The sequence below is a fragment of the Adiantum capillus-veneris genome, chromosome 17 (genome assembly GCF_014529385.1).
Source record: "Adiantum capillus-veneris isolate H3 chromosome 17, ASM1452938v2, whole genome shotgun sequence".
Taxonomy (NCBI): domain Eukaryota; kingdom Viridiplantae; phylum Streptophyta; class Polypodiopsida; order Polypodiales; family Pteridaceae; genus Adiantum; species Adiantum capillus-veneris.
This window is the reverse complement of record NC_140947.1, coordinates 150,486,423-150,774,780: the sequence shown is the minus strand read 5'-3', so window position 1 is coordinate 150,774,780 and position 288,358 is coordinate 150,486,423. Positions and strand designations below refer to the sequence as shown.

Sequence of the window (288,358 nt, the reverse complement as noted above, 5' to 3'; positions counted from 1 at the left end):
AGAGAATGCTTACAGAGGGATTCACTCACCCTATTGAAGAAATGGAGATCCCATTTTCCCCATGTCAAAGGATTGAAGCTCAAAAAGTTTCGTTAAATATTGCCAAATTGATGGATTTCATGGCTTCAGAAGTTAGAGCCACCATCATGTCTAAACTATATGAAGACCCCGAGCTATTCCTAGCTCTTCAATCTTTCCTCAATGGAGAATTGAAGGTCAGGTTACCACAATTTGCACCGATAAATAGGTCTAATGAAGTGCCAGTAGAGGAGGAAACCTTAGATCCACAAGCCAACTTGGATGGGAACTATGTTGTTGAAATACCTGTTAACAAGTTGGGACAGTACTTTGGAGGTGATGAATCCAATGTGACCCTACCAATCACTACCAAAGGATTAACGGTGAAGGGAATCCTTGATGGTGGCATTGGGGTTAGCATTGTAACTAAAAATTGTTGGAAATATTTGGGGAGACCTCACCTTGGGACTACAAACATAGTGGTAAAGATGACTAATGGGACCATTGTTAAACCTATTAGGATGCTAGAAGATCTCAAGATCAAGGTTCTTGGACACAAGGCAAGACACACATTCATTGTTATGGATTTTTCTAAGCACAGTATGTCATCTGAGATGATATTAGGATTTCCTTTCATGAGGGAAGCAAAAATGGTACATGACTGGTCTAAAAACCATGTCTACTTATAGTTCCAAGACTCTATCATTCGAGTTGATCTTGTGATTGGTGAGCACATCCTCTAGGAAACAAATTTGTAATTGACCATCGATCTGACACCACAATTCTCTCGGCCCCATTGCAGTATTGTTACATGTGTTTACTTGGAATGGCTGAGTCTTATAATGTGGAATGGGTCCACCATAGACCCTTGGGGAAATAAAGGGACGACTTGGGTAACACTTGAGGGGGACAAAGTGCCACGACTTGTACCTCTAAATATGATAGGATCAATGCATATAGCTTCTGATGACCTACTAGATGAAGGCTTGACTGACATTGGAACCAATTGCGTCTCAGAAGACTATAGCCCACACAATTTGGAGATGGAATCATCAATTGAAATTGACTATGAGAACAAAGAATTTGAGTTAAATCTTGGTGTGACTGTGGGGACAAACCATTCAAGGCCCAGTGGTACCCTAGATGACAATTTATAGAGTAGAAGACACAAGTAACCATTCATCTAGCGACTCTGCACTAGAGACCATCCATAATCAAAAATTAGACAAGAGGAGTAAGCGATACGTAGAACCACCATGGATTGTGCCATCATGGGCAACTTTGACACAGACGGTGATGAAGCCAGGTACTGCGGAACTATTGAAAGGATATGAAAGGTTAATTTTAGAACCTCTCATAGCTTCATCTTTAAGTGCAAGTGGTTTGCAAATGTGTCTAGACGACATGAGAATGGCCTCTACATGGTGGACTCTAGTGTGCATCACACAGGGAGGTATGACAATTTAGTTTTACAGTGCAATTGTGAGCAGGTGAGTGACATGTACCTTTTTTATTCTTATTTACTTGTAGCGTTAATTATACCAATGTTACTCACTTTGAGCTTCTATTTTATAGGTCATCTATATCCCAACAATCCACCAACCAAAACTTTGGTTCGTAATTCCCGTAACACCTCGGGCGAGAACCATTTTTTTCACTAATGAAGTGGAGACTATCTTTGACCCTCTCCCACCTCGGACTTTGGATGGGTGGAAATAGAGGAATGCATCTAAATTCTCATTGGACCTCTTTAAAACCTATCCAATAGGATTCAAGCACCTCATGAGGGCCATATGTGGAGGATCCTTTGAACATATGTCTTTTATGCTTCTTAAGTCGTTTGGTTTGAATTAAATACTTCAAGCACTTAGTCAATCAAGCATGGAAACGTTTTATGCCTCTTAAGAGTTTACCTCTGAATTGAACACTTCAAGAACCTTAGTCATTTAAGCATAAAAATCACCTCAGGCTTTGGGCAAGGTTCCTCCGAACACTTAAAGCACTCTAGTTAGCAAGCTGACAAGCACCTTATAATTGGGTAGGTTTCCCACCTCAAGGTCATCCCTAGCTTGTCTAAGGTCAAATGACTTTTTAACACTAACTTTTGAAGGTCTTTAATGAAGCTAACCCTAAGGTCTTTTAAGCTCCATTAGATGCACATGTCTCTTTGATAGACTACCTCCTTTGGACCCCTATTAAGACGTAACCATCTCTCCTCTTGGTCCCTTGCAGAGGTAAATCTAGAAGCACTTATTGCACATTTCTCTTTGGTAGACCGTCTCCTTTTGGACCCCTATTCAGATGCAACCATTTTTTGTTTTGGTCCCCAATTGAGATAGGTCTAGAAGCACATATCTATATCCTAACTCTTTTTACCTTCTATCTTCCCATATTCAATGATCAGTTTAATATGAGAAAATCATTTGGTAAAGTTAGATATTGTATTTATGACATTACCTCTGTCTTGAAATCATAGTCGTCCTCGACTATGAGGTGGAGAGAATAAAGCCTAGTCATTAGTCCATGTTTCTTAGCGGGTAGAGGATCCCTTTTTACCCTACGACATCATTCTAGAATGGATGAATAATCCATTTGGTGCTCGAGAGACTTAGCTGCCACAAGCATGTATGTTCTTTACTCCATATCATACTTCCAAAGTAGAGTGACAAGTTCTACTTGGTGTTTGGGAGACGTCATCACCACAAACATGATCCTAAGCATGCATACTTCTTAAATTTTGTGTACAATAAAAGAAGTAGAATGAGTCTTATAAGACAAAAGCCTTGTTCATTAAAAATGCATTTTCATTTGCTTACTCTAGTGTAGCATTCTAAGCATTGACAAGGTTCATATTATCCTTAAGCTAGGTTCCTTGCATCCATCTAGCATCTTTAAAAGGATAATTCTTAAACTTAACAAGATATCATTGGATAATCTTACCGTTTCTTAGTACTTTGTCCTTGTGTCGAAGAATCGATTTGGGCTGCAACACCTCTTCTTGATCTTTGATCTCTGGCGGGTTCTCAATTATTGGTTCTTTTTGTTGCTCTCCTTTGTAAGGCTTGAGTAGGCTCACATGGTTAGCATTGTGAATGAGCCAATGGTCGGACAGCTTCAACTAATAAGCCATCTCATTGATTGGCTTAAGAATTTAAAAAGAAAGGACCATAGTATCTTTTTGCTACTTTAGCATAATACTCTTGGTGGCTTGTAGGATTCTTGCCCGTAGTATGCCTTAGACAAGCCTTGAGAAACTTTAGCAAGAACCAATCATTTTTCTTAAAAGCTAAGGCTCTTTTGTGCTTATTAGTAGCGTCCCTTTTTGCCTTTGCTGTGAGATGGATATAACCTTTTGGAAAAGATTCTTATAAGTTTCGCCTATATTCATATGCAGTTCCCATATACTTTATGTAGCAAGGGACTTTGGGAACTTCCCTCTTTAACCTCGAAAGATGCTTTCCCCATAGAAGTATGTTAAATGTCATTGTACACATACTCTATAAGAGGTAGGTACTTCTCTCATTGAGAACGTCAATCTACTTCCATGACATTGGCTTTTGGTTGATTCAAGCATCATTAGATTAGTTATTTCACTTTGGTCATCCGTTTGTGGATGATAGACCGAAAGAAAAATTTAATCTACTTTCTAGATTCTCAAAGAGACCCTTCTAGAAATTACTGGTCATTCTAGATCTTTGTCCAACACTATGGATGTTGGCAAGCCATGATACTTGCAAATTGAGATCTAAAGAGGGTTGCCGTTTGATGTGCCTTAATAGTCTTTTTGATAGGCATAGAGTGTGCTTTCTTGCTAAACCTGTCAACTGAAACAATCCAAATTGCTTCCCGCAATAAAATTTCAATTTTTGGTATACCACACATGGTAGACCAGCATAAATACATTTCTACTCCTTGAAGAGTAGATTATGGAATCCCTCTTTTCCCCGCATAAGGAGAGGCATGGGATTCATACATGACTTTCTTATTGTATGGGTAAGTAACACATAGCCTATTTCCATTTGGAAGATAACCATCCTTAAGGTGAATGGTTCTTTTTTTTCTTCCCTACTACTGCAAGGCTGTAATTACCTACTTAAAGCATACTCATCTATCATAAAAGATAGATTATTGTGAGTTGCTATAAACACCACATTTACCCTTGGTAGTTGTGAAAGTGCATCGACTACTTTATTGTGCTTGCTAGCAATGTGAGCAATATGAAATTTAAATTGCGAAAGAAAATTGGCCCACCTCATTTGTTCGTCGAAAAGCTTGGTTTGTGTCATGAAGTTCTTGAGGCTTTGTGATCCATTCACACGATGAATGGAGTCCCCCAAGAGATAGTGCTTCCATGTGTCTAGGGCATGTAGAATAGCTAAAAGCTCTTTTTTGTATATGCCCAAGACCCGTTCATCGGCATTGAGCCTTCAACTCTCATATGCTATGGCAGGCCCTTCTTGAAGCAAAACTGCTCCAATGCAATGACCACAAGCATCACATTGGACCTCAAATGGCTTTGAAAGATCCGAAAGCATAAGGACTGGTTGGGAGGTAAGCTTCTCTTTGAGCTTGTCAAAAGCATTTTCTTCTTTAGCAGTCCATGAGTACTTAACGTTCTTCCTTGTTAAGTCAACAATGGTCTTGCTATTTGAGAGAATTTTGCTATGAAGCGTCTATAGTATGCACACATACCAATAAAGATTCTTAACTCGTGTAGATTCCTTGGATTAGGCCATGCTTTTATTACATTCTTTATTGGTATGCACACATACCAATAAAGATTCTTAACTCGTGTAGATTCCTTGGATTAGGCCATGCTTTTATTACATCCAACTTTGACGGATTCATACATACACCATCTTGAGAGATAATATGACCTAAATATTGAATCTCTTGTAGGAAAAATTAACTTTTCTTTTGATTAATGAAAAGCTTATTCTCTCACAACTTGAAAGATTACCTGGAGGTGTCACATATACTCCTCAAGAGAGTTTGAGTGGCATGAAGAGTTTTGTCCATCGTGAGTTTGAATGCGGTTGGAGCATTTGCTAGGCCAAAACTTGTAACTTATCAAATAATTCTTCTACCCGTGGCACGGGAAATCTTTTTGTTTTATAGTGATCGTATTTAGTGCTCTATAGTCGACACACATGTGATATGTGCCATCTTTCTTTTGCACTAAAAATACTGGTGAGCAGAATGGAGAGGAGCTAGGCCTCACCATCCCTTTTTCCACCAATTCATGCACTTGCCTCATGATCTCCTCTTGTTGACCTTGTGAAACTCAATAAGGAGGTTTATTAGGCTGTGAGCTTCCTAGTAGAAGCTCTATTGCATGGTCATCATCCCCTCGTTTTGTTGGTAGCTCACTAGGGATGTCATCAATGAAAACATCTTGGAATCCATTTAGGAAATTAGACAACTCTAATTCCTCTTGATCCCCTTTATTGCTACTTGTGAAAACATTAGAATCATTTACAAATTCTCTAACAAAATTCATATACACAGAAATACAGCTTTTCATTGACTTATCAAAAGCAAACGTATTTACTAGGGATATTGTGTTCCCCGAATCATTAACATCTATGTACATGCTCTTTTCCTTGTAGGTAAAGTAGATTCTCTTTTCACCACGGAACTTCATGTTGGCAGCCATGCGGTTGAACCATGGTGCCCCTAGGATAACGTCCTCATGTTGGAGAGGAGAGATAAAAAAGTATTCTTTGTCGATTAGCTTTGGACATGAAGCCCCAACTTCCCAATCAATGGATTAACGGAGGCTTGCTATCCCTTGAAAGCTGTGTCAACAGTTACAATATCTCCCATCTCAAAAGCTTAAGTGCCCAACTTGGTGGCCAACTCCATTGATATGAAGTTGTGAGTAGAGCCAGGGTCAAACAAGATGAAGGCATCATGCTCCCTTACTTTTTCCCAAGCATAGGAGAGGAATGAGCCTTTGCAATGAGTATCCTCTTTTGGAGCTTCAACCATGGAAGCTCTAGGAGTGTCATTGCGTACATTTCTTTTTGGGACAAGAACGATAACCTTGTCCTTGCTTCCCACACTTAAAGCATTTATGGTCTTTATGAAAGGCCTCTAATCTTTGGGAGCAAGCTTATTTTTACCTTTGTAAGCTCCTTTCTTATTGGCCTTGTTGTTGTTGGTGTTGGTGTTGCCTTGGGAAGAGTTTTGAGCATTGCTCTTCCCTTTAGCTTCATTTCGATCCTTGTTTTCCATGGGCTTGAAATTTCTTCTCACCCCTTGTTGGAAATCGATCCTTGAAGCAACCATAGTGTGGTGGATGGCTTCGGTGATAGTGTTAGGCCGTTGTGAGTTGACATACTCGACCATTTCTTCATGTAATACTGGACAAAATTGTTGCTTTATTTAAAGAAGTCTATCTTTTGAAAGACTGTAGCTTTGAGATGTAAATCTCAAAACATGTTTACATATTTGTAGATAGACTCGTTGAAGAGCAGCTTCAAGCTCCACCATTCGGTAAGCACTTTTTCCTTTGCATCGCTTGCAAGGAATTGCTTCATGATGGAAACTCGTAGAGTTTTCCATGTCTTTGGGGCCTCGCCATAGCCACAAAGGTTAGCCCACCATTGACGACCAGATTTCTGGAAGTGCATAGCTACATGGTGTAGCTTGGAGGACTCGGTGAAGCCCTTGTATCCAAACGCCACATCAAATTGTTGGATGAAAAGAGATACTCTTTCCTCCCTCTTTGAATTTCTTGAGATTTTGGGACCTTTGCCATGCACGGTAAGTTTTCCGATGTCCTCTCCTCTTATATTCTCTAGGAGAATAACTATTGCTTTCGTCAAAAGAGGAGGGAGGTGAAGAAGAAGCAGAAGAGGGAGATCTCTTTCTTGCCTTTTTCTTCCTTTGTTTCCTCTCTTCCCTTTTAAAGTGATGAGGAGAAGCACTGTGGGTTGATCGTTTCCTCTTGGGAGGAGTTGGCGATAGTTTAGACCGCTGTCTTCATAGAGCCACATCTTTAGAGGAACTTAGGGATTCACTTGTTTCTCGTTCTTTGGATTCCTCCTCTCTTATGGGAGAGAGTCTTCTTTTGGGAGTCTCATCAAGAGACCTCCTAAGCTCTCTCTCTCTCCTCTTGGAGAGGAAGGGAAACCCCATAAGCATGAAGTTTTTGAGTAACTTCGGCTTGTTAGGTAGGGTTGCCCATAGCTTGATGCAACCTAGTAAACAAGATAATTGATAAACATGGGGGCATCACAATTAGCACCTTCATGTGCAAAATCAAAGCTATCAATTTTTATTCTACTCTCTTAGTTATTGTCAGCCATGTTAATTATACTTATGTGTTTACTTTGGCAATCCAAAACCTTAGTTGCTACTCCTCTTAGCCTTTGTAGATAAGCACTTAAGTATCTACACCCACGGCTCGAATTGGTTAATTATAGAGAGTAGTGGGGTGGGTATAACATAGCAAAATTGCCGAGGGATAGCTCCTTTTGGACTTCTTATGGCTCAATAATGGTAAAGATGTAGGCAAGTCTAAAAAGACCCCATTATTGAGACCAAAGCTCTCGAGGTGTGCACCATATCCCACATAGTGGGCTCAACAAAATCGATAATAGATCCTAGTCCCACTTACCCTAATATAATTAACAAAATCAACCATTAATAGGCTACTTAAGGACCTCTCTTCTTAAGCAATAAAAGAGAAACCAAATGCTCTGATACCAATGTAATGGAAATGGCCTATGAACTTTGCGAATAACAGAATAAAGAGAATTATAGAGTGAGCATTTTTGTGAGGTTACTTTGAGAACATAGAGGGTGAACTTAATTGATGGTAGCAACATGAACATAGTACGTAATTAACTTTGCACAAAAATACTTTGGCAAGAGAGAGAGAGAGAGAGAGAGAGAGAGAGAGAGAGAGAGAGAGAGAGAGAGAGAGAGAGAGTATTAGTGAACATGACAATAGTCGAGGACCGGATTTACTTGGAGCCGGTCGCCCCTCCAAAAGGCGTTTGTATTATAGATTCTCCCATCAAGAGAGACTTGTTACAATACAATCTTTGTGTTCCTTATGACCTTGGTGATGCTATGAAGATGGAAAGCTTTATGCATCATGAGCATAACATCAACTTTGCAAAAAGCATTAACTATCCCAAGCCTCAGTCCTAAGGGCTCAAACACCTTTGAAGGTGGAGAGAGCTAGTGGGGAATGAGGGTAGCGAAGAGGGAAAAGAATCATCCATAGGGGAAAGAAATAGTTCCTCACTTATTATCACTCTTCTTGCTTAGCATAGCATAATAGCATATTAATGAAGATGAAGAAGATGGCAAGCTTAAGCATTGAAGCATGGCTCTTGGTTGGATTTGCATTCCATAGCCAAGAGTGTTTGCGTAAGCTCTCCACTTCTCAACAAGCTTGGACAAGGAGATTGAGCTCTTGCATTTTGTACTCCACATAATGAGAGAGAGAGAGAGAGAGAGAGAGAGAGAGAGAGAGTGGGAGAAAATATCCCCTCTCATGATTGGTCCTCCTCTCTTTCTCTCTCTCTCTCTCTCTCTCTCTCTCTCTCTAGAGAGAGAGAGAGTGTGGGAGAAAATATCCCCTCTCATGATTGGTCCTCCTCTCTTTCTCTCTCTCTCTCTCTCTCTCTCTCTCTCTCTCTCTCGTGTATTACTTAATTATATCATTTAGACATGTGTCCTCTTTTTCCTCTTTGAGAGAAATAACTTAATTATTTATTTTTATGCATCTAAATTCTCATTGGAACCCTTTAAAACCTATCCAATAGGATTCAAGCACCTCATGAGGGCCACATGTAGAGGATCATTTGAACATGTGTCTTTTATGCTTCTTAAGTCATTTGGTTTGAATTGAATACTTCAAACACTTAGTCAATCAAGCATGGAAATGTTTTACACCTCTTGAGAGTTTATAAATTGAACACTTCAAAAGCCTTAGTCATTTAAGCATAAAAATCACCTCAAGCTTTGGGCAGGGTTCCCACAAACACTTAAAGCACTTTAGTTAGCAGGCCGACAAAACACCTGATACTTGGGTAGGATTCCCACCTCAAGGTCAGCCCTAGCTTGGTCAAAGGACTTTTTAACACTAACTTTTGGAGGTCTTTAATGAAGGTACCCTAAGGTCTTTTAATCTCCATTAGATGCATGTTTCTCTTTGATAGACTACCTCCTTTTGGACCTCTATTGAGACGTAACCATCTCTCCTCTTGATCCCTTGCAGAGGTAAATCTAGAAGCACTTATTGCACATTGCTCTTTGGTAGACCGTCTCCTTTTGGACCCCTATTGAGATGCAACCATTTCTCCTTTTGGTCCCCTATTGAGATAGGTCTAGAAGCACATATCTATATCCTAACTCTTATTTCCCTTTTATCTTCCCATATTAAATGATCAGTTTAATATGAGAAAATCAATTGGTAAAGTTAGATATTATATTTTATGACAACATGGCATGCCATGCGTATGATCCAAGGCTCGATATTTAGTGAAATATTTTTCAAATTTGACATATCTTAAGAAACGACTATTAATATGTATACTAATATGAATGTCTTACGTTATAGCATGCAAGACCTCACTATTGCAACTTCAGAGATGAAAGAGGAGGACATGGAAACTTAAATCCTTTTTTGGCAATGCATATATGAATTGATAAAGGGGCATGGATGTGAGAAAGTGGATTTCCATGGATTCATGGCCGGTGAAGCTCAAGCCAATTGGAATGCAGTTCACACTCTGTTCAATGGTGGGAAAGAAAATATTCTACAACATCAAGAGAGATCTTGCCTTTTTCATTGGAAGCAAAGCATTGTGGCGCACACAACAAAGTACATTGTTTCTTCATCTCAACAAACTCACAAAGACATGTACAAAAAACGGTTTTTAGCCCCCTCTGTAGAGGCAACAGTAGTAGAGTCTCGTCTCCTTCAACAATGGTGGCGCAATGAACATTGCATGGATAAGAACATCACCATGATGGACTCTTGGTTGAGCTAGTGGGAGGTGTGTATTGCACATTGGTGAAGCATCATGACAATAACAAAGAGAAGTAGTGATGGGGAAAACACTCCAAGAACCAACTTGGCCAAGAGTAAGCATGGGAGATGGAGAGGGATTAAAAAAAAAATCTCATTGTATGATGCATGTACTTGAGATATGGCGAATGCAATAATACAAAGCATGAAGGCAGTTTCTTACTCTCAAGGTAAACATATTGGAACGGTTCCTTCATTAGAGAGACTCAAGGAGAGATTTTCATCTAGTCTAGTGCAAGTGATAAGAGCAGGAAAGGAGGCTACATCTAGAATACCCATGTGTAAAGCTCGCATACCTCTTGAAGGAGACAAAGAAATTGTCTGGAAAAAGAAAGGACCATTGATTGTGATTGAGGTTGAGGATGAATCCACACATAGACCAGAGTGTAATTCAAAAACACATGATTGTACGTCACATGAAAGGCCCAGGAAGATCATTTTCAAGGAGGATTCAGGGGCTACAAATGGGAGTGAGAATTCTAGGCAAATGTTTGTGTTTTGTAACGAAAGGTCAATGAAGCTATGTGGGCAATTAGAAGAACTCCTCTCGGAAGTCGCGTAACATGTAGTGGCACCCCTAGTGGTGGAAAAAGACGTGGACAAAATATAGTGGCATGTAATAAAGGGACTTCTGCACCATCTTTTGAGGGGTATAGAAAACATTCAAATGAGCTACTTGCACAATGGTTTTGGTTCTGTCACAACCATGTTATTCATTTTTGTGTGGTGGATTATAACATAGATCCAAGGCAAGCGCCTCCACCATTAATTTGGTCGGTTGATCTAGAAACCAATCTTACAGATGAGAAAGTTGAGATATTGCTTGAAGGATGATTTCAAGTGGAGACAATTGGAAAACAACAAATGGGTGCAACTAAAATGTGGAATCCTCCTAGGGGTGGAGGTGATTCCTCTTTTGCTTCAACAAAAGAAAGTAGTAATGGCTGAATACTAAGAAAGGACAAAAGAGTCAAATTTTGTACTTCCATTTTAGAGGAGGCATCAAAGAAAATTGGATTGGCTCTTTGTTTAAAGGCTAAGGTGATTGAAGAGAAATCCATCTTAGACAATGTACATGAAGTCTTCAAGTGGTCAACCATGTGGGGGTGTATGAGGTGCATATCAAGGATGAGCCCTATTGCATGCCCCAATTTCATCAACACAGAGGCCAATAAAAAATCTTGTTTAGCTTGCAAGCACTTGTAATTCATTTTGTTGAGAGTGCTTGGATTGAGCCAAAATAAAAACATGTTCATACATCAGCTTGGCCATGAACGCACATATCCAAACTTAGAGTAAAGCCCCATGATTGGATAATTTTGGGACACCTTTTCCGCCATGTATTGAATTTCGCAAAGTTCATTTGATTTTTCTTTTTTGGACCATTGGCCAAGATGTTTTGGATTATTTTGGTTTAAAAATCATTCTTTCGCTCCACTTGTTAACATTAATCTTGGTGTAAAATGATACTTGTCCTTGTGTGTGTGTGCGCGCGCACGCGAGAGAGAGAGAGAGAGAGAGAGAGAGAGAGAGAGAGAGAGAGAGAGAGAGAGAGAGAGAGAGAGAGAGAGCATTCAAAATTGGAAGCTTTTTCAAGGACAGAAAGAGATAGACCTTTATTGCTCAAGGGATCACAATCTTTGATTGAGTTGTGTTAACTATTTGAAAGAGTGTGTATGTGTTTAATGGTTCAAGTGTGTTTTTGTCCTTGATGTATGTGTGCTTACCAAGAAAAGAAACTTGAGAGAGAGAGAGAGAGAGGGAAATTTGTAAATGATGGATGTTTGAGCGAGGTGTGTTCGCCAAGGGAGAAATTCTGTGTGTGTAATTGTGTGTGCGCGCGCGCGCGAGAGAGAGAGAGAGAGAGAGAGAGAGAGAGAGAGAGAGAGAGAGAGAGAGAGAGAGAGAGAGAGGGGGTACATGAGTGAGGTAGAAGAGATTTGGGTGTAGCATTGTCCGATTGATGGATAAACTTGTTGCTCGACATAGATTATGATGTTTGAAAGAATGTGTGTGTGTGTGTAATGACTCAGATCTATTTATGTTCTTTTATAAGTGTACATGAGAGAGTCAAAAAACAAGGGAGATTTTTAAATGATGAATATTCGATTGATGTGTGTTTGCCGAGGGAAAAATTGAGGGGGAGAGAGAGAGAGAGAGAGAGAGAGAGAGAGAGAGAGAGAGAGAGAGAGAGAGAGAGAAGAGGGGGGGGGGGGGGGGAAGGACGACGGAGGGTGAAGAGAGAGAAAAACGAGTGGATCCTCAAATATTAAGGGTCAAGAGAGAGAAAGAATTCTTTTGGAATCTAAAGCGGATCCTCAAATATCAAGGGTCAAGAGAGAGAAAGAATCCTTTTGGAATCTGCTCGTATGATTCCAAAAAAGCGCTCGCTAGAAAATGCTTGGCAAAAAAATTCCCCTACCCTCTCATTGGAAACCGATTCCTAAAACGATCGATTGTAAGAGTTTAAAAGAATTGATGTTTACTCCCATCTAGTGTACAAATAACATTAGCATATCATATTGTATCATTAAGGTAAGATACCATTGTCATACCATAGAGGTATTGGTATCATACATTCATATTTGATATGATATCGCTTTTATAGGTTGTGAAAATGGTTTCATATTGGTCACTCTTTTGTGTCGTTATCATATTGATATCAAATTAGTATCTCCATCATATGATATTGGTATCATACTGATACCTAAAGATGTGTCATCATCATGCTAGTACCACAACAACAACTTTGCTATTTTGTCTACCGGGTTAAAGTGCGGTGGTTGTTTCCTATCGTTTTGCTATATACTAGTTTCACACATGTATCTTACTACTATTATACCGGTTGTATACCACTATTATACTTGTAGATGTTTTGTATCACTATCATGTATGTTTAAGGGACAATGTGATAATGATCATAAAACTATCACACGGTGTAATACTAGTATAATACCGGTATAAACTTGTCATTTGCCGGTATCACTTTCATATCATAATGGTATTATATCGTCTCAATATCTATAAGGTATCCAAATTCTTGGCAAAAGAGAACTCTAAATTGGGTAAAGTATGATATTTTAAGAATCTTAAGTTGGGCATTACTTCACACATAAATTTTCATAATCAAAATTGGACAAATCTAGACCCTTGAAACCTAGTTTGAACCTTTAAGGTAACCTTAGACTTTTGTAGATCTTTTGTAAAATGTAAGGGATAAAATATATGCAATCCTATTGACTAAAATAGATAGAAAATCACATGGGTTGCAATGGAGTCACATGGGGGGTAGGGTGGCTCTCAAGTGAAGCATGGAAGCAACTACAAAGCTTAGAAGCCCTAGAACTTGACAAAATGGACAGTGTCGAAGTAGTGGGTGGACCGTAGGACCTCACTAGGCCTAAAACGGCATGGAGGTAAGATATCAATCTAGGGGCTTGCTCCTATAGTAGGGGTAGTTTTTATCATGCCCCCCTGCTTCATAAAAGCTTTAAATAAGCTATGAGTTCTTACTTATTTACACATTTTGTTGGGAATACTCTACTACACTCAAAACGTTTACTTCTCCCAAGAGAAGGGCATCCAAAAACCACTTAGAGATCAATAACTCAAGTATATTTATGAGGTAATATAGCATTATTATACTAGTTTTTCTTTAGAATCTCTATGCACTTATGCCAAGTCTTTAACTATGCTAGAATCTCTATTGTTTACTCACCTTGTTTGTTTAAACAAGAGTCATTATAGTAATCATGCTAAGTATATTATGCATGATTAAGCTTAATTGAGTAATTGGAAATGGTAATTATGCTCTAGTTAAGTGCAATTAGAAGAAGTATTGACGAGCTTAATTTTGATTAGTAAAAATTGCTAAACTATAGTCTAATGAAGAAAACTAAATTTAGAATTGGAATCTCTATTGCATGATTAAGAGACATCCATTATCAATTTTTGTCAACTTGTAGCCACACCAAAATTTTGACTATTAAAATAGAATGAAATCCTTTTTATAAAAGAATAAAGTTGAATTTAATTTCTCTAAATCTTTAGGATATTGGGAAGAGCAATGGTACAGTCATGCTACCCGATTTTTACTCTATGTAATTTTAGTTAATTTTAAAACTCTTAAAATATAGGAAATTATAATTATTTATATAATCCTTTACAAAAACTCTGATAACAAAAGATGTATTTTTTACCTTTTTTGTAAATTTTTACAAATGAAAGCTTATTTATTATTAATTTTGTCTATTTTTAGCTAAAATAATGCTAAAATAAGGCTTATAAATTTTAAAAAAGATTTAAAAAATTACCAATAATATAGATATGATACTTATACGTTAGAATAATTAAAGATAATTAGGATAAGGTTGAGGGTCTAATTTTATCAATTATTGTTAGTAAAATTTTGCTTCACATATAACTATGAGATAATTATGGTAGATAACGCTTAGCTATATCTACTTGTGGTGGTTATTAGAGAGCCTACTTAATTCATAGAAATATTTAAGCCATGTAATTATTCTAAAGCTAACTATAAATTAAAGAATTAATAAAGAAAATTATCTAAGGTTTTTGGGAGTGCATCTAATAGCCTTAGTGACTTCTTTAGTATGCTTAGAAAACAAAAGAGACTAATAAACTAATCTAAAGTATATTATCCATGGCACCTCACAAAAGAGTTCGAGATCAGGCAGCAAATGATCATGAGGCTGGTCCCGACAACTTGGCGGCACTAGTGGAGCATAAGGAGGCAATACCAATTATACAGGCCACATATGGTGCACAGGCTAGCAGCCCGAACTAAATTATCAATGGCTCATAATTACATCCAAAATACTTAAAATCACATAAGTCGGGGGTGCACAAATAACCAATCATTGGCTTCATAAAATGATGGGAAAATTACACAAGATAATACAAAAATGCCTCATGATATTTTGATAGGCTGTATTTGTTAGCTTGCTGCTAATAATCCCCCCCTCCTAGATCATCTTGTCTCGTGAAATATGCTCAAATGGAAAGGTGATGGCTAAGGCTACGGATTTTGTTTCTCCATTGAATTTACTCCAAGGCCTCTTGGTATTTGATACAAAGCTTCTTGTCCTTCTCTGACATAAATTCTATTGCAAATCAATAGGTTGATTAAGCTAGAAATTTATCTTCTTCAATACTGGCCTGAGCAAACCTGTTCTCATGTGAAAATTCTTGTTTAAAAGCCTCCTCATTTGTCTCCATGTAGGAGGATGGTAAGAACATCACTTTGGTATAAAATCCATAGAGGATTTCATATGTTGGTCGCCATGAGAGGTTGTAGCATAAGCCCTTGCTGCCATTGAGAAAGGACATCCAAGGCGCATATGCTTTCCTTCCCTTATGGAATGTCTCTAAGGTCCAAACTTTGGAGGTTGGGCAATAAAGTGGATCTTCTCATATTTCTTTTGGAGCATTGGTAAGCAAGACGTGGTACCTTGGGTGCTTTTTGATATATCTTACCCTCCATGTGGGCTCTATGTACTTTGTGGGATCTTTGGACTTCAACTTTTCCTCTTGTAGATCCTTCAATACCTTCTCTTTCACTCCGAGATACTTAAATTTTATGAGCGGAGATGGAAGTGAGCTCTCATTCTAGGATTGCTCTATCTACTAGGAGCAATCCTTGTGACATTGACAAAGTGGAGCACTTTGTGTTCTTGCTTGGATTCTTTCAATTATAGTACAACTTGTTTCAATTTTTTCTTAGCCTCTATGCTTAAGGTAGTGACCACTACCATGGTACTAGCCTTAGCCTATGTGAATGTCTCTTCTACTATATCTATTGCCTCTTCTTATGTTGGAGCATCCAGATCGAGAAATTCTAGGCCAATTTGGTCTACCAAGATGGTATTTGTAGGTCCTTCCTCATTAGCTATCCCTTTGCCAATATTTTCTTTGGCATTCTATAGTTGGGCCTTAAGATCATTGATTTCCTTTTCCATTTTCTCTTCTGTAATCATTTGTTGAAGGGTGACGTCCCTTCAAATCCTCTAGTTAGGATTCAACTATGTCTCTAGTTCTTTGTTCCTCTTCTTGAGGGTTGCATAAGCTTCATCTCTACTATAATTCTTTTATTGTAGGTCTCTCCTAATTTTTTTTGAGAAGGGAGCCTTGGGCCTCTAAATTCCTTTTGTCATTTGTAATCGTGTGCTGGCCAAATTTGGTTGAATCTTCACCTTGGATTTATCAACGTCCTACTTGTCCAACTTTGTCTTCCTGCTACCCATAGCAAGTATCTTGGATTGCTTCAAGACAATCAGATACTACTACAATTTCCACTTCTTGCTTATCAAGGAGATGCTACAAGCTGTTACTATTGGCCTTTTGCTAGGTAAGCTCTTCTTGAAGGTGGAATATGTCAACTTCTAGCTTTCAAGTGTGACCTTGTAAGTCTCTACATATCTTTCAGCTTCTTGTGTTTTTTCTTCTAACTGCTACACTTGAGCTGTCAACTGCCAACTCCTCCTTGATGTACAAAACTCACTCAAACTTATCTACAAGCATGAGCGTTTTCTAAGAGTATTCTTCAACATATGGTGATGTAGATGTCGTGCTTGTAGTTGCATCTATTGGTGTAGGAGTGATGGTGCCAACAGATGGTACTATTGTCTCAGCTTGAGTTTGCACTTTAGGAACTTCTAAGACTTGTAGTTCCACCTACATTTTGTCCTCCAAAATTGTGGTGGCTTCATGAGTTGTTTCTTTGTCTTTTATCTCTTCTAGACTAGCCCACATAGAGTTGGTTCTTTGTCTCTTCTAGACTAGCCCACATAGAAGGCTTTGCAGCTTCGGCTTTGGCGTTCCCTTCTCCCTCTAGCTATGAATTTTTTTCAGTCTCGTCCTTCTCTTTTGCTTATGCTTCTAACTTCATTCATTGGGCCTCCTCCTCTGTTTATGATCTCTCGACCTCTTCTTGCTTGGACAAGGAAGGGGTTCTTGGTTTAAGGGTTTCTTGGGACCCATTGTTCTTCTAAGTCACCATCATGCAATGCACGTCTCTTTCATATGGAGCCTATTCTTTTTTTATCCTTACCTCTCTTTGCAAAGGATCTTCAATGGTGACTCCAAGCACTTCCTCTATGACTTGTTTGCTTATTTTTTGCCTTCTCTTGTTTAATTTTGGTAGTAGGAGGGGTAGAGAGTGGAACCTCTTTTGATGGTGGAGGTGTAGATTGTTGTGAAGGAGTAGACACTCTATCTTCTTCTTGGGATTTTCTTCTTTCCTCTTCTTCCTCCGTTAGCTTTTGTTTATCTTCAAGCCTCTTCCAAACTTCCCTTGTCGCTCTTTTTTCAGCTATCATCCTAAAAACTTCTTCTTCATCTCATCTAATCTAGGCCATGGTTCTCTGTTCAGTTTTGGCCCTCTCATGATTGCAGATCTCTTTGGCTTCTCCTGCTTATTTTTATGCATCTTCCTCTAAGTGGGATGCCTTTTGTGCTTATGTATATTCTTCATCAGCTTTTTGCTTGGCTTTTCCCCTACTCTTGGTTGCCTTGCTTGTGCTAATCATGGTAGCCTTCAGATTCGTTGTGTCCTCATCATCTACTTCACTACTAGGGGTCTCTTTTTTTGTATTTGTTTCTTCCTCACTAAAGGTTTCTAGTACTACCTCAAGATTTTTGCCAAGCCAACTGTTTCACCTTGGTTCTTTCTTTAGGATATCCTCATCAACCTTTAGCCATAGATTTTTCTCCAAAGTTGGTGGAAGGTTGTTGGCCATCCAAGCTGCCACTTTCCATGTATTGATTGATAGATTAGCAATTTGCTGCTTCATTAGCTGCCTTGCAATAGCTTAATAGGTGAAAGGCTGCATTCCATTCGTAGTGGGCTCGACCCAATGCATAGTATGCAAGTCGGCTAGCACTTCACCCCCTCTGATGTACTTTAGCTTGTCCCTCTTCTTTGCAAGAAGTTTTCTATCACCTCATGAAAGTATTTGGCTAGCTTAAACTGTCTCTTTGTTTCTTTTTTCAATTGATGTGCCATTAGGTTGGCAATGTGTACCGGAGTGGCGTTGCCTTTGAAACTACCAAGTGTTGCTGATACAAACAAAGTGGTGCTTTGAGTTCTTTTCTCTTCAAATATGCAAACGTGGTAGATGGTCTAGCTTGGCCAAAAGTCTCCATCATGGTCAATTCTCTTGCCTTTATGGAATCTTCAATGTTCAACAATTTTAGGGCTTATGCCATCATACTTTTATCTTCTCCTTGTTGGTAAAAAAGCATGGCAGTATCAACTACCTGGATGGTGGAGACTAGCTGGTAGGCCTTCCTTTAATCTATCTAGCGTGATGGTAGCTCAAAGTACTTTTCTAGCCCAACCTTCTTGAAGATTCTCTATACATCTTTGTGCTTGGCCAACTATTCTATCTCTTTGAACATGATCGTCCATTCCACCTTTTTGCCCTCTTTATCTCTAAATTTGCCTTGGAAAATTGTAGTCGTGTTTTCCTAGAGATACTTATTGTTTAGCCAACAAGTCGTCGGCTACTTGATTGTATCCTCATTGAGCTAAAGTGGGATAAGATTCTAAGCTTGGATGATCATCCCTAGTCAAAATTGAGCTTTGAAGGCATCCATGGACTTTTCTTGGCCTATAGATTCCACTCGTATCAAAATATATGTGTTGGGTCAATATCGCGGTACTAAGTTTTTTGTCATTTTTTATCTCTTTTGCTTTGCTTTGATTCCTTGCATGTTTTGGAGCACATTTATGCCCCTGGAGTTGAATTTGAAGTTGTGGACCTCTAGTAGGATGTTCGTATGGCCTGAATTACACTTTCTATCTTCCGCTTGGATATTTTATCCCAAATTGCTTTGTGGAAAATTTCATGGCTTGATAGTGGATGGCTAGTTATGTCTATTGGAACAAAAATTCTCAAATTTTGCATAGGATTTGGTCTCAGTGGGAGACTGTGTCTCTTCAGTGCGTATTTTTGTCTCTTTCTTGGCCTATGGCCTTCACAAGCCCTCGATCTCAACCTTGACTTTGCAAGTAGCTTACAGGTCACCATGGTCCTTGGAACCTATGTAGTGACTTTGGCCCACTTTGGTCAACTACTTGTTGTCGGGTGTAGTTGATTTTGGAGGAAAATCAAAATCAGAGTCCCACTCATATCAATTGCTAGAGAGAAGGACTATAAAGGTCATCAGAGGTTGGAGGAGGCAACAAGGTTGAGCAGCAAGTAGCTCTCTCTCTCTCTCTCTCTCTCTCTCTCTCTCTCTCTCTCTCTCTCTCTCTCTCTCTCTCTCTCTCTCTCTCTCTCTCTCTCTCTCTCTCTCTCTCTCTCTCTCTCTCTCTCTCTCTCTCTCCCCCCGTCTACTACGAGATACGAGGCCGCCTCCATTGCTTGTTCAGAGAGGGCTTTGGACCATTCTCTAGAGTCATGCAGTACGAGGATCAGAGATGGCTGGGTTTGTTTTTGCTCGAGCTGCGCAGACACAGAGAGAGCCTGATGAGAGGAAAGACTTGTCAGTCTCAGAGACAAATCACAGACTTCTTTAGAGGTGCCACTGGACACCTAGAGGAGTTACTACCACAGCAGAGCTCGTCGCCTTACACGAGAGGCACACTGATCGATCGAGTGACAAAGCTGGGGAGATCCAGACGCCCACGACTGCGGAGGACTACACAACATCAATGGAGGCTGCATCAGAGGATTCGGATCACTTTGGCTCGACATGCACGATGCCCGGTCAGACTAATGACCATGGAGGAGATTGATGAGATCTGCCAGCGACCAATGCTGGATCTCCTATGATCTAGCTATCCCAGCTAGTTGTTTAGCTGCTTAGTTCACTCCTAGCAGTTTAGGATTCTACAGTATTTTATTTTGTCATTATGTCATTTTGTCATCTTGTTACTCTTGTTACTCTGACTTTGTATCAGATCCACCACATTGTAACTTTCAGGTCTCATAGGTCACTTTAGCCTTTTGAAGACATTAATATAACATTTCATTTCATTTTCGTTCTCTCTCTCTCTCTCTCTCTCTCTCTCTCTCTCTCTCTCTCTCTCTCTCTCTCTCTCACTCACACGCACACACACAAATCCAAGCTCTCTATCTATGTCAATAAGATTTGAGTATGCATGATTGAGTTGTCTTGTAGATACATTTTTTGCTTGATTTTGCATGCTCTAGTTTTATCTAGCAATTACATGCTCTAGTATGGTTGGCACGCTCTCTATGGTTTTCAGTGTGTATGTTGTGAGCTTGAATTTTGTGATTTGTAGGTTCATTACATATGCTTGATTTACCTTTTTAGTGTGTGATATGCCTTGTACAAGCTTATAAGTTGCATGGTCTAGTTCCTACACACACAAATGCACACACATACATTACATGATGGTTTCTCTATTTACCAGTGAAATGCATTTGTGCATACTCACCTTTCCATGCTCTCTCTCTCTCTCTCTCTCTCTCTCTCTCTCTCTCTCTCTCTCTCTCTCTCTCTCTCTCTCTCTCATATAGATGACACATACACACTAAACACATACAAATATGTTTGCTCATTTATTGTTGTCATTGTGTTTCTTTGCTCACTTTATGTTTCCAAATCTGTTTGGTTTTTAGTGGACATAGGATCGGAGAACACCATGTAAGTTGTCTGCAGGGAATCTTGACTATGCAACAAGTTTAATCCAATTCTTGAAATCTACATGGCAAGTATGATATTAGCAACAGGGATTGGAGTGATGTGTTCTCATGCCCAAAGCCAGATGTGGGGAGTAATGGAAAGCTCAAGGTGTATCATGTTAAGTGCGATTTTGTTGAGCTTTTAGTCTAAATGCATTGGGATGTCTACCAAGAAGGGATTGTGTTTTAGGAGGTCAGCCAATCTTATGAAAAAGGGTTCACATTAGAGAACTGTTCTACCCCAGAAGGATCCAACCAAGAAGCCAGCTATGTACACAACCTCATGGGCCCTATTTGTAGAGAGAGCTACGAAGAGCAATGAATAACATGAAAATTTAGATAATAAGTGCAAAAGGTGGGAGGACGCCATGAGAAGCCCAGGAGCACCAAGGCGTGAAGTGACAGGGAACCTAAAGGGTGTGTTGCATCCCAAACATTTTTTTGAGCCAGTGCATTTGCTTGAGAAGTGGGTGCTTTGCTTTTACACCTGACTTGACGATTCACAGTCGGGTGTAGAATCTTCTACCTGCTCTTTGCATAGGTCTAAAGGTCACCATGAGAACCCCCTTATCTCTACACTTAAAGGCGAGATAGAGACATTGACTTACAGGTTTGATCACCATCGCATGTTTGATTGTCTGAGACACTTGCAACAAAAAGAGTTTTCACAGGACCTTGACGAGCTGGCAAAAGATGTTGTGAAGGCTAAGGTCTGGTGCTATCATCACGTGTATGCTATCCATGTTGTTTTTTGTGCTAGGTAGTCCTTGCTAGGTAGACCTTCCTCAGGATGGACCATAGTTGGAAAATACTTTTTGTAGGCTATATATCCTCTTAGAATTGGCCATAGGCTATGGCATTGTCTCTTTCTACAGGGTGAGCTAGTAGATAGTTTAAACCCTAGCTATATATTGAGATAGGCTAGATATTTTAGTGATAAAATGAAAATAAAAACTTAATAACTATTGCGCATGCAACAGAACGTCAATAGCTTGTTAAAAACGTTCCTGATATAATACATAAGTACATCCCATACCTGAATTTGTAATATACAGAGCAAGTTTTTAATTTGCAAAATTTTATAAGTGTTTATTTGATATACCTATGGAAGTTATATGGCTAGGTACATAGCTGTCCATTAACTATATGGCTATTCTATATGCCAACTATCTATTGGTTCTACACCACCTACATACCTGCTACAAGAGCAACATAGCTTATATGGCACTTAAGTAAAGATGTCTGACCAGATACATAGTTATTGAGTCAGTTATATAACCTCAGTGCCACTACATGGCTATGAAAGAGCAAATGGTGATCAAGTGATATAGCTTATGTAACTACTATATAGCTTCTACATCAACCATATAGTTAATCTAGCACTATATGAATACGAAAGTGCCCCAACTATATAACTAGGGTTTGGCTATATAGCATGATAGGGAAACACATAGTTGCTTTGTCACTACTTGCTAGGGAAGGGTGTTTGCTGCATGCACATTAAACGATGTATTTTGGAGTGTTAAAATAACAAGGATTGGTAACTTTTGCAAAGTTTCTTAGCTTTCAAATAGACTAGCCTTGAGAAGGAATGAGGGCACCTCAATTCTCAAAAGGATTAAGAAGGGAAGTTGAGTCAAGCGGCCCCAATTCCATTATGTCACCCCCTCCCTGTGTACCTAAGGGAGGAGTAAATGCGGTGTATATTGGTGGCTTTACCAATTGCACGGGATGTAGCTTTGCTTTTGATGCAGAGTAGTAGATGTATTTCCATTACCTTGTCTCTATGTTTATGTGTGGTGTTTAATCGTTTTGTACCTCTGTGAATGAGGGTGTCAAAAAGGTTAGGCCTATATCCAACAACAATGGTTTCCAAGATAGAGATCAGTTGTGAGAAGAGCTTTGCCTCATGTCTATGAAATCAAGAAAGTTTAATTATCCCATCCCCTAAAGTGTCTTTATTTATTCTATGCGAAACAAAGAAACATTAAGGTTTGTTGAGTCTGCAAAATTTGAGATACCAAAAGTGAATCTTCTGCTCTTAATGAAGGTAAATTTGTTTCTGTTCCACTTGATCTTCCAATTGTTTCTGACTGATAATGTTCCATTTATAATCTTTTATATATCTAACATTCACTGTTTATAATTACTTCAGAGACGAAGATCACCATGCCTACTCCGAAGAAGCCTAGGAAAGATGAAGATGAGTCTACTGTGCCTGAATTTGCGTCTCCAAGGAAGACTAGACAACAAAGTGCAAGTGCTAAGAACAATTGTTGCATATATTTGCTATCACATGCTTCATTTTGATGTTTATAAAAACACATCTCTTTGCCAACCATACATACACGACCCGCTCCAACAAGAATGCTGCCAATTGAGTGAAAGTTGTAGAGCATGGTGATGATATTGTTTTAGAGGACCCCATGATGCATGATGACATTATTCAGCAGTTGAAAACAACTTGTGAGGTAGTATGTCTTGATGAAGAAAATGCAGGTAAAGATGAAGAAATGGGTGGGCTAGATCCTTACAAGGATATGGTTGCATCTACTCCATGTGACATTCCCAATCCTACTGAAAGATGTAGGGATGGAAACATTTGGTATAGAGGATGCTTACAAGCATAGGATTGTTTCCTCTTTGGATCACGTTCGCAGTCCTATTATGAAAGACGTTGGGATGGAAACATCCAGTACATAGGATGCTTGCAAGGATACAAGGGAAACAACTCCATATGATGTTCCCGGTGCTACTATCAAAGATGCAATCATACAACCTTTGGTACCATTGACAGAGCACGTGCCAAAGGTGACAAAGCAAGGAAGGAAGCATCAAGTGGGGTTGATACTTGCAAAGATGTGCATGCATCCTTACTGGGTGTGGATGACTTTAGAGATGTTCATAATGTAAAGAATCCTCAAAATGTTAACAAGAGGGTGGAGGTGAATGTACCTATGATCAAAATGCAAGGAAGGATGCCGTGGGTGGTGATAGTGCTAGGGACATGGATGCAGTGAATGAGGGTGATTACTTTGATAGTTCGAATGCGTGGAATGATATTGTGGGTGCAAGTGAGGCTTCGAACATGGATGTAGCTACATAGGGTGAAGATCAATGGCCTATTGTAAAATCTAAAAGGTTTAAAAAAGTGGGTGGCATTGCTACCTTGAAGGATACAGGTGCTACCACCCTAAATATAGATGGTGATTTTGGGGATTCAATGCATGTTGGATGTTCGTTCGTCCATACTAACCATTCTCTCCTCTTGGTTTGATTTAGTGAAACTCTCGAGGTGTTGTTCTCACTATTCATGTGCCCTCTTCTAATCTAACAGTACCACATTCAGATCTATTTGTAACAGAGGGAATATATTCATTGAGGCTAGCATTCTCTCTATTTTTTTAGTACCATACTTTCTACAAAGTTCCTCATGCCGCATTGCCCTCTTCCAACTTCTAGTGTTGTTTGTCCTGAACTAGATTCTGCGGCGTTAGCCCTGTATGGTGAGTGTCTAGCATGCATAATCATGCACAAACCCAACACTCTATAGCCATGGTCTACTCAATAGCATGCTTTAGGCACCTTGAACATTCATTACCAAAAAGTTGGTCTTGAACTTCTTAGATCTGCATTTTCTACTAGGCCATTCGCTTGTACTAATCTTTGATCTCTCATTTGTATTCTAAAAGGTGCAGATGACATTTCAATTATCCCCAATTTTTTGTCAAATATGCTCATCTAGTATGTTTACCCCGACTTGTCCATCCAAAATGACTCTAGATAGTGATTCCCATTGCTTTTACATTTTGTAGTCTATCTATATCATTGGCATTATGTCATCCTTAATAGCAAACCAATCACTTTACGTTTCTTATGTCGATGTTTCTTGATGAACTTGGTAGCCTGAAGAAAAGTTCTTCTGATATCATCCAACTCAATAGTGAGCTTCTAGATCCATTCGCATACCTTGACATAGATCTCATCTTACTCACTTCCATAACTAAAAGTTCAACTAGATGATCTGCCCATCAGAAAGCAATTTCTTGCAAGCGATGCAAAGGACAAAGTGATCACCAAATGGTGCAGCTTGAAGCTTCTCTCTCATGAGTCTATCCACAAGTATCTAGACAAGTTTTGGGATTTACATCTCAAGGCTACTGTCTTTTGAAAGATAGACTTTGCCGAGAAAAGGGAGCAATTTTGTGCGGGATTACCTGAAGAGATGGCCAAATACATCAACTCTCAATGGCCTCGTATTATGCGAAGTAATCCATCACACCGTGGTTGCTTCACGCATCATTTTCCATCAAGGAGCTAGACAGGATGTCAAGCCTATTGAAAACAAAGACAAAAGTCATCCTCGTTGTGACACGCTTGTATTCTCCTCTGCTTCCTTGCTGATGGATTGTTTTGTGGACATTCAAATTGTTCTTTCCAAACATTTTATGTTTCTAGAGCCATTTTAACAACACCCTCCAAGTCTACGTTAACTTTTAAGATCTCCTTCTTTAAATTCTTCTTACCAAAACTATTCTCTAAGATTTCAACTGTCTCTTCAAGGTTTTCTCACCAAAACCAATTTCTTGGATTTTTGCAATCTTGGCCATCGAATTTGCAGGTGGAAGCTTTTGAATGAATCTCGCTTCTAAACACTCAACCTTCTCTGTCATGCTCCGCTTCAGATTCTGTTTCCATATACATGTGGTAGTGATGTGTGTGAACACACTTAGGATCGCTGGGGTGTTTTTTCCCTCTTTAGGAGGTTTTTTCCCCCGTGCATTGTATATACGTCCATCATTTTAGGACTATCTATCTTTCCATTGCATACTTAGTAATACACTCTCTATTGTGTGCCTCAAGCTTCCTTCGTTTTCTCCAAGCTGTGTGTATTTTTCTGCAACCCTAATTCCAACAATCGATATCAGAGTAGGTTACGTCCTCTCGGGCTTACTCGCCAATAGCTCCAACACATGTCTACTCACTTTCTCCAATTTCTGTGAGCTTAGGCGAGCATTCAAAGGTCGACAAAAATTTCGGATAAGCTCGAAGAGCTTGGTCTGCTCTGATTTTTGTTTTGGGCTCATTTCGGTCTCTGTATCCACTACAGGCAGTATTGCGCATGCTATTTTGTCGTTTTGTGCAGAATTTCTATCAGTGTTGTTTTCTGCATAACAAATCCCTTACAATCTTCTACAGTTTGTGCTATATAGCACACGTTCCCGCTTCGTTTCTCCTCTTTTCGGGCAGTTTTCACATCAAGTGCAACAGTTACCATGGCTGGCAACAATGGCTGGCAACAACACGGATGTGTTCAAGATGTTTGCTATTGAGAATAGATTGGATGGGGACAATTACCCTATGTGGGCTTATAGGATGCAACATGTTCTTGTGTCGAAGGGCGTTCCGAACATTGTGGAGGGCATTGATGTATGTCCTCGTTCTGAGGATACAGAGAATATAGAGGATGTTGCAGGTCTTACAACAAGGATTGCTGCTGTTAGAGTTGTTTTGCCTACGGAAGAACCAAGCTTGTTGAGATGTAAAAGATGCCCAGGCTCATGCATTGATTGCGTCCTCTGTGAAGAACACTATTACTCCTCACATTCGTTCAACGAAATCTGCAAAATTGCACTTCTACGTTAAGAGCTGGAATCGAAGATTATGCAAGAGGAAGATGATATAGACACTTTCCTTGCTAGTGTCAAGGATATCAATGAGCTACTTATTTATGCAGATGAAGTAATTTCAGAGAGTTCCCTTGTGCAGATTGTTCTTGATGCCTTGTCAAACTCTTACCAGACTTTTGCTAGTGCTTGGAGACTCACGACCCAAGGAAATCCTGATGTTGTCAAAGTTGATGCATTATGCACATTACTGCTGCAAGAGTCACTTTCCAAAAAAAACAGAGCTACACAACGTGCAATTCAACATACCATTATTGCTGCTCAAAGAAAAGGGGATAACAACAATATAACCACTTCTTATGGTTCTTCTGCGAGTGGAAAATCACATATTGCTAATGCTTCTGCTGGCAGCAATGTCTGGAAATTCTGGTGATAAGGTAAAAAAAAAGAAGCGTTGCCATTATTATAAAGCTAATGATAACTTGATTAAGCAATGTCCCAAGTTGAAAGCGAAAGAGGCTAAGAAGAAAGAGGATGGTTCCATTGCAAATACTGGTTTCACTATGAATGCAACTATTGTTGAGTCTTCTTTGAAAGGAGATTGTGATGTTGATAGATGCAGAATGGGCTTTTAGTGCAATGTGTACCTATAATCCTGTTGTCCATGATGCAAGCATGTCTGTTGCTGCAGATTCACATGTGTGGTATTTTGAAAGTGATGCCAAAAAGCACATTACCTCACATCGTGATTTGTTAACCTCTCTTGAGTCTATCCCTCATGGGAATGTAATTACTTGTGCCAACAACACTTCTTATCCAGTTCAGGAAGTTGCAAAGATTGTTCTTACTACTACGAATGACAGTTCTTTCACACTTGTTGATGCACTTTATGTACTTGGGATTAAGAAGAATCTTTTGTCTGTCTCTGCACTTGCTAGACTTGGTCTTGTAGTCAAATTTATGGATGATAGATGCACTGCACATGATCTTAGTTTCGGTAATGAAATTGTTGCATCTAGCATTCTATGCAGTAGATTGTATAAGATCAACTTGTATGACAAGTGTGGGCAAAATTTTGGAAATGTAGTTATGGATTCAAAGACTTTCAGATGCAAAACTTTGACATGCACATTTTGGTCATCTAAATTTTTCTAGTTTGTTACGTTTGCAGAAATCTGATATGGTTGCTTCTTTGCCGCCTTTTGAAGCACTTGTCAAACATGTTTGTGAAGGCTATATTTTGGATAAGATGCAACGTTCGAAGTTTCCAAAGGATGGTTCAATTAGGGCCACATTCATGTTGCAGCTTGTGCCTAATGATGTTTGTGGGCTCATGCAAATTCCGTCCTTGGGCAATTACCTTTACTTGGTGACTTACATTGATGATTACTCCACGCATGCATGGGTATTCTCGCCTAAAGCGAAGTTCGAAGTTTTTATGTGCTTTAAAACGAATTTGGCTATGGCTGAAAATGTCTCAAAATATACTATGGGCACCCTCCGTTCTGATCGAGGGGGGGAGAATATATGTCTCATGAATTTAATGCATTTCTTGCTAGTCATGGGATAAAACACCAACGTATAATGCCTTCACTCAAATAAAGAACAAGAGAAAAGACACAATGTGACATTGTGATAAAGACCCCCTTTAATATGTACCCGACTCAAGAAAAGTGCTTAATTCTTTTCATTGTAGGGAAAGTCTCCTAGCTCCTATCAAATAAATTCCATTACTCAAACCCTCTCTGTCCCTCACCTTCCCATGCTTGACACTCATCTCTGCATCCTCGCAGACTTGCTGTCTCATTGTCGCCTAGCCTAGCCCTCTATCTCTCGTCGCTTTCCTCTCCCCTCCTCATGCCTACGTGAACTAGCCCCCATAACATCCATAAGCTCCAATATGTTTGCTCCACATACTTCCTTCTTTGCTCTCAAGCACAACAATTTGCAACACATGAAACTTTTGCCAATACCCCTTTTGCAAGCCACTGTCCATCTCGACACTTTCTTCAATGACGCTACTACCAATCATGATGCTTTCTACCACGACGCTTTCTCCTAATGGAAACTAGCAATTTCCCCATGATTACTCATGGATGTGTCTTGCCACATGCCTTCTCCCTTTGAGATCTCTGTGTGACAGAGGAAAGTGGACACACACACACATACACACACACACACACACACACATTGTACCTATCATTGAGATTTCCTATAAATTCCTGCTGAAAAGGATTTTTTCAAAATAATAGACAATAAACTAATGGCAAAAAAGATTAAATAAAATAATATTATACGAGATGATAAGAGAACAAGGTGAAAATTCACTATGACCTACATGAGGCTATTGGCAAAAAAATTCTAATCAAAATCTTCTTTTACAAAAGCAAAAAGTCGCACTATTAGTTTTAAACATGTAGTGTCACAATACAATATTAAGTTTTTTTAAGAAAAAGTGTAACAATAAACTAATTACATTACAATATATTCCGAAGGCATAAAAAATAATGTTTTCACACAATACTCAATGCCCCTCTTTAAAGAGGGAGGTACACAAATGTCAACACCCTGTCATGTGGCATTAACCGACAAGCTTTTTCCAATGGTCCAGATTTGCACCCAAAAATCCACCTTTCACTAAGTACTCCTTATGTAGTCCAAAAAGATCCTTGAAGACTGAACAAATCACACTCGGCCTTCGTTCTCCGGGTACAATGCTTGCATAATAGTGATGCACATCCCCCCCCGCCCCTGCAGACAGCTAGTCCCTACTTAAGAAGATGGTAGGCCCTCTTGTCCTAAGAATCCACCGCCAATTTGTCCACTTTCTGAATGGCTCATGCCGAGCGGCACTTTGGTATGTATGTACATCTTTTCAAAGGTCGGGTGGACACCACCGCTCTTGCCACCGACTCACAAGATCTCTCTTTTCTCTCTCTCTCTCTCTCTCTCTCTCTCTCTCATATTAAAAAGGCACGGCCAGTGTTAGAAAAAAACCGGGGTCCAATGTATTTTAACCGGTTGAAATCCTAAAATCTCGATTAGATTTTGGGCTTGCCTTGAAGAAAACCGGGCAATTTTCATAAGTTTTAGTGTAATTACCGGCAAAAGCATTAAATTTCGACCGAAGAACCGGGAGTATTTCAAGTTTGCCCTTATTTTCTTCGGGTAGGAAAACTGTTTTTTTCTAGCCATGGGCACGGCACCGAGCCGCACCGCAGCGCGCGCACACACACATGCACAGTTTTGCTTACATACAATAAAAACATAAATAATAAAAATAGGGTTATAACTTTAGAACTGAGGGAGGAGGGGTGCAAGTAGGGCCGGAGGACACGTGGTTACAGTGTGGGGCCCTAGGCCAGCAGCCTCCTACCCGGTTTTTTAGAGACGTACGGCTCTGAATTTGCGCGCTGGAAACCTTGTCAGTGCCACCACGCGTACGCCAGCTGGCAGCGACACATCACCTGCCGTCGTTGGACGTGAAGGACTCGGCAAAGCCCAAAGGCCTGCTTGGCATGCTGCCATTTGTGTCCTCCCCGAAGAACGCCGATGTGGACGACGACGACAGCGATGAGCCCTCAAACGCCTGCCACTTCTTCAGCGCCTGCGGCAGCGTCATGTCCAGGTCGATCCCGATCCCGTCGTCCCCCTCAATGTCCGTGGGCTTCCACTGCTCCACCAATGGCAGTAACACACTGACAGCATGGCCCATATCAGGCCGATTCCACGCCTCCCTTGATGTGCAATGCCCTGCAAGCTCTGCCACCGCTTTGATGCTCTTCAAGCTGCTTTCCTCTGTCACCTCCAGCTCTGGATCGATTGCCTTCAGGAAATTGTCGCTGCTTGCACTCATGCGACGAAACCACGCCGCCAGATGCACACTCTCCTCGGGCTGGCTTTCATCCAGAGCCCGGCGTCCTGTAATCAGCTCCATAAGCACAACCCCGAAGCTGAAAACATCAGACTTTGTCGTCACACGCCCCGTCACTGTCACAAATTCAGATTAGCTATTACCATTTTACCTCAAATCCAATTCGACAGAGCAGAATTAATTATTACCTGCATATTCAGGTGCTAGATAGCCAAAGGTTCCGGCCAGCCTTGTCTCAATAGAATTCTTCTCCTCTGATGCCAGCTTGACAAGACCAAAGTCAGATACCTTTGCCCTGTAATCATCCCCAAGCAGTATGTTGGAGGGCTTGAGATCTCTGTGTATGAAGCTCCTATGGTGAGCCAAGCCATGCAGATACTCCATGCCGCGTGCCACATCCAACGCAATGCTCAGGCGTCGTTTCAGGTTCAGTGGGGGCAAACCCAACTTTGCAAACTCAAACAAATGCTGACTCAGTGGGCCAAGGGGCATGTACTCGTACACAAGAAGACGCTCGCTTCCGTCAATGCAGTAGCCCAACAACGCCACGAGATGCCGATGTCTCACCTTTGTCAGCACGGCAATTTCTGAATGAAACTCCTTCAAACCTTTGTTACTCACAACACATGCCTCCATCCTCTTCACAGCAATCTTCGTTCCATCATCCAGTTCACCCTTATACACAACACCAAAACCACCTTTTCCCACCACATTCTCCTGACTGAAATTGTTAGTCACATTGCGCAGAACTTGAATCGAAATCAGCAAATTACCTGCCTCCACCATCTGCACGCCGTCACTGCCACTCATTACACTTTCCGTAATATGGTTTTCTGAAAGATCAACCCTGTTCCCGATGGTAGGTTTCAGACAATCTGGATCATCTGAACTTCCTGCCGGATGAACTACAACCGAGTTGGATGTTTGCAGGCTGCGAAACTTAGTTCTCCGTTTCTTTATCAAGAAGAGGGCAAGCAAACAAACCAAGAACGCCATGCCAACGGCTCCCGCAATCCCACCCGCAACCACTGCAACAGATGACCGCTTGCTGGACATAGCTTTGGAAACCTGAGTTGGAGCGGATTGTCCTGTCATATTAGATGGCACGACTGTAGTGTTAGATGGCAAGCCCGGGCTGCTTCCACCAGGTGAACTTCCACTATAATTGCTGCTTCCAGCAGGAGGAACATTACTTGACGGCTCCTCTGCAATTACAGGCGGAGCTGGCACCTTTGGAGGCACCTTTTTCTCACTACCATCTGGCGAAGGAGCAGGCTTCTCCTTGGATATGTTTGGATTGCCCGTCACATTAAGATCTACCCCAGGCAGCTGAGGTACTGGAGCATCAAGATTGTTGTTCTGAAGGGCGACACGACGGAGAGATGTGAGCGAAGCAAGCGATGCTGGGATAGTTCCAGTAAGATTATTATCATTTAATATAACGCTCTGTAAGCTATTGAGGTTTGCAATAGCCGGAGAGATGATACCTGAGAGACTTCTCTTGGGAAGGTTAATGGTGATCACTTTAGAGGAAGGGTTACAAATGATACCTGACCACACACACGGGTTGTTTCCACCCCAATCGCTAGCAAGGGCGGATGGGTAACCAACACCGCCGAGAAAGGCGAGGAGGGCATTCACTTCTGGTGCACAGGGTGCCCCGATTGTTGCCGAGCAGAACAGATTCCCATCACTGTATGTGAAGTTATCTGGATTTAGCGATGCAATCTTTGGCACGGACCCACTCAGGTGATTGTGTTGGACAGAGAAGACCGTCAGAGAAGAAGAGGCGCTGAGAGAAGATGGAATAGGGCCAGCTAGCTCATTGTCATTCAGTTTGCATTCTCTCAGAGAGGCTAGAGAGCCAAGCCCTTCTGGGATTGGGCCAGAGAATGCATTCACCTGAAGCCACAACAGCGCTAAAGACAGCATTCCCCCGACAGGTGCGATGGAGCCACTGAGAGGATTAGGTCCCTGCATATTGTTGAGCTGAAGAGTCACAAAGCTCGCACCAGAGTAGGATGGAGGAATACTTCCAGAGAAGTGATTGTATGCAAGTCGAACGTTTTGCAGATTAGGCATAGCCGCTAAAAACTCAGGAAGGTTGCCTGACAAATGCGTCTGTGTGAGGGAGAGGGTGATAAGTTGTTGAAGGTCTGCAACATTTGGAGGAAGAGACCATCCTCCATTGGAATCATTTAAAGAGGAGTAATCCAAAGAAATCAAAGTGAGAGAGGTGAGGCCATGGAAGAAATCGGCAGGGATGGATGTGAAGGATTGGAAGTCCAAGTAGGCTGTTTGCAAACTGGCAAGGCCGGACATCGTTGGCAGCGGACCAGTGAAGTTGTTGCCTTGTAGAGCGATGGCTTTCAAGTTCACCATCTTGTTGAGCGTCGGTGGGAGCTCACCGTGTAGATGTGTCTGCTGCAACTGGATGCCTGTGACAGAGCTGCCCACGCACCGAATGTACTCCCACCTGTCTCCACAGGGATCGTCCCCGGACCATGACGGAAGCTTTACGGTGCCACCCACATTCTTCAGGAGCTCCTTAAGCACTCCTACATCGGTCGGATCTGTCATTCCATTGGCCTCTCTGCCTACAAGCAGCACTGTTGTGGCTATGGCCACGCAAACCCAGAACAAGCTGCGCCACCCCATCGATCTTTGCAAGAAAACCTGCCTCGCTATATGCCATTATGAGCTAGATCTAACCCCTGGCTGGGCATTTGGGCTGCGTATTCGCATCAGTGCAAGAGAACGTCGCAACAAGGAAGAGTGGAGAGCAGGGCCGGAAGGACAACAAGCAGAGTGGAAGGAAGAAAAACAAACCTTGTCCGAGAAAAGCTCATAATGAGGAATTGTGCGCCTCGCGAGGGAAGGGAGGGGGGAGGGGAGTATCCTGTTGCTGTTGGGAAGCAGGCTTGGATAGCTTTCGACCCTCGGGCTCCCAGACTCCTCCCAGCTGTGGAGATAGCGACAGAAGTAAAGGGATTTTTTCGATGTCGTGAAAAGAGGAAGGACAGGCTACGACATCGGCGCTCCTTGGGCCTGAGTTCCTCATCAAGTCTTGCGACAAGTTACAACGCAATAGCAATAGCCTATAGGCCATATATTATGTTATTTATTCATTCTTTTTCCTTCCAGGTTCCCCGCCTTCTACGTTATGAAGTTATGGTCCGTTAGTTAAGAGACGTGCTCTGCCCGTCGTCAGCCATTGATCCCATTTGAGCATGCCCGTGTGATATAGTGATGAGGATATATAGCACGGCCACAATCAATTTAAGGCCCCGAGTCACGACGACATTAACCAGGCATCATAGCCTGTCCCAAAAGTAAACTCGAGAAATTGTTAACTCGCGTACCCAAAATTATTCTTATACTCAAGTTTACTTTTCTCTGATTTGGTACATTCGAAGACGATGTGTATAATTCACAAGCGGTGTGCGTGAGCGATGTGGTAAAGGCCCATGGTTTTCATCGCAAGGATTGTGGGTTCCAAGGGCATTTTTACCAAGTTCACTTTGCTCAAGTTCTACGATGCTCATTCATCCCATTGTAGATCCCATCTCTTCCATGCCCGTGTGAGATTTAGATGAGGTATGCCAATGTGTCCTATTCTATGACATCAAAATCTATGTACATTTAGCTAGTTTATATTTTAACCAGATAAAATTGTAGAATCTTTGCTAGACTTCAAACTTTTCTTGAAGAGAGCCAACAAAATTGAAGGTTCTTGCAAGCCTTCATTCAATAGTCTTTCATCTTGACACCTCGAGTCTTTGCAAACTTTAGGGCTACGTGAGCGAATACCCCAACCCAGTTTCTCCGAAGTTTTTCTTAATATAGGTTGCATAAATCCACACCCAAACAAAAATCTTTCATCGAAGGCAGAGTGGGACAGACTCGTTAGTAGGCCGGTCTGGAATGCTAGAGTATCTATATCTTTATCAACTCTATATAACTATTTTATGGGGGAATTCAATCTACTCTATATCACTAGCTTATGGGGTATCCCATATGCCATGTATCTATATTTCCGTCCCACTGCCTCGACCACCTACAAGTATAGAGAAGCCTTGAACTGAGGGACATATTGTTTCAGGAAAGAAAATTAATGTAGACCCAAAGAAAATTGAAGCTATCTATTCATGGCCTAAACATAAAAACTTTATGAGCATGCTCTTTCGTTAATCACTACAATCATTACAGGAAATTTGCTCATAATATCGCTCATAAGTCTCATTATTTGTCTCTCCTGTTAAAGGAAAACACTCCTTATGCATGGACTCATTTGCAAGATAGCTAATTCACTGCACTCAAGAATGCTTTAACTAATGCACCTGTTTTACAATTGCCTTGTTTTGATAGACCATTCTTTGTTGTCGTTATTGATGGTAGTGGAAAAGGTAACGGTGTAGTTCTTATGCAAGATAACCATTCACCTATATTTGAGAGCTATAAATTTAAATCTTTTGAATCAAAATTAAGTACATATAACAAAGGAGTAACTACTATAGTGCATGCTTTAAAGATTTTGAAGCATTATTTAATTGGCGTTGATTTTGATAATCAAAACTGATCAACAAAGTATCGAATATTTATTATCTCAACCCTTAATAGATGATAGGGATATTAAGTGGGCTTCCTTCATTCAAAGTTTTTATACCAGCAAGCAACACCAGTCCGATAACGAAAATGGTCTAGCTAATGCTTTGACTCGAGAACCCTCTCTTTTATTTTACACAAAAATTGTGTGTCACATTCTTTTACTCATTAAAGAGTTGCACAAACCGCCCTATGTTGAACATAGAGATTTATTGCTATATTTCAAAACGTACATTATGATTTTAATTACCCTACTATGAAAAGTGATATTGAGCAGTATGTTTCATCTTGGTTGATTTATCAAAAGATTAAATTGTGACAGGTAAAAAGTTTGGTCTTTTACATCCTCTCCCCATTCCTGACAAACCTTGGGAACACATTTCTGTGGATCTTTTTACTTATTTTTTACTCATTGTTCACAAGCAGGATATGAGTTGGATTATCATCAATCGTTTCTCCAAACAAGTATACTTAATTTCATGCAAAAACTTTCACAGTACATCAAGCTTTGCACATCTCTTTTTAAAGTTTTTTTTTTTGTATCATGGTTTGGCGAAGGTGATAATATCTTATCAAGATTCCAAATTTTGTAATACTTTTTGGACTACTTTTTTTAAAAACCTTTGTAATACACTTCATTTTACTTCTAAATTTCATTCTGAGTATAATGGTTAAATGGAAGTAACTAATCTTAGCACATTGATTTAATAAAAGCTTATGTTTCTTCTCAACCCAAGAAATGAGATGATTACCTGCATATTTTACAGTTTTTCTATAGTAATATCATTCACTTTGCCATAGGTAAATCTCTGTTTGAGATTGTGTATGGTCATTCTCTTCTTCACCTTGCTTCACGTCTTTCTAATGTTGTGTCTGTTGTTGATAGTTTCACTAAAAAGAATTATGATATTCATGCAAATGTTCATGCTTCAATCAAACATTCACAAAAACTTTACACTAAGCATGCTAATAAGCATCGCAAGGCACATGAGTTTAAGGAAGGTGATTATGTGATATTTCAAATTGAAAAATATAAACTTAAAAGTGTTTTTTGTAAAGCTTACTCCACGTTTTTATGATTCTTTTCAGATCTCTTCTATTATTGATGATGTAGTGTTTTGTCTAGCATTACCCTCACACTAGCACATTCATAATGCCTTCCACATTAATCTTTTAAAACCTTTTTGAGGATCTTTATCTACACACTATATCTATGATGATCCACCTTCACTAGTTGACCAAGAAAAACAACTCATTTCCGCACAAATAATTGATCACAAGACCACCACCATACACTGGCACAAATTTTAACCGCTATTTTCTAACTTTTAAGAGACACCCTAGAAAAGATGTCAAATGGATGCCTAAAGAAACTTTCTAGATCTTCTCCATAATTTTTATCGTATGCAATCTAGTTGATTCTCTATAGAGTAACTAAGGATAATTGCTATCCCTACTAGTGGGAGGGATGTACGATATTGGACACCCTTCTGTTGTATGTGGTTAGCATTGCAATTGGGATAAATGGCGTGTAATAGTTAATTACTATGTTGTGTAGATTGGAACTTTGAAAACTAAGGAGAAGGCATTAGTAAATAAAACTAATAATGTCTCTTGACTACTTATTTTAGCATAAGTGTTGTAATTAATTCTTTCAATAAGCCATGTAGCTCCGTTGAGCAAAGTTAGTGGGGACCTACTTTATAAAGATTCATACAATAATTGATAGGTACCACACATGAACTCAAGTGTCAAGAAGGGCCTCTCAATTTTGACACTAACTTGATAAAAAATTAAAGACCCAACTCAAAAGAGGTGCCATGGAGCTTGGGGGTACCACTTTAGAACATTCTCTTGCAAGATTCTTTCTCTCTTGTCCTGTGATATGCTATGTGTAGTAATTGTGTCTACATATTTCTCTATTGCAAGTTGTCACCATTAGAGCTATTATTTTGTGTGTGTGTGTGTGTGTGTGTGTGTGTGTGTGTGTAGCTGTTAAATCTTAAATAATAGGACATAATTGAACTTTTACATTCAAAAGACAACTGGCAATGGAATCAAGAAATAGATATGTACAAAAACAACTCAGTATTAGAATTATTTAAATACAATGTTTGTAGGAAAGAGATCCCCTTTCAGTATGGAGAAAGTAAAAGAACTTCCCAAGTCATCAATGAATGTTCCATCCAGAGTAGGGTAGCTTGCCAAAGTAAAAAAAAAACCTTCCAAGATAAGATAGAGTCCTTAACTGCATCCATCCAAACAAGACAACAATTCAGTTAGCCTTGGATGTGTTTTGCAGGTATCAATGGACCATACCAGTTGTTATCCATGTCCATCTTACAAAACTTTTTTACTTTAAACAAGCTAGGTCCACAGTAAAACCTTTGTGTTTATAAGTTTAATTATTACTTCCAATCTAAGTGACAGATTTCATCTTCTAATCTGAGTGGTATAATCCCCCAAGAAAACAAAACTTCATGAGTTTATTTATATGTCATATTATCGAGGTTCTATTAGTAATTAAGCAAAGAAATTTCCTTCTAAGTATAGAACTGATGGTGTAATAATGTTACAAATGGAGAACAATGCAATCTAATCTTATCAGTCATAAACTAATAGCTAGCCAAGTGGTAGATGCCTAGCCCGTCCAAAAAACCAGGACAAACTCTAAATGCCAATGTTGTAAAGCATTGTTGCAATCAATCATAATGATCAGGTCGTTCAAAGAATGTAACATATCATATTCCCACCCATGAAAGCAACATAATCTAGTACATGGGTCCGAAAATATTGGTACAACAGTTTAGCATTTCCTCCATACGGTAGGTTTTTCCAAGTGACAAAAGCGGTAGACAAGATGCCATATAGTAATACCAGCGGCTGAATCAGTAGTAGGACTCCGACCATAAACAAGGTACAACCTTTTCAGAGCCGTTGCTCGGTTTCTTTCCATACACATGCTAAGCCAAAAAACTGCCATATACTTACCTTCAGAAAGAGTAGAATTGAGAACCATTCCATCAACCATTAGCAGCCCCCAAAAAAATGGTGGGTTATACCCAGCCATATTGCCAAGTGTAAATGATGTCCACTTTTCTCAAACTGTGAGATGCACAGTATTACATGGTACCTAGCGCCTCAGATGCTACAAAGGCCAAGATTAACCCCTTTTTATTGAAAAAAACCAGTTATTGCCGAAAATAGGTAATTGACTGCAGTCGGCGAAACCCTGCAGCGGCTTTGAAAAAATCCAAAGTTACATGGTCACATAGTAGTATAAAACCATGTTGCGCACAGTTTCCTTCCAAAAAAACAGTAGGAAGAAACCCTTTTTAATTCCCCTTGAATGTTATCAAACAGTAGATGCCAACCATTTTTAGCAACCATATCCCCATGCTAAGTACCATAATATCCTAATTTTCAAGAGTGGTATGCATAGTGTACAAGAACCACAGTTTAACGACTGTTGAAAAAAAACCATTCCCGACTGCAAGCAGCAAAAACTACCACAATGCTTATTGAAAACTTCATTCCCTACTGTGTTAACAAAATGGCAGGGTACTGCTTACTGCTCAGAATTTCAATCATAACCGGTAGCGAGGTAAGTTTAGGCCAGAAAAAAAACCTAAGATGTTTGAGTGGTGAGCTCCATAGCTCTATCCGTGAAGCAAGCAGTAAATCCTTTTAGAGAAAAACAACAAAATAATCAATGGCTAAGTGAGGGGCAAGGTGCGCCCTCACCTTCTTTAAATAGGGTGGACTGCCAGTCCTCCGAGCTTGAGTAATGAGTGAGCTGAGCCGCCCTCCATTGTGAATGTGTGTTAGCATCAAGTGGCACGCGGATACCCTTGAGAGGGGAGATTCATAGCCAAGGAGAAGAGACCGCCTTCTCGGCGTAATGAGAACAAAGACTTTAATCACGCTCGACACTCCAGGGAAAACACTATAAGCTTTACTATTCAAGGGCAGGGTCCCATAGTCTTAACATGTTATTGAGCAGTAAAAAGTATCCCATCAATTATCGGGCAAGATCAATGTGTGGGGGGGGGGGGGGGGGGGGAGTAACCAGAACACCTATAGTACCATAGTGTGTGTGTGTGTGTGTGTGTGTGTGTGTGTGTGTGTGTTTGTGTACCTGCCCTATCCCAGGCGCCACACACAATGCGTCGGTAGTAGGCCTATTGTGTATGGGCCTACTACCTAAAAAGAGAAATGAGATTCTCTTTTTTAAAGTGTAACCTAGGCCAGTTATGATGGGTGAGAGCCTGTATAATAGTGTTACAGATCTCATTTCTATTAAACCCGTTAAGACAATACTTTTTTATTAGCAAAAAGACCTCTTCTCAGGCAAGGGAAGGGCTAGAGGAAGAATAGCAAATTAAGTGTAGTAGGCAGATACAAGAGCTAATAGCAGCCTTGTAGGGCCTATTGCTATTCTTTTTTATGAATTCAATGAGTGGCAGTTTTAGGAGATCCCTTTTCCACACAAACCTAAGATCATACCCACCAACAGATGGGGTATGAAGGGAAATTGAGAGGTTAAGAAATTGGACAAATGTGCACAAAGCCCCATTGGGTGTGGTGGTCTCATGGAGAGAGGTAGGTTCAACTTTCAGGCAATGAGGGTAAATCATACAAATTTCATTGGGGTAGTCCCTATTGTTGACACTTAGTAGGTCATCCATGTACCTATAAGTATGTTTGAAATGTGGAAGTTTATTCTTGTAAGTTTCCATGGTCTTGAGACACCACCTGTATTCAAAGAAAGTAAAGTAAATATTACACATAAGTGGAGAGCATGAAAAACCCATGGGGATGCCAAGGCACTGGTTAAAGCAAAGACCACCTGAAACAATAGTGCAGTTATTCATCAGCCTGGAGATGTAAGAGCAAAGCTTACCTTCATTAAAGTGTAGGGGGTGCACGGAGTGAGATAAGTGAATCCACCTAGGTTTTTTGAAAAGAGAGATATAGAAAAACTTCTTCTTTGTAGCATTGGAAAAAGCCAATTTTAACACCTTGGCAAGAACAGCCTTAAGGCCAAGATCCCATTAAGGGGAATACTTTCGTAACATTGTGTGATGTCAGCAATAAAGATGTGGAAGATATGCTGAGGAAGGTTAAGTGAGACCTCCGTAGAGTTTTAAGTAAGCCAGAAGGGATTATACTGGACATGTAAGAAGTCATGGCAGATTTTTTGTTTAGTGGCACAAATAAGCTCAAATTCATATAAAATAAGGTTAAGGCAAAATGTAATATCCTTGGTGATATCAGTAAAGATACAATTGGAGGCATCAGATATCCACCTGAACTTATGCTTATGGATTTTATATGTGGGAAAAAGCATTGGTAGCTTAGTGTTCAACACTAAGTAGCCTAGCAACCCTAAGTGTTTAGCAATTTTACTAGAAATAGTTTGAGGTGTAGTATTAATAGGACATAATTCCTTACCAGATACTCGATTACGAGCGGCTTTCCAAGCCAGGTATTTGCAAACAATAGTGGGGCAGTTAGAGCTTTTGTCAAGCCCGACAACAAACCATTTATCAAAGATCTTTTGAAAATCAAGAGTTAGCTGAGAAGTAAGCCAACAGTCTTCAGATGATAACCATTTACGAGGAAGTTGTGAAATTTTACGAAGGAAGCATTCCTTCACCACTTCCCTTAAGTCCGGTACGACTATCATCTCCAGTCGGAGAGCACTGACAAGGTCACTGAGACAGCTTAGTATAGCTGATAAGGCAAGGTATAGGATTTTAGGAAAGTTAGGTACATGATTGAGCCCTTTAGCCAAAATTCTACGTATTTTTAGTATTTTCAATAATGCTAAGATCACAAGTGTAAACATGGTAACCAAAATCCTCAAAATTTCTGCAAAAAGTGGTAAATTGAACACATGTACAACAAGGGACAGAATCTTGCCAAAGAAAGTCATTATTATAGATCAACCTTTTTACGGGATGATGATATTTCCATCCTATGAGTATATTGTCGAGCAGTACATTGTGAAAGAGACAGTGTACGTAGATGAAACCATTTTTCGGATCCTCTTTGTTGAGAGTTCTTCCGCAAGGGCTTATAGCAACCTGCAATACACCCAGGGGTTAAAATTCAAGGAAGTTCTTGATGGGGGGAGATGTGCCTCTTCCTCTTGTAAAGCTACGAACTCTTCCTCGGTTAGAGGATGAACTAGGTGTTAAGAAGGAAGTGAAGGAGTTGGGAGTGATCAAAGAGTTAGCCCTTTTGAGAGCAGGGGAGTCAGCCTCATCAATACAAGGTTTAAGAAGACTAGTGATGAGCTTAACACCTTTAAAGTTAGCATAAGTAGTTAAGTAAATGCCAGGTTCATAACCTTTTAAGTCCTTCAAGATATCAAGCATAAGTACACGGAAGATGTTGAAGGCAATATGTGCAATTACAATCTGCTTAGCTTGGCCACCTAACCAAGAGCAAACGAGGGAAAGATAAAAGTCCACAGGTTTCTCTGGAAACAATAAGTCCAAATGGTTGAGAATAAACCAGATGGCATGATCAAACCACATGATGTTGGATTCACAAGAGGCTTTAAGTTCAAGAAATTTGTAGGCACATTTCACATAAGGATGAAAGACATTCCAGATGGACCCAGTGTAAAAAGCAGAGTTACTCTTGGCGAATTCCATGTTTCCTTTGGTACAGATGTACATGCCTGTATTTGAGGGACACTCGATGAAATTGAGATTAAGGGTACTTTGATGAGCTCTCCTTTTATCCAAGAATTGCCCTCCTTTAAGAATCTTGAGTCTGCAATCTTCCACATTAGAGGCAGGGAGGTTGGCAAGGTAAACCCAGGTCTCACTTAAAATAGGAGCTAAGAAAGCTTTGTTGGGCAGGACCTAAAGCTGATGGTCAACCCCGAGGGATTCAATTTCAATTTGTCTCAGGGCAAGACATGAAAAACTTTAGACATTTTGGGCACCATCTCTAGGGGGTTCGAGTCATTGAGGGAGCAAAGATTACTCTAAAAATTCCTTAACTCTTTCAAGGGCTGCACTATCGCGATAGAAGATACCACCAGTTTGTGGAATCGAAGGAGTGGCTGGTGCACAGACAAAAGAGGGATTAAGCCCACACAACTTCCTAAGAAAATTAGATAGATTTGCACCAGAGGAAGAGATCAGAGCAAGCTCTTGCTGATACTATGAGGATAATAGAGGAAGCTGGGCAATGTCTTGGGAAATCAAATTTACTCCTTCCATGGAGTCTTTGTCCAAAGTTTCTAAAATCTTAACCCAATCATTAAAAGACAGCATATGTCAGACAGATATTTTTTTTGTCAGAGGTAAGTGTCGAATCATAAATTAGTTGCAAAGCATCCAAGCTGCTAATACATCTGAGAACAAGAGAAGTGGCCACTGAGAGGGGCTCCGAGGTCAGTTCCAATCCTTGTGAGAGAGCAAGAGTCTGCAAAAACAGTGAAGTGAGGTTCACTTATATTTGCCATAGTAGGTAATACAATCTTTGGCCTTCCTAGAGAGGAAAGGTCTAGTTCTAACTGCCAAGGAATTCTTTGGTTTACGGTCCTTAAGGTAAAGCTTAATCTGTTCGAGAATCTTTGCATGATTCTCAGGGTTGTGATTAGTGCTCATGCAAGCTGTCATTCTATAGGGTAAGCAGTCCTGAAAAGGGAACAATGTAAACATAAATAGAAGTATGAAACAATAATTGTAATATTTTCAGGCCTACAAACCTTCAACCGGCAAAGTCAAAGACTATAATAGCCGTGAGCAGGGAACCAGAAAAAGAGTCTAAAAGGGACCACCTAACACCAGTCAACTGATCAAGGGATTAAAGACTGTGGGTCCAACTTAGAACTCAATTTTGAAGAGAATTTCCAAAGCCAGCATCCGGGTTTCTCTTAAAAAGAAAAACCTTATGTATAGGATGTGTGTGTAGCTGTTAAATCTTAAACAATAAGACATAATTGAATTTTTACATTCAAAAGATAGCTGGCAATGGAATCAAGGAATCGATATGTACAAAAACAACTCAGTATTAGAATTATTTAAGTACAATGTTTGTAGGAAAGAGATCCCCTTTCAGTATGCAAAAAGTAAAAGAACTTCCCAAGTCATCAGTGAGTGTTCCATCCAGAGTAGGGTAGCTTGCCAAAGTAAAAAAAAAACTTCCAAGATAAGATAGAGTCCTTACCTACATCCATCCAAACAAGACAACAATTCAGTTAGCCTTGGATGTGTTTTACAGGTATCAATGGACCATACCAGTTGTTATCCATGTCCATCTTACAAATTACTTTAAACAAGCTAGGTCCACAGTAAAACCTTTGTGTTTATAAGTTTAATTATTACTTCCAAATGTAAGTGACAGATTTCCTCTTCTAATCTGAGTGGTATAATCCCCCAAGAAAACAAAACTTCATGAGTTTATTTATATGTCATATAATTATTGAGGTTCTATTGGTAATTAAGCAAAGAAATTTCCTTCTAAGTATAGAATTGATGCTATAATACTGTTACAAATGGAGTCCAATCCAATCTAATCTTATCAGTCATAAACTAATAGCTAGCCAAGTGGTAGGGGCCTAGCCCATCCAAAAAATCCAGGACAAACTATAAATGCCAATGCTGTAAAGCATTGTTGCAATCAATCATAATGATCAGGTCGTTCAAAGAATGTAACGGATCATATTCCTACCCATGAAAGCAACATAACCTAGTACATGGGCCCGAAAATATTGGTACAACAGTTTAGCATTTCCTCCATACGGAAGGTTTTTCCAAGTGACAAAAGCGTTAGACAACATGCCATATAGTAATACCAGTGGCGGCTGAATAAGTAGTGGGACTCCAACCATGAACGAGGTACAACCTTTTCAGAGCTATTGCGTGGTTTCTTTCCATACACATGCTAAGCCAAAAAACTGCCATATACTTACCTTCGGAAAGAGTAGAACTGAGAACCATTTCATCAACCATTAGCAGCCCCCAAAAAAATGGTGGGTTATACCCAGCCATATTGCCAAGTGTAAATGATGTCCACTTTTCTCAGACTGTGAGTACGCACAGTATTAAAAGGTACCCAGTGCCTCAGATGCTACAAAGGCCAAGATTAACCCCTCTTTATTGAAAAAAACCAGTTATTACCAAAAATAGGTAATTGACTGCAGTCAGTAAAACCTTGCAGCGGCTTTGAAAAAATCCAAAGTTACATGGTCACATAGTAGTATAAAGCCATGTTGCACACAGTTTCCTTCCAGAAAAACAGTAGGAAGAAACCCTTTTTAATTCCCCTCGAATGTAATCAAATAGTAGATGCCAACCATTTTTAGCAACCATATCCCATGCTAAGTACCATAATATCCTAATTTTCAAGAGTCGTATGCATAGTGTACAAGAACCACAGTTTAATGACTATTGAAAAAAACCAATCCCGACTGCAAGCAGCAAAAACTACCACAATGCTTATTGAAAACTTCATTCCCTATTGTGTTAACAAAATGGCAGGGTACTGCTTACTGCTCATAATTTCAATCATAACTGGCAGCAAGGTAAGTTTAGGCGAGAAAAAAACCTAAGATGTTTGAGTGGTGAGCTCCATAGCTCTATCCGTGAAGCGAGCATTAAATCCTTTTAGAAAAAAACAACAAAATAATCACTGGCTAAGTGAGGGGCAAGGTGCGCCCTCACCTTGTTTAAATAGGCTGGACTGCCAGTCCTCCAAGCTTGAGTAATGAGTGAGCCGAGCCGCCCTCCATTGTGAATGTGTGTTAGCATCAAGCGGCACGCAGATACCCTTGAGAGGGGAGATCCATAGCCAGGGAGAAGAGGCCGCCTTCTCAACGTAATGAGAACAGAGACTTTAATCGCGCTCGACACTCCAGGGAAAACACTATAAGCTTTACTATTCAAGGGCAGGGTCCCATAGTCTTAACATGTTATCGAGCAGTAAAAAGTATCCCATCAATTTTCGGGCAAGATCAATGTTTGTGGTTTTTTTTTTTTTTTGGGGGGGGGGGGGGGGAAGTAACCAGAATCCTATAGTACCATAGTGTGTGTGTGTGTGTGTGTGTGTGTGTGTGTGTGCCTGTAAGGCTTGGAGATTTCTAGCACCGGTTCTCTTAAGTTCTGAACAGTTTGAGCATGAACGAAAAGTTATTAAAGTATAAAGACACCATTGTGTCCATTTAACCCCACTAATCTCCTTGATTTAGTTATGCCACATTCATCAACTATACATTTGTTATCTTATCTTTGATTTAATTTTTTAAAACAAAACTTGTTTGAATAGTGATTTTGTAGTCGAAACAAAGTGTAAAGCCCACATTAGACAAGAGCCCATGTATGATAATCCTATTGATATATAGGTATGTTATGCAAGAAACAATCTAAGGCAACATACAAAGATAAAAAAGTTAACGTATGAAACTACTTTAAAGAACTTATTGATTGAGTTTTGGCATATATTTTCCAACGATTTGCCAAATGGTTTGTCACCATTTTTGTGAGGTGGACCATAGGGTTGAGGTGCTACTAGGTCCCAAACTGATAAGCAAGCTTGCTTATTGCTTGAAAGGACAAGAGTTGGTGCAACAATTGGCCAAATTTATCAATAAAGGGTTTATACAACACAATTCTTCGCTATAGGCATTGCCCATTATTTTGATAGAGCAGAAAGATGGGCCCATGTAGATGCGCATGGACTATACAACTATTAATCAAGTGATGGTTAAGAATAAGTATCCTATGTTGCATATGGATGAGTTGTCTAATCAATTTCATGGAGAAAAATATTATTCTACAATAGACTTCAAATTGGGGTATCCCCAAGTTGAGATTTGCAAGTAGGATCTTTTCACAACCACATTTAGGACTTGTCTTGGACATTACAAGTTTTTAGTCATTCTATCTGAGTTAGCCAATGCACGAGTGATGTTTATGAAACTCATGGATAGTGTCTAGGCCCATGTTCAATTCATGGTAGTTTTTCTAGGATACATATTTGTGTATAGTAGGTCATATCGAGAACACTTGAGACATCTACATGTAGTGTTTGATTTGCTCACTCTCTAACCCCTATCCCTCCCTCCCTCCATCTCTCTCTCTCTCTCTCTCTCTCTCTCTCTCTCTCTCTCTCTCTCTCTCTACCTCTAACTTCCCTCTCCCACACCCCTCTCTCTCTCTCTCTACCTATGACCCTCTTCCCCTCTCTCTCTATCTCTCCCTCTCTTTGTTCTCTGACTCTTCTCTCCCCTTCCCTCTCCCTCTTTATCTCTATCTGAATCTTTTCCTCTAGAGCCCTCTTCCTCTCTGTACCTCTTATTCCCCTCTCCCACCCTCCTTCTCTCTTAGTCTCCCTCTTCCTCCCCCACTCTCTACATCTCACTCCCCTCTCCCACTCTCCCCCTTGTCCCTCTCTCACTCCCTCTTTTCCTCTCCGTATCACTCTCTCTCTACTGCTAACTCCTATATTCCCTCTCTCTACTTCTAACTCCCCTCTCCCCCTATCTCTCTCTCAATCCGTCTCTTTCTCTCTCAAACTTTGGTTTGAATGGCTTCATATCGGGTGTGTTAAAACTTTGTACTACGTATATACATTAGTAATCATCAAACATGGAAAAAGTTACGACTAAACACTCTACCAGAGAACTGGCACTTTTTTGTAGAAACTATGTTTTTCATTTTTTGGCCCAAATTTGGAAATTGTTGTCCAAATGACTTCATATCTGGTGATCTAGGACTTCTCACTACATATATCCACCAGCAGACATGAAAAAGTTATGACTCGATCACTTTCGTTAGGAATTGGTGTTTTTTAGTAAAATCGATGTTTTTTATTTTCTCGCCCAAATTTAGAGATTATGGTGTCCGAATGGCTTCATATCTGGTGTGCTAGGTCTTCGTACTATGTACATACATCAGCAACCATCAAACATGAAAAAAGTTATGACTTGATCACTCTAGCAAAGATCTGGAGTTTTTTGCAGAAACTATAATTTTTTACTTTTTGGCCCAAGTTTGTTGATTTTGGTGTCTGAAAGGCTTCAAATCTGGTGTGCTAGGACTTCATACTATTCATATAGATCATCAATCATCAAACATGAAAAATATTAAGATGATCACTCTAGCAAGAATTAGCGTTTTTCTTAAAAATTGCATTTTTCAATTTCCACCCCAAATTATAAAATTATGTTGTCCGAATGGCTTTATATCTTGTCTGCTAGGACTTCGTACTATGTATATATATCAACAACCATCAAACATGAAAAAATTTATGGCTTGATTCCTTTAGTGAAGAATGGCAATTTTTTAGCAGAACAATGTTTTTTTGACCCAAATTTGAAAAGTATGGTGTCCAAATGGCTTCATATCTAGTGTGCTAGGAATTCATACTATGTATATACACCAACAACCATCAAATATTAAAAAAGATACGACTCAATTGCTCTAGCAAAAAACTAACATTTTTGGCAAAAAAAAAGTTTTTACTTTTTGGCCCAAATTTGGAGATTCTGATGTTCGAATGGCTTCATAATCGGTGTTCTAGGACTTCATACTATGCATATACATCAACAATCATCAAACATAAAAATAAATTATGCTTCGATCATTCTAGCAAAGAGCTGGTCACTTTTAACAAAAACGACGTTTTTTTTTTCCTTTCTAGCCCAAATTTGGAGATTCTGGTGTCTGTATGGCTTCATATCTAGCGTGCTAAGACTTCATACTATGTATATACATCAACAACCATCAAACTTGGAAAAAGTTATGCCTCAATCACTTCGGGAGTTTTTCTAGCAAAGTGACGTTTTCTACTTGTTGAGCCAAATATGGATATTTTGTTGTACGAATGGCTTCATATCTAATGTGCTAGGACCTCACCTCAAGGGACTTGAATCTCCTTTGAAAGGGCACACGGTGAGAACTTTGGCTAAGGAACAACAACAAAATAACCTTGGCTTGATGTAACCAGGACCTCAAACCCTAATCTCATTAAAAAATGAATGATAGCGATTGGTAGTACCACCTCAAGGGAAAATCAAGGCACAAAAAAAGGCTAAAAATAAAGATAGATTGAATCTTCAAAGCTAAGGCTCACAAGAATGGATCACAACTCATGAGTGCGCAGCAACCCACAGACACCACCTCAAAGCAAGTACTAACACAAAAGTTGAAAATGTATCAAGGCCCCAACACCTTAGGATGGTTATATGAAGGGTTGTGACTCATCAACACCACAAGGCTCCACAATTGAGTAGGTCTCATGTGATGAACTGCAACTCGTGAGCCAACAGCCACCATCTTACGCAAGAAGAAGCTCTTGTAGCTCAAAAACCTACGAATTCACGCATGAGACTCTTTTGTGACAGGGGCTAGTGAGAGCTAGCGGGAGCAAGGATAGAGAGAGAGAGAGAGAGAGAGAGAGAGAGAGAGAGAGAGAGAGAGAGAGAGAGAGAGAGAGAGTAGTGGGTCGAATGCTCATTCATATATGAGAAGGGGCCCTCTGAGGTGAAAGCGCACAGGTGAAGTTGTCCATGAGAGAGAAAGAGAGAGAGCGAAAAGAGTAGAGGGATATTGAGAGCGAGAGAGGGTGAGCGCTAGGCGGATGGAGAGAGAGCACTTCAAAGATTCTTTAAAAAAAAACCTTGAGCACTAGCGATACTGCTAGTGCTTGAGTTTTTTATTATATAAATGCAAGCTAAAGTCCAGTACCTGCGATTGGGGTTGCAAATTATAGAAAGTGCTACTCATCGGGGTTTGTGTGTGTGTGTGTGTGTGTGACACACAGAGAGAGAGAGAGAGAGAGAGAGAGAGAGAGAGAGAGAGAGAGAGAGAGAGAGAGAGAGAGAGAGAGACAAATAGTTTGTCTTGATTGATTCATTGTGGAGATAGTGTGAATTAAAAAAGAGGAGCAGTGTTGTACCTTTCCCATCATATCGTCTCTTATTCAAAAGGCTTTTAGCATCGCTCCCCCAAGCTTTTACCAAAAGCTCCATGACCTCGCAAGACAAAAGAGATTTCACATTAACAGATGTGTGGAGGATAAAATTTGCGAAGAAAAAATTTTAAAGATGGAAGAAGATGCATTTCGTGCATTGGGATGTTTGTGCCCATCAAAAAGAAATAAAAACCATACATACATATGGTGTAGAGTTGGCACCATTCTCCACATTTATAATAATACCATAGGGACTGTGCCCTTACCCGCCACTTTTATCCCCTCTAGTGTTGAAGGGGGACTGCTTCTCCTCCAATGTTGGAGGGACTTTTTTATTTCAAAAATCTTGTAGTTGCATGAGTAAGAACTCATTACCACTGATTTATGTTGGCTTGTGATGTTCTAGATTGAACTGCCGTGGTGCACTCTCGAAGTCACTTCGTTGGACATCAAATCTCAAAAGAATCTCCCTCATTAAAGCAGAGTCATCATCAATGCTTATTTGCAGTTTTTTTAGCTTATCCTAAGCTTTCTGAATGGTTGTATTCACTTGCTCATAAGCAACATCCAAATCCTCCACAAACATGTCAGCTTGAAATACATCATCCATCACCTTACCAGAGAAGGAAGCTTCTTAGATCCCTCAACAATCTCAAAGGGTGCTTTACCAATAGAGCTATGAATGGTGTTGTTATAAGCAAACTCCACCAAAGGCAAATAATGTTCCCACTGTATTGGATTATTTGACACATAACACTTCAACAAATCAAGATTGCCAAATTCACTACTCCCGATTGTCCATTCGTATGTGGATGATAAGATTAAGAAAGTTTGAAGGTAGAATGTAAATTCTACCATAAAGCTCTCCAAAAAAATCATGTCATCCTTGGATTGCTATCACTAACAATAGACTTTGGCATCCCATGACACTTGAAGACATGGACTAAAAACATCTTAGCCATCTGTTGTGTGATGTAATCTTGTTCTGAACTGGAATGAAATGTGCTTGTTTGTTGAATCAATCAGTGATTGTATAAACTCCATCATTCTTAGATTGAGTTCTCAAAAGATAAAACATGAATTCCATGGAAATGCTTTCGCGCAGAGACGAAGGAATCAAGAGGGGATGAAGTAGACCAAGAAGTTTTCCTCAATCAGACTTTACTCTTTGACAAACCAAACATCTCCTTATAAAATTCTTTGCATCCTTGCCCAAAGAAGGCCAATACAAATACATCTGCATAGCCTTAATCAAATTTTCAATACCTCTATGACCAACATAAGGTGGAGCACGACTCTCTATAAGAATCTTCTTTCAAGACTCTTCTTTCTTGAAATCTTCATCACACAAAGCTTGCCATGTTGCGTCAAAAAGCCATCTTTCAAAACCTAGTACTCTGAATGTTCGCCTCTAAGAACAACTTCATAAAATCATCATCAGTCACATATCACGCATTGCATCTAACTCATGCTGAAAAGCAAAAGAGACAGCTGCCACATGTGGTTGACTAGATAAGGCATCTACCACCACAATCTTGTTGCCTAACATCTTAACACATGCCTTCAAGATGAAAGCGTAGTAGCTTGCATCTATAGAGACACGCCCTCACAATGCATCTGTTGAAAAAAGTCCAAAGCTTCCTAGTCCTGAGCTTCTTGGCCTTGACCTTGTTGGGCATATCTAATGAAAACATCCCAAAGCTTCTTGATTGTCTATTGGAGTACACCACATTGGGCATAAGTATCAACCAAGGCATTGCCAAGCACGACATCTTTTCCAACATCCCCTAACTAATAATACAATTATGAATTTCATTTACCCTTATTAGCATCTTGCATAATGCCACATGCCTTCAAGACGCACACATAGTTGATTGCATCGACAAAGACGCCCTTGCGTTGCATCCGCTAAAAATTGCCTCCATTGATAACAACCTAGGGCTTCATGTCCCACCCTTTTGAGCATATTGTGCAATCAATAGACAACATTCTAGACAACATTGCATGTTGGAGAGGTGCCAGCTTTGCATCCGTTGTAAGCCAACAACTTCCTAGCCTCGACCCTGTTCTGCATATTTCGCAATCAGTGTACTCGAAGAGATGACATTCCAAATAGGAAGCTCCTCAACCACTATGTGAGTTTTGAAGCACACCACATAATGCATACATGTCAACCAAGCCATTGCCACCCAAGTGTTTCCACCATCGCATAGCTTTTTTACTCGCTTGAACCATCGCTTATTAACTGCTCTTCTTCCCACTCTGCTTGCGAGGCTCATATACACTCATGCATATTCCAAATACGAAGCTTTCTGAAGTACACCACATTGGGCATATATGTCAATCAAGTCATTGCCAAGCACATTGTCTTTTTCAGCAGCCCCTAACTAACAATGCCAAGATGAATTTCTTTTGCCCATGTTAGCATCTTGCAAAGTGCCTGTGCCTTCAAAATGCACGCGTAGTTGATTGCATCTACAAAGATGCCCTCTTTGCATCTACCAAAAACAGCCCATGGCTTCCTGGCCCTGCCCCTTTTGAGCATATCGTGCAATAAGCACCCATCAATCAGTGTACTCGAAGAGAGGACATTCAAAACAGGAATATCCTCAACCACTATGTGCTTTCTCAACTACACCGCATAGGGCATACATATCAACCATGGCATTGCCAAGCACCCAAGTGCTTCCCTCAGTACATAGCTTCTTTACTCACCTGCACCAGCGCTCATCGATTGCTCTTATTCCCACTCTGCTTACAAGGCTAATAAACACTCATGTGTATTCCAAATAAGAAGCTTTTTGAAGTAAACGACATTGGGCATACATGTCAACCAAGGCATTGCCAAGCACATTGCCTTTTTCAACATCCCCTAACTAACAATTCCATGATGAATTTCTTTTGCCCATATTAGCATTGACTTGCGTAGTGCCATTACAACAATTGCACTTGTTAGTTCTGCAATTTGAGCATGCTCTACACTGACAACATCCATAATAGCACCTACTGGGAGACCCACCTTGGCCGCATAGTCCTGGGATCGGAGATGGCACCATTGCCATAGACACTCACAACTCATTGCTAGCCATTCCTGGACCATTCAAGGAGGAGATGGAGAAGACAAAGGAGCTCTCACCTATTTTGCATCTGCGAGTAGCTTATATGTGTGTACATCAATGCCTTATCTGTGTGTGTGTGTGTGTGCGCACGTGCGTGCATCCCCTCATTTCTCATCTCAGGGCAACAACTTCTTATGCAGTTCGATTGGTGTTGAGATTGCTAGGACAAAGCCATCAAGCAATGTAGCACTTTGCTACACTACCCTACTTGACAAACGGGGCGTGCTCCAAAATTAGCTGACCGCCTTGGTTATCCAAAACAAGCTCATGAATATTCCTTTTTAGAATTAGCTCACGAAATTTCTTTTTTACCTTCTCCCCCAATGAGGTGTTGCCCAAGGGGCGTAAATCTCCTTTTTCAGAATTAGCTCTCGACCTTAAGCTTTTTCACCTTCTCCCTCCAATGAGGTGCACGTACGTCTCATTGTAGCATTCTCAAAATTGATATTAGACAATCAAGGCTTCTTTAAAAAAAAAGAATTGTAGCAAATTTCATTTGTATTTATAAAAAAAATAAACACCTCTAGCACTAGTGATATCGCTAGTGTTTGAGGTGTTTTTTTTAAGAAAATAGACAAGCCAAAGGCTCGCTAACCAGGCTCTATTTTTATAAAAAAACCACTTGAGGTGTTTTTTTAAAAGAAAGAGACAAGCTAAAGGCTTGATGATGTAAAGCTCCAGTTCTCATTGGGTTAGGTTTAGCTGCTCATTGGGCTTGGATGCCCTTGCTACCTACGAGGTCCCAGGTTGGAAAGGGGTCCTTTGGGAATGCTCTCCTGCCTCCTCTGGGGGAAAATGGCCTCCCAATTTCTTTAAGAATGGGTAGGTGGTGTGGACGGATGTGGTCCCCTGCGATATGGCATTTGCTTATGTTCGGCTTTGGCACTCTGCTACCTGGTGTGGTCGGTGGCTTGCCTGTGTGGGAGATTAATGGTGCGGATGCTTCTTGCATTCAGGAAAGGCTCGCTAACCAGGCTCTATTTTTATAAAAAACCACTTGAGGTGTTTTTTTAAAAGAAAGAGACAAGCTAAAGGCTTGATGATGTAAAGCTCCAGTTCTCATTGGGTTAGGTTTAGCTGCTCATTGGGCTTGGATGCCCTTGCTACCTACGAGGTCCCAGGTTGGAAAGGGGTCCTTTGGGAATGCTCTCCTGCCTCCTCTTGGGGAAAATGGCCTCCCAGTTTCTCTAAGAATGGGCAGGTGGTGTGGACGGATGTGGTCCCCTGCGATATGGCATTTGCTTATGTTCGGCTTTGGCACTCTGCTACCTGGTGTGGTCGGTGGCCTGCCTGTGTGGGAGATTAATGGTGCGGATGCTTCTTGCATTCAGGAAAGGGCTTGGCCATGATCGTCAAACGTGCAAGCTCATCCAAGTCCTCACACTCATCATCAGTCATTGACTCTGGCCTAGCATCCATGCCCTATAGTGGCAACACTTGGCCCAACTGAGTCAATGCATCATGCATACCTACTTTCCAATGTTCAAATTTTGAACCATCAAACTTTGTATGGAAAAGCACAAACCCTGACAATGATGTACATGCCAAATCCATGGCGATAACCTGTGACAAGACCAAGCACAAATCAATCAATTGACAATAGCCAAAGCCTGGCTAACTCATACACCAAGTACTGTCAAAATACAACATAAGCTGGTATAAGCTGTCTAAGAGAAGTATTAGCAAATATGGCGATCAATGTAACGAAACAAAGTGAGCAAAACCGCTCAAATGATGCCAAAACACCCGCTCTAATCCAAGAGCACTATGTGGTAATCGATGAAACTATCATCAACAATCTCCCTCCTGAAGAGATTACCACATGTATGTCAAATGACATAATCTGGTGAGCAAACACTCTCACAATGCGATGCCAAAACACTATGGCAAAGCAACCATTGAGTGCCAAATGCAATCAAAACATGATTACAAACCATGCGCATAAACAAATAAAATCGCAAGAAAAATCTGGCAGAGTTTCGGCAGTATTTGGCTATCTAACCATAATAACCATACATGCCATAAACATGCTCAAAACCATGAGCAAATCATACGCAAAATCCGCACTCAAGTATACATGAGCTGCCCCAAAGTCTCAACTCCTTAAACTTGGAAAACAATCTTGTAATCCGAAACACAAAGTGCATCAACGGCACTCTACAAGCGAAGCATATACTAGCAAAACTTGGATGCAAACCAACCAAAATATGACACAAATTGATGCTCAAAATAGCTGAAAATCAGCCCACATATGCCATTGCAAGGCGAAGAATACCATCCGCCGAAAAGCGCACATCATGTGCATCCACATGGAAATATAAACGAGCATCGAGCATGTACCAAATGTGTATCAAAGAGCATCCAAATTAGTTGAAAATTCAGCTCACAATCATGCTATAAATGCTTGCAAATCTCTCTACAAATCCGTGCACCACACTTTTTGAAATTTGCTCAATCGCATAAGTCAATGCACATACCCTGTGATGAAGCCACTCTCGAACCTGAGAGTCCACAAGAATGCATACATCCACGAACTGTTCTCAATGTGTGCGCATAAATGTGCTGAAAATATCAACCCACTCGCTCTTCATTGAGAGGAAAACATCAATGCACAAAACAAGAGACTGACAAAGCTCAATCAGAGCTCTCTGAATGTAGCAAATCACCACAATACGCATACATAATCTTTAACTTTTTGAATACCCTGCAGCCTGTTAGCTCATATCTTCCAAATCGGTCAGAATTTGCAAAAACTTCCTTCTGCAAAGTTGTAGACCACGTGAAAATGGTTGGGCATGTTGTGAATGGACCTGAAATGTGTTGTTTATACATGTCAAAACAGATCTGTGAAAATCTGCACCTGTGTATCCTAAATGTACAGGCAGTCTGAGTGACGTATCTCAAAATTGGTGAAGATTTTGAGAAAACTTTCTTCTGCAAAGTTGAAGAGGACGAAAAACCGGTCAATGCACCAGAGATTCGGCTTGAATGAAAACATTTTGGTAGGCCAAAATAGATATGCAAAAACGTGTTGCAATTTTTGCTGCTTCTCTTCCTGCTTCCCCGCTGAGCTCCAATGTTACTCCCAATCCCTGAGCTCTGATACCAGTTGAAGTGCGCGAACGAGAGCGTGTGTGAGTGTGTGTGCAGCGATGGAGGAGAGAGGAGAAGAGGAGAAGAGGAGAGACCTTGTGTTTGCTGGGGCTAAAACTCACTCTATACATGTGAGCCCCCTTATTCTATTATGTACATAATGAATAAGTATAGTGGGCGGGCATCCGGCCTAACCGGCCACATGGGGCTTTATCCCAACACGCCTGAGGAGTTGGGAGAGAGAGAGAGTGTTACCGGCACATGTGAGTTTTGAATAGAGACCACATAGCATGGCATCGAGGCAATAGCTTCCAACCACTGCAGCAGGTCTTCGTCAGACCCGTCAGGTGGGATGGGCTGCTCAGGGTCGGGGTTGGACTGTACTGACAATGAGCTGTGATGAACCACTGGATCCATGCCGAATTGGTTGCATGGGGGAGCCAGGAGTATGTATCCACATGGCGTCATTTCCCCAATCATGAAGTGCCTTAGTATGCCGCAACCATGGTCTACGAATCAGCAAAGGAAATCCTCCCTCCACCTGAGGAAGACTCACCACCACAAAATCCAAGCTAAAAGTGAAGTCTTGTACCATCATAGGCACCTTCTCTACCATGCCCACAGGGTAGACTGTCCTCTGGTTTGCCAATGTAACAGTGAATGGAGCAGGGCGACTAGGCTGCAAACCTAAGGCCAACATAGTAAATTTTGGCATCATATTGATCCCAGATCCACCATCCACTATGACGCCTGAGAATTGATGCCCAAGAATAGACACAGTGAGGCGAGGACTTTTGTAATCGGTGAGGGGAGCATTTGGATATGAAATCATGTAGGAATCCAAGGGCTGCACAGGTAGGTGCCCGCCACTAGGCCCTGCACCAGGATACAGAGACTGGATGTTGGAAAGGGTGTCACTTCTAAAATTTGCATCAAGTCGAAGCAGGTCTAACACTGACACTTGATGAAAAGTGTTTTTCAAGATAGACTCTCCTGTGGGCTTGTCTCCTTTGATTAGAGCTTGCTCTCGTATCTTAAGCTTATGCAAGTCCTCTACTGCTTCAATGAAAGCACCATCAATATCTAATAGAAGCGAGGTAGGTTGGCTCTTGACACTACCTACTGGTTTGTCAGCTACTACTGGAGTTTGACTCATTTGTGTGATAGGAGATGGAAAGATTGGACCGCCAGGGAGGCTGAGGCCAAGAGCAGTTCTCTGTGCCCGTGTGAGCACCCCAGCCGGCTCTTCCACTTGCTTCAACCCTTCTTGAGAGGCAACTACAAGAGTGGAAGGCGCTGCTTGTGGAATGGAGCTTACTGTGATGAGGTTAAGCTTTGGAAATGTAAACTCTTGCTAGTTCTGGCTTGTGCTTGCAGATGTGTACGCTCGTTGTTTTGGGCAATCCTTACTATAGTGATCCATAGCTTCAGGGCAATGTCGGCAAGGAGAAGACCCTTCTGGTAAGGGACATTTGTTCTGATAGTGTCCATACTCCCCGCACCTATAGCACAAAATTGGCCTATTTGAGGGGCGAGGTGGTCTAGGCCCTTGCTGCATTGGACCGGATGCTCACATGTAGAAGCTTTGGGGAACTGAAGGAGTACTAGCATGATAAAAGCTAGGGGATGTAAAGTTGTTGTGCATACCTTGCATAGGAGGTGTTGTCAGCAGAGGTGACATCGGGTCCTGATGGCTATATGGTGACACCAGGTTTGATGCAGGTGTAAGCCCTTGTTGGAGAGAAGGACCTAGACTTTGTTGTATCTGTCGTAATCCCTTGATATAGTAGCAATCCTTGTCTTCATGCCCAGATTTCTCGTAGAAGTGGCAATAAGCCCGAAGGGGACAGTCCTGTGGAGGATGTCCTAGAGAGCGACATGAGCTGCACCATACCATAGCCTTAGTCTCCTGTTGAGACCGAAGTTCTTCTAGCTCTCTCTTGATTTGATCCAAAGCCTCCAGATGTGGGGGTTTCTCCTGGCGAAGAGAGATATTTTTCTCCTCTTGAAGAGCGCGTTGTAGTTTTAGGGCTTCAAGTTCTCTCCGTAAAGAAGTCAATGGATCAACAGGAATTTTCGAAAACACAGAGGGGGTCTCTATGTGAGGGGAGTTGTTGAACAGCTTCCTAGCCCCCTCTATCCTAGTAGCAGCTGCGATGAACTCCTCCAAAGTGGCGTCGGGATGGAGACTCTCTCGGATTTTTTGTTGAGAAGTTTTGGGAAGCGCCTTCTCCACCCACTTCTTAACCATGAATTCACCGGGTTGTTGAGGAAGCTTGGCAACCAGAGACTTGGTCTTAGTCATAAGCTCTGCAAAAGTCTCCTCTGGCTGGAGCACCATGTTGGGTAACTCATCCAACACCTTCTCCTAGAAGTCACCGGGCCTGAAAGCTGCACATAACTGTTGCCTTAAGGCTGCCCAGGTTGCAAAATGGTTCTCTGCAAACTGGCTGTACCATTTGTCTACTAAGCCATCCAAGGTGGATGAAAATAGTACCAAATAAGCATCTTCCTTGTTAAGACCACGACCCCTACAGAGAGATACAAACCTCCTTGCATGGTCATCAACATCTTCTGAAGAGAGTCCTTTGAACGTAGGGAACTTGATGTTTACCTTAGCCAAAACGCTAGCCAACGGCTCCATGGCTCCTTGTTGAGCCTGTTGCTCAGTAGCCTGCTGAAGCAGAATAGGAGAGAGCTTTACTGGAGAAGGTGACCTGGAAGATGTGGAACCAGATGAAGGAATGGGTGATGTATGTGGAGGTATAGGTGATGAGGTTAATGGACTTCTACTAGGTACCAAAGGTCGTCTTCTGTTATAGTACTTCAGAGGGCTCAATAGTGTGCTTTGACGCTCGACTGACCGCCTTGTATGTGTCATGCAGTGACCACCAATCCAACCAACCTTTGGGCAAGAAAACCTTGAATTGGCTGAAGACTGGTCTAGACTCTACTAGACCAGACTAGTGACTAGACCGGGGGTTGAGAGGACTAGGGACGAGGAGGACTAGACCAGGGTCGAGAGGACTAGACCAGGAGGAGAGATGACTAGGGCTGCTAGACCAGGGCGAGAGATGACTAGGGCGAAGGAGGACTAGAACAGTTGGACGAGGCGAGAGGAGAACAGTGCAAGGCAAGGTAAGCGAAGCTAGATAAACCAACTAGCTTCAAGATTTGTACCTCACAAAATGAGATTTCAGTTGAGGTCCCACCGTGATCGCCAAAATGGGAGCACTTGTAGCGCCGATAGTGTGTCGTGCTCTCTACAGTGGGTGCTCCTTAGTGCAATGTGCGTGACAATCTCACTCAAAATAGACTGAAAATAGGAAACAATAGACAACGACTGAACTCACAGAGACACAACAACAACAGTAGACCACAACAAATGACTCGACTATCTCAAAGAACTGATACAGACTCTGGCGTGGCAGCACACTCAGCTCCCGCCCAAGACTCTCAGGTACAATGGGGTGTCGAGGCTCAGATGTGCATGGATGGTGAAGACGTGCTCTGTGTATAGACTCACTCTAAACGACTACGTGAAGATCCCCATGACCAAACCGCTACTACTCATATATACAACCATAAGGAGCCACCAACGACTCATAAGTGACAACACCTAAGTCTATCTCCACGAAGTGGTGGTGGTGACCTGGCCACGATGTCCACTAAACCACCGTATCCTTGCCACGTGTCACTGCCCAACGAGTCCGTCCAGTGTGAACCGACCAACCAAAGACCAATGTAAAGTCCAAATTGTACTAATTGTCCTGTGAAAGTGACACTGTAGCCTCCTACACCAGGATACATTACAAGCAACAAGGGTAGTCTTGGGACGAGTGTCCCCCTTTCCCCTTTGAGAGAGAGGACTTGATAAATGAAAAAATGATTAATTAAATCTACTAAATAATCTTTGGATCCCTTGACAAGTGTCCTTTTTGCTTTCTTTGTACCAAGCTTGCCTTGTGTGAGGGTGTGTGTTCTCTCTCTAGCCTCCTTTGTAGGGCTCACCCCCTCCTTGTAGGGATCCATTTGACTTTGTGGAACACCTCACCTTCAAGCACCTTAGTCGGCAAGCATGACAAAGCACCTCAAGCTTGGGTAGTGTTCCCACAAGCACCTCAAGCTCCCTAGTCAGCAAGCACGACAAGCATCTCAAGCATCGTAGTCAGCAAGCACAAGAAGCATCTCAAGCACCTTAGTGATCAAGCACCTCAAGCACCTTAGTCATCAAGCACGACAAGCAGCTCAAGCTTGGGTTGGGTTCCCACCTCAAGCTCAACCCTAACTTACCTAAGGTCAAAGGGCTTTTTAACACTAACCATTGGAGGTCTTCAATGAAGCTAACGCTAAGGTATTGTAAGCTCCATTAGCATTGCTCTTTGATAGACCATCTCTAGTTTGGACCCATTGCCTTTGGTCCCGTGTTGAGATGCATCTAAAGCACATACCTATATTCTAACCCTTGTTCCCGTTTATTCTCCCACATTAAATGATCAGTTAGATATTAGATTTTATGACAGAACATAAAACAATAAAGCAAGTTGGGAGCAGAACCATCGCAATAACCGATACAAAGTCTCTATATATGAGCTATGGGGATGGCCACTTGTATTGCATGGCATAATAGGATGAGTGCAAGGACTAATGATGATCATAATCCTGCAAGGTTGCCTACCCAAAAAGTCATTTGTCCTCCTATTTACAACCTCTACAATGATCTGCTTAACATCTTATATACTACTTAAACATTTGGAATCTCATCAAGATACTTTGGACTCCCACGATGTGAAATGACTCAAACAAACACACTGTAATAACGTAGCAAGGGGTTCATGTAAACCATGCAATCAAAATTGTCCACCCCTTTTCATTTGGCAACTTTAATGTTTAAGAAAAAGCAACGCCAATGAGGTCTATCAACCCTGCCACTTGTGCATTTGACTACCCCCAACCAACCTCTCTCTCTCTCTCTCTATCATAAGACTGCATAGAAAGCTATCTTTCTCTATCATAGTCCAAGATACCCTGGATAGAAGGTTATCTCTCTCTCTTTCTGTGTGTGTGTGTGTGTGTGTGTGTGTGTGTGTGGCTAGGTTTGGTTTTGTAGGTTCAACATAGGCCAGGTTTGTGTTCATAGGCTCTTCTACACTTATCCTCACAGTAGGTAAAAGAAGAAAACTCCTATAAATTCAATTTAATTGAACAGCTCTTTAACTAACAATATTGTGTGGAGATAGGCCCTCGCTTTGTATCTATCGAAAATAGTGCAGAGCTTCCTAGCTCAAGCTTGCTGGACCTTCTCTTGCCAAACATCGCAGAGCTTTCTTCAGTGCTTGTAGGTGATTGCATCTAGAGAGAGGCCCTCGCTTCGCCTCTATTGAAAACAACATAGAGCTTCCTGGCTCCTTTGTGCCTACCCATGCATATCGCAAAGCTTCATGGCCCTGCCCCTAGCAAAAATCAGTGTGTCCATGAGCCTCTCTCTCTCTCTCTCTCTCTCTCTCTCTCTCTCTCCCCCCCCCCCCCCCCCCCCCCCAACACACACACACACACACAATTGCTACAAGTTGAGGTTGCTGAAATTATCTCTGCACAAAACCATTGAGTTACCTCTGCATGAATGCGTGAGCCAATAGCTGATCTCTCTCTCTCTCTCTCTCTCTCTCTCTCTCTCTCTCTCTCTGCGTTTTTTAATTGCCTATCCTATTTTAAGAACATTTTTCTCCAATTTTAGGAGCCATTCACTTCTCGCAACATGGCATAGATAACTTTGTTGCTTTCTCCAATTCGATATTACACAATCAAGGTAAAGGGTTCATTTTTTCAACCTGAAATTGAGTATTTGGGATATATAGTACATGGAATAGGAATACATGTAGACCCCAAGAAAATTGAAGTTATTGAGTTAAGAAAAACACTCCTTATGTATGGACTAATTTAGAAGAAAGCTCAGTCACTGCACTCAAGAATGCTTTAACTAATGTACCTATGTTACAATTACCTGATTTTGATAGACGATTCTTTGTTGTAGTCACTAATGCTAGTGGAAAAGATATTGGTGGAGTTCTTATGCAAGATAACCATCCCCTCCCATTTGAAAATCATAACTTAAAACTTTCTAAATCAAACTTCAATACATATGACAAAGAATTGACTAGTATAGCACGCTTTAAAATTATGGAAAGATTATTTAACGGGGGTTGATCTGATAATCAAGGTTGATCAACAAAGTATCAAGTATTTATTATCTCAACCCTTAATAGATGATATGCATATTAAGCGCACTGCTTTATTCAAAGTTTTAGCCCACATTCAATGCCAACCCGGTAAAGAAGATAATGTAGTCGATGCCTTGAGTCGAAGACCCTCTCTTCATAATCTATCAACAATTATGGGTACTTCGTTTGATTCTATCCCAACCATTGGCTCATGCACCATGTTTTCCATGAGAGCCTACGTAAGCCTTACAAAGGAGCGCCATCAAAAGAAGTGATAGTTGCAGACCCTCCAAACATCGAGATCAAGTACTTCAACCTGAGTCCATCCTATGACATGAAGACAAGGTATTAAGAAACTGTAAGATTATCGGACGATATCTTATTAAGTTTCAGAATTATTCTTTTAAAGATGCTAGATGGATGCAAAGAACCCTTCTTAAGGATAATATGAACCTTGTCGATGCTTACAATGATGCCTTAAAGTAAGCATATGAAAATGCATTTTAAATGAAAAATATTTTCGTCTTGTGAGATTAGTTCTCTTTTTATTGTGCACAAAGTTAAATAGTATGCATGCATAGAATCATGTTTGTGGTGATGATGTCTCCCAAACACCAAGTAGAACTTGTCTCTCTACTTTGGAAGTATGATATGGAATAAAGAGCAGACATGCTTGTGGTAGCTACGTCTCCCAAGCACCAAATGGACTAGTCATCCATCTTGGAATGATGTCGTAGGGTAAAAAGGGATCCTCTACCCGCTAAGTAACATGGACTAATGACTAGGCTTTATCTTCTCGACCTCATAGTCGAGGACGACTATGATTTCAAGAGAGAGGTAATGTCATAAAATATAATATCTAACTTTAACAAATTATTTTCTCATATTAAATTGATCATTTAATGTGAGAGAATAAACGGGAACAAGAGTTAGAATAGAGACATGTGCTTCTAGACCTATCTCAACACGGGACCAGAAGGAGAGATGGTTGCATCTCAATAGGGGTCCGAAAGGAGATGGTCTATCAAAGAGCAATGTGCAATAAGTGCTTCTAGACTTACCTCAGCAGGGGACAAAGAGGAGTGATGGTTACATCTCAATAAGGGTCCAAAAGGAGGTAGTCTATCAAAGAGCAATGTGCATCTACTGTAGCTTAAAAGACCTTAGGGTTAGCTTCATTAAAGACCTCCAATGGTTAGTGTTAAAAGTCCTTTGACCTTAGGCAAGCTAGGGCTGAGCTTGAGGCAGGAACCCGACCTAAACTTACCTTTGATCTTAGGCAAGCTAGGGCTGAGCTTGAGGTGGGAACCCGACCTAAACGTTTCTTTGACCTTAGGCACCTTAGGCAAGCTAGGGCTGAGCTTGAGGTGGGAACTCCACCTAAGGTGCTTGTCAAGTTTGATGACTAAGGTACTTGAGGTACTTGTCATACTTAATGAGGAAGGTGCTTGGGAAGCTTCCTATGCATGGGGGGTAAGGTGCTTGAGTAAAAAAGAGACCCTACAAACTTAACGAGGAAGGTGCTTGAGAAGCTTCCTATGTATGGGGGTAAGGTGCTTGAGTCAAAAAGAGACCCTACAAACTTGATGAGGAAATTGCTTGACAAGCTTTCTATGCATGGGGGGTAAGGTGTTTGAGTCAAAAAGAGACCCTACAAACTTAATGAGGAAGTTGCTTGAGAAGCCTCCTATGCATGAAAGTCCCAAAGTTAGGAGAATCTTTGACCTAACCTTCCACTCACCCAAAGGGCATCCTTTTTCTAAAAGGGCACATGGGATACATGTCAGACTCTCACTAAGCTTAACCACATGGTGTGCTTGAATGCTATTGGTTGAGCTAAAGAGGGGTCCAATGAGCTTCTAGTTCCATCCAACAAATATCTAGATATTTTCAAGCTCTCTCTCTCTCTCTCTCTCTCTCTCTCTCTCTCTCTCTCTCTCAGGGGTAAGGAGGACACTTGTCAAAAGACTACCCATGTACTTGAATGCATGCTGCATGTGATTGGCTAGCGGGAGAGGGGTCCAATGAGCTTGCGGCATGTGGAAAAGTTGCAACTCGCCCCAAGCAAGCAAGGGGGGTGCTAGGGGGATATACACCACACACACACACTCATTTTGTGGATCCATTCTCACTTGGGGAAAGTTGAGGAACTCCACCTCCTTCTCCAAGCTTGTGAGAAGTAAGAGCCTACACCAACACTCTTGGCTATGGAATGCAAATCCAGCCAAGAGCCATGCTTCAATGCTTAAGCTTGCCATCTTCTCCATCTTCATTACTATGCTGTTATGTATGCTAGCAAGAAGAGTGATGGTAAGTGAGGAACTATTTCTTTCTCCTATGGAATTTTTCTCCTTCCTCTTCCCTACCCTCATTTCCTGCTAGCTCTCTCCACCTTCGAAGGTGTTTGAGGCCTTGGGACTTAGGCTTGGGATAGTTAATGCTTTCTACAAATTTTATGTTATGTTTGTAATGCATAAAGCTTTCCATCTTCATTGCATCAACTAGGTCACAAGGAATACAAAGATTGTATTGTACCAAGATGATGATTTCAAAACCACATGGCTGCATATGCTTGAAAATTCTGTGCACACATTCTTGAAATACACTATTCAAGCAGGATTTCTTTATTTCAAACATAAATTATGTGTAGCAAAACCGTTTTGTCGTTTACTCATCGAAGAGTTGCACAAACCGCCCTATGCTGGACATAGAGGATTTGATACCGTTTTTTAGAATCTAGGTCATGATAATTATTGGACTACTATGAACAGTGATGTTAAATATGTTTTATCTTGTTTGATTTGCCAAAAGATTAAAGTGAAAACATGTAAGAAATTAGTCCTTTTACATCCTCTTCCCATTCATGAAAACCCTTGGGAACACATTTCTTTGGATTTTGTTACTAGTTTTCCACTCACTGTTCACAAGCAAGATATGATATGGAGTGTCGTTGATTGTTTTTCTCAACAAGCATTCTTCATTCCATGCAAGAAAACTCTCATAGCACATCAAACTGCACTTCTCTTTCTTAAAACTGTCTTTCCTCATGATGGTTTGCCAAAGGTAATAATATATGATCGAGATCCCCAATTTTGTAGTGCTTTTTGGACTACAGTTTTAAAAATCTTGTTACTACACTTGATTTCACTTTTGCATTCCATCTTGAATCTAATGGTCAAGCAAAAATCACTAACTGCACCACCGTTGATTTATTAAAAGGTTATGTTTCCTCTCGATCAAAGAAATGAGATAATTACCTGCATATTTTACAGTTTGCTTATAACAATACCATTCCCTCTGCTACATGTAAATCTCCATTTGAGATTGTGTATGGTCAATCTATTTCCTACTTTTTCTTAACGTCTTTTCATGACATTTTTGTAAGCGTTCATTCTGTTATTAAGCATTCACAAGAACTTTACACTAAGAATGCTGATAAGCACCACAAGGCACATGAGTTTAAGACATGTGATTATGTTATTCTTAGAATTGAAAAACAAGGAATTAAAAGTATTGGCACATATAATTTTGCGAAGCTTGCTCCTCGTTTTTATGGCCTATTCAAGATTTCAGCTGTAATAAACGATGTTTCATTTCGTTTAGAACTACCTTCACACTCCACCTTCAATTATAGATCAAGAAGAGCAACTCATCCTTGACCAAATAATTGATCATGAGACACCACCACACGCATCGGTACGGTTTACAACCGTTATCTTTTGACTTTTCAAGGCCACCCTAGAGAAGATGCCAAATGGATGCCTGAATTTTTTTCCCAAAACAATTTAGCATCTTCTCCATGCTTTTCATCACTCACTGTCCAACTGATTCTCTATTCAGTAATTGGGGATAATTGTTGCTATCCCTAGTGGGAGGGATGTTACAAGATTGGGCACCCTCCTGTTGTATGTGGTGAACATTATAATTGGCATGTAATGTTTAATAGTGAGTTGATGTTGTGTAAATGGGAACTTTGGGAACCAAGGAGAAGGCACCAAATAATATCTCTTGGCCATTTATATTTTTATAGTGTTATAGTTATTGTTGCCAATAAGCCACCCACCCTATAAAGGGTCATGCAATAAGTGATATCCACCATTAAAATGAACTTGGCACCTAAAATAGGTCAATAACAAAAAATAAATACTCAACGCTACAAGAGGTGGGAGTGGAGTTTGAGGGCTACAATTTTAGGCCATTCTCGTGTAAGATTCTCCTCTCTCAACTCTTATGCTAAGCTTGTTGGGTAGAAATTGTGTCTACATCTTCTTCTCTTACAGGCTCCCACTATCAAGTCTATTCTCTGTGTGTGTGTGGCGTCCTTGTTTAATTGTGTGTACTTGGGTTTTGGGAGAGATGGTGAGAGGTTGATGGGTGTGTGTGTGTGTGTGAGGAAAACGGAATAGATTAAGCATCCGTTCTCTCGATTTTCCAACACAAACAATTCTCTTGTTGCACTATGGCATTTGTAAAGTAATAATGTACTCTATGTCACCTTGAAAGGGCATTCTCTTATTGAGAAAGTCATTATCTCCAAGTCCATTAGCATTACGTGCAATCTTATTTCTTTTCCACTAGTTAGAAAGACTATGTCTAGCTAGGAGTATTCCCAAAATGGACATTCATATCAAGCTCCCAATGAATTTTTGTGAAGTCCCACACATAATGTGACATATGAAACTAAGACTTAAAAAACGACCAATTCGGTTTGAAATTACTAAGGTCTTTGTTCAAATGTGTGCACAAATGATTTGTTCCAATTGAAAAGCTAGCCTTGACTTTTCGTCATGGCACTAGGGGATGAAAAACCCTACCCTTTATTGCTATAGAGTGATGAGTTTGTTGCTAGATGTCCAAGGGGTCAGCCTTCACCAGTGCCATCCATGCATTTTCTTTCGTGCAACATGATTGGAGCACATGGAGAAAAAACTTTCTGTCACTCTGTAGGCTTAGCAAGTAAGTTGTCTTGCCACCTCTTATAGAATGTGTGGCTAGCTCCATAACACCACATCTATGGAATTGTGGAGTGGATTTAACTTGTCGGCAGAGTATGATAGGAACCCAAAACTTGAAGTGTCCATTGAAGTTCTTTCATCCGCTATCTTGCACACTTAAAAACGTTTTTAGCTTAGGCTGGGTTCACAGTGTGGAGGTGGAAGAGAGAATGGGTGTTGTCTTCGGTCGCCTAATGTGAACTTAGGGGATGGGCAGAAGAAACACTAGAAGACAAAAAGATGGATTTTTTAAAAAAAAGTTGAAAAGAGGCATACAAAATGAAAAGGTAGTGTTAGCGTGGATTTTCTAGCATATGTGGAGGGTGGAAGAGAAGATGGACAAGGGGGTAGAAAGAAAACCGCGCGAAAGTCAACAATACGCATTGCTTTCGGGATGTGTGAACAGGGCGGTTAACAAGGTGCTAGCTGGTTGGTTGCAGGAGGGTCTCTCTCGGCTGCTACGCCAGATGTGAATTCGGCCATCTTACTTGGCACAACCGTAGTCGAGTTTCCATATTGGGACCAATGAGGTTCCCGCCCATGGGTTCAGGCTTGGGACATTATGGTTTGGCTTGTGAGCAAACTGACGTCCAAGTCTCCAGCTTGTGTGTGAACTGCATGCAACTCTCTCGTTTCCAAGCTATGCCAATTGGCAAGCCATTCATGTTTCTGTGCGTTTGGTTGGTACGATCATAAAGTGCGTCGAGTCGTCAGCTGTTGAGTGGGACTGTGGAAGGTTGCTATGGCGGACTGGCGAAGAGGATGCTACATCGAGCAAGTTGAGCCTTCAAGGACCTCTTCTGATGATCGGCCCTCGGTTGGGCCAGTGTACCGTAGCGTCTTTGCCTCCAGCTCGTCTCCTTCGGACGCCTCTAACCTGGAAACCTGTTGGGACCTCTTCAGGTAGGGCCTCTTGCTCTTGAATTTAACAGCCAACTCTGCACAAAAATTGTCAGGTATCTGCCTGTACGACCTTTGCCATCTGTTGGCCTGTGATGGCTCTACTGGGTAAACGAGGATACTGCTTGTTTCCGCATGAGAAGCACAAACATAGGAAAAGGAAGTTTTTTTTTTTATCAACGTTACATTTGTGTTCGTGCAAGCACTTGCTGTTTCATGAATGAGCTGTATTCTGTAAGCATCATTTGTTTATGTCAAAGCTGTTTGTCAATGATAGCAAGAGTTCCTTGTGTGGTTGAGGGAGCAGCCAAGCTGGGGCATGTCTTAATTCTCACTCAGTTCTTGGTCATCTTAAAGTACATGTGGAAACTATTTGGCAAAAGTTGATGCAAAGATTGTATCAATCTTGGACAAGAGAGAGAATGAAGAAAAAACCTGATCATATTACTGGCACTGAATGGTTAAATTTTCATGAGATGCGTATCGGAAGATAGAATGTTCCATGTCTGTGTGTATCATGGGATCCACTCTCCCTTACGTTGCCACAAGGAGTTGGAGCATTCCACGAGGTTGCACAAACCGCCCCCCCAACCCACCAAAAAGAAAGAAAACCGCTCTAGCTAAGCTGCCCCTTGCTTTTCTTAACTGGCATGGAAGTTGGTACAGGCTTCTTGTTTGCTGCCTTCAATGCCTACTCCCACCCAAGCGGGAGGCGCTTGAGGGTTGTTGTATGGCGGCCCTTACTGGGCTGTGATAGGCATGTTATGGTGCCTTGTGTGCTGCAAAAATGCTGCCCCTAGGAGCTTGAGAAAACCACCTTTGTAACCGGCAAGCCACTGGCAAGGCGGTGAATCCTTATCGAGCACAGCAACACTTGAAAATTTGAAAAGAGCACTGAAAAGGAGATAAAGAGGAGTGGAGTTCTCCACCCAGATGCAATGGCCCCTAAGTCAGGTGTCTCACATGGCGTTTCTATGTTTATTGATGATCGCATATGCAATTGTCGAGGAGTCGCTCTGCAATCTTGCAATCATGCAATGACCTACAAGAGTGACCCCCTATGCCTCCTTATAAAGGCCCTCAGTTGCCAGTAAAACACGTGCGATTCTTGTCGGGAATCCTGTTGCATTTCACACGCCAGACTGAAACTCGGGTCCTTTGCTCCAGTGTGGCTCCAACCAGGCCAATGCTCTCCTCGTTCACTTCAGCATGGTCATGCCACTTCATCACTTTGTGACAGCCTTGGAAAGGGTCAAGTTGCTGCAACAGCTAGGCTGGCTGAGGTTGTGGGCTGCACCTTAAAAGAAGGGGAATCTATGGCTGTCCAATAGTTATAACACTTGGCTGGAGTGACCCAAGCGCTATGAGCTTCTCTTGGCTGCAGAGACGCAGCACCAAGTCTTGGCTATAGAAATGTCTCCTAGCTGGTTTGCATCCTCTTGTATCCTTACGTAGATCAAGCACGTGGACTCCTGGATGATGAAACAGCCTAGGCAGTGAGGACCATGTGCTGCTTTGCAAATTGCTGCTATGCTGAAAGGGCTCTATAGGCTGCAAGTTTTGCAAAATTGCGTCACCTTGGAAGATCTTATGTGCTGGCTGTTTAGGGACGGCGCCGGCTGTCAAAATCAGCCACCTGAATCAGTGTCTTCAATGGCCTAGTTGGCTGTGTCGTTCAACCAGCAGCATAATCTATAAAGCACAAGTCGAAAAAAGCATGAGTGATCCAGGGTATGGAAACTATAGGTGCCACGTTGCATCATGCGTATGCTCGTGCCATACATCCCTTATCCTCCTAGACTGTATTCTTAACAGCACAAATTTGCAACTTGTCAAGAAACATCAATCACTAAACTTCATACTGCCCAACCATTTACTGATTGGAGGTGCTAGCATGCACGTAAGGGCAACCCCCAAGGCAATTATGGTTAAGAGTATAATCGCCATGTGACTCTACTAACATCAACCACCACATATGAGAATCCATGGAAGGGAAAAGAAAAACTTACCGTTCCTTAATTGACTTTTATTTTATTTTATAGAGTAATTTCAATTTAATGAAATTAGAACTATTCGCATATTAGAGCTGTTAAGTCAGAATTGCAGATCTACGAGATTCAATATGTCAAAGTCGACGATACAACTAGTTGGAGAGAATACACGCGACAGAGGGGGAGAGAGATGCGTAGAGGGCCCTTGCTTTTATTCAACAGGTTGACATAGCTTTTCTGGAGGGCACTATTCAGAGCCTCCAAGATTAGAAGGGCATCATCCTATTTGAAAGGAAATGCACGGACATGGTGGTCCACTCTTCTGCTACGAAAAGAAGCATTGACAAAGTGGCTTAAGTTCAAGAGATTTTTTATTTCCTCATGGCTCACTCAAGAGTACGAATGTGACGTGATTACTGTCTGGAATCATCTTTGGATGGTGAAGGCAGATATTCAGGATACTTATTGCGAAAGGTTTTGGGATGTTTTTCTACTTGCTTCATCCTTTAAAAAGATCAGTTTTGTCACGTGCACATCTAACCCTATGTGCATTTGGACAAGCTACTTCAGGTCCAGGGTTCATGTCCTCTTAGGAAGTGTTCTGGCACCTTTGTGAGCCTGTGTGCAGGCCGTGCATGTCCACGCACTTAGAGCGGTTGCATATCCTCTGTTTGCACACAACATGATCGTCAGCATTACAGTCAGTAGCCATCATGAGCATTTTACAGTGCACTGTCACCAGCGTGTGACTACTATCTATCCTTTTTGTTGATTTCTTTCTTATTATTTATTTACTTTCACTTTTTGGAAACACCCCTCAGGAAATCTAACTGCCCTGCATTGCATAGCTAGTGTGGAACTATTTAGAGGGAGTCCAGGCCTGAGGGCAAGAGAGCACTAAGGTTGGACAAGGACTATGGTTAGCCAAAGTGGGGTCATTGACTAGCCAAAGTGGAATCCTTCGCTACAGAGGCTACATTTCAGTTCTGGGTGTGGCTGCAGTGTACAAAGGGGGTCAGATGACCTAGAAAGATACAATGGCAGCATCTCCTAAAATTTAGGGAACTGCTATTTTGGGACCTGAAAATGTGTTTGCGTCATTACCTCCGGAATGACAAGGGAAACATTTTCTTACTCTGCCGTGAAGTCAACTAGGCAACCGGTTGGGAGATTTTTAGGCGGCAACCTCGAAACGGAAAATAGGCTGTAAAGGTGCCAAGTGACACATTTCTGTGCACTTTCCTCATGCATGAAGAAGTGGTGCTGAATTTGAAGGGAGGAGGGGCTCATTTGCAGATTTTGTCACAGGTTAAGAGCTATGGAGTGCTTCCTTTCCCTCCTATGTACAGTGCGGTGCCAGAAGTGATGCCTTGCACGCTACGCACTGTCCTCTCTCTCCCCTATGGCAGTATGTTATGCCCCTCTAGTGGGCTTTTCAATTGACCAATGTACAGTTGTGTGGGTTCATGCGTGATTGCTGAGGCAAGAGCCTCTTGCACAGGTACTGGATTAGCTAGCGGCTAATCCCCCGTAGGTACAGGTGAATTCGGAGAGGTTTCACGCCAGAAAGCTCGTCCGATTCAAAGGCAAGTAGCCCTACAGGTGCGGGAGCTTGAGGACTTGCTACGGATGCGATCGGCACGCGAAACGGAGCCCGAAACAGTAAATTACAGCCCGCTGTAAATTTTTGCAGGTGTAGGGTTTTGGCCCTAAACGGTCCCTAATACCCCCAGGAGGTTTGGGGACGTGAGGGGACCGCTGTACAGGTGATCTGGCGCATTTTCGGGGCTGAAAACAGAGAATTCAGCGTGCTGCAGATTCTCGCCAGGTTTTGCAAAGTGCCCGTATGCGTCGGGAAAGTCATTCAATGCATGGGAATACTGACTGTGAAGGGTCCTAGTACAGTTATGCCGTTGAAATGGGGCCGGAACAGTTGAAATTCAGCCAAGCTTGTGCGGGGCAGCTTGTAGGGAACCAAAGCGTTTATTCCCTCTTTTAAACAATAAAGAAATACCGAAAGGGGCGCCTAAGTTAGGGGCCAATCTGGTGTCGGTCTACTCATACAGGTGCAATCTAGCAGCCTGTATCCCTCTCCCCTTTGTTTGTGTCTTGAAAGTAGAGGTTGCCGGGATTAAATCACTTTTTCCCATAGAAGTGAGCCTTGGTCAGTTTGGGTTTGAAGACACAGGGGATCATAGACCAGACACAGGGAATTGCAATTATGGCTGACAGACCATATGATGTGACTGAAGAGGTTTCCTCTTCACAGGGTCAACAGACACATGAAGTGGGTGAGTCTTCAAGACCACCACAGACGGATGATGATATATTCAGGACCCAGTTGGCTACTGCTGTGGCTATGTTCACACAAGTAATGCAGAACCCGAGGTTTTAGCCTTTCTGCAACCTCCTCTTCCGTCTCAGCAAGTTGGGTCACTAGATTATATTCAAAAGCCTGTTAAGGCTCGAACACAGGTGATTCATACTGTAGAGTCAATGGAAACATCTGTACACTTAACGGAGAACATGCAGTCTCCAATACTTGTGTCTAAGGTGCAAGAACAGGTGGCTGAGATGCCAGTCTTTCAAGCTGTGCCAGTTCAGCCAGCCACTTTTCAGCAGCCTATAGCTGGTTCTAATGGGCAGGGAAGCAACCTACAGGCCATGCAACAGATTTTCCCACCACCTTCAGTACAGGTGGATCGGTATTCTAGAGTATGGCTGGTCATGCACCTAGAAATCAGTTTTACATGCCAGGAACAGTGTTGGGGGGTGCTCAAACGATGATGCCTAACCCCATGTATGGTGTCACGGTCATGCTACCAGGGTTTCAAAGCACTCAGGGCCAATTTGGGATGCCACAGGCAAATTTTGGTATGGCTGGAATTACAAATCAGCAGCCAAATATGGCATTTCCAGGTCAACTTAACTGCGGTCAGGGAACACAAATGAACCCTAATAGTGTTCCCATGTTTCAGTCACTTCCATATGACAATTTAACGCCGCTGGAGAGGCAAACTCCGTACAAAGAAGGTGGCAAAGGTGTGACATTCACGACCTTTACAGGGTTTGATGACAGGAAGAAGGCTCTCTCATTCCTCCAGCAGTTTGACAAGGCCTATGCCGGGGGAAACTTTACAGAGGCTTCAAAGGTCCGCAAGGCCCGCAAGGCAGCCACTTTGTTGACAGGGAATGCGGGACAATGGTGGACAACTTTATTGCTACAAGGGCAAGCTCCGTCCACAGGGATTTACTTCAAGCAGATTTTTGCAGCAGCATGGTTATCTGATGACTTTGAAGCAGATGTCATGACAAAATGGCACCAGCTTAATGCTACCACTTGCAAGAATCTCGATGACTACAATCGGAAGTTTTGGAAAGCTCTACTTCCAGTAACTTCCTATAGGTTTGTGCCATTGACAGAACAGATTGAAAAATACAGTTGTGGCCTACCCAAAGGATTGAGAAAGTACTGCACGAAGACCAAAGTCACTACTTTGACGCAGCTAATCGAGGTAGCAAACACTGGCAATGATTTGCTCAAGGAAGAAGATTGTGAATTCAATACTGGCGTCAAGGAAGGATCAGCCAAGAAAAATTCAGCGAAGAAGTATGTTCCCAAGGAGGTTCCTAAAGTGACTTAGGAGCCAGCCAACGCAGGGATAGACAAAGCTACGGCTTAATCAGAAAAGGGACCAGCGAAGAAATGGAAAAGACGTTTTCCTCGCAAGTCGGAAGAACAAAAGAAGGTCCTGAGGTTTGAAAACAAATGCTTCATCTGTGAGTAGCCTGGCCACATTGCTTACAATTGTCCTACAAAGAAAAGGCCAGCTGATTCTGAAGACAAGGAGGACAAGAAAGGAAAGAAGCCCATGGCTGGTCTAGTGCCAGATATGGTGGGCGACAAGCCAAATTCAGATGCAAGTGAGCTTTGCAGAGCATGGGGAAAGGGCATGGATCAAACAGTGCTTATCTTCTTTGATCCAGGTGCCAAAGCCAACTTCATTTCCCCATACTTGTCTTCAAAGTTGGGAATCAGACCTGAAGAGATGGGGTATACAGCAGAGGCAGGTTTGTGGCATGTCCTGACCATACAGAGGTTGTGACACCCATCATTGGAAAGTTGCGCCTACATATCCAATCCTATGTAGATGCTGAAGAATTTTATATCATGCTACTGGACGGATGTTGTAACAAACTGCTGACGTGTCAAAGCCTAAAGAATGGAGCCAACTTACAGATGCCGGCCGAGGGGCCTAAACCCTAAGAAGCAGTAGAAGAAGTATCACAGAGTGAGGACGTGGTAACCCTAATTGCTGAAACCCTAATTCTGGAAACCCTAACCCTAATTTCTGCCAAAAACCCTAACTGCTGAAACCCTAATTCTGGAAACCCTAATCCTAAACCTGCAAACCCTAATTTTTGCCAAAAACCCTAACTGCTGAAACCCTAATTATGGAAACCCTAACCCTAAAACCTGCAACCCTAATTTCTGCCAAAAACCCTAACCCTAATCCTAAGGCAACAGACAAATTCCGAAAATTGCGCTGACATGATGACGTGGCAGGCTGTACGGATTTTCGTAAATTGCGCTGGCAGCTTTTGGCATTGCTTTTTGGACTAGAAGCTTTTGAGTTTGAAAGTTTTTCATGTAAACTGCTTTTTGGACCAGAAGCTTTTGAGTTTGAAAGCTTTTCATGTAAACTGCTTTTCAGGCCAAGGGCCTTTAAATATGAGACTAGGGCTCATTCTCTGGCATGCTTTAGTACGAAGGTGCAGAGTTTGGAGTACCGGCTTGTACTGTGTTGATGCAATATAAAGAAATACCGAAAGGGGCGCCAAGGTTTGGGGCCAATACTCTCTGGGGTGGAATTCCGCCACTCCGTGTCGCGTGTCGTCTCTCTCCCCATTTCAGTTCAGTTGTTATTTGAAGTGCTTAAAGTTGTTCAGTCTGTTCTTTTTTATTGGCACGTGGTGCCCGCATTTGTGACAGTGGTATTAGAGCATCAGGCGTGTGCTTTTCTGAAAGCATACTGGTCCTACAAAAGAGCAGACAGAGCTTTATTCGAGGATATCTTCGCCCTCCAACCCGGACTTATTAGCCACTCCCACCCTTACTTCATCGCGCATCGGGCGCGCTCCCGTCTTCACCGCAGTGTCTTACAGGGCATAAGCCAATTAAGAACCCAATACTTGGAATTCATGGATTCAGCAGAATATTTGCAGTTCCTGCTCAACGAACTCCACGACATTCTTTTGCGGCATCCTCAGCAGAATCTTCCAATGCTGCAAAGTTTTCAACAATTTTTGAACTTCATGTTACCCCCTCTGCTGCCCCAGGTGGTACCTCCTCCTTCGGCACCAGAAAGTACGAGAGCTTCTAACCGGCAACCTTCTCAGCCGTCTGTTCCAATCGGGGGAGTCTTCAGGAATATGGTGCAGCCATCTGACCCTGATCCAGTGCAACCGCCTTTGCCACCGCCATTGCCCCCACCTCCACCACCACCGCCACCAGGATACAATGGTTGGAGCCCATATGGATACCCTTATTATCCATACTCGGCATATGCGCCTAACCAACCCAAAGATTTCAAGGATGGTGGCACGACAATCAAATTTTTCACTTTTTCTGGGGTGAAAGATCGCAAGAAAGCATTGCAGTTTCTACAGCAATTCGACAACATCTATGCTTTAGGGAACTATACAGAAGAATCCAAGATTTCTCGAGCAGCGGGATTTCTTAAAGATAATGCTATGCAATGGTGGAGTTCAATCGCGACACAACCGCATGCTCCAAGGACCTGGCAAGCTTTCAAGACAGTTTTTGCACGTAGTTACATGACCTCTATGTTTGAAGTGCGGATTTTGGCAGAATGGGGCAACTTGAAAATGCTTGCCACTGAAACCATGGACGAATATAACCAAAGGTTTCTCGATGTGTACCTTCCGGTGTCCTTCTTTAGATCTCTTCCCTTGGAGGCCCAATGCGAGCGATACACCATTGGACTACCATCACCATTGCAGGAATATTGTCTATCCAAGCAAGTCTCTACCATGCAAGAACTTATGGACCATGCCGTGGTCGGCTACAAACTGATGAAGGGAAAGCTAGAGTTTACCACAGAAGAATCTCTGGCCACTAACCACAACTCTCGGCAACAACGAACAAATTCTTGAGAGTTTCGTGAAAATCAACCGCAAAGGCTTCGTTTGACGCCTCAACAACGAGACACCTTACTACAAGAAGGCCGATGCTTTGGATGCTTTCAAACAGGGCACAATCATTCTAATTGTCCCAAACGCACTGATAGACCAGAGGGGCCGACGCCCGCACCATCGGTCGACAGAACCCCGGCGCCACCTCCTGCTAAGAGAGCTAGACCCGCTATTGGACTAGTTCCTGATATTTATGGCATACGCCTTGAGAGTACAAACGAATTGTGTCGAGCATATGGCAAAGTCAATGGTTTCAAAGCCCTTATTTTCTTTGACCCGGGAGCTATAGAGAACTTTATCCATCCTGAATTCTTAAAGCAGATGCACTTTGATTATGATGCAGAGGGTGGAGAAATTGAAGCTGAGCTAGCCACAGGGCAAACTCAGAAAGTAGTACCGCTCATTGGTGCTCTTCCAGTGACTATTCAAGATTATCATGGAAAAGCTGATTTCCACATCATGAAGTTGGGCAATTGTGACGTTCTATTAGGCATGCCTTGGCATGACAAGAATGATGCGACTCTCCAAGTCCGGAACCGAACCATCACCGTGATGTAGAAGGACAAGCAAGTCGTCCTCAAAGTTCGGTTGTCCGAACAAAAGCCTGAATGAACTCTCTAGTTGTTTTATAGTTAGATACTTTTGAACTTTGTTTAAGAAAGTATTGTTTGAAACTTTGTTTGAACTGGATGGTATCTGTTTTGAACCTGTTTTGGTGCCGATTTGAATTGTTTGACTCTGGTTTGATACTGGTTTCAATGATTGGTGATTTTACTCTTGGGTGGAGAAGTGAGAAATACTGTTTTGGTATTGTTTGAACCTCGGAACGACGCAGGCCGATGCCTGGGGAGCGTTTCGTTGTATGTTTGAAAACCTCCGAACGACGCAGGCCGATGCCTGGGGAGCGTTTGGTTGTATGCTTGTGAAATAATTGTTGGTGTGACTCCCGGCCCGGACCTGGATGGTTATGCGGGAGGAGTATTAAGAAGTCTGAGCAGTGGTTACTCTCAGCACCTCCAAACGACGCAGGCTGCGGTCTGGGGGGCGTTTGGTTGTAAAAGGCCTCTATATCTCCCGGCCCGGACCTTTCTAGGTTATGCGGGAGGAGTGATGAGGGAGTAGTTGAATATCTCCCGGCCCGGACCTTGTTAGGTTATGCGGGAGGAGTGTTCATCGGCGGCTTTATGTTTCTATGTCCTGTAACATGCATATGTGAGCATTTGTGTTGCATTGTGATGTGCCAACAGTGAATATTCCTAACTGGATGAGATTGCCTGGGTATGTAATTTTAGTACATCAAGACACCCGAGGAAGATCAGTATACGGTTTGGGTGTGATGGCTAATTTTATTACGCCGGAATATCAAGAGTTCCGATCTGGACGAAAGGAGAAGCTAACTCCTTGATCAAAACAGCCGAAAGGAGAAGCTAACTCCTTGATCAAAACAGTCGATAGGAGCAGCTAACTCCTTGATCAAAAGAGCAGAAAGGAGAAGCTAACTCCTTAATAAAAAGAGCAAATTGATTGTCCCTCGGAAATTTTTGAGCTAACTTGAGTTGTTTTGCAGATATGTTGTAATCGCGGACGATTACTCTCTTTCAAGAAGGGGAGATGTAACAAACTGCTGACGTGTCAAAGCCTAAAGAATGGAGCCAACTTATAGATGCTGGCCGAGGGGCCTAAACCCTAAGAAGCAGTAGAAGAAGTGTCACAGAGTGAGGACGTGGTAACCCTAATTGCTGAAACCCTAATTTTAGAAACCCTAACCCTAAAACCTGCAAACCCTAATTTCTGCCAGAAACCCTAACTGCTGAAACCCTAATTCTGGAAACCCTAACCCTAAACCTGCAAACCCTAATTTCTGCCAAAAACCCTAACTGCTGAAACCCTAATTCTGGAAACCCTAACCCTAAAACCTGCAACCCTAATTTCTGCCAAAAACCCTAACCCTAATCCTAAGGTAGCAGACAAATTCCGAAAATTGCGCTGACATGATGACATGGCAGGCTGTACGGATTTCCGTATATTGCGCTGGTAGCTTTTGGCATTGCTTTTTGGACCAGAAGCTTTTGAGTTTGAAAGTTTTTCATGTAAAGTGCTTTTTGGACCAGAAGCTTTTGAGTTTGAAAGCTTTTCATGTAAACTGCTTTTCAGGCCAAGGGCCTTTAAATATGAGACTAGGGCTCATTCTCTGGCATGCTTCAGTACGAAGGTGCAGAGTTTGGAGTACCGGCTCGTACTGTGTTGATGCAATATAAAGAAATACCGAAAGGGGCGCCAAGGTTTGGGGCCAATACTCTCTGGGGTGGAATTCCGCCACTCCGTGTCGCGTGTCGTCTCTCTCTCCATTTCAGTTCAGTTGTTATTTGAAGTGCTTAAAGTTGTTCAGTCTGTTCTTTTCTATTGGCACGTGGTGCCCGCATTTGTGACAGATGTGATGTGTTGTTAGGTATTCCTTGGTTGTTTCGTGTACACGGAATCATGGATGTCTACAACAAAAAGATCACTGTACAGAGCAGGGGAAAGACTCACATTCTGGATGTAAAGCTTAAAGGGGAGTCTATTCCCACTGTATCAGCTTCTGCTATTACTTCTGTAATGAAAAAGCATCTTTTTGCGTACTTGGTTTTTGCACGTGAAATGTCAGATTGTGATGAATCAAATTTATCTGTGCTAGATAAAAAAAGGTCAATGTTTTTACAACAGTATAGTGACTGTTTTTCCGATTCATCACCGTCTCAATTACGGCCAGAGAGACCTGAGGACCATGCGATAGGTTTGGTGCCAGGCAGTAGCCCACCAAATAAGCCTCTGTACAGGGTTAGTGCGGCTCAGCAGAAAGAGATAATGGGCCAAGTACAGGAGCTGTTAGAAAAGGGGCTGATTCAGCCCAGTTCATCCCCATTCTGTTCTCCAGTGTTATTGGTGCAGAAAAAGGATGGCTCATGGCGTATGTGCATCGACTACCGTGCACTGAACAAGAATACCATCAAGAATAGGTTCCCTATACCTAGAATTGATGATATTCTGGACAAATTAGAAGGAGCAGCTATGTTTAGCAGGATAGATCTAAAGAGTGGGTACCATCAGATCCGCATTAGATCAGAGGATGTGCACAAGACTGCTTTTAGAACAACGTTTGGCCTTTACGAATATTTAGTGATGCCCTTTGGTCTCACAAATGCTCCTGCTACGTTCAATAGGATGATGGACAGAATTTTCCGTCCACACCAGCAGTTTGTTGGTACATTCTTTGATGACATGATAGTCTACTCAAAGAATGAAGAGGAGCATAGGCATCACTTGGCCATTGTGTTCAAAGAGCTACGCAGTCATAAGTTGCTCATCAATGCAAAGAAAAGTGAAATTTTTCTAGAAGAGATTCACTTTTTGGACACATTGTCTCAAAGGATGGTGTCAGAATGGATCCTGCAAAAGTTGAAGCGATCAAGTCATGGCCAGATTTGAAGACGGTGCACGATGTCCGAAGTTTCTTGGGACTATGCTCCTATTACAGAAGGTTTATCCGAAATTTCGCTGAGATTGCTTCACCTTTGCATGCTCTTCAAAAGAAGGCAGTCACCTTTAGATGGACACAAAAAGAGATTTCAGCGTTTAATCTCTTAAAGGCAAAGATGACTTCAGATCCAGTCATTGTGTTGCCAGATCTTAGGAAGTCATTTGTGGTCCAGTGTGACGCCTGCGGTAGTAGCATTGGTGCAGTGCTAATGCAAGATGGCAGGGTAGTAGCCTATGAGAGTAGAATCTTGCAAGGGCCAGAAAAGACTACGCAAGTCTATGAAAAAGAACTGCAGGCCGTGATTCATGCGCTCTTAAGTTGGAAACACTACCTGCTAGGTGCAGACTTTGTTGTCCAAACGGACCATCAGACCTTGCGATACTTCTTGACATAGGCAAAGTTATCTGAGAAGCATATGCGATGGGCAAATATCTTGTCCATGTTCCACTTTCAGATTGTGCATGTGGAAGGCGAGAAGAATGTTGTGGCTGATGCCTTGTCAAGGAAGCCACAAATTTCAGCTGTGTCAATTCCTTATCATCATGAACTTGATGATATGAGGGAACAATATGCAAATGATGAAGATTTTGCAAGGGTCTTCGAGCAGCTAATGGATGGACAACGTCATGAACACTATCTTCTCAAAGATGGGTTCATGATGATGCATGGCAGATTGTGTGTCACAAAGACATTGTGACGCAAAGTTATGGAAGAGAGTCATGTCCCACCGTATGCAGGGCATCGTGGTATCGATGCTACAATTAAAGCGGTTGAGACATTCTTCTACTGGCCTACATTGAGAAGAGATGTGGATGCCTTTGTGCGAGAATGCCTAATATGCTAGAAGGTCAAGTTTGAAAGGCAAAAGGCACCAGGGTTATTGCAACCACTACCTATTCCAGATAAACCATGCGAAAGTATTGCTATGGATTTTATCTTTGATCTTCCGAGAACGCAGACGGGAAACGATGGTATTTGGACCATCATTTGTAGATTCAGCAAGCAGGCTCATTTTATTCCTGTTAGGAAGAAGATAAAGCCAGATCACATGGCACGCTTGTTTATGAGCAATATTTGAAAGTATCATGGCATGCCACAGTCGATTGTTAGCGACCGTGATCCACGCATGACAAGTTTGTTCTTGAGAGGCTTGTTTGAGAATATGGGCACAACGCTCAAATTCTCTTCGTCATTTCATCCTCAAACAGATGGGCAGTCAGAAGAGGCAAATTCTACTGTCCTAGATCTGCTGAAGTGCTATGTGTCAGAGCATAAAGGAAAGTGGGAACAGTATTTGCCATTGGTGGAGTATGCATACAATAATACAGTGCATTCATCAACTGGCAAGGCACCTTTTGAGATAGTTGAAGGTGGCAAGAAAGCTCCTCCCATACTGCATACAAAGGACAAGATATTTGAAGCAGATAAGTACGTCAAGGACATGGATGAAATGTACAAGAAGGTCAAAGTGGCCTTAGAAAAGACTCGGGCAAAGCAAAAGAAAGCAGCTGATCGTCACCGTCGTGAAGTGGTATATTCACTTGGTGATTGGGTGCTTTTACGCTTTGAAAAGGCAAGGTTAAAGAAGATGAAGGGCAAGGAAAGACTGTTTCCAAAGCTCAACATGCGTTACCATGGGCCTTTTCAAGTGTGCCACATAATCAGTGATGTTGCATATAGGCTGAAATTGCCTGACAGTTGGAAGATTCACAATGCGTTTCATGTGAGTCTTCTCAGACCCTATGTGGGTGATGTGCTAGAAGATATGCCAGCTAAAGATCAGCCGGAAGTCGAGGAACTTGACGAGATCTTGGTCCGAGAACATATTTTGGCACATAAAGAAAGGAAAGTGAAAGGCAAGGTTGCTAGGCGTTACTTGGTAAAGTTCAGAAACTATCCACCAATGGATGCTAAGTGGATGGAAGAAGGTGAACTTGCAGAGTCACCAACTGTGTTATCACTTTACCTTGAAGCCTTCGATTTGCAACCTACCTTGACCCCTTGAGTTTCAAAGCTACATGGATTGTTAGTGTGACAATGGCTTTTGAAACAAATGATGTACATGGTATTTAAAGTGAGCTCAAATCAAGTACATGTTACATGAATGTTAGAGTTGTACAGATTGTCAGTTTGACAATTGCTCTTATGGAATGTCCAAAAGTTTGGTTAGTGCTATAGAAGCGAGTATTTCTTCTCAGTTTGTCAAGGATACAGTAACTGCTTCTATTAAAGCGTACATGTGTAACTGCATTCTTAAACTGTCGGTTTGGGTATGCTCGAAAGTGTTACTGGGCCCAACGTGTACTATAAGACAGTGGCAAAATGTGTGCCTACCATTTTGTCATTGGCAAGTTAGTGACTCAAAGCAATGGCAGAGTGCGAAGCTACCACTATGTCATTGGGACATGGCTCACACGCAAGCAATACATGTGTCGACGAGGTGTTGAATACACCAGGGTTGACAATGAGCATGTATGTGTCGTATAAATGTCGACAGGCGTTGAATACATCAATGTTGACTGTGAGCATGTACGACATAGATGCAAACGAGGACGTTTGAGATTTCAAGAGGGGGGGTTGTCACGAGCGTGTGACTACTATCTATCCTTTTTGTTGATTTCTTTCTTATTATTTATTTACTTTCACTTTTTGGAAACACCCCTCGGGAAATCTAACTGCCCTGCATTGCATAGCTAGTGTGGAACTGTTCAGAGGGAGTCCAAGCCCGAGGGCAAGAGAGCACTAAGGTTGGACAAGGACTATGGTTAGCCAAAGTGGGGTCATTGACTAGCCAAAGTGGAATCCTTTTCTACAGAGGCTACATTTCAGTTCTGGGTGTGGCTGCAGTGTACAAAGGGGGTCAGATAACCTAGAAAGATACAATGGCAGCATCTTCTAAAATTTAGGGAACTGCTATTTTGGGACCTGAAAATGTGTTTGCGTCACTACCTCCGGAATGACAACGGAAACATTTTCTTACTCTGCTGTGAAGTCAACTGGGCAACCGGTTGGGAGATTTTTAGGTGGCAACCCTGAAACTGGAAATAGGCTGTAAAGGTGCCAAGTGGCACATTTCTGTGCACTTTCCTCATGCATGAAGAAGTGGCGCTGAATTTGAAGGGAGGAGGGGCTCATTTGCAGATTTTGTCACATGTTAAGAGCTATGGAGTGCTTCCTTTCCCTCCTATGTACAGTGCGGTGCCAGGAGTGATGCCCTGCACGCTACGCACTGCCCTCTCTCTCCCCTATGGCAGTATGTTATGCCCCTCTAGTGGGCTTTTCAATTGACCAATGTACAGTTGTGTGGGTTCATGCGCGATTGCCGAGGCAAGACCCTCTTGCGCAGGTACTGGATTAGCTAGCGGCTAATCCCCCGCAGGTTCAGGTGAATTTGGAGAGGTTTCACGCCAGAAATCTCCTCCGATTCAAAGGGCAAGTAGCCCTATAGGTGCGGGAGCTCGAGGACTTGCTACGGATGCGACCGGCACGCGAAACGGAGCCCGAAACAGTAAATTACAGTCCGCTGTGTATTTTTGCAGGTTTAGGGTTTTGGCCCTAAATGGTCCCTAATACCCCCAGGAGGTTCGGGGATGCGAGGGGACCGCTGTACAGGTGATTTGGCGCATTTTCGGGGCTGAAAACAGAAAATTCAGCGTGCTGCAGATTCTTGCCAGGTTTTGCAAAGTGCCCGTATGCGTCGGGAAAGTCATTCAATGCGTGGGAATACTGACTGTGAAGGGTCCTAGTACAGTTATGCTGCCGAAATCGACAGTTGAAATTCAGCCAAGCTTGTGCGGGGCAGCTTGTAGGAACCACAGTGTTTATTCTCTCTTTTAAACAATAAAGAAATACCGAAAGGGGTGCCTAAGTTAGGGGCCAATCTGGTGTCGGTCTACTCATACAGGTGCAATCTAGCAGCCTGTATCCCTCTCCCCTTTGTTGTGTCTTGAAAGTACAGGTAAAGTGGGCGACAAATTAAATGGGTGAAAGCAAATAAGGTTTAAGTTTAAAGTCTACCGCCCTTTTTGAAAGTACAGGCCGGTGTCATGCACAGAACCCATTTTCCCTATTTTAGCCATTTTCCACTTATTATTAATAAGTGACTTTGTTGGGAAAGTGGGTAGGGCAAATTTCCTAAGTTAATATAAAAGAAAACTGGCAGTCACTCAGCAGAGCAGAAGAAACCAAGAGAGCACAGACAGAATCTGCAGCAGGCACTCTAGTGTTTCTCCTCAGCAAGAATTCATCAAGACCAGCGTTTTCTACAAGCTTCCTAAGCCTAGCGCTAGGGATTCCTACAGCCAGCGTGTGCAGATCAACAAGACTAGCGTTTTCACATCAACAAAGCTAGTGGTTTTACAACAGCCAGATCTGCGTTTTACATCAGCAAAGCTAGCGTTTTTACAACAGCCAGATCAGCGTTTTTCAGCTTGCTGCCACAACGTTTTCAGCCAGAGATAGCAGCGTTTTCAGCCAGCAGTCGTTAGCATTGTCGTCGCCCTCATCATCGCCATCGTCACCGACTTAGATCGTCATTGCATCATAGCATCAAGAACTTGCATCAACACTTTTGTACCAGATTTGTGTAATCAATAGCATAGACTTCTCTCGCCATCGAGAGAGGGGCCCTTGGAGGAGGGTTCGACAACAGTTTGGTGTCGTATTCTTCTCTCTCTCTCTCTCAGTCTTAGCACCTTCATTCACAGTGTCACTCACTTTGTTTGTGATCATTTGCACTCTCTCACTAAAGGAACGGAAGGCTCTCCCTTCCTTAAGTAAAAGGAACCCTTGAGCACAATTCGGAGCACTCATCTTGAGCAAAGTTCAACATTCACTTCCGCTGCACCTTACAAGTTTTAAGTAGCAAATCGAGCGATTTTGCTGTGGACTGCCCAAGGAGATACGAGAGTCCTGCTTGTTACAAAAAACTGAGTCTATACAGCAGTTGATGGGACATGCTAAGCAAGGGTTTGCTATGCATTCAAGTAACTTGACTTACCCAAGAAATCAACCCTCGACAAGTGATGACGGAAGAAGAGGAAACAAAGATACACTTCCTGACTAACAGAGGGATAGAAAGGCGAATACCTCAAAACGGGGAAGTGTTTTGACTGTGGGGAACAAGGACATGTATCTGCGCGATGCCCCAAAAACGGACAAGAATGAGAACGACCGACATACTAAAATAGAACTGGGCGACGAGATACTCGCTCTAGAACAGATACTGGATAGAAAATTGAAAAAGATATTGATAAGTTGACAGTATTTTGTTTTATGACTTTATGAATGAACGATTTTGAAATAGGATATGAAGATGACTTTGATTTATGTATGAAATTAATGTTTTTAGGAAGATCCTGCTATTTGTGAACAGATAACAAGTGAGATCGAGAATGAGATGATAACGAATTGGGAGCAATGACAGCTCCAGAATGAACCCGATCACGATTCAAGATGAGAATCATAAATTTTGAATGATGATGATGATTGATGTTGAATGATTGAATGAAATTCTGGTGAGCGTATCAAGAGTTCCCAAGGGATGAGATGGCTACATAGCGATAAGATGACTAGAACTGAATGATTAAAACACTCTGTTTAATATGAACTCAATATTTGATTGATGAACTAGAATTCTCTGAAACGATTACTCACACATGTGATTGTGTTTGAGTGCAGGATTGAAAGCTGGAATGATTGACAAAATGATTGCAATCTTCCAGTCTTGAGAAATCTATGGACATGATCGCAATAAGAATTAGTTCCCTCTATTACTGTGCTGACGAGCATATGAGCAGAGAGGGCCTACGGGAGTTGTAACTTTGCTCAAGCATTAATATAAAAATAAACACCGAAAGGGGCGCTTGATTTTGGGGCTAGTACCTTTAGGCAGGGAACTACGCCGGGCCTTGTCGACTCTGTTTTAAAAGTATGATAAAATATTGAAGTATTTTAAGTGATTCTCTTGTGTGTCGTGCCCAATTTTCGACTTGGAGTGTTTGTAACAGAATCTCAAAGGGTGCCTTCCCTTTAGACGAATGTACGGTATTGTTCTAGTGCATATTCGACGTGGGGTAAATACTTCTCCTAGGTAGACTATCTGTCCGATTTCAACATATCCAATACTGTAGAATTGGCGATCTCACTTTGCTCATCCGTTTGGGTATGGTCTGTAGAAGAAAAATTCAACTTTGTGCCAAAGTTATCAAACAAGGCATGCTAAAATTTTTGCGTCATGCGAGGATCTCGATTACTTAAAATAGACTTGTGCATCCCATGATGCTTGAAAATATGTGCTAGAAAAACCCTAGCCATATGATCTACTTTGATCGTTTTCTTGAGTGGGATAAATTGAGCTTGCTTGCTAAATCCGTTCACAATGGTCCAGATCGCATCATTTCTGGTCCAAGTCTTGGGGAGATCCGTAATAAAATCCATGGGGAAAATCTCCCAAGTTTGATCAGGCATGGACAAAGGCTGGAGCAACCGCGGCGTTTTATGCTGATGGTACTTGATTTTTTGGCAAACAAATATTCCCTAACATATTGATCGATGTCTGCTTTAAGGCTTGGCCAAAAGAAAGATCTTTTCAATGCTAAGGTCGTAGGGAGAATACCCCAATGACTTGCATAAGCGAAGCATGTAGCACGCCTTGGAACCATAGAGTGGATTCAACTATCTACTCTCAAAAGAAGACCGTCGAGTTCACCCATAAAGGAAAAAGTTAATGATTAAAGCAGGCGTAACCGGGGACATCATACCAATGGTAAGCCATACTAGAGCAATCAAGGATTGTGTGCAATGTTCTTTGCTTTATGTAAATGATAGCCATGATAAGATGCATGTTGAAAATTAAGGACAACTCAAAATCTTGGAAAAGTATAAAGATTGTTTTTCAGAAGATCTTCCTTATCAACTACCTCGAGAAAGGCGTGAAGATCATCAAATACATATCATCTTTGGTAGCTCTCCTCCCAACATTGCGCCTTATCGAGTGTGCTGTCCTCAACAAGAGGAAATCAGAAAGCAAGTGGAAGACCTACTTAGTCATGGGTTGATTAAGTCTAGTAGCTCCTTTTGTTCTCCAGTTCTTCTTGTTCTGAAAAAGGATGGCACCTTCAGAATGTGCATCGACCATCGGGCACTCAACAAAATAATGTGAAGGACAGGTTTCCATTCCACGAATTGATGACATTTTGGATCGCTTTGGTGGCGCCAAGATTTTCAGTAGGATTGATCTAAAGAGCGGCTATCACCAAATCAGGGTGATTCCACAAGACACCCACAAGGTTGCTTTCCATACTTCTTTTGGCTTATACGAATTCTTGGTGATTCCTTTTGGATTAACTAATGCACCAACAACTTTCAATCGCATGATGTAGCGTATCTTTAGAGGTCACCGCTAATATGTCGGTACTTTCTTTGATGATATTCTTGTGTTTAGCAAGAATGAAGAGGAGCATTGTCAACATTTGGAAAGTGTTTTACAACTTCTTCATGAGAACTAGCTTCTCATTAATGGTAAGAAAAGCAAGTTTTTCATGCGGAAGATAAATTATCTTGGGCATGTGATCTGTTCATAAGGTATTTAAATGGATCGATAATAGATTAAAATACTTCAAGAATGGCAAGATCTTTGTGATGTGCATTAAGTGCGATCTTTTCTTTGGTTATGCTCTTACTATCGCCGCTTCATCAAGCATTTTGCCCATAATGCTTCTCCTTGACATGACCTCACGAAGAAGAATGGAAGGAGAAAGAGAAGGCAGCTTTTAAAAAGCTGAAAATGGCGCTCACTTCAGGCCCAATTCTCATAATCTCTGACTTGGCAAAACCATTCATGGTTGAATGAAGCAGATGCTTGTGGCAATTCCATTGTTGCTGTGCTTAATCAAGAAGGCCATGCTGTAGCTTTCGAAAGCCGACGCCTAAATGATGCAGAAAAGAGGTTTGATATTTATGAAAAGTGCTGTTAGTTGTTGTTCATGCTTTGAAGATATGGAAACATTATCTTTAGGTAATGAATTGCTTGTAAGAACTGACCACCAAAGCTTGAAGTATTTCAAAACTCAAAAGCACTTACAAGAAAAGCATGCTAAGTGGGAAAACTTTTTTTCAATGTTTCATTTTCAAATCTTATATATTCATGGCAAGCACAATGTGCTCGCAGACGCACTTTCAAGAGTTCCTTGAATTTCAACCATCACAGTGGCTCATCTTGAAGACTTTCAAGGTATGAAAAATACCTATGACAAGGATGCTGATTTTCAAACAACATGGTTGAAGCTGCAAGAAGGAGAATCTCATTCAAATTATTGCATCAAAGATGGATACCTTATAAGAGATAATCATCTTTGTGTAAACTCTTCTCTTCGTCAAAAGGTCTTGAAAGAGAGTCATGAACCTCCTTATGTAGGACATAGAGGAAGAGCAACCACTCTAAGCACCTTGGAGCGTTTCTTCTATTTGGCCAATATTACAAAGGGACACATGCGACTACATTGATGAATGCTTGGCATGTCAAAAATCAAAGTTTGATAGACAGAAGGTTCTCGAATTGTTGCAACCTTTACCTATCCCCAATGGTCCTTGGGAGTCTATTGCGATGGATTTCATTACAAGAATTCCTAGGACACCACAAGGGAATGATATGATTTGGGTCATCATTGACAGGTTTAGTAAGCAAGCACATTTCGCCACAAAACACTAAAGTCTTCACAAGCTGTGTCACGAGGACGTGGAATGTTAACTTTGTCACGAGGACGTGGCAATTGCTAACCTTAGTTGTTGGTTTCTTCCAATGATTTTTGTTTTATTTTTGAGACCCTCTTTTTGAAGTTGCAAATGGTTGGACATTGAATGACCAATCTGAACGGTAGTTTCACCCGCAGACGGGAAGTGGGTCGGCACTGGAATTTGTATTGTAAGAGGATGTCTAGACCCAGTTCAAGGTCATGTAGGTCCTCCCGTCGCACTTAGTAAGTTGGTGGATATTAGGAAGTGAACTCAATAAAGGCATAAAGTCAAGGTGGGATCACCAACAAAAAGTATTCGATAGTTGGGCCACATTGCACTTTTGGATGCGGTCCCAATGAGGATAGATGGTCAGAAGACCAGTGGGAGCCCAACGGAAGCATCTCCTAAAAATTAGGGAAATGCTATTTTGGGCCGTGAAATGTGTTCGCGTCATTACCTCCGGAATGACAAGGGGAACATTTTACAACTCTGTCGCGAAGTCAACTGGGCAACCAGCTGGGAGATGTTTAGGTGGCAACCCCGAAACGTGAAAATGCTTGTAATCGCACCAAGTGGCACATTTTTGACTTTCCTCTTGCATGAAGAAGTGGCGCTGAATTTGTAGCTGGGAGGGCTCCTTTTTCAGTTTTTTGTCACAGGTTAAGAGCTATGGAATGCTTTCTTTCCACTCTATGTATAGTGTGAGTGATGCCCTGCACACTACACACTGCTCTCTGTCTCCCCTACGTGCAGTTATGTGATGCCCCACAAGAGGGCTCTTCATTTGACCGATGTACAACTGTGTTGTTTCATGCTTTTGTGCTGAGGCAAGAGCCTCCTTGAGCAGGGACAGGAGTAGCTAATTGCTACTCCAAAAGCAGGCATCGGTGAGGGTCATAACTTCACCAAACAGGTGCGTTTAGCGCTGTGTATGCGCTGTAATTTGACTGTTTTTCAGCCATACGGACGCCAAAATCATTGAGAACAACGCCCCAATGACAGAGGACAGTTCGGGGACTGTTTAGGGCTGAAAACAGGGCAAAAACCAGTAAATACAGCGTGCTGAATTTACTGTTTTTGGGCAGGAATCAGAGGGTTTATGCCAGTGAAAGTGAGTTCCAGCAAGGGAATTGGTTTCGCACACGTTTTGGGGTCGTTATGTTGCCGAAATTTGGCCAAAACAGGTGGTATCTAGCTGGATGTAGGTAAAGAATTCCTAGGACTCTACTTTGTAATTTACCCTCTCAAAGTATAAAGAAATGTCGGAAGGGGCGCCAATTTTGGGGCCTACAGGTTTTCGGCGTCTGCTCGGGGCATTCTAGCTTCCGAGCAGTGTGTGTACTTAAGTGTTAATTCCCGTCGTAGGTTCCTTTTGCAAAGTACTCTCTCTCTCTCTCTCTCTCTCTCTCTGTGTCTAAAGTAAAGTAAAGAATTTCGGGTGAAAGCCAAAGCCTACCGCCCCACGGGCCGGTTTCAAGGTTCCGTTGCACATCAATCACTTTTTCCTCAAAGAGTGAGCCGCGATTGTTTTGGGTAAAGACACAGAGTACAGGAACGCGGGGTTACACTATGGCCGCCAAAGGGAAGGGCATTATGGAAGAGGGTTCCTCTTCTAAGGACAGACAGGAAACCCCTATGGTGTTCGAGATTGGCGAGAGCTCACGGGCACGTCAGTCTGTACCTCCTGTTAATGTGAATGTCCCTCCAGTAGTACAGGGCTTTATGACTGGGCAACTTGAGTCTTGAGGATGATGCGTTCAGGACTCAGTTGTCTTGAACGGACAGGGAACTGGTTACCAGGCAATGCACTCAGTTTTTCCACCACCCACGGTACATCCTGGGTATTTTGGGGGTGGATCTTTGTTCCAGAGTATGGCTGTTTATGCGCCTGGAAGTCAACCGTACATGGCAGGAACAGTGTTTGGGGGTATGCAAGGCATGATGCTAAACCCCATGTATGGTAGCATCGGCATGAGCAGGGTTTTCAGAGCAACCAGGGCCAGTTTAGGGTGCCATAGGGTCATTTTGGCATGGCTGGTTTTTCTGGACAGCAGCTAGATATCGCAGACTATCCTTATGACAATTTGGGGGCACTGGAAAAGCCGAAAGCTTACAAATAAGGTGGTGCAGCTGTAAAGTTGAGCTCTTTCAGTGGCTTCCAGGATAAGGCAAAGGCTCTCACTTTCCTCCAGCAGCTTGATACAGCTTATGCAAGAGGGAATTGTACAGAGGCCTCTAAGGTCAGGAAAGCTGCCATTTTCTTAAAGGACAATGTGCTTACATGGTGGACGACATTGTTAATGCAAGGACAGGTACTCGCCACTTGGGTCTACTTCAAGCAAATGTTTGCATCTGCTTGGCTGTCAAATGAATTTGAAGCAGGATGTCATGACAAATTGGCACCAACTTACTTCGGCTACATGCAAGAGCTTGCTGGATTACAATTGGAGGTTTTGTAAAGCATTACTCTCAGTGACCTCCTACAGATTTGTGCCATTGACAGAGCAGATAGAGAAGTATTGTTGTGGGCTGCCTAAAGGGCTTCGAGACTACTGTACCAAGAACAGAGTGGCTACCCTCACTCAGCTTATGGAGGTTGCTAACACTGGTCTTGCCTTGTTGAAAGGAGAGGACAATGGGTTTCCGAGCATCGAGAAAGGAGGGCAGCAAAGGAGGACAGTGGGTTTCCTATTCCTAGAATTGATGATATTCTTGATCGTTTAGAGGATGCTGCAATTTTCAGCAGGATAGACCAGTTGCAAGAGGGGCAACATCATGAGCACTACCTCCTCAGAGATGGTTTTATGAGGATGCATGGCAGACTTTGTGTCACTAGGCCATTGCGACATAAGGTCATGAAAGAGAGTCATGTCCCGCTGTATACAGGGCACTGTGGTATTGATGCGATAGTTAAAGCGGTAGAGACATTCTTCTATTGGCCTACCTTGAGGAGAGATGTGGATGCCTTTGTGCGAGCATGCATAATTTACCAAAAGGTCAAGTTTGATAGGCAAAAGGCACCAGGGTTGTTACAACCACTACGGATTCCGGATAAGCCATGGGAAAGCATTGCTATGGACTTTATCTTTGATCTTCCAAGAACGCCAACAGGGAATGATGGTATATGGACCATTATCTGCAGGTTCAACAAGCAGGCCCATTTTATCCCTGTCAGGAAGAAGATAAAATCTGATCACATGGCACGCTTGTTTATGTACAATGTGTTTAAGTACCATGGTATGCCACAATCGATTGTACGTGATTGTGATCCTCGCATGACTAGTTTGTTCTGGAGAGGATTGTTTGAGAACATGGACACTACGCTCAAGTTCTCGTCTTCATTTCATCCACAAACTGATGGACAATCAGAAGAAGCTAATTCTATTGTCTTATATCTGTTGAAATTCTATGTGTCAGATAATAAGGGCAGGTGGGAACAGTATTTGCCTATGCTTACGTATGCGTACAACAATACGGTGTAACAAACTTGGACACTCCAAGTCAAGAATCTTCCGCGACAACACCAAATAACCACTTCAAAACAGTTCAGAGTTCACAGTTGATTCACACTGGCCCGACGGAGTTCCGTGCCTAGAGATATTGGCCCCAAAGACTGGCGCCCCTTTCGGTAATTCTTTTTGTATTAATCTGAGTTCAAAGTACAAGAGTGCGGGCAGGCGCTCACACTCCGACTCTGCGTCCAGATGCTCTGAGTTGTGAGAGGCTTGCTTACATATTTAAAGTTACAAGGGATGCCAAAAGCAGAGCCCCAAAAGCTGAAAATCAAAAGCTCAAAAGCTTTGCAAAAATAAAGCAGTTTCTCTTTCTCTCTTGCTAAAATAAATCAAAGAGGCTTTTCTTTGTCTCTTGCTAGGTAAGTTAAAGCAAAAGAAACTTCTCTCCATTAAAATTGCGTAGCTTGAAAAGCATGCCAAAAAAGCAACTGCCGCAGCTGTCCGCAATTTTCGCTGCGTTTTGCGGGCCGGTACGCCAGCACTCGTATGGCCAGCCACATAAGCCATTTCCACAACCATGCCAAAATTAGGGTTAGGGTTATGGCAGAATTAGGGTTTTTGCAAGATCAGGGTTTCAGATTTTTAGGGTTAGGGTTAGGGTTAGGATTTCTACAGAGCGGGCAGCCACGTCATCACTTTGTGACATACCCCCCTCTTGAAAGCATCTTAATCGCCCTCGATTACGCCTGCAAAATAGACAGAGGCCATAAACTGTCTTAGTAGACACTGATTGTTAGTACCTACGTACTAGGAACACACATTCATCACATGTACTAATTGATAGTCACATCACAGAACATCATAGGACATCACATGACATTCAACATTCATTCGGATCTTAGACCATGATTTATCGGCAATGTAGCTAGCAATCGTATCTAGATCCAGTCGGGACCTCATAGATGTCCGATTAACTAACCCCTATTGCAACCATATCAATTAGATCAAAATGCTACAGTCATTTTGTCTATCAGTTCCTGCACTTAAAAACAAATCAAGAACAAGTCAATTTCATATTTTTCTGGAATTCCATTTCATAAAGTCATCAAGCTGAATACTGTCAGCTCTCAGTATCCCTGAAGCTCAAAGAGACATCAGTGACTCTAGTATTCAAAAATCGAAGCATCTGTTGACAAAGGAGCGGAGTAACTCCCCTCTTGTGCAAACCCACTGCACTAGATCTCCAGCCAATCTGAATTCTGGGTTCCATTTGAATAGACTATGCTAAACCAAAAGCTTCAAGGTAAAGATTCACATTCTGAGGAATATTTGCTAGGTCTTCCTCCTCCATTCGCTTGGCATCCAATGCGAAGTAGGTCTTGAATTTAACCAAGAACCGTCAGTTTGCTTTACCTTCTTTCTTTCTTTGTGTGACAATTTCTGTTCCGGAACGAGTATCTGCTCGTTTTTCGTCCAATTCGGGTTGTTCATCAACATGCACATCGCCTTCAAAAGGCTTCAAGAGACTCACATTAAAAAAAAACATTGTGAATCCTCCAAGTATTCTGGCAGCTTCAGTCCAAAGGAGATATCATTTATCTTTTCGGAAAACCTGGAAAGGTCCACACTATGTCATGCTAAGCTTACAAAGAAGCCGCTCCTTTCCCTTTTGTTTTCTTTCTTGGTCGTGCCTTCCCATAATGTAAGAGCACCCAATTCTTCTGCTTCAATTTCAAATCGCGACAATGGCGATCTGCTGCCTTTTTCTATCTTTCCTAAAATTTCTGCAAAGCCTTTTGGACCAAGTCCCTCGTGAACTGGTCGGCTTCAAAGAAAAATCTTATCTTTTGCGGGTAGAACCTTCGTAGCAAATTCAAAAATCTCAAATGGCATCTTCTCCATCAAAGAGTCAAACGTGTTTCTGTAGGCATATCCCACCAAAGGTAAAAACCTTTCCCAAGTAGTCTTGTGATCCAACCAAGAAGACTTCAACAAATCCAATACCACTGAATTAGCAATCTTTGATTGCCTGACAGTCTGTGGGTGGAACAAGAACTGCAATCGCGTGCTTATGTTCTCCCAAATATGTGTCCAAAACAAACTCGTGAACCTGGGGTCCCTGTCGGAGACAATTGTCTCAGGCATGCCATGTAATCTGAAGACCTGGGCAATAAACAAATCGTGCCCACGCTGTGTTCTCGTGAGATGAAATCCATTGCAATACTTTCCCAGGGCGGGTGGGTATGGGTAAAAGGCTGTAACAATCCCTGTGCTTTATGCCTGTAAAACTTGACCTTCTGGCATACCAAGCAACTGCGCACAAACTCGTCCACATCCTTCTTGAGTCTCGGCCAAAGATGTATCTCTCTACCCCTTTCAAGGTGGTAGCAATGCCACGGTGACCCGTAAAAGGCGGACAGTGGCATTCGGTTAGAACCTTTTCCCTCAACGGCTGTGTAACGCACAACATGGTTTTCCTCATCAAGTAGCCATCCCAAATGGAAGATCTCGCTACTGTCTCCCCATCCCGTATCCGTGTGAAAACGTCTGCAAAATCTGGATCTGTGGCATACTGGTCGACCATATCCTCGAAGCTCCTATGATGTATCGCGGAAATAGCCAGAACCAACGGCTTCCGAGACAAAACATCTGCCACCACATTCTTCTGTCCCTGAACATGGACAATCTGGAAGTGAAACTGTGACAAGATGTTCGCCCACCGCATCTTCTTTTCCGATAGCTGCTTCTGTGACAAGAAGTAGCGCAAACTCTGATGGTCTGTAAAGACAGTAAAATCCGCTCCGAATAGGTAATGCCGCCATTGAGTAAGAGCACGGATAACCGCCAAAAGCTCTTTCTCATAAATCTGTGCTGTCATTTCCGGCCTTGAGAACAATCGGCTCTCGTAAGCAATGACATGGCCTTCTTGCATTAAGACCGCACCCAGACTACGATCACAAGTATCACAATATATATTATACTTCAAAAATGACTGCTGCAAGTCCAGCAAAGTCAAAACTGTTCCATAGTCAATTTCTAGTCAATTTCTCTTTCAATGTCTGAAAGGCATTCTTGCAAACGGGAAGCAACCTCTGCAAACTTTAGAATGAACCGCCCGTAGTACGAACACAGTCCCAAGAAGCTTCTAACTTCATGGACATTCTTCAAATCGGGCCAATCACGGATAGTCTCTATCTTGGCCGGATCCATCTGCACTCCTGCTCCTGCGACAATGTGTCCCAAAAAGTGTATCTCTAGTAGAAAGGCATTCTTGCAAATGGGAAGCAACCTCTGTAAACTGGTCCCATAGTCAATTTCTCTTTCAATGTCTGAAAGGCATTCTTGCAAACGAGAAGCAACCTCTGCAAACTTTAGAATGAACCGCCCGTAGTACGAACACAGTCCCAAGAAGCTTCTAACTTCATGGACATTCTTCAAATCGGGCCAATCACGGATAGTCTCTATCTTGGCCGGATCCATCTGCACTCCCGCTCCTGCGACAATGTGTCCCAAAAAGTGTATCTCTGGTAGAAAAATTTCACTTTTCTTTGTATTAATCACTAACTTGTGATTTCGTAATGCTTCAAAGACCTGAAGCAGATGATCTCTATGTTCTGCCTCATTCTTGGAGAAAACAATGATATCGTCAAAGAAAGTGGCAACAAGTAGCCTGTACTCTTGAAAAATCCAATCCATTAAATGTCGCAAAAGCATTGCTTAAGCCTAAAGGCATCACCAAAAACTCAAATAACCCAAAAGTCGTCCGAAAGGCTGTCTTGTAGACGTCTCCCGACGCGATTCGGATATGATGATATCCACTCTTCAGATCAATCCTGCTAAAACACGAGGATCCCTGTAATCTATCGAGTATATCATCGATCCTAGGAATCGGAAATCTGTTCTTGATGGTGATTTTGTTGAGAGCTCTATAATCGATGCACATTCTCCAAGATCCGTCTTTCTTCAAAACCAACAACACTAGAGAGCAATACGGTGAAGTACTAGGCTGAACAAGATCCTTTTCCAAGAGGTAGTTCACTTGGTTCATAATCTCTTCATTGTGTGCTCGGCTCACACGGTAAGGTGGCCGGTTCGGTGGTGTGCTTCTTCTAGGTATCAGATCAATGGTATGATTTTCATGACGAGCGAGTGGTAACTTGCTTGGCAGGCCCTCTGAGAAGCAATCGGCATGAGAGTGGAGAAAATCTTGGTGTTCTTTATCAAGTTTAGACATATTTCTGCTATCCTCATCATTCAACTCTTTCAAAAAGATCGAGTAAACAAACAGACTGGATTTCATTAATTTAGAAATGGCCGAAGCCGATACAATAGGGACAGACTCGCCGTTCAGTTTTATATCGAGTACAATGGTTTTGCCCTTCTCTGTAGTCAATGTCGCTTTCCTCGCCTGATAGTCGACCACGGCGTTGTTCTTGTGGTACTAGGGAATTCCCAAGAGAACATCACAACCTTCCAAAGGCATTATGTAAAAGTCCTCATGCCCCAAATACCCCTGACAATGCAACCGAAGTTTGCCAATGACAGGTGTAATGGCTACGTCCCTGCCGGGTGCCGCTAGAAGTGCCTCCGCAAGTTGTCCCATCCGATCGGGAGTGATCTCGAGCCGCGCCACCAATTCTGGTGAAATGAAGTTGGCCTTGGCTTCTCCATCAAAGAAGATCAGGGCCTCTTGGTCTTTCACTTTGCCCCAAGCTCGGCAAAGTTCTGTACTCTCGTCCAACGTGCTGGGATCGATACCCACGCAATCTGGAACCAGTCCTGTTTTCATCTTGCCTTTTCTTCCACGTTCCTCAGCTGCTCTCGAACTCTCAGGCATTTCATCGTCCTTGTCGTTTTGTTCTTTCTGTGCCTTTCTAGGGCACTTCACGGAGATATGTCCAGGTTCCCCGCATTCAAAGCGCTTCCCCTCCCTGATGAAGCGAGCTCTCTCCTGAGGAGTAAGCTTGGGTCGTGCATCTTTCTTTTCTGAATTGATCTTTCTCTTTCTACTTTCATTTGTCGAAGTCTGTTCATCTCTTTATGTCATGATCTCATCAGCGGGGTAAGTCAGACTGTCAGAGTGAATGGCAAAACCCTGTTTCGCATGACTCATCAACTCCTGAATGGATGCTGACTTGTATTCCAAGCAGTGATCTCGGATCTCTGTAGGTAGACCCAAGGTAAATCGCTCAATCTGTTCCTTGAACAAGATCTTCTTAAATGAAGAGGCGGGTAGAAAAGAGCTCCAGAATCTCTCGCAATAAGCGTCCACTTTATCTTTCTTGGTCATCCGAAGATGGTTCCAAGCAGTTCGTATATCACGTTCATACTCTCGAGTCAACCAAGAAGAAATAAAAAGCCTCTTGAATTTCAGCCATTTAAGTGGACCACCAAGTTCGAGCATTCCCCTTAAAGTAAGAGGCAGCTCTCCGAATCTTAGAGTGCTCTGAGTAACACCCTCCTGCGAAAGCGATGTCAAACTGCTGTACAAAAGACAAAGCCTTCGAAGCATCTCTATATCCCGAAAACGTGTCAAATTTAATTGACTGTCCACCTTCTCTAAACTCTCGCACTGTCATGCTTTTGTCTTTTAGAAAGTCATATTGGTTGGCTTCGTAAAAATTCTTCTTCTTTGCATAAAAGTTGTTGTCGTCAGAGTCTGAACTGTCTGTAGACGAGCCCTCTGTAGAACTGTCACTCACTGGGCGAGATTTAGACTTCTTTGCCTTTTTCTTGCCGTTTTCGAAGCGTTGTTTCTTGCTTCGCTTTTTGCCTTTTCGGTCTTCTTCGCTCGAGTTAGATGAGCTAGAAGAACTGTTAGAAGAAGAAGAAGAAGGAGGAGAACTGGGTACTCCTTCAAATTGAAGACGCTTCTTCTATTTCTTTGCCTTTCCAAATGTCGATTGACGACCCAAATAACCCGGAAAGTCAGAACCTTTCTTCTGCTTTTTGCCGTGCTTTTTAGCTTTGTTCTGCGCGTCAAAAAGCTGAGCAATTCGTGCATCTACCACCTCTTCTAATTCCTTCTCTGAATACTTCTTGTGAGCAGAAGGTTTCTTGAGAGCGGGTTTTGGGGGTGGTGATGTGGTTTTTTGCCAGTGCGCGTGCACTTCTTGGAAAGAAGTCTCGCTCATATATTTTGCAAATTTTGGGTCCTTTGCAAAATTGAGCATCATCTTGTATTGCCGATCAATTGACGACGCTCCATCTCTCGACGCTCCGCCTGAGTAGGCCTAGGTGGGCCGTACTGCTTGCCCGAATCTTCGTTGTGATCCCTTCCCGCATCTCCGGATGCAGAGGGGAGTCGACTGATCCTTGCTTGAAGCCATAGGTGCCGCGGAAAAAAGAATAGGGATCGGATTTCCCGTAGAAGAGAAATTGGCCGTGCTCTGATACCACTGTAACAAACTTGGACACTTCAAGTCAAGAATCTTCCGCGACAGCACCAAATAACCACTTCAAAACAGTTCACACTTCACAATTGATTCACACTGGCCCGGCGGAGTTCCGTGCCTAGAGATATTGGCCCCAAAGACTGGCGCCCCTTTCGGTATTTCTTTTTGTATTAATCTGAGTTGAAAGTACAAGAGTGCGGGTAGGCGCTCACACTCAGACTCTGCGTCCAGATGCTCTGAGTTGTGAGAGGCTTGCTCACATATTTAAAGTTACAAGGGATGCCAAAAGCAGAGCCCCAAAAGCTGAAAATCCAAAGCTCAAAAGCTTTGCAAAAATAAAGCAGTTTCTCTTTCTCTCTCTTGCTAAAATAAAGCAAAGAGGCTTTTCTCTCTCTCTTGCTAGGTAAATTAAAGCAAAAGAAACTTCTCTCCATTCAAATTGCGTAGCCTGAAAAGCATGCCAAAAAAGCAATTGCCGCAACTGTCCGCAATTTCTGCAGCGTTTTGCGGGCTGCCACGTCAGCACTCGTACGGCAAGCCATGTCAGCCATTTCTGCAGCCATGCCAGAATTAGGGTTAGGGTTAGGGTAAAATTAGGGTTTTTGCAAGATTAGGATTTCAACTTTTTAGGGTTAGGGTTCCTACAGAGCGGGCAGCCACGTCATCACTTTGTGACATACGGTGCATTCACGACATGCAGGGCACCTTTTGAGATTGTTCAAGGCGGCAAAAAAGTTCCTCCCATTTTGCATACAAAGGACAAGATCTTTGAGGTAGATCAATATGTTGAAAACATGGATGAAATGTATAAGAAAATTAAAGTCGCCTTGGAGAAGACTCAGGCAAAACAGAAAAAGGTTGCTGATCATCACCGTGTTGAATTTTTCGTTATCACCTAGTGATTGGGTTTTGTTAAGGTTCCAAAAGGCAAGGTTAAAGAAGATGAAGGGCAAGGAACGGCTGTTTCCTAATCTCAGTATGCGTTACTATGGGCCTTTTCACAAGATCAACAATGTGGCTTACAAGCTGAAATTGCCCGATGTGTGGAAGATTCATAATGCGTTTCACGTGAGTCTTCTAAGACCCTTCGTGGGTGATGTGCCAGAAGATATGCCATATGAGGATCAGCCAGAAGTTGAGGAACTTGATGAGATCCTGGTATGTGAGCAAGTTTTGGCACACAAAAAGTTAAAGGAGAGGTTGCAAGACGCTATTTGGTGAAGTTTAAGAACTATCCGCCTATGGATGCAAAGTGGATGGAACAACATGAACTGTCAGAGTCACCAAATGTATTGCAGCTTTACCTTGAAGCCTTTGGGTTACAACCTACTTATGCCCCAACCCAACATGTGCAAAGGAGGGTAATGATAGGGCTAGCACATCAAATGTACATATGAATTCAGTGTAATAGATGGAAATGACAAAAGTATGAAGGTCTCATTAAGTCATTTGTATCTATGTGTAACGACCTTTCTTGTGGATACATGCGATGATAAAAGAGTGCTAACAACACAAGATCATCAGTGGCGTGTATTTATAGTATCGAGGATGTTTGCGGTTTCAAGAGGGGGGTATGTCAAGAGGACGTGGCAACTGTTAATTATGTGAGGAGGACGTGGCAATTGTTAACCTTAGTTGTTGGTTTCTTTCCAATAATTTTTGTTTTATTTTTGAGACCCTCTTTTTGAAGTTGCAAATGGTCGGACATTGTATGACCAATGTGAACGGTAGTTTCATGTGCAGAGGGGAAGTGGGTTGGCACTGGAATTCGTATTGTAAGAGGATGTCTAGGCTCAGTTGAAGGTCATGTAGGTCCCCCCGTCGCACTTAGTAAGTTGGTGGATACTAGGAAGTGAACTCAATAAAGGCATAAAGTCAAGGTGGGATGACCAACAGAAAGTATCCGACAATTGGGCCACATTGCACTATGGATGCGGTCCCAATGAGGATAGATGGCCAGAAGACGAGTAGGAGCCCAACGGAAGCATCTCCTAAAAATTAGGGAACTGGTATTTTGGGCTGTCAAATGTGTTCGCGTCATTACCTTCGGAATGACAAGGGGAACATCTTACAACTCTGCCGCGAAGTCAACTAGGCAACCAGTCGGGAGATTTTTAGGCGACAACCCTGAAACGGGAAAATGCTTGTAATCGCGCCAAGTGGCACATTTTTGTGCACTTTCCTCTTGCATGAAGAAGTGGTGCTGAATTTGTAGCTGGGAGGGATCCTTTTTCAGTTTTTGTCACAGGTTAAGAGCTATGGAGTGGTTTCTTTCCACTCTATGCACATTGTGGTGCTAGGAGTGATGCCGTGCACACTACACACTGCTCTCTCTCTCCCCTACGTGCAGTTATGTGATGCCCCACAAGAGGGCTCAACTGCCACTCCAAAAGCAGGCACCGGTGAGGGTGGTGCATTTTCAGTGCTGTGTATGCGCTGTAATTTGACTGCTTTTCAGCCATATGAATGCCAGAACCATTGGGAACAGTGCCCACACTGACAGAGGACAGTTTGAGGACTGTTTAGGGCTGAAAACAGGGCAAAAACGAGTATTACATCGTGCTGAATTTACTGTTTTTGGGCAGGAATCAGAGGGTTTATGCCAGTGGAAGTGAGTTCCAACAGGGGAATTGGTTTCGCGCAAGTTGTGGAGCTGTTATGATGCCGAAATTTGGCCAAATTTCAGGTGGTACTTAGCTGGATACAGGTAAAGAATTCCTAGGACTCTACTTTGTAATTTACCCTCTCAAAGCATAAAGAAATACCGAAAAGGGCGCCAATTTTGGGGCCTTCAGGTTGTCGGCGTCTGCTTCCCGTCGCAGGTTTCTTTTGCAAAGTACTCTGTGTGTGTGTGTGTGTGTGTGTGTGTGTGTAAAGTAAAGTAAAGAATTTTGGGTGAAAGCCAAAGCCTACCGTCCCACGGGCCGGTTTCAAGCTGCACGACTCTTCATACAGCCTATCTCTAGGTTACATGGCATGCCTTCAAAAATCATTTCCGACAGGGACTCCAAGTTTACAAGTAATTCCTGGTGTGCTTTATTTGAGAATTTGGGAACAACCTTACAGTTCTCCTCATCATTTCATCCACAAACGGATGGGCGAATTGAAGTCATGAATCTCACTTTACTTGATATGTTAGAAGCTTATGTTAGTGAGCAGAAGTCACAGTGGGAGAAGTATCTACCTCTATTGGAGTTGCCTAGAACAACACCAGACACTTCTCTTCAGGGAAGGCTCCAAATGAAATAATGTAGGGAAGGATGATACCAAAGATAAGATTTTTGCCGCTGATGAGTTTGTTTCGGACTTGAAGACAACTATGAATCAAGTCCTAGCCACTATCAAAAATGCTCAAGAATGTCAAAAGAAGCAAGCAGAAATGGTGAAGGCATTTGGTTTTCAAAGAAGAATAAAATGTATCGCTAAAGTTTGATAAGAATAGATTAAAGCAAAGTTCAGGGCAAGCAAAGTCTTTTCCGAAGCTGTCAAAAGGGTACTTTTTACCTTTCAAGGTCATCAAGAAAATTAATGAAGTATGCTATAAGCTAGATTCCCAAGTCATTAGAAGTTACATAATTTATTTCATGTAAGCTTATTAAAGCCTTACATGGGCCCAATACTAGAGGAGCCTATTACAAAGGATCCCCCAGAAGTTGAAGACAGAGAGCAACTTATTGAACCCGAACAAATCCTCTTTCATAAGGATCGAACTACAAGAAGTGCCCTTCCGACATGGAAATTCTATTGAAGTTCAAAGATTTACCCACAACCGACGCCAAGTGGGTGGATGAAAAATTGATGCAAGCTTACCTAGCTTAAGCAATATGAGGAAGCTTTTCAGCTGAGGACAACTAAATAAGAGCGGGTGGGCTGTCACCTCCCAATAGAAAAGAACTTGTGTCCTTTTTCTATTAGTCTTAAATTTTACAAGTGTGTTTTCCTTTTGTAAAACAAGATAGTTAGAACAATGCACCTTAGTATGATCACCGATGAGTAGTCACAGGTTATGGTGGACCCACGCAATGGGTTAGAACATAGGTACTGCACACTGCACACTCCCACCTAGATAACCCAATTAGGACGCGCCTGTGACTTGAAACTCGTGCATATCGGGATCATACTTGCACAGAGAAAAGGTTGATGCCTTGAGTGTGGGCTAGATCCGCCAGAAAAGACAATTACAATCAATAAGATGGCATGATCATGAAGATTGCTCATTGTGCATTTGTGGGCTGAATTGCATTGAATGCTTTTATCTCCTCATAGAAGTGTTAAATCCATGTTTTGAAGCAAAACCGCATTGTACTCGGACAGAGGTTTCATTTGATATCCATATTGACGTGCAATTTAAAGATGGAAGCTTCTATAAGGTTCTAGGAGGTTATAGAAGGGAGATTCTAGATGAAAGGTTCCTGTTATGTCCCGCTCACAGGAGAGGGGATGTAGCCCAGATGCCGTCGGGATGGGCGTCCAGTGTGCGTGCGGACGTAGTGTGAACCCGGCCAGTGTGGTCGGCCATTATTATAAAAGGGAGGCCAAGGCCTCATTTCCAATGATCGATCCCACTGGCAGAGTGCCAGTGGTTAGCCCGCGAGGCTAGGAGTGCGCGAGGTCACCTGGAGGAGGTGAGGCTGGGTGGTATGGGACGCTCGGTCTTACACGCCTACGTCCTTGGACGCTGGCCCCAGCATGGGGGAGCCGCCGGATGGTGGCTATGGTCGGGTGGTTCGTCCGACGCGTATCTGTAGGCGTTTTGTGTAGCCGGGAGATCCTATCTCCTCGTTCGTTTCATGGTATCAGAGCCAGCTTGGCTGCACGAAGGACCGAGTGCACACTTACAGACTGGTTCGAGTCGGATTGTCACTGTTTTATGTCATTTTTGATGAATTAACTGTAACTGATTATTTTCTTCTCATAAGCTTGTGTGCAAGTGAAATTTAATGCGTTGCTCGCTGATTTTTTATAAAATTCAACAGCCTAGCAGGTGGAAATGCGGAAAATCACAGTATTACTAATTGATTTTACTGGTTTTTCGATGAAAATCAGTATATTACTGATTAATTTGCTGTTCTGGATTAAATTTCAGCATATGGTATACTTCTGCCTCTCTCTGTCAATTCCTCTCTTTGTAACTCTCAGTGTGCGAAGCACACACACACAGAGAGAGAGAGAGAGAGAGAGAGAGAGAGAGAGAGAGAGAGAGAGAGAGAGAGAGAGAGACCTCTCTCTATGTGCTTGCTTGGCATGGAGCTGTGTTGCAACTCTACAGGGAAGCGTGAGGAGGAGGCTGGGAGAGGGAGTAGCGCTGCTGGTTTTTTTTTCCAGCGTGGTTTTTCTTTTCCCAAGCGCTGGCATCAAGGTGGCCTCTGGCGTGTGTTGGGCACGCTTGTCCGTGAGCCTGGAGGGGGGGCGATATTTTTTTCCATGCGGCACCTCCTGGCAGACTAGCGCATGTTTTTTTTTCTTCCCTGCAGCGTTGCTCGTTGTTTTTTTTTAACGCCATCTATGAATTGCCATTTTAATTTATCAAGTGGCCTTTTTTTAAAATGGCCAGGACTTTTTAAAAGCATAGTTTGAAACCTTTGCTTTATTAAAAACTCACTTACACAACCCTGCAGAGTTTACAGAAACCTCAAACGTGGTTCTTCTGCTCATCTCCAAAGCCTACTCTCTCTCACCTCCTCGCGCTCCCGCGCTCCCGCCATCACCTGCTCGTGTTTCGACGCGCACGTCGACGTGTGGAGCTCTTCGCAACTTCACTTTTTTCGCGACCAAAAAGTGCAGAAAAGACCCGGTTTTGCGTGAATTTTCCAGTTTTTCACGCACCTCGCCATGGATTCCTCCAGCTCTGATGTGCAGTGTGACGACACGCCAGGTAACATCCAAATTCCCTTTACGCATGCTCTCTACACATGGATTACAAGCACTTTCCAGAGTTTTGACCAGCGTGTTACCGCTCTGGAAAACGCGAATGTTGAGACGAACCTTCGCTTGGCCTCTCTCGAAGGGGTCTTACAGGGGCTCAGTTCCCAACTTTCTAGTCTCGAAAATATGGCTCAGTCGACGACTGTGCGTATTTCCGAGGGTGAAACCCATCTCCAGCATTTGCGGACGCAGATTGCTGCTTTTGGGCGTTCGTAGGGTGGTCTGACGCGGACGCAGATTGTTGCTTTTGGGCGTCCGTAGGGTGGTCTGATTGCCTCAATTCCGTATAAAACTACAAATTTCTCAGGTAAAGAGAAGGAGTGTACGGAATTGGCTGTAAATAACTGGCTGCACCAGTGGAACACATTCTTTGATCTCCATGGGGAGCATGATGAACGGAGGATTCAGACGATTCCTCTTTATCTGCGCAATAAGGCGCTTACCTGGTGGCGTGATATGATAGAAAAGCCTACGACGTGGCCTGATTTTTGCGTGAAATCCAGGAAGGATTTCGCTAAAATGGACCCTTTGAAAGCTTATGCCAAACTGCAGAGTCTTTCGATGAAAACTCTGTCTATTGATAAATATACGACAGCTGTCAAGGAGGCGCTCACCTTCTGCAAGGTGGATTCTATGCACGCTGTGCACATGTATCTGCTGGGATTGCATGAGGACTACCGTTGGGCCTTAATTAAGGATAAAGCCCCGACTGACGTCGAGGATGCAGTGGCAAAGCCTAGGACGTTTCATTTAATAAATTGAGCGAATTATGAGAAGAAAAGAACTATAGACCATCAATCCAGTGAGGGTGCTTCGAGGAAGCGATCCCGATTCAAGCGTAAATCTAAATCACCGCCGAGATCTTCTCAGGAAAAGAAGAAAGCCAGAAACGCTTCAGTTGCTGATGCAGTGAAGAAGGGGGCTTGCTTCGGATGTGGCCAGACGGGTCACCAAATCAAGGATTGCCCTAAAAAGAAGAAGACGTAGAAACCGCAAGGCTGTCCTTCGGTTCAAATTCACGAGATCTCAGGTAACTCTGATGTTGTTCAAGTTGAAATCCATCATTTAACGCACAGTTCATGCACAAATTGTACTTTTAGCACCAAAGTGTTTGGTAACCATGATCTTCTCCGTTTCCCCGGGAAGATCAATGGTCACGACGTGGATAATGGAAGCTCACACAATTTTGTGGATGCAAAATTGGTGCAGAAACTGAACCTGCGGACGCAGGACAGTGACCATGAGTATTGCGTGAAGATGGCTCGTGGCGTGGATACGGATGTATGGAATCGGATGGTTCCAGACTTGTCGCTCGAGCTGGCTGATTACAAAGAGAACCTGGATTTCCACATCATGCGCCTGGACAGCGCATATGTTATTTTAGGAATTCCATGGTTTTATGATAAACAAGACTCATTGTATATAGACTATGTACATCACTCTCTTGTTTTTGTTAAGCAGAACATGCCTCATGTATCTGTGTCGCTTTGTAATCAAAAGTCTGTAAATAATGGTTTTGCAATACCAGTTGTTACTGCTTTGGAAATGTATAAAGAAATAAAGTCTTTTGATGTTGACTTTTATCAATGTGTACGACGCGTCTGCTTGGTTTGATTCATTAGTGCTTGGTACTTCTGTCACTGAATTTCGTAAAAATGTTTCATGTTCTTCTGTTGAACTCGGGGATTCCGACAAATCCAACCTTATCCGAGAAATCATGACTGATTTCAAGGATGTTTTTCCTGATGATCTATCTCCTGGCTTGCCGCCTTCGAGAGGAGTAGATCATGGCATCGAGTTGGTGGCTGGTAGTCAGCCCTTCTCAAAGCAACCCTATGGGTTTAGTAAAACAGAGGAGGATGAGATTCAGCGACAACTGAAGGATTATCTCGACAGGGGTTTTGTTCGGCCTAGCAAATCCCCGTGGGGAGCGCCAGTGTTACTTTCTCGAAAGAAGGATAACACTATGCGCTTCTGCGTGGATTACAAGGGGTTGAATAAACTTCCTGTCAAGAACAAATATCCGCTCCCACGCATGGACGATCTGATAGATCGGCTCCATGGAGCGTTGTATTTTACTAAGATAGACCTGCGATCAGGCTATCATCAGATACGGATCAAACTGGAAGATGTTCCTAAGTCAGGCTTCCATACGCGTTATGGTCACTACGAGTTTTTGGTCTTGCCTTTTGGTTTGACCAATGCTCCAGCTACGTTCCAGCAGATGATGAATGATCTGCTGAGACCATTTCTAGGCAACTTCGTTGTTGTATTTCTCGATGATATCTTGATTTACAACCGAAGTTTGTCCGAGCACGTAGTGTATATACGCATTGTTCTCGAAGTACTGAGAACTGAGAAGCTTTACGCTAAGGCTTCGAAGTGTGAATTCTTTAAGAAAGAGCTTCTGTACTTGGGTTACATCATTACTCGCGATGGAATTCGCATCGACCCTGAAAAGTTGGATAAAGTGCGAAATTGGCCCATTCTGAAGAATGTACGCCAAGTAAAGTCCTTTTTCGCTTTACTGGATTCAAGGATTACTCTAAAGGTGCTGCTTCGCTTACGCAACTTTTAAAAGGAGGGGTGCAAGGGCCGAAGACTTCGGGTCCTCGTTGTAAAGGTAATCCCCCTGTTGTCTGGAATGAGCATCTCGACGAGAGCTTTCGGACACTAAAGCACTTGGTGACTACTGTGCCAATATTGCACATTGTGGATCCTAGCAAACCATTTGTGGTTGAGACGGATGCTAGTGATTATGCTATTGGTGCGGCATTATACCAGGATGCACGTCCTGTTGCGTTTGAAAGTAAGAAGCTTTCTGACGCTGAGATGCATTATCCAACGTATGAAAAGGAGCTTTACACCGTAGTCCACGCCCTGAGGAAATGGCGGCACTACTTGTATGGCTCTACGTTTGTTGCATGGAAAGACCATCACTCCTTGCGCTATATCTGTGATCAGGGTGATCTCGGAGGCCGGAAGGCTAGATGGGTTGAGTAGGATCCGCTCAGCAGGATTCGCTCAGCAGGATTCCTGAGGTCAACACCTTGTCTATGGCTGAAATCTCGACGTATTTCTATCTCTCTCTCCGAGGGCTATGTCGTTCCGATGGCCATTTTGGCAAGATATGGAACGAGGTCGAAGCGGTGCATGACTCACATACAGGCTTGGGTGGTCCGGAGACCCAAGTGAGTCGTACTGGAGAGATGAGACAGCGACAATATTCCATTAGAGGTGGACTCTTGTTCAGGAATGGTAAAGTCTGCGTGCCGGAAATCGATGAGATTCGACAAAGGATTTTGTGCGAATGCCACGATGTTCCTAGCGCTGGGCACCTAGGCATCCAAAGAACTTTAGCTTTGGTCAAACGATATTTCTATTGGCCAAGAATGCGCTCTTACATAGAGAGCTATGTGAAGAGATGCGCTCAGTGTCAGATCAATAAGGCAGAGCGGCTTAGGAAAGCTTGCTTGTTACATCCATTGGAAATCCCAAATGCCAAGTGGCAAAGTATTTCCATGGACTTCATCGTTGGTTTGCCAAATACTAGTCGGGGCAATGATGCTACTGGGTTGTGGTCGATAGACTCACAAAAATGGCGAAGTTTATACCAACGAAGTCGACAGTAAAAAGCCATGAGTTGGCGGTTTTATTTGTCGATCAGCTTTATAAGCTGTATGGTCTCCCAGAAGATATTGTCAGTGATCGTGATACTAAGTTCACTGCCCGATTTTGGCGAGATGTGTTTGCTCATCTTCAGACGAAGTTGAGTATGTCTTTTTTTGACCATCCTGAGTTCGACGGACAAACTGAGAGGATGAATCAGATGTTAGAGGACATGTTGAGAGCCTATGTCCCTCATAGGTAGTCTGACTGTGAAAGGTATCTTCCACAGTTAGAGTTTGCCTATAATAGTAGCAAGCATTCTGCTACTGGATTTAGCCCATTCATGCTGATTTATGGATTTGAGCCTAAATCCCCAATTGCTATTGGCTTAGAGAAAGTCAAGGAACGCCAAGCTCGTGATTTCCTGTACGACATGCAGGAAATGCTCCAATTGGCTAAGGATAGTATAAGAACGGCTCGTGACCGAGTCACTACTTATGCTAATCAAAAGAGATCTCCAAGGACTCTAGATGTGGGACAATGGATCTATCTGAAGATGCTCAAGGATTCCAAGACTATGCGAACAGGAAAGCATTATAAGCTTTCAACTAGATATTGTGGTTCGTTCCTGATCACAAAGAAAATTGGCCAAGTTGCCTACAAGTTGGCTCTTCCCTCGGATGCTAGTGTACATCCAGTGTTTCATGTTAGCCGTCTTAAAGAGAAATTGGGCGAAGCCGACGTTGTGGTGCCTATTGAGGAAAATGTATGGCAAGATATGCAAATTGAGTATATTCCCCGAGAACCAGAAGCAGTTTTAGATCATCGTACCCGTCATTCGCGCCAAAAGGGTTATGACGAGTTCTTAATTAAATGGAAGGGTCAATCTGAAAGGTTTGCTACTTGGGAACCTGTTAGAGCTTTGAAGGCTCAGTATCCCCACTTCATTGATGAGGACATCAATGGTTCTTAAGGGGGGAAGTATGTTATGTCCTACTCACAGGAGAGGGGATCTAGCCCAGATGCCGTGGGGATGGGCGTTAAGTGTCTGGGCGGACGTAGTGTGAACCCGGCCAGTGTGGCCGGCTATTATTATAGAAGGGAGGCCAAGGCCTCATTTGCAATGATCGATCCCACTGGCAGAGTGCCAGTGGTTAGCCCGCGAGGCTAAGAGTGCGCGAGGTCACCTCGAGGAGGTGAGGCCGGGTGGTATGGGACGCTCGGTCTTATAGGTTTCACGCCTACGTCCTCGGACGTTGGCCCCAGCACGGGGGAGCCGCCAGATGGTGGCTATGGTGGGGTGGTTCGTCCGATGCGTATCTGTAGGCGGTCTGTGTAGCTGGGAGATCCTATCTCCTCGTTCGTTTCAGTTCCAAAAGGAGGACATGTGGTGGGACACTTGTCACAAAGTTTTCAAAAGATGACACTTGTCAAAAAGCTCTCAAAGGAAGAGAGAAGTGTGTAGACACTTGTCAAATCAACTTTATCTCTTACTAAACACTTGGTCTCAATCCTCTCCTTTTCCCTTTTCTTCTTGAGGCATCTTCCTTATAAATAAAAGCCTCTTTCCCCCTCATTTCACCATCTCCTAGTTGTTGAATTTTCCTCTACCATCAGCCCAAGTAGCCCCTTCGCTCTCTTTACGTCTACTATTCCCTCATCCTCAAAAAGCCATGCCTCTCTCTCTCTCTCTCTCTCTCTAGCTTGTTGTTTTTCAGGGCAATACTGACACAAACTGATGACGTGGCAGCACTACCCAAACACAGCAATGACGACGCGACAAGAATTGTACAGACAGGCTGTATGGACTGCTTGTGAAACGCGCTGACAGGCTTGGCAGTACAGACGCTCGTGAAACGCGCTTGCAGGCTGCTTGTATGGACGTCCGTAAAACGCGCTGACAGGGTGCTGATGTGGCAGATTGTACGGAATTCCGCAAATTGCGCTGATGCTTTTTGGGGGCAGATTTTCGAACAAGTTGCTTTTGGGATTATTGCTTTTAGGAACCAATTGCCTTTGGGTTCAACTGCTTTTGGGGCTTTGCTTTTGGCATCCCTTGTAAGAATAAAAGGACCCAAGGGGCCTCACTCTTCAGAGCATCTGGATGCAGAGTATGAGAGCAGAGGACCCCTTCGGGAGTTTTACTTTGCTCAAGCATTAATATAATAAAGAAATACCGAAAGGGGCGCTAGGTTTTGGGGCCAATACCTCTGGGCACGGAACTACGTTGGGCCATGTCGACTCAAGTTTTTATAGTTGTGAAGTATTTTAAGTGATTTATTAGTGTGTCGTGTCAGATTCTCTGTTTGGGGTGCCCAAGCATGTAGTGGTATCAGAGCATGAGGCGTGTGCTTTTCTCAAAGCATACCGGTCCTATCAAAGAGAAGACAAGGCACTTGGGCACTTTGGAAATTGGTTATTGAAGAATCGTCTTGGCCCTTGCTCTTGGAAGGCTGTTTGTTTGGATCTGGAAATCCCTTATGCGCATCGGCCCTTTTTTCCGCGTTTTCCTCCTGCGGGTTGTCACCACCGACACGATTTTCCTGACCCCCATCAGCATTTGTTTCTTGTGGCTTCTTGATTCTGTCCAAAACCTTTTGGATAGCCGACAACGTGAGAAGGAGCTGCAAATCCGCAAGTTGAACTCATACTTACTGAAGTTCAACTTCAATGGTTCTCCCGTGCCTCGCCATGGTTCTTCTCGTTTCTTCCCAGAATTGTCCTCCTTTGCAGAAAGAGAGAGGCGACCGAGCTTTGATACCACTGTCACAAATGGGAGTGCACACGAATAATTAATACGCTGAAAATAAATAAACTCTCAACCAAAAGAGATGAGGGTGAAGACGACACAATATTGGGGACCAAAAGATGGGTGGGTCCCCCCCTTAAAGAGAATCTTTATTAGGGAGAATATTTTTACAAGCACAAGAACTGGAGAAACCCCTCTGTTTCTTAATCTTAGACTCGATGGTCGATTCCTTCCCACGAGGGAAGTTTCTTAGAGGCAAGCTCTCAATTCAGTTTGCGTCTAGAGTATGAAACTCTGCAGATCGTTTTGGATTTTGTTTCTGGAATCTTCTTAGTTAACTATCTTTGTGTCTATGTAGGTTGAGTAGATACAATCCGACAACTTTGGTCCTGATAACTATCTTTGTGTCTATGTAGCTTGAGTAGATACAATCCGACAACTTTGGTCCTGATAGATCATGACGATGGAGAAGGGTCTAAAGCCCTTTCTGAATGGACAGTGGAGGCGACCCCGTATCTTGTAATACATTGTGCATTGACATATATAATTCATCTCTATCTCTGGCTCTGTATGGCATAGGTGGCATATCCTACTAGCTGTTGGTATCCCTCTCAATCTACAAGTCTCAATCTCGAGCTGGTGTGAAGATGTCCAAATCTGACCAATACTACTTTTACAAAAATAGCCAAAGTATATAGGTTCTCACAAGTTTGTTGCAGACAAACCTTATAGCAAAAGTGTAAGAGAAAGAGCCCAATTCCATGTGTGAAGCATTGAAGATAGCGTTACAGTAGGCATGAAGTATGTTTTGCCTATACCTGGTATTGATAGTGTGGATGACCTTTATGCACCCAAAGTCGCAATCATAAATGCTAATGTTGGCAAGAATAATAGTTTGGAGATTTGTGCAAATGACCATATTCTTTGCTTATGGTGCAAAATGGCAAGGACATAGTAGATAAATGTGAAAAATTGAGCACTAGCGTGGAAAGTGAAGCTGATGAGAGTGAAATTGACTAGAATGAGGCGGCCTATGATGGTGACACATCCGATACTAGCAATGATGACATAAGAGTTACAAGATCTATCAGTGAAGGACATGATAGACTTGCACAAAGAGAAACGTATGTTTTTGGGAAGGAGCTTTCTAGCAACACAACATGGATGCTTGTGATAAAGATGATATGATAAGCTATGGTCATGAAATTGCCACATTAATTGAAGATGATGTAGGCAAGAGTGATTCTATGCTGGTTGATGTTACCTTGGGTGCATGTGCTTTACAAGAGTTGGGGTTGGGAAACCTCTAGTGGTTGTGATGCAAAGGTATTGGGTCATGAAGGTGATAGGAATGAGTTATATGTGTGCAAGGATTTGATGCTAGTGCCATCTCCAAGGGATGTAGGTCGTGATATGTGCTCTCTGGTTGCTTAGTATAAACATCTTGAGGATCTGGTATACAAGGACGTTAGAGTGATATTTTGCTTGCATGGTGATCTTATGGATGCATTTCACACGCTTCAATATATGTTTGAGCCATATCATTTTATCTATAAAGATCATGATTGGTAGTTAGCAAGTTGTGAGGCAGGTTGACATGATGAAGACTGGATTATGATGTGTTGAGTGGCTTTGTATGCATGCCTCTAGCTTTTGAAGTGGCAAAGAACTTATGTGAAAGTAGAAGATGTAAGTGCGAATGTTTCTATGGTTCTTTTTCAATTCTTGGATGAAATTTGAGGTGGTAGGAGTGATGGGGTCTTTTACATGAGAATCGAAGAGCCATTGATGCATTTACAAGAAGATGTGGAATCTATGGTTATTGATGAACTCAGCTCTAGTAATTAGATGCACTTTGAGGTAGCTATTGGTCCGGCTACTTGGAATGCCCTATGGCACAAGATGATATGTACCAACCTCGCAGAAGATTCATATCATGTTTGGTTGGGGGCATTTTGAAAATAAAATAAATGCTTTTCTCTTTGGTGTGTGTCGCATGCTTGGGCACATAGGTGGTGCTGTGCAAGTTGTATTTCAGCCACATGGGAGCGCTGATTTTTTTAAAATAAGCCTTGCTTCTACTTTTATTAAGTGGCTGCCCACTTATTAAGTGGACGGCCGGTCAAAAAAAAAGTGAACATGCTAAAAACTCAATTAAAACTCAGTGAGCTGAAAACCGAAGCTACACAACACTTTCCCATGCGTCACTGGATGCAGTCTCATGCACAGATGCAATGGAAACACAGATTCCTCGCGGGAAATCATTTGCTTTCGCGGAAAGCACTTGAAAACATCCCTTGTAGAAAAAAGCTTCTCAAAACCCATCTTTATTCTTGTGCCGTCTTTATGCATATTCCTTTTTCTAGTTTGGATTTCCTCCGAGACTAATGGAATATTCCCTATCTGATGCTTCTATCACCCATAATACCCACTTCTCCATCTCTTCCACCGAACTAACGGTACAATTCCTTCACGATGCTTAATGTTACTCATCATATGACACATCAGAGTTTTTTGTTCCTGATGGCTTTTATCAATTCCAGTATAGATCTACAGTTCCTAACAACTATAGTTGTAAGGTGCAACGGAAGTGAATGTTGAACTTTGCTCAAGATGAGTGCTCCGAACTGTGCTCAAGGGTTCCTTTTACTTACGGCAGGGAGAGCTTTCCGTTCGTTTAGTGAGAGAGTGCAAATGATCACAAACAAAGTGAATGACATTGTGAATGAAGGTGCTGAGACTGAGAGATGAGAGAGAGAAGAATACGACACCTGACGGTTGTGAAACCCTCCTCCAAGGACCCCCCCCCCCCTCTCTATGGCGACAGAGGTCTATGCTATTGATTACACAAATCTGGTACAATGGTCTAGATGCAATGGACTTGCCGACGATGTCGATGACAATGATGACGATGACGAAACGGGCTGAAATCTGAAAACGCCAGGGGTTGAAATCTGTAAATTTGCTAACTAAGGACGGCGATGGCGACGACTCAAGGACGATGCGCTGGAAACGCAGATGTTGAAATGTGCGGATAGCGGGCTGAAATTGAAAACACTGGCTGATCTGACCGTGCGGTGAGGAACTGCTGCGGGTAGGTGAGATCTGCGAGGCTAGTGGCTGGTTTGTGTGGAGTTTGAGTGCTGGAAACTGAAAATGCTGATGCCAGGGGCTGATACGTCGCCGGGAATCTGCAAAACGCTGATGCTGTCAGCAAAGTGCAAAAACGCTAGGTCTGATCTGGGATCTGCAAAACGCCAGGGCTGATTTGGGATGTGCAAAACGCTAGGGCTGTTCTGGTACTTATGATGAAAAACGCTAGGCCTGATCTGCTGTTGGTTGGAAACGCTAGGTCTCCTGCCGGTCTTGCTGAGAAGGTGCACTGTAAGTTGATGAACTTCTGTTGCCTCTTCTGCAAGAAAGTGCTAGCGCTAGGTTTCTTTTATAGGACTTAGCAAATTTGCCCTACCCAATTTCCCAACAAAGTCACTTATTAGTAATAAGTGAAAATTGGATAAAATAGGGAAAATGGGTTTTGTGCATTGTCAAATGCTCATGGTGGGTATTGATTGTAATGCTGATGATCATGCTGTGTGCAACCAGAGGATATGCAACCACTCTAAGTGCCTGGACATGCATGCTTGCGAACAAGCTCACAAAGGTGCCAGAACACTTCCTAAGCTGACTTGAAACTTGGACCTGAAGTAGCTTGTCCACATGCACATAGGGTTAGATGTGCACGTGACTTTCCCTCCTTTTTAAAGGTAGGTACTGGTACCGAGCTGCATGGCTTCCTTGTAGTCGGCCAACAACTCTGGGTAATCTTTGAAAAACTCTTCATTGACCCACACTGCCGTGTGGGTTCCTCGATCCTTGAACTTCAAAAAGTACTGTTTGACTTGCTTCTTTGAGCCACGGCGAAACTGATGCAACAACACTTGCTCCGGCCTTATGACTTTAGCTTCATCAATGATCTCGGGCTCTTCTTCTTTGGAAATGTCCTTCGGAGGTGTTCCTTGAAACACTTTTAACCAAGAAACATGGAAAACGTTGTGCATTGACCATGAGTTAGGCAATTGGAATTTCATAGAATTTAGAAACCTCATTTATCTTTTTAATGACAGGAAATGGACCATACATTCTGAAAGACAACTTAGGACATTTCTTTCCAACTTGCTTAAGACGTTGCTTTATGATTCTTAAATAAACCCAATCCCCTTCCTTGATAGAAACATCCTGATGATGCTTGTTAGCCTGTCGTAAGACTGCTGAGCCTTACTTAGCCGAAGCTTCACACTCTCAGAAATCTCATCCAACGATTGACTTTTAGGATTGGCATTAACTAGAATCCACAGCAGTTTGCTCTTGAGAATTCACAAGACTTGGAGACAAGTAGTAACACAAAAAGACTTCATCTATTAAATCTGCTTTCCGTAAAATAGAAAGCTTGGCTGTATATATAAGAGGTGCAGATGGTATATTTTTCTCACAAAGCAAAGCACATGTTTACCGTTGACCATAAAGGATAAGGAGTTGTGTTCATAACTTGTGTGCAATGTGTTCCCTGAACCATGCAGCCACTCCTCTCCTAAAACTACATCAACACAGTCCATGTTCATAGCTTGAAAGTCAAGGATCATCGTATGATCTTGAACAATAAGCTCACGACCGAGCGAGTCAAAAGTCTGGAATAGACGACCAAAAGCTCTCATACCGAGTTCGACCAATGGTAGAGGAATAAGAGTCATTCAAAATAGCCTGAACCAATGGGAGATAGAGCTCCCAATGAGACTGCTGATCATGTACATATAACTTTAAAATATCAAAAGCCAATTGATTGTAAATCTCTGTTTGACCATCTGAATGTGCATGAAAACCCGATGAAAAACTTAGTGCCAAAATTTTCAAAGAGTGCATCAAAAATTGGACGTGAACTTAACATCCCTATCTGAAACAATTGATTTTGGCAAACCACAAAGGGGGTACTAAATTCTAATGCTCAATGAACAACCGTGCTACATCTTGTGTGGTGACTGTGGCCTTACAAGGAATCAACATGCAAAACTTGCGGAAATGGTCAACAATTGTCAAACATTGAGTGTTCCTTGAATGCAAACTAGGTGGAAGGTTAGTCACAAAATCCATGGAAATATCCTGAAAAGGTCCATCAGGAACAGGCAGCGGAAGCAAGAGGGCTTGCTGCTTACCCCGAGGAGCTTTTACCTTTTGACAAATAGTGCATTGTGTTACATAATGAAATACATCCTTTCGCATTTTAGGCAAATAAAAGAATCTTTCCATTTTTTCCAGAGTGGTGTTCATTCCCCTGTGCCCACCCATGAGAGAGTCATGTGCATCGTGCAATACGGTTGTCCTGAGAGAGGGCAACACTCATAGATGGTGACGAAAATACAACAAACCATCACGAATGAGATAGTTGCTAGGCCCTTGGGAAGCAAGAGCCTGCAATCATTGCTTACCAAACTCGGAATCTGTTTACTGGTTCTTTATGCTATCGAAAGACACACCTTGAAGAGAAACTGTGGATCTTAATTCAAGAGCCAGGATCTGTCCTTTGTGACTTAACGCATCTGCAACTGGGTTAGCTTTTCCAGGCACATACTCAATCAAACCTCCAAATTGCTCAAAAAATTGTGACCACAGTGCTTGGCGATCACTCCGATGTGCACTAGGCATAGACTGGAGCCACTTGAGGGCTTGGTGATCTGTGCAAACTGTGAACTCTCTACCATACAAAAAATGCTTCCAATGCTTAAGAGCGTGAACGAGATAAAAGTTATTTATCATAAACTGAATAGTTCTTTTTTGCACTATTGAGCTTCCGACTAAGGAATGCAACTGGACGGCCGTGTTGTTGAAGCACAGTGCCTATGGCGACATTGCTCGTATCCGTCCATACCTCAAAGGGGTCATCCCAAGAGGCAAGGATAAGACACGATGCTTCTGTCACCGCAATCTTGAGAGCTGCGAAGGCCTCAATGATTGCCTCGGGTAAATCCACGCGCTGTTGGCGAGTCTTTACCCCTTTCAAAACATCTGTCATGGATGCGGCAATGCGTACAAAATTCTCTATGTGCGAACTATATGCTTGACATAAACCAAGAAAAGAACGCATATCATATGCAGTTTCTGGCAAATCCCAATTATGTACCTGTTCCACCTTCGCGGGATCTAGCTTAACGCCTTCTGCAGAAATGATATAACTGAGATAAGTAGCTTCAGTGAGAAAAAACTCAAATTTCTTAGCTGCAATGTACAACTGACACTCATCCAAATGGGTTAATACCCTTTCTACATGCTTTTCATGTTGTTCTCACGATGCAGAAAAAGGGAGAATATCATCAAGAAAGATGAACACACATATACCAACCATATCGCCAAAACGGCCTACCATGAGACGGTTAAATGTACCCACGACACCTGTCAATACAAAAGGCATGACCATATACTCCCATTGCCCTCGCTCTATGCGAAAAGCGCTCCTGTAGATGTCGCCTTTGAATACCCTTACGTGATGGTATCCACTTTTCAGATCGACCTTACTGAAAACCTTTGCCCCATTGAGCCTATTGAGGATATACTCAATGTGAGGCATCTGAAACTTGTTCTTGACGGTCATCTTGTTCAATGCCCTGTAATCAACACACAAACGAGACAAACCATCCTTCTTGCGGACAAACATAATAGAAGCAGCAAAAGGACTTACACTAGGACGTATGAATCCTCTGGCCACCAACTCCATGAGTTGCCACTCTAACTCTTCTTCCCGAGTCTTGTTCAAACGTAGGGAGCCTTACTGACAGGCTGTGCCCCCTCCGCGAGTTCGATGCGATGGTCCTCCGGCCACTCGGGAGGGAGACGGGGTGGAAGATCATCCTGCAAAAACAGATGCTTAAACTTGGTAAACAAAGCCGAATACCTCTCTGGAGCCTGAATGCCGTGGGTAACTGGAGAGTCCATACCGGGAGTGAAGCCCGACACCTCAAGAGGAGATGTCTGACTAACCTCTAGGCGGGCTCTCTCTACAAGAGAGGCACCAATCACATCATGCATACTGCCTGAATCAAACAATATGACAAAACGTTGACCCTTCATATGACCATAACATTTAAAGAGAGACTCATCAATGTGTGTGTGTCAGAAACATGTAGAGACTCAGATTGGTTCATTAAAGTGCTTGTGGTAGCTGTTGGTGCTTTGGGTTCTATAGGTGGGGCTGTCTTAGGACAAGCTGCCTTAATGTGACCCTTGACGTGACATTGATAACAACGACCTTCCTTAGCATAAATGACTTGTTCTTTTACCGTTATGTATCCTCCTATAATTCCTTTTGCAGCTTTTCCATGAGGGGTTAGCTTAGGTTTAGCAAGTGTTTTAGCTTTACCCTTAGATTCATTTTGTGAGTTCTTTTCCGAAGGATTAGAGGAGGATTTTCTAGAACAGTTACCGTTCTTACCATTCTTACCGTTCTGTGGGTTGTGAGGAGTCTGAGAGGGACTGTGAGAAGACTTGTTCTCGATAGGATTTCCCTTGTTGTGCTTCATCTCTTGGGAGAGAGCAATTGCTACCGCCTTGTTGAGATCCACGGGGTCGAAGACTTCTTCATTAAACTTGATATATTTGTCCAACTTGAGAAGGAATGCCTCTTTGCGCTCATCATCCGATTTGCGTAATTGGGTGCCGAGCTACAAAACACGGTTAGAAAAACACGACTGGCATACCATTTTGCTTGAGATTGCGCCAATCTTCTTTCAACTGCGCTAGGTACTGAGGAGGCATAAACCACGCCTTGAGCTTTTCTTGGAAGTCGGCCCAATTGAAGGAAAGAGGCACGCCTTCTTTGGCTTCCTTTAGGTGCGCGGTCAAGTGTGCCTCTTGCCATGCGTGATACCAATTAATGGCATCGCCGGCAAGGCACATGGTTGTTATCAAAACCTTGCTATTCCCTGTCTTCTTAGTTGTCGCAAAATAAGCATTAAATTTTTAATTGATACAACCAAGAATGAATGACACTAGCATCCATCTTACCGTCATATTGGATGTCAACTTCTTAGTGACGGGGTTGTTGGAGTCCGCATCTCTGCTTGTGCTACTTGATGAACTACCAACATCTTTGACCGGCTCAGGCTTCGAGGTGAGTACCAGTAGGACTAACTCTTGCATACGTTGGTTTCTCTGCGCCTCATGCTCTAACTCCAAGGCCACTCGTCTGTCTTTGGTGGCTATGCGTTGGGCTTTGCGTGCTTGCTCACGCTCAAGCTTAATAGCTGCCTTTCTTTCTTCGGCCGCCAAGTGTGCTTGCTCGCACTCACGCTCCAAGGCTAACCGTCGTTCTTCGCGCTCGCGATCTAAGTCTGCCTTTCTTTCTTCGCGCTTGCGATCCAAGGCTGCCTTTCTTTCTTCGCGCTTGCGATCCAAGGCTGCCTTTCTTTCCTCGGTCGCCAAGCGTGCTTGATCATGCTCGCGATCCAAGGTGGCGCGTTGCGCCTCTTGTTTAGCATCATGTCCATCATCGTCTTGACCAAAGTCTCCATAGGATTTGGTGCAACCCTTGGCGTAAATAGGGAAGGGGGAGGGTCAGGAAAACCTCATGATGGGGAAAATTCTTCTTCGCCACCTCCATGCTAATCACCTCCGCACAAAGTATCCATTCCGCTTCTGGTGATGATCATACACTGAGATCTTGGGTACTTAAGTTCACGAGGAACTTGGGTTCTTGTGGTTCTTGGTTTTTCCCACCTCACGTCGATTGGCCGGCCGCTAAGTGCACAGTCCGCTCTCAGTGAGTGAAAAGAGGAACGAGGGGAGGCCGGACAAGCCCTTCTTTCTTGGGTTACCTATCACTCTTCAAAACACGATTAGAAGTCGACACGCCCAAGTGGACTTGGGTTACGTGCGACTGCAACAAGCAAAAAAATTCTTGTGGTTCTTTCCTTGAGTGATACAGAACACTGCCAAAGCTCTGATACCAATGTAAGGTGCAGCGGAAGTGAATGTTGAACTTTGCTCAAGATGAGTGCTCCGAACTGTGCTCAAGAGTTCCTTTTACTTACGGGAGGGAGAACCTTCCTTTCCTTTAGTGAGAGAGTGCAAATGATCACAAACAAAGTGAATGACACTGTGAATGAAGGTGTTGAGATTGAGAGATGAGAGAGAAGAATACGACACCAGACGGTTGTCAAACCCTCCTCCAAGGACCCCCTCTCTATGGCGACAGAGGTCTATGCTATTGATTGCACAAATCTGGTACAATGGTCTAGATGTAATGGACTTGCCGACGATGTCGATGACAATGATGATGATGACGAGACGGGCTGAAATCTGAAAACGCCAGGGGCTGAAATCTGCAAATCTGCTAACTACTGAATTCTGACACCGTGTCGACGAGGACGGCGATGGCGACGACGTGACGACAATGCGCTGAAAATGCAGCGGGCTGAAGCTGAAAACACTGGCTGATCTGACCGTGCAGCGAGGAACCGCTACGGCTAGGTGAGATCTGTGAGGCTAGGGGCTGGTTTGTGTGGAGTCTAAGTGCTGAAAACTGAAAACGTTGATGCTGGGGTTGATCTGTTACCGGGAATCTGCAAAACGCTGATGCTATCAGCAAAGTGCAAAAACACCAGGGCTGATCCGGGATGTGCAAAACGCCAGAGCTGTTCTGGCATTGCCGATGACAAACGCTACGCCTGATTTGCTGTTGGTTGGAAACGCTAGGTCACCTGCCGGTCTTGCTGAGAAGGTGCACTGTAAGTTGGTGAACTTCTACTACCTCTTTTGCTAGAAAGTGCTAGTGCTAGGTTTCTTTTATAGGACTTAGCAAATTTGCCCTAATAGGCTCACAAAGGTGCTAGAACACTTCCTAAGCTGACCTTAACCCTGGACCTGAAGTAGCTTGTCCACATGCACATAGGGTTAGATGTGTACGTTACAACAGTTCAAGTGTACACATTTAAATATCCTAATTTCAATAAATAGAAATTATCTTAGAAAAATAAGAAAGTAGTCCATTTAGCAACAGTTGGTCATTTGAGCCCGAAGCTACACGCAAAAAACCATTATCTTTGCCTTGCTATCCCTGTCAAGCTTACCTTTGCCTTCGTCCTCTTGCAAGGTTGTGTATTTCCTTTTGGCTTTGCAATCTCAAGCCAAATGCATTGTTGGCACCCGTTGTGCAAAGGTCACTAACTTGGTGCAAGCCCAATCACTTTCCATAGCCGAAGTTTGAGTAAGGGTCATTGGTGATGCCAAGGCTTCGTTGGAATTAACTGAGAGGGACCTCGTGATGGGGGCCAAGACAAGCCGATCTCTCCTAAGACAGTGTCCAAAGAAGCTCTCCAATCAGCATCTCAAATTCCTTTGTTCGCAAAGACTTCTTGTTGAAGCAACATTTCAAGATGCAGTGGCGAAGGAGAAGGTCATTCCATAGGCCTTGCCAATAGTGTTTTAGAATGCTAGCACAAAGACCAAGCACTGCTTTTAGCGTCCCATGATGCCCATCACCTTCAACTGCCATACTCATCAAAATGCAGGCACCACAGTGCCTCCACCGGCTCTCCAACTTGGCCGTGCAGGGCGCCGCTTGAAACGTTGCCAAGGCCTCTATTGTGTGGGCGTCTCAGAATGTAGCTGAAAAGTGCCCACTACTCGTTGGTCACTACAATAGTGACTAGCACACCGATAGTGTTTCGAAACACTTGGCCAGAAGGCCTTTCACTTGCTTGCGCTCCACAACGCCTAGCCAATAGGAAACTTTGCCTTGTATTCTACCTCGCTAGTGCGCTTCAACTCGTAATAAGCCAAAAAAACGCCGACTTAGCGTGTGTTTTAAAACGCTGATTTTGAACGCCAAGGTTGGCGATGCTCCACTGCTCCTCGTCTTCAACCGCTCCTTTCCTCTTCTTCATGGTGCTGCTTTTTCCCACACGATCAGTGAGCCGAGTGCTCTGATACCATGTCAAAGTCGACGATTCGGAATCATACAATTAGTTGGAGAGAATACACGAGAGAGAGAGAGAGAGAGAGAGAGAGAGAGAGAGAGAGAGAGAGAGAGAGAGAGAGAGAGAGAGAGAGAGAGAGAGAGAGAGAGAGAGAGAGAGAGAGAGAGAGAGAGAGAGTTTGCTGAACCAACCAACTGGGCAATGAATTAGTGATTTACAGTGGGGGCATGGTGGTGCTTATTTACTAGCTTGGGGACCCGTAAGTACCCCCCTTCCTACCCAAGATTTGACAAATAAGTAAAATAAATACCTAAAGCCAAAATAAATATTGGGATCACATTGGGCCCTTCACTTGAGATGCTATAACTTTAACAAATAAGCCATCCGGAATGGACATCTTTGATGCATCATTTGATGGGTGATATAGAGCATCTCTAAGGAGTTGTTCCGTACGTTCGGTGGATGAGAGATTGAGTAGTGGAGATCTCCCGATGTGTCACATGATAGGTGATGGGAGAATCTGTTAGGGAAAACTCAATGGTCTAAGTAGGAAACCCGACTGAGGATCTGTTATGCATAAGATGCAAGCACTTGAATGCAGATGGTTTACGAGTAGCTTTGAAGAAATGCAGTTGCTTTCTGAAAAAGCGAGTTGGTGTTGAGTGCTTTGGGAAAGCAGATGCTTTCTCGTAAAAGAGTCTATGTTGGCATTGCATCTGGGATCGAGATTGCATCCAGGGATGCTTGGGTTGTGTTTGTGTAAAGATAAATTTCAGCTTTTAAGGTTTATGAGTTTTTAGCAGGTTTAGACCATTTTTAAAAGTGTTTGGTTGACCACATGATAAGTGGGCAGCCACTTACTAAAATAATGGCAAAAAACTAGGCGCCTCCAATCTGCTGCTATGTTTGGGAGAAATCGACTCTATTCTCTCCATATAATAGCCTCTTACCGGCGACCCATATTTTCAGCCCCAGAAAAAGCAAGGTGAGGATCTATGCATGAGCAGAGTTTGCTGATGTGTTTGTGTTTTGCAGGTACCCTATCTTTGAGATCTTAGGAAGGAGGCTTTGGCCTACGCTCGAAGGGTTCCGGAAATGGAATCGAAAATGGTTTGTAGAGTTTGTGCTTTAAAAGAAAACTGGAGGATCACTCAGTAGAGAGCTCCGTCTTTCGAGCTCCCACAAGGAGTATTATCGAGTCTGAGATCTAGAACGGAGGGCTTCTCTGGTTCTTGTGCTTGTATAAGATTCTCCATGTTTATAAAGATAGTCTTTAAGAGGGGGGGAGGGGAGCCCATCTGCTAGTTCCCAACAATGTGCCAATATTCTTACACACTCTTCTCCCTATTCTCCGTGTCAGATTCTATTTATATAAGTCTAATGATTATTTGTGTGGGCTCCTTGTTGTGACATTGGCATTAGAGCAATGTTGTCTCTCTTTCTCTGCAAAGGAGGACGATTTTGAGGAGATATGGTAAGAGCCATGCCGAGCCAAGGAAGAACCGCTAAAGAGAAGCTTCAACAAGTACAAGCTCAACTTGTAGAGTTACTTAACTTCTTACTTTGCTAGAGGTTCAAAAGGTTGTGGAAGGCCTCAAGAAGCTCCAAGAGAAGGATGTTGATGAGGATTAGGAAGCCAGTGTCAGAGGTAACAATCGGTAAGAGGAAAACATGGATCAAGGTGTTGATGTGCACAAGGGATCCTAGGATAAAAAACACCTTGTTGCGAAGAACAAAAGCTAGGAAAAGCAATGCGCTCTCTCTTTCTCTCTCTCTCTCTCTCTCTCTCTCTTTTGAACGATAGTAAAGACATATCTATCTCTTCTCCATCATATTCACTTGATTATACCACTTCTACTTTTGTTACAATATCTAAACCCTCTTCTAAGAGGAAAGCACCTACGACTTAACGTAATCCTAAAGAAAAACCCAAGTTCAAGAAGGCCAGCTGCAAGCATCATAGAAAGATGCGAGTTTTCAAAACTAGAGATAAAGAGGTCAGGTTTGACAGTTACCCTGGACGGAGAGATGTCACCAAGGCTCTCTTTTTCATTACACATTCTGAGGTTGCTTTTGCAAACGGCAACTTCAGTGAGAAATCCAAGTTGCGTCATGTAGGGATGTATCTAAAGGAGATGATAAGCAACTGGTGGTTAGCCAAGATTCTTGAAGGACCTCAAGCTAGGACTTGGACACATTGCAAATCTGAATTTTATGAGCAATTTCTTCCTCCTGACTTTGATAAGGACATCGGGAAGGATGGAGATTGGTTTGCACGAAAAGAATGTGAGAAGGTCATTGACTATGTTGACAAGCGTTGGTCGGTTCTCTTATTTATGAAGATTTCCGACGAGGAAAAGATGTGAAAGTTCGAAGCGCGCCTTCAACCATCACTTTAGAAGAGCATGAAGGTGTATCCTCCTGATAACCTTTAGAGGATGGAGTGAGCAATTATTGCTTAAGACTTACATTCCATTGGAACTCCAAGGAAAATGGAACAGAGCACTTACCATGCAAGGCAAGAGCATTATAAGAAGAGACTGGAGGCTATAACAGAGACTTTTACAACTGTTGTTTTGTTTGCATATGTGTGAAAAATGAAATGATTGCAGAATTTTGTCTTGTTGAGGTGGATCCGGAATGACAAGATTCAATGCATCATGACATCCGTGAGAGATTAATGCGGTCAGGATGTGATGGCTAAATAAAGAAGTCATAAAATGATCACGGTTCATATCTAAGATCTCAACGGGGATAGTGATGTGAATGTGATTATGATTGTTTAGTGACTTGCATCTTTCTGCCAGTGCATGGTTTGTGTTCTCAGATGGTGTAATCATAGAGTTGGTGTCTACTAAGCTATTTTCTTGTCCATTGTAGGCGTAATCGAGGGCGATCACTCTTCTTTTAAGGAGAGGCATGATGATGTGGCACATAAGGCCAACATAACACGAGAGAGAGAGAGAGAGAGAGAGAGAGAGAGAGAGAGAGAGAGAGAGAGAAGATTGCAATGATGATATGGCAGCCCTGCCATATGGTGCTGATGTGGTAGCCCAAAATTTTGGCGCTTTTTTTTGGCCTGCCATGTGGCATATTTATTATTTTTCTCAAGGCTACCAGAGCTTTTGGTGCAAGTATTTTTGGAGCTAGTGCAAGCCTTTGGGACTGTTACTTTTCTGCCAAGGGCCTTTATAAGTGTACCTAGGGGGTCCACATTGCAAATCAGCTGGGTAGCAGATTGTAGAGTGGACTCCTCGGTAGTTGTACTCTGTGATTAAATAATATTAAATGAAGTTTCAAAAGGGGCGCTAGAGTTTGGGGCTAGTGCTCCTTAGAGTGGAACTCCATCGCTTTGTGTCGCGACTACTTTGAGTTTTGAAGTTTAAGTTTTAAAGTTTTTAGTTATGTTTATGTGTTGCTGTGGAATTACCACCTTGTAAGTACTAAGCCTATTACAAATTCAGCTTTTTAAGAGATTCTAACAATTCCTTTCCAACCCTCTCAAGTTGAGTAACTCACTAAGCTCACTCTGCTTGAATCCTTAACGCACATCAACAGATTTATTGTGTTGCATTTTTGATGTTTACCTTGTCGAAAAAGCTTAGCCAACTACAACTTTTCTATTTGCACAAAGAAAGAGATTCTACCCATCCCTCTGGAAGTCAAAAAGTTCTTGCAACTTGTCAAAAGATTAGCTTTCTTTGCTTTTTTGTCCTCTGCTTATTGTCTTGCCCCACACTGAAGACCTGGTGGTAGTCCTTGCCGAGTTTGGAACTGCTTTCCCCTCAATGTCCTCTTTCCCTTTTGTCAACTTCTGCAACTTTGTTGAAAAGCAACGCCTTCAAAAGGAACCTTCTTTCAAAAATCAGCCTCTCCCAAAAAAACAACTTCCCCCAAAAAGCAATTTACTCCTAAAAGTAGCTTCTTCCAAAAAGCAACTTTTTTGAAAAGCAGCTTCTTCCAAAAAGCAACTCTTTTGAAAAGTAGCGTCTTTAACAAAAAATTTATTTTAAGAAGAGCTTTCCCCAAAGACAACTTTTGTAAAAAGCTTTTTCTTCAAAAGCAATTTTTGCTTTGTCTTCAAAAAGCAATTTCTGTATAGAAACTTCAATAGGCTGTTTTGGACCGGATTACTCTGAAAAGAACAATCATTTGAGCTTTGATACCACTGTAACCGGCAAGCCACTAGCAAGGTGGTTAAATCACTGCAACAATCATTGAACTAGATCAAAACAGCAAACACTTGGACTTGAAAGTGAGAACCCATCATAGTAGACGAGACACGGAGTGCCGGAGTACTCCCATGAGCTGTGGCTCCAAAGTTTCGCGGCCCTTTCAATACTTTATTTTATATTAAATAATCCACATAGTACAATTGCTGGGTAGTCATTGTAGATGTGTAACCATGCTCCCTAGGCACTATTTTATAGGCATTGAAAAGCAATTGTTACATAAAGCTGGATGTTTTCGAAAGCACTCTGCGCTAAAAATCTGATGCCCAAAAGTGTGGTTGTCAAAAAGCAAGGCCATGTCATCTCTGTACGGCTACCACATCAGCATCCATACGGCCTGTGATTTGCGTTGGATATTTTGCCGTATTTCTTGAGCGGTTGCGGATCTCTCTCTGTCTTCTGTAGCAGGTTGCCACGACATCACTTTGTGACACTATTTGTGTGAAGCAAGGATGCTTGCTATCTCCTACACTATTTGTTCTTTACATTGATGAGGTCACCGACTTTATTATGTGCAAGGTGGCACTAGTCAAAAGCTCCAAGGGCCTTGTGTCTCTCATACTTGACCTTTTGACATACTATGCATTGCTCCATATAGTCTTGAATGTCATGTTGCACAGTGGGCCAATACAAATAAGTTTCTATTGCTTGGGTTGTGGCCTATGTTCCACGGTGCCCTGCATAAGGAGGTGCATGGGATTCATACATAACCTTCTCATGTAGATTCTTTGTTATGCATAGTCTTGAACCATGCAAAAAACCATCCTTTAGTGAGTATGGGTCTTATCATTCTATAGGTCAGCCATAATAGTTAGATGGTCTCCATCTTTTGCGTACTTGCCAATCATGCTTATAAGGTCACGACTGTATGCAATAGAGACAACATTGAACCTAGGCCAATGTGAGAGTGCATCTGCACTTGCATTTTTCTTTCTTGGAATGTGAGTTATGTGAAAATAAAATTGCAAAAGAAAATTATTCCACCTTATTTGTTGGTCGAAAAGCTTGGTTTGTGTAAGAAAGTACTTGATACTTTGATGGTATGTTCGTATGATGAAAGGTGTGCCTAGCAAGTAGTGCTTCCATGAACCTAATGCATGAATAACTGCAAGTAGTTCTTTTTCATAGAACCCAAGGACTCGTTGGCAGGTACCTCAATACATATTATGACTTATGCTGACGACATTATATTGGTGTTTGAGTCTCGAGGAGAGCCTCCAGGAGCATCTACATTCATTAGATGGTTTTTGTACACACAAAGGTGTCACAGCGAACCTTGGGAAGACCAAGGTCATGACTTGTTATACTTCTGGCAACAATCATACTACATTCACTTTAGTAGGAGGTCAAGTGGATGTGGTCGCCTCATATGTGTATCTTGAGAACATCTCTCCGCGGCTCCCACACGCTTTACCATGGGATCAACACCTAGAGCTAGATTGACAGGAGGATATGCAACATTGGATAGCTAGAGATATAGTGTCATCAGGCACATTTCTAGGAGCCCCAGACGAAGGGATGGCTTTTTGACACTTTATTCATGCCACCCTTGATGCACGGAGCAGCAATATGGGCTTTGGACCTTGCCGCCCACCGGTGGACCTAGATGAACGACCACAGGTTCTCATGATGGCGCACATGATATGCAACAACCTTGAGTGGAGTTTTCTCCACCGGTCATGGTAGTTGTTATGTCCCAATCACAAGAGAGGGGATCTAGTCTATGGCATCGTTGGGATGGGTGTCCAGTGTCCAAGCGGACGTAGTGTGAACCTGGCCATCGTGGTTGGTCACTTTTATACTAGACTAGATCCCCTCTCCTATGATCGGGACATAACAATAGTGGAGGCTTTGTTTCAGACCATATGTTTCCTAGACAGATTTAGAGATACGCCACAAGATCGGCTATCATACACATCCAGATAGTTGGCTCAGGCAGGAGGTAGAGGAGCATGGTATGCTCAGGTTACACAGTGGTTCTCACAGCACGGGATTTTAGTATGACGAGTTGCATCGCATATCCACCTATCACACAGTGAGAGGAATAGAGTTCTGAGACCGGATTCGTGGCAACTTTACGCATGAGAGACGTGGATATCATCCTTGCAGCCCCTAATATTATACTACAAAGCGCTTCATGAGCATTTCGGAGGATGGATTCATAGAGAGACTCAGAAACATGGAGGGCTCAAGGTTTCGTCACATCGCCTTGAGATAAGAGATTGGCAAAGCTGTCTACATCTCGCGAGGCAAGCGATTATGGAGACTATGTAGAGAGGAGTTGGATGGTGAGTAGCCAATGGAGGGGAAGGATGAGGAGCACTATGTATGTGGCTGGAGGCCCTACACTGCGATTAGAGAGAGACACCCTATCCTATTCAGAGAGCAACGCTCCCTCTGTCAGCTCTTAGAGTCAGCCGACCAGCTTGTGCTAGGGAGGTCTATAGTGGAGATTTAATGACATAGAGAGATCTCTTTATAGGCCCAGACGCTACCAGGCAGGGGGTGCCAGACATGGATCACCGCATTATTTCAAAGATCCACCCTACCTCTAGCAGCCACACTGCAGGGAGTTACCCTCTAGAGAGCAGATACACTTAGAGCCAATAGGAGACAGAGAGCACATGGATTTCGGACACCTCGTCTCTAACAGCAGGAGATGACAAAGGTTAGAGATCACTTCCACCAGGCGACTGCAGAGCGTCTCGCCCAGCTCAGATAAGACCCAAGCATATTCTTGAGGGAGCTGCTGATACCCCCATCTTTTGAGTTATAGTTGAGGAGGAAGTTAGCTAGAGTGCATATCATACTTGTATACCCTTTTCATATGGTCATGCATTCTTGTCCCCTAACGGTAGAGCTCCATCCTTCCTCCATCCATCATGGTCATCACTCATACAAAAAGTCTGATGTCGATCTTGCAGTGTTATCTGGCAATGACAAAGGACATTGATTTGTCTCATAGGCCGATTTTGGCCTTTCAAAGACATTAATAAAATCTTTCTTACTTGTTCTTCTCTCTCTCTCTCTCTCTCTCTCTCTCTCTCTCTCTCTCTCTCTCTCTCTCTCTCTCTCGCATATACTAACCACTCATTTAAAGATGGCTAAAAAATTGCTATTGAGGACTTTTACAAAATCTTTCTTGCTGGTTTTAGTTTTATTATCAAAATCTACACTTGTTAAGATTCCAGATTTATAAGCTCTTATGCTAAGAAATCGCATGTTGGAGCATAGTTCTGGTGGTTACTATTGTGTGCCTTAGCTGAGTAGCAGTTTTTTGGACTTCTGCAGTGAAAGTGTGAAGAGATGCCCAAACAATCGAATGCTTGGCCATCGGACAAAGCAAGGCGACATAGTAAGTCAACACCTATGCCTGATTATATGTTCTCCAAACATTGTTGGGCACTAATTATACTAATTAGTGTCATAATTTACCATCAATAGTTCGCTAAATCGAGCTGATTTTATTACGTTGTGAATAACCATCTTGCATGCATAACTTGCAGTTTCCTTTATAGGAGAAGTTGTGCTTGTCCTTGATTCACTTGGAGGTGTGTGTGCGCGCGCGCGTGTGTGAATAACCATCTTGCATGCATAACTTGCATTTTCCTTTATAGGAGAAGTTGGGCCTGTCCTTGATTCACTCGGAGGTGTGTGTGTGCGCGCACGCGCGCGTGTGCTTGCTTGCTGTGTGGCATTGAAAGGAGAAGGTTTACATACTTGGTTTGTACAATGAACAGAATTCTTTATTCCATGCATATGTGGCTTCTAAAAATATCTAATGGCAATAATGGCTGTCACAGGTGGGTGATTATATTTGGCAAACCTACAAAGAAGTGTATGACACAGTCGTTGCAGTTGGTTCTGCGATGCGTACAAGTGGACTTGATCCTGTAGCCCTTTGTTCTTTGTTCTTATTTGCAATGTTCATCACACAGCTCTATGCTAAATCTTTGACCCCTTTCATCTTACATACACTTTTGCAGAAAGCACGATGTGGAGTCTATGGATCCAATTGTCCAGAATGGCTGATTGCAATGGAGGTTGGAGCAGTTCATGTTTATGTAAATTAGGCTTAAACATTTTGTGTAGACTGAGAAGTGCAGTAGGTTTGGCTCTCTCTCTCTCTCTCTCTCTCTCTCTCTCTCGTTGGGTTAAAGGCCCAAATGGCCCCCTTTAATGTACATTTTAAAGGTTACTAAAACCTTTGGCCAAGCTCACATTGAACTTGGCCACTAACTTATTAAATTGGTCCTTATACAAATAATAAAGGGTAAGTGAGTTTCAAACAACTCACTCACTTATCCCCTCGAGAAAACTTACGTGCCCTTCTTCTTCTGCTAGCGCTTCCTCTCCTGCTGGCCTTCGCCTCCCCTCTCTGCACACACACTGCACTTCCTCGCGTGCTCTTTCACTTGCACACACCACCGCGCGCTCATCAACTGGTATCAGAGTCAGATTAGGGTTTGCCCCGAAACCTGCAAATGCTGAATTTCAGCCAAGAAGGTCAACTTTCACGCGCAATTTTGCAATTTCGTCGCCAAAGGACTCGTCCTTGGACACTAGAGAGCTCCCGGCAACCAAAATTGATCTAAAACAGGTTGAAATTAGGTCAAGAACAGGAAATTACAGGTTATGACAAGGTTTTGCAAATGATGTATGAAGGTGTGGGAATACATTTGCTAAGTGCCGCTACCCGAAAACCCTGAAATTGTCGAAAAACAAGCCCTAAAACAGACGTTTTAAGCAAATTTCAGATTTGCGCAGGTTTTTGCAAGTGTTTTTATGGTGCGATTACATTCGGAAAAGTGCAAATTGATGCAATCTACCATATTTGAAAAATTTTGTCGATGTATGACCATTTGTGGTTCAATTTCATGCAATTTTGATACTACAAATTGGGGCTTTTGTGCTTACATGCTTTTAAAGGCTGTGTATTAGCCTTATGTATGCCTTTTGAGGCTAAAAACAACTAAATTTGTTGTTTTCGAGCACAAATTCGCTCGCTGAAATTTTTTGCGCATAAATTTCAGAAATTGAATTTTGTGCCCAAATCGTCCTATTTTGCCCCAAATTGCTCCTGTGACCATTTGGAGCTATAGTGCACATCTCTATGAGGCTATACTCCGATTTTTACGCATTTTGCCCAAAAATTCAGCATATTATCCCTCTTATTTCGTGCAACTATGGCCTCGTCTTCTTCGGATGTGAAGAACCTCTTCGAGATTAGGAGGTTCGATGGAACAGGTTTTGATCTTTGGAAAGACAGGATTCAGGGAATCCTATTTTTTAAGGATTGCGAAGGGGCACTTGCAGAGGTGAAGCCACAAAATATGACAGATGAAGCATGGGTTAGCATGAACAAGAAAGCCGTTACATACATGAAAATGGCCATGACAGATGAGACCGTCATTGATGTGTGGGAGAAGTTAAAGGGAATGTATGAAAATACACGCCTGTCAACCAGGTGCACTTGATGCGAAAACTTATTGGCATGCAACTAGATGAGTCCAAGAGCGCGACAGAGCACTTGTCATTGTTCGCAGGTACTTTGTCGCAGTTACAGGATTCTGGCTTGCCCCCTTTTGATGATAAGCTGAAAGCTATCTTCTTGCTTATGACCTTACCTGACTCATGGAAAACTTTGGTGGTTTCGTTGTCCAATAACCCCAATTTGACCTTTGATGGTATTAGGGGTTCTATCTTCAATGAAGAAATCAAGAGGAAAGCAAGTGGAGAGGAAGGCAACTCTGCCAACATAATTAGAGGCAGGACAGAAAAGAAGAATGCTTATGCACAAAGGAGTAAGAGTAAGAGTAAAGAAAGGGGAAATGCAAGCAAAGGCAAGGGTATCAATGTGGCAGGAAAGGTCACAAGAAACCCGATTGCAGGTACTATAAAGCTGAGTTAGAAAGGAAAAAGAATGGCGGAGTTATTTTTGTCACGAGTCTGTGGCAACTTTACTTGTTGATTTCTTTTTGGGGGAATTTTATTTGACTTGTTTTAAAGCACCCCTCTGGAAATGCCAATGCCCGAGTTGCATGGTGTGAGGCGGACAGTGAGAGTCTAGGCCGGACGGCCAGTGAGCACTGAAGTTGGGCAAATAGATTAAGGTTAGCCACGGTGGGGCTACAAGTGTAAATCACTTGATAGCTTGCCGACATTGCACTTTTCGATGTGGTTCTAGTGGTGATTGATGGTCATATGAACAGTGTGAGTGTCATGGAAGCATCTCCTAAAATTTAGGGAACTGCTATTTTGGACCTGAAAAATGTGTTCGCGTCATTACCTCCGGTATGACAAGGGGAACATTTTATTACTCTGCCGCGAAGTCAATTGGGCAACCGGTCAGGAGATTTTTAGGCGGCAACCCCGAAACGGGAAATGGCCTGTAAACGCGCCAAGTGGCACATTGCTGTGCACTTTTCTCATGCATGACGAAGTGGCGCTGAATTTAGAGAGGGAAGACTCATTTTTCAGTTTCTTCACAGGTTAAGAGCTATGGAGTGCTTCCTTTCCCTCTTATGTACAGTGCGGTGCCAGGAGTGATGCCCTGCACGCTACGCACTGCTCTCTCTCCCCCCTATGAGCAGTATGTTATGCCCCACTAGTAGGCTTTTCATTTGACCAATGTACAGTTATGTAGGTTCATGCGCGATTGCCGAGGCAAGAGCCTCTTGCACAGGTACTGGATTAGCTAGCGGCTAATCCCCCGCAGGTACAAGTGAATTCGAAGAGGTTTCACGTGCGAAATCTCGTCCGATTCAAAGGGCAAGTAGCCCTACAAGTGCGGGAGCTCGAGGACTTGCTACGGATGCGACCGGCACGCGAAACGGAGCCCAAAATAGGGAATTACAGCCTGCTGTGTATTTTTGCAGGTTTAGGGTTTCGGCCCTAAACGGACCCTAATACCCCCAGGAGGTTCGGGGACGCGAGGGGATCGTTGTACAAGCGATCTGGCGCATTTTCGGGGCAGAAAACAAAGAATTTAGCGTGCTGCAGATTCTCGCCAGGTTTTGCTAAGTGTCCGTATGCGTCAGGAAAGTCATCTAATGCGTGGGGATACTGACTGTGAAGGGTCCTAGTACAGTTATGCTACCGAAATCGGGCCAAAACAGATAGAATTCAGCCCAGATTGTGCGGGGCAGCTTGTAGGGAACCACAGGTTTTATTCCATCTGTTAAGGAATAATGGCTGACAAGACAGACAATGCTAGAGAAGAGGGTTCCTCTTTCGAGGGTAGACAGGCTATTCGTTTACAGCATGAAGTTGGTGAGAGTTCACGACCGCCACTGTCTACGCCCTTTGTTCGTGTGAAGGCACAACAAGAACAGGCTCAAGGGTTCATGACCGGGCACTTTGAAGAGGATGCGTTCAGGACAATTAGTTGCTGCTGTGAATGTCTTCACTCAGTTGGTGCAGAATCCCAGGTTTATGGATTATCTGCAAGCACCATTAAAGTCACAGCAGGCAAGGGAATGCCCTCAGCGTACAGAGCCCGTTGAGGCTCAAGCCCAGGTCCCTCATGCGACTGAGCAAGATAGAGAGCATTCACATGTTGCGGAGTCACGTCAGGCTCCTACACAGGTCCCTCCTGTCCATGAACAAGTTGCGAGGATCCCTACTCCATAGGTTTTGCCAGTTCAGCCCGCCACCTTTCAGTGTCAAAATGTTGCATTGAATGGACAGGGAACCAGTCTTCAGGCGATGCGTCAGGTTTTTCCACCACCCACGGTACATCCTGGGTATTTCGGGGGTGGATCCGTGTTCCAAAGTATGGCTGGTTATGCGCTTGGAAACCAGCAGTACATGCCTCGAACAGTGTTTGGGGGTCTGCATGGCGTGACGCCAAACCCCATGTATGGTAACATTGGCATGCAGCAAGGCTTTCAGAGCAAGCAGGGCCAATTTGGGGTGCCACAGGTCAATTTTGGCATGGCTGGTTTTTGCCGGACAGCAGCCAGATATGGCACCTTTGATACAGAATCTCAATGACCAAGGGGCACAGATGGTCCCTACTAAAGTGCCCATGCTGCAGACGCTTCCCTATGACAATTTGGGGCCATTAGAAAAGCCAAAACCATACAAAGAAGGTGGTGCAGCTGTGAAATTCAGCACCTTTAGTGGCTTTGAGGATAAAACAAAGGCTCTTACTTTCCTCCAGCAGTTTGATACAGCTTATGCAAGAGGGAATTTTACAGAAGCCTCTAAAGTTAGAAAAGCTGCCACTGTCTTAAAGGACAATGCGCTCACATGGTGGACGCCATTGTTAATGCAAGGACAGGCACCCGCCACTTGGGTTTACTTCAAGCAAATGTTTGCATCTGCTTGGCTGTCAGATGAATTTGAAGCCGATGCATGACGGATTGGCATCAACTTACTTCGGCTACATGCAAGAGTTTGCTGGAGTACAATAGGAGGTTTTGTAAAGCGTTACTCTCAGTAACCTCCTACAGATTTGTGCCATTGATAGAGCAGATTGAGAAGTACTGTTGTGGGTTGCCTAAAGGGCTTCGCGATTACTGTACCAAGAACAGAGTAGCTACTCTCACTCAGGTTATGGAAGTTGCTAACACTGGTCTTACCTTGTTGAAAGGAGAAGACAGTGGGTTTCCGAGCAACGAGAACGGAGGGCAGCAAAAGAAAAATTCAGCAAAATAGCCCTTTATGAAAGCGGCTCCTGAAGCGTCCCAGGGGCCAGCTAGGTTCAATAAAGGCAAGGATTCATCCGGATTTCTGGAGCGTAGGCAAGGAAGCAGAAAAGGAAGCCTTTTAAGCGTAAGACGCCCGAGGAAAAGGTCTTGATGGCTGAAAACAAGTGCTTTATATGCGAGCAGAGTGGGCATTTTGCAGCTGCCCACAAAAGAAAAGGCCAGCTGACTCAGAGGACAGGAAAGGAAAGAAGCCTATGTCCTCGGCAGGTTTAGTGCCAGACATGTTGGGCAACAGGCCTAGTACAGATGCCAGTGAGTTATGCAGAGCGTGGGGTAAAGTTAGAGACCAGATGGCACTTATCTTCTTTGATCCAGGTGCCAAAGCGAACTTTATCACACCAGAATTAGCTATGAAGCTGGGCATCAGAGCTGAAGAGATGGGGTATACCGCAGAGGCAGGATTGGCATGACCTGGCCACTCAGAGTGCGTTACTCCCATCATTGGAAAGCTGCGTCTGCATATTCAGTCGTATGTGGACACAAAAGAGTTCTACATCATGCCACTAGAAGGATGTGATGTCTTGTTGGGGATCCCATGGATGTTCCGAGTGCGTGGATGTTCCGAGTGCATGGAGTCTTGGATGCCTACAGCAAAAAGATCACTGTACAGCATAGGGGCAAAACTCACATCTTGGATGTAAAGCTAAAAGGAGAGTCAGTCCCTATTGTATCTGCTTCTGCGATCACTTCTGTAATAAAGAATCATCTTTCTGCGTACTTGGTTTTTGCACGTGATGTTTCAGATAGTTGCCAGTCAAATTTATCTGTGTTAGATAAAGACAGGTTAGCATTTCTGCAAAAGTTTAATGGGTGTTTTTCTGATTCATTATTGTCTCAACTACCGCCGGAGAGGCCCGAGGATCATGCGATTGATTTGGTGCCAGGTTGTAGCCCACCAAATAGGCCACCGTATAGGGTTAGTGAGGCGCAGCGGAAAGAGATTATGAGCCAAGTGGAGGAGCTCTTAGAGAAAGGGCTGATTTAGCCTAGCTCGTCACCCTATTGCTCTCCAGTGCTCTTACTATAGAAAAAGGATGGCTCGTGGCGCATGTGTATTGACTACCGTGCGCTGAATAAGAATACCATCAAGAATAGGTTTCCTATTCCAAGGATTGATGATAGTCTTGACCGTCTAGAGGATGCGGCGATTTTTAGCAGGATCGACCTTAAAAGTGGGTACCATCAGATTCGAATTAGGCCTGAGGATGTGCATAAGATTGCGTTTAGAACGACATTTGGTCTCTATGAGTTCTTACTGATGCCATTTGGCCTTACGAATGCTCCTGCTACGTTCAATAGGATGATGGATAGGATCTTTCGTCTATACCAGAACTTTGTTGGCACATTCTTTGATGACATGATAGTCTACTCGAAGAATGAAGAGGAGCATAGGCATCATTTGACCATTGTGTTCGAAGAGTTGCGCAGGAACAGATTGCTCATCAATGGCAAGAAAAGCGAGTTCTTCTTGGAAGAGATCCACTTCCTCGGACACATTGTGTCAAAGGATGGTGTCCGAATGGATCCTGCGAAGGTAGAAGCAATCAAGACATGGCCAGCTTTAAGGACTGTGCACGATGTCTGTAGCTTCTTAGGGCTATGTTCTTACTACAAAAGATTCATTCGCAACTTTGCAGAGATTGCTTCACCTTTACATGCTTTGCAAAAGAAAGAGGTCACTTTTAGATGGACCCAGAAAGAGATTTCAGCTTTTAATCTCTTAGAGGAAAAGATGACTTCAGATCTAGTCATTGTTTTGCCAGATCTCAGGAAGTCATTTGTGGTTCAGTGTGACGCTTGTGGCAGTAGCATTGGTGTAGTGCTAATGCAAGATGGCAAGGCAGTAGCCTTTGAGAGCAGAATCTTGCAAGGGCCAGAGATGACCATGCAGGTCTGTGAAAAAGAGTTACTGCCTGTGATTCATGCACTTTTAAGTTGGAAACACTATCTGCTGGGTGCTGATTTTGTTGTCCAAACGGATCATCAGACCTTGCGATATTTTCTGATACAGTCAAAGCTATCGGAAAAGCATATGCGATGGGCAAACATTCTCTCCATGTTTCACTTCCAGATTGTGCATGTGGAAGGCAAGAAGAATGTTGTGGCTGATGCGTTATCAAGAAAGCCACAAATCTCAGCTGTGTCAATTCCTTTTCATCATGAGATTGATGACATGAAGGAACAGTCTGCGAGTGAAGAAGATTTATCAAGGATCTTCGAGCAGTTACAGGAAGGACAACGCCATGAGTACTACCTTCTCAGAGATGGTTTTATGATGATGCATGGCAGACTCTGTGTCACTAGGCCATTGCGACATAAGGTCATGGTAGAGAGTCATGTCCCACCGTATGCAGGGCATCGTGGTATAGATGCTACAGTGAAAGCGGTTGAGACATTCTTTTATTGGCCTACCTTGAGGAGAGATGTGGATGCCTTGTGCGAGCATGCGTGATTTGCCAAAAGGTCAGGTTTGACAGGCAAAAGGCACCAGGGCTGTTACAGACATTGCCGATTCTAGATAAACAATGGGAAAGCATAGCTATGGATTTTATCTTTGATCTTCCAAGAACATAGACAGGGAATGATGGAATCTGGACCATTATTTGTAGATTCAGCAAGCAAGCTCATTTCATTCCTGTTAGGAAGAAGATGAAACAAGATCAGATGGCACGTCTCTTTATGTACAATATCTTTCAGTACCATGGTATGCCATAGTCGATTGTCAGTGACCGTGACCCACGGATGACAAGTCTATTCTGGAGAGGCATATTGGAGAATATGGGAACTACGCTCAAGTTCTCATCGTCGTTTCATCCACAGGCAGATGGGTAGTCAGAAGAGGCCAATTCTACTGTCTTGGATCTGCTTAAGTGCTATGTGTCAGAGCACAAGGCGAAGTGGGAGCAGTATTTGCCGTTGGTTGAATATGTGTACAATAACACAGTGAATTCTTCAACAGGCAAAGCACCTTTTGAAATTGTCAAAGGTCATGTGAAAGTTCCTCCCATTTTGCATACCAAGGAAAAGATCTTTCAGGCAGATCAATATGTACAGAATATGGATGAAATGTACCAGAAGGTAAAGCATGCCCTTGAAAGGACACAAGCAAAGCAAAAGAAAGCTGTTGATCTCCACCGTCGTGAATTGTTGTTTTCACTTGGTGATTGGCTAGTGTTGCGGTTTGAAAAGGCACACTTAAAGAAGTGAAAAGGTAAAGAAAGTCTCTTTACAAAGCTCAGTATGCATTACTACGGGCCTTTTCAAGTAACAGAGAAGATCAATGACGTCAGTTATAGGCTGAAATTGCCTCAGAACTGGAAGATTCACAATGCTTTTCATGTGAGTCTTCTCAGACCATTTATTGGTGCCTAGACCATTTATTGGTGATGTGCCAGAGGATATGCCAGTTGAAGAGCAGCCAGAAGTTGAAGAACTTGATGAAATTTTGGTCCTAGAACAGATCATGGCACACAAGGAAAGAAAAGTCAAAGGCAAGGTTACAAGGCGATATTTGGTGAAGTTCAAGAACTATCCACCTATGGATGCAAAGTGGATGGAAGAGAGTGAACTGAGTCACCAAATGTATTGCAGCTCTACCTCGAAGCCTTTGGTTTACCACCTACGTATTCTCCAACTCAAGAAGAGCGAAGGTCAAAAGGAAAGAGACCTGCGCTAGAGGGGGGTGATGCAGGAGCTAGCACTTCTCATGTATCTATGGATTTAGTGCAATAGAAGTGTACCCTGCTTGGCAATTGTCCTTGGGGGATAAAAGTTTTGTCCAAAAGTTTGTTCAGTGCTATAAAGTAAGTATGTCTTGTCAGTTGTCAAGAGTACAACAATTGCTTCCAATGAGTACACGTTGACGCATTTTTAAACTGTTGGTTTATTATGCTTGAAACGATTCGAAGTGTACTAAAAGTTATGGACTCTATTAAAGCCAGTGGCACAGTGTGAAAGCTATCCACTATGTCAATGGAACAGTCTCACTAGTAGACCATACATGAGTTAACAAGTGTTGAATACACAAGAGTGTTAACTATGAGCATGTATGTCTCGTACCATGTTAACCAGGTGTGTACACACAAAAAGGTTGACAGCCCTGATACGCTGTCCACGAAGTGCTGTACACACTAATGGATTGATATTCATGCAAAGGAGGACGTTCGCGATTTCAAGAGAGGGGTATGTCACGAGTGTGTGGCAACTTTACTTGTTGATTTCCTTTTGGGGGAATTTTATTTGACTTGTTTTAAAGCACCCTTGTGGAGATGCCAATGCCCGAGTTGCATGGTGTGAGGCGGACAGTGAGAGTCTAGGCCGGATGGCGAGTGAGCATTGAAGTTGGGCAAATAGATTAAGGTTAGCCACGATGGGGCTACAAGTGTAAATCACCTGATAGCTGGCCGACATTGCACTTTTCGATGTGGTTCCAGTGGTGATTGATGGTCAGATGAACAGTGTGAGTGCCATGGAAGCATCTCCTAAAATTTAGGGAACTGCTATTTTGGACCTGAAAATGTGTTCACGTCATTACCTCCGGTATGACAAGGGGAACATTTTATTACTCTGCCCCGAAGTCAATTGGGCAACCGGTTGGGAGATTTTTAGGTGGCAACCCCGAAATGGGAATTGGCCTGTAAACACGCCAAGTGGCACGTTGTTGTGCACTTTCCTCATGCATGAAGAAGTGGCAATGAATTTAGAGAGGGAAGACTCATTTTTCAGTTTCTGTCACAGGTTAAGAGCTATGGAGTGCTTCCTTTCTCTCTTATGTACAGTGCGGTGCCAGGAGTGATGCCCTGCACGCTACGTACTGCTCTCTCTCCCCCCCTATGAGCAGTATGTTATGCCCCACTAGTAGGCTTTTCATTTGACCAATGTAGAGTTATGTGGGTTCATGCGCGATTGCTGAGGCAAGAGCCTCTTGCACAGGTACTGGATTAGCTAGCGGCTAATCCCCTGGAGGTACAAGTGAATTCGGAGAGGTTTCACGTGCGAAATCTCGTCCGATTCAAAGGGCAAGTAGCCCTACAGGTGCGGGAGCTCGAGGACTTGCTACGGATGCGACCGGCACGTGAAACGGAGCCCAAAACAGGGAATTACAGCCGGCTGTGTATTTTTGCAGGTTTAGGGTTTCGGCCCTAAACGGAGCCTAATACCCCGAGGAGGTTCGGGGACACGAGGGGACTGCTGTATAGGGGATCTGGCGCATTTTCGGGGCAGAAAACAGAGAATTCAGCGTGCTGCAGATTCTCGCCAGGTTTTGCAAAGTGTCCGTATGCGTCGGGAAAGTCATCTAATGCGTGGGGATATTGATTGTGAAGAGTCCTAGTACAGTTATGTTGCCGAAATCGGGCCAGAACAGATGGAATTCAGCCCAGCTTGTGCGGGGCAGCTTGTAGGGAACCACACGTTTTATTTCCTCTGTTAAGGAATAAAGAAATACCGAAAGGGGCGCCAACCTTTGGGGCCTACAAGGATCGCTGTCTGCTTGGAAGCATTCTAGCTTCCTGGTTGTGCTATTTGTCTTGAAGTGTAATCGAGTCTCAGTTACAGGTTCCTTTTAAGTCATTGCTTTGTGTCGTAAAGTCAAGTGTTGAAGAATCGGGTGAAAGCTAACGTCTACCGCCCTACGGGCCGGTTTCAATTTTCACCTCAGCTAATATAAGCCAAGCCAGCGTTTTAATTCAGCCGTCAAATTCAGTATAAGCCAAGCCAGTGTTTTAAGTGAGCCCGTCAAATTCAGCCTGCAAGCAAAAGCTACGCACCTCTTTGCAACACGTTTTCAGCCAGGGATGGAAGTTGGGTTCTTTTCGTGAGATTCAAGGCCAGGCCTCCTCTCTCTCTCTCTCTCTCTCTCTCTCTCTCTCTCTCTCTCCAACGCCAAGCTTTCTCTCTCCGTGCTCCTTGGCCAACCAAGCGCTAGATAGTACTTGAAAAGGCAGCTTTTAAACTTCGACCTTGCTACATTTATCAGCACTTGTGCGATGTATGTTGAGAACATGTATCTGAGTGTGGTTTAGGGTGCCAGCTCTCTGCAATTGCGGAAAATAGTGGTATATGTATCAGGTGAGGACTAAGGGTATAGGTTTTACAGGTTTTGAAGGATTCATCAATTGTAGATTCAGTCCAAAAGATTCTCTGGTATAGTTTATTAATATGGTTCGTACTTGGAATCGAGAGCAGCACCTCCAATCGGAGGAAGAGCCCTCTGTCTCCTCTGGGGATAGCACTTATAATAAATCAGACTATACTCCTAGTTCAGAGGAACTGTCCAGAGAATCTTCTGAGGAAGATTCACCCCAATCAGTCACTGCATGCAAGGTCACCACTCTCGAGGTGCCCAGCCCTTGTGCTGCCATCTCGAAGGTACCCTTACTGATGATCTATTATTTACAGGCGTCAAACCCAGCACTCAAAGATGTGTTCTCTTAGCAGCAAATAATACACCTGAGTCTCCAAAATCTGGCTCAGGCCGATTTGTCCTGCACAATTTCCAGTGCCAAGCTGAGTGCCCTCTTACTTAGTACTTACTTTTCCAAAACTAAATGGAACTACCCTTACAGTGGAGGATATTGGACATGCGATGGAGATACTGAATGTGCTGGCACCTTTGCCCACCACAAAAACCTTCTCCAATCTCTCCCCGGAAGACATTGCAAATGCGGCCAAGAATTGTTGCTACACTCACATGGTGACTATCATAGGAATCAGCAGCTGTACTTAATTTTACAGTATTATTTTTTACTGCGCATCCCGGAAAGAGCAGCGGTTCCATCCTCTCCTGGAATATGCGATGCATTTTTTTGTCTCTCCCACTGTCTTCCATATCTGTTTCACCATCTGCTCTTTAAGGCGCTACAGGACAGGGCAAAGCGATTTCGGACTCAACGTAAAGGAAAAGCGGAGAGGTTCAATTGCTATGTAGCCCCTATTATGTATTGGGTAGTGCAAATTATGCAGCAAAAAATTGATGCAACTGCTGTTCTCACTGTGCCAGATGATTAGCATCATTTGGCAAAGTACAAAAGGATTCGAAGGAAGAGCTAGCAACACTATCCTTCTCTGAATCACAGGTTAAAATCTCTAACATCAATACCGCAAACCCAAGAGTAAGTACGACTACTTCTGTGGCGACCTCTACTTTTACACCACCTCTTGTTAGTAGTGTTGCAGGTACCCAAACACACTCTCCAGTGATGTCAGCATTACCATCTACTACTACTTGTAGTGCAGGGGCACATAGGGGTACTGCAGGGACATCTAGCTTTGGGACACCTAGCTCTGAGCAACCTGACACTTTTGCCAATTTTACGTCTCAAGCCGACAGACTTCTAGATGTGGACAAAAGAGCAATTTCAACGATTATAGATGCAGCCATCTCATTGCAAGGTACTAACGGTTTGCATCGCACTGTCTATGACAGTATGCAAAGGGAAGTGCGCAGCCACCTTCAACGATCAATGGATAGGGACATGTTAATTGCTCAGGCTCAAGATCGCATAAGGATTCTCACTCAACAGGTACAGGACCTCTAACATATTGTTCGCACTCAACAAATACAGTTAAAAGAGGCAAATGATATGGCCGCAGTTCAGGAACTTTCTCTTGTGGTAAATTCAGTGTGTCCCTCATGTGCCAAATATCAATCTATAGCCATTTCACAAACAGCTACAGCTACAACTCCGAGCTCTACGCAAGTTCCTGCTATGGAACTACAGAAAGACGTTTCCAAAGCTCATTCAGGGGATTCTCAAGCAGCTGAGAAAACACATCCTACTATGGAGTCTAAGCCAGCAGGATCGGCTTCCTCACAGTTTCATGGACCCTCTATGGCCTCCCCCTCCCAGTGCACCTCTTTCCCTCCGCTCTTCTACAGCTTCCCTGGATTCCCACCAACTGTCCCACCTTCTCAGCCTACTCACTCTTTTCCTGGGTTTCCACCTGTCTCACCTTCTCAGCCTACTCAGTCTTTTCCTGGGTTTCCACCTGCCCCACCTACTCACCGTACTCAGTCTGCTGCTGCTCATGGGGGGCTGGCCACTCCATATCCAATGTACCCTCCTCATGGCCACTACCCCCCACCATACACCTGGAGGGGGGGTGGCCACTCCATATCCAATGTACCCTCCTCATGGCCACTACCCCCCACCATACACATGGCCTCCATCTCCTCCACCTTTCTACCAGCCTCCCCCTCCCCCTCCTCCTCCATCATCCGACCACCAGTAGATATCACCTTTTGGAGCTTTCACTAGTAGTAGACCTGGTTGCAGATCTTTCAGTTCTTCAGTTTTCACTCTCCGGGACGGGGAGTAGTCTTGTGGCGGGCAACCTGTAGCAGGCTACAGTGTCACTTTCACAGGACAATTAGTACAGTTTGGACTTTACAATTGGTCTTTGGTCTACTCTGGTTCACACTGGACGGACTTGCTGGGCAGTGACACGTGGCAGGGATACGGTGGTCGAGTGGACATCGTGGCTAGGTCACCACCACCAATCAGTGGAGATAGACTTAGAGGTTGACATTTATGAGCCGTTGGTGGCTCTTTATGGTTGTATATATGAGTAGTAGCGGTTTGGTCATGATCATCTTTTACGTCGTCGTCTAGAGTAGCGAGTCGCTACACACAACACGTCTTCACCATCCCTGCACATCTGAGCCTCAACACCCCATTGTACCTGTGAGTCCTGGGCTGGAGCTGAGTGTGCTGCCACGCCAGAGTCTGTATCAGTTCTTTGAGATAGTCGAGTCATATGTTGTGGTCTGCTGTTGTGTCTCTGTGAGCTCAGTTTTTGTCTATTGTTCCTTTGTTTTCAGTCTGTTTTGAGTGAGATTGTCACGCACATTGCACTAAGGAGCACCCACTGTAGAGAGCACGACACACATCCGCGCTACAATCAGAGGATTCGGATCACTTTGGCCCGACATGCACGACGCCCGGTCATGCTATTGACCATGGAGGAGATTGATGAGATCTGCCAGCGACCGATGCTGGATCTTTTGTGATTGAGCTATCCCACCTAGCAGTTTAGGATTCCATAGTATTTTATTTTGTCATTTTTGTTACTTTGACTTTGTATGAGATCCACCACATTGTAATTTTCTGATCTCATAGGTCACTTTGGCCTTTTGAAGACGTTAATATAACATTTCATTTCATTTCATTTCTCTCTCTCTCTCTCTAGCAGGTGAGCACGCTGCTCTGTAGCGTGCTCACCTACTGCTGCTGCCCCACACCAGTAACGTGCTCTCTCTCTCTCTCTCCCCCCTGAGCCCAGCGCTCCCCCTGTCCCCCCTCAGCCCATCGCCCAACTCTCCCCCCTGAGCCCAGCGTTCAACATCAATCTTTTGCTCGGGCACAAAGTTACGCGTCAGCAGTTATCGATTAAAAACCCCAAAAAAACCTTAGGACAGAAAATCAGCCGTAGATAACCCTTTTATCAAGCATGGGGGCTACTTAAACACAGAGGTTGCTTAAGCAAGGAGGGGGGCTGCTTGCTTCTCTCTCTCTCTCTCTCTCTCTCTCTCAGAGTAACAAGGAAATAAAAAACAGGAAAATCCCCCAATTTTTTTTGAAAAGAGGCAAAATAACTCTGACAAAAACTCTGCAGAAAATCAGAAAAGCAAACATCAAGAATGTATGATTGATTTGGGGAAACCCTATGTATATGCGGGACAGGGATGTATGTGTGATGTGGACATAGTGGGTTGACTTGGCAGAAATGCAGATTGTATTTTTGATTGAGGTCATGACTGCTTCGCCGGTGTGTAAGCCCCATCCGAAGGCAACCTTTGTGCTTACAAACAAACAGATTACACAAATGGAGAGGGAGATGAAAGACTGGAAAGCAGATATGGAGGGATGGTGGAAAGAGAAGGCCAACCTTCTTCAAATGTTTCTCAACGAAGGCGCGCAGTGGAAGAAAGAGAAAGAGGACATGCACGCAAAGCTACAAGCACTTAAGACGGACTCCAAAGCACTTAAAGAAGAGGTCTCAGCTCTCAAGCGAGAACTTGTTGATAGAGCGAGCAGTGGATTAGAGGAGGGGGAATTCCAGCCTTCGGTAGTAGAGGAAATCAAGGTCATCAAAGAGCAGGTACGAATGATCAAAGAGGAGGAGAAACAAAAGATGGTAAAGACGTCTTCGTGGATGGATGTGATCACGAAGATGCAAAAGAAGGCGGATGAGGCCGAGAAGTGGATAGAAGTCGCTAAGAAAGGCAAAGGGAAAGAAACCACATCTGTCTCCACTCCTACAATCATCAACATGACTCTAGAAGAAGAACAACGAAGGAAAACTAGAGCTTTTCATATAAGAGTAACAGGTCTAAAAGACCGAGATGATGTGGAAGGGGAAGTTGAAGAACTTCTCCGCATGATGGGTAGTGAGGCTACTCATACAAAGGCATGGAGGGTGGGGAAGAAGGGTCCCAACGGGAAGCCGCCTCCACGTGGCGGGACTGGACTTCGACTAAGTGCTTTCGAAAAACTCAATGGGGGGACCACGTACGATTAAAAAACCCTCTCTGTGTGTAGGAGTAAAATCCCAAAGGGGAGGGGGGAGGACACTAGCGATCATAATGCCTTAAAGACGAGTATGAGCTGCAGAGCTAGGTCGGGGTGGGTTGGGACTGGGAGAGTATGGAAGGCGAGAAGGATGGTCGGACCTAGGGAAAGCTCTGTAAAAATCATCCGAGGATGTCGATTGGACCCATCTTGGGAAAGCTCTGTAAAAATCATCTTGAGGATGTCGAGTGGACTCAAGGGGGGAACACCCTAACCGCCCAGATATTTTCCGACAGACACCGATCAACCCCTCTAGGTTTAGAGGCTTCGCTTCTCATATTTGGATGCAAGGGGAGAAAGAGTGTACCTCATGACAACCGGTGGCAGCCAAGAGGGACACAATCCTTGGAGGACCGCTTGGGGGGAGAGGCTTTTGATCGTAATTCCGCACCAACGGTATGAAACACTTACCCAGTGGAAGGGGTGGCGGTGATGGCCTGAGACCAAAACCTAGACTGGTGGGTTGTGAAATGGGGGACGGGTGAGGTGAGGCGACGAGTTCCCCTGACCCACTCCATTTCACGATTTACCAGCGGATGGGTGTTTCATACAGTTGAGGTTGGTGGGTTGAAGGCGCTCCCTGTGTAACCTTTCCGCGGGTCCCCCCCTTGACTCATGGAGAGAGTAAACTCCAAACTAAAGGGGTGGCGGTGACGTTCTGAGACGGACTAGTAGGTTGTGAAACGGGGGACGGGTGAGGTGAGGTGACGAGTTCCCCTGACCCACTCCATTTCACGATTCACCCTCCCTCGGGGCGGTGCCAATGTCACCCTCCACGGAACAGTCAACGCTTGTGGAAGGGTGGGTGCGCTGTGAAACGGGAGACGGGTGAGGTGAGGAGACGAGTTCCCGTGACCCATCCCATTTCACGGAACACCCTCTACTTCGAGCTAAATACATGGACCCTCGGGCTTGGTGATCCACCCGCAAGTGTACCAACTACGTGATGAGTTACCATAGGGTGTGGATTCTAAAGTCATGCTAACCGCCGCGGGACCGTTACGGACCACACCCAGATCAAGGACCCGCTTGTCCCTCGGCCTCGCCCACCGATTGAGGAGCGAAACGTTGTGCGGATTGTATCGATACTACATGTGAATCCACGAGTCTAGAAGATGGAGTTGATTCGTCAACACGTTGGCAGTTGTGACCATGAAATCCTACATACAAGACAGCCACAGTCCATAAAGTGGGGTGTCGGCCCCTTGGGAACGACATACCTAACCCGGACCCCTCCAAACTAAAGGTGAACAACCTGATCGTTAAGTATAGTCGTGTCTTTTCAATGAAATCACAACCATTATATATAAACGACGATCCAGGAGCACCAGTTAAGGGTATCTGGGCTGACGTGGAAGAGGGCTGCTACCAGGTACTCTCGGGGAGGCGGGCGCTAGGAGCCGCTCCGAGTACAGCGACCGACAGCACCCCAGAGAGTGGGGAGCGGGGCCCTGCTGGTCGCTGCTACGGTGAACCCGAACTCATAGAAACCGGGAAGGACGGGATGAACCAGTGCGTAGCGGGGTAGCGAACTCATTAGCTATGGCTGAGACTGAACGCCCCGCAGTAAACTCTGACGGGCAACAATCTGAGGAACTGAAGGGCGGGGGCATAGACTAGGATGGACAGAACTCAACAATGGAAGTACGGTACATTGAGGTTATGAATGCCGATCAACTTCAAAACAACGGGCTAAGATCCTTGTCGATACCCGAGATTGATCCGGTCGCCGCCCCAAGCAGACCGGCTAGAGAGGAACGGGTAATGATGAGAAGCAGGCTTGGGAGGGGTGTTTCGGATGCTTTGAATAGGTTTTCTCAGGAAAGTGGTTTGTCCGTCAACCTTGGTAAAACCAAGGTCATGGTATTTAATACCACCTCACAGTGGATGAGGAGGTCAGTGCCAGCATTCACATACAGCCGGGAGACTGTGGAGTATACAGATGTGTACACTTACCTCGGAGTGGTTTTTAGTGGGCCAGCATTTTCATTGAGGAGGGCAGCAGGGACTAGACTGACCAGAGCCCATGCAGCATTGGGTAGATTGGAAAGGATGTGTTCACAGGTTCAGTTTCAGGAGCCTTGGACGAAGCTTTGGCTCTTTGACACTCTGGTGGCTTCTGCATTGCGCTATGGAGCTGAGATTTGGGGACCTTCATTGGATCATCACGGGGGGACAGGACGCAGTGATGGATGGGGGGACATGGAGAAGGCTCTTGTCTCTATGATCTCGCGGCTCGTTAGAGCCAAGACCTCAGTATCATGTGCTATTGTTCGAGCAGAGCTAGCTGGCCCCCCACTAGTGGTTGAGGCGCTCACCAGATCTGTCTCCTTTATACACCGCATGTGGGAAGTTCCCAGATACAGATATGCCCGCCTTGCACTTGAGTCCTCTCGACAGTTAGCCATGCAGGGAGATACACCATGCTGGTATGGGGAGATGACATCATGGTTTCAGGTGCATGGGTTCAACATAGACAGATTGCCTCCCTTCCAGTACTCACTGGATGCACCCTCTCTGACTCTTAAATAGTCCGAGATCACCAGGCTCATCCGTTAGGACTTGACTCAGCTAGACACCAGGAGGACATAGATACAGCCAGCATAGGAGCTGGGCACGAAGATGGCTTTCTACAGAGAGCATCTCCTCCAGCTTACAGTTGATGGTTTTGTGACGAGGCCCAGATACATGGACACCCACTTGTCTCATGGGATACGATGTGCTATCGGCCAGATATGCACATATTCACACTAGCTGCGGATCGAGACTGGGAGATACAGCGGAGTACCAGTAGAGGCCAGGACATGCCCCCTGTGTGACGTCGAGCCTGAGACAGAGTTGCACTACACATGCCACTGCCCCATCTACTACGAGATACAAGGCCGCTTCCATTGCTTGTTCAGAGAGGGCTTTGGACCATTCTCCAGAGTCATGCCGTATGAGGATCAGAGATGCTTGGGTTTGTTTTTGCTCGAGCTACGCAGACACAGAGAGAGCCTGATGAGAGGAGAGGCTAGCCAGTCTCAGAGACAGATCACAGATTTCTTTAGAGCTGCCACTGGACACCCGGAGGAGTTACTACCACAGCAGAGCTGGTCGTCTCACACCAGAGACACACTGATCGACTGAGCGACTGAGCTGGGGAGATCCAGACGCCCACGACTGCGGAGGACTACACAGCATCGGCGGAGGCTGCATTAGAGGATTCGGATCACTTTGGCTCGACATGCACGACGCCCGGTTAGACTACTGACCATGGAGGAGATTGATGAGATCCGCCAGCGAGCGATGATGGATCTCTTGTGATCTAGCTATCCCAGCTAGCTGCTCAGTTCACACCTAGTAGTTTAGGATTCCATATTATTTTATTGTGACATTTGTCATTTCATTTTCAATTTTGTCATCTTGTTTCTCTGACTCTGACTTTGTATCAGATCCACCACATTGTTACTTTCTGGTCTCATAGGTCACTTTGGCCTTTTGAAGACGTCAATATAACATTTCATTTCATAACATTTCTCTCTCTCTCTCTCTCTCTCTTGCTAGAGATCTGTAGACTCAGAGAGACTGCCCTTAGGAGTAGAGGACCTACCCATAGAGGTTACATACAGAGGTAGATCATTACTTTTTACAGAGGGACTATTTGGGATGGCCACCACAAGGTACCCAGTCAAACCCTCATTGGGCCATTCCTCTTGATTGAGCCATCCAGTTGGTGGCTCACGACGCCCGAGGATGCGAGGATCTGCACAGCATTGACGAGGTCTTCATCCGATACGGAGCAAACCCCCCCCCCCCCCCCCCCCCCCCCCCCCCCCCCCCCCCCCCCCCCCGTGCTGCAGAGGTCCATGAGAGAGTTCATGGGATGATCACCATTGTCTCTCTCTCTCTCTCTCTCTCTCTCTCTCTCTCTCTCTCTCTCTCTCTCTCTCTGGGGTTCAGGTTTGGGGACCCTTTGTGGGTCTGGATGGGTGGAGAGGTATGGAGAGGCCCTTGGTAACTATGATCTGTTTGTTGATTAGAGCCAAGGTCTCCGTGCCACACAAGATCATTTCAGTGGAGTTAGCGGCTCCCCCTATAGAGATAGAGGCGCTTATCAAATCAGTCTCCTTTATGCACAACTCAGGGGATACTACGAGAGACAGATATGCCAGATTGGCCCTCGAGTCCTCCAGAGAGTTAGCTCTAGAGGGGGACACATCATGTTGGTATGCAAAGATTATCATTATGGTTCTAGATACATGACTTCAACATTGACAGCTGGCCTCCCTTCCAGTATTCCCTCGATGCACCATCGTTGTCTTTTACACGGGTGGAGAATACTAATTCGCCAGGACTCGACCTAGTTGGACACCTGGAGGACGTGGATAGAGCAAGCCGACACAGGAGTTGGGTACGAAGATGGATTTCTATAGAGAGCATCTTCTCCAACTCAGAGGGGATGGGTTTGTGATTCGACCCAGCTATATGGATACACATCTATCTCACGGCTTATTGTGTGGCATTGGTCAGATACGGGCATCTTCACCATAGTTACCAGGAACGGGAAACCGGAACGGGGAACGCGGAACGGCAACTGTCACAAAATGCCATTCCCTGTTACGTGTACTCACGTTTGAAACATGAAACGGGGATTCGGAACGGGAACTTAGAATGGGAATGCGGAACGGAGACCTAAAAACGGCCATTCCCTGTTACTATGATCTTCACACCAGCTTGAGATTGAGACTGGTAGATTGAGAGGGATACCAGCAGCTAGCAGGATATGCTACCTATGCCATACAGAGCCAGAGACGGAGATGCATGATATATAACAGTGCACAGTGTATTATGAGATTGGGGGTCACTTCGACTGTCTATTCAGAGAGGGCTTCCTACCCTTCTCTAGAGTCATGAGCTATCAGGACCAGAGATATCTTTGGACTGTATCTACTTGAGTTACACAGCCATAGAGATAGTTTACTGAGGAGATCTCGAAAGAGAAAATTCCAGAGACAGATTATTGATTTCTACACATCAGACACTGGACAAATAGAGGAGCAACCACCATTGCAAAGCTCAACTCGTAGTCACACCCGCAGTACTATCATTGACGGAGCATTGGAGCTAGGGAGATGGAGACGCATACGATTGAGGGAGGAGCTTCACAGTATCAACGGAGACTATAACAGAGGATTTGAGCCATACTATCTTGACATCCAGAGTAGAGATGAGAATGTATTCATCACCCATTATATCACCCTCTTGTATTGGCCACCCATTGTATCAGTGGTCACTTATACCCCACATAGTTCCAGCTTGTAGCACTTCTAGATTCATTTTAGTATCTCTTTTTTTGTATCCAGACATGGTATCAGATTTATCAGTTGTAACGGATTGGTCTCATAGGTCATTTTGGCCTTTTGAAGACGTTAATATATCATTTCATTTTTCTCTCTCTCTCTCTCTCTCTCTCTCTCTCTCTCTCTCTCACAACTCCCGGTCAGACTACTAACCATGGAGGAAATTGATGAGATCCGCCAACGACCGATGCTCAATCTTTTGTGATTCAGCTATCCCAACTAGCCGCCCATTCTTGCTTAGTTTTTCGGCTTAGCTCACATCGACCTATCTAGAATCCCATAATATGTATCTTTGTTTTGTACTGTTGATTAGGTTATTTTGTTACTCTGACTTTGTATCAGATCCACCACCTTGTAACTTTCTGGTCTCATAGGTCACTATGGCCTTTTGAAGACGTTAATATAACATTTCATTTCATTTCATTTCTCTCTCGCAGTCTCGATCCACCACTTTGTAACTTTCGGGTCTCATAGGTCATTGTGGCCTTTTGAAGACGTTAATGTAACATTTCATTTCATTTCATCTCTCTCTCTCTCTCTCTCTCTCTCTCTCTCTCTCTCTCTCTCTCTCTCTCTCTCTCGCAGTCTCGATGCACCACCAAGTAGCGTGCACAGACTGCTTCAGGCACGGGGCTTCTTCCCCTTTTTTTGCAAAGGTAAAATAGTCTACCCCCTAAGAGTAGGGTAGCCCCCCTTGCCCTTGGGGGCAGGAGCTGCCTACTAAGTGGTAGGATCCTCCACAGAATCAGCCGGCTGGTCATACACTATGGCAGGAAACTTAAATTTTTAACTTTTCCTCAGCTTTTAACTTGACCACCATCAAAACCAGTGGAGAGAACCACCCAATGCGAGAAGTACCTGTTGGGACCTCTCACTTATGCAACAATTACAGCAAAAAAACAGCATGGGAGACATGGTTGAGTAAGGTATGTGTGCTGGACAGACTAGGGGACCATGTATACATTGTCAAAAACCAACAATGGATTGTTGTGTCGAATAGACAACTCACTCTGTTAATCTCTGGATTGATGTGTCCAAAAACCTTTTCTATGTTGGGTTGTATCCGCTGTGAGTGTAGGTCTCTGACTTTATTGTGACTTTGTAATTTGAAATTTGGATGCCTACGGGGACGACACCTCTTGGGACTCAAGGTTGGTATGAGTGTAGGGATGAATGTTCGCAACATTCTACCTTTGTTTCGACTAGTGTATCAGAAATATTTGGATGATCTTGCTGTGGAGTGTTGACCAGCATGTGATGACTAGTTGTAAGATCTGGATGAGTCTAATGCAAAAGGTTGGACCAGGATGTTGAGTTCAACTTGGTTGAAATGTTGAACCAAGTTGTATCTTACGCATGCTCTGTGGTGTGTTTTTCATCTTGTTTGAAATTGTTGACATGGAGAAGACTATGGATAGTGCTGACATGGCATTATGGCTTATACTGATAGAATGATGGTTTGGCAGACGGACTCTAGACACAAATTTTATCCATTTTTTTCTAGTTTGATGATCTGTTTAATCATCCAAAACAAAAATCCCTGTGCATAATCTTCACATTTACGTATATTGTGCTTATGTGAGTGCATGAACAACTGAAGGGACAAAGAAATAAACATTGTACTGATACAAAGGTGTGGTTTTCTTTGTATGTTTGGTCATGTACATCTTCATCATGTATGCATGCATGCATGCAGGTGTCTTTATAGTCACTTCCTCAAATTTGTGGTTGCTGCTCACTCTTTTTTCATTAATCGACTCAAAAAGGGTCTATGCAAAATTCATGATGATTTGCATCTGCAGGCATGCAATGGCCACAGCATTTATTGTGTACCTCTTTATGACTCGCTGGGTAAGGGCTTACAACTTCAACCACCTCATATGCTTTCAGACCTAAAGTTATATTAACAGAACTAGCAGGAGCTGACTAGCTATCCTTTTCTGCCTGTAGGCCCGGATGCAGTGGAATACATTGTGGGACATGCTGAAGTATCTTTAGCTTTTGTTTATGTGGCCAAAATGTCAGCGGTATGGATGTGAAGCGGGAAGTCATGCTTACAACTGGCTGTTGATTTTTTTGTTTTAAACCAAAAAAGAACAGCTTATAATGTGAATTATTGTTAGAACCAGGAGATCCTTATACAGAGTCAGGAGAGAGAATAGTTTTTAGAGACAGCGGCAGTGTGACAGAGATGAATGATAGAGAGTACAGAGGTCAGAGACAGCCGGGCAGTTAGACAAACTGAGACCTGTTTAGTTTGTCAGCCAGTTGCAGATAGCAGAGAGCAGCCTGTCAAAGATGATGGAGTGTCTACACAGAAAATCTGAGCCCTCCTTCAGACGCGCTTTCATAGGAGCCAGAGGCTTCTTCCTCAGATGTTTTACCACTTACAGCTGGAGCCACATCAGAAGTTATTTTGGAGGGTGTGGAGGCCCTAGGACAGAGGCAGTGCCACTCTCCACCACCGTACTTTCTCTCTCCATCAAATGTCCCCTTGTCCATGTGCATGTTGAGTTAATTTGTAGCATTCAGATGACATGGCAGCAGAAAGAAGGTGTGGAAGCTGTTGCTGATGTTTCTCTTAGAGTTTCACCTCCTGTCTGGTGGTGGCTCCAGCAGTAAGGGCCATTTTGTGGCTGTGCCCTGAGGTAGATGTACCTATATTGACTTGGGAGCCCTGGATGTGCCTGCCTAGTAGGCGCATTAGAGGTGGGATTGAAACCGGCCCGTAGGGCAGTAGACGTAGGCTTTCACCGAGTTCTTTACTTTAGACTTTAGGACACAAAGAAACCTTTGCAGAAAGAACCTCTGACGGGAATTATCACTTAAAACACACACACGGCTCGAAAGCTAGATTGCTCCAAGCAGACGCTGACACCTGTTGGCCCCAAAGACTGGCGTCCCTTTCGGTATTTCTTTATTGTATTCAAAGAGGGAATAAAACCTGTGATTTCCTACGAGCTGTCCCGCATAACCCGAGCTGAAAATGACCTGTTCAGGCCCGATTTCGGCAGCATAAATCTTCTAGGATGCTTCATAGACAGTAGCCCCACGCAATAGATGACTTTCCCGACGTATACGAACACTTTGCAAAACATGGCGAGAATCTGCAGCACGCTGAATTCTCTGTTTTCTGCCCTGAAAATGCGCCAAATCACCTGTACAGCGATCCCTTCTCGTCCTCGCACCTCCTGGGGGTATTAGGGACCGTTTAGGGCCGAAACCCTTAACCCGCAAAAATACACAGCAGGCTGTATTTCCCTGTTTTGTGCTCCGTTTTGCGAGCCGGTCGCATCCGTAGCAAGTCCTCGAGCTCCCGCACATGTAGGGCTACAGGCCCTTTGAATTGGACGAGATTTCTCATGTGAAACGTCTCCAAATTCACCTGTACCTATGGGGGATTAGCAACTAGCTAATCCAGTACCTGTGCAAAAGGCTCTTGCCTCGACAATCGCGCATGAACCCACACAAATGTACATAGGTCAAATGAAAAGCTGTCTTGTGGGGCATCACATAACTGCACGGAGGGGGGAGTTAGAGAGCAATGAATGCTGTGCAAGGCTTTAGTTCTTGCACTTCACTGTACATAGAGGGTAGGCAAGCACACAATAGCTTTGGTACCTACAACAATCCACCATACGGCTGAAAAATGCAGCCCACGTTTTGTAATAGACTTGGACACCCCAAGTCGAGAATCTACCGCGACACCACAAAAGATCACTTCAAAACAGTTCACAGTTCACAATTGATTCGACATTGGCTCGACGGAGTTCCGAGCCTAGAGATATTGGCCCCAAAGACTGGCGTCCCTTTCTGTATTTCTTTTTGTATTAATCTGTGTTCAAAGTACAAGAGTGCAAGCAGGCGCTCACACTCAGACTCTACGTCCAGTTGCTCTGAGTTGTGAGGCACTGCCCACAAATTTAAAGGTTACAAAGGGATGCTAAAAGCAAAGCCCCAAAAGCTGAAATCAAAAGCCTTCTTAATTAAAGCAAAAGATTTTTGCTTTTCACAATCTCTCTCTCTCTCTCTCTCTCTCTCTCTCTCATAAAGCAAACAAAACAGCTCTCTCTCTCTCTCTCTCTCTCTCTCTCTCTCTCTCTCTCTCTCTCTCTCTCTCTCTCTCTTTCTAATTGCGTAGCATAAAGCAAGTCCCAAAAGCTGAAATCCGTACGGCTGCTGCTTTCCCGTGAATGGCGGATCGAGACTGGGAGATACAGCGGAGTACCAGCAGAGGCCAGGACATGCCCCTTGTGTGGCATAGAGCCTGAGATAGAGTTACATTACACATGCCGCTGCCCCATCTACTACGAGATACGAGGCCGCTTCCACTGCTTGTTGAGAGAGGGGTTTGGACCACTCTCCAGAGTCATGGGGTACGAGGATCAGAGATACCTGGGTTTGTTTTTGCTCGAGCTGCGCAGACATAGAGAGAGCCTCATGAGAGGAGAGGCTACCAGTCTTAGAGGCAGATCACAGATTTCTTCAGAGCAGACATTGGACAGCCGGAGGAGCTACTACCACGGTAGAGCTCACATTCATCTCACACTAGAGGCACACTGATCGACCGAGCGATTGAGCTGGGGAGATCCAGACGCCCACGACTACAGAGGACTACAGAGCATCGACGGAGGCTGCATCAGAGGATTCGGATCACTCTGGCCAGGCATGCACGACGCCCGGTCAGACTACTCACCATGGAGGAGTACCGACTGATTGTTAGTACCGACGCACTAGGAACACACATCTAGACATGTACCAATCGACAGTCACATCACAGGACATCACTTCACATCACAGGACATCACATGACAAATCACATTCAACATTCATTCGGATCTGAGACCATAATTTATTGGCAATGCAGTTAGCAATCGCATCTAGATCCACTCAGGACCTCATAGATGCCCGATTGACTAACCCCTATTGCAACCATGATTATTCGAGATCATTTATACCAAAATGCTGTAGTCATTTCGTCTATCAGTTCGTGCACTTAAAAACAAGTCAAGAACAAATCAGTTTTCCATTTCATAAAGTCATATACCAAAATTCTGTCAGCTCTCAGTATCCCTGAAGCTCAAAGAGACATCAGTGACTCTAGTATTTTAAAATCAAGGCTTCTGTTGACAAAGGAACGGAGTAACTCCCCTCTTGTGCAACCCACTGCACCAGATCTTCGGCCAAGCTGAATTCTGGGTTCCATTTGGAATAGACTATGCTAAACCAAAAGCTTCAAGGTAAAGTTTCACAATCTGAGGAGTATCTGCTAGGTCCTCCTCCTCCATCCACTTCGCATCCAATGCAAGATAGTTCTTGAATTTTACCAAGAACCGCCTTCATACTTTACCCTTAGTCTTTCTGTCCTTATGTGCCAAAATCTGTTGAGGAACAAGGATCTCCTCGTTTTCTTCCACTTCGGGTTGCTCATTGGGCTCCCCATCTTAGGGCACATCACCTCTAAAAGGTTTCAAGAGACTCACATGAAATGCATTGTAAATCCTCCAAGTGTCAGGCAGTTTCAGTCGGAAGGAGACATCATTGATCTTTTCAGAGATCTGGAAAGGTCCGTAGTATCGCATACTAAGCTTTGGAAAAAGCCTCTCCTTTCCCTTCTTCTTTCTCAGGCATGCCTTCTCAAAACGTAAGAGCACCCAATCATCCTCCTTCAATTTCAAATCGCGATGATGGCGATCCGCTGCCTTTTTCTGTCTTTCTTGAGATTTCTGCAAAGCCTCGCGGACTTTGGCAAAAGCCGTGTTCAAGTCGCGCGTTTACTCATCGGCTTCAAAAATCTTATCTTTCGTCCTTAGGAAGGGTGGAACCTTTACAACTCCTTCGATAGTCTCAAATGGCACCTTCCCCATCGAAGAGTGTATCGTGTTATTGTAGGCAAACTCCACCAAAAGTAGATACTTTTCCCATTGAGTCTTCTGATGCGAGATTGAAGACTTCAATAAATCTAAAACCACTGAATTGGCAATCTCAGAACTGCCCGTCAGACTGCGGGTGGAAAGATGACAAGAACTACAACCGCGTGCCAATGTTCTCCCAAATTGCCTTCCAAAACAAACTCGTGAATCTGGGGTCTCTGTCGGAGACAATCGTCTCGGGCATGCCATATAATTTGAAGATCTGGGCCACAAAGAGTCTCGCTAAGTGATCCGGCTTGACTGTTTTCTTCACTGGAATGAAATGAGCGTGCCAGCTAAATCTGTCAATAACAGTCCAGATACCATCGTGACCACTCTGTGCTCTTGGAAGATAAAAAATTAAGTCCATTGCAATACTTTCCCAGGGCGGGTGGGTATGGGCAAAGGCTGTAACCATCCCTGTGCTTTATGCCTGTCAAACTTGACCTGCTGGCATACCAAGCACCTGCGCACAAACTCGTCCACATCCTTCTTGAGTCTCGGCTAAAAGAAATATCTCTCTACCCCTTTCATGGTGGTAGCAATGCCGCGGTGACCCATAAAAGGCGGACAGGGGCATTCAGTCATAACCTTTTCCCTCAACGGCTGTGTAACTCACAACATGGTTTTCCTCATCAAGTAGCCATCCTGAATGGAATACTTCGCTACTGTCTCCCCATCCCGTATCTGTGTGGAAACGTCTGCAAAATCCGTATCTGTGGCATACTGGTCGACCATATCCTCGAAGCTCCTATGGTGAATCGTGGAAATAGCAAGAACCAACGGTTTCCAAGACAAAGCATGTGCCACCAAATTCTTTCGTCCCTGAACATGGACAATCTGGAAGTGAAGCTGTGACAAGATGTTCGCCCACCGCATCTGCTTTTTTTATAGCTGCTTCTTTGAGACAAGAAGTAGTGTAAACTCTGACGGTCTGTGAAGACAGTAAAATCCACTCCGAGTAGGTAGTGCCACCACTGAGTAAGAGCATGGATAACTGCCAAAAGCTCTTTCTATAAATCTCTGCTGTCAATTCTGGCCGTTAGAACAATCGGCTCTCATAAGCAATGACATGGCCTTCTTGCATTAAGACCGCACCCAGACTACGACCACAAGCATCACAATATACTTCAAACGACTTTTGCAAGTCCGGCAAAGTCAAAACTGGTCCCATAGTCAATTTCTTTTTCTATGTCTGAAAGGCAGTCACGTCTGTGGGTCCCCATGAGAAAGGGACTCCTTCCGGTGTGAAAACATGCGAAGGGAAAGCATCCTCTACAAACTTTCTAATGAACCACCTGTAGTACGAACACAATCCCAAGAAGCTTCTAACTCCATGGACATTCTTCAAGTCGGGCCAATGATGGATATTCATCTGCACTCCTGTTGCTGATACAATGTGTCCCAAAAAGTGTTTCTCTGGTAGGAAAAATTCACTTTTCTTTGCAATAATCACCAACTTGTGATCTCGTAATGTCTGAAAGACTTGAAGCAGATAATCTCTATGTTGTGCCTTATTCTTGGAGAAAACAATGATATCGTCAAAGAAAGTGCCAACAAATAGTCTATACTCTCAAAAAATCCTGTCCATCATCCGGTTAAATGTCGCACGAGCATTTGTTAAGCCAAAAGGCATCACCAAAAACTCAAATAACCAAAAGTCGTCCGAAAGGCTGTCTTGTAGACATCTCCTGGCGCGATTCGGATCTGATGATGTCCACTTTTCAAGTCGATCCTGCTAAAGCACTAGGATCCCTGAAGTTGGTCAAGTATATCATCGATTCTAGGAATCGGAAATGTGTTCTTGATGGTGACTTTGCTGAGAGCTCTATAATCGATGCACATTCTCCAAGATTCGTCTTTCTTCAAAACCAACAACACTGGAGAGCAATACAGTGAAGTACTAGGCTAGACAAGACCCTTTTCCAAAAGGTCTTTCACTTGGTTCATAATCTCTTCGTTCTGGGTTCGGCTCACACGGTAAGGTGGCCGGTTCGGTGGTGTGCTTCCAGGTATCAGATCGATGGTAGATCTTCATGACGAGCGGGTGGTAACTCGCCTGGCAGGCCCTCTGAGAAGCAATCGGCATGAGAGTGGAGAAAATCTTGGCGTTCTTTATCAAGTTCAGACATATTTGTCCTATCCTCATCACTCAACTCTTTCAAAAAGATCGAGTAAACAAACAAACTGGATTTCATTAACTTTGAAATGGCTGAAGCCGATACAATAAGGACAGACGACTCCGCCGATTCCGGTGAAATGAAGTTGGCCTTGGCTCGTCTATCAAAGAAGATCAGGGCTTCTTGGTCTTTCACTTTGCCCCAAGCTCGGCAAAGTTCTGTACTCTCGTCCAACGTGCTGGGATCAGTACCCACACAATCTAGAACCAGTCGTGTTTTCATCTTGCCTTTTCTTCCACGTTCCTTTGCTGCTCTCGAACTCTCAGGCCTCTCGTCATCCTTGTCATTTGTTATTTCTGTGCCTTTTTAGGGTACTTCGCGGAGATATGTCCGATTTCCCCGCATCCAAAGCACTTCCCTTCCTTGATGTAGCGAGATTTTCCTGAGGAGTGAGCTTGGGTCGTGCATCTTTCTTTTCTGGGTTGCTCTTCCTCTTTCTACTTTCATTTGTCAAAGTCTGTTCGGCTCTTTGCGTCATGATCTCATCGGTGGGGTAGACTGCTCGAGTGAATGGCAAAACCCCGTTTCGCATGACTCATCAAAGGCTCGTAAGTGGCTCTGTAATCCCTCCTGTCTCAGAAACAAGGATGATATCATCAACATAGAGCATAATGTGGAGGGGTATACCTGCCAAGTCTAAGCCCGCCCCGCTTGCTCGTAGGATGTAATCTGAAATCTCGTCGGGGAGAGAGGGCATCCTTGCTTCACATTGATGGTGCTAGCAATGGGATTCGATAGTCCAGCAGGGCCGTGTTGTGCCGTGTGCACTTCCTGTGTAGAGACTCCCACTGGTAATCCTGTACTCGAGGTAGGCGTCTCTCGGGACTCGCATGTGTCTCTGTGAGTAGAACAATGTCTTGGTCATGCATCACCTCCTCTAGTCTCCTTGGATGTGTCCATAGAGAGCCATTGCAGTTCCAAACTGCCATGTGTATCTCCTCGTATACTGTCCCATAGGCCGCGTGTCCCTATGCTACGGCGTTGCCATCAATAATGATTCCCGTCTCGGTAGGAGGCCCACTTCTCCTCTTTGCGTGCTTGTTGTACTCGAGGCATGCATGCTCTCCTTTGTTCTACTTGCATCTTTGTGAGGTCATCTTTGTGAGGTCATCATCAAGGTAGATGGGTGCCCCTGTGAGGCCTCGTAGGATGACCCTCTTGCGGATGGAGAGGGTACGGACTTCTTCCGATGGAAATTGGAGGATGAGGGGCCTCTTTTTGGTTCTTTTCATGCACGTGTCAACCTGGATTTGACGTTGGTATTGCGTCTTGTCAATGTCCTCCGCCAAAAACTTGCCATGTGGCATGATCTCCCAAATCCTTGGAAGGAGGCTTGCTCCCATTGGAATCTTGGTTGGTTTCTTCTGTCCTACTCGGATTTGAATTTTCTTCATCTCCCACCAGGAGTCGGTGGGATGTTGTCTCTGCGAGAACCCTTTTGTGATGCAAAAAAGGATTGAATCCTTCACAAAAGAAGATCGTATGAGTCTAATACTACTGTATGAGTCTGATACTACTGTTACAGGCTTGGACACTCCAAGTGAGAAATTAATAGCAACGCACAAACAGAAATTGCAAATAATTGAACTTGAATAGATAGAAAGAGAGAAGAGGAGAGTTGATACGAAAGGGTAGAGTTTTACTTCCACATGCATTGGCCCCAAAGACTGGCGCCCCTCTTAGTATTTCTTTCTTGATTGCCGATCACAAAGGTACAACTCTTGAAGGTCCAACTCTCCTCATCTCCGTATCTAGATGCTTGGCTAGAGAGTGGCCCCAAGGGCTCCTTATAAATTGTACGAGGGATGCTTAAAAGCAAAGCCCCAAAAGCATCAGATTCAAAAGCTAATCCTCCAAAAGCTCTGTCCTCAAAAGCTATTTAAACCATACGATATAAATTGGAATACACTGTATTTTCTCGCACAGAACGGCACCATGCTTTACCATACTATTGTACGATAACAACCCTGCACCTCATCACTTTGTGTTAAAAGGACACTCTTTGGTGTGATAATTAGAAAACTTCTTCTCGTAGCTTGTTTTTTTAAACCTAGAACATGGTGGCTCGACATCAGACCGATCATCGCCTTTTATAAAAGCCCAATCATAGTTCTCATGTAATCCAAGCAAATACTTTGCAGTCAACCTTGCAAAGGTAAATGTCTTCTTGTAAGGGTGTGGTGAACTTGTTAGCCAATAGAGTTATTATGAAAAGACTTTGTAATGTGGCATAGGCCTTCAAAGGGTCCATTTTTGCAAAGGCTTTTCCAAACTTGGCACAAAAATAGCCCACGACTTTGGCTTTTTGGCTATATCACGCCACTAGGTGAGTTCCTTGGTGGAATTGAAGAGGAATTATCTAAATCTTGAGCTTACCCGGGTCTTCATGGAGATCCAAAGGTAGTCCATTGATGCAACCAGTTGTGAATCGCCAACACTGTGTGCAACCTCTTGGAAAAGCGCACATAAGGATATGACCTTGCAATCAAATCTCTTAATTGCAAGGATATGACCTTGCAATTGAATCTCTTAAGGAATGCAACGCTCGTGTAAATGGAGTTTACATGTTACTTGGTGTACCCCCCTGTTGTGAATATGAGCCAAAGGAATCTGATTTCAATAAATCAGCAAAATTAGGTCGGAAATTCTAGGTTTCTACTCAAACATGAACAGGATTATATGAAAAATGACCAAAAAAAAGTCATCGGACTTGAATTATCAATCATTGGTGTGTTAGAGTTTTTCACCTCTTTGGATGGTCTAGCGGAGCTGTTAGTGCCCTAGTATCTCCCAGGGGCTGATGATAGAGAGTGAGGGCTGTTTTTGTGGCTATGCCTGACCTATGCGAGGTAGTTTTGTCATTTTTGACGTGTTTCCCCCATTGTTTTTCCCAATGTGTTACTGCTAGCAGTTGATTTTGTTTTCCTCCTAGTGGCCCTAGTTGTAAAACATTTATATTCATAGGCCTATGGCATTCGTATTTCCCGGACACATATATCCTAGGTTTGACTATTTTTGGGGTTGTGAGGTTTCTAGGGAGGTCAACCTAGCTTGCTCCGCATGAAAGTAGGGGGGTTGCCCACCTTGTATCATTTTTATGCATTGCAGATCAAAGCCAGTGTTTTGGGTCTCTCTTCTTGATTTTTTCTTTCTCTAGTGTTTTTCTCTATTGTTTTTCCTAGATTGCCCTCCTCTCATGGAGAGAGCTATCTTGGAGTGTTTTTGTGGCGTGTTCCGGTTCTTTTTTAGAGTTCTTGGCAGGAGGATAGCTGGCTGTTAGGTATTTGCAACCTTATCTTTTGGCACACTCAAAAATACCATTTTCTATGTTGCGCTATTGAGAATTCAACACAAGTTCTCATCAGAGTGAGCCACATTTTTCGAAGACTGATCCAGTGCAAGAAGCCTTGAAAGCCTAGAGACATCACAACAATTGTGAAGAGAAGGGTCATTGCTGGAGGAAATGTCCTTTGTGGAAGAGCGAAGTCTTCAACAATGACTCCAACACCTGGCTCTGTTACATAGATGGAGATCCCTCAAGATTAGATAACTTTGGAGCAGGAGGATGAGTTTACTTTCCTTGGCTCTTGTGATTGAATCATTGAGAGTGGTGCTGCTAGGCACATGACCTCTTGTGATTTGATGTATGATCCAAGGCCGTACAAAGGTGCAATTTTATTCGAAGACACATTAGTGGCTCCTGTACACAGTGAGAAGGCAATGTAGCTTATTGAATGCGGCAGAGAGGAATGCATATCTTCCATGTTTTATATGTGCCTCGTCTTGGGTATCACATCTTGTTAGTGTATGAACTTTGCAGATTTGGCATGGTGGTTGTCTTGGATGAGCATAGGGTGTTGACTCGAGATAAAGTCTCTGGCCCAGAAATCAAAGGGGGTATATTTTTCCTAGTTTTGACCCTGTTTTTGGGTCTTGAGTTTTTATGGAGGGCGGGCAACATGACTTGCTAGTTACAATAGAGTTACAGAATAGAGTTTCTAGTTACAATAGAGTTACAGAATAGAGTTTCTAGTGGAGATCAGATGGATGCGTGCTGTGCCTTGTTGTCTGGAGATGTCACTTAGCACCTCCACAATTGTGTAGTCCGTTGACTAGGAGCTGAGAGGGGGTGTTAGAGTTTCTGACCTCTATGGCGAGTCTTGGTAGAGCTACTAGTGGACCAATATCTGCCAGGGGCTGATCATAGGGAATGAGGGCTGTTTTACTGGCCTATGAGAGGTAGCTTTCTCACTTTCAGCCGGTTTGTAATAGGAGGACAATAGAAAAATAAAATGAAGTAAAGTGAAAAACTTCACTGCTAGATGTGAACTAAGTAGCTAGCTGGAATTGTGTAGGATATGAGTAGGGGGGTGAAAGTAGTGATTGGGGGCTAATACAACACGATATGGGTGTGCATGTGGGAATATAATGGGTGAGAGCTGATACAAAGGCCGATACAAGATGAGCAGGGTGTACAATCCTCAAAAGAGCTAAATCATAGGAGATCCATCATCGGTCGCTCGCGGATCTCATGAATCTCCTCCATGGTCAATAGCCTGACCGAGCGTCGTGCATGTCGGGCCAAAGTGATCCGAATCCTTTGATGCAGCCTCCGTCGATGCTGTGTAGTCCTCCGTAGTCGTGGGCGTCTAGATCTCCCTAGCTCGGTTGCTTGATTGATCAACATGCCTCTGGTGTGAGGAGAATGTGAGCTTTGCTGTGGTAGGTTCTCCTCTGGTTGCCTAGTGTCCACTCTAAAAAAGTATGTGGTCCATCTTTGAGACTGGCTAGCCTCGCCTCTCATCAGGCTCTCTCTGTATCTACGTAGCTCGAGAAAAAACAGACCCAGACATCTCTGGTCCTCATACCCCATGACTCTAGAGAGTGGTCCAAAGCCCTCTCTGAACAGGCAGTGAAAGCGGCCTCGTATCTCATAGTAAACTGGGCAGTGGCATGTGTAGTGCAACTCTGTCTCAGGCTCCATGTGACATAGGGGACATGTCCTGGCCTTTGCTGGTACTCGGTTGTATCTACGAGTCTCGATCTGAAGCTGGTGTGAAGATGTGCGTATTTGGCCAATAGCACATCATATCCCATGAGATAAGTGGGTGTTAATGTATCTTGGCCTCGTCACAAAACCATCCTCAGTAAGCTGGAGAAGATGCTCTCTATAGAGAGCCATCTTCGTGCCCAACTCTTGTGCCAGCTGTATCCAAGTCCTCCTAGTATCTAGCTAAGTCAGGTCTTGGCAGATGAGCCTGGTGATCTCAGACTGTGTAAGAGTCAGAGATGGTGCATCCAATGAGTACAAGAAGAGAGAGAGAGAGAAAGAGTCCGCACGGAACGATAGAGTTCCAACCCTAGATGCACTGGCCCCAAAAGCTGGCGCCGCTTTTAATATTTCTTTATTACTGCATCTCAAACGTACAACTCGTGGACGGTCCAGCTCTCCCGAGATTGTGTCTAGATGCCCTCTGAAGAGTGGCCCTAGGTCACTTATAAACGTACAAGGAATGCCCAAAAGTAGAGCCCCACAAGCGTCAGCTCTAAAAGCTTTTGCACCCAAAAAGCATGTGCTCTCAAAAGCCCACGCAAAAAGCTGCAAAAACCAGCAAGCGCAAGTCGCGGAGATCCGTACAGCCTGCCATGTCAACATGTAAGCACAAAATGTGAAAATTTGATTCAGCCTTGGCATGGTGTCTCTTTAGGCTTCAAGGGCCCAAGCGGATGAACCGTAAGTTGGTAGGGTCAGTTATAAAAAAAAAAACCCTAACTCCTCATGTTTAGGCCCCTCAACCCCACACTTTCTTGGTTCAGTTCTTCTTGTCCTCTCGGTGGATTCTTTCTAGTTGGGCACGCCACATCATCACTCTGGGACATACCCCGCTCTTGAAAGAATTGTAATCGCCCTCGATTATGCTTGCAAAACAGCCAAAGGATAGAAAGTTGAAACTTTCTTCAGTAGATATTGACTTTATGTACCTATGCACTAGACTCCACAAATCTAGCACTTCTACAAAGACATTAGTCACTGATCAAATTACATTTTTGTCGAGGGTTTCAAATAGAGATCATGATCATTGTAACATATTTAGCAATCACATCCAGACCGCGCCGATCTTTTCACGGAAGTCTTTATCTACTAAATCTTGTTGTTATCAGATTCATATCTTTTCTTTTCACATTTCAAGCAAACCATGCCCCTGACCAATTCACAAGATAGTACTTTCACAAAGCATGCAATTTACAAAACAAGACACTTAGTTCACACTAAACATTCTGTTTCAATCATTCGAACTAGCCATCTCATCCCGTGCAAAACTCTTGATGCACCTAGATCCTTGTGCAATAATCTCATCCTTTTGGAACACTTGATGCACTCACAACAATATCTAGTCATCTCATCTAGATAGAAATCTTGATGCACTAGAAGCACATTCAGTTCTCATTCATTTAGCCATCACATCCAGATCTCGTTGATCTCTAATAAATGTCTACATGCACTATGTTCAAATCATTCATCAGCTAAAATGCTGTAGACATTTCATCTTTTCATCACACACATGAAAGAGCATGTTCAATTCTAGGAAAATTCCAATTTAATGTACATATTTTCATAAAGTCATTCTGCAAAATACTGTCAGTGTGTCAGTATCCCTAAATCTCAAGGAGAAATTAGTGACTTTATTCAATCTAGGCAATCTGTGACAAAGGAGTGGAGTGGCTCCCCTCTTGTGCAGTCCGCACTGCAACAGATTCAACATGTTGATTCATTGGTAACTTTCGGCGTAGACACTGCTAATAATCCAAAAGCTTCAAGGCACATCTCAAAATTGAAGAGAATTTGCAATGTTCTCTCTCTTCCTGCATCCACTTTGCGTGGAGAGCCGAAAAAGTGCGCTTACCAAATTATCCGATGGACGTAGCTCACCTTTCTGTTCATTCTTGTGTTGAGTGACCTATTGGTAGTCCCGATGGCCTCGCCTGTCCTTTGGCACCTCAATCTGAATGGTCGGAATTCTTTGATGAACCATCAACTGACTCCCTTGCTTCTTCAGAACCCTTGGATGCACTATCAGCTGATTCCCTTGCTTCGTTGGAATTCTCTGATGAACTATCATCCGGTTCCCTTTGTTCTTTCTTTTCCTTGGAAGACTCTTGCCTCGTTGAGGTGGACATTAGCTTGTTTGTAGGATAGGTCAATGAGCTGGCATGCATAGCAAAGCCTTGCTTGGTATGTCCCATAAGTATCTGGATAGAGTTAGACTTCGTTTGCAGACAATACGATCGAATATCTTTTGGCAATCCACAACAGAATCGCTCAATTTGGTCCTTCAAATTGATCCTCCAAGGTATGCCAAAGCCTTTGGCAATAGTCATCCAAAGTGTCATTCTCAAACGATTCCAAGCCGTGATGACATCTTCATATTCTTCCATTATCCAAGTAGAAGTGAAAATTTTCTTGAATTTTACTCACTTCTTAGGTGCTTCTCTGTGCAACAACAGAGTAGACCACCATGTCTGTGCGTTTCCTTTTAAGTAAGATGCTGGCCTTTGTACCTTGGAGCGCACTGAGAAACGACCTCCTAAGAAGCGACATCAAACTGTTGTATGACTTCAAGTGCTCAATGGGTGTCTTGGTAGCTTGAAAACTTTTCAAACTTGAGTGCTTGACCCCCATCCTTGAACTCCTTGGTCTTCTTGTTCTTTTCCTCATTGTCTAAATTGCCAGCAGAGGATGAGGTCTCCTCCTCTGAACTGCTAAATGGCTCCGTGTGCCCTCTAGACTTTTTCAAAAATTCTGCTTTTCGTGCTTTTCTTGCTTTTTCTCTGCTTCTTCCTCTTTTTCTCATTCTTAGTCGAATTAGAGGATGACAAACTGTTGGAACTCTTCGAAGACAAAGGAAAATCTGAGTCATCCTTGAAACGAACCCGCTTCTTGGATCTGCTCACCACCTTGAAAGTTGATTTGTGGCCCAAATAACCAGGGGCGATAAAGAATCATAGGGATGTTGTCTTTGTTAGATTCTCTGCGAAAACCCATGTGTGGTGTAGAAAGGATCGGATCTTTTGTGGAAGAAGAGTGGTTTTGAGCTTTAGCCTTTGATACCATTGTTACAGGCTTCGACACTCCAAGCGAGAAATCAATAGCAACACACGAATAAAATCTGCAAATAAGTGGACTGAGAGAGAGAGAGAGAGAGAGAGAGAGAGAGAGAGAGAGAGAGAGAGAGAGAGAGAGAGAGAGAGAACGGTGGAGTTTCGTCCAAGATGCATTGGCCCTAGAGAAAGGCACCCCTTTCGGTATTTTTGTATTAGTACTTTGCAAACCTGAGGGTCGAGCCCTCCCGAGACTCTACATTTAGATGCCCTCTGAAAAGTGGCCCTAGGGCACTTATAAACGTACAGGGGATGCTCAAAAGCAGAGCCCCCAAAGCATCAATTCTAAAAGCTCTTACACCCAAAAGCATATGCTCTCGAAAGTGCACGAGAAAAGCTGCAAAAACCAGCCAGCACAATTTGCGGAAATCCATACAGCGTGCCACCTTAGCATGTCAGCACAAGATGCGGAAATCTGACTGAGCCTTGGCGTAATATGTTTTAGGGTTTTAGGCCCCTCGACTTGTGCTCCGTAAGCTTGTAGGAATGGATTTTTTATAAAAAATCCTAACTCCTGTTTAGGCCCCTTGGACACACTTTTTGGGTTCGGTTCTTGTTGTCCTCTTGGCTAGTTCTTCCAGTTGGGCATGCCACGTCATCACTTTGTGACAAAAACCTTGGTGCCCCTCTTAGTATTTCTTCCATTGGCTAGAAAGTCTGGGGCTCCTATGCTTCTCTGCAAACTAGAATGCTAGGAGTCCCCCATGTACATAATACATATTTGAAGTCCTTTGACCCTGGCTCCAAAACCCCGACGCCCTTTTGGTATTTCTTTATATTGCAAACCTGTTAAAACTAACACAACCGTGACTACTATGCTCTCACATCGGCCCATGTGGTAGATTGGTTGACAGGGGAGTGTAGTGCTCCCCTCTATGTAGCAGGCACTGCACCAGATCAACTACTGAAACGACCTGGAGCTTATTTATGGAAGCTCCAAAACCAACGGTCGCAAGGTATAGATCCCAAATTGGAGGGTTATCTGCCAATTCACCCTTTACTCCATCCAAATTATTCAGCATCATCAAGTCACACCCGCCTTTAAATAATTCGGAAGGCGACGGGCCTATTGTCCAGGTGGTGCGGGACAACAGAACAGTAACTTTCAGCTTTGTAAACGAGAATTTCAGCACATAGACAATGTAGATTTGAGATAGAGTAATTGAGAGGGGGAGAGAGAGAGATTGAGATGGGATCACGAGAGATGGAGACGCGGAGTTCCTCCCCCTACACAGAATCGACCCCTCAATAGGCGCCCCTTTCGATATTTCTTTTATTTATGTAAAATTCCAACATTACAAAGCTCATGATAAATGGTGGCCTATTTCTGAGAGAGAGAGAGAGAGAGAGAGAGAGAGAGAGAGAGAGAGAGAGAGAGAGAGAGAGAGAGAGAGAGAGAGAGAGAGTAGTCCTCACAATTGGCTAAATCGACCCTTTAAATAGAGATGTGCGTGTGTGTGTTTAGAGAGAGTCCAAGTGACAAGTGTGTACACTTTCTTTTTCTGTCTAAGCCTCTAATGGGATGTTTTGGACAAGTCGCATGTTCCTCATCTATGTGTATGGGCTCCTTGGCTGAAAATGGTAGCTTTTGTGTGGTCAGGCACCTGCCATGCTTGAACTGACCTTTACTAGGGTTGCCTGGTACTTGCCATGTCGGAACTGCACCTCCCATGCAAGGACTCTAGTTGCTTTGCATGAACTGCCACCTGCCATGCATGGACTCTAGTTGACTTGCATGGAATGCTACCTGCCATGAAGGGACTCCAATTAACTTTGCATGGACTCCAATTGATTTGCATGGAGGGCTATTTGCCATGCATGGACTCTAGTTGACTTGCATGGGCCATGCATGGGCCTTCCAGGTGTCGACATGCCGTGCATGCTCTACCAGTTTCTAGGTGCCAATAGTCTTGCTCCTTTCTCTGCATCCTTTGCTAGGCTGTGGGCCCTCTTGCATACTCTACCAGCTTCCCTTCTCCCGGGCGCCCCAAGCACCTAGAGCTTGACAAACCCTACAGCTCTCTTGTAGCTTCTCAAGTGGTTCCTGCAAACTTTCAACGAGCATGTCAAATGCACTCAACAACTGTAGATCATCAGCCCTGTCCATGACTATGGGCCAAATCGGTGACAGTTGCAAATGAGCCTTACAATGGCCAAAATTGGTGACAATCAGTTTTATGCATTGCAAATCAAAGCCAACTTTTTGGGTCTCTCTCTCTTTAGCGTTTTCTCTCTACAGCATTGTTTTTCTCTCTAATACTCCCCAGATCGCCCTCCCCCTCTTTGTACCCTTTGCGTTCTCGCATCTCTCTCCCCTATTGTGTTTTCTTCTGCCCTAGGCCATCCTCCATTTGCAACCTCTTTGCAGATCTAGGAGATCATTGCGACAAGGTTGCTCTCGGAGGTTCCACATTTGAAGTGCTGCTCTTCTCCATCAGAGACGAGAGGTTGTGCATCTATCTCTGTTGTATATCTGTCCATTGGTTGTTGCCACTTCCATTGCCACTTTTGACAAGTTGTGCACGTAGTCCATCTAGTAGCCAAGCTGGCCTTGATACCATGAGATGGAACATGTGAGAATCTCTCGGCTACCTGGGCCCCTATGGAATTGTGTTGAACTAACCACATGATCGTAGTCACCATCTAAAGTGCCCCCTTGCTGGCCAGACTTTGAGACGTAGGCGTGCCCGTGTTAGACCATGCTACCCATACCACTCATCCTCAACCCCTTGGTGTGACGTCGCATAGACCTAGCCTCTCAGACTCTCTACTAGCACACCAACAATGGTGGTTATCCTCCACAAATGAGGCCTCAGTTTCCTTCATAGGTGACCGGTCGGCCACATAGGCCATGCTCACACCAATGTTTGCCTGGGCACTGGACATACATCCTACTGATGTCCTAAACTAGGTCGCCCCTCCTATGACTAGGAACTAACATTGAGCCCCTAGAAGAGGGGTCCTATACACTTCTATGTAGTGACTCTTACCGGTAGCCATGTACCCTCGGTAAGCCCCACTCTCAGTTTTTGGGCATCTTTGCGAGTATAGTATGTCTACGCTTGCTATCACCTCCTCTAATCTCCTTGGGTTTGTCCATAATGACCCTTGCAATTCCAGACAGCCATGTCTGTCTTAGGAAGTGATGTCTCATAGGCAGCGAATCCCCATTCAACAGCCTTACCATCAGTCATGACTCAACCATCACTTTCTTGCTGGCTTGTAAGACTCTTGGCATGTGTGGCCACCTATGCTGTGCCTACATCTTTGTAATGTCATCATCCAAGAAAATTGGCTCTCCGAGTAGAGTGCATAATATCACCCTCTTCCCTATGATTGTGATCTACTTTGTCTTACTTAGTAGACTACAAAAGGAATGCCCTCTGCTTGCTCATGTCATTACTGGCTCTCCAAACTTTACTTACGGGAGGGGATCCTATTCCTCATAGCCAATTTTACTCCTTTTGGTTTAATTTCCTAGTACTGACCAACTTAAAGTCCCGTCGAGGGGCCTAAATGACTTTAACTGAGCCTAGCCACCCTTTGACTCCTCGATTCTAGTGGCGATCGGCCCAACCATCTCGTGGTGACCTAGCCTTCACTATGGATGAAACTCTCGGCCGCCGGTCGTTTCACACTGGCCATACAAAGTCCGGCCATTTGGGACTTCAAAATGAGGGTCCCAAACATTAAATCAAAATCAAGGGAAGGAAACCAACAAATAAAGTTGATGATTGTCATAGCCTCCTGACATACCCCCCTCTTGAAATCGCAAACGTCCTCGATTGCATGCCCGATATAGATGCCATAGATGATTTAGTGTGATTAGCTTTCTTTTATCATCACATGTATCCACAAGAAAGCTCATGAAGCATAGATACTAATGAATTAATGAAACCTTCATACTTTTGTCATTTTTATCTATCATAGAAGTGAGCATTATACCTTTAACACTTGTCAAACAATGTACACTTCTATCGCCAATTGCATTGAATCTGTATGTACATGTGAAGTGCTATCTCTTGCATCACCCCTCTTTTGAGCATGTGTCAAGCCCTTTGACCTTTTCTCCATTGAAGTGTTTCAAGTCGGAGAATATGTGGGTTGTAAACCAAAAGCTTTAAGGTAAAGCTGCAATACCTTTGGCGACTTCAGTAGTTCACTTTCTTCCATCCACTTTGCATCCATAGGTGGATAGTTTTTGAACTTCACCAAATAACGTCTTGCAACTTTTCCCTTAACTTTTCTTTTTTTATGTGCTAAAATCTGCTTAGGTACCAAGATCTCCAACTTTAGGTTGATCTTCAACTGGCATTTCTTCCAGCACATCACCCACATAAGGTCTTAGAAGACTCGCATGAAATGCATTATGAATCTTCCAAGTGTCAGGAAATTTCAGCCTATAGGCAACATTGTTGATCTTTGAAAAGGCCCATAGTAACGCATGCTGAGCTTGGGAATGACCTTTCCTTGCCCTTCCATCTTCTTTAATCTTGCCTTTTCAAACCGCAAAAGAACCCAATTACCGGGTGAAAACAAGAGTTCGTGACGGTGACTATCAACGGTGCTTTGCTTGAGTCTTCTCCAAGGCAAGCTTAAGTTTCTTGTACATTTCATCCATATTCTCTACATAACGATGTGCTTCAAAGATCTTATCCTTTGTGTGCAAAATGGGAGGAACCTTTTTGCCACCTTCAACAATTTCAAAGGGTGTCTTGCCTATTGACGAATGCACTGTATTGTTGTATGCATACTCAAGCATGCGTAAATACTGTTCCCACTTACCCTTATTATTTGACACATAGCATTTCAGCAGATCTAAGACAATAGAATTAGCCTCTTCTGACTGTCCATCAGTTTGTGGATGAAATGAGGATGAAAACTTGAACGTAGTGGCCATGTTTTCAAACAAGCCTCTCCAAAACAGGCTCGTTATACGAGGATCTTGATCACTGACAATAAATTGTGGCATACCATGGTACTTAAAACACATTATACATAAATAGCCATGCCATTTGATCAGATTTTATCTTCTTCCTGACAAGGATAAATTGGCATGTTTGCTGAATGTGCAAATAATGATCTATGTACCATCATTCCCTCTTGGCGTTCTTGGAAGATCAAAGATAAAATCCATAGCAATACTTTCCCATGGCTTATTTGGAATAGGTAGTGGTTGTAATAACCCTAGTGCCTTTTGCCTGTCAAACTTGACCTTTTGGAAAATCATGCGCTCTTGCACAAAGGCATCCACATCTGTCCTTAAAGTACGCCATTAGAAGCGACCGCTTTCACTGTCGCATCTATACCACGATGCTTTGCATACACTGGGACATGACTTTCTACCATAACCTTATGTCGTAATGGTCTAGTAACACACAGTCTTCAATTCATCATCATAAAAACATCCTTGAGGAGATAGTGCTTATGGCCTTGTCCATCTAACAATTGTTCAAAGATCCTTACAAAATCTTCATCACTAGCATACTACTCCTTCATGTCATCAAGCTCATGATGATAAGGAATTGATACAACTGAAATTTGTGGCTTTCTTGACAATGCATCAGCCACAACATTCTTCTTGCCTTCCACATGCACAATCTGAAAGTGGGACATAGAGAGAATGTTTGCCCAACGCATATGCTTTTTAGATAACTTTGACTGTGTCAAAAAGTGTCGCAAGGTCTGATGATCTGTTTGGACAACAAAATCTGCACCTAGCAAGTAGTGTTTCCAACTTGAAAGCGCATGAATCACAGCCAGTACCTCTTTCTGATAGACTTGCTGAGTCATTTTTGGCCCTTGCAAGATTCTGCTTTCATAGGCTACTACCCGACCGTCTTGAATTAACACTGCACCAATGCTATTGCCACATGCATCACACTGGACCACAAATGACTTCCTGAGATGTGGTAAAACAATTATTGGATCCGATATCATCTTTTCCTTCAAGAGATTAGAAGCTGAAATTTCTCTTTGTGTCCATTTGAAAGTGACCTCGTTCTTTTGCAAAGCATGTAGGGGTGAATCAACCTTGGCAAAATTTCGGATGAATCTTCTGTAGTAAGAACACAGTCCCAAGAAGCTACGAACATTGTGCACACTCTTCAAATCTGGCCATGTCTTAATTGCCTCAACCTTGGCAAGATCCATTTGGACACCATTCTTTGACACTATGTGGCCTTAAAAGCGGATCTTTTCCAAAAAGAATTTACTTTTCTTGGGGTTGATGAGGAACGTGTGACTACACAACTCTTTGAACACAATGGTCAAGGGACGCCTATGCTCTTGTTCATTCTTTGAATAGACTATCATGTCATCAAAGAATGTGCCAACAAACTTTTGATGTGGGCGGAAGATCCGATCCATCATCCTATTGAACGTAGCAGGAGTATTTGTAAGACCAAATGGCATCACTAAGAACTCATACAGAGGGAGCCAGACGAGCAACCCAAAGTGGAAGAGACGGAAGAGATTTTCTTTCTAGAACAGGTCCTAGTGCACAAGGAAAGGAAAGTGACGGGTAAGCTGGTCTGTCAGTATTTGATTAAGTTCAGGAACTATTCGACTCTTGATGCAAAGTGGATGGAGGAGGAGGACCTAGCACATTCCCTTCAGATAGTAGAGCGTTACCTTGAGGCTTTTGGTTTAGCAACCGGTTGTTTTGAAAGCGATCGATGAATTAACATGGTGAATCTGGTGCGGTGCGGACTGCGTAAGAGGGGAGCCACTCCACTCCCTTATTACGCTAGAATGGTCACTAATTTCTCCATGAGATTTTAGGGATATTGACAGGCTGACGATATTTTACTGAATGGATTTACGAAAAGATGTACATTGAAATGGAATTCCTAAAATGAACTTGTTACGTGTTCATGTGTGTATCGTTTGGGTACGTGTCGAAAAGATAAGATGACTGTACCATTTTATCTCTTTCACCTGTGGGGTAATGTAAATGTGATAGTAACGAGATTTAGTAGATCAAGACATCCGTGAAAAGGTCAGCGTGGTTTGCATGTGATTGCTAAATAAGTTACAATGATCATAATTGTCATCTGAGATCCCGACGGGGATACTAATGTGAACGTTTAGTGATTGTCGTCTTTGTGCAAGTGCTGGATGTGTGCAGTCTAGTGCATGGGTACATAGAGTCAGTGTCTACTGAGCTGCTTTGCAAGTGTAATCATGGCTGATTACTCTGCTTTCAATATGGAGGTATGTCACAAGTGTGATGACGTGGCACTATCCAGTGGCCACCAATGGCCAACTGTAGAAGCCATTTGAAAACGCGCTGTGTCATGGAATGCCACATGGCAGTCCATACTGCTGCAGAATTGTGTAAGCTTTTGGGGCAGGCGCTTTTGGAGTGTGCGCTTTTAGAACTGTTAGCTTTTTGGGGTGCCCAGTTTTATGGCCTCCTTTGTGTTGTTTATAAGCGTGGCCATGGCGCCTCTCCGAGCAAAGTAGCTTGGCAGCATCGTGAGAGAGAGGACCCTCGGCAATTGTACCTTTGTGAAGCAATAAAGAAAGAAATACCGAAAGTGGCGCCAATCTTTGGGGCCATTGCATTTGGAAGAGGAACTTCGCCGCTTGGTGTCCCCTCCTCTCTCTCTCTCTCTCTCTCTCTCTCTCTTTCAAGTTCTGTTGTTGTAGTTTGTCACGTGTTTCTATTGATTTCTCGCTTGGAGTGTCCAAGCCTTTTACAATCTCTTATAGAGGAAAAATAACTGGATGAAGAAAGGTGAAAGCTGTGTAAAATAATGCGTGTACTGGATATTTCTAAGCTTTGTGTGCATGATGTTCTACTTTTTTTCTTTGGGATTGGAGTATGGTTGCTAAGATTAGGACTCCCTGTGTTGTGCTTCTTTTGTTAGGGTGTGACTGACTTGACAAGGTTTAACAGCTAAATAATATTTTTGCCTGTGCCTTGCATTGTCCTAATGTAAATCTACTGTTATTTCTGAGTGCTTTAAGTTTGTCCGAATTCCCATTTTGCAGATCCTCGAATGCCTGCCCAAGTGTGCAGATTATCTGAAAAGTGAGAAGATTTATCTTTTACTGATTCTTTGAAGAAAGAAAAATCTACTTTCATTTGGCAAAGAAGCTCTGTTCCATTCCTGCAGCCATAGTGTCTTTTGGGGAGTTAACAGAAGAACAGCGTAAGGAAGCACAGGGCTTCAATGTCATTGCATATTCTTGGACTGAGTTTGTGAATTTGGTAAGTTTCTTGTTTGTCATCATTACAGTGCTTGCATTGAAAATAATGGATGATTGTGAACAGTTTTTGATTGATGAGGCTTACTATTGTAGGTTTGTTGTTTGTTTGATTGTTCAGGGGATGAACAATCCAGTTGATTTGATCCCTCCCAAGAAAGAAGACATTTCAACAATCATGTACACAAGTGGTACCACAGGGGAACCTAAGGGAGTCCTACTCACACATGAGAATATCACTGATGTCATTGATGGAGTTGATAGGCTCCTTGCTTCTTTGGGGGAGAAGGTAAATTATGCTTTCGAACAGATCCATTGTTAGGGAACTTTTCAAATTATGACTTAGTATTGAGTGACTTTTAGAAGCTTTGCATTATACGCTTTTAAATAGAGGTTTTTGAGATGGGTTTTCCTTGTTACTCTGTTACCTTCCTGCCTTTTTATCTACCTTTTCCTTTTTCTTCACCAACGTGAATGCCTCTCTCTCTTTTTCTAGAGCAAGCAGTTTCCAAAAGTTGTTGAAACTGCTTATCAACAAACAGGTGGTCAGGGTAAAAGATGCAAGAGGCTGCATTAACTTCGGTCTTTAGAAGTCAAGTCAGCTTAGCTGTCTCGGTGTGTTTCTTCTGGTTTGCAAAGCTTCCTCAACCAGAGGATACTCTATCTTGCTTGATTGTCCATAATAAAAACGAGGTCAATAAAATCGTCAAGAATCACGACTGCGATGTGCCATAAATGGAGGCCTTTTAGAAAAAACAAGTGAACTTTGGCTGAAGTTTTCCGTGAGAAACAGCTGAAAGCCCGAATTTTTGAGGACCATCAAAATCACAATAAGTTCTTGACAATGTGTAGTGCTCAATAAGAGGATCATCTTTGACTTTTGCAGCTTCTTCAAGCGCTTAAAAGTTTTTGAGAGTTTTAGAATATCTTTAAAAAACGAAAAAAAACAAAAAAGCTTGCTTTTCAATGTCAAAACATGCACTTCCTATTGTAGAGTGACCTCTCTCAAATGCCAGTGGGTGGAACTGGGGCAGGTCTCTAAAAGAAGTTGAGCTGTAACTGTCACACCCACCAAGGTGGGTGTGGGTGACTGGAGGAGAGTCTCTCTACGTCTCTGAATCTCTAGTAAGTAGCAATCCAGCTGTCTCTGGTCTCTAGACTCCAGTAGCATTGTAATTGTGGGTTGTTGTGTGAAAAGGGTTGTATATCGGTCCCGTATGCTCTCATATGCTGGACATCCATACATAGTGCTCCTCGTCCTCCATCCACCTCCACGTAACCTGCAGGTTTGCTGTAGGTGATGCCAGAGATCATCATGACTTGTGGCCTCTGAATTTGTCCACCATGACACTGTAAGTCCATGTGCCCAAACTGCTGCTGCATAAATCATGACAGGGGCAACAAGGGTTTCAAAAAGCCACCCCTTCGTGCGGGGCTCTTTGTGACGGGTTTAAGGGCTAGGGTTTCTGCGTCGAGGTCATAGACACAACTGATCATTGCATTCGTTTGGATAGTCTCTGTGTGTGTGTGTGTGTGTGTGTGTGTGTGTGTGTTCACTGCTCGCTGCTCGCTCTTTTCTTCTCTCTCGGATGGACCAACCAGCTGAGGATGGTGATACAGGTAGCTTCATCACCCCACAAAAAATGAAAGAGACATTCAAACGGAGGAACAGAGATAGTGTACTCTCGCCAAGCTCTCTACGGGCAGGGAAAACCGTCAGAGTCCGGGATGATTTAATGATGGAGAGGGTTCACAAGTGATGAGTTAATTCGGAGCTCAGCTTTTTGAGAGATGACATTAGGAAAGAGATGTACGCAAATGCAGAGAGTTATAAGAATTCTATGTGTGCAGATATGAGGAAAGAATTGGATAAAGTGATGCTTGGTAAGCATGATGAGATGTATCTCTCTATGAAAGGGGAGATACAGGCTCTGATGTGGGCAGAAGTGAATGTAATGGAATGTGTTATGCAAAAAAAGTTGGATGAGGCAATGCAAGCTTTGAATCTTGGAAAACCAATGTGGAAAAGTACATGAAGGAAAAGGATGCAGTGATTGAAGAGCTTAAAGGGGAACTTGCAGCTTGCAAAATTATGCCCAAAATGGAGAGGGGAAATCAGCCCTCGATGTTAAAGGAGCTCGAAGAAATTAAGGAGCAGGTGAAAACTCTGCGTGAAGGGGAAGAACAAAACTCGAAAGCGGCTTCCTCATGGGTGGAGCGCCTTTTTAAAACACAGGAGAAGATTGACGAAGCAGAAAAATGGATTGAGGGTGCAAAGAAAGGGAAGTCCCAGATGCTAAAAGCCGCACAGACTTCTACCATCATCAATATGACCATTGAGGAGGAACAGAAGAGGAATAGAGCCCTCCATGTGCGTATTACAAGTATCAAAGACACCGAAAATGTAGAAGAAGTGAAGGAACTCTTGCAGCGCATGGGCATCCGAGAACCTATGCACACAGGTGCTTGGAGAGTAGGGAAAGAAGGGAGTGGATGAGAAGGGAAACGTCAAAGAGAGCACTTATTTTGCGTTTCCCGACTTTGGAAACAAGGAATTCCTGAAGAAGAGACCAGCACTTAAGAAAACTGGGACATTTATGGGGGATGACCTTACTTTAGCACAAATAGCACATATGCAAGAGTTGATGTGAGAGATCAAGGCAGCAAGGGAGAAGGGAAAATGCCTTTTATAGAGGAGGGAAAGTAGTGGTTTTGGAAAGACGCACAGCATGACGGTGCGAGACATATGGGACCACACTCTGGATGGCAGTATGGAATTGTAATGGATGATATAGGCTGGATGTGGGTGCCTTTGAGGATAGCTTCAGAGATAGAGACATTGTCTTTTACTCAGAGACACATCAGAAATCTGGACAGTTGATGCCACGTGCGATTGGTTATTCATGGGAGATAGCTTGTCGGCCAGACACTAGATCCCAGCATGGGAGTCGAGGTTCAGGAGGGGTAGCAGTCTTATTCATGGAGGAGTTGCAGCCGCTATTACAGATTGTCCGGAGAGATGACCAGGCGAGATACATGTGGGTGAGACCGAGAGCTGAGACAGGCAGATTCTTATACATTGCTATATGTTACTTTCCCCCTAGCACATCAGTCTGTACCTCACCTAGAGGGCAGTCCCCTTTCTCTATACTTGATGATGACGTATGGGAGTCTGGAGATATCATTCTCTTGGGAGACTTTTATGCCATGACCGCCAACTCCCAAACGGTATTTTATGATACCTCGGAGGAGATGCTTAGAGAGATGGATACATCGGAGATGGGGCTTGACAGACACTCATAGGATAGAGAGCACACAGAGTATGGGAGATATCTCACGGAGATGACGACTACGCATGGTTTGGCCTTACTTAATGGTCTAGAGATTTTTCCTTCGTCTGGGGGATTCACATGCTTTCCACACAGACATGGGGCCAGTACAATGGACTATGTCATGACTTCACCGAGCTTCATATGTAGTATTCAGGATCTCAGTGTGGGACCTAGACCTGTTGGAGTAGCAGTGGACCATGCTCTCTTGACATTTTCAGTCTCTTTCTAGTACAATGCCTCTCAAACACCACGGAGGATTGCACACAGGGTATACTTCTACACCAGAGACGGACTCAGTTTATGTGGAGGAGATTTACAGTCGGATGTGGGCAACCGAGCCTGTATATACAGTGGAGGAGAACACCACTCTATTGACGGAGATCTTGCATGGGGCAGCAGCAGAGGCATACCCACACACTCAACCAGATCAGAGAAGACGTTCTGGGAACATGCCGCAGAATAGTTGGTATGATGAGGAGTGCAGAGAGATGAGAGTTCAGATTCAGAGCGAGCTTATACTTGGAGTCATTACATATAGACAGTCTCGGATTGCCCTTCGGCGTTTAGTGCGACGGAAGAAGCGGGCCTTTTTAGCCCAGATGGAACGTGATTTGTATCAGCTCTTTTTGAGTTGAGATTCAGGTGAGGCCTGGCGTCTCTTCCATGAGCACTCACCTCCTCCAGTGATTACTTCTCCCGAGATTTGGGGTCAATATGCACCATCATTATATACAGTCTTTGGGCAACCACCATTACCAGACCTTCTAGAGCCATGTCCAGCCACTAGTACCTTCTTTACCACTGAGATGGTGAAGAATGCCATTGACAGGATGAGGACTAGGAGAGCATATGATCATGATGGTTTGGTGGCAGAGCACTTGATACATGCTAGAGATTTACTGTCAGAGGTTCTTGCGTGGTTGTTTAACCGTGTCATGTGTGAGGGACTACCCGAGTCTTGGAGATTATCTACTATTGTACCTCTCTTCAAGGCAGGGGACCCCACGGTGCCAGGGAACTACTGTACTATTATGATAGGGTACACATTGGCACCGTTGTATGCATCCATTCTTGAATAGCAACTGAGTTAATAGGCAGAAAATGAGGGCATACGAGCAGCAGGACAGGCTGGATTCAGGAGGGGTTTCTCCACTTTGGAGCATATTCTTACACTCACAACCATTATTGAGGAGGGTCGGGCACATGGAAGACGGATGTATTGTTGCTTTGTGGACTTCCGCAAAGCATTTGACACAGTGCCGAGGGCCAGATTGATGCGCAGGCTACTGAAGTTGGGAGTACCCACAGAGATCATATGGGGGATCATGGCTTTATATGGCTCAGTGACTGGCCATGTACGCACCCTTGAGGGGATTTGTGACATTGTTCATTCCACTATTGGAGTGAAACAGGGGTGTCATTTGTCCCCTACACTATTTGGTATGTATGTAGATGAGGTTTCTGACTACATTGACAAAGAGGGCGACAGAGGCGCTCAGCTAGCAGGGACATGGAACCCTTTGTTATTATATGCTGATGATATTGTGTTGATATCATAGTCACTAGAGGGCATGCAAAGATAGTTGGATGCATTGCACAACTTTGCAGAGGATAGTGGCTTGTCTGTGAACCTTGGTAAAACCAAGGGTATGGTGTTTACCACCACACCACAGTGGGTCAAGAGATCGGCACCTACACTCGTATATGGTTAGGACATTGTGGAGTACACAGATGCATATACATATATGGGGGTGGTATTCACGGGACCGAGGTTTACTCTGAGGAGAGCAGCAGAGACTAGACTGTCCAGAGCCTATGCGGCATTGGGAGGGCCAGAGAGGATGTGTTCGCAGGTTCAGTTTCAAGAACCACGAACACAGCTATGGCTCTTTGATACGTTGGTTGCTTCAGCTATGCTTTATGGGGTCCAGGTTTGGGGACCATCTGTGAATCATGACAGTTGGAGGAGCATGGAGAGACCCTTGGTATTTATGATATCCCGGATGATTAGAGCCAAGGCCTTCGTACCACATGCGATTATTCGAGCGGAGGTAGCCGCCCCTCCTATAGAGATTGAGGCTCTTACCAGATCAGTGTCCTTTATGCGCAGTCTATGGGATACACATAGAGGCAGATATACTAGATTGGCTCTTGAGTCCTCTAGACAGTTAGCGATGTAGGGAGACGCATCATGTTGGTATGCGCAGATGACCTCATGGTTTGAGAGGCATGGTTTCAACATGGATAGACTGCCTCCTTTTCAGTATTCCTTGGATGCACCCTCACTGCCACTCACATGGACGAAGATCACTAGACTCATTCGTCAGGATCTTATACAGTTGGACACCAGGAGTGTAATAGACTTGGATACTCCAAGTCAGGAATCAACCGCGACAGCACCAAATAACCACTTCAAAACAATTCACTGATCACAATAGATTTGCACTGGCCTGGCGGAGTTCCGTGCCTAGAGATATTGGCTCCAAAGACTGTGCCCCTTTCGGTATTTCTTTTTATATTAATCAGTTCAAAGTACAAGAGAGTGGGTCGGGATTCACTCTCAGACTCTGCGTCCAGATGCCCTGAGAAGTGAGGCCCTCACCACTAATTTAAAGGTTAAAAGGGATGCCCAAAAGCAGAGCCCCAAAAGCTTCAAATCAAAAGCAATTGCTCTCTCTCTCTCTCTCTCTCTCTCTCTCTCTCTCTCTCTCTCTCTCTCTCACAGAGAGTAACTTGAAAGCAAAAGCATTCTCTCTCTCTTTCTCATTGCGTAGAGAAAAGTAAAATTTGCGTCGCTCATCATTTTCTATTTTAAAATTTTTTTATAGCCTCCGCGATTTCCAGATATTAGGGTTTCTGGCAGGAATTATGGTTTGGAGGAATTTTCGGGTTTCTGGCAGAAATTAGGGTTTTTGCTGTTTGCCACTCCATCACTTTGTGACATACCCCCCTCTTGAAAGCATTGTAATCGATCGCGATTACGCCTGCAAAACTGACAAAAGCCATAAACCGTCTTAGCAAACACTGACTGTTAGTACCTACGTACTAGGAACACACATCTAGCACATGTACAAAATCGACAGTCACATCACACGACATCATAGGACATCACCAGACATCACAGGACATCACATGACATTCAACATTCATTCGGATCTTAGACCATGATTTATCGGCAATGTAGCTAGCAATCACATCTAGGTCCAATCGGGACCTCATTGATGTCCGATTGACTAACCCCTATTACAACCATGCCTATTCAAGATCAAGTAGACCAAAATGCTGAAGTCATTTCGTCTATCAGTTCTTGCACTCAAACGAAGTCAAGAACAAATCAGTATCATTATCAGGAATTCCATTTCATAAAGTCATCCAGCAGAATACTGTCAGCTCTCAGTATCCCTGGAGCTCAAAGAGACATCAATGACTTTAGTATCAAAATCGAGGCATGTGTTGACAAAGAAGCGGAGTAACTTCACTCTTGTGCATCCCACTGCACCAGATCTTCGGCCAAGCTGAATTTCTGGGTTCTGTTTGGAGTAGACTATGCTAAACCAAAACATCGAGGTAAAGTTTCAGAATCCGAGGAGTATCTGCTAGGTCCTCCTCCTCCATCCACTTCACATCAAATGCAGGAAAGTTCTTGAACTTAACCAAGAACCGCCTGCTCAGGAACAAGGATCTCCTCGTTTTCTTCCACTTCGGGTTGCTCATCAGGCTCCCCATCATTAGGCACATCACCCTTAACAGGTTTCAAGAGACTCACATGCAATGCATTGTGAATCCTCCAAGTATCTGGCAGTTTCAATCGGATGGAGACATCATTTATCTTTTCAGTTAATTGAAAAGTCCGTAGTATCGCATACTAAGCTTTGGAAAAAGCCTCTCCTTTCCCTTTTTCTTTCTTAGGCGTGCCTTCTCAAAACGTAAGAGCACCCAACGATGGCGATCCGCTACCTTTTTCTGTCGTTTTTGAGACTTCTGCAAAGTCTCGTGAACCTTGGCAAAAGCTGTATCCAAATCTTTGAATATTCATCCGCTTCAAATATCTAATCTTTCGTGCTCAGCAAGGATGGAACCTTTGTAGCACTTTCAACAATCTGAAATGGCGTCTTCCCCGTCGAAGAGTGTATCGTGTTATTGTAGGCAAATTCCACCAAAGGTAAGTTCTTTTCCCATTGAGTCTTCTGATCCGAGATACAAGACTTCAATAAATATAAAACCACTGAATTGGCAATCTCAGATTGCTCGTTAGTTTGCAAGTGGAACGATGACGAGAACTGCAACCGCATGCCAATGTTCTCCCAAATTGCCTTCCAAAACAAACTCATAAATCCGGGGTCTCTGTCTGAGACAATCGTCTCAGACGTGCCATATAATCGGAAAATCATCGTGATCATTCTGTGTTCTCGGGAGATCAAAAATGAAATCCATTTCAATATTTTCCCGGGGGCGGGTGGGGATGGGTAAAGGTTGTAACAATTCCTGTGCCTTATGTCTGTCAACCTTGACCTTCTGGCATACTGCGCACAAACTCTTCCAGATCCTTTTTGAGTCTCGGCCAAAAGAAGTATCTCTCTACCCCTTCATGGTGGTAGCAATGCCGCGGTGACCCATAAAAGGTGGACAGTGGCATTTAGTCATAACCTTTTCCCGCACAACATAGTCTTTCTCATCAAGTAGCCTTCCCGAAGGGAGTATCCAGCTAATGTCTCCCCATCCCGTATCCGTGTGAAAATCTGCAAAATCTGTATGTGTGGCATACTGATTGACCATATCCTCGAAGCTCCTATGATGTATCGCGGAAATAGCCAGAACCAACGGCTTCCGAGACAAAGCATCTGCCACCACATTCTGCTATCCCTGCACATGGACAATCTGGAAGTGAAACTGTGACAAGATGTTCGCCCACCACATCTGCTTTTCCGAAAGCTGCTTCTGTGGGAAGAAGTAGCGCAAACTCTGATGGTCTGTAAAGACAGTAAAATCCGCTCCGAGTAGGTAATGCCGCCACTGAGTAAGAGCATCGATCACTGCCAAAAGCTCTTTCTCATATATCTGTGCTGTCATCTCCGGCCTAGAGAACAATCGGCTCTCGTAAGCAATGACATGCCCTTCTTGCATCAAGACCACACCCAGACTACGACCACAAGCATCACAAAATACTTCAAATGACTTTTGCAAGTCTGGCAAAGTCAAATCTGGTCTTGTAGTCAATTTCTCTTTCAATGTCTGAAAGGCAGTCACCTCTGTGGATCCCCACGAGAAAGGGACTCCTTTCTGTATCAAGATATGCAAAGGGGAAGCAACCTCTGCAAACTTTCGAATGAACCGTCTGTAGTACGAACACAATCCCAAGAAGCTTTCAACTTCATGGACATTCTTCAAATCGGGCCAATCATAGATAGTGTCTATCTTGGCCGAATCCATTTGCACTCGTGTTTTGCTGAGACAAAGTGTCCCAAAAAAAATGTATCTTTGAAGCATATGATCTCTGTGTTCTGCCTCATTCTTGTAGAAAACAATGATATCATCAAAGAAATAGCCTGTACTCTCGAAAAATCCTGTCCATCATCCAGGTTAAATGTCGCAGGAGCATTGGTTAAGCCAAAAGGCATCACCAAAAACTCAAATAACCCAAAGGTCGTCCGAAAGGCTGTCTTGCAGACGTCTCCCGGCGCGATTCGGATCTGATAATATCCACTCTTCAAGTCAATCGTGCTAAAGCACGAGGATCCCTGTAACATGTCGAGTATATCATCGATCCTAGGAATCGGAAATCTGTTCTTGATGGTGATTTTTTTGAGAGCGCTATAATCGATGCACATTCTCCAAGATCCGTCTTTCTTCAAATCCAACAACAGTGGAGAGCAATACGGTGAAGTACTATGGTGGACAAGACCCTTTTCCAAGAGGTCTTTCATTGGGTTCATAATCTTTTCATTCTGTACTTGGCTCACACGGTAAGGTGGCCGGTTCGGTGGCGTGCTTCCAGGTATCAGATCAATGGTTTGATGCTCAGGCCCTTTGAAAAGTAATCGGCATGAGTGTGGAGAATAAATCTTGGCATTCTTTTGATCAGGTCAAAACATATTCAACCTTTATACATCGTTCAGTTCCCTCCCAAAAGAATGAGTAAGAAACTAAAGTTCATCACGAACAATCTCTAAGCCCTTCATTTATCAAAGTCGCTTTCTCGGCCCCGTAGTCAACCACGGCGTAGTTCTTGTGGTACAAAGGGATCCTGAGTAGAACGTCACTCGCGTGCCCTGAACACCCCTGTCATTGCAAACGAAGTTTGCCAATGCTCGGTGTAATGGCAACATCCCATCCGGGTGTCAGTCGAACTACCTCCGCCTGTGGCGTCAGTCTGTCGGGCGTAATTTCCAAATCGAGCCGCCAGTTCCAAGTGAAAAGAAGTTGGCCTTGGCTTCTTCAGAAGAGCTTCCTGATTCTTCACTTTGCCCCAAAAGCGGCAAAGTTTGTACTTTCATTCATTAGATTCGGTGCAGGTCCCACGCCATGTGGTACCAGTTCTGCTTTTCTATCTGCTTTTTCTGCCACGTTCCTCAGCTGCTCTCGAACTCTCAGGCCTGTCGTCGTCTTTATCATTCTGTTCTTTCTGTGCCTTTTTAGGGCACTTCGTGGAGATATGTCCCTGTTCCCTGTTCTCTGATGAAGCGAGCTCTCTCCTCAGGAGTAAGCTTGGGTCGTGCATCCTTTTTCTCTGGGTTGCTCTTTTTCTTTCTACTTTCATTCCCAGAAGTTTGTTCGGCTTGTTGTGTCATGGCCTCATCTGTGGGGTAGGTCACACTGCCAGAGTGAATGGCAAAGCCCTGCTTTGCATGACTCATCAACTCCTCAATAGAAGCCGACTTCTGTTCCAAGCAGTGATCTCGGATTTCTGTAGGTAGACCCAAGGTAAACCGCTCAATCTGTTCTCTGAATGAGATCTTCTTGAATGAAGAGGCGGGTAGAAAAGAGCTCCAGAATCTTTCACAATAAGCATTGATTGTATCTTTCTTGGTCATCCGAAGATGGTTCCAAGCAGCTCGTACATCTCGTTCATATTCTTGCGTCAACCAAGAAGAAATAAAAAGCTTTTTAAATTTCAGCCATTTAACTGGCGCAGTCTTGTTTAAAAGAAGCGTGGACCACCAAGTACGAGCATTCCCCTTAAAGTAAGAGGCAGCTCTCCGAATCTTGGAGTGCTCTGAATAGCGTCCTCCCGCGAAAGCAATGTCAAACTGTTGTATAAAAGACAAAGCCTTCGAAGCATCTGAGTATCCTGAAAAAGTATCAAACTTGATCGAGTGGCCACCTTCCTCAAATTCTCGGACTTTTTTGCTTTTATCTTCGAGAAAGTCATACTGGTTGGCTTTGTAAAAATTCTTCTTGTTCGCATAGAAGTTTCCATCATCAGAATCTGAGCTGTCTGTAGACGAGTCCTCTGTAGAATTGTCAGTCTCTGGGCGAGATTTAGCCTTTTTTGTCTTTTTCTTTCCCTTTCCGAAGCTTTGTTTCTTGCTTCGCTTTTTACCTTTTCTGTCTTCTTCGCTCGAATCTGAAGAGCTAGAAGAATTGTCAGAAGAAGAAGAAGAAGAACTGGGTACTCCTTGAAATCGAACACGCTTCTTCTGTTTCTTTGCCTTATCAAAAGTTGACTGACGACCCAAATATCCGGGGAAGTCAGTGCTTTTCTTCTGCTTTTTGTCATGCTTTTTTGGCTTTCTTTTGCGCGTCCAAAAGCTGGGCGATCCGTGCATCAACCACCTCTTCTAATTCCTTCTCTGAATATTTCTTGTGAGTAGAAGGTTTCTTGAGAGTGGGTGTAGTGGCTTTCTGCCACTGCTCATGCACTTCTTGAAAAGAAGTCTCGCTCATATATTTTTGCAAATTTTGGGTCCTTCGCAAAATTGAGCATCATCTTCGTTGCATCTCGATCAACTGGTGACGCTCCATCTCTCTTTGCTCTGCCTGAGTAGGCCGAGGCGGGCCATACTCTCTGTCAGAATCTTCGTTGTGATCCCTGCCTGCATCTCCAGATGCAGAGGGAGTCGACTGATCCTTGCGTGAAGCCATAGGTGCCGCGGAAAAATTTTTTGGGGATCGGATTTCCCGTAGAAGAGAAATCGGCCGTGCTTTGATACCACTGTAACAGACTTGGATACTCCATGTCAGGAATCAACCGCGACAACACCAAATAACCACTTCAAAACAATTCATAGATCACAATAGATTTGCACTGGCCCGACGGTGTTCCGTGCCTAGAGATATTGGCCCCAAAGACTGGCGCCCCTTCCAGTATTTCTTTTTATATTAATCAATTCAAAGTACAAGAGAGTGGGTCGGGATTCACTCTCAGACTCTGCGTCCAGATGCCCTGAGAAGTGAGGCCCTCACCACTAATTTAAAGGTTACAAGGGATGCCCAAAAGCAAAGCCTTAAAAGCTTCAAATTAAAAGCAATTGCTCTCTCTCTCTCTCTCTCACAGAGAGTCAAAACTTGAAAGCAAAAGCATTCTTTCTCTCTTTCTCACTGCGTAAAGAAAAAGAAAGATTTGCGTCGCTTTTTTTATATATTTTTATTGCCTCCGCGATTTCCAAAAATTAGGGTTTCTGGCAGAAATTAGGGTTTCTGCTGTCCGCCACGTCATCACTTTGTGACAAGGAGGACATGGGTAGAGCCGATGCAGGAGTTGGGCACGAAGATGGCTTTCTACAAAGAGCATCTTCTCCAACTTTCGGGAGATGGGTTTGTGATTCGTCCGAGCTACATGGACACTCATTTGTCTCATGGTCTGCGATGTGCTATTGGTCAGGTTCGCACATCCTCACACCAGCTGGAGATTGAGACGGGTAGATTCAGAGGGATACCACCAGAGTATAGGATATGCCAAGTATGCGATAGAGCGCCAGCGACAGAGCTACACTACATATGCCATTGCACTGTGTATTATGAGATACGAGGGCGCTTCCATTGCTTATTCAGGGAGGGTTTTGAACCCCTAGATAGAGTCATGAGGTATCAGGATCAGAGATGCCTTGGCTTATATCTACTTGAGCTACATCAACATAGAGATAGTCTGCTGAGGAGACATGGAGTACGACAGTCACAGAGACAGATCATAGATTGCTTTGGATCGAGGGAGCCAGGAGACCAACCACTAGCACAGAGTTGTACCCACATTCATACCAGAGGCACCCTCATTGACAGGGCGACTGAGCTCGGGAGATCGAGACGACCACGACCGAGACACAGGTGCACACTCCATCGACGGAGACTCCAGCAGAGGATCAGAGGCATTCTAGCACGACCCCAGAGTGTCATTGAGGGCCTATTCTACATTTCACATTTCACATTTCACACTTCATTTTTCATTTTTCACATTTTACATTCAATACTTTTTGTACTTGTACTTCAGACATTGTATTAGATTCACCACTTTGTATCTGATGATCTCATAGGTCATTTTGGCCTTTTGAAGACGTTAATATATCATTTCATTTCATTTCATCTCTCTCTCTCTCTCTCTCTCTCTCTTGCGTCATCATGACAGTTGGCCAGTGAGGGTGATACTTCATGATGGTTTGCACAAATATCATCTTGGTTTGAGCTACATGGATTTAGTATGGACAAGCTGCCCCCTTTTCACTATTCGCTGGATGCACTATCCCTCACTCATACACATTCAAAGATTATCAAGATTATCAGACATGACCTCATTCAACTGGATACTTGGAGGACTTGGCTGTCTTTGTCATATGAGCTGGGAATGAAGATGGCTTTTTATCGAGACGATCTTCTCTGCACGACAGATGACACCCACCTATCTTATGGCATTATATCATGCTCGTTGCTGTTCCCCGTTCCCCTTTCCCCGTTCCGATTTCCCGTTCTGGGTAACCATGAAGAATACTCCCAGAGGAGAGATTCTGCCAAGTTTGCCTGGAGAGCCATAGACACAACAGTATTATATCTGCCAGTGCACAACATACTATGAGATCCGTGGGCGTTTTCATTGCTTATTCCAAGAGGGCTTTGGCCCCTTGTCCTACATCATGGATTACCATGATCAGAGGTGCCTAGGTCTCTTCTTGCTGGAGATCGGTAGACTTAGGGAGACTACTCTTAGCAACAGAGGACCTAGAGATAGAGGAGCCATATAGAGGGAGGTCACTACTTTTTATAGAGGGACTACTTGGGATAGCCCACCACATGTTACCCAGTCACACCCTGATCGGGGCATCCTTCTTGATGGAGCCATCTATCTTGGCCGCTCACGACGCCCTAGGATGCGAGGATCTTCACATCGTAGATGAGGTCTACATTGGAGGCTACATAGAATTGTTGAGAGACATCGCGCACGCATCTCCAAAAAGCTGACTATGGAGGACACTGAGGCCATACTACAGAGACCCATGAGAGAGTTCATGTGATGATCACCTTTGTATCCTTTCTCCATTCCACACCTTATTAGACCTCGTGTGATTGTATCCCTCCCCATATGTTTTGAGATGATGTAGTATGTGATTCTGATGATGAGGATGTTGGGTAGGGCTTGCATTCCTACCCACTCTAGGTACCCTCATTTATTTTTACTTTTATGTTCCCTAGTCATTGTATTGAGTCACACATGGATGTAACCTTTTGGTCTCATAGGTCATTTTTGCCTTTTGAAAACGTTAATATAACATTTCATTTCATTTCTAGAAAGGTGGTCCGTGCCAATCCCTTCATCAAGGCTAGAGTCGTTTATGTTGTGCATTGGCTCTCTCTCTCTCTCTCTCTCTCTCTCTCTCTCTATATATATATATATATATATATATATATATATATATATATATATATATATATATATATATATATATATATATATATATATATATATATATATATATAAAGAAAAACGGAGGCAGTGGAGAAACCTCAAAAGAAAGAGCACTCATCCTCCGTTTTCCCTCCATGGAGGCCAAGAAGTCATTCTTGAAGAAAAGACCAACTCTTAAAGAGACTGGCATTTTTCTCGGGGATGATCTCACCCTCTCGCAGATCGCTCATATGCAGGAAGTAATGCCGGAGATTAGAGCGGCAAGGGGAAAAGGCAAGATCGCTTTTTACCGAGACGGAAAAGTGGTAATACTTGAGCGACGCTCCACATGATGGTGCGAGTCTTATGGGACCACACTCAAAGTAGCTGCCTGGAACTGCAATGGATCTATGCGTCTTGATGTGGGTGCTTTTGAGGACAGCTTTACTGGAAGAGACATCATCTTCTACTTTGAGACACACCAGGCCCCTGGGCAATCCATGCCTCACATCAGTGGATACAGGTGGGAGACAGCCTATAGAGAGGAGACACGCTCAGAGCACAGAGGGCGGGGCTCGGGAGGAGTGGCAATGTTATTTAGAGAGGATCTGCAGCCACTGATACATATAGCCCGTAGGGACGAGCAGGCTAGGTACATGTGGGTGAGACTGAAAGCAGAGACATGCAGACACCTCTATCTAGCTATTTGTTACCTCCCCCCGAGTACATCAGTTTATGCACCACCTAGAGGACAGTCCCCTTTCTCTATTTTGGATGATGACATATGGGAGTTCTCTAGGGACGGTGACATTATCATCCTCGGGGACTTCAATGCTAGGATTGCCCATCACGAAGCAATGTTTTATTAATACTTCAGAGGAGATGCTAAGAGAGATAGATGTGGCAGAAACGGGCCTTTCCAGACTATCACACGATATGGAATATACTGAGTATGGGTGACACCTGATAGACATGGGCACTGCACATGGATTGGCCATCTTGAACGGCCTACAGAGATTTCCTGCTGTTCTGCGGGAGGTTTTACATGCTTCCCACACAGACATGGAGCTAGCACGGTGGACTATGTCATGGCACAACCGAACCTCATCTCTAGTATCCAGGATCTCACAGTTGGGCCCAGACCGGTCGGGGTGGCAGTGGATCATGCTCTGGTGTCAATGACCATCTCCTTCCAGTTCAGTGTAGCACACAGGCCACGATTAGCATCCCCTACTCGCTACACATTCACAAGGGAGACGGACTCTGTATACATGGACGGAATCTACAGACGCCTATGCACTGAAGACCCGGGGCGACCTTTGGAGGAGCTAACTACTATACTGACACAGACATTACATGAGGCAGCAGCAGAAGCATACCCACACACCCAACGTGAGCAGAGCCGCCGATCTGGGAGCATGCCTTAGAACAGCTGGTACGATGAGGAGTGCCGCCAGACTAGAGCCAGACTTTAGAGGGAGGTGCTGCTGGGGGACATCACTCACAGACAGTCACAGATGAACTTCCGACGCGTGGTGCGGCGGAAGAAGAGGGCTTTTTTGGCTCGACTCGAGCAGGATCTATATCAGCTATTCTTGAGTCAGGACTCGTGCGAAGCATGGAGGCTCTTTCATGAGCAGTCCCCCCCCCCCCCCCCCCCCCCCCCCCCCCCACTATTTCCTCCACAGAGACCTGGGGTCAATACGCATCATCTCTGTAGACAGTACCTAGACAACCGCCCCTCCCCAACCTCCCTGATCCATGCCCACACACATGTGTCTTTTTCACCGCTGAGATGGTGAAAAAAGCTATTGACAAGATGAAGACTGGGAGAGCATATGATCATGAGGGCCTAGTCGCTGAGCATTTCATGCATGCCAAAGACTTACTAGCAGAGCTTCTAGCAGTTATGTTTAACTGTGCCATGTGTGAGGGCCTACCGGACACTTGGAGCCTATCTACGATCGTACCTATCTTTAAATCAGGAGACCCCATGGAGCCTGGGAACTATCGCACTATTATGATTGGGCACACACTGGCAAGATTGTATGCATTCATTCTTGAGCAACAGTTGAGTAGATGGGCAGAGAGGGAAGGACTGCGGGAAACTGGGCAGGAAGGGTTCAGGAGAGGCTTCTCTACTCTTGACCACATCTTGACACTCAGGGCCATCATCGAGGAAGGCAGATCCCATAGGAGACGAATCTACTGTAGCTTTGTGGACTTCCGCAAAGCTTTTGACACGATACCCAGAGCTAGATTGGTGCGCAGATTACAGGAAATGGGAGTACCCATAGAGCTCATTTGGGGGATCATGGCATTATACAGATCAGTGGTAGGGCATGTACGCACCCCGGAGGGACTCTCAATACCGGTTCACTCCACTATTGGGGTGAGGCAGGGTTGCCCGCTCTCTCCTACTCTTTTCGGTATGTAGGTGGATGAGGTTTCTGACTACATTGACAGGGACGGGGATAAAGGTGCACAGTTGGCAGGGACATGGATTCCACTTTTGTTATATGCAGACGATATTGAGTTGATCTCCGAATCCCCAGAGGGAATGCACCGCCAATTGGATGCTTTGCATACGTTTGCCCACGAAAGTGGTTTGTCTGTCAACCTTGGTAAAACCAAGGTTATGGTGTTTAATACCACTCCACAGTGGATCAGGAGATCAGCACCTACATTCACATACGGCCAGGAAACTGTGGAGTACACAGACGCTTACACTTACCTTGGAGTGGTTTTCATTGGACCCACATTCTCACTCAGAAGAGCAGCAGAGACCAGACTGACTAGAGCCCACGCAGCATTGGGTAGATTAGAGAGGATGTGTTCGTAGGTTCAGTTTCAGGAACCCCGGACGAAGCTCTGGCTTTTTGACACCTTGGTGGCCTCAGCATTGCTCTATGGGGCTGAGATATGGGGACCTTCATTGGATCACCACGGGAGGCCGGGTCGCGCAGACGGATGGGGGAACATGGAGAAACCTCTCGTCTCTATGATCTCGCGGCTAATTAGAGCCAAGGCATCAGTGCCACGGGCCATTATCCGAGCACAGCTGGCGGCCCCCCCACTAGTGGTAGAGGCGCTCACCAGATCAGTCTCCTTCATAAACCGCACATGGGAACTTCCCAGAGACAGATATGCTCGCATAGCACTTGAGTCCTCTCGACAGTTAGCCATACAAGGAGATACAACATGCTGGTATGGGGAGATGACATCATGGTTTCAGGCGCATGGGTTCAGCATAGACAGGCTGCCACCATTCCAGTACTCATTGGATGCACCATCTCTCATTCTTACACGGTCGGAGATCACCAAGCTCATCCGCCAAGACCTGACCCAACTAGACACTAGGAGGACATGGATACAACCAGCACAAGAACTGGGCACGAAGATGGCTTTCTACAGAGACCACCTTCTCCAGCTTACAGAAGATGGTTTTGTGATGAGACCCAGATACATGGATACCCACCTGTCTCATGGAATACGATGTGCTATTGGTCAGTTACGCACATCGTCTCACCAGCTTCTGTGGATTGAAACCGGGAGATACAGTGGAGTACCAGCAGAGGCCATGACATGCCCCTTGTGTGACATGGAACCTGAGACAGAGCTGCATTACACATGCCGGTGCCCCGTCTACTACGAGATATGAGGCCGCTTCCATTGCTTGTTCAGAGAGGGTTTTGGACCACTCTCAAGAGTAATGGGATACGAAGATCAAAGATGCCTGGGTTTGTTCTTGCTCGAGCTGCGCAAACACAGAGAGAGCCTGATGAATGGCGTGGCTAACCAGTCTCAAAGACGGATTACAAACTTCTTCAGAGCAGACACGGGACAGCCGCAAGAGCCATTCCCACAACAGAGCTCCCCCCCGTCTCACACGAGAGGCACACTGATTGACCGAGCGATTGAACTGGGGAAATCCAGGTGCCCATGACTGCGCAAGACTACACAGCATCGACGGAGGCTACGTCAAAAGATTCAGAGCACGCTGGCTAGGCATGCACGACGCCCGGTCAGACTACTAATCATGGAGGAAATTGATGAGATTCGCGAACGAACGATGCTAGATCTTTTGTAATTCGGCTATCCCAACTAGCTGCCCATTTTTGCTTAGTTTTCGGCTTAGCTCACATCGACCAATCTAGAGTCCCATAATATATATCTTTGTTTTGTACTGTTGATTAGGTTATTTTGTTACTCTGACTTTGTATCAGATCCACCACCTTGTAACTTTCTGGTCTCATAGGTCACTATGGCCTTTTGAAGACGTTAATATAACATTTCATTTCATTTCTCTCTCTCTCTCTCTCTCTCTCTCTCTCTCTCTCTCTCTCTCTCTCTCACTTTGGCTCGACATGCACGACGCCCAGTCAAACTACTGACCATGGAGGAGATTGATGAGATCCGCTAGTGACCGATGCTGGATCTCCTGTGATCTAGCTATTCCAGCTAGCTGTTTAGCTGCTTAGTTCACACCTAGCAGTTTAGGATTCCATGGTATTTTATTTTGTCATTTTGTCATCTTGTTACTCTGACTTTGTATCAGATCCACCACATTGTAACTTTCTGGTCTCATAGGTCACTTTGGCCTTTTGAAGACGTTAATATAACATTTCATTTCTCTCTCTCTATTTGCAGTTTTTCTCTCTAGAAACAGAGATTTGTTCTCTCTAAAAGTGATTTTATAAATAATTGATAGAAAAGTGCTTTTCAGGTACTTTTTAAAAGAGAAAACCTAGTGCTTCCTTTTCCTCGATCTTTTAATAAAAAAAAGAGAGCGTTCCTAAATACTTGCTTTTTTTGGGTCACCTCCAAAAAAGAGAGGGGGGGAGGGGGGGGGGGGGTTTGATTTTTTGGGGTGCCATGCTTTTTAGGAGCATGCTATTCGAGCGGGTCTCCAGAGGCTATAAAAGCACAACACCTTTACTTGTTTATTGCACATACAAATTCTGCAGATTGACTTCAGCCATCTAGAGGCCTTCTTGTATCAGAAGAAATCTAAGAAAGAAAGAAATAACCGAATGGGCTTGTTGACAATGGCAGTAGAGGGCTACTGACACTATATAGGGGCAACACATTCCGACATATCTCTCTCCTTTCACTTTCTCTCCAATTTAATAGATTCAAGTTGCTTAGGGGGGTAAAGTTTTTCAAAAGTGTTGCGGATTGTAGTTGTTTGTGTGTTTCTGTACGATTCCTTGCCTGAAGTGATTAGAGTGGTATCAAAGCTTCAACTACTTCCTTGCCCCAGAAAACCGAAGCATAGTCCTAACAACATGGATGGAGGACATGGAGATAACCAAAATGGACAAGGCAAAAATCCACTTAGTCGTTCCACCTAAAAACTTCCGGAGGAGAATACTTGGTATGTGGTATGACAATTTGTGTATTTGGCCGAGCAACAAAAGCAGAACCTGACGGATGATCCGTCTAATTTGGAGGCTTTGCACACCTACTTGGGTTCTCTTAATCTGCATGTTACCCCTGCCATACCTCAACAAAATTCTCACTCCTCTTCTACCTAACTTTTCTTACAATTCCCTTGTAACCTCTTCACGTCAGAGCTATGGAGACGTTTCTCTTTTCTTGGGAGGTATATTCAAGCTTATGGCGTCAGAAGAACATCCCCCTATCTTTTCCAAAGTGCAACCTCCGTTGCTACTGGACCTCTCCCTTCAGTTCCACCACCACCACCACCACCACCCCTTGCTATTCCTTGCTCATCCTCCACCTTCTTTTTCATTTGATGGGCAACATCATTATTATCATTATTTTTCGGCACCTCCGGTGAATCGATGTCTTAAACCTTTTAAGGATTGTGGTGCTACTATCAAGTTCTTCAACTATTCAGGTGTCCAAGATTCTCACAATGCTCTCAAGTTCTTGCAACAATTCAACGTTCTTTTTAGCAACGATAACTTCACATAGGAATCTAACTTGATTCGAGTTACCTCTCTCAAACCTGGCAGTCCCAAAACTTGGCATGATTTTAAACTTGCCTTCTACCCCAATTTCCTTGATGAAACCTTTGCAGTGGGCATACTCTCAACTTGGTCTAGCCTCAAGATGTACCCTCTGACCCTCTCGCATGCTACAACCAAAGATTCTGGGACTCTTTATCTACCAGTTTCGACTCCGAGGGACATTTTTTTTGCAGATAAAATTGAGTACATAGTGGGCTTTCCTTTTCCTCTGCACGATTATTGTATTGGCAAAGTGGTTTCCAACATGCAAGAGTGGGTTATTACATCATGAAGAAAGAGCTAGTCTTTATAGACATTGCTAAGAGTTCTCCGAAAAGAATCCAAAGTTTGCGATCTTCCACTCAATATACCTCACAACAACAAGCTACCACATCCTTTGAAACTTCTACCCGATACGTGACTCTTGAAGAGCTTGCACATAACCGATACGAAGGAAGGTGTTACAAGTTTAGTATTCATGGCTATATTTCTTGAGACTGTTTGACAGCCCCAAACAATAAACGATCACTTCTATCTGATAACGCAAAAATCAAGAACCCTGACCTTCTGCTAGGTGGACTTCTGACTAGATAGGTGTCCCTACTTTTGATCCATCCTATGAACCATGTAAAGCGATGGAAAAAGTGAGAGATCAAGATGCCATTATCTTCTTTGCCTCAGGATCCATGCAAAATTTAATCTCTCCACAGTTAGCTGCAAGATTGAGATTGACGAATAGGCCAAAGCAAGAACTTCTTCTTCTTCTTCCCTAAACTTCCCAATCTCTACAAATGAAAAGAATCCCCCCCCCCCCCCCCCCCCCCCCCCCCCACCACCACCACCACCACCAATTAAACCCTATATAAGGGTTTTAGACCCCTATCACATCGTTTCTGGCTCTTCGATCGCTTTGGATCCCTCATATTGTTTTGATCACAACCCCATATTTGCACTTTGGCATGCCCTCTAGGGTAGAATAATGGACAATACCCCATTTTTTGTTTCTGCTACTCAGCCGATGAGTTGCATGATGAGCTCATATTGAAGCACAAATGGCCAACGGGATTTACACATCATTGACAACATTAATTGGATTCTGACTTCAAATTCAAGCATTTGTAGATCTTGTTGATTTCTACATTATGGAGGTGGCATTGTGTGATGTTTTATTGGGCATGCCTTGGCTGTACAAGTAATTTGTCAAGCGAAACGCAAGAGAACGAACAATCCGTCTGAAGTACAGGAACAAAAAGTAATTGTTGGACTTGAGTATACGAGCAACTTGAGTAGCGATGTCGGCTTAGGAATGAATTCTATAATTTTTGGATTGTAGACATGAACCATGAATTTTGTTTTGTTTTATGAAATTTGTATGAATTTACGATGATTATAATTATGATGATCATGAGTGTGCTATTGGCATCCAAGCATGATCCGATGTCCTTTTATAGGCATTGGCTATGATACTAGCGACGTGATAGATTTTCAGACGCGCTCAAGGTGTCTATAGCTAGCTCATCCCCCTATTATGCACGTTGCCATCACTTTACATGCGTGCATGACTAAATGATCACTCTCGGGATTTAATTTGGGAAAATATTGTGTAAATGTTATGAAGTGTGGACATTCTTTTATTTATTTTTCTTTCTTTTGTTTATCCTGCAATCAAGGACGATTGCTTTTATTTTAGAGGGTGACGGGTTTTAGGGTTTGTACGTCAAGCTCATAGGTGCAATTGAACATTGTGTTCATTTGGCTAGTCGCAGTCTCTCTCTCTCTCTCTCTCTCTCTCTCTCTCTCTCTCTAGCGCGTCGACTGCTGCAGCCCCTCACGCCACCTACTGCTTTGTTGCGCGCAGCCCACGCAGCCCACTAAGCCCCACGCGCTCTCTCTCAGCTGGACAGCAACGTGCTTACTCTCTCACAGCAACGCGTGGTCAGCTGGACTGCGCCCCCCCCCCCCCCCCCCCCCCCCCCCCCCCCCCCCCCCCCCGTGTTGTACAGTGCGCCGCCCCCCTACTCGTGGCTGCACTGCACCCCCCCCCCGCCGCCCCCCAAGCCCGCAGGTGCATTACAGTGCAGATAGTGCGCAGTCACACTTGAAATTTTTCGGACCTGCAAAGTTTATTCAGACCTGCAGATTTACAAAATACAGAATTTACATTTACATTTTCAGAATTCTCACGAGTTGCAGATCTGCAAGGAAATTTCAGAATTTCAGAGTTACATAAATTTCAGCATTGACAGAAATTTGCAGAAAAGGAAAATCTCAAAAAATGTATGATTGATATGGGGAACACACATGTATGCATTATGCGGGACAGGGATGCATGTGTGATGTGGACATAGTGGGTTGACTTGGCAGAAGTGCAGATTATATTTTTAATGGAGGTCATGACTACTTCGCCGGTATGTAAGCCCCATCCGAAGGCAACCTTTGTGCTTACAAACAAGCGGATTACACAAATGGAGAGGGAGATGAAAGACTGGAAAGCAGAGATGGAGGGATGGTGGAAAGAGAAGGCCAACCTTCTTCAAATTTTTCTCAACGAAGGCACGCACTGGAAGAAAGAGAAAGAGGACTTGCACGCAGAGCTACAAGCACTTAAGGCGGACTCCAGAGCACTTAGAGAAGAGGTCTCAGCTCTCAAGCGAGGACTTGCTGATAGAGCGAGCAGTGGACTACAGGAGGGGGAATTTTAGCCTTCGGTAGTAGAGAAAATCAAGGTCATCAAAGAGCAGGTACGGATGATCAAAGAGGAGGAGAAACAAAAGATGGTAAAGACGTCTTCGTGGATGGATGTGATCACGAAGACGCAAAAGAAGGCCGATGAGGCCGAGAAGTGGATAGAAGTCACTAAGAAAGGCAAAGGGAAAGAAACCACATTTGTCCCCACTCCTACACTCATCAACATGACTCTAGAAGAAGAACAATGAAGGAAAACTAGAGCTTTGCATATAAGAGTAACAGGTCTAAAAGATCGAGATGATGTAGAAGGGGAAGTTGAAGAACTACTCCGCATGAAGGGTAGTGAGGCTACTCATACAACGGCATGGAGGGTGGGGAAGAAGACACAAGGCAATGGGGAGACTTCAAAAGGGAGAGCTCTAATCATCCGTTTCACATCCATGGAGGCAAAGAAGGACTTCTTGAAGAAGCGTCCTACACTAAAGAAAACGGGCATATTCCTTGGAGATGAACTCACTCTCACACAGCTTGCGCATATGAGAGAGGTAATGCCAGAGATCAAGCGGCAAGGGAGAAGGGAAAGACGGCCTTCTACAGAGATGGCCGGGTTGTGATTGTAGAGCGGCGCTCCACATGACGGTGCGAGACCCATGGGACCACCCTCAAAGTTGCCACGTGGAATTGTAATGGATCTATGCGACTTGATGTGGGCGCCTTTGAGGATAGTTTCAAGGGAAGAGACATCGTCTTCTACTCTAAGACACATCAGGCCCCTCGGCAGTCTATGCCTCACATTAGTGGATATAGATGGGAGACTGCCTATAGACAGGAGACACGATCAGAGCGCAGAGGGCGAGGATCAGGAGGAGTGCCAGTGTTATTCAGGGAGGAGTTGCAGCCATTGATACATATAGCCCGCAGAGATGAGCAAGCTAGGTACATGTGGGTGAGACTGAGAGTAGAGATAAACAGATATCTTTACATTGCTATTTGCTACTTTCCCCCGAGCACGTCAGTGTATGCACCACCCATAGGACAGTCCCCTTTCTCTATTTTGGATGATGACATATGGGAGTTCTCTAGAGATGGTGACATCATCATTCTAGGGGATTTCAATGCTAGGACTGCCCATCATCAAACAGTATTTTATGATACTTCAGAGGAGATGCTGAGAGAGCTGCATGCTGCAGAGACAGGCCTATCCAGACTATCACAAGATGGAGAACACACTTGAGTATGGACGACACTTGATAGACTTGGGGACTGCACATGGATTGGCCATCTTGAATGGCCTACAAAGATTTCCGGCTTCAGGGGGTTTTACATGCTTTCCACACAGACATGGAGCCAGCACAGTGGATTATGTCATGGCACAGCTGAGCCTCATCTCTAGTATCCATGATGTAACGGTTGGACCCATACCTGTTGGTGTGGTAGTGGATCATGCTCTTGTGTCAAGGACTGGGGCCAGTACGCATCATCTCTGTACATAGTTCTTGAGTAGCCTCCCCTTCCTGCCCCTCCCGACGCATGCCCACACACATGTGCTTTTTTCACCGCGGAGATGGTGAGGAAGGCCATTGACAGGATGAGGATTGGGAGAGCATACGATCATGATGGTTTAGTGATGAGCATTTCACGCATGCCAGAGATCTACTAGCAGAGCTTCTAGCAGTGATGTTTAATCGTGCCATGTGTGAGGGCTTGCCTGATACTTGCAGCCTATCTACTATTGTACCTATCTTCAAGTCGGGAGACCCTATGGAGCCTGGGAATTATCGCACTATCATGATTGGACACACATTGGCCCGGTTGTACGCATCTATTCTTGAGCAGCAGCTGAGTAGATGGGCAGAGAGGGAGGGGATACGTGCAGCCGGGCAGGCAGGGTTTAGGAGGGGTTTTTCTACTCTTGACCATATCTTGACACTCAGAGCCATCATTGAGGAGGGTAGATCGCGTGGGAGACGGATCTATTGTAGCTTTGTGGATTTCCGCAAAGCATTTGACACAGTGCCTAGAGCAAGATGGATGCGCAGATTACAACAGATGGGAGTACCCACAGAGCTCATTTGGGGGGTCATGGCATTATACAGGTCAGTAGTGGGGCAGGTACGCACCTCAGAGGGTCTATCCACACCGATTCAGTCCACTATTGGGGTGAAGCAGGGCTGGCCTCTCTCTCCTACTCTATTTAGTATGTATGTGGATGAGGTTTCAGACTACATTGAGAGAGATGGTGATAGAGGTGCACAGCTCGCAGGGACATGGATTCCATTATTGTATTATGCTGATGATATTGTGTTGATCTCCGACTCTCTGGAGGGGATGCAACGTCACTTGGATGCTTTGAATAGGTTTGCTCAGGAAAGTGGTTTGTCCATCAACCTTGGTAAAACCAAGGTCATGGTATTTAATACCACCCCACAGTGGATCAGGAGGTCAGCGCCAGCATTCACATACGGCCAGGAGACTGTGGAATACACAGAGGCGTACACTTACCTCGGAGTGGTTTCTAGTGGGCCAGCATTTTCATTGAGGAGGGAAGCAGAGACTAGACTGACCAGAGCCCATGCAACATTGGGTAGATTGGAAAGGATGTGTTCTTAGGTTCAGTTTCAGGAGCCTCCGACGAAGCTCTGGCTCTTTGACACTCTGGTGGCTTCTGCATTGCTTTATGGAGCTGAGATTTGGGGACCTTCATTAGATCATCAGGCGGCAGTGATGGATGGGGGGACATGGAGAAGCCTCTGGTTTCTATGATCTCGCGGCTCATTAGAGCCAAGGCCTCAATCCCACGTGCTATTGTTCGAGCAGAGCTAGTTGCGCCCCCACTAGTGGTTGAGGCACTCACCAGATCGGTCTCCTTCATACACCGCATGTGTGAACTTCCCAGAGACAGATATGCCTGCCTTGCACTTGAGTCCTCCCGACAGTTAGCCATGCAGGGAGATACAGCATGGTGGTATGGGGAGATGACATCATGGTTTCAGGCTCATGGGTTCAGCATAGACATATTGCCTCCCTTTCAGTACTCACTGGATGCACCCTCTCTGACTCCTACACAGTCCGAGATCACCAGGCTCATCCGCCAGGACTTGACTCAGCTAGACACCAAGAGGACATGGATACAGCCAGCACAGGAGCTGGGCATGGAGATGGCTTTCTACAGAGAGCATCTCCTCCTGCTTACGGTTGATGGTTTTGTGACGAGGCCCAGATACATGGACACCCACTTGTCTCATGGGATACGAGGTGCTGTCGTCCAGTTACGTACATCTTCACACCAGCTGCGGATCGAGATTGGGAGATATAGCGGAGTACCAGCAGAGGCTAGGACATGCCCTCTGTGTGACATCGAGCCTGAGACAGAGTTGCACTACACATGCCACTGCCCCGTCTACTACGAGATACGAGGCCGCTTTCATTGCTTGTTCAGAGAGGGCTTTGGACCATTCTCCAGAGTCATGCAGTACGAGGATCAGAGATGCTTGGGTTTTTTTTTGTTCGAACTACGCAGACACAGAGAGAGCCTGATGAGAGGAGAGGCTAGCCAGTCCCAGAGACAGATCACAGATTTCTTTAGAGCTGCCACTTGACACCCGGAGGAGTTACTACCACAGCAGAGCTCGTCGTCTCACACCAGAGGCACACTGATCGACCGAGCGACTGAGCTGGGAAGATCCAGACGCCCACGACTGCGGAGGACTACACAACATCGGCGGAGGCTGCATCAAAGGATTCGGATCACTTTGGCTCGACATGCACGACACCCAGTCAGACTACTGACCATGGAGGAGATTGATGAGATCTGCCAGCGACCGATGCTGGATCTCTTGTGATCTAGCTATCCCAGCTAGCTGCTTAGTTCACACCTAGTAGTTTAGAATTCCATAGTATTTTATTGTGACATTTGTCATTTCATTTGTGTCATTGTTGTCATCTTGTTACTCTGACTCTGACTTTGTATCAGATCCACCACATTGTAACTTTCTGGTCTCATAGGTCACTTTGGCCTTTTGAAGACGTTAATATAACATTTAATTGCATTTCATTTCTCTCTTTAGAAAGTGGTCGATGCTAATCTGTTTGTCAAAGCCAACATCCTCTATGCTGTACATTAAATTTCTCTCTCTAGATTCTCTCCTCATTCTAAAACGGTTGTGGATTTTCTCTAACCTAAATTTCTGATTATCTTTCTCGATTGCAGATTTAAAATCTACCTAATTTCTCTTTAGAACTATGCATATTTTTTCTCTAAAAACAGAGATTCTCTCTAAAAATGATTTTAGAAATAGTAGATAAAGAAAGTGCATTTGTGGCATTTTAAAAAACAAAAGAGATAGCAGAATTTTTTTAATGTAATCTTCTTATAAAATTTTGGGTGCACTGCTTTTCTTGAGCATGCTATTTGTGTGGGTCTCTAGAGGCTATAAAAGCACCTCTGCGTGTTCACTTGCTCGAGCCCATCCACTGAACACACACACCCCATTCCCATCCCCTGCCCGCTGCCCCCTGCTCTCTGACCGTCTTGCTTATTGCCGTACCCGCAGCCATCTCTCTCTCTCTCTCACGCAGCCTCTCTCTCTCTCTCTCTCTCTCTCTCTCTCTCACACACACACACACACACACACACACACACACACACACACACACACACACACACACACACACACGGATACATACCCACACACACACTACACACATACACGCATACACACACGTTGAGTGCTCTCTTCCCCTTCTCCCCTCTTCTTCACAATATGAAGAGAGGGTAGCTACGAAGACAACCATGTCTTCCCCCATCATCAAGACGCCGACACCGACAATGAAGACAACCTTCATGCTCACGAACAAGACGCTTGCACAACTGGTGAAGGACATGAAAGAATGGCGGATGGAGAGAGAGATATGGAAGGAGGAGAAAGCCACCTTCATCAAGCTATGGAACGAAGAGAAGGAGGACATGAGAGCGGAAATCCAAAATCTCAAAGAGGAGAAGGAGAGAAGGGAACGGGAGAACGAGAAGGAGAGGGAGAGATGGAGGAAAGAGCAAGAAGAGATGAAGGCACAAATCGATCTCCTTCATGCTTTCATCACATCCCTCACCCCCGAGGGAGGAGAGATTAAAGAGGAGGCTAAGGAAGCCCTCAAGGAGGAGATCACCAAAGCCCTCTCCGCAAGCATTGATTAGAGGCCACCAAAGAAGGATGGGTTGAAGTGGTCAAAAAGAACATCAAGAAGGTAGCAAGAGAGGAAGCCCAAAGAGATGAGGTACTCATCGTACACACAACCATCGAAGAGGAGAAGATGCGACAAGCTCGCCGTCTCAATGTGCGAGTGACCGGCATCAAAGAAGAAGAAGGGTCTACACCCGAGAGCGATGGGAAAGCTTTATGCAAGAAAGTGGGATACAAGGAAGAAGAGATCCCTTTCTCCAAAGTTTGGAGAGCCGGCAAAGATCCAAAGAAGAGAGCTCTCATCCTCCAATTCGCCTCCGAGGAGTCTCGAACTTCCTTCCTCCGAAAGAGGGTCATCTTGAGAGGGATAGAAAGCCCCGCGATTTATCTTGATGATGACCTCACAAAGATGCAACAAGATCACCGTCGCGCGTGCATGCCTCGAGTCCACCAAGCCCGCAAAGAAGGGAAGAAGGCAGTATACCGAGATGGTAGGGTTATCATTGATGGCAAGACCATCGCATAGGGACTCGCGGCCTGTGGGACACACGAGGAGATTCATGTCACGGTTTGGAATTGCAATGGAGACCTATGGACACACCCAGAGAGACTTGAGGAGGTGATGAGAGGTTGAGACATCATTCTACTTACAGAGACACACGAGAGCCCGGAGAGAGGGTTACCACGGATACATGGATTCCAGTGGGAGTCTCTACATCGGGGATGTATGCGTCAGCACACCACTCGCGGCTCAGGAGGAGTGGCCATACTCTTTAGACAGGGGCTTCACAGCAGACTACAGATTGTTGCCCGGGACCCACAGGCCCGCTACATGTGGATTCGCCTCGAGCTCTCACGAGACAGGATCGTCTACATTGCCCTTTGCTACTTTGCTCCCACAGGCTCCAGATTCGCCCCTATTGAGCAGGAGTCACCGTACGCATGCCTCACAGAGGAGATTATGGAGTACTCCACACTGGGTGAGGTCTTCCTAATGGGAGACTTCAATGCTCGTACGCGCAGTGAGGAGCGCTGCCACCTTCATAGCAGCAGGAGGACAGGTTGATGTAGTCACCTCCTATGTCTACCTTGGCATCACATTCACCAGCCTACCAGGACCCTTCACTATGAGGCAGACTGCTGTTGACAGGCTCACCTGAGGATATGCAGCTCTGGCCATGCTAGAGCGGAGATGCCGCCAGGCACACTTTCAGGAGCCCCGCACGAAGGGGTGGCTTTTCGACACCTTAGTCACCCCGGCCTTGATGTACTCGGCGGCAGTATGGGCACCAGGATTGACAGCTGACCAGTGGACACAGCTTGAGAGACCACAAGTATGTATGATCTCACGCTTGCTCCGCAGCAAGAAGACAGTGCCACATGACATTATTAGAGCGGAGCTCGCCACACCACCTATGGTTGTAGAGGCACTATTCCAAACAGTTTGCTTCATCCAAAGGATGAGAGAGCTACCTCCTGACAGACTTACTCGTAGAGCATTTGAGGCAGCTATACAGCTATCAGAGAATGGGCATGAGAGAGCATGGTACTCACAGGTCAGAGCATGGTTTGAGGGACACGGTCTTGACATGGAGAGCCTACCACCATTCCAGTACGACCCCCACTCACCATATGTTCACCTCTCTCGCAGTGAGAGGAACTTTGTATTGAGACAGGATCTGTGGCAGCTATACACTAGGAGAGACTGGGAGGCACCTGGCTTGGGGACGAGGATGTCAGATTACAGAGACCAGTTTCTCACCATATTGTCTGGGGGGTTCATACAGAGACCACGCTACATGGACACATATATGCCACATAGCTCACGGGTGGCGATTGGTCAGCTGAGAGTGGCTTCACACAGGTTAGAGATTGAGATCGGGAGACATACTGGTGTTCCCAGGGAGGAGCGAGTCTGCAGAGCTTGCACAGAGGAGGTGGAGAGTGAGGAGCACTTTGTATGTAGATGCAGAGCATACACTGAGATCAGAGGCAGGTATGAGGCCTTATTCAGAGGACAGCCCACTCTCCGAGAGATCATGGACTCTCGAGATCAGAGACAGCTCAGACGTTTCTTACTAGAGATACAGAGCCATCGGGACACACTACTACAGCCACACACAGCTACACAGACAGAGGGGAGACAGTCGTAGCTCACAGACTTCTTTCAGAGGATTTCCGCCCCTCCCTCACCAGACACTCAGAGGGGAGTGACACTCCCACAGGCGGAGGTGAACCGAGCTATACGACGACCACGAGTCACAGGCTACAGGGGCGCGAGCTCCCACCACCGACAGATCGAGGAGATCTGAGCCCGGGAGCGCCGTGCCACTGAGGAGCGAGTGGCTCAGATGAGGGCCGACCCGACAGCTTTCATCCGGGTAGGCTTGGCACCAGACCCGCCCATGTACCACATCTTACATCCCCCCATTAGTACAGGATGGAGCTAGATAGCTTGATGCATTCTCATGATTGTACTACCTTGAGCATATAGACATGCATCTTGAGCATATAGACATGCATCTTGAGCATATAGACATGCATATACCCCTAGAGATAGAGCTCCATCCCTCCTCAGATACTCCACTACCTACATTCAGTTCAGTTTTGTATCAGTTTTGTTTCATTTGTCTTTCCGATAGACGGATGACATACACACCATGTACATTTGATTTGTCTCATAGGCCGATTTCAGCCTGACATAGACGTTAAAAATCTTTCTTTCTTTCTTTCTTTCTCTCTCTCTCTCTCTCTCTCTCTCTCTCTCTGCGGTCCAATTTAGTTGTTTCCAGTTGTTTAAAGTGATACAGTGTTCCAAAGTGTTGCAGATTGTAGTTGTTTCTGTGTTTCTGTCAGGTTCCTTACCGGAAGTGATTACACTCTTGGAATTGTGCTTAGTGGCAACGACGCTCTAGCATCGCTAGTGCATAATGCCTGTAGTGAGTTTGTCTCTTGCTGCACTCGCCATGGAGAAGCGACTTGTGGTCTCTGTGAAAGTAATCCCACGGTATACATATGAGTCTACCACCTCAATTAGCCCTCGAGCTAGGAATAAAGCTCTGCTCCCGTTCCATGAACATGTATGAAAAATCAGAACCAAGGGTCACTATGAGTCCTCTTTGTGTGCAAAACTCATCCAAGGCGTGTTAATGGAGCTGTAGTTTCACTTGTGACTCAGAGACGAAGACAATGTCATCAGCATATAGCTTAATATGAACTCAAAGACTCAGGTTTGGAAGGTTTTTCCGTATCCTTTCACCATTGCTATCTGTTCAAAGTTAAAGCAGGTTTTAGTCATAGGTTTATAGATTTTCTAGTTACAATTGTCATGCACTCAATTGTGATCAAACGTCTTTGAGACGTTTACTTCCTCCCACCTCTCAAGATGTTTCAATTTCGAATTCAAGAAATTCTTTTGGGAGATGAATTTTGGGAGCAAGAAAACTTGGTGCCAAGTCATAATTTTCCACACAAGTTACTTGCTCAAAGAAATTTTTGGGTAATCCGTGTGCTCAAAAACTGATAGAGAAAGGGGATCGGAGAAAGAAAAGAAGAAAAATAGAGAATATGGATAGATCTCCAGCAAACACCAAAGTCTTGGTATCTATCTCTTCTTACAAACTCTATGGACCTTTCACCAATCTGAAGCAAGTCTAGAATAATTTCTTTAATCAGCAAGGTGATTGGATGCAATCTCTCTCGTCACGCTCTACACGAGTACATTCAAGATTTGTTTCTGGTCTCTGACATGATTGTCTTTGTGTCTCCTTTGGGAGAGGCTCCTTCCACATCTGGTTTGAGGTCTCCAATAAATCTAGAGTTCCTACTGGATGGAGTTGTATCGATTTTCGTACAGTTGTTGGCTTTTTTGTTAGATGTGCACGATGCATGGATCTTTATGGCCTAGAAGATAGTCTTGCAATGACATAGGGATGGGGAGATTTAGAGGGACGAGGTAGAAGGGTGGGAGAGGGGTGGCTAGAACACGGAGGGCCATTAAGGGGGTATTTAGGAGATTTGAGCAAATGAGAGATGGGTGGGGAAAGAAGGCCCGAAGAGGAGGGGGTTTTTTCAAGCAAGATGGCGGAGGGAGAGGAGGAAGCGTTCTAAGGTTTTTTGAATGGTTGACGGGTGTATTTCCGAAAGGGAGCTTTATGCTTGGCAAGGGAAGACAAAGGTTGTGAGGGAGCGGAAGCAAATGGTTTTTTAGAGGAAGGGTTTTTACAAAAGGTTAAAGGGGTCTTTTGGGAGAGGAGCTTGCTCATTTGAGTAATGACCTCATGTTGAACGAGCTCACTCACCGTGTCTTCTTTTGGTAATGCCATTGCTTCGGCAAAGAGGGTCTCTTGGATCTCTTTCTTGCATTGTGAGCCGTTGATTCAATGGAAGTGGCTAAATGCGCTTGTAGGATGGAGTTTTGAATGAAGGAGTCTAGCTCCAAAACAGAAGAATGTTTCCACATAAGAAGTTGATTGGCCCATGTTTCTGGTTGAACTCTAGGGAAGGATAAGGGTGAGAGCTTTTTAACAAGATCTTCCAAGCGTTCTTCTACAACCTCATGGAAGAAGTCAAAAAACTTTGGAGATTTTCTACTATGAGAGCTTGGCCTTGTATATAAACGTCGGAACAACTTGTGCCCTGTGTAGAAGAGATGAGAAGAACCTTGGAGATCTATTCAAGCTCAGTTTTGGCAGTTTTTGTTCGTGTGTTGCTATTGATTTTTTGCTTGGGTGTTCAAGCTTGTTACAGTGGTATCAAAGCTTACAAGATTCTTCTCTTATGAAGGGTCCGATCCTTTTCTGCAGCACACATGGGTTCTTGCAGTGAATCCGACAGAGAGGACAACACCCATTGACTACACTTGTGGGAGGATGAAGAGCACTCCACCCCTAGTGGAGAAACGGAAAGAACCGACGGAGATTCAAACAGAAGCAAACCTCCTTCCGAGGAATCAGGGGATCTCAACAAAGCGGAGTACAAGCGTCAACTTTAGGCTGACACTTGTGCAAAGTGAATGGTTAAGTACTCCAAGGACTTGAACTATGTAAAGTATCTGAAGAATCATCCGCTTGATGAGGCTCATTTCAGATGCAGAAGGCCATCCACTCACCCATCAATTCGGCCATGAAGTCTAAAGCAAAAGCCGGGTGCAGAAAACAAGAAACTGTACTCGTAGGAAGAGTTTGACGAAGCTAAACATTGAAAGGCAACAAGCGGTCTCGGAAGGAAAGCAAGTCAAAAGATATCTCTAGTTACTTGGGCCAGAAAACGACTTTCGAGGTAGCTAGTGGTCCCAAGAAGCGTGTTTGCTTTGAGGATGACCTGAGTTCTTCTTCGTCTTGAGAGAGTACTGACAATTTCTGTTCTTCTAGCTCCAGTGAGGATGAGAAAAGGCGGAAGAAGCATAGAACGACCAAGAAAAGCAAGAAAAGAAAATCCAAGAAGAAATCTGGAAAGCATAGATTGCAATCTAGCAATTGAGAGGAGGAACATGCATGAAGTTTGAAGCTTTTTGGGTTTGTGCTTGTATTACAGGCGGTTCATTAGAAAGTTTGTGGAGATTGCTTCCCTTCGCATACCCTTATTCAAAAAGGTGTTCTGTTTAATTGGGGACCGTAAAAATTTGTAGCATTCAAGAAGCTCAAAGAGAAGTTGACGAATGGTCTTGTTTTGATATTGCCAGAATTACAAAAACAGTTTGAAGTTTATTGTGATGCTTGTGTTAGCAGTTTGGGTGCGGTCTTTATGCAGGAGGGCCATGCCATAGCTTATGAGAGTAGAATATTCTCTAGACCTCAGAGGGTTGCACAGATCTACGAGAAAGAGGTATCAGCAACAAGGATACACACTCTCTACGAGAAAGAGCTGTCAACAAGAAGGATACACACTCTGACTCAGTGGAGGCATTACTCACCTGGAGCGGATTTTATAGTGCTACAGATCATCAGAGTTTGAGATATTTCTTGTCCTAGAGACAACTTTCGGATAAGCAGATGAGATGGGCGAACATTTTGTGGTTGTTCCATTTTTGGATGTTTCACGTTACAAGAAACAAGACTATGGTGGCAGATGCGTTGTCTCGTAAGCCATAGATATCTGCCATCACGGCTGTACATCATCAGAATTTTGAAGAAATGCTTGATCAATAAGCGACAGATCCCGATTTTGCCGACATCTTTGACAGGGTATAGAGTGGGGGGACAGTTGCAAGGTATACTATCAAGGAAGGTTTCTTGATGCGAAAATCCATGTTGTGTGTGACACATGGATTCAGGGGAAAGATGTTGATGGAGTGCCGCATTCCTCCTTTTGTTGGCATAGAGGTATTGAGGGAACCTTGATAGGGGTGGAAAAGTATTTCTACTGGCCTCAGCTGAAGAAGGACGTGGATGAGTTTGTGGGCACTTGTTTGGTGTGTCAATAGGTAAAGAAGGACGTGGACAAGTTTGTGCACACTTGTTTGGTGTGTCAATTGGTTAGGCATCTAGGTTGGATGTTTCATTAAAGGAGGTTTCTTGGGTCTTGACTTGCCCTGATCTCTTCTTTGGGTGCTTTGGTCGCATATCTGGTTGCTTATATTCCTTTTTTTCAAAATCTCAGTCTCACAGCATATATTGAACATTATTGCAATCAATACAAACTGGTCCTCACAAAAAAAAAAAACCTTTTTTGAAGTCGCCATATCTTGTACATTATGTAATCGATACAAACTTATCCTCATTTTAAAAAAAACCATAGGAGTGTATGCGCTCGCCTGGGCGATAGTACCTGTGTGTGTGCTTCTGATGTCAATTCAAGCTGGACACAGTTGCTTTCTCGTGAGTGCCACACATCTATGGCTTTTCTGACACTATAGAGGCAAGTGAGAAAGAACAAATACAGGTAACAAAAGTGGTCTGAAGAGTTGTTTACCTTTGTGCTTTTTCCTAAAGAAAGGTGTTTCTGTTTTTCAGATGTTAGTTTTGCAGCTTTTATCTTACATTAAGCTATCTGTATTAGCCTTAAATTTCTGTGCTGGACTTTGTTAGATGACCGATAAAGATGTCTACTTCTCCTTTCTTCCTCTTGCACATATTTTTGATCGTTTGATTGAGGAATACTCTGTACGCAGTGGTGCTGCAATAGGTTTCTGGCAGGGGGTAAGCTCATTCCCTTTAAACTGATTTTCCTTGCTTTCCCTCAGCTTCTCTTTTTAAACTTTTCCTTTCATTTTTTTGTGTTTTTATATATGATGCTCCTAGGATGTAAAACTCGTCTTGGAGGATGTTGGTGCTCTAAAGCCAACTATTTTTGCAGGTGTACCACGTGTTTATGACAGAGTTTATGCAGGTTGGTTCATTTTATCTGTCAAGAACAACTCTTAGATATGATTTCCACATATACATCTGTGTGTGAGTCTTCAGTTCGTCCTGTTTGTAGGTGCACTTCAAAAAGTCAGTGCAAGTGGTTTTCTGAAAAAGAAGATTTTTGATCTGGGCTATCGTTAGTAAGTTCTCAACTGTCTGCCTTTCATGAGGTCTTGATGCGGTACAAGTTTTTTGTTATGAATGTGACCTGTACACTAGTTTCAAGTCCCAGCATTAACTCTCTTCACTGCAGCAAACTTGGCCGCATGTTAAGGGGAATAAGGCAAGAGAATGCGTCTCCTTTTTTTGACAATCTTGCCTTTAGTAAGGTAAGCGGTTAACCACACGGACAAGCTCTTGGTAGAGCGGAAGAGAATATTGTAAGTAGAAAATCAATTTATATATAACTACCTCTGCAAATCCAGATAAAGCAGGGATTGGGGGGCCATGTTCGAATCCTCTTTTCAGGGGCTGCTCCACTTGCCATGCATGTAGAGGAGTTCCTTCGGGTTACAACGTGCGCGCTTGCAGTTCAAGGGTATGGTAAGGTTTATGTGAAAACCTACCTCTACATGCTTATCTATATGTCTACATGCTTATCTATATATCTGATATTTGACTTTCTAGAAGTATTGCTATTATCTCAAATTTGATATCTTGGAAACTAAAACCTCTTAGCATATTTTTGTGAAGCAAAGTCTATAAGAGGCAAAGTTAGAGCTATCTCCCGCTGACAATGCAACCGAAGTTTGCCGATGACAGGTGTAATGATGACATCATGCCCTAGTGCCTCTAAAACCGCATGCATCGGTGGTCTTATTTCTTCTAGTGTTATTCCGAGTCGAGCTGCCAATTCGGGTGAGATGAAGTTGGCCTTGGCTCCTCCATCGAAGAATATGAGGACTTCCTGATTGCGTACTTTGCCCCATGCCATGTAGAGCTCCGTACTCTCCTCCTCCTACTCTAGGATTGCTTCCACAAAATCTAAAACTAGTCAAAGCCACTATTTGAGGGCCAACACTCTCTGAAAGGGAACTTTGCCTCTTGCGTGTCATCTCATAATTTTGGTGTGAATTGTCCTGAGTTGTTTAATGTCTATTTCAGTGATGTTCCCATTGGCACATGGTTCTAGCCGTTGGAGTGTATCAGAGCTTAGAAGTTTACTTTTTCAGCAAGCGAACTGATCCTAAACCAGGGGGCATAGACATTCAACAAGCCAATAGTGTCCCCATGGAATCCCACCGTAAGCTACTAAGCTTGTCATGGCACGATCCACAACTGCAGAATCAACAATCGATGTACTCCACTTTGGGCTCCCATAATGCCCGAAATAACAAACCAAAAAGTCTCATACTATTGTCAAACAACTGAACGTAGTGCCGAATAGGCTCTATCATCAAAATATCAATGCATTCCCCAACCAAGCATCTGTGAAACTCTTGTTGCAACCGAATCGGATACCTGATAATTGGGGCCCACCATGCTCTTGTATGTTCCACGAGACGATCATGGAAAACTTCAGAAGTTAAAAAGATGGTTTGATTGAAGATCTCAAGGGAAAACTTGCAGCATGCAAGAGTAAGCTTGATACAAATCTTGGAATGGTACAACGGGTCTACAATTACTAGAAGAATTAGAAGAGCTGAGGTCACATGTAGAGAACAGATTGAGGGCATGGACCAATGTGATAAAGCAACATGAGGAAAACAGAAAATAGATAAAAGTGGTTAAAAAGTAGAAAGCTAGCCCCTTTCTCCTACACTTTTGGGTATTTATATTGATGATGTATCAAACCTTTTTTGCCAGAGAGGGAGATAGAGGTGCACAATTATTAGGTCTTGGATACCCTTGCTGCTGTATGCAGATGATAATATTCTCATTGCTTTGTCAGAGGGGCTACAGAGATAGTTGAATGTATAAGAAAGCTATGCCCAAGATTGAGGTTTGTTTGTGAACCTTGGCAAGACCAACACTGCGGTACAGTGGATGAGGGCATCTATACCAATATTCACATATGGTCAAGGAAGTGGTTGAGTACACAAAATCTTACACATAGATATCTGTGAATCCTTGTTACATGATGCTCTTTCTCTATGAGAGAGGCCACAACTTCAAGAGTGACACAGAGGATATGCATCCCTTTCGAAATTGGAGCAAATGTACGCAATGGTACAATTTCATCAGCCATTCAATAAGCTATGGTTGTTTGATACATTGGTATGTCCAATTTATCGTATGAGGTATAGACTTGGTGATTTTGTCATGACCATCGTAGTTGGTCTTCTCAGATGTACAATGGATGTGGAAATATGGAGAGTTCACTAGTCGCTATGATGTCCAGGATCATCAGTATAAGGTCGCAGACAAAATTGGGAGCTACATCGTGGTGGTTGAAGTAATTACTAGAATAAGTATCTTATGCACATGGCTTGTGGGAGCTTTCAGTGATCATTATGCTATATTGGCCTTGGAGTCATTTTGATAGCTAGCCATTGGGGAAGACTCTAGATGCTGGTATGCACAAATGTCAACTTGGTTTCAGTTGCGTGGCTTGTTCTGTGCACGGATTTGGATGTGTCATAGGACAGCTTTGAACCTCATCCCATCAACTTTTGCATATAGAGATAGGTAGATATTCTTTGGTACTTCTGGAGCAGCAATGGTTTATTGTCTTGTAAAAGAGGCCTTTGAGCTTTTGTCTAGGGTGATGGGCTACATTGATCCGGGATATCTTGGTCTTATCTTGCTAGAGCTACACCGACATAGACATGCCTTATGACCGAGTTTGAAACTCTCTAGCAAAGGACCCATTCAGAGGCAGATGATAGAATTCTTATAGAGCAGCACTCCTGAACAGACCGTAGGATATGACACTTTCCAATACAAGGAACCCTCTTGGATAGAGTCGTACGATTAGAAGATCTCAACACCCTCGTCCCTCTTAGATGCATTCAGGTCATTAGTGAAACGCACATAGAAGCTCCTAGGAGATTCTTCAGAGAGGAGATTGTCGCCATGATGCAGTGGCCTATTGGAGAGTTTGCTTAGGAGACTAGGCTTTGGGAGATATGCTACTGAAACTGGCGAGCCATGTGACAAGGCGGTATAAACACTGCAACAACACCGAACTGAACTGAAAACAACAAACTTAATAACAGTATAGACAAGAGAGACAGAGTGGCGGAGTTCCACTCTCAGAAGCATTGGCCCCTCAACTAGGCACCCCTGGCAGTATTACTTTATTTCATTGATAACCTATCACAGTTACAACGGTTCTAAGTGATCACACTAACAAGATCCGATACAAATTCTGTCGCAATTTTGGAACTAATGGTATTGGCCTCTCGTTTATATGCACTTGGCCGCAAAAGCAACTTATGCGTCCCTTGTTCTTTTAGCAACATGCTAAAAGCACGAAAATTATCTGGTATCAATAACTGATGCCTAAAAACGTCCAAAAGTCAACTGCTTTCATTAACTTTGCCCAAAGCAATCTCCATCGTACAAATCATCCACTCAGCCTGTTTGTACACCATGCCAAATTAGCAATTCGTACAGCCCCATGAAATGGGCCGCTCTTGCTCTCATCCTGTTCGTTTCTCAATTATCTATGTATCTATGTATCTTAAGGCTATGGAGGTATACTCATCTTGGTCAATGCTACCCGCATTTTCCAGTTTATGGTTTTATTTTCAGTCTGCTTGTAAAGCTAATATCAATAACTAGCTTTGTTTTCTTTATTTTCTTTTCTTGCTATGTGCAAATTGTTGTAATTCTTGTTAGTTATTCTATTTGTGCATAAATTTTTCGATAAAGTAGAACCTAAGTTTTTGAAATGCAAGTTAAGAGTTAACTCACTTTTGTTTGAGCTGCACAGGTTTAACAGAAACTTGTGCTGCAAGCTTTGTTTCTGTCCCAGATGTCATGTCAATGATGGGCACTGTGGGAGTTCCACTACCAAACATCGAAGTATGCCTTGAATCTGTTCCGGAATTGGGTTATGACGCACTGGCTGAACCTGCTCGCGGAGAAGTCTGCATTAGAGGAAAAAGTGTTTTTATCAGCTACCATAAGCGGGAGGATTTGACCAAGGAAGTTGTTGCAGATGGTTGGTTTCACACAGGTACTTGTTGTATTGAGAGACAGGGTTGTAGGGTTTGATAATGATAATTATGATGGTTGATTCATTTATTTTGTCTACAGGTGATATTGGCGAATGGCAAAAAGACGGGGCTCTAAAATTAATTGATAGAAAGAAGAATATATTTAAACTCTCGCAAGGAGAGTATGTGGCAGTTGAAAACCTTGAAAACATCTACAGCATTTCTCCAGTTGTAGAATCTGTATGTATCAACCCATTTGGTGTTATTGTAAATAAAAAAGGCTCTTCTTCAAGGTTCTTTATGTTGTGCATGCATTTAAGATGCATATCCTGTACAAAGCCCAATATGTAAGCTTTGTTTATTTCTATTAGATCCATGTGGTGTGCGCACGCATGTGCAAGAGAAAGAATAAAGCTTTATCAACTTCTTCTACAGGCCGAAATCGGCCTATAAGACATAACGATGTGCATGTGTGTGTCCTCTGGGTAATCCAGAAAAAGGACAGAAGTGCTGAAAATAAACATGCGTTGGGTTTTTTTTTTTTGGAGAGAGAGAGAGAGAATAAAAAATAAAAAATGTAATATTAACGTCTTCAAAAGGCCAAAATGACCTATGAGACCAAAAGGTTACATGTTGTGAATCTAATACCATGTTTGGTTACAAAAAGTACAAAGAACTGAAAAGAAAATAGTGGGTAGGGGTGGGGTGAAAGCTGATACAAGGGGAATACAAAGGATGAGCTGATACAATGGAGCTCTTTGACGGTCGAGGCATCATATACATTTACATCAGAATCTGGGACGGCTCCTATGCCGCGCCAATATGGTATGGATCCTTTGTCGCAATCTGTGTCGATATCGAGAGGGCCCTCTCATCCGTGGGCGACGGGACCACCCCAACTCTATCGCCCGATCAAGCAGTATGCCTCTGGTGCCTGTGGTGTTGTTATGTTGTGCTTGCTGCTCGAACTCCTCTGTCTGTGAATGAAAGAAATCTGTAATCTTCCGCTGTCGCTGGATCTCTCTCATTGTGCCCCTCTTCAAGAGGTCCTCTCTGTGTTTGCGAATCTCCAGTAAGTATAATCCGAGGCATCTCTGATCCTAGTATCTCATGACTCTAGAAAGTGGCCCAAAACCCTCTCTGAATAGACAGTGAAAGCGGCTTCGTATCTCATAGTATACTGGGCAGTGACATATGTAATGTAGCTCTGTCTCTGGCTCTATTTGACACACCTGACAAATCCTGGACTTAATCTACCAGTCTCGATCTCTAGCTGATGTGAGGATGTGCGTATCTGACCAATAGCACATCATATCCTGTGGGATAGATAAGTATCCATGTATCCTGGTCTAATCACAAAACCATCCTCCGTGAGTTGGAGAAGATGCTCTCTATAGAAAGTCATCTTCATACCTAGCTCATGTGTAGGTTGTATCCATGTCCTCTTCGTATCCAATTGAATCAAGTCCTGTCTGATGAGCCTGGTAATCTCTGCCCTTGTGAGGGGGATGGACGGTGCATCCAGAGAGTACTGAAATGGGGGTAGCCGCGGTCCATACTAAAGCCATGTAACTGAAACAAAGATGACGTCTCTGCATACCAACATGATCTATCTCCCTGCAATGCCAGCTATCGCGAAGACTCTAGTGCTTATCGAGCATATCTGTCTCTAGGGAGAGCCCAAGTGCTATGCATAAATGAAATTGATCGAGTGAGTGCCTCCACTACCAATGGAGGAGCAGCGAGCTCCGCCCTAACAATGTCATGTGGTACTGAGGCCTTGGCCCTAATCATCCGAGAAATCATAGACACCAAGGGCTTCTCTATACATCTCCATCCATCAGTACTGCCAACTCTGCTATGATGATCAATTGAGGGGCCCCATTTCTCCACTCAGCATGGTCAAAGTGACTAAAGCGTCACACACACACACACACACACACACACACACACAGAGAGAGAGAGAGAGAGAGAGAGAGAGAGAGAGAGAGAGAGAGAGAGAGAGAGAGAGAGAGAGAGAGAGAGAGATTTGATTTGATATTTACCTCCTCGGGGGGCCAAAATGACCCATGGGACCCTCGAAAACTCTAAGCAAACTCCCCTTGCGGGGGTGTGTGGTGTGTAGTACCCTTTGCCTTTTCCATGAGTAGTGTGTGATGTTCTAGAATACCGGTTAGGTATATGCCTAGAGCTGTAGGAGATGGGTCGGTTTTAGAGAGCAATTCCTCAAGAGTATTGCATCCCCTTGTAAGCTGCTGAAAATCAGCGCGTATGTCGGTGTATGCGGGGCATTCTAGAGTCAGATGTGTCTCATCCTCAATCTTTTGTAAACTGCATTGGGTGCATTCTCTTTGGCTTGCATCAATTTTCAGCCATCCTTCTGTCTCTACTTTCAGCCTGTGAGCTCTCATACGCATCATAGTGATGGCTCTTCTTCCCGGTGACACATAGGAGTTCTTATGTGAACTTGTGTTTCTGACATTTTGTATGCCTCCCAATACTGTGTGTACATGTTTGGAGTAGTATTCAAATTTAGATCTGTGTGTAGCCGTCTTCCATTTGTTGTGGAGACTGTCTAGCGCTGTCAGCTCAAAATTCAGCATATAATCTCCTTCTTTTCCTTCTTCGATAGGCATGTCTACATATGCTTCCACATTCCATCTTGCAAACCATCTCTTGATGTCTTGTACCAGACTTGAGGAGAGGATTTTGCTCTTGTTGGTTTTTTGTGGTGCACAACCGACTCCCCATGCCACTTGTGGTATTCTATTAGGAGACATCTTCTTCACTTTCATAATGTATTTGTACATTCTCTGCAATGCTTTCATTTCTAATGGCCTGTTGCCTGTTTCCAACATCATCATGGAGAGAGAGAGAGAGAAATGAAATGAAATGTTATATTAACGTCTTCAAACGGCCAAAGTGACCTATGAGACCAGAAAGTTACAATGTGGTGGATCTGATACAAAGTCAGAGTTTGACAAAAATGAAATGACAAATGTCACAATAAAATACTATGGAATCCTAAACTACTAGGTGTGAACTAAGCAGCTAGTTGGGATAGCTAGATCACAAGAGATCCAGCATCGGTCGCTGGCGGATCTCATCAATCTCCTCCATGGTCAGTAGTCTGACCGGGCGTCGTGCATGTCGAGCCAAAGTGATCCGAATCCTCTGATGCAGCCTCCGCCGATGCTGTGTAGTCCTCCGCAGTCGTGGGCGTCTGGATCTTCCCAGCTCAGTTGCTCGGTTGATTAGTGCGCCTCTGGTGTGAGAGGACGAGCTCTGCTGTGGTAGTAACTCCTCCGGGTGTCCAGTGGCAGCTCTAAAGAAATCTGTGATCTGTCTCTGGGACTGGCTAGCCTCTCCTCTCATCAGGCTCTCTCTGTGTCTGCGTAGCTCGAGCAAAAACAAACCCAAGCATCTCTGATCCTCGTACTGCATGACTCTGGAGAATGGTCCAAAGCCCTCTCTGAACAAGCAATGGAAGCGGCCTTGTATCTCGTAGTAGACGGGGAGTGCCATGTGTAGTGCAACTCGGTCTCAGGCTCGATGTCACACAGAGGGCACGTCCTAGCCTCTGCTGGTACTCCGATGTATCTCCCAGTCTCGATCCGCAGCTGGTGTGAAGATGTACGTATCTGGCCGATAGCGCATCGTATCCCATGAGACAAGTGGGTGTCCATGTATCTGGGCCTCGTCACAAAACCATCAACCGTAAGCTGAAGGAGATGCTCTCTATAGAAAGCCATCTTCCTGCCCAGCTCCTGTGCTGGGTGTATCCATGTCCTCCTGGTGTCTAGCTGAGTCAAGTCCTGGCGGATGAGCCTAGTGATCTCGGACTGTGTAAGAGTCTGAGACGGTGCATCCAGTGAGTACTAGAAGGGAGGAAATCTGTCTATGCTAAACCCATGCGCCTGAAACCATGATGTCATCTCCCCATACCAGCATGCTGTATCTCCTTGCATAGCTAATTGTCGTGAGGACTCAAGTGCATGGCGGGCATATTTGTCTCTGGGAAGTTCCCACATGCGGTGTATGAAGGAGACCGATCCGGTTAGCGCCTCAACCACTAGTGGTGGGGCAGCTAGCTCTGCTCGAACAATATCACATGGTACTGAGGCCTTGGCTCTAATGAGCCGCGAGATCATAGAGACCAAAGGCTTCTCCATGTCTCCCCATCCATCACTGCGGCCTCTCCTCCCGTGATGATCTAATGAAGGTCCCCAAATGTCAACTCCATAAAGCAATGCAGAAGCCACCAGAGTGTCAAAGAGCTAGAACTTCGAGGGAGGCTCCTGAAACTGAACCTGTGAACACATCCTTTCCAATCTACCCAATGCTGCATGGGCTCTGGTCAGTCTAGTGTCTGTTGCCCTCCTCAATGAAAATGTTGGCCCACGAAAAACCACTCCGAGGTAAGTGTATGCCACTGTATATTCCAGTCTCCTGGCCGTATGTGAATGCTAGCGCTGACCTCCTGATCCACTGTGGGGTGGTATTAAATACTATGACCTTGGTTTTACCAAGGTTGATGGACAAACCACTTTCCTGAGCAAACCTATTCAAAGCATCCAAGTGACGTTGCATCCCCTCCGGAGAGTCGGAGATCAACACAATATTATCAGCATATAACAATAATGGAATCCATGTCCCTGCTAGCTGTGCACCTCTATCACCATCTCTCTCAATGTAGTCAGAAACCTCATCCACATACATACCAAATAGAGTAGGAGAGAGCGGGCAGCCCTGCTTCACCCCAATAGTGGAGTGAATCGGTGTGGATAGACCCTCTGAGGTGCGTACCTGCCCCACTACTGACGTGTATAATGCCATGACCCCCCAAATGAGCTCTGTGGGTACTCCCATTTGCCGTAATCTGCGCATCAATCTAGCTCTAGGCACTGTGTCAAATGTTTTGCGGAAATCCAGAAAGCAGCTACTAGGTGTGAACAGCAGTTAGCTGGGATAGCTAGATCACAAGAGATCCAGCATCGGTCGCTGGCGGATCTCATCAATCTCCTCCATGGTCAGTAGTCTGACCGGGCGTCGTGCATGTCGAGCCAAAGTGATCCGAATCCTCTGATGCAGCCTTCGTCGATGCTGTGTAGTCCTCCGCAGTCGTGGGCGTCTGGATCTTCCAAGCTTAGTCGCTCGGTCGATTTGTGTGCCTCTAGTGTGAGACGACGAGCTCTGCTGTGGTAGTAACTCCTCCGGGTGTCCAGTGGCAGCTGTAAAGAAATCTGTGATCTGTCTCTGGGACTGGCTAGCCTCTCCTCTCATCAGGCTCTCTCTGTGTTTGCGTAGTTCGAGCAAAAACAAACCCAAGCATCTCTGATCCTCGTACTGCATGACTCTGGAGAATGGTCCAAAGCCCTCTCTGAACAAGCAATGGAAGCGGCCTCGTATCTCGTAGTAGACGGGGCAGTGGCATGTGTAGTGCAACTCTGTCTCAGGCTCGATGTCACACAGGGGGCATGTCCTGGCCTCTGCTGGTACTACGCTGTATCTCCCAGTCTCGATCCGCAACTGGTGTGAAGATGTATGTATCTGGCCGATAGCGCATCGTATCCCATGAGACAAGTGGGTGTCCATGTAGCTCGGCCTCGTCACAAAGCCATTAACCGTAAGCTTGGGGAGATGCTCTCTTTAGAAAGCCATCTTCGTGCCCAGCTCCTGTGCTGGCTGTATCCATGTCCTCCTGGTGTCTAGCTGAGTCAAGTCCTGGCGGATGAGCTTGGTGATCTCGGACTGTGTAAGAGTCAGAGAGGGTGCATCCAGTGAGTACTGGAAGGGAGGCAATCTATCTATGTTGAACCCATGCGCCTGAAACCATGATGTCATCTCCCCATACCAGCATGCTGTATCTCCCTGCATGGCTAACTGTCGAGAGGACTCAAGTGCAAGGCGAGCATATTTGTCTCTGGGAGGTTCCCACATGCGGTGTATGAAGGAGACCGATCTGGTGAGCACCTCAACCACTAGTGTGGGGGCAGCTAGCTCTGCTCGAACAATAGCACGTGGTACTGAGGCCTTGGCTCTAATGAGATGCGAGATCATAGAGACCAAAGGCTTCTCCATGTCGCCCCATCCATTACTGCGGCCTGTCCTCCTGTGATGATCTAATGAAGGTCCCCAGATCTCAGCTCCATAATGTAATGCAGAAGCCACCAGAGTGTCAAAGAGCCAGAGCTTCGTCCTAGGCTCCTGAAACTGAACCTGTGAACACATCCTTTCCAATCTACCTAATGTTGCATGGGCTCTGGTCAGTCTAGTCTCTGCTGCCCTAGTCAATGAAAATGCTGGCGCACTGAAAACCACTCCGAGGTAAGTGTACGCATCTGTATACTCCACAGTCGCCTGGCCGTATGTGAATGCTGGTGCTGACCTCCTGATCGACTGTGGGGTGGTATTAAATACCATGACCTTGGTTTTACCAAGGTTGACGGACAAACCACTTTCCTGAGAAAACCTATTCAAAGCATCCAAGTGACGTTGCATCCCCTCCTGAGAGTCGGAGATCAACACAATATCATCAGCATATAACAATAATGGAATCCATGTCCCTGCTATCTGTGCACCTCTATCACCATCTCTCTCAATGTAGTCAGAAACCTCATCCACATACATACCAGAGAGTAGGAGAGAGTGGGCAGCCTTGCTTCACCCTAATAGTGGAGTGAATCGGGGTGGATAGATCCTCTGAGGTGCGTACCTGCCCCACTACTGACCTGTATAATGCCATGACCCCCCAAATGAGCTCTGTGGGTACCTCCATCTGTTGTAATCTGTGCATCAATCTAGGTCTAGGCACTGTGTCAAAAGCTTTGCGGAAATCCACAAAGCTACAATAGATCCGTTTCCCACGCGATCTACCCTCCTCAATGATGGCTGTGAGTGTCAAGATATGGTCAAGAGTAGAAAAACCCCTCCTGAACCCTACCTGCCCGGCTGCGCGTGTCCCCACCCTCTCTGCCCATCTACTCAGCTGCTGCTGCTCAAGAATGGATGCGTACAACCGTGCCAATGTGTGTCCAATCATGATAGTGCGATAATTCCTAGGCTCGATAGGGTCTCCCGACTTGAAGATAGGTACAGTAGTAGATAGGCACCAAGTATCATGCAAGCCCTCAAACATGGCACGGTTAAACATCACTGCTAGAAGCTGTGCTAGTAGATCTCTGGCATGTGTGAAATGCTCAGCCACTAAACCATCATGATCGTAAGCTCTCCCAGTCCACGTCCTGTCAATGGCCTTCCTCACCATCTCCGCGGTGAAAAAAGCACATGTGTGTGGGCATGGATCGGGGGGGGGTCGGGAAGGGGGGGCTGCTCACGAATTGTGTACAGAGATGATGCGTACTGGCCCCAGTCCTCTGTAGCAGTGATGGCGGGGGGGGGGGGGGGGGGGGGGGGGGGGGGGGGGGGGCTCCTGAAAGAGCCTCCATGCCTCACGTGAGTTCTGACTCAAGAACAACTGATATAGATATTGCTCTAGTCGAGCCAAAGATGCCCTCTTCTTCCGCCGCACTGTTGCTGGATCTCTCTCATTGTGCCCCTCTTCAAGAGATCCTCTCTGCGTTTGCGAATCTCAAGTAAGTATAATCCGAGGCATCTTTGATCCTGGTATCTCATGACTCTAGAAAGTGGCCCAAAACCCTCTCTGAATAGACAGTGAAAGCGGTCTCGTATCTCATAGTATACTGGGCAGTGACATATGTAATGTAGCTCTGTCAGGGGCTCACTTACACACCTGACAAATCCTGGACTCAACGGGTATTCCTCTAAATCTACATGTCTTGATCTCTAGCTGATGTGAGGATGTGCGTATCTGACCAATAGCACATCGTATCCCGTGGGATAGACGAGTATCCATGTATCCTGGTCTGATCACAAAACCATCCTCCGTGAGCTGGAGAAGATGCTCTCTATAGAATGTCATCTTCGTACCTAACTCATGTGTAGGCTATATCCATTTCCTCTTCATATCCAAGTGAATCAAGTCCTGTCTGATGAGCCTGGTAATCTCTGCCCTAGCGAGGGAGATGGACGGTGCATCTAGAGAGTATTGAAATGGGGGTAGCCGATCCATACTAAATCCATGTAACTGAAACCAAGATGCCATCTCTGCATACCAACATGATCTATCTCCGTGCAATGCCAGCTGTCGCGAAGACTAGTGCTAATCGAACATATTTGTCTCTAGGGAGAGCTTAGGTGCTATGAATAGATGAAACTGATTGAGTGAGCGCCTCCACTACCAATGGAGGAGCAGCAAGCTCCGCCCTAACAATGTCATGTGGTACTGAGGCCTTGGCCCTAATCCTCTGAGAAATCATAGACACCAAGGGCTTCTCCATACATCTCCATCCATCAATACTGCCAGCTCTCCTATGATGATCAACTGAGGGGCCCCATATCTCCACTCCATACATCATGGCCGAGGTGACTAAAGTGTCAAAGAGCGAAAGCTTTGTCGAAGGTTCGTGGAACTGAACCTACGAACATATCCTCTCAAGTCTCCCCAATGCTGCATAGGCTCTAGTCAATCGCGTATCTGCTGCACGCCTGAGGGAAAATACTAGACCATTGAAAACCGCCCCAAGGACCTCCTTACCCACTACGCCATGGTGTTAAACATCATTACCTTGGCCTTACCAAGGTTCACAGACAATCCACTATCCCGTGCAATTACATGCAATGCATCCAAATGTCACCCACCCACCGTCCTATCCTTATATGGGTTTGAAGGTGAGGTCACGAAGGCTTAGTATTTTCTGGTTGGGCTCCATCTCATTTGAACCTCTCATGTATTATGGCACAAAATTCATGACCTATTGAGGTTCTCTCTCAAAGAGGGGATGTCGGCCGCTTGGTCGGATGTTCCTATGCTCGTGCCAACGTTTAAGAGCGGCTTACATGCACTATAGTCGGTCGGATGAAGGCAAAGTGGAGGACGTCATGTTACTCGGCAGAGGTACTTTCATTGCTATTTTCTCATGACAGGGGCTTGCCTCTAGGGTCATCAGCCGCAGTCCTCTCGGCTTTAGGGATTGATAGGTTTTTTTGCATCCATGGTACAAGGACTTCGCATTAGCTTCCTTTGAGGATAGATGTCAGATTCCGAAGTATCTTGTAAAAATAGCTTTTCCAAAGCGGCTTGCACAGTTTTGGTTGCCAGACATGTTGAGGCAGATGGGTTCTATCTTTGGCATACTGCATGTGTTCAGCACATCCAAATATGTGTGCCATCTATAAAGGTGACTTCCACCCCTTTCACAAATCTTTTTAGGTACCATTACTTTTGAGACTAAAGGGGTGATACGCTTCCAGAGGATTTTGGTTACGTGGCGACCAAGCCATGCCTTACATGCCATGAGATGGGGTATCTAGTGAGGGATTTCCCTAGAGGGCGAGACCAGAGACAGGTTGGTTGCAGGAGGAGACAATCCTCATGGCCAAAGCAGACCCAATAGAGTTCTGCACAAGAGCAGAGTCTTGGGCGATAGCATGATAAAGGTTACAAGGGTCAAACACACAGACACAGATAGGTACATGCACAACCTATCCTTGTTTGACGAGTAGCGCGACAGAGGTTGGTCAAGGTAGAGTAGCCCGTAGAGATACCTTCGAAGGAGAGGTGGCCAGATTAGGATTCAGAGGAGGTCCTAGAGAAGCTGGAAAGAGGGATAGAGCATGATGATCAACAGTTCAAGAGTAGCTTGATTTGCCCTAGGCTAGTTCAACAGACTTTGGATCTCTTGGAGATTCGAAGGTGCCTAGTACAATTGGTACCATTGAGGGGGAGCAAGAGAGCGAGTCTTCTGAGTTTGCAAAGGATTTTGGCTATTGAGAAGGCTCAACAGATGTCCCGCTATTAGAGATCTTACCTGTAGATTTCTCTGGCTGTCCCATATCTAGTGAAAAGAAATCTGTAATCTGGCTCTGGGACTCTCTCTCTCTCTCTCTCTCTCCTATATCTGTGTAACTCAAGTAGATATAGCCCAAGACATCTCCGATCCTCATAACTCATGACCCTAGAGAAAGGACTGAATCCCTCTCTCAATAAGAAGTGGAAACGGCCTCGTATCTCATAGTACACTGTGCAATGACATATGTAATGTAGCTCTGTCTGTGGCTCTAGCTGGCATATCCTGCTGTCTGCTGGTATCCCTTTGAATCTACTAGTCTCAATCTCCAGCTGATGTGAGGATGTGCGTATCTAACCAATGGCGCACCGCAAACCATGAGACATATGTGTGTTCATGTAGTTGGGTCGAATCACAAACCCATCTCCTGTGAGGTGGAGAAGATGCTGTCTATAGAAAGCCATCTTCGTGCCCAACTCCTGTGGCGGCTCTACCGTGTCCTCCTAGTAGCCAGCTGGATTAGGTCCTGACGAACGAGTCTAGTAATCTCCACCCATGTAAGAGATATCAAGGGTGCCTGAAGTCTGAAGAGAGTACTGGAAAGGGGGCAGCTTGTCCATGGTGAAGCCATGTATTTGAAACCATGATGTCATCTGTGCGTACCAGCATGAAATGTCCCCCTGAGGAGCTAACTGTCTGGAAGACTCAAGGGCCAGTCTAGCATATCTGTCTCTAGTAGTATCCCGCAAGTTGTGCACAAAGGAGACTAATCTGTTAAGCGCCTCAATCTCCATAGGAGGGAGCTAGCTCTGCTCGAAAGATAGCTGGGTACGGAGGGCTTGGCTCTGTACGTCTCCAACCATCCTGGCCTACAGAAGGTCTCCATATCTGCACCCCATACAACATAGCCGACGCTAAAGTATCAAAGAGCCATAACTTTGTCCGAGGTTCTTGGAACCGAACCTGCGAACACGTCCTCTCCAAGCCTCCCAAGGCCGTAAAAGCTCTAGTTAGTTTAGTCTCTACTGCTCCCCCCAAAGAAAACCTCGGCTCAGTGAAGACAACCCCAAGGTAAGTGTATGCATCTGTATACTCTACAATCTCCTAACCATATGTGAAAGTCGGTGCTGATCTCCTGATCCACTGTGGTGTGGTGTTAAACACCATAACCTGGTTTTACCAAGGTTTACAGACAATCCACTATCCTCTGCAAAACTGTGTAATGCATCGAACCGTCGCTGCATACCCTCTGGTGAGTCAGAGATCAACACGATATCATCAGCATATAACAACAATGGGATCCACGTCCCTGCCAGCTGGGCACCTCTATCACCCTCTCTGTCAATTTAATCAGACACCTCATCAACATGTATACAAAATAGAGTAGGAGACGATGGGCAACCCTGTTTCACCCCAATGGTGGAGTGAACTAAATCAGATATCCCCTCCGGAGTGCGTACATGCCCCATCACTGATCTGTATAGAGCCATAATCCCCCAAATCAACACTATGGGCACCCCCATCTCCTGCAGTCTGCGCATCAATCGAGCTCTCGATACTATGTCAACGGAAATCCACGAAGCTACAATAAATCCGTCTTCCATGTGACTTGTCCTCCTCAATGATGGCTCTGAGTGTCAGATAATGACCAAGAATGGAGAAACTCCTCTTGAAACTGGCCTGGCCCTTTGCTCGTACACCCTCACCCTCTGCCCAATTACTCAACTGCTGCTCAAGAATGGATGCATACAACTATGCCAATGTGTGCCCAACCATAATAGTGCGGTAATTCCGAGGCTTTGTCTGCTTTGAAGATAGGCACAATAGTAGACAACCTCCAAGTCTTAGGTAACCCCTCACACATGGCACGATTGAACAACACTGCAAGAACCTCTACTAGCATATCTCTAGCATGTATAAATTGCTTTGCTACTAGACCATCATGATCATATGCCCTATTGGTCCTCATCCTGTCAATGGCTCTCTTTACCATCTCAGTGGTAAAGGTGCTAGTAGGTAGACATGGCTTTGTAGGATCTGGAAGGGGGTCCTGTCCAAGAACCATATATAGTGATGACGCATACTGGCCCCACACATCAAGAGAAGTAATCATTGGGGGAGGGGAGTGCTCATGAAAGAATCGCCATGCCTCTCCTGAGTCTCGACTCAAGAACAAGTCTCGCTCCATCTGGGCCAAGTAAGCTCGTTCCTTCTGTCACACAAGGCGCCGGGAAGCAATCCGAGATTGTCTGTAAGTGATGAATCCTAAAAGAAGATCCCTTTGAAGCTGGGCTCTCATCTCTTTGCACTCCTCATCATACCAACTATTGTGGGGCATGATCCCATAATGTGGCCTCCGACCCGGCTGAGTGTGTGGGTATGCCTCTGATGCTGTACCATGCAATGTCTCAGTCAGTAAAGTGGTGCACTCCTCCACTAAGAGGCCAGGACCAGCTGTGCATAGACGGCTATAGATCTCCTCTGTATAAACCGAGTCATTCTTTGGTGTAAATGTATAACGGGTATGTGACCTGCCTCCTGATGTGTGGGCTGTATTAAACTGAAATGAAATAAACAAAAGAGCACGATCCACTGCCACGCCCACTGGTTTGGCTCCCACTATGAAATCCTGAATACAAGGAATAAAGCTCGGCTGTGCCTTAACATAGTCCACTGTACTGGCCCCGTGTTTGTGCGGAAAGCATGTGAAACCGGCTGCTCCAGGAATTGTTGTAAGCCATTAAGTATGGCTAACCCATGTGTAGTCGTCATCTCAATGAGGTATCTCCCATACTCGTCTGCTCTCTGTCATGTGAGCATCTGTCAAGCCCCAACTCACTCTTATCGAACTCTCTAAGCATCTCATCTGAAGTGTCGTAGAAGATTGTCTGAGAGTTGCCCGTTCGGGCATTGAAGTCATCTAGGAGGATGATATCACCATCCCTAGAAAACTCCCATATATCATCATCTAGTATAGAGAAAGGCGACTGTCCTCTCAATGCAGCATATACTAACGTATTGGGGGGAAGTAACATATGGCAATGTATAGAAATTGGCTTGTGTTAGCTCTTAGCCTCACCCACATGTATCTAGCATGATCATCTCTCTGTACAATATGTAGTAGTGGCTGTAACTCCTCCCTAAATAGCACTGCTACTCCTCCTGAACCTCTACTCCCATGCTCAAATCTCGTGACTTTCTGTCTGCCATCTGTATCCCACCACATGTGGCATAAGCTGTCCAGGGGCCTGATGAGTCTCTAAGAAGAAAACAATGTCCCTGTCTTTGAAATTGTCCTCAAAGGCACCAACATCCAACCTCATAGATCCATTACAATTCCAAGTAGCCATCTTCAATGTGGTCCCAGAGGTCTCACACCGTCATGTAGAGCGCCGCTCTACAATCACCACCCGACCATCTTTGTAAAAGGCCATCTTTCCCTTCTCCCTTACCGCCGTAATCTCTGGCATTACCTCTGTCATAAGCACAAGCTGTGAGAGAGTGAGATCATCACCGAGGAAACTACCTGTCTTCTTGACAGTAGGCCTCTTTGTCAAGAATTCCTTCTTCTCTTCCAAGGAGGGGAAGCGTAGTATGAGAGCTCTTCCTTACCTTTCCCTTTCTTAGCAACCTCAATTCATTTTTCGGCCTCCTTTACTTTCTTTTGTGTTGCGTAGATGACCGTAGCCGATGACTTCTTCTCCTCATCTTCCTTGATAACCTGAATTTCTTCTTTCATGGTATTCAATTCTTCCATCATGGATGATTGAATTTCGCCTTCTTCAAGCCTCCCACTTTTTGCTTGTAGATTTTGAATGATGGAATCTTGGATGATCACTTTCTCCTCGAGCGAAGCGATCCTCCTACGCATATCTCTTTCTTCGGTCCATCTTTGAAGAATAGTTCTCCTCTTCTTCCTCCACTCTTCCACTTCGTTTCTCCATTCTCTCATTTGCTTCTCTATCGCCGACATCCTCTTCCCTGTCCGCATGAAAGAGGCTTGGCAATGGATGTGTCTCATTACACGTGGGGGAAGCCGTTGGCACTTCTCCGATGCTTCCCATATATGAGAGAGAGAGAGAGAGAGAGAGAGAGAGAGACTCTAAAAACAACAAAAAAATACAAGAAACCCTAAAAAACAGCAAGAAATACTTGTGAAACCTTAAAAAACAGTAAACCACAGATTTGAAACCCTAAAAAACAGCAAGAAATGGTGATGAAACCCTAAAGGACAGTGAAAAAACCCTAAAAAACAGGCAAAAAACAATTTCAAAACCCTAAAAACAACAAAGAAGAAGTGACAAAACCCTAAAAACAGTGAGAGACCCAGGAGAGAGAGAGAGAGAGAGAGAGAGAGAGAGAGAGAGAGAGAGAGAGCACATAGCATTATCCTGCTCCTCTTTGGTTGATGCTGCTAGATTTTTAACGTCTACTAGAAGCCGAAATCGGCCTATGAGACAGATCAAAGAAGAGAGAGAGAGAGAGAGAGAGAGAGAGAGAGAGAGAGAGAGAGAGAGAGAGAGAGAGAGAGAGAGAGAGAGAGAAAGAGAGAGAGAGAGAGAGAGTAGTCTATACAGATGATTTCAGATGCACGTAGTAGATTTGTGCCAGCAAAATAGAGTTTTCACCATCAAATGCAGAATCACGCTATGGACCGTGTGAAAACCTTGATGTGCTCAGGTCACGAGTTGGATTTGTGCCAGCAAAATAGAGTTTTCACCATCATATGCAGAATCACGCTATGGACCATGTGAAAAGCTTGATGTGCCCACATTCTGAGCTCTCGGTCGTCCCCTACGTCCATCGTTTTGACAGCCATTTGGACGGAGCTACTGCATACTCATCGGTGTAGGTGGGATTCTTCAGCCGGCTCCTCCAGGGCAGTGGAGTAGTGTTGTTGTGTCTTTCTATACACATAGGCGAAATCGTCAGTTCTTCTTTGTCGGGAACATGCCCACATAACGTGGCATTATGCACCCCCACAGTGGTGCCTTTTACATCCATCGTACAGATCACCTTGATGTTTACATAGCCTACACATTGTTAGCCAACTTTTGTACTTCTTTTGGGTGATAGGCAACTGAGCATCTCCAAAGGTCTGTTATGTACACTGAATACAGCTCCTTTTCTCGCCAGAGAGAGAGAAGAAGAAGAAGAAGAAGAAGAGAGTTTTAACGTCGTAGAGAGAGAGAGAGAGAGAGAGAGAGAGAGAGAGAGAGAGAGAGAGAGAGAGAGAAAATGAAAAAATGAAATGTTATATTAACGTCTTCAAAAGGCCAAAGTGACCTATGAGACCAGAAAGTTACAATGTGGTGGATCTGATACAAAGTCAGAGTCAGAGTAACAAGATGACAAAAATGAAATGACAAATGTCACAATAAAAATAAAATAAAATACTATGGAATCCTAAACTACTAGGTGTGAACTAAGCAACTAGCTGGGATAGCTAGATCACAAGAGATCCAGCATCGGTCGCTGGCGGATCTCATCAATCTCCTCCATGGTCAGTAGTCTGACCGGGCGTCGTGCATGTCGAGCCAAAGTGATCTGAATCCTCTGATGCAGCCTCCGCCGATGCTGTGTAGTCCTCTGCAGTGGTGGGCGTCTGGATCTCCCCAGCTCAGTCGCTCGGTCGATCAGTGTGCCTCTGGTGTGAGACGACGAGCTCTGCTGTGGTAGTAACTCCTCCGGGTGTCCAGTGGCAGCTCTAAAGAAATCTATGATCTGTCTCTAAGACTGGCTAGCCTCTCCTCTCATCAGGCTCTCCCTGTGTCTGCATAGCTCGAGCAAAAACAAACCCAAGCATCTCTGATCCTCGTACTGCATGACTCTGGAGAATGGTCCAAAGCCCTCTCTGAAAAAGCAATGGAAGCGGCCTCGTATCTCGTAGTAGACGGGGCAGTGGCATGTATAGTGCAACTCTGTCTCATGCTCGTTGTCACACAGGGGGCATGTCCTGGCCTCTGCTAGTACTCTGCTGTATCTCCCAGTCTCTATCCGCAGCTGGTGTGAAGATGTACGTATCTGGCCAATAGCAGATCGTATCCCATGAGACAAGTGGGTGTCCATGTATCTGGGCCTCGTCACAAAACCATCAACCGTAAGCTGGAGGAGATGCTCTCTGTAGAAAGCCATCTTCGTGCCGAGCTCCTGTGCTGGCTGTATCCATGTCCTCTTAATGTCTAGCTGAGTCAAGTCCTGGCGGATGAGCCTGGTGATCTCGGACTGTGTAAGAGTCAGAGAGGGTGCATCCAGTGAGTACTGGAAGGGAGGAAATCTGTCTATGCTGAACCCATGCGCCTGAAACCATGATGTCATCTCCCCATACCAGTATGTTGTATCTCCCTGCATGGCTAACCGTCGAGAGGACTCAAGTGCAAGGCAGGCATATTTGTCTCTGGGAAGTTCCCACATGCGGTGTATAAGGGAGACAGATCTGGTTAGCGCCTCAACCACTAGTGGGGGGGCAGCTAGCTCTACTCGAACAATATCACATGGTACTAAGGCCTTGGCTCTAATGAGCCGCGAGATCATAGAGACCAGAGGCTTCTCCATGCCCCCCCATCCATCACTGCGGCCTGTCCTCCCGTGATGATCCAACGAAGGTCCCCAAATCTCAGCTCCATAAAGCAATGCAGAAGCCACCAGAGTGTCAAAGAGCCAGAGCTTCGTCCGAGGCTCTTGAAATTGAACCTGTGAACACATCCTTTCCAATCTACCCAATGCTGCATGGGCTCTGGTCAATCTAGTCTCTGCTGCCCTCCTCAATGAAGATGCTGGCCCACTAAAGACCACTCCGAGGTATGTGTACGCATCTGTATACTCCACAGTCTCCTGGCCGTATGTGAATGCTGGCGCTGACCTCTTAATCCACTGTGGGGTGGTATTAAATACCATGAACTTGGTTTTACCAAGGTTGACGGACAAACCACTTTCCTGAGCAAACATATTCAAAGCATCCAAGTGACGTTGCATCCCCTCCGGAGAGTTGGAGATCAACACAATATCATCAGCATATAACAATAATGGAATCCATGTCCCTGCCAGCTTTGCACCTCTATCACCATCTCTCTCAATGTAGTCAGAAACCTCATCCACATACATACCAAATAGAGTAGGAGAGAGCGGGCAGCCCTGCTTCACCCCAATAGTGGAGTGAATCGGTGTGGATAGACCCTCTGAGGTGCGTACCTGCCCCACTACGGACTTGTATAATGCCATGACCCCCCAAATGAGCTCTGTGGGTACTCCCATCTGCTGTAATCTGCGCATCAATCTAGCTCTAGGCACTGTGTCAAATGCTTTGCGGAAATCCACAAAGCTACAATAGATCCGTCTCCCACGCGATCTACCCTCAATCATGGCTCTGAGTGTCAAGATATGGTCAAGAGTAGAAAAACCCCTCTTGAACCCTGCCTGCCCGGCTGCGCGTATCCCCTCCCTCTCTACCCATCTACTCAACTGCTGCTCAAGAATAGATGCGTACAACCGTGCCAATGTGTGTCCAATCATGATAGTGCGATAATTCCGAGGCTCCATAGGGTCTCGCGACTTGAAGATAGGTACAATAGTAGATAGGCTCCAAGTATCAGGCAAGCCCTCACACATGGCACGGTTAAACATCACTGCTAGAAGCTCTGCTAGTAGATCTCTGGCATGCGTGAAATGCTCAGCCACTAAACCATCATGATCGTATGCTCTCCCAGTCCTCATCCTGTCAATGGCCTTCCTCACCATCTCCGCGGTGAAAAAAGCACATATGTGTGGGCATGGATCGGGAGGGTTGGGAAGGGGGGGCTGCTCAGGAACTGTGTAGAGAGATGATGCGTACTGGCCCGAGTCCTCTGTAGAAGTTATGGCGAGGGGGTGAGAGTGCTCCTGAAAGAGCCGCCATGCCTCGCGTGAGTCCTGACTCAGAGAGAGAGAGAGAGAGAGAGAGAGAGAGAGAGAGAGAGAGAGAGAGAGAGAGAGAGAGAGAGAGAGAGAGAGAGAGAGAGAGAGAGAGAGAGAGAGAGAGAGAGAGAGAGAGAGAGAGAGAGAGAGAGAAGTGAAATGATATATTATCGTCTACAAAAGGCCAAAATGACCTATGAGACCAACTGATTACAATGATGAGTCTAGTACCAAGTCTGGGTACAAACAAAGAAAACTACAAACAAAGAACTGAGATAGGAGTGCTACAGACTCCTATGGGTGGCCGGTAGGCTGAGCAATGGTATCATGCCAAAAATGTATAAAATGGGGATAAGTGTCACCATGGTATAATAAAGCAATAGCATGGAGCCTATCGTGGTCGACACTCTGGGTGTCATGCTAGAATCCTGTGGATCCTCTGCCGCAATCTCCGCCGGTGCTGCGTGGCTCCCCTCCTCAGTCGCGGTCGTGTCGATCTCCCCAACTCTATAGCTCGGTCAATGAGAGTACCGCTGGTGTGTGTATGGGTGGGAACCGAGCTCTGTGATGGTGGTGTCCCCTCTGCTCTAGTGGTACTCAGACTGAAGAAATCTGAGATGCGTCTTTGGGACTGTCTTTGTCTTTGCCCTCTCAATAGAGTGTCTCTATGTCTTTGTATGTCAAGTAGAAATAATCTGAGACACCTTTGATCCTGATATCTCATGACTCTATCTAACGAGTCAAAACCATCTCTGAATAAACAATGAAAGCGTCCCCGTATCTCATAGTAGACTGCAGTGACATATGTAGTGAAACTTTGTCTCTGGCTTTGCATGGCATAACTGACAAATCCTACTGCCTGCTGGTATGCATCTGAATCTACCTGTCTCAATCCCAAGCTGGTGTGAAGATGTGCGAATCTGGCCTATGGCACATTGTAACTCATGAGATAGATGTGTGTCCATGTAGCTGGGCCGTGTGACAAATCCATCTGTCGTGAGTTGGAGAAGATGCTCTCTATAGAAAGCCCTCTTCGTACCCAACTCCCGTGATGGCTCTATCCATGTCCTCTTGTTATCAAGCTGGATAAGATCCTGCCAAATGAGTCTAGCACTCTCCATCCGTGTAAGAGCCAAAGATGGTGCATCAAGAGAATACTGGAAAGGGGACAGCCTGTCCATGCTGAAACCATGCCTCTGAAACCATGAGCTCATCTGTGCATACCAACATGATGTATCTCCCTGCAATGTCAGCTGTCTGGATGACTCAAGAGAAAGCCTAGCATAGCTGTCCCTGGTGGTGTCCCATAAGCTGTGTACAAATGATACTGATATGGTGAGTGCCTCAACCTCCATAGGTGGGGCAGCCAGCTCCGCTCGTATGATGTCATGTGGAACTGAGGCCTTGGCTCTAATCAACCTAGAAATCATAAGTATCAAGGGTCTCTCCATATTAATCCATCCAGCACTGTCAACAGACGGTCCCCAAACCTGAACCCCGTAATGCATAACTGGAGTGACCAAAGTGTCGAAGAGCCATAGCTTTGTTCGAGGTTCCTGGAACTGAACCTACGAACAAATCCTCTCCAAACCACCTAGGGCTGCATAGGCACGAGTCAATCTAGTGTCTGCTGCCCCTTTCAGTGTGAACCTCGGTCCACTAAAGACCACCCCAAGATATGTGTATGCATTAGTATACTCCATACTGTCTTGCCCATATGTGAATGTAGGTGCTGATCTCCTAACCCACTGTGGCGTGGTATTAAATACCATGACCTTGGTTTTACCAAGGTTGACAGACAATCCACTATCCGCTGCAAAACTATGCAATGCATCCAAATGTCTCTGCATACCCTCTGGTGAGTCTGATATCAACACGATATCGTCAGCATACAATAAGAGAGGGATCCATGTCCCCGCAAGCTGAGCACCTATATCTCCTCCTCTGTCAATATAATCAGAGACCTCATCAACATACATACCAAATAAAGTAGAGGACAATGGGCATCCCTGTTTCACTCCGATAGTGGAGTGAACTATGTGAGATATCCCCTCTGATGTGCGTACATGACCCATCACTGAACTGTACAATGCCATAATCCCCCATGTCAGCTCTGTGGGTACCCCCAATTCCATAAGTCGGCGCATCAATTTGGCCCTCAGTACTGTGTCAAAAGCTTTGCGGAAGTCTACAAAGCTGCAATAAATCCGTCTACCATGTGCTCGACCCTCCTCAATGATAGCTCTGAGTGTAAAGACATGATCTAGTGTGGAGAAACCCCTCCTGAAACCAGCCTGCCTAGGTGCTCGTATGCCCATAATCTCTGCCCAACTGCTCAGCCTATGTTCAAGGATGGATGCATACAACCGTGCCAATGTGTGTCCTACCATGATAGTACGGTAATCCCCCGGCACTGTGGGGTCTCCTGTCTTGAAGATAGGTACAATAGTAGATAATCTCCAAGACTCAGGAAAGCCCTCACACATGACACGGTTGAATAACCGTGCAAGCATCTCTGCCAACAAGTCCCCAGCATGTATAATGTGCTCTGCTACCAAACCCTCATGATCCTGTGCCCGTCTGGTCTTCATAGAGAGAGAGAAAAGAAAGAAAGAAAGAAAGATTTTTAACGTCTATGTCAGGCCGAAATCGGCCTATGAGACAAGTCAAATGTACATGGTGTGTATGTCATCCGTCTATCGGAAAGACAAATGAAACAAAAACTGATACAAAACTGAACTGAGTGTAGGTAGTGGGGTATCTGAGGAGGGATGGAGCTCTATCTCTAGGGGTATATGCATGTCTATATGCTCAAGGTAGTACAATCATGAGAATGCATCAAGCTATCTAGCTCCATCCTGTACTAATGGGGGGATGTAAGATGTGGTACATGGGCGGGTCTGGTGCCAAGGCTGCCCGGATGAAAGCTGTCGGGTCGGCCCTCATCCGGGCCACTCGCTCCTCAGTGGCACGGCGCTCCCGGGCTCGGATCTCCTCGATCTGTCGGTGGTGGGAGCTCGCGCCCCTGTAGCCTGTGACTCGTGGTCGTCGTCTAGCTCGGCTCACCTCCGCCTGTGGGAGTGTCACTCCCCTCTGAGTGTCTGGTGGGGGAGGGGCGGTAATCCTCTGAAAGAAGTCTGTGAGCTGCGACTGTCTCCCCTCTGTCTGTGTAGCTGTGTGTGGCTGTAGTAGTGTGTCCCGATGGCTCTGTATCTCTAGTAAGAACCGTCCGAGCTGTCTCTGATCTCGAGAGTCCATGATCTCTCGGAGAGTGGGCTGTCCTCCGAATAGGGCCTCATACCTGCCTCTGATCTCAGTGTATGCTCTGCATCTACATACAAAGTGCTCCTCACTCTCCACCTCCTCTGTGCAGGCTCTGCAGACGCGCTCCTCCCTGGGAACACCAGTATGTCTTCTGATCTCAATCTCTAACCTGTGTGAAGCCACTCTCAGCTGACCAATCGCCACCCGTGAGCTATGTGGCATATATGTGTCCATGTAGCGTGGTCTCTGTATGAACCCCCCGGACAATATGGTGAGAAACTGGTCTCTGTAATCTGACATCCTCGTCCCCAAGCCAGGTGACTCCCAGACTCTCCTAGTGTATAGCTGCTACAGATCCTGTCTCAGTACCAAGTTCCTCTCACTGCGAGAGAGGTGAACATATGGTGAGTGGGGGTCGTACTGGAATGGTGGTAGGCTCTCCATGTCCAGACCGTGTCCCTCAAACCATGCTCTGACCTGTGAGTACCATGCTCTCTCATGCCCACTCTCTGATAGCTGTATAGCTGCCTCAAATGCTCTACGAGTAAGTTTGTCAGGAGGTAGCTCTCTCATCCTCTGGATGAAGCAGACTGTCTGGAATAGTGCCTCTACCACCATGGGTGGTGTGGCGAGCTCGGCTCTAATAATGTCATGTGGCACTGTCTTCTTGCTGCGGAGCAAGCGTGAGATCATACATACCTGTGGCCTCTCAAGCTGTGTCCACTGGTCAGCTGTCAATCCTGGTGCCCATACTGCCGCCGAGTACATCAAGGCCGGGGTGACTAAGGTGTCGAAAAGCCACCCCTTCGTGCGGGGTTCCTGAAAGTGTGCCTGGTGGCATCTGCGCTCTAGCATGGCCAGAGCTGCATATCCTCGGGTGAGCCTGTCAGCAGCAGCCTGCCTCATAGTGAAGGGTCCTGGTAGGCTGGTGAATGTGATGCCAAGGTAGACATAGGAGGTGACTACATCAACCTTTCCTCCTGCTGCTGTGAAGGTGGCAGCGCTCCTCACTGCACTGGATGTGTGAAAGATCATAACCTTGGTTTTGCCAAGGTTCACAGTCAACCCCCTGTGTGTGCTGAATTCGTCCAAGGCCTCAAGATGGCGTTGCAAGCCCTCGGGTGACTCTGAAATCAACACAATATCATCAGCATATAACATGATGTGGACCGGAGTACCTGCCAAGTCGCTCCCCTCTCCCCCTGCTTGCAGTATGTAGTCGGAGATCTCGTCGATGTAGAGCCCAAAGAGTGTCGGGGAGAGTGGGCATCCTTGCTTAACACCAATGGTGCTAGCAATGGTCTCTGAAAAACCGCCTGGGCAACGAACTCGACCCGTCACCTTCTCGTAGAGAGCATATATGGCCCAAATCATCTCTGTTGGTACCCCAATGCTGTGAAGGCGTTGGAAGAGTCTCTCGCGTGGGACTGTGTCAAAGGCCTTGCGGAAATCCACAAAGCAGCAGTAAAGCCTCTTCTTCCGCGCCTTTGCCCCATCAATGAGGCAGCGCAGAACGAAGATGTGATCAGTGGTGGAGAAAGCTCGTCTGAAACCTGCCTGGCCTGGAGCTCGTAAACCCTCGATCTCTGCGTAGCAGCTGAGCTGTGCCTCAAGTACTGCTCCATATAGCTTGGCCATCGTGTGGCCAATCATGATAGTCCTGTAGTTCCCTGGATCCAGGGTGTCGCCAGATTTGTGGATAGGCACTATGGTGTGCTGTGTCCACTCCTCTGGGAAGCCCTCCCCTATAGCCCGGTTGAAGACATGTGCAGTCAACGGGGCTATAGTGGAGGCCGCATAAATGATGTGCTCACTCTGTAATCCAGTATGGTCAGCTGATCGTCTGTGCTGCATGCGGCGTATGGCCCTCTCTACCATCTGTGCTGTAAAGAAGGAGGAGCACGTGGGGCGTGGCTCGTGTGGCTGTGGGATAGGAGGCTGTCCTGGCACCTCGTAAAGTCGCTCTGCATAATCATGCCATATCTGTGGATCCTCAATAGCTGTAGTCGGACGTGGCTCGCGCAGGGTGCGCCATGCTGTCGCGCTATCCATGCTCATGAATAGGCGGTATAGCTCAAGCTCCTGTGCCTCTTCGAATGCTCGCCGCTTGTGGCGTGTCAGCGTCTTCATATGCCGTCTGGCCTCTCTCTCTGTGATCTCTCCTAAGGCTCGCTGTGCGCGGAGGCGTCGGTATAGCTCTCTGCACTCATCATCATACCAGCGGTTCTGAGGCATAGTCCCGGGGGGGGGAGTGCGTCCTGTGTGAGTGGTGTGTGGAAAGGAGCTAATAGCTGAAGTGTGGAGAACGGAAGAGATATGTGATGTGAGAACTGAGAGTGGTGTGGATGGGTGGAGGAGGCATAGGCCATGCTCGACCTCGGCCGAGTAAAGAGAGGCTAGCTCATGTGTGAAATGGATGGTGGTGTGTGGAGTGTGTGCTGTGGAGCTGTGTGGGATGGTATCTCCGTATGGGTGGAATGGTGAAGGATGTGATAAGGTGTGTAGTCTCCCTGGGTCCCAGAATATAGTCGACTGTACTCCCCCCTCCCTCTGCAACTCCATGTGGCATACAAGTCAGGCCCCCTGAGGTGGGCCACTGGACCATCCCGTTATAAATAACGAGACGGTGCTGGGAGCCAAGTCGAAGTAGATGTCGTCCGTAGGCTGTGACTGGAGCTCTGTCTGCTGTATCTCTCATAGTAGCCTCCTCATCTAGAGTGTGTAGTGCCTCTGTGTCCTCGTGGTCATATGCCTCACACTGCTCACTGCGCGTACGAGCATTGAAGTCTCCCATAAGGAAGACTTCACCCAGTGTGGAGTACTCCATAATCTCCTCCGTGAGGCATGCGTACGGTGACTCCTGCTCAATAGGGGCGAATCTGGAGCCTATGGGAGCAAAGTAGCAAAGGGCAATGTAGACGATCCTGTCTCGTGAGAGCTCGAGGCGAATCCACATGTAGCGGGCCTGTGGGTCCCGGGCAACAATCTGTAGTCTACTGTGAAGCCCCTGTCTAAAGAGTATGGCCACTCCTCCTGAGCCACGAGTGGTGTGCTGGCGCATACACCCCCGATGTAGAGACTCCCACTGGAATCCATGTATCCGTGGTAGCCCTCTCTCTAGGCTCTCGTGTGTCTCTGTAAGTAGAATGATGTCTCGACCTCTCATCACCTCCTCAAGTCTCTCTGGGTGTGTCCATAGGTCTCCATTGCAATTCCAAACCGTGACATGAATCTCCTCGTGTGTCCCACAGGCCGCGAGTCCCTATGCGATGGTCTTGCCATCAATGATAACCCTACCATCTCGATATACTGCCTTCTTCCCTTCTTTGCGGGCTTGGTGGACTCTAGGCATGCACGCGCGACGGTGATCTTGTTGCATCTTTGTGAGGTCATCATCAAGATAAATCGGGGGGCCTTCTAGCCCTCTCAAGATGACCCTCTTTCGGAGGAAAGAAGTTCGAGACTCCTCGGAGGCGAATTGGAGGATGAGAGCTCTCTTCTTTGGATCTTTGTCGGCTCTCCAAACTTTGGAGAAAGGGATCTCTTCTTCCTTGTATCCCACTTTCTTGCATAAAGCTTTCCCATCGCTCTCGGGTGTAGACCCTTCTTCTTCTTTGATGCCGGTCACTCGCACATTGAGACGGCGAGCTTGTCGCATCTTCTCCTCCTCGATGGTTATGTGTACGATGAGTACCTCATCTTTTTGGGCTTCCTCTCTTGCAACCTTCTTGATGTTCTTTTTGACCACTTCGACCCATCCTTCTTTGGTGGCCTCTAATTTGTCCTCAATGCTTGCGGTGAGGGCTTTGGTGATCTCCTCCTTGAGGGCTTCCTTAGCCTCCTCTTTAATCTCTCCTTCGGGGGTGAGGGATGTGATGGAAGCATGAAGGAGATCGATTTGTGCCTTCATCTCTTCTTGCTCTTTCCTCCATCTCTCCCTCTCCTTCCCGTTCTCCCGTTCCCTTCTCTCCTTCTCCTCTTTGAGATTTTGGATTTCCGCTCTCATGTCCTCCTCCTCTTCGTTCCATAGCTTGATGAGGGTGGCTTTCTCCTCCTCCCATATCTCTCTCTCCATCCGCCATTCTTTCATGTCCTTCTCCAATTGTGCAAGCCTCTTGTTCGTGAGCATGAACGTTGTCTTCATTGTCGATGCCGGCGTCTTGATGATGGGGGAAGACATGGCTGTCTTCGTAACTACCCTCTCTTCATATTGTGAAGAAGAGGGGAGAAGGGGAAGAGAGGGAGTACTTGTGTGTATGCGTGTATGTGTGTAGTGTGTGTGTGGGTATGTATCCGTGTGTGAGAGATTGGGGGCAGCGGGCCTGGTGCACTTGGTAATGCTGCCACAGTGAGGCAGCGGCAAGTGCTACAGCCTTGGCAGCGTGCAGTCGCAACAGGTCAGCTACAACGGGTTCAACAGCAGCAGCAGTGGCGCGCGCAGGGGGTGAAACAGCAGCAGCAATGGCGCGCACAGGGGGTGAAACAGCAGCAGCAGTGGCGCGCACAGGGGGCAGCAGCAGTGGCGCGCAGCGAGAGAGAGAGAGAGAGAGAGAGAGAGAGAGAGAGAGAGAGAGAGAGAGAGAGAGAGAGAGAGATGAGTGAAATGAAATGAAATGAATTGTTATATTAATGTCTTCAAATGGCCAAATTGACCTATGAGCATTGAGACCAAAAGGTTACATCCATGTGTGACTCTAGTACAATTCTGAGGAACATAAAAACAAAAATGGATGAGGATACGTGCAGTGGGGAGGTATGTAAGCCTATGCTACATCCTCGTCATCATCATTAGCATCAGATAATACATCATCTCAAAACATATGGGGAGGGGTACAATCACACGAGGGCTAATGAGTTGTACAATGGAGAAAGTATATAATGGTATCATCCCGTGCAGTCTTTCGTGGGTCTCCACTATATGGCCTCAACGTTCTCATGGTTAGCTCTCTAGGGGGGCATGCTCAATGTAGCTCAATGACGCTCTGTAGCCTCTGATGTAGACCTCATCTACGATGTGAAGATCCTTGCTTCCTCGGGTGTTGTGAGCGGCCAAGCTGGATGGCTCGATTAAGAAGGATGTCTCAATGAGGGAGTGAATGGGTAACGTGTAGTTGGCCATCCCGACTAGTTCCGCTTTAAAACGTAGAGATCTGTCTCTGTATGGATCCTCTTATGTGTAGGTCCTTTACTCCTGAGGGTAGTCTCTCTGAGTCTACAAATATCCAACAAGAAACAGCCACAGCTTGGTGTGTGACTCTTGAAACTACACCTGTGAACATATCCTCTCTAGTCCTCGTAATGCTGATTGCCCTCATCAATCTCGCCTCTGTAGCACCTCTCATGGAGAAAGTAGGTCCATTGAATACAACACGAATATATGTATGGAAGTCTACATACTCCACTATTTCCTGTCCATTTGTAAAAATAGGTGTTGATCTCCTGACCCACTGTGTTGTAGTATTGAATGCCTTCACCTTGGTTTGACCAAGGTTGATGGAGAGCCCACTATCATGTGCATAAATATGTAACACATCTAGATGTCTTTGCATATGCTTCGGAGAGTCTGGAATAAGCTCAATTTCATTGGCATAAAGCCATAGAGGTATCCATGTACTAGATAACTGTGCCCCTCTATCCCCTGGAGTCTCAACATAGTCTGAAATCTCATCAATATACAATCCAATAAAGTTTGAGAAAGTGGGCATCCCTGCTTCACCCCAAAAGTAGAGTGAACAGGCTCTGAAAGACCTTGTGCTTTCCATACTTTCCCTATTATTGTCTCATAGAGTGCCATGATACCCCATACAAGCTCTTGTGGGACTCCCAAGTCATGTAGTCTCCGAATCAGTTTGGCTCTCAGGACTGTGTCCAATGCTTTGTCCACAAAACTTCCTCCTCCCATGTGCTTTGCTCTCCTCAATGATTGCTCTAAGCGTGAAGTTATGATCAGGTGTAGAGATTCGGCTGCTAAATCGAGCTTGCCTTGAAGCTTGTACACCCTCTCTCGCTACCCATTTGCTCAACTCATGCTCAAGTATAGATGCATGTAGCTTGGCCGATGAGTGGCCAATCATGATAGTCCGCCGATGGTTAGAACTCAGTTGGAACAGTCGGATCTTCATACTTGAGTAGTGGTACAATGACAGACATACTCCAAGTCTCAGGAAACCCCTCACATGGCCCTATTGAACATGAAGGCCAACAAACGATCAATATGATCTTTGGCATGTATGAAATGCTCTGCCACTATACCAACATGATCCCGTGCCTTCCCTATATGGAGTCTATCAATGGCGCCTCACCATCTCTGTTATGAAGAAATTAGAATAGGGAGGATAGGGCTCTAGCGTGTTTAACAATGGTAATTGCTTTGCTACTATGTACATAGAGGATGCATATTTTGACCATGTCTCTATAAAAGTAATGACTGGTGAGGGTGAGTGCTCTCCAAAGAGTCGCCAAGCCTCCCTAGAGTGGCTCAAGAACATGTGAAAATATCTCTCAACCTGAGGTAAGAAAGCTCTCTTCTTTTTCCGTATAAGATGTCGGAAGAATATACGTGACTGCCCATGTGTGATGTTTTCCAAAGGCACCTCTCTCTGTAGCTGGGCTCTCGTCTCTCGGTACTCATCATCATACCAACTATTGTGAGGCATGCTCCCACACCATGTCCTCCTAGTAAGCTGAGAGTTGGGAAAAGCTGTGGTTGCTGCTGTGTGCATTATTTCTGTCAATATTTGGGTGAGCTTTGACAAGGGTCGATGGGGATTCTCCCTTGCTAGACGACTATACAACTTTGCTACACACACTCCAGCTGTCTTTGCAAAAGTGCTATCTCCACTGGTGATGTGCTACATGATGAAAGCCACCAATAGTGTAAGTAAAATCTACTGCAAAAGATATATGAGCATAATCAACAGCCACTCCAACAAGTTTGGGTGGGACCAATAAGTCTTGAATGCATGGTACAAGTGATGTGGAAGCCAAAACATAATTGCACCATGTTTATGAGGGAAGCAAGTGAAGCTGCGTGAAGAGAAGTATCTATCAAGGCCATTCAAAATGGCCAATCCATGTGTTGTGCCCATCCCAATTAGGTATCTCCCATACTCTATAAACTCCTTGGCATCCTTTGAGGATCTGGAGAGCTCCATCTCTCTAGAGTCTAGCTCTCTGAACATCTCCTTGGAAGTGTCAAAGAAGGATGCATAACTACATGCTGTTCAAGCATTGAAATCCCAGAGTAGGATGACACCTCCATCTCTGAAGAACTTGCAAACATCCTTGTGTAGTATCATGTATAGTAACTGCCCTTGGGCGGAGCATAATGAGATATGCTAGGAGGGAAGTAACCTATGGCAATGTAGAGAGCTCTACCCTCCTCCGCTCCAACTCTGACCCACATATAGCAGGCACTTTCATCTCTGTGAACCACCTTTGAAAATGGCACGGCCACTCCTCTCAATCGTCTCTCAATGATGCTCCATAGCCTCCAATGTAGAACTCTTCTAGGATGTGAAGATCCTCACATCCTTGGGCGTCGTGAGCAGCCAGGCTGGGTGCGTCGATGAAGAAGGATGCCCCAACGAGGGTGTGACTAGGTAACCTGTGGTGGGCCATCCCGAGTAGTCCCCCTCTGTAAAAAGTAGCGATTTGTCCCTGTATGGATCCTCTATGTGTAGTTCCTTTGCCCCATGGTAGTCTCTCTGAGTCTACGGATCTCCAGCTACGCCCAAGTCCCTTCCCTACTGTGCCCCGCTGCTGCATAGAGTATGCACGCGAGAGAGAGAGAGAGAGAGAGAGAGAGAGAGAGAGAGAGAGAGAGAGAAAGATTTTTAACGTCTATGTCAGGCCGAAATCGGCCTATGAGACAAATCAAATGTACATGGTGTGTATGTCGTCCGTCTATCGGAAAGACAAATGAAACAAAACTGATACAAAACTGAACTGAATGTAGGTAGTGGAGTATCTGAGGAGGGATGGAGCTCTATCTCTAGGGGTATATGCATGTCTATATGCTCAAGGTAGTACAATCATGAGAATGCATCAAGCTATCTAGCTCCATCCTGTACTAATGGGGGGGTGTAAGATGTGGTACATGGGCGGGGCTGGTGGAAAGGCTACCCGGATGAAAGCTGTCGGGTCGGCCCTCATCTGAGCTACTCGCTCCTCAGTGGCATGGCGCTCCCGGGCTCGGATCTCCTCGATCTGTCGGTGGTGGGAGCTCGCGCCCCTGTAGCCTGTGACTTGTGGTCGTCGTCTAGCTCGGCTCACCTCCGCCTGTGGGAGTGTCACTCCCCTCTGAGTGTCTGGTGAGGGAGGGGCGGCAATCCTCTGAGAGAGAGAGAGAGAGAGAGAGAGAGAGAGAGAGAGAGAGAGAGAGGAGGAGGAGGAGGAGGAGGAGGAGGAGGAGGAGGAGAAGAGAGTTTTAACGTTGCCATCGATTAGATTTGTGCAAAGCCCAAAGGGCATTACAGTGATCAGCCAACCAAGAGCCTTGCACAAGAGAAGCATAGATATGGCGGGCAGAAATCGCATCCACTGGAACGTCCCATAAATTCCAATCTTGCAGACGACATCCACTGGTCAGCGGCAGAATAGGGAGGACTTCTGCCAGTATATGTTGAAGCAGGCTCCAAATCTGACGATAATGCAGGCCCCCAACCTAAAGTGTGCTGCTGCCTGAGTAAAAGGTAAGCAAATTCCGAGATGAATCCACCACATCATCCACCGTGCATATGCCAGGACTAGAGAGGAATTAGGCTTGACGAGGCGACCGATCAACCATGGTAAGAGAGAACACCTTACTTTAGTGAATGCTTTCCAAATGCAACGAATTCCCATCTGCTTGTTGCCTGCCATGCCAGGAGAGATGATCCATAACAACTTTCTAAGCGGAGCAAGCCAGAAGTGATCAAGCAACTAGGAACATAACCAACCATCTTACCAAACACAATCTCCCAAAGGGAAGTCTGCCAATGACTAAAAGCGGGAGTGGTAACGTACTGACATAGATTAACAACTATAAATGTCCATGGTTGAGATTGTTGGGCAAGAGTAGGCAAATAACATAGCCTTCCTTGCCAATGCATGGTGTCGAAGGTCCAAAATATGTTGAGTGCAATTCATTTTCTGTAAAATCTTCCCCATAGCCAAAGCATCTTGAGGCAAGAAAATTGAATGCACTGTAGATAACAAAAGTTCGCGTGCATGAATAACTCAGCGGATGCCGTGGGGCGGGGGGGGGGGGCGAAAACATTCCTAAAATGGGACACCATGGCATCCGCAAGCTCGTGCTTTGAGGTTGTCCAAGCTGCGAGTCGGAACATCCCGCTTAATAGTTTGAGAAGCCCTTGAATGATGCAAGTGCTTAAAAAACTGTTTTGAGGAACATCCCTTGTCCACAAATGCTCGATGGCGAGCACGAGTCTGCCATTTGCCCAATTTTCGTTTATCATTATGTTGCAAACACACCCGGGCTTGACAAAGGGCTGTTGATTCACTTTTTGACAACAAACGTATGTCAACTAAGACTTGGAGCCGTTGATACACATGCTAGGCATTCTCAACATCACCATGTAATTGAAACATGTACTGCTTGCACTCTGCACACGTACAACAAAGCGAACTCAAGAAACATCAAGATCAAGATACATTTGAGCAACCAAAGAGGGAATGACATCGTAAATCATCTCATGAAATGCTTCATGTGAAAGATAAGCATTGTTGTCCGTAGCGCAACAATATCACAACGGGAGCATGATCAGATAAAAGCAAAGAACGATCTGTGCTCATTTCGCATACAAACTCATCAAATTGTTGCATGCCAAGGACTTACCACCGATCTAGTCTTGCACGATATGCAGAAAGAGCATTATGTTGAAACGTGTACCCCAAAACATGGGATGCAAGAGGGTCCACAAGTCCAACATCCGTGTGCATGCAACGAGATCTGTCCAGGCCTGCAATTCTATGCTCATGTGCGAATGTCTTGTGGTGTTATCCCATAAAGCAGGTGCATTGTTAAAAGCACCACAAAGCAAGGCATTGGAAAGTCATGGATAAGAAGATAATCTCACGCCACAAAACAGCTCATTGTCCCGAGGCCGTATGCACATAGACACCACCAAATCCATAAATTTGGTCATTGATCGTGCATTGAACCACCATCCAATGACCCGCTGGATCATTATACGCCAGAACTAGGTGCAACTCATGCCTAACCATAATCGGACAAACCAGCATATGCTATCTAGTATCCTGCAAAAAACGAGCATTGCCCAAAAAACTTTCTGTATACAAGCTTGTTTACTGAAAATGAACGACGACTAAGCTGGAGAGATTAGCAGACACTCTCTGGTTACTCATGAACACCAAACTTGAACAGAGGACTTGACGAGTTGTACAAAAAATTGCAGGTCGCTAGCAGAAGAGGTAGGGCCGAACACTGCTCGCGCAGAAGTCAAGGGGACACACACACACACACACACACACACACACACTCAGGTACTACTACTTTGACTAGTAAAAAGCGGGCCCAAGCATGACCCGCGCTTTCCTATGGCACCTTATGGGATCTTTTACTAACTTCGCTTGCACCTCAAGCTTTTTCAAGCTATCATAGGACTATACCCTTCACAGGGCGCTTGGACTTTGTGATACCACCCTTAATGGGGCACCTGGCTTACATCTTCGTTTTCTGTGACACCTACTTAAGTAACTTGATGACGGCGGTACGTGCTCTGTAAATGCATCACGCTGCGTCTTTTTCCCCTCTCTACCTCGCAAACTATGTTGCGCTTGCTCTACACCTGCGCGCGCTCTGATGATTTTGCCCTCTCTCCCACCCGTTCCCCTATGTTAGCCATGGCGGCTGCCATTTCTAGCCATGGGCCTGAGAATTGAGCATCGGAATAAGCAGATCGTGAAGCGATCCGCCCTGCTGGCCTTACTCATTACATCCTCCAGTGGTGATCACTATTTAAATGAGGTGAGGTTGGCTCCATGCCCCTCACTTAGCCTTGTCTTTGCGTATTGTGTGTATGTGAAAGAGAGAATTGAGGGCAATTTTAGCTCCCGTTTACTTTCTGGCTATGGATTTGGTGGAAAACAATGATGCTTCTCAGGTCCGTACATTGTCGAGACTACCTCTGTCTTTTCCAGTTTTACAACTTTCTCTATTTCTGTTTCCCTGCACTGGGTCAGTGAATGAATGTTTTGAGGATTTGGGTATATTGCGCAGTCTAATAAAAGCAAAACTACATTAAAAGATTTGGATATTATTTGGGCATTTGGCTGCACATGAACATCAATTTTTTGAGGTTTTTTTTTTTTTTTTCTTGCAAACTGGTTATTGATGTTGCTACTCTGCATATGGTCTTCTTCATAGGGGTCTGGGTTTTTGCATACTATTACTGGGCTCGTCATTTTTTACGGATACAAAATAAATGGGGCAGTTTAGTTGGAATTAGGGTTGCAGGGAAACACACACAGCTTGGAGAAGACGAAGGAAGCTCAAGGCACATAGCAGAGAGTGTATTACTTAGTGTGCAATGGAAAGATAGATAGCCCTATAGTGATGGGCGTATATACAATGCATGGCGAAAAAACCTCCTAGTGAGGGAAAAAATACCCTGGCGGTCCTAAGTGATGTGTGTTCACACATATCACTAGTACATGTATATGGTAACAAATCCCCCTTGGGAGTGATGCAGTGACCAAGACCTGACACATAGAGTAGGGAAGTGCCATGCCCTGAGGACATGATCAATCCACAAGGGGAGTAAGCTCACAGCTTTGCGGAAAGCTTCGAACTTCTCACGAGACAATGCCTTTGTGAAAAGATCTGCACGGTAAGCCAAGTTGATCTCTCTTGCCGAGATCCTCTCCCTTACATAGTGGTAATGCACCTCAATGTGCTTTGTGCGAGCATGAAAAACTGGGTTACTCGCAACTGCCAATGGGCTCTGACTATCAGTGTACATCGTACAGACCACCTTGATGTTTACATAGCCTACACATTTTTACCCCACTTTTGTACTTCCTCTGGGTGACAAGCCATTGAGCATCTCCGGAGGTGCCTTATGTACACAGAATACAACTCCTTTTCTAGAAGAGAGAGAGAGAGAGAGAGAGAGAGAGAGAGAGAGAGAGAGAGAGAGAGAGAGAGCGAAATGAAATTAAATGAATTTTTACATCAATGTTTTCAAAAGGCCAAAATGACCTATGAGACCAAAAGGTTACATCCATGTGTGAGTCTAGTACAATGCTTGGGAAAAATAAAAAAATATATAAATGAGGGTACCTAGAGTAGGTCAGTATGTAAGCCTACCCTACATCCTCATCCTCGTCATCATCATCATCATCATCAACATCAGTATCATATATTACTTTATCTCAAAGCATATGAGGAGGGGTACAATCACATGAGGGCTATAGAGCTGTACAATGGAGAAATTATACAATTGTGGACTCTGTCATGGGGTCTCTATTGTATGGCTGCAATCTCCTCCATAGCCAGCTCTTTTCGGAGAAGGGGGTGGGGGGGGGGGGGGGTTGGTGTGCTCAATGTTGGTCAGCTATGCTCCGTAGATGAAATGGAACAAACGCAAAAGGCAAAAATGACCAATCAAATTTATTATATCATGGCATATTTATTGTGGTGTTTGTTTTTGTGCAAGAAAATAGATTCCTGAGCATTATGTTGTTTGTTTGGTGTGTGAAACAAAACATGCAGCAATTATTATACTTGAAATTTATCATTTTAATCACCTAGTGATAAACATCATTAACTTTCTTTGCTTTACCCTCAGAAAAAACCTTTTGTGATACAAATGTTTGAAATGATACAGATATGGATTTACGGTAACAGTTTTGAATCGTCGTTAATAGCTATTGTCGCTCCCTCTCAAGTGGTTCTAGAGGATTGGGCCAGGGCCAATGCCCTGGAGGGTGATTTTCAGCAACTTTGTAATAATGAAAAGGCTAAGGAACATGTTTTATCTGAGCTCCGTGCGATTGCAAAGACCAAGAAGGTACATAGCTTTACAGGTGGTCAAAACTTTTTGATACTCAAATCGTTACTGAAAATTGACTCAGATTTTTTGGCTTCCAGCTGAAAGGCTTTGAAATAATCAAGGCTGTTCATCTTGAGCCACAGCCATTTGATCTAGAAAGAGACCTGATTACTCCCACTTACAAGAAGAAGCGCCCGCAACTTTTAAAGTACTACAAGGTTGGTTCTCATTTCCTCGCTCAGCAATTTTTCTGATTAATACTAAGGGCTTGCTGCTACTACCAGTGCGGCATTATTAGGGACGTAGCAATTAAAGGTTGCTTGTTGAGCTTGATCAACCTCTCTCTTTTTTTTGTCCTCTCTCCTTTCCACTGTAGAAAGAGCATAACTAATGCCTATTGAGTAGGAAACCTTTCGATGAGACCTCGATGTTTCAGTGCTTGTAACAAAGAGATCATTCTCTTGTCAGTTGAAAGGCTGAACAAGCTTGTAGATGGACATTTAGATAGCAGTTTTAGTTAGTCTATTGAGCTAATGGTTGAAAGGGTGCACATGATAATGCAGTATGTGTAGCTCCTAAAGTTGCAGACAAAGTATATCAGTTCTGCAAATGAGTTAGAAGGTTCATTCTTTTAATGTTTTTTTTCAGGAAGTTGTTGATCGTCTTTATCAGACAATCAAGAGCTGATGAAGCGTTGGATGATATGGCATGCAACATTTATGGGTTGTGATTTTTTGTGTTTTAGTTGGTATCTTGTGATGGTTGATTAAACATTAACAGAAAATTTCCTTCAAGTGGATGCTCAGGGCTTGCCAAATCTGGAGGTTTGAATGTCTACATCCTGGTGTTCAAGTTGACTGCAGCAGAGCTACTGTGCCTAATTAAAAGCAGCATGTGTTGTACAAGTATCTGGCAGGCTCATGTGTAGCCACTTCTACATGTTCTTGCATCTTGGAAGATGTAAATGGTTATATGGCAGGCTCTATAGATGTGTTAATAATATATACAATCTCAACCTTCCTGTTTTTGGGTCTCCATGTTGAAAAGTAACTTCAATCGTCACACTTCTTCTGTCAGATTGATTGGTAACTTGGAGGCTGACACCTGCTTTGCAAGTTTAGTCAGTCACTGCTGGTGCAGGTTGCACCCAGCATCACAGTTGACAGAAGTCTATGAACAATGCACCTGCTAGGAGTTGGTTTTGCCCATGAAATGAAAATTTGCAAGTTTGAAAACTTATAATTTTAACAGTGTAGTTAGATTTTCAGCAAAATGCAAACATTCCAGTGAATTTCAATAGCCCAACGTCTTTCATTCATCTATTTAGAAGCGGCTTACGAGCCCAAAGTTATGAGAAGCAGATCACTCATTCTCAGCCCGCCCCATGAAAGAGTGGTCGCCCGCCCAGAAAGTGCAGGAAAGAGGACAAAAGTAGGGAATAAGGCATCTGCTACACTTTTTGAAAGGGTGCGATCTCCCTCTCATGGTGTGGTTTGGGTATGTGGAGCAAGTCTTCAGTCACAGAGTGTTCTTGAAGGTCTTCTTTTGCTACTATTTTCTTATCATTACTTACAAGGTTAACTATTACGACACGAGGACAAAGATGGATTCTTTTAATCCCTGAAGCTTCTTGTCAGCATGATAGTTACTGGATGCCTTTGAGAGGGAGGTGAGAGTATTACAGGTGTAGTCTTGGAAAACCTGAGCTTCTAATTTTATGTTTTTTTGAAGTTGTAAGTCTTCACAGGGCGTGATAATTAACAAGGTCGTCTAAAGTAGACGAGGGCACTGCCCATAGTGGCACAATAAAAAAAATAAAATCCTGCTCAAGACTGAGGAACTTGGTGACAAGACGGTCTGACGGAGGAGAAGAGCTGCAGAACACGAGAAGTCACCATTGCTGGTCGATAACTCTACCTTCGTTGATCCCAGAATTAGTTAATTCCTTGCATGCAAGCTACACAAAAAAAACACCCCCACACGCCAATTTTTCATTGGCCAAAGCCCCTATGGCCATGGGGACAAATTTCCTCCCCTTAAGACTCTGCCTTGACGGAAGTGCCAACAAAGTGCTTGATAGATTAATGTTCATTTTGCTTATAATAATTTCTCTATTCATAATGAACAGTCTCTCAAGGGGAGGTAGTCTCATAAAATCCGAGCCTTTTATGTTGTGTCGATGCTAATTTTGCACTTGTTTTTTATTTCTTTTTATCATCAATTAAATTGAATAATTAATGCATATGTACCAAAAATGCTTGTATGTATTTAGTAGCTTTAAATTTAAATCTATTAACTAGAAGATGCCCTTTAAAGATCCCCCCGAGAGAGAGAGAGAGAGAGAGAGAGAGAGAGAGAGAGAGAGAGAGAGAGAGAGAGAGAGAGCTTCAATTCGTATCCGGTTGTCATGCAGGAGAGAAAAGGGTGAGTTGCTTTTGATTGTGCATGCAGCTTGACATTGGCCTTCAAAATAGGTGCACCGTTAATTCTGGCAAGAGGGAGAGAGGAGAAGAAGAAGAAGAGAGTTTTAATGTCATAGGAAACTATGCCATGAGACCTTAGAGATCTAGCTGACAAGGAGTTGAACTCAAGTCCTCTTATTGAAGAGGGAAATGGCATAACCAATCTACCACACTTGGGTGATAGAAAGGTTATACCATTTTCCTCTTTTTATTAGCGTGCGTGCGTGCACACACCCGAGAAGCGATTTTTAACGTCGTAGGAAACTATCCCAAGAGACCTTAAAGATCTAGTCGACGAGGAGTTGGAACTCAAGACCTCTTATTCAGGAGGGAAATGGCATAACCAATCTACCACACTTGGGTGATGGAAAGAGAGACCTTCGTATTTGGTCACTAGGGTAAAGTAGCCAATATAGAGAAAAAGTTTTGGGCCCCAAGTTTAGAACGGACCCACCCCCAATTTAAAGACAATTAAATGGCATATTCTTAGAATCTTGCCTATGTGTCTTGTTGTGATTTGCTGAAAAGTGTACCAAAGTTGGGCCTTGAGTGTTTGTAATGCATCAAAAAAGGGCAAAAATTGAAGTTTCTCAAGTGGAGCATTTTTTAAAAATCTTTAAAAAATCAAGCTTTGTATCATCGGATTCATCTTTTCATAAGGATTCTAATGCATTTTTTAAATATTTAAATTGTTTAGATTTGCAAAAATTCCCTCAAGAATATTAAAAGAGCTTGTTTATAAATCGTCCCTAAACTGGCTACTTTTTACCCTATGCATGAGCAAAAAAGAGAGAGCCTCTTTCGACTATATGTGGGAGGATCTTGCAAGATTCCACGTAAACATGCATTTTTCGACAATCGTGGGCACATACTTGTGTTAATCAAATGCAAGTTTCAATTTAGCCACAAATTGCAAGTGTGATGTAAGCAAATAATGTGTTGATAATGTTTGTTCTCTTTGATTGTGGATAATAAAGAGTGTACAAAGCATGGATACAAACTTAGTTCATTGGTTGTATAGTTGCTTTTTAAAAGATATGATTGGGGCTTTTATGCTCAAGCTCAAAATTGGAGACTAGATCCCCTTGAAATACAAAATAGTAACTTACTTCTTGGTGTTAGGGCTAGAGCCCTATCAATATTGACCTCCTTTTCCCACAACCTACCTAATGAACCTTTGGAGGAAGGACCTTGAATACAACCATTTCCATTTTTCCATTGTCCCTTGTGGTGATTGATTTGACAACCCTCCTATCAAATGGACCTTTGGAGGAAGGACCTTGAATACAACTATTTCCATTTTTCCTTGTTACTTGCGGTGATTGATTTGACAACCTACGATATATGTTGATATCCACAAAAAAACATGCCAATATGCTTTTGTAAGTTGGCATTCTCCAGCCCTCCTCCATCTTCTCACAAGGAAAAGTACTAGTGCTTGATTTCCTTGAGGTAATGTGATGAGTCCTTATCCTCTTTTGACTTGAACCCTCAATCCTTGCCACGTGAGCACATGTGAACAAGCATAATATGGTCATTGATCAAATATCGTGAGGAGTCTTGAAGAAGTTTCTTATGTTGATACAATGTCAAATCTTGAGGTTGTCAACAAATATAGGCCGCAAAGTAAGACTAAATTTGTGAAAGTGCATTTGATGGGACATGTGTGACATTTTGAGACACGTAAGAGAAGACCTAGATGATGTGATTGAAGTGTAGGTGGAGGCAAAGTACAAGACAATGCCAAAAGGTGAGGCCAATTATTGCACCTTTCTTGCAAGGAAATGATGAAGTTATAGATAAAGTTTCACATCAACCTAAGGTAAGGGATCCACAAAATATTGGCCACAAATTTAATTGAGACATTGAAGTAATTAACAATTGGTGAAGATGGGTTTCTTACTGAAGAGGAGATGAAGTGCTTTCAAGAGATGCTTATGGAACATGGTAAGGCTTTGCTTTTGAGAAAAGTGAGGTTGGATATGTAGATCCTAATAATTTTGCACATGATTATTTTTACTATTTCTCACATGCCAGGAAATTTACATCCTATTCGCTTTCCTAAAGATCATTTTCCAAAGTATATTGGTTTGCTTAATGAGAAACTCGCATGGGTACTTTGGAGCCATCGTGTGCATCGTATTGCAATCGATGGTTTACCATCTTGAAGAAGAATGGTGGCTTGCAATTTATATAGGACATGCAGTTCACAATGTGGTCACAATCGGTAGTTAAGATAAAAAGTCAGAATGTGGGCGTGGGTCCAATTGTTGATTTTGTTGAAGCCTTGTTTAGGTATAACTATCTAATACATGGGTGATCTCTACTCAGTTTATGATCAATTTCGTCCTTGCTTTGGAGAGCAAAATGAAAAGGGATGCTACTTCTATGGGTGCACCTCTTGCGTTGGTAAGAATGTGCAATTTATTGCAAGTTGCGATGAACTCTTTCGCTCACATGATGAATGGTATGTATAAAGTGTTAAGAGAATTTATTTCTTATATTACTCTACCCTTTATTGATGATTTGCCGGTCAAGAGTGTAAAGAAGGGTGTCATAGATTTGTTACCCAAGAGTGAAAGTTTAGAGGGGGTGTCATAGATTTGTTACCCAACACATTGCACATTGTGATGCTTTTCCATCCAATCTTAAAGAGGTAAATTTAACACTTTCAGATCAAAAAATGATTTTTGATGTTGTTAAAGAGATATTGATTATTGGAAATATGTGTGGTCCAAATGGAAGATGGTGAAGGCCAAATAAAGTGGAAGCTTTACAAAAGATGGAGTCATGCACTTATTGAATATCATCTATTTTTGGGTGCATGTATGTTTTATTTTATTTGGTTTTCTCACTTTGCTCATGTTGCAGAGGTACTTTATACACTATTGAGGAAATACAAAAGGTTTGTATGGGAAAAAGTTCATACAAAGGCCATCAAGAAATTGAAGAAGATACTTCTTGATGCTTCTACTTTGAGAAAAGTTGACTAAAGCGTGGTAGACAACAAGTGATTTTGATGCTTGAAATTAGCCCACTAGGCATTGGTTGGTCTATTGGTCGAAATGATTAAGAAGGTAATAGCTATGTATGCAATCCATTTTCGAGCAAAAGTGCTCAATACTTTAATGACAGGTTAAGAGAAAGCTTCAGGATATGGATTGTTTACTATTAATAGGGATGATTTCAAACTGCTCTACTATGAACATTGCTATTTTGTGGTGGATAGCTTTCATTAAGTCTGTTAACCTTGAGTTTTTTCATATTGCAGGTAGAGATAACCCAATAGCAGATATATTGTCAAGGGCCATGTATGAGATGAAAAAGAGATGCTTACCACAAGTGATGATGTGGGCTTAAAAGTTTCACACCTCTTCTCATTTGCATGCAAGTTCTTGTACTCCTGTTTGTATTTTGGAAGAGATGTACGAGGGAGAATGGAATTTGAAAGGTCGTTATCTTAGCACTCTTACCAAACAAGAGGGATTGATTGATCAAGAGTAAAAGAAGATCATGAAAAAGGCTTATGACTACTTTCTTAAAGATGGACATTTATGCAAGTAACCGAAGTATCTAAGAGGAGTACCACAACAGGTTGTATGCAATAAATCAATGCAAAACCATGTGATTAAAGAGTTTTATGAGAATTTATTGGCAAGACACATGGGTGTTTTGTCAAGATTAATGATGTTATTGGTGGAAAGGTTTCTATAAACATATTGCTCAGTTTGTGGAGACTTGCATGGTATGTGAGCAATATTCAAATGTGCAACATCTAGATGAATTACAACCTACTTATCCATTTTTGTGCATTATAAGTGGGTTAACTAGATTTGATCACTATGCTAGTGGGTGTTTGGCAGATGAGATCTATTGATATTGTTAGAGAAGATCTCACTAACTAGGTTGAAGGTAGCGGTTTCCACAGTAAAGTGACAAGTTCTATGTACAAATTTTCTTTGAAGATATGATTAGTAGATATGGTTTTGTTGGGAAGATTATTGCTAATAGAGGAGAGCTGGATGCAAATGAAGCTCTTGATATTTTTAATCGGTTGATTGGCTCTTACTAAAAAGTATAATTCAAAAGGTAATGGGGAAAGTGAACAAGGATATCCTTCTATTGTTAAAGCTTTTGGCAAAGGCATTTCAAGGGCATATGGTCTTTGGATGAACTTTTACCTTTTGCTTTGTGGCTTGATCAAAGTACACATACTTATAGGATTTATTCCATTTGAGCTTATATATGGACAAAATCCAATCATGACTACAAAGGATGCAATCATTTCTTAGACAATGTTGGCATGGAAAACGCGTATGCCAAATGAAGATTTGCTTGCTTTATGTATTCACCAACTTGAGAGGCATCAAGGAGACGTTGTTCGAGCAAAAGAAAATCTCAAAAAGACACAAATAAAGGACAATGTACCATTTGATGAGAAGCATAGGTTGAGGCCTTCATGTTATTAAAGATGGTGATTGGGTACTTGTTTAAGATAGCAGCTTGGATAATCAATATTCTACAATGTGTAAAATGGTCAAGTGATGGTTTGGACCTTACGTTCTGATGCATGTTCATGATAGTGTGACATAGAAGCTGAGTGAATTTGATGGCATTGAGCTTAGGGTACCTATTCCATGAAAAATCAGCAAATTATTTAACAATCAATATAGACAGGTGGATTTGGATAACCAAATCCATTCTTCTGGATAGATAGGTGGAGGATGATGAGATTTATGCACTGGAAGATGTTTTTGGCTATGCCTTTATTAACGAAGATTAAGATGTGGAAGATGTTTGGCCCTTGTGGAAGGATGCGTAGGTTTAGAGGGGATGGATGTCATGACAATCCACGTCCACTAAGAGAAAATCAAAAAAATAATAGGGGTTTTTTAAATATTTGGTAGAAGAATGTTGTTTCTCAAACGTGGTGATTTCAAGTGATGCCAATAGGACAATGGTAAGAGATTTTAGGGCTATTTTTTGCATCAAAAGTAACTAGATGTTGTGCATGGTAATAATTTGGTCGACACGAAAGCTGAAAGGGATACATAGTGATTCTTGGATCAATATGTATACTAAATATCGGCTAGCTTTGTGGCCATTGGAGAAACATGTAGTGTTTTGCAATTTTTTGCGTTGATATCCATGCCAAATATGGTTTTTCCTCTCTCTCTCTCTCTCTCTCTCTCTCTCTCTCTCTCTCTCTCTCTCTCGTGTGTGTGTGTGTGTGTGTGTGTGTGTTGACAAAAACATGATTTTTGGAATCATGCTTCTCTCCTCAACTTCACCGGGAGAAGGATTAAACTAAGTATGATCCAGAGGTTTGTTGAGTACAACATTGGGGAAAGTGTGATGCAAGAAAAAGCAATGTCATTGGTAGTCTAGAAGAAAAAAATAGTCAGTGCTTAAAGCAAAACGTAGAAGAGAAAGATAAAATGAGGAAGAATACGCCCTTTTTTGTTCTCTCTTTTGTAAAAGGCATAATTTTCTCACTTTCACTCTCTGTTAAAATTTGTAATTGATTTTGAAACTCGTTGGAAATAAAATCGATGAATCCAAAGTGTGATTTGTGCCTAGTTATTTTCTTTTGTGTGTCTTCTCTCTTTTTTTCCACAACAAGTAGCCCGATGCTAACTTGAACTTGGCTCACCTCGCACACAAATCTTGTGGTAGCCGACAGAGAGAGAAAACATTGAGTGACACACACACACACACACACACAGAGAACCAACAGGCACATTAATGAATTAGATGATTGTTACAATGTGGACTGGGATATTTATTTACCCAACAAAGAAAGTTGTCCAACCCAATTCTCATGTCAAATGAGGTAAAAAGAAAATACAAATAAGATCACTTGGGTATTCGCTTGAGATGCAAAAAAACTCTAACAAGTAAAAGGGCATTGATTATGAAGAGAATAACCATTTGATTGCACGTAGCTTTTGTAATAGTCCAATTGAGAGCACTTTGTACGTAAAATGTGCGGATAATGCATATCTTATTGTTGTTGTATATGTGGATGGTTTATTTCTCACTAGTCCAAATGCAACACATATAGCTAAATTTAAGACTCAAGGGGAAAATAAAAAGTGAGCTTTTCTTTTAGAGATTTTTTCATACTTTAGTAGCTTTTTGTATTAAGTGATTAATGAGCCCTATTTAACACATGGGGAAACTATTGTATGCCATTGATAACCCAAAGTTCGTGTGTAGTTGGCAAAAAAATAGTCTTTCTATTTATATATTTATTCACTTATGGCAATTTGAACTTTGCTCCGACTTGCGTGATTTTTTATAGCAATACAGTAGTCACTAAAGGTCAACATCACATGTAATATTCATTTTTTAGGCTAAAGTATCCAATGCATGCAAGGCTATCTAAGTGTTTTCATATACCTTGTGCTAACATCTTTCAATCTTTGCTACAATGCCTATTGGACACAATATCTCCAAAATGTTGAATGGGAATTCTAAAATTGGTGACATCGTGATAAAATTGAGGCCAAGAATCAAAACAATGCAATTAGAAACTTGGGCCATCGTTTGGACGCTCAATGTTTAAGCCCAATGATAGTGTCACATACAAGATCAAGAGCTTAATAATAACATATTAGATATTGAGTCTATTTTAGTGTCATATTAAGATATGTTGTGGAATAGAAATGTATACATAAGTCCACTTCAAACATGGTTGCATTGCTACAACAACATCAAAGAAATACAACACGATCACAACCAAAAATTGTCCCCAACTTATCTCCACAATACTTTAAAAAAAATCACTAATCACCAAGAAATGTGGTCTAGGTGCATGCTTATGGATTAAAACCCCTTGAGGGAGCAAGGAAAAAATTGTACAATCCCTATAATGTGTAAGTACTACATTCCGATTGTCCTCCCAGGGGGAAGGATCATATACATTCTTTTCTAAAATAACGGAAACACAACCCCCCCCCCCCCCCCCCCCCCCCCCCCCCCCGATAAAGTCCTTTCGTGTATGTACCATTGTTTGTGTGATAAAACTCTTCAAGGTAGGAAACAATTTTGATGAAACATACTCTCTAGAATTTGTATTGTATTGTGCTACACCACCACCTGCATGCTTTTGGTAAGGCAATCCGATAGTAAGACACGTCACTATACAAAACATTGTGACCTTGTAGACAAGAAGCGTGAAAAGGCATCACTTGCTTAAGCTATAAGCATATCCACTCTATTGTGTTGGGATGTAAATATATACCATCATACATGAGCATCTAAGAGCAATGGAGTTGCAACCCAAAAGTGCCCACATATTATCCTAACTTACACAACTATCATGCAAAGAAAAACTCACTAAAAGTCGTTCATCCTCTAGATGCACAATTGTTATGTTGAGCTGATATGTGAAGCTACTATAAACATAGCCATGGGTCCCCTCTATATATATACCAGTACACATACTTCATGTGTGTGTACTCTACATACTTTGGGCTGACACTCTCTACGTATCGTCTCTTTGTTCTTCTCTTTTTCTATATCCTCAACATGGAATCAAAGCGTGGTTGCTTTATCTTCACAAAAATAGGGCGTTTTTGGAATCTCGCAACTTTGCGCAACGCACGCACATTAAAAATCTTCAATTCAATAAAACATTAAATATTCATATCTTTGTGCTTGAAACTTCTATTTCAACATTTGAAGAGTTGTTCTTAATGTTTTGGGATATTTTGGAGCTTCTCCTCATAATGAATTTGTCAAATTTTGCACTAGGAGTGATTTACAATAAATTGGTGACTATTTTCTTTAAATGGCTTTTCATACATCATATTCTATTCGGTTTGCATAAAAAAAACTAAGTCAAGAGTTAATTAAGTTGAAAAAACATTGTATTCAATTAGATTTACATGTTGATATGTGTTGAATTTCTAATTCCATGATTCTTAGATTTTCTTTTTATGCATTATATACAATTTGGCTTGTTTAAAAGAAATTAGATCAAGAGTTAAGCATATTGAATTTACATCGTTTTTAATTTGATTTACATATTGAAAGAAGTAGATTATTTGATTGATCTCTATATTTACTCTTTACGTGTATCATATATATTTCGATGCATGTGCAATGAGTTAGATCAAAGTCATATCAAATTTTTTATTTATTTTTATTTTCTTTTCAATTGTGTATGATTTATGATAAAGATCAAATCAATATTTTCTTTTATTAAATTTACTAAGAGTTGTATGATGTTGTTGTAGAGAGAATTATATCCATCACACCATTTTTCACACAGAGATTTGATGTATGATATTTCACTTGAAGAAAGCGACTTGAATTCATTGTAGATATTGAAGGGCTATGGTTTTAATGATTCAAAACGAGTTATAATTGCATATATCAAAGAACTATAATTTTGATAATTTCTATTATATTGAAAGATTGATGCTAAATAATTATGTTGGGATAATTATTTTTATTTTTTAATGTGGATGTCGAAGTTTTATATTTTGATGATTTCTTTGGCTATATCTCAAATACTGACAATTTTGATGATTCATTTTATAATCTTCAGTTGCGATGTTAAAGCTCATGCTTCGATAATTCATATTATTTCTCTTCTCTATGAATGTCACCGGTTATACTTCTAATAGTTTATCAAAGAGTTATATTTTGATTATTTATTTTCTCTTTTGATTGTAAATATCAAAGAGTTACGATTTTAATGTTTTAATTATCATCAATAACTCATATCAAGTCGTTAAATTTATTGATTCATGTCGATTTCTCACATACGGATATTGAAGAGTTACAATTTTGATGATTTATCAAAGAGATACATTTTAACAATTTATTTTTAACTACAAACATCAAAGATTTGTGACTTTTACTCGTGATGAGTTCTTATAAGATTGTCTGTTATTGAGATTCATGATTATCGTTTAATCATTTGATTATCATTAATTAATCATATCAAATCTTTATAATTTATCGAGTCATAATAATTTCTTACATACGGATATTGAAGAGTTACAATTTTGATAATTTATAAAAAAGATATATCTTAACAATTTATTTTTAACTACAAACGTAAAAACATTGTGATTTTTACTCGTGATGAGTTCTTATGATATCGTTTTTATTGTGATTATGATTATAAAGTTGTTTAATGATGAATGATGCGGTTTTATGCTGATAAAAAATTGTTCGTACTGATTGTTGTCATTGAGATGATTATTATTTCATGGAGTTGTTCTATGATATCATGATGGGTTTCTATGATGATAAAAACTTGTTCATACTAATTGTTTATTCCTAAAATTATTATTTATTTATAGAGTTGTTTCATGACACCATGATACATTTTCATTGTCATTGAGATGATTATTCTTCAATGGAGTTATTCCATGATGCCATGATGCGTTTCCATGGTAATTAGAAGTCCTTCGTATCGATCCTTTGTCACTGAAATGATTATTCTTCCATGTAGTTATTCCATGATGCCATGATGCAATTCCATGATGATTAAAAGTCGTTCGTATTGATCGTTCATTACTAAGATGATCATTCTTCTATGGATTTATTTCATGGTACCGCTTGTATATTGATCATTTCTCATTGAGATGATTATTCTTTTATGAAGTTGTTCCATGATGCCATGATGTTTTTCCATGGTGATTAAAAGTCGTTTGTACTGATCGTTTGTAAGATGTTTTTTTTTTCAATAGAGTTGTTCCATGATGCCATGATAGATTTCCATGGTGATTAGAAGTTGTTTGTATTGATTGTTTCCCATTGAAATAATTATTCTTTCATATGGAGTTGTTTCATGATGTCATGATACGTTTTTGTGATGATTAGAAGTTGTTCGTATTGATCATTTGTTGCTGAGATGATTACTCCTTTATAGAGTTGTTCCATGTTCCATGATATCATGATGTGTTTTCATGATCGCTTGTTACTGAGATAGTTATTATTTCATGGAGTTGTTCCATGAGACATAGTGTGTTTTCATAATGATTATATGTGTTTTGTATTGATTGTTTATTATTGAGATGGTTATTATTCCATAGAATTGTTTCATGATATCACAATGTGTTTCCATGATGATTACAACTTATTTATACTGATCAATTTTTTTAAGATGATTTTTTGCTCCATAGCATTGTTTCATGAGATGACTCAGTATAACTGAGAATCTTTTTTTGTTAGATAGAGTCGTTTTAATATTGTGGTATTGTTCCATGATGATTCATTATGATTAAAGGACTTTTTGTTACATGGACTTAATTCATTACACCATGTTGTTGTTTTATGTTCATTCGTAATTATTTAAATGATCGTTTTATGATTTTATAATATTGTTTCATGGTGTTTTGTTATGTTTTAGATGTCTATTATTATATGGATTTCTTCTATGATTCCATGAAGTTCTTTCACGATGATTCATTATGATCTAGATAGTTTTTATTCCATATAATTATTTCATAATAATTTCTTATAATTTAAATGATTATTGTACCATGGTGTTTTGCCATGATGCCATTGTGTTAATCCATGATGATTTGTTATGATTGAAATAGTTTTTGCTCTATGGAGTTTCTTCATTATGCCATGATATTCTTTCAGATTGACTCACAATGATTTAGATGCTTGCTGCATGATGTCATTGCATTGTTTCATGATATATATCTGTTATGATTGTGAAAGAGTGATGCCATGGTGGTTTTTCATGATAATTTGTTATGATTGAAATGATTATTATTCTATGGATTTGCTTCATTATGCCATGAAATTATTTTATGTGGATTTTTAATGATTGACATGATCGTTTCATGATGCGACGATATTGTTTCATTATTTTATTTCATGATATTTTATTATGTTTGACATGTATATTTCTTCATGGATTTTGTTCTATCCAATTGTTTTATGATATCATGGTATTGTTCCATGATCATTTGTTATGATTGGAAGAGTTATTGCTCTATGGAGTTTCTTCATTATATCATGATGCTATTTCATATGTTATTCCATGATAGACTACTATTCCATTGTGTTGTCCCATGATTATTCGTTATGATTTGTATGATTATTGTTTCATGATGATTTATTATTTGTTAATTCATATCACATTATAAGAGATCTCTATGGTCAAATTGGTATACGTATATATGTGCACATATTACATGTATTTCATGTTAAGAAGATTACATAATATATACATGGGTTTAATGTTCATTTAATATATTTTGTGTGAATCAATTTTGAGGTGTTGCAAATTGTCTCCAAAGACATTATGTCCGAGTATTTCTCTAACATTGATATGATTTCTATTTTGCACTCTTTGATTTTCTGATATTGAGAGATTATACACAAATTAAAGACAAAGTGAAGTAGTTCAGAGATAGGCTAAAAAGGATCCAAATCATTCTTTGAAGTATTTGAAAAGTTAATCATATCATTTCATTGAACCTTTTAGGCTATCTTTGTATGTAACATAAGTGATGTAGCTCATTATAAACCATTTATGTAAATTGAACAATATATTTTTATAGCGGTGGATATATATAGGGCTATGGGGTTTTCCCTTGGTATACATTCATCGAAGCTAAAGATGATCCAAAGCATTTCTTTGAAGTATTTGAAAAGTTAATCATATCATTTCATTGAACCTTTTAGGCTATCTTTGTATGTAACATGAGTGATGTAGCTCCTTATAAACCATTTATGTAAATTGAACAATATATTTTTATAGCGATGGATATATATAGGGCTATGGGGTTTTCCCTTGAGTTATATGTGAAACTATCACTCAAGTGCATTACAACACCTACTAGTTAATCCAAGCAAAGTAATGAATGCCACCAACATCCACTAACAAAGCATTCACATATGTGAGGGGCACTTTTCTTGCCTATTAAGGAATACAATGTATTTTTTGTCTACTTACGGTTTATTAAACAAAGGTTCTACATGATCAAATAGAAAGGATGATTATAAATGTACATGTGACCTGAGTAGTGGGCATACGCTTGCATGTTGGGCAATTCAAATTGATTCAGAAATAATAAAATTTCACACAATATGGTAAAAAAAAACCACATCCTATAAATAGAATCTACAGGTATGCTCTCCTTCTCACCCTTGACACACAAGGAAACAATTTTGAAAGCTTGAGGGTCCCTCATCCACAACATCCTTAGCCTTTCAGGACCTAGAGGAGGGCTTTGGTGGAACTACAAGATTTGGTGCAATGGATGTATTCATTTTGGAGAGCTAGATACATAAACCTCATATCGAAAAATAAAGAAATAGACGATATTCATATCAAACAAAGGAATACTTACGACCATGTAGTTCTTGTGCATTCTTAGTCACAACTTATAAAGGACACTCCAATCACCATAGGCAATGAGAGCTTAGAATTTCGATGGTAACATTTTTCGATAAGCTTAGAAAAGGAAAGAAAATGAGCTTGACATTCTTTTATCTCTCTGAGCCTTTCATTGTTTAAATGGTAAGCTATTTCCTTTAGTCTCTTTGTCTATGATTGACATAGCACAACTTGAATGCTTTTTAAAAAAAAATTATTAATGAGTTTAAGTATTCTTAAGAGCCACCGGTGTCATTGTTAACTAATCATTAGCAAAGTCTATGAGCACACAGACCATCCAAATGTGTGCAGCTAGTTTGTGTGCTCATAGATATGTATACAAAATAAGTTTATTTTTACAAATAAAAAATACCATTAAATTCTTCAACAAAGTTAAAAAAAATCACCATAATCTTCATAGAAGCATGTCGACTGTCTGCAGATGTAGAGATGATTTACGTTCTTGTCTTTTGGATTTAAAAAACATAGACACCCTGAACAAATGTAGAAAAAATCTTGAGAATTTTTTTTACAACTTCTCAAAGTTAATTATTTGTATGTAGCAATCCACACTTCAAATTCATAGATCCTATATAGATTAAAAAAATCATAAGAACTTAAATTTTTTTGTTAAAGAATGTGTTCAATTTCTTAAACTTTTGACATGTCAAGCTCATAGATATATCCTCTCTGTGAGCTTGACTAAAGTATACACTACTGGAGGGAGGAGGACACTCATTGAGAAAACCAACGCTTACTTCCACTACAAGAGATGGCTCCATTACCGATGCCAAATTATCGATGTCGTTGGCAGGCATCGGTATATGCATTGCTAAACCCAGAGAGAGATCCAATTTCTTTTTAAAAAAAACTTGAATTACCAACGCTTACACCAACGTGCTTACCAATGGTTATACCGACGCACTTTTTGATGCGCATACCAACGAGCATATCGACACCTACATCGACGCTACCTACAAAAACAGAACTGTGGGTTCTCTTGTCCTATTTTGCCCCATTTTTTCAAAACTCTTTTGCTCTCCTCTTCTCCCTTGCTTCAGATCTGCTGCTGTGGAACTTACCGGGCTTCAGATCTGCACTCATACACTCACCTGCAATGAGAAGGTGCGATTAGTTTGTACATTTATGGTAGGTTTTTTTGTTTGTGTGTGTGTGTGTGTGTGTGTGTGTGTGTGTGTGACATAGTGTGTGTGTGTGTGTGTGTTTGTGTGTTGCAAATTTGGTGCACGGGGCATTCTCTTAAGCTTTTTGTGTGCACTTAGGCCACTTGTGAGTACATTATCCCTTTTTTTCTTGCATACAAACACACACACACACACACACACACACACACACATGCACATAAACATGTAAATAAATAGAGATGCACATAAATTTACATATAATTTAACACACTACACGTGTGGGCACACACAACACACACACAAATTTGTATTAAAAGAAATATATTGAATAAAAAACTATGTTAAATTTTTTTATTTTCAAATTTTGATTAAATATTATCATTTACAATCAAACATAATAAAATTTGTAATAAAAATAAGTTTAAAAAAGAATCATTGAGTTATTTAATTAGGTTTAGATCAATTTATACTTTAAAAAAGATATGCTACTTTGTACATGTTTAAATTGAAATTTAGTTTATTTAATATGTTTGACCATTTTAGTCCGTTTAAACCTAAACGGTTAGGTTAAAGTGTTAGGGTTTGACCATTTTAATTAGTTTAGAACTTATCGCTTAGGATTGGCTAGCTGTATGTTTCAATCGGCTTAAACTTAGCGTTTGACCGTTTAGAGCTGTTTCACTTCTCTTGGGATTAGCGGCTTTTGGTTATATGATCATGTTTGGACGATTAAGGTAGGCCACGTAAAGCCACTTAGGGTTAGCAGCTTATGGTTTGACCGCTACTAGATGGTCGTGTTCGAACGGTTAGGGTAGATTGCGTAAAGCCTCTTAGATTAGGCCGCTCTAAATCGCCAAATTTTTTAGCAGTATTTGCAGTAAACTTTGATTGTCGAAGGAACAATGTACCTTTTGTATGGTTCCTTTGAATCTAAATTCCAAGACACGAGTGAAGCGCTTCAAGATCCACCATATCAAATGCTGAAGACAACAACTTTTTCACTTGCTAATAAAGAGATCCCAAATCGTTGGAAACAAGGATGATATCATTCACATAAAGAGCAAGAATTAGAAAACTACCACCTTGGTGCTTTATATATAAGTTGGGGTTTGAAGAGCAAGAGATGTATCCTTTGGAGTTGAGGAAAAGTTCAAATTCTGTATACCAGGTCCACGAAGCTTGTTTGAGACCATATAGTGCTTTATGACGCTGAGCAACAAGGTCCTCCTTAGCTGGAATAAAAAACCCTTCTAGATGCTCCATATAAATTTCCTCATTCAATTTACCATTTGAAAAAGAAATTCACACATCCATTTGATGAGCTTCCAAATCAAAATGAACATCAAATGCCAATAAAACTCGAACATTTATAATGCAAACAGCTAGTGAAAATGTCTCTTGATAATCAACACCAGTAACTTGAGAATAACCTTTTGCAACTTAATGTGCCTTGAACTTGTCAAAAGATCCATCTACTTTTACTTTTGTCTTATACACCCACTTACACTTAATAGTTGTACAACCAAGAGGTAGTTCAGTTAGTATCCATGTACCTTTAGAGATAAGAGAATTGTCCTCTGCTTCCATAGCCTCTTGCCATTGATCCTTTTGTGAAGAAGAGATAGCTTCACCATAAGTAACAAGATCTTCAGAAGTAGATAAAACATTATCAACAATATCATTATCATAAACATGACATGAATCATGTTCAAAATCAATAGACAGATCAACAAAAAATGTCAATATCATCATTGGTTACATTTGGAGTTGATGGCTATGAAGAGGGAAGTTGCTCTATAGGAAGAGTTTAATTATCTAAAAGAAATGGAAAAGTCTAAAGCAACGATTTAGTATTATTAGCATCATCCATGTACCATGAGCCTCCCATAAGCCGTTCGTTAAAAGTAGCATCACAATTCACGAGTACTTTCTTGGAGGAAGAGTGCTCAATTTCCTTATCCTTTGGTGGATTAACACTTCTTATCTAAGGATGTTTGGTTTTTCTGGATCCATTAGAGCTTGAGATATATTTATGAGTCGTTTACACATTTCTAGTCTCTGTTTTTCAACATCAGGATGTGGATATGCCCATCTTTGTTCCAAGGTCTAGTTGGTCTTTACTCTAACCTTGTAAGCCTGCAATAGAGCCTCTAATGGTTTTAACACTTTGTCCACCAAGACTGAACCACCCAATGACATTGAGAAAGACATCGCTCCTTCCACTTATTCTTTGTTTTTTCTTTCATTTTTAAGTTGCTATCTTGTTTGTTGAAGCTCGATCTCCAAGGTGGTTTTCTCTTTTAGCCTCTTTTCTTTCATTTAGTCTCTTTTTGCTTTCCATGATTTTCTTTGGGTCCTTACCGTCAAACTTTCAAGTTTTGTTTGAACTGAAAAATTTTGCTCGTGCTCAATCAACATGTTTTTTGCAGCTTCATGAGCCTGTGCTCTAGTTATCACATTGATTGGAATTGTTGGCTCAATTTCCAATCCACTTGAACATGTCCCCAATGACATTTAGGTGTGTAAATCAATTGACCTACACTTTGCACCTAGTTTGATTCACTTGGAATGAAATTAATGTTAAATTTTGACTAATGAACCTTGTGTGTAACAAGATAATGCTTAATTCTCATCAAGAATTCATGTGTGTGCATAAAGATCAATGTGTGCACCAAAAAGGAAAAAACTTCCATAAAATTCAAGTATAATGCTTAATTCTCATCAAGAATTCATGTGTGTGCATAAAGATCAATGTGTGCACCAAAAAGGAAAAAACTTCCATAAAATTCAAGTATATGTGCACCTAATCTTCAGTGTGTGTGTGTGCATAGAAATTGAACAAATTGATGATATGTGAATGTGAAACCATGTAATCAATGTGTTAATTAGGCAATTGTAATCATTACATATGACTAATTTCCAAAAAGAAACTTGGCAAAATTTGTGTGTGTGTGTGTATGTGTCCAATTGCAGACCACTTGATTCAATGATTGATAGTCGATTGGGACACGAATATGTGCATGAAATGTGTGTGCAAGCATTAATGAGGCCTAATTGCATTGCCAATTGAGTCAAATTTGAGTTTGTGCTTAATTTTGGAAGTGTGTGCATTGCTTGATTAGGTGAATTAGGGATAATTTTTGAGAAATTGAGCATGCATGCATTCATTTATGCTTAATCAAGTATAAAATTTGAGCATTGCAATGTGAAATTGATGGAATAATTGCATAAAATTGTTGGTCTAAATTTGGGTGTGTATGCCAATCAAATGGCATGTGCAATCTAATGTGTGAATGAATAATTGATATTTTCTACCAATTATAATGATGAATTGGCCAAATAATTGATGTGTGCAACACAAATTGACTTTGAGGATTGAGATAATCACTGATTGATGCTCAATTGTGAAAAGCCATGTTAATGATTGATAAATGTGATGAACATGGCAAGGATTCATTGATGTGTGTGTAATTGTACTCGAAATTCAAGTGTGTGTAGCCATACAAACCAAAATTCAAGTGTGTGTAGCCATACAAACCAAAATGACAAATCCAACTGGGCTTGGATGATTAGGACTATTGGGTATGAGAAACTCATGTTGCAATGATTGAAAATCAAGTTTGGATTGGCCAATAAGAACTCCTTGAATCATTTTGTGTGTATGTATTAACCAAGTGATCGGTTTGAAATCAAATTGGAGCATGGAATTTCTCCAAATCAAATTCTCGGGTATCCACTTATACTTTGGTTGTGGAGATGGTTGAGTTGTTTGTCAAGTGGATGGCTTTGGTCTCCATTGCAAGGTTGTCATGGTTGGTTGGGGTTGGTTTAATTACTCTTTGTTCTTCGGTATCCATTGATACTTGGGTTGAATTGCTTTAGTTATTGGTGGGTTTTTGGGCTACCATTTCCAAGTATAACAGCATCAAAGTCGTCAAGATTTTGCTGGTGGATATTGCGGCATTGTGTTGCAAATTATTTGTAGAATTGTTGACTTTGGTAGCCAGATCTGCTTTGGATTTTTTTCCATGATGGATTTCTTCACCCATACTTGCTTGCTAGCTGGTCCCTTGAATTGTCATGCATGCTTAAGATTCATTACAAGCAGCGGTCTTATATTAATGGGTCGTACTTCCCAAATATGATCAGTTTGTGCCAAAGGAGTGACATACGAGGTGTCATAAAATCTAATATCTAACTAACCCAAATGATTTTCTCATATTAAACTGATCATTTACTGTGGGAGAATAAACGGGGAACAAGAGTTAGAATAGAGACATGTGCTTCTAGACCTATCTCAGCAGGGAACCAAAAGGAGAGATGATTGCATCTCAATAGGGGTCCAAAAGGAGACGGTCTACCAAAGAGCAATGTGTAATAAGGTCTTCTAGGCTTATCTCAAAAGGGGACCAAGAGGAGAGATGGTGACATTTCAATACGAGTCCAAAAGGAGGTAGTCTATCAAAGAGAAACGTGCATCTAATGGAGCTTAAAAGACCTTAGGGTTAGCTTCATTAAAGACCTCTAATAGCTAGTGTTAAAAGTCCTTTGACCTTAGGCAAGCTAGAGTTGGGAATCTGACCTAAGCTTGAGGTGCTTGTCATGCTTGCTGACTAAGGTGCTTGAGGTGCTTGTCGTGCTTGATGACTAAGGTGCTTGAGGTGCTTGTTGTTCTTGATGACTAAGGTGCTTGAGGTGCTTGTCATGCTTGATGAGGAAGGTGCTTGAGAAGTTTCCTATGCATGGGGGGTAAGGTGCTTGAGTCAAAAAGAGACCCTACAAAGGAGGGGTAAAGCCCCAAAGTTAGGGGAATCTTTGACTTAACCTCCCACTCACCCAAAGGGCACCCTTTTCTCAAGGGGCACATGGGACACATGCCAGACTCTCCCTATGCTTAGCCACATGGTGTGTTTGAATGCTATTGGCTGGGCTAAAGAGAGGTCCAATGAGCTTCTAGTTCCATTCAGCAAATATCTAGATATTTTCAATCTCTCTCTCTCTATCTCTCTCTCTCTCTCTCTCTCTCTCAGGGATAAGGAGGACACTTGCCCAAAGACTACCCATTGTACTTGAAATGCATGGTGCATATGATTGGCTATGGGGAGAGGGGTCCAATGAACTTGAGGCATGAGCAAAAAGTAGAAGTTGTCCCAAGCAAGCAAGGGGTTTGCTGGGGAGGTATACACCTCTAACACACTCATTTTGTGGATTCATTCTCACTTGGTGAAAGTAGAGGAACTCCACCTCCTTCTCCAAGCTTGTGAGAAGTGAGAGCCTACACCAACACTCTTGGCTATGGAATGCAAATCCAACCAAGAGCCATGCTTCAATGCTTAAGATTTCCATCTTCTCCATCTTCATTACTATGTTATTGTGTATGCTAGCAAGAAGAGTGATGATAAGTGAGGAACTATTTCTTTCTCCTATGAAATGTTTCTTCTTCCTCTTCTCTGTCCTCATTCCCCACTAGCTCTCTCCACCTTCGAAGGTGTTTGAGGCCTTGGGACTGAGGCTTGGGATAGTTTATGTCTTTTCATCTTCATTTCATCACCAAGGTCACAAGGGACACAAAGATTGTATTGTACCAAGCCTCTCTTGATGGGAGAAACTATAATACAAATGCCTATTGGAGGGGGGACTGGCTCCATATGAATCCGGTCCTGAATTGTCGTCATGTTCTCTAAACTCTCTCTCTTGCAAAAGTATTGTTCATGCCAAGTTAACTAAGTACCATGTTTATGTTGCTACCATCAATTAAGTTCACCCGCTATGCTCACAAAGTAATCTCACAAAAGTTCTTTATCTAATTTCCTAATTCTGCTACTCTCAAAGTTCATAGGCCATTTCCACTACATTGGTATCAGAGCATTTGGTTTCTCTTTTTTTTCTTAAGAAGAGAGGTTCTTAAGTAGCCTATTAATGGTTGATTTTGTTAATTATATTAGGGTAATTGGGACTGGGATTTTGTTAATTATATTAGGGTAAGTGGGACTGGGATCTATTATCAGTTTTGTTGAGCCCGCTTTGTGGGATATGGTGCACACCTCGAGAGATTTGGTCTTAATAATGGAGTCTTTTTAGACTTACCTACGGCTTTACCATTATTGAGCCATAAGAAGTCTGAAAGGAGCTATCCCTTGGCAACTCTTCTATGTTAGACCCACTCCACTACTCTCTATAATTAATCAAATCGAGCCGTAGGTGTAGATACTTAAGTGTTGATTTTTGAAGGCTAAGAGGAGTAGCAACTAAGGTTTTGAATTTCCAAGGCATACACTAAGTAAACACATAAGTTTGATTAACATAGCTGAAAATAACCAAGAGAGTAGAATGAACATTGATAACTTTGATTTTGCACATGAAGGTGCTAATGATGATGCCCCTATGTTTGTTAATTATCTTGTTACTAGGTTGCAACAAGCTATGGGCAACCCCGCTTTACAAGCCGAAGTCACTCAACTTTATGCTTATGGGATTTCTCTTCCTCTCTAAGAGGAGAGAAAGCTTAGGAGGCCTCTTGATGAGACCCCCAAATGAAGACTCTCTCCCATACAAGAGGAGGAATCCAAAGAACAAGAAAGTAATGAATCCCTAAGTTCCTTAGAAGATGTGGCTCCATGAAGACGGCGGACTATACACTTGCCAACTCCTCCCAAGAGGAAACGGTCAACCCATAGTCCTTCTCCTCATCACTTCAAAAAGGGAAGAGAGGAAACAAAGGAAGAAAAGGATAAGAAAGAGGTCAACCTCTTCTCCTTCTTCTTCACCTTCCTCCTCTTCCAACGAAAGCAATAGTTATTCTCCTAGAGAATACAAGAGGGGAGGACATCACAAATATTACCCTGCATGGTGAAGGTCACAAAAGCTGAAGAAGTTCAAAGAGGGAGGAAAGAGTATCTCTTTTCTCACCTATGATGGCACCTTTGGTGCTACTAACAAAGTATTGGCCTTCATCCAACAATTTGATGCGGCCTTGGAGACGAGGGCTTCACGGAGTCCACCAAGCTACACCATGTAGCTATGCACTTCCAAAAATCGGCTCGTCAATGGTGGGCTAGCCTTCGTGGCAATGGCGAAGCCCCAAAGACATTGAAAATTTATGAGTTTCCATCATGAAGCAATTTCTTGCAAACAATGCAAAGGACAAAGTGCTTATCAAATGGAAGAGTTAGAAGCTTCTCTTTCATGAGTCTATCCACAAATATGTGGACAAGTTTTGGGATTAACATCTCAAGTCTATTGTCTTTCAAAAGATAGACTTCGCCGAGCAAAAGCAACAATCTTGTGTGGGATTACCCAAAGAGATGGCCGAGTATGTCAACTCTCAATGGCCTGGTTCTATCACCGAAGTAATCCACCACACCATGGTTGCTTCGCACATCAATTTCCAACAAGGGGCTAGACGGAATGTTAAGCCCATGGAAAATAAATACAGAAGTGATGTCAAGAGGAAAACCAATGCCCAAAATTCTTACCAATAACAACAACAACAATCGGTCCAAGGATAAGGGAGTTTACAAAGGTAAATATAAACTCCTCTTCCTTGCCCCAAGAGAATTACCCGCAGTGAGACTCCTAGAGCCTCTATGTTTGAAGCTCAAAAAGTGGATGTTGTTGCCAAGGATTTCTCCTTTCCTATGCTTGGGGAAAGATGCAATAGCATGATGTCTTTATTTTTGTTTGACCCTGGACCCTGGTTCAACTCACAACTTCATATCCATGAAGTTGACCACCAAGCTAGGCATACAAGCCCACGAGATGGGAGATACATTAAAATCCAATGGATCTATCAAGGGACAAGACATCTCAGTTACTCCCTTGATTGGAAAATTGAGGCTTCATGTCCAAAGCTATGTGGACAAAGAGGATCTCCCCTCTCAAACATGAGGATGTTATTTTTGGGGCACCATGGTATAACCACATGGCTTCCAACATGAAGTTCCTTCAAAGGAGAATCTACTTCACCTACAGGGGAAAAGATCATGTACATAGATGCTAATGAGTTGGGGAACACTATATCCATGCAATAAAGGGAATAAAGAGGAATTAGATTTTTCTAATTTCCTAAATGGATTCCAAGATGTTTTCATTAATGACATCCCTAGTGAGCTACCTCTAAAATGAGGGATGATGACCATGCAATTGATCTCCTACTAGGAAGCTCGCCCCCTAACAAGCCTCCTTATCGAGTTTCACAAGCTCAACAAGAGGAGATCATGAGATAAGTGCACAAATTGGTGGGCAAAGGGATGGTGAGATCTAGCTCCTCTCCATTTTGTTCACCATCAATTTTACTGCAAAAGAAAGACGACACATATCACATGTGTGTCAACTATAGATCACTAAATAAGATCACTTTCAAAAATAGATTTTCCCGTGACATATGTAGAAGATCTATTTGATAAGTTACAAGTTTTGTCCAGACAAATGCTCCAAACGCATTCAAACTCATGATGACAAAAATATTCAGGCCATTCAAATTCTCTTTAGGAGTACAAGCGACACCTCCAGGTAATCTTTCAAGTTGTGAGAGAGAATAAGCTTTTCATTAATCAAAAGAAACGTGAATTTTTCCTACAAGAGATTTAATATTTAAGTCACATTATATCTAAAGATGGCACTTGTATGGATCCAACAAAGTTAGAGATAATAAGAGGATGGCCTAATCCAAGGAATCTATAGGAGGTACGAAGCTTCATAGGTATGTGTGCATACTATAGATGCTTCATAGAAAAAATTCTTGCTAATAGCAGGTCCACTATATGACTTAACAAAAAAGAACGTTAAGTATTCATAGAAAAAATTCTTGCTAATAGCAGGCCCACTATATGACTTAACAAAAAAGAACGTTAAGTATTCATAGATGCTTCATAGAAAAAATTCTTGCTAATAGCAGGCCCACTATATGACTTAACAAAAAAGAACGTTAAGTATTCATGGACTGCAAAAGTGCAAGAAGCTTTTGAGAAGCTTATCTCTCAACGTGTACTCACACTACTAGATCTCTCAAAGCCTTTTGAGGTCCAATGTGATGCTTGTGGTGATTGCCTTGGAGCTATTTTGTTTCAAGAAGGGCATGCCATAGCATATCAGAGTCAAAGACTCAACTCTGATAAGTGAGTATTGGGAAAATATGAAAAAGAGCTACTAGCTGTTCTATATGTCCTAGACACGTGGAAACACTATCTCTTGGGGACTCCATTCATCCTACGAATGGATCACAAAGCCTCAAAAACTTCATGAAGCAAACCAAGCTCTCCGACAAAAAGATGAGGTGGGCAATTTTTTTTTCAATTTAAATTTCATATTGCTCACATTGCTAACAAGCACAATCAAGTGGTCGATGCACTTTCACAATGACCAAGAATAAATGTGTTGTCTATATAGCAACTCACAATGATCTATCTTTTATGATAGATGAGTATGCTACTGAGCGAGACTTTAAGTACGTAATTACAGCCTTTGCAATAGGAAAGAAAAAAGAACCATTCACCTTGAAGGATGGTTATCTTCTAAACGACAATAGGCTATGTGTTACTCGCCCATACGATAAGAAAGTCATATATGAATCCCATACTTCTCCTTATGCGGGGCAAAGAGGGATTCCATAACCTACTCTTCAAGGAGTAGAAATTTATTTTTGTTGGTCTACCATGAAAAGTAAAAATACATGAGTATGTTTCCAAATGCGTGGTATACCAAAAGTTGAAATTTGAACGAGTGGACTGTTTCAGTCAACATGCTTAGCAAGAAAACACACTCTATGTCCGTCAAAAAGACTATTAAGGAACATCAAACAACAACCCTCTTTAGATCTCAAATTTTCAAGTATCATGGCTTTTCAACATCCATAGTATCAGACAGATTCTAGAATGACCACTAATTTCTAGAAGGGTCTCTTTTGGAATCTAAGAAGTAGATTAAATTTCTCTTTTGGCCTATCATCCACAAATGGATGACCAAAGTGAAATAACTAATCTAATGATTCTTGAATCTACTAAAAGCCTATGTCATGGAAGTAGATCAACGTTCTTAATGATATAAGTACCTACCTCTTATAGAGTATGCGTACTATGTACAATGACATTGTACATAGTTCTATGGGGAAAGCACCTTTCGAGGTTAAAGAGGGAAGATCCAAAAGTCTCTTACTACTTAAAGTACATGGGAAGATCTTCGCCTACTGATAAATATAGCTGAGACTGACAAGAATCTTTTCCAAAGATTAAAGAGGTTATATCCATCTCAAAGAAAAGGCAAAAAGGGCTGCTGCTAATAAGCATAGAAGAGCCTTAGCCTTTAAGAAAAATGATTGGGTCTTGCTAAAGTTTCTTAAGGCTCATCTAAGGCATACTACGAGCAAGAATCCTTCGGGCCACCAAGAGTATTATGCTAAACTAGAAAAACAATACTATGGTCCTTTTTAAATTCTTAAGCCAATCAATGAGATGGCTTATCAATTAAAGTTGCCCAACCATTGGCTCATGCACTATGTTTTCCATGAGAGCCTATGTAAGTCTTACAGGAGCACCATCAAAAGAAGCAATTGTTGGAGACCCTCCAAAAATCAAAGATCAAGAAGAAGTACTTCAATCTGAGTCCATCCTATGACATGAAGACAAGGTATTAAGAAATAGTAAGATTATCTGACGATATCTTTTTAGGTTAAAGAATTATCCTTTTAAAGATGCTAAATGGATGCAAGGAACCTAGCTTAAGGATAATATGAACCTTGTTAATGCTTACAATGCTACACTAGAGCAAGCATATGAAAATGAATTTAAAATGACAAATGTTTTTGTTTTATAAGACTAGTTCTCTTTTCATTATGCACAAATTTAAATAGTATGCATGCTTAGAATCATGTTTGTGGTGACGACGTCTCCCAAACACCAAGTAGAATTTGTCACTCTACTTTGGAAGTATGATATGGACTAAAGAGCAGACATCTTGCGGCAACTACGTCTCCCAAGCACCAAATGGATTAGTCATCCATCTTGGAATGATGTCGTAGGGTAAAAAGGAATCCTTTACCTGCTAAGAAACATGGACTAATGACTATGCTTTATCTTCTCTACCTCATAGTCGAGAATGACTATGATTTCAAGAGAGAGGTAATATCATAAAATCTAATATCTAGCTAACCCAAATGATTTTCTCATAATAAACTGATCATTTAATGTGGGAGAATAAACGGGAACAAGAGTTAGAATAGAGACATGTGCTTCTAGACCTATCTCAGCACAGGACCAAAAGCAGAGATGGTTACATCTCAATAGGGGTCCAAAAGGAGACGGTCTACCAAAGAGCAATGTGCAATACGTGCTTCTAGACTTATCTCAACAGGGGACCAAGAGGAGAGATGGTTACATCTCAATACAGGTCCAAAAGGAGGTAGTCCATCAAAGAGCAACATGCATCTAATGGAGCTTAAAAGACCTTAGGATTAGCTTCATTAAAGACCTTCAATAGCTAGTGTTAAGAGTACTTTGACCTAGGGAAGCTAGGGTTGAGCTTGAGGTGGGAACCCGACCTAAGCTTGAGGTGCTTGTCGTGCTTGCTGACTAAGGTGCTTGAGGTGCTTGTCGTGCTTGATGACTAAGGTTCTTGAGGTGCTTGTCATGCTTGATGAATAAGGTGCTTAAGGTGCTTGTCATGCTTGATGAGGAAGGTGATTGAGAAGCTTCCTATGCATGGGGGGTAAGGTGCTTGAGTCAAACAAAGACCCTACAAAGGAGGGGGAAAGTCACAAAGTTAGGAGAATCTTTGACTTCACCTCCCACTCACCCAAAGGGCACCCTTTTCTCAAGGGGCACATGGGACACATGTCAGACTCTCCCTATGCTTAGCCACATGGTGCGCTTGAATCCTATTGGCTGGGCTAACGAGGGGTCCAATGAGCTTCTAGTTCCATTCAACAAATATCTAGATATTTTCAAGCTCTCTCTCTCTCTCTCTCTAAGGGGTAAGGAGGACACTTGTCCAAAGACTACCCATGTACTTGAAATGCATGGTGCATATGATTGGCTAGGGGGAGAGGGTTCCAAATGAGCTTGAGGCATGGGCAAAAAGTAGAACTCGCCCGAAGCAAGCAAGGGGTGTGTTGGGGTATACACCTCTCACACACTCATTTTGTGGATTCATTCTCACTTGGTGAAAGTACATGAACTCTACCTCCTTCTCCAAGGTTGTGAGAAGTGAGAGCCTGCACCAACACTCTTGGCTATGGAATGCAAATCCAACCAAGAGCCATGCTTCAATGCTTAAGCTTGCCATCTTCTCTATCTTCATTACTATCCTATTATTTATGCTAGCAAGAAAAGTGATAAGTGAGGAACTATTTCTTTCTCCTATGGAATGTTTCTTCTTCCTCTTCCCTATCCTCATTCCTCGCTAGCTCTCTCCACCTTCGAAGGTGTTTGAGGCCTTGGGACTGAGGCTTGGGATAGTTAATGCTTTCTACAAATTCTATGTTATGCTTGTGATGCATGAATCTTTCCATCTTCATTGCATCACCAAGGTCACAAGGAACACAAAGATTGTATTGTACCAAGTCTCTCTTGATGGGAGAAACTATAATACAAATGCCTATTGGAGGGGGGACCGGCTCCGTATGAATCCGTCCTCAATTTTTGTCATCTTCTCTAAACTCTCTCTCTTGCAAAAGTATTGTTCATGCCAAGTTAACTAAATACCATGTTTATGTTGCTACCATCAATTAAGTTCACCTGCTCACAAGATAATCTCATAGAAGTACTTTATCTAAATTCCTAATTCCGCTACTCTCAAAGTTCATAGGCCATTTTAATTACATGAGGTGCCATTAATTTTACCTCCACATAGGGGTGGCACTCAAGACCCATTCTACAATGAAGTCACCCATGCCATCTACATGGAGTTTTTCACCTGAATTTTATTCTTGGATAACAGAAAGGATGTCGATCTGTAACAAGATCCATTTCAATGTGTCGTGGTTTTCTACTAGTATTTGAGTTGCTCCAATCCACCATAGCTCCATTTCTGATTGAGTTTTGTGATATGGGAAATCTAGCTTACCCTAGCTATAGTCCAATGCTCTATTCATTAGGGATATAGATACTCTTTTCATTTTTTGACATTTCTGAATTTGAATCTCATCCAATTTCATAACAAATATAAGTTTTCCTTCACAATCTACTTCTCGCATTTTTTAGTATCTCACTATAGAAGATTGAACTTTTTTTTATACTCATCCAGATGTTATTAAAAACATGATACACAAAAGAAGATTTCCTCTTATGTTTTTCGTATGGCATCATTCTCTCTATAGGATAGTATTCTCCAAAATGTTCGGGTATTTCTTCATTTAATAGAGTCCTTACTTTTCCAACATTGTGAGGCCTAGGCAACCCAAAAGCTTTAAGCTTTTAATACTTAAGGACCTAGAACCAAGTTTTAGAGATGGCCGTATAACCCCTTCTACTCACTCCGGCTGTGCCACAAATTTCTTGCATTTGAGAAGGTTGGACCAATAAATCCATATCTTTTAGTAAATTTTGAAATACCAATTTCTTTTGGGTTTTATTTTTGGGAAGTTTCAAAATGTCACTCTTGTTCATTATCTCATTCAAGAATCTCACCCTTTCCTGAGCATTGGACATATCAAATCCTAAGAAAATGGTCACATGTTCTCTAGTGATTTTTAACATTTTTTTTCTTTATGGAGATCCTTCTATTAAGTTTATTACATCTCTCATTCGTTTTACTCGTGTTCTTAATCCTCTTGGAATTTCTTTTAAGATCTACAGCTGATAACTTTCTTGTTTTAGAGAGACTGTTTGGTTTTCAAGTTCTAAAATTCTTGTTGCATTTGAAGACAAAGAAGTTTGGAGATTTTGAATGTAATTGTATGATTAATGTGTAACTGAGATAACATAGAACTATATCTTAGTAAGCCATCAACCCCATGTCCAACAAATCTCATCAAATCATGAGGTGTGTGAAAAAATGGATACCTTCCAGTGCTGGGATCCTGTGGATTGTCCATAGGTCAATGTGCTTCTTCCCCTCATTGCAAAGTTGTTGTGCTTCATTTGCACTTGTAACTGGTCTTTGGTAGACACTCCGCGTAGTAGCATATTCTTGGTTGAGCTTAATGTTCAAGTGAGACTTGTGATTATCACTACTGGAAGATGTATTACTCATTGTAAGTAGTGAAGGGCACCAAAAAGTATAATGGAGATAACGTAGTGATTCCAAGCTTGTAAGATCAATTGATCTAAGAAGTGAGACTTGTGATTATCACTACTGGAAGATGTATTACTCATTGTAAGTAGTGAAGGGCACCAAAAATTATAATGGAGATAACGTAGTGATTCCAAGCTTGTAAGATCAATTGATCTAAGAAGATTAAAGGTGAGACGTCCTGCTTGCCAAAAAGATGGTGATAATAGGGAGATTCATCCAACCCTTATGATTAATGAGCTTGAACTTCTTACTATTTCTTAGTAGTAGGAGGGACCATTCCTCTTTGGGCTTTCCACAATTGATATCAAAATCTTGATTGCCATTTTGTCAACAATAGCTTTCAAATCTTTGATACCAAGGCTACTTTTCTTCTTGGGAAGAGTATATATCTCCTATGCCACTTTTGACGCCTTACATGTGAACGTATCCCTTGCTCAAATAAAGTTACAACAAACTTTGACAATCTTATCAGTGTGGGAGTCTGCTAGATACCAACAACTGGACGCTTGAGAAAAACTTAATAAGCACTGCAAAGGTTTGCGTGGTGCAACACTGGCCAACAGCCACGATGAGAAAAGACTATAGCACGGTCATTCCTCACGTAGGGGCCTTGGAGGCCTTGGGTGGGTCTCTCTCTCTCTCTCTCTCTCTCTCTCTCTCTCTCTCTCTCTCTCTCTCTCTCTCTGTGTGTGTGTGTGTGTGTGTGTGTGACAAAATTTGCATCATGACTTTTTGAAGATTTACAAGTGAAGCACACACTTCAGGAAAACGATCAGACTGGTTGAGATCATAACTTGTTGAAGCTTCACTTTTCACTAAAAAGCACTCATAATCATGAAAAGCTAAAAATAGCGTGAAAAGCGCTCGAAAAGCAGATTTTTATAAAATTGAACCATAGTTTCCGTGGGACTCGTACATTAAGGATCCGGGCTTGCTTTTTGCAAAAAAGCACCAAAAAGTCTAAAAAGGCTTAAAAAAAACGTTTTTTTTTTCAAAATTGGACCAAACGTTCGTCTGACCTACTGGAACATGAAAACGACCTTGCTTTTCACTTTAAAACCTTTCAACACTGCCAAAAAAGCATTCTATACCAAATCTGGCAAAACTGATATTGAAATTTATTTTTCTTATTTTTAAAAGAGACCCAATTTTTGGGATCTTACATCCTCCTACACTTGAAAATTTTGAGGCATCCTCACCTCAACATGATTTCTGGGTAATTTAGTTTCATTACATCATCTCATTCCCAAGTAGCATCTTCCTCAGGATATACTTCAAAAGTTCCATTGGAAGAGGTAGATAATAGAGAATCATCAAGAATGTGATTTGGATCAGGTACATACCTCTTGAGCAAGCTGATGTGAAAAACATCATGTACCTTTATATGTGGTGGTAGCAAGAGTATGTAAGTTTGATCATTGCTCCTCTCGGTAATTACAAAAGGTCCACAATAGCTGGCACTGAGATTCTTACATTTACACATTGATAAAGAGCTATGTTTGGGTTTCACTCTCAAAAATATCATATCTCCTTCTTCAAATAGGTGAATAGATCGTTTAGGGTCATCGTAATTTTTTTGTCTATCTTGAGCATTCTTAATATCTTGTTGTATAAGGTCCATCTGTAGTTTCCTTTCATCCAATATATCTTTGGATGCTTGAACCCATATTAGAGGGTCTGTCCATTTTAATGCACTCTTGTCCATACAATTCTTGAAAAGGAGACATCCCAATTGAGCGTTGGAAGGAATAATTATACACAAAATTCAACCAAATACAAATATTTGGTCGATTTATCCTGCTCATGCATACAATAAGATCTTAGCATATCTTCAATGCTTTGACTAGTTCTTTTTATTTGCCTATAAGTTTGTGGGTGATAAGCAGTGCTAAAGGCCAACTGGGTTCTTGTAGCTGAGAATAAGGCTTTCCAAAAATTTGAGGTGAACTTTGCATCACGATTAGAAATTATATGACAAGGTAAACCATGATACATGAAGACACCTTTTATGAAGACTTGAGCTATATCCTTAGCCATAAACGTTGTCTTGATTGGAAACAAATGGATCATTTTTGTAAGCATGTCAACAACCACAAAAATAGAGTCATATTCCAAGGATGTAGGAAGTCCTGTAATGAAATCCATGGATATGCTTTGTCAGAGCACTTGGAAGTCTTGGCTTTTGGCTTGATTTTTGATATCCAAATTCACTTTTGAAAAGATCACTAGACTTCTTGTGATGTCCTCTAGCTATAATGCAAATTTGGTCTGAGTATGTGACATAGGACCATGGATTGCAATCCATGTATCTCTGTGTCAGAAGGTGATGAAACTTGACACACGGCTTGCCCCTGGTCTCCCAATGCTAGTTGTATGGTTTTGGTATGATTTGGACTTTTTTAGGTCAACCAAAAGTCAATCTACAGATATGTTTTAGGGTTTTTACCTTGAACTATTTATGGCACTTTTGACCCAATTTTTTAACTTTTTTGACAATGTTACTATGGGGAGTTTTGTTCACAATGGTCTCTAGCTATAGGTTGGTAAAGTTTCTGTTCAAAAATTTCTCAGGGGGTCATGGATCGCGATCCATGTTCCACCACTTTTGGACTTGATCTTTGGTATGTTGATAGGTTATGGTCTCTGTAGCCTGCTCATCCACAAATTTTTGAATTTGGATCAGTTTGACCAACCAAAAGTGAATTCTACAGTCTGTTGTGACAATTTTGAAAGTGTTCTATTTTTTACTCTTTTGACCACTTTTTGCAACTTTTTGGCATATGGTTCTTTTGGGAAAAGTGTTTGTCTATGTCGCAGCTACCTACTACTCAATCCTCAACCAGAAATTTTGATAAGGTACATGGATCGCGATCCATGTTCCATCACATCTGAACACCAAATTTGGTCTGATGATTACCTATAGTGTCAGTAGTCTACTCCACCACTTCTTTTTGAATTTGGACAACTTTTTCCTAGTCAAAAGTAAGTTTTTTCGTTTGCCCTACGATTTTTGACTAGTTTCTGTTTTTGGCTATTTTGACCAACTTTTTTTAGTTTTTTGACATTGTGTCTTTTGGGAAAGTTGTTCCAAATGGTATCAACTACCTATTGGTCAATTTCAAGCCAAATATCATGTCATAATAACTAATATCTAATTCTCCTAAATGATTTTCTCATGTTAAACTGATCATTTAATATGGGGAAGTGTCAGGGGAGAAAAGGCTAGAATATTGGTTAAACTAGTAGATTGGCCACAGTAGGGATCCAAAGGATGGAAAATAGGGGTCCAAAGGGGGGCATTTGCAAAAGAGCAAGGTGAAACAATGGGCTTTAAAGACCCTAATGTTCAGCCCATTAAGACTTCCAAAATGCTAAGGTTCCAAAAATCAAAGGTTGTGTCCAATGGTTAAGCTTAGGAAAATTGGATGCTTTGTGTGTGTGTGTGTGTGTGTGTGTGTGTGTGTGTGTGTGTGTGTGTGTGTGTGTGTGTGTGTGTGTGTGTGTGTGTACAAAAGTGTTCATGAATCCTATAAAGGAGGGGGCGAGACTTGCAAGTAGGGGATGGGAGAGAAACACACACACACACACACACACACACACACACACATACACACACACACTCACAAGCCTCCTTTACACAAAGGAAATGAGGGACACATGTCAGCTCCCTAGCCCAGATGCCCACAAGGTGTACTTAAATCCTATTGGATGCCATGGAGGTGGAACAATGAGAATTAGGCTAGAGTAAATCTAGTTCAATTAATTTAAAAACACTTAATAAAAGAGCCAATAAGAATTAATCTCTCTAGAAGACTATTGGACAGTCTCCCAAGGGGTCCAATGAGCATTCAGCAGCCCAATGGCTTGCCTGATTCCTATTGGCCAGGAGACAAAGCGGTCCAATGAGAGTTTAGCTGCCTTAATTAATTACCTAAAGCTCTCACAGAAGGGGAAAGAGACATGTCAGAAGGCTATCACTTATGCTACTTAAATTTCATTGGCTAAGCCTGGCATGGGCCAATGGGGTGCCTGCATGAGTAAAATGGAAGAGGGGTGGACCAAGAAAGGAGGGGGCTGAATTTTCAAGGGCATTATTCTCCACACACTTACACTAGCTCATGTGTGAAGCAAGAAGAATCTCTCTCTCCTTCTCAAGCTTTAATGGAAAGCTTATCACCTACTCCAAGCTTGTGAGAAGGGAGGCCTACACCAACAACTCTTGGCTTTGTGATGCAAATCCAACCAAGAGCCAAGTTTCAATGCATGCTCATCTCCTCTACCATGCTAATTACTAAGCTAGCTATGCTAATATGAGTGATTATGTGAGGAGATGTACATCTTTCACGTAAGACTACTCCTTCTTCCTCTCAATCTACTCTCATACCCCGCTAGCTCTCACCATCTTTGAAGGTGTGTGAGGTCTTGGGTCTGAGATCGTGAGGGAATTGATGTTGTGTTTTATAAGTGTTTTTATTAGTGCTTGAAGCTTCCATCTTCATTGCACTAGCTAGTATTGAAGGAACACAAAGAATTGTATTGTAAAATGTCTCTCTTGATGGGAGAAACCTATAATACAAAGCCTTTTGGAGGGGGAACCTGCTTCATGTAAATCCGGTCCTCAACTGTTGTCAATAGCTTAATTTCTCTCTCTTTTGAATTATTGTTTATGCTATCTAACTAGGTGTTATCCTTTTTGTTGCTCTCTATATCCAAGCACTCTTGTTATGCTCATTAGGAACCTATTCTAATGAAATGCTCACTATGTTCATGCTAATTTCCACTACACACAAGTTACTAGGCCATTAAATGTTACATTGGTGTCAGATCACAAGGTTTCTCTTTTCTTGCTCAAGAAGGGAGGTCCTCAAGCTAGCTTAAATGGTTGTTATTATTAATTGCAATTGAGTAAGTAGAATAGGGATTTTTTCAGCCTTGCAGTGTGCCTGCCTTCGTGCAGATAATGGGGCATCACCGTCGAGAGTTATTGTCCTAATAGTGGAGTGGTACGGGGCTTGCCTACAGCTTAACCACGATTGAGCTATTAGAAGCTTGACAAGAGCCAGTGCTATTTTGGTGTTGAATGAACCTCTCTTCTATTCCTTGCAATTAATGGTATTCGAGCCACGGGTATAGTAGCTTGAGTGCTTTTTTTAAAGGGGTAAAGAGGAGTAGCAACTAGGGCTTGAAGTGCCAAAGTACACCTAAAAAGTTTACACCTAAAAGTTGTTAGAATGGCTGACAATAGTAAAGAGAGTGAAATGGATGTTGGTAACTTTGATTTTGCTAATAAGCAGGCTACTAATGATGCCCTTATGCTTGTTAACTACCTTGTTTCTAGGCTTCAACAAGCCATGGGTAACCCATCCCTCCAAAGTGAAGTGCAACGGAAGCTTCATGCTCATGGGATTCTCCAAGCTCCCCAACCATGATGAGAGAGTACCTAGGAAGCCTCCTTGTGAGACTTCCAAAAGAGGCCTCTCTCCAATTCGAGAAGAAGAAAAGGATCCATACAAAGGGCTCAAAAATTTGCTTCTTGATGATGCATCTCCTTCCCAAAGGAGAACTCAAGAGCTCCCACCAAAGGAACAAGAAAGAAGTGAGTCTCCTGCCACCTCGGTGGAGATGGCTCTACAAAGACGACGGGCAAAACGCTCTCCATCACCTCCTAAACGGAGAAGACCATCACACACTTCTCCACACCATAATTCAAAGAGGGATGACAAAAAGCAAGAGAAGAAAAAGGCGAGAAAGAGGACACCCTCTTCTCCATATTCTTCATCCTCTTCCTCTTATGAAAGTGATGGTGCAGACAAAGAAGATCAAGGCAAGAAAAAGGCGAGAAAGAGGTCACCCTCTTCTCCATCTTCCTCAAATTCTTCATCTTCTGAAGAGAGCGATGGTGCAACTTTTGAACCATAAAAAATAAGGGGCCATAGGAAATCCTATGTCGCGTGGAAGAGGTCGTCCAAGCTCAAGAATTTCAAAGAGGGAGGAAAGAGCATCTCTTTCCTTACCTAAAATGGCACCTTTGGTGCTACGGACAAAGTCTTGGCCTTTATCCAACAATTCAATGCGGCGTTTGGAGATGAGGGCTTCACAGAGTCCTCTAAGCTACATCATGTAGCTATGCACTTTAAAAAGTCCACCAGGCAATGGTGGTCTAGCCTATGGGCCAACAGTGAAGCTCCACGAACATGGAAAGCTTTAAGAGCTTCCATCATGAAGCAGTTTTTGGCCACCGATGCCAAAGACAAAGTACTCACCGAATGGTGAAGCTTGAAGCTCTCTCCCTACAAATCCATTCACAAATATGTAGACAAGTTTTGGGACCTACATCTCAAAGCCACTGCCTTCAAAAAGATGGATTTTGGAGAGCAAAAGCAACAGTTTTGTGCGGGCTTAACTGAAGAAATGGCGGAGTATGTTAACTCCCAAAGTCCACGCATCATATCCACGGTTATACACATACTATGGTATGTTGGCTTCTCGAATCAATTTCCAAACAGGGGCTAAAAGAAATTCTAAGCCCCCAAAAAAAAAGGGTTCCAATGAGCCTAAGGGGAAGGACAATGTCCAAAAGTCTCCTAAGGGCAATTCCATCAAAGCTAAGGAGAAGGGAGTTTACAAAGGAAAAAACAAACTCTCTCTTGAAGAGCTTGAGTGTTATCGCAAGGATAATCACTGTTTCAAGTGCGGCAAGCAAGGGCATGCGTACCACGCTTGTCCCCAAAAGAACACCCGCCATGAGCCTCCTAGAGCTACCTTGGTCGAAATCCAAGAGGAGGAAACTGACCACAAAGGATCTCCTCTATGCCATGCTTGGAGAAAGGTAAGAAAACATTATTCTTTTATTCTCTTTGACCGTGGTTCTACTCACAATTTCATATCCACAGAATTGGCCACCAAGCTAGGCATACAAGCTTACGAGATGGGAGATGTCCTACCTGCAGATGGTGCTTTCAAGGGGCAAGAAGCTTCAGTCACTCCCTTAATTGGTAAATTGAGGCTCCATGTCCAAAGCTATGTGGACAAAGAGGACTTCTTTATCTCTCCTCTCAAGCACGAGGATGTAATCCTAGGGGCACCATGGTTTGGTCGCATGGCTGCCAATGTTAAATTCCATGAAAGGAGAATCTACTTTAGGTTTAGGGAAAAAGATATGTACATATATGCTAAGGAAATGGGTAACACCATACCCATTGTACATGCACAAGCTTTCAATAAGTCAATAAAGAGCTCTATTTCCGTGTACATGATTTTTGTTAAAGATTCTCAAAATGAACGTAATGCTTTAGCAAAAGAAAATATAAACAATCACAAAGAATTAGAGTTATCCAATTTTCTCAAGGGGTTTCAAAATGTCTTTATTGACGACATCCCTTGTGAACTACCTCCTAAACAAGGCGATGATGACCATGCAATTGAACTTCTTCCAGGAAGTTCACCGCTTAATAAACCTCCTTATAGAGTTTCTCAAGCTCAACAAGAGGAGATTATGTGGCAATTGCATGAGTTAGTTGAGAAGGGCATGGTTAGGCCTAGCTCATCTCCATTTTGCTCACCTGTGCTATTAGTGAAAAATAAAGACGACACATATCGTATGTGTGTTGACTATAAAGCACTAAATAGGATCACTATCAAGAATAAGTTTCCCGTTCCACGGGCAGAAGACCTATTTGATAAGCTACAAGGTCCACCTACTTCAGTAGGATTGACCTAAAAAGTGGCTATCATCAAATAAGGATAGTTGATCAAGACATTGTAAAGACCGCATTTCACACTACGTTTGGTCTTTATGAATATGTTGTCATGCCTTTTGGCTTGACCAATGCATCAGCCACATTCGACCACTTGATGGAGAAGCTATTCAGTCCGCATTAAACCTTTACTGGAGTGTTCTTTGATGATATTATCATCTACTCTAATTCACTAGATGAACACAAGCAACACCTCCAAGTAATATTTCAAATTCTAAGAGGGAATAAACTTTATGTTAATCGAAAGAAAAGTGAATTTTTCTTGCAAGAGATTCAGTATTTAGGTCACATTATCTCTCAAGATGGCATCCAAATGGATCCATCAAAGTTAGAGGTAATAAAAGGATGGACTAAACCAAGGAGTCTTCATGAACTAAGAATCTTTATAGGTATGTGTGCATATGAAAAGGAACTCCTCGTAGTTCTACACGCCTTAGACTCATGGAAGCACTATTTATTGGGGACTCCTTTCATTCTACGAACAGATCACCAAAGTCTTAAGTACTTCATGATGCAGACCAAGCTCTCCGACAAACAAATGAGGTGGGAAAATTTCCTTTTGCAATTTCATTTTCATATTGCTCACATTGTTGCCAAGAATAATCAAGTAGCTGATGTACTCTCAAGACGGCGAAGAGTGAATGCGGTTTCCATAGCAACTCACAATGATCTATTTTCTATGATAGATGAGGATGCTATTGATCCCAATTTTAGAGATATGATTTCAGCCCTTGCATTAGGGAAGAAAGAGGAACCATTTACTTTACAAGATGGTTATCTTATTTATGGCAATAGACTATGTGTTACTAACTCACTATGTGAGAAAGTAATGTATGAATCGCATGCTACTCCTTATGCGAGGCATAAAGGGATTCAGTCTAATCTAAAAGGAATTGAAACATATTTCTATTGGCCTACCATGAAAGCAAACATACAAGAGTATGTTTCTAAATGTGTGGTATGCCAAAAGACGAAGTTTAATAGAGGGAAGCAACCTGGATTGCTTCAACCTTTGCCAATCCCTAATTTTCACCATGGGAGAGCATATCCATGGATTTTATCTTTGGATTTCCTAAGTCTATCCATGGCAATACGGGAATATGAACGATAGTAGACAGGTTCAATAAACAAGCTCATTTTATACCTGTCAAAAAGACTATCAAAGCCCATCAAATGGCAACCCTCTTCATTTCACAAATCTTCAAGTACCATGGCTTGCCAATGTCCATAGTGTCGAATAGAGATCCTAGAATGACCAGTAATTTTTGGAAGGGTCTCTTTGAGAATTTAAGGACGAGGCTAAACTTCTCTTCAGCCTATCACCCGCAAACGGATGGCCAAAGTAAAATAGCTAACCTAACAATTATTGATCTACTATAAGCCTATGTAACGGAAGTAGATCAAAGGTCCCAATGGGAGAAGTACTTACCCTTAGTGGAGTATGCCTACAGCAACACTGTACAAACTTCCATGAGAAAAGTACATTTTGAGGTAATTGAGGGAAGATCAAAAAGTCCCCTACTACATGGGAAGATCTTTGCTGCAGATGAGTATAGCCGAGACCTACAAGAATCTTTCCAAAAGATTAAGGATGCTATCTCTATCTCACAGCAAAGGCAACAGGCTGTTGCTGATAAGCACAGAAGAGCCCAAGCCTTTAAAGAAAATCATTGGGTCTTACTTAAATTTCCCACCCCTTGAACTCTATTTTAGGTTTAACCTATGGTAGCCTTAGTATATAAGGTACCTAGGTCATTTTATAAAACAACTTTTATCATAATCAAGTTTTAAGCTGATGTCGACTGTGTGAGAGAGAGCGAGAGAGTGTGAGCTTCTTCTTGACGCAATTCCCCACTCGTACATCACATTGGAGCTACACGACAATGCCATTGTGCTAGGCTCGGCAAGAGCTACGCGACAACGCCAAGCATTCCTCGCGGAACGGAGCGAACGCGCTCGCTCATCTATGAGCTATTTGCGGTTGTAAGTATATCAAACAATGTCTGTTTTCTGTTTGCAAGTAGTCATTATAATTGTAGCAACATAAGCTACGCATAAGTACTACTAGATTTCAGCTTTGGGCATTTCCAAAATCCGGCTCTGTCTTTTTTGCAGATCTCAACCATGAATACACATTTTTCTAGGTTGAGGCAAATCCTATACGTTCTGCATTTTTCAAATACCTTTCTAAGATGATCTATATGGTCTTCTCTCAATAAAGAATAGACACACAAGTCATCCATGTAAATATCCAAAAACATTCGCAAGTATTCTTTGAAAGCATGTGTCATTAATCTTTGAAATGTGGCTGGAGCATTGGTCAAGCCAAATGGCATTACCCTAAACGCATATATGCCCCATTCAGTTGCAAACGTTGTTTTGTACTGATCTTCTAGTTTAACCCCCAATTGGTTATAACCAGAGAATCCGTCCATAAAGCTATAGGCCTGCTTGCCTCCTACTCATTCTAGGACGTGTTCCGTGATAGGAAGAGGATAGCTGTCCCTTATTGTTGCTACATTTACCTTCTTGAGATTCACACACACCTGTAATTTCCCGTTTTTCTCAGGTACCACCACGATTGGCGACACCCAGTCAATGTGCTCTATCTCATAAATAAATTCGGCATCCATAAGTTTGTCTATCTTGTCCTTGATCCTTTTGCCGAATGTCTCATGTACGTGTACGGGCGTTGTTTGCTTGGCTTTGCATCCGACTTCAGAGGAATCGAATGTTCACAAATGTTAGGATCCACCCCCTTCAGATATTTGTATGACCAGGCAAATACATCACGAAATTATTTAAGCGTTTTGATCAGTAAGTCCTCTTCTTCCTGGCTTAGATCATTGCAATGTAAGCAGGTCGAGGACTTTCTCTCGACTCTACTAGGTCTATTTTCTTGGCGTTCTCTGGTCCATCATAGGACTCATTGGGTTTAG

At 43.3% G+C, this 288,358-nt stretch overlaps 2 protein-coding genes across 2 annotated transcripts; one reads left to right on the top strand and one right to left on the bottom strand.

Annotated features, from left to right (window-relative positions):
* Positions 1-29,478: 29,478 nt before the first annotated feature.
* LOC147438321 (receptor protein kinase TMK1-like) lies at positions 29,479-33,306 on the bottom strand. The gene is made up of 2 exons (XM_086487605.1): positions 30,432-33,306; positions 29,479-30,359 (listed from the first exon to the last, which is right to left on the bottom strand). The coding sequence occupies exons 1-2, from the start codon at positions 32,899-32,901 to the stop codon at positions 29,833-29,835; spliced, it is 2,997 nt and encodes a 998-aa protein (XP_086343731.1). The 5' UTR covers positions 32,902-33,306; the 3' UTR covers positions 29,479-29,832.
* A 33,519-nt stretch (positions 33,307-66,825) lies between these two features.
* LOC147438320 (long chain acyl-CoA synthetase 4-like) lies at positions 66,826-248,496 on the top strand. Its single transcript, XM_086487603.1, has 19 exons — positions 66,826-67,116; positions 128,194-128,257; positions 128,706-128,795; positions 128,889-128,945; positions 151,332-151,380; positions 151,480-151,556; positions 173,780-173,819; positions 173,905-173,999; positions 174,117-174,284; positions 209,009-209,119; positions 209,222-209,309; positions 209,400-209,466; positions 209,580-209,655; positions 209,752-209,869; positions 213,204-213,449; positions 213,530-213,669; positions 247,307-247,489; positions 247,570-247,689; positions 248,120-248,496. Exons 1-19 carry the CDS (start codon positions 66,956-66,958, stop codon positions 248,156-248,158), a joined length of 1,989 nt encoding a protein of 662 aa, XP_086343729.1. The 5' UTR covers positions 66,826-66,955; the 3' UTR covers positions 248,159-248,496.
* The last annotated feature ends 39,862 nt before the right edge of the window (positions 248,497-288,358 follow it).

What these genes read in the sequence shown, in the direction of transcription:
- LOC147438321 (XM_086487605.1), bottom strand. Translation starts at nt 32,901, where the DNA reads ATGGGGTGGCGCAGCTTGTTCTGGGTTTGCGTGGCCATAGCCACAACA. An exon ending in TCTAGCACCTGAATATGCAG is followed by an intron (nt 30,360 to 30,431) that starts GTAATAATTAAT and finishes AATTTGTGACAG; the next exon opens with TGACGGGGCGTGTGACGACA.
- LOC147438320 (XM_086487603.1), top strand. Translation starts at nt 66,956, where the DNA reads ATGGCGGACTGGCGAAGAGGATGCTACATCGAGCAAGTTGAGCCTTCA. An exon ending in ACCTCTTTATGACTCGCTGG is followed by an intron (nt 151,381 to 151,479) that starts GTAAGGGCTTAC and finishes TTCTGCCTGTAG; the next exon opens with GCCCGGATGCAGTGGAATAC. An exon ending in AGATGGTTGGTTTCACACAG is followed by an intron (nt 213,450 to 213,529) that starts GTACTTGTTGTA and finishes TTTTGTCTACAG; the next exon opens with GTGATATTGGCGAATGGCAA.